The sequence below is a fragment of the Papio anubis genome, chromosome 1, assembly GCF_008728515.1.
Source record: "Papio anubis isolate 15944 chromosome 1, Panubis1.0, whole genome shotgun sequence".
Taxonomy (NCBI): Eukaryota; Metazoa; Chordata; class Mammalia; order Primates; family Cercopithecidae; genus Papio; species Papio anubis.
In genome coordinates, this window is record NC_044976.1 from 22,459,753 (window position 1) to 22,709,285 (window position 249,533).

General features: G+C 45.9%; 3 protein-coding genes and 1 long non-coding RNA gene across 11 annotated transcripts; 2 read left to right on the forward strand and 2 right to left on the reverse strand.

Moving 5' to 3' along the window:
• Window positions 1–65,377: 65,377 nt before the first annotated feature.
• On the reverse strand, window positions 65,378–74,420 carry LOC108585577. Of its 2 annotated transcripts, none has more exons than XR_002521621.2 (3): window positions 73,468–74,420; window positions 68,810–71,960; window positions 65,378–67,490 (listed from the first exon to the last, which is right to left on the reverse strand). It is a non-coding gene; the product is annotated as an uncharacterized LOC108585577 (long non-coding RNA). The 2 variants fall into 2 exon arrangements; XR_002521622.2 differs by lacking the exon at window positions 65,378–67,490 and having other exon boundaries at window positions 67,943–68,952; window positions 71,236–71,960.
• Window positions 74,421–75,907: 1,487 nt separating this feature from the next.
• GRHL3 (grainyhead like transcription factor 3) lies at window positions 75,908–115,920 on the forward strand. Of its 2 annotated transcripts, none has more exons than XM_009201798.3 (15): window positions 75,908–83,587; window positions 86,640–86,701; window positions 88,190–88,535; window positions 88,786–88,859; window positions 89,344–89,497; window positions 89,700–89,811; window positions 91,028–91,122; window positions 93,470–93,628; window positions 94,049–94,127; window positions 94,247–94,380; window positions 96,244–96,278; window positions 98,196–98,284; window positions 99,097–99,182; window positions 101,649–101,713; window positions 105,908–106,856. In XM_009201798.3, the coding sequence occupies exons 1-15, from the start codon at window positions 83,522–83,524 to the stop codon at window positions 106,020–106,022; spliced, it is 1,671 nt and encodes a 556-aa protein (XP_009200062.1). In that variant the 5' UTR covers window positions 75,908–83,521; the 3' UTR covers window positions 106,023–106,856. The 2 variants fall into 2 exon arrangements, with proteins under 2 accessions (XP_009200062.1, XP_009200068.1); XM_009201804.4 differs by lacking the exon at window positions 105,908–106,856 and adding an exon at window positions 115,734–115,920 and having other exon boundaries at window positions 83,406–83,587.
• Window positions 108,236–165,041, reverse strand: STPG1 (sperm tail PG-rich repeat containing 1). 4 transcript variants are annotated; one of them, XM_009201794.4, is made up of 10 exons: window positions 164,939–165,023; window positions 161,714–161,832; window positions 151,662–151,799; window positions 141,682–141,800; window positions 134,009–134,110; window positions 129,736–129,906; window positions 123,919–124,027; window positions 120,263–120,428; window positions 112,057–112,247; window positions 108,238–109,842 (listed from the first exon to the last, which is right to left on the reverse strand). In XM_009201794.4, exons 3-10 carry the CDS (start codon window positions 151,729–151,731, stop codon window positions 109,766–109,768), a joined length of 1,005 nt encoding a protein of 334 aa, XP_009200058.2. In that variant the 5' UTR covers window positions 151,732–151,799; window positions 161,714–161,832; window positions 164,939–165,023; the 3' UTR covers window positions 108,238–109,765. The 4 variants fall into 4 exon arrangements, with proteins under 4 accessions (XP_021793198.1, XP_009200058.2, XP_021793186.1 ...); XM_021937494.2 differs by having other exon boundaries at window positions 123,919–124,108; XM_021937506.2 differs by lacking the exon at window positions 161,714–161,832 and having other exon boundaries at window positions 108,236–109,842; window positions 164,939–165,041.
• Window positions 165,042–166,977: 1,936 nt separating this feature from the next.
• NIPAL3 (NIPA like domain containing 3) lies at window positions 166,978–222,107 on the forward strand. Of its 3 annotated transcripts, none has more exons than XM_003891336.4 (12): window positions 166,978–167,127; window positions 170,410–170,758; window positions 191,487–191,555; window positions 193,366–193,537; window positions 196,449–196,508; window positions 200,765–200,910; window positions 204,390–204,486; window positions 207,126–207,261; window positions 209,867–209,955; window positions 211,500–211,563; window positions 213,564–213,658; window positions 218,150–222,107. In XM_003891336.4, the coding sequence occupies exons 2-12, from the start codon at window positions 170,666–170,668 to the stop codon at window positions 218,347–218,349; spliced, it is 1,221 nt and encodes a 406-aa protein (XP_003891385.1). In that variant the 5' UTR covers window positions 166,978–167,127; window positions 170,410–170,665; the 3' UTR covers window positions 218,350–222,107. The 3 variants fall into 3 exon arrangements, with proteins under 3 accessions (XP_003891385.1, XP_009200079.1, XP_017813783.1); XM_009201815.2 differs by lacking the exon at window positions 218,150–222,107 and adding an exon at window positions 215,553–215,890; XM_017958294.3 differs by lacking the exon at window positions 170,410–170,758 and having other exon boundaries at window positions 166,995–167,127.
• The last annotated feature ends 27,426 nt before the right edge of the window (window positions 222,108–249,533 follow it).

The window sequence follows — 249,533 nt, forward strand, 5'->3', positions numbered from 1 at the left end:
TTAAACAATTCAATTTAAAAAAATTATTCTTAGCAATAGTGTCCATGCACTCTTGGGTGAATCATTACTAATTTTTCCTGAGGTACCTTAAAATAAATGTATACATATGCAATTATTAACAGAAAACATGAGTCTGAACACGAACTGAAATCATCTCCTGGCTCATACTTCAGGAAACTCAGCATTCACTGATCTGGGTGGGTTTATGTTTTCTACAGGACTGGGACCCCTTGAGGGCAGGGGACACACCTTCTAAAACTCATTTATGCTTCAGAACAATTCTTTGAAAAAGGGATTCTTATCCTCTTTTGCAGATGCAGAAACTGAGGCCTCGGAGAGGTGAAGGGACTTGTCTGAGGCCACGCAGGGAGTAGATGGCAGATCCAGGGCTGAGTTCTTATTTTGAAAGTAAATCGTTCTTAGAGAAGGCCTTCAGGGACCATCTAGCACAATGCTCTTTCCTTCCCTTCCTCAGAACACTGACCCAGAGAGAAGTGACTTGCCCAAGGTGCCGGAGAACCAAGCCTAGAACTTCTAGTCCAAGACTATGTCTATTGTGCCACATTGCCCACTGCAGTCCCTCTGGCTTGTTCAGAATACAGCTATGAAGACTTCACCTGATTTGTCATCTGCAGATTTTTTTTTTTTTTGAGGTGGAGTCTTGCTCTGTCGCCCAGGCTGGAGTGCGGTGGCCAGATCTCAGCTCACTGCAAGCTCCGCCTCCCGTTTATGCCATTCTCCTGCCTCAGCCTCCTGAGTAGCTGGGACTACAGGCGCCCGCCACCTCACCCGGCTAGTTTTTTGTATTTTTTAGTAGAGATGGGGTTTCACTGGATTAGCCAGGATGGTCTCGATCTCCTGACCTTGTGATCCGCCCGTCTTGGCCTCCCAAAGTGCTGGGATTACAGGCTTGAGCCACCGCGCCCGGCCTCATCTGCAGATTTTGAGGCACTAACTAGTGCCATAGCTCAAGGCCTTGTGTGTGAGTGCCTGTCAGATCTTTGTGGCTTGCTAAAGACAGCTGGACACTGGGCTGGTGCTACAGCCAGTGCCTATAATAGGAACCCTGTCATCCTTAGAGAAGCACAAGATAATCTTTCTGTTGTGGGCATATGATGTAGACTGGGGTAGTGGTGTGCTGTTCAGGAAAAAACCAACTCTGATCTGTTGCATTTGCTGATTTCTATGCTGTAGAGACTCCCACCACGGCTAGTTTTAAGCTATTACTCTAACTTTACTACATGCAGAGTTAGGAAGAGATGAACACAATGGCTCTGGAGAGCTGGTTCAAGCTGCCTTAAGCACACTCCTAGATCAGACCAACCAGAGTCTGTCTTACTAATGAGCATGACTGTCAACTGCATCACTCCAGGGGTGTCCACTGGACATGCTGTGGGCCGCTGTGGTTGTGGGTAGGCACAAGGGCAGGGTGGCCTCTTCCTCAGCCTCTGCAAGTCTCCTGACCCCCAGCCCAAGAGACCTTAAGTAAGCTAGTGATGTCCATTGTTTATTAGCCACTCTCAGCTCCCCCTTTATTAACTGTCAGAATTCATTTAACAAATAATACTCTTTATTTTCAAATAGTTTCAGACTCATAATAAGTTGCATACAAAAAGAGTTCTTGCGTACCCTTCACCCAGCTTCCCACAATGATAACATCTTACACAACCAAAGTACACTGTCAAAACCAGGAAATTGACATAGGTACAATACTGTTAACTCAAAAACAGACCTTCTTAGGATTTTACAAGTTTCTACATTACATGCACTCTTATGTGTGTGTGCTCGTGTTTCTCTGAAATTTTATCACATGTACAGGCTTGTATAACCATCACCACAATCAGGATACAGAACTGTTCTATCGCCCCAAATAAACTTTCAGAGCTTTTTTCTAACAAAAATGCCCAAGTATTAGAATGAAAACAGCATAGATTTTGGAGTCAGTCCTATTATTTTCAAATCCTAGTTTTTTCCACTGTGTGACCTTGGGTACATAGTTTAACCTCTCTGAGCCTTACTTTCCTCATTTCCAAAATGTAGGATTGACATAAGGACTGAATTAGAAAATTACGTCTGTAGAGTGCCAGGGATATAGTAGATGCTCAACAAGTGTTAGTTCCTTCCCAGGCTCAAAGGAAAAGTCTGGGCCCTTATTCATGCTGAAGATTCAGGGGCATTAATGAATTCTGTCTTCAAGACCCTGGGTTCCATATACTAATATAGTATTTGGAGTTTCATCTCTTAGTAAGAAAACTCCAAGACCCGACATGTGGTCAGGTGTCATTTTGCTGAAACTAATGTTTGAATTCCACAAGGGAGGCTGGAGTTTGGAAGATAGTGGTTTATTTGGCTAATAAGCCTAACAAAGCCCCCAGGATCTGCATATCAGCAATGGCTTTGCCATTACCTCACTACTTGTGCTAGTTAAGTAAATGAAAAGAGAGTGAAGAAGTCTAAAAAACTGCTGGTTCCTAACGTTTAGATGCATTCAAGTAGTCAATGCCAAACATAGGAGGAGGCCAATAATGATAGCCACATGCTGGGCACTGTTCAGGGCTTTATGTGTGCGAATTAATCAAATCTTCACAAATACCCTATGAAGTAGGTACTGTTATCGTATCCATATGTTATCATAGATGAGGAAAACCAAGTCAGCGAGAGATTAAATGATCTGCTCAGGGTTACTGCGTTAGTAAGAGGCACAGCCAGAATTTGAACTCAGGCGGTCTGGTTCTAGAGTCCACACCCAGACTGACCATCCCACACTATTCATGAGAATAAGCCCACCTCATGAATTCTGCAGAAACAACAAAGAAAGCATTAGAGAAAGTATTCCAGCTAGGGCTGCTCTAGTACACGAAAACAAGAGTTTTGATGCTCCCAACACCCTTTTATTTAGCACCTATTACGTGTATATATTGTGCTAGGTCCTGGGAATAGAATGCAGAGGAAAAGTATGCATTTGGCTCCTGCCTTGCTGGAGCCCACAATGCAGTGGTGGTGCCAGACACCAATTAAGGAATCATAAAAGTCAATATAAAATCATAAAACTACTTCAGTAGTGTGCTGAAGCAGTTCCCAGTGCTCTAAGGGCCTGTGAAGGAGGGTTTTAGTTTAGTCAGGATGGTCAGGGAAGTCATCCTTGAGGAAGAGATAAGTGTGCAGAGATCTGAAGGAGAAGCAAGAGTTATTCAGGCAAAGAGGGAATGAGGGCGGCACCTCTGAGAAAGCATTCCAGGAAGAGGGAGCAGGAAGTGCAAAGATCCCATGATGGGAGGAAGCAAGGGTCACTGAAGGAAGTAAAAAGAGCTGTGGCTTGAGGGGAGAGACAGGAGAGCAAGCTGTGAGAGGGCCTGGAGGGCCACGTGGGCCACAGGAAGGCTTCAAGAGCAATGGAAATCCTTCCAGGAGGTTCCAGTGTGCACTCAGGGGTGTATGTAGGAGACCCAATACAGTTTGAGGAAGCACCAAAACCACTGAATTCTGACAATCCTGTGAGTGTCGTTCTCTTCCCTCTATAAATGAGAGGACTGATGACCCAGGGTCCTCAGAAAGTCTCCGCGTACAGCCCTCTATCCTGACAGCATTTCCTCACCTCTTCTTGTCACAGCCCCTTTGGAAATCTGACGAAAGCTAGTGGTGACCCTCACCACCAGGAAACTGTACCCACACATTTTGAAAATCTTGCAAACACTTTCATGGGACTCATGAAACTCTTAAAACCCTCCAGAACCCCTGATGAACTGATTTTAAAAGAGAATCCAAATTCCAGGAGGCTGAGGCGGTAAATGATGAATTCAAAGAGATGAACTGTCAAATGGGGGAATTTTAGGCAATAACCTAGATCAGGTCAGAGGGTGAGAAATCGGGACAGTTTTCTGTTGTGATATGAGCTCCCAAGTGTCTAGGCCCAAATGGATGAGCTATGCCATCCATCCATCCACCCCTCAAAGTATTCATGGGGCACCTCCCCACCCCCACCCCGTACCAGGTCTTGTACTCAATTCCGGGAGCACAGAGATGAATCAGACACAGATCCGGCCCTTGAGGACCCCAGTGGAAGCAGACTTAGCCACAGATAATTATTTTCAGGTTAGTACTAAAATAAAGGCAACTGCAAAACACAGAGCAAGGCCCAACAATTCCTTCCTTGCTGGGGCTTTAAAATATACCTCTTACAGATGACAATATGGTAACAAACAACTGGAAGGAGAGTGTTATGAAACTCTTAAAGTCTTAAAGTTGCGGAGGGATTATCTTCACACTAGAAGCCCCCACTGCTCGTAATATACCTGGGGGAGAGCTGGGGAAGGAAGGAGTTGAGAATCAAGAGTTAAAGGGCTGGAAACCTTTGCATGTCCCTAAGCTGCTGACTGCCCCCTAATGACAAGCTACAGAAGGCAGGGGCCAGTCTTTCTCTTCCTCAACCATTGAAAGGGCCCATTTCATCTGGTGAAGGGTCAGCCCCGGACCAAGGCATGCAGGAAGGCCAGGGCAGCATCACAGACCAGGCAGACATCAGGGCGAGATGGAGCGCTGACCTCAGGGATCCAGGTGAGCCTTCCCTGCCTCACTTAAGGCCACCGGAGAGGAGGTGTGGAGTTGAGTAAAGGCCCGTGTGGGTCTGTCTGTTCCATCCTCTCTTCTCACCCTTCAACCTGAATTGCAGATTACCGAAGAACTGGAAGAGGCTAAGGTTCTAGTCCTGTCGTTGTGGATCCTGGAGTTTGTGATGTGTTATCTGAGGGCGTGTGATAGTTCATTTGACAACTGATAATAGCCATTCGTCTATATGCCGGGCACTGAGGTACTTTCATCTCACTTAAACCTCTTAAGTTCACAGAGCTAGAAAATAGAAGAGGAATTTGAAACCAGTGGGCCAACTCCAAGGCCTGTGCTTCCAACCACTATACTCCTCTGTCTCCCACTGAGAGAGAGCTTGTGAGAACTGTGAGTTCCTCGCAGCACTCAGTGATGGCCGGAGTGGCATTGTCCTAAAAAGCCATCTGCTGTCGTCCTTCCTGCCCCAGAGCTCCAGCAGTCTTCCCAGAGCTCTACATCCTCACCTCTTTTGCACGCTATCTTCACCTCTTTTGAGGCATGGATATTTTCTACTTTGTATTACATTTCTGCAACTGTTTTTCTCTTTCTGCAAGGAGGCAGATGCTCTTTGTGGACACGGGCACATCTGCATCATCTTGATGCCCCTCTTGGTGCTTGGGTCACGGCAGCCATCAATCGAGTCTTATCCAGACTTCCAAGTAATGCACGGGTAATTTCCACCATCTTGGTCTTGGATAGGCAATGCTGCCAAGCACACAAATTCTGTCCCAGGGCCACAGAGGACACCACTCTGGCCAGTGCCTCATAAACGTGCCTGTGAAGGGCAGACTCGAGTCCATCTGCACATCAATGGCAGTGAGGAGCTGGTACATAGGGAAGAAAGCCAGGTCAAGCTGTGAACTGCAGAGGAGTCTTGGACGTTACGGGAAACGGCTCCTTCCCAGCTATAGCTGGAGCCAACCCTGTCCCCTGGGTGACCTCACAGCCCGGCCTCAGCTAATTGGCTCATGGTGATACAGAGAGGCGTGCTGGTGTAGAGGCTCTGTCCAATAGGAGAGCTCAATGTTGGATGGTGGCAAGCAGACCCAATCAGGGCGTTCCATTAGGAGCTCAGCCGCTTGGTGCAGCCTGGGACTGGAAATTTACACTCAGCCGTTAACACCAAAAGTGGTTTTTCTGGGCCACCATCTTTGCCTGTGGAGGTACGGGCACTCGCACCCACAGTCGGCTGCATGAGGCCGTTACAGGGTTGCTGCAGGGCTGGTGGCACCCCCAGGCTCTCTCTCTCTTTCTCTCTCTCTCTTTCTCTCTCTCTCTTTCTCTCTCTCTCTTTTTTAAGTCCAGCTGAATATCATAGGTGCGCTCTTTGGGGGCCTTGTCCCTGGAGTTTTGCTATTCCTGTTCCGTGATGTGGTCTCTGTCTCCTCCAGGAAGCTTGTTGTCACTGCATTCTGTTCCTGTAAAAAACAGAGAGACCTGGGAAATTGAATAAATTGCACAGTCACGCAGCTATCATGGAGCAGTTAGTATTCCGTACCCGGTCTGTCTTACACAAGTCCACTCTTAACCACGTAAGACAAAGTAGCAGAGCTAAGCAGCAATGTTTGCTCATTCTGCCTCCCAGCAGAATTTCACAAAGCCCTTGACTCTGTGACAGCGCAGTCCTCCTGCTCTTAAGATGATGAGCGGGATAGAGCACAGGTTCCCACATCTCTTGCCCGAATTACAGCATTTTAGAAAAAAATAAGTTCAATGATCCTGGCTGGCCCTTGCTTCTTCCTCTGCATAAGATACTGACAGGACTAATGATTGTGCCTCAGTAATCTATAAACACATGTACCCTCGCACCCAAACTTTCATAAGGTTTTGCTCTAAAGTAACTTCTGAGTAGGTTTGATGTAACTTCTGAGCACATGCAGAACCACCCCTATCTTCATATAAACTGGACTTAAATACTGTTTTGAAGCAGTCTAACATAAACTCTCTGAAAGACTACCAGGTTGCAATCCTCTTAATAAAACTAATTATTAGGCAGGGGACGATGGCTCACAACTGTAATCCCAGCACTTTGGGAGGCCAAGGTGGGCAGATCACCTGAGGTCAGGACTTCGAGACCAGCCTGGGCAACATGGTGAAACCCCGTCTCTACTAAAAATACAAAAATTAGCCGGGCGTAGTGACACACGCCTGTAATCCCAGCTACTCAGGAGGCTGAGGCAGGAGAATCGCTTGAACCTGGAAGGCGGAGGTTGCAGTGAGCGAGCTCGCGCCATGTCACTCCAGCCTGTGTGACAGAGCGAGACTCCGTCTCAAAAAATAAAAAATAGAAAAAGTAAAACTATTTAAATGCCTGATTTTTCTTTAGTTGGCAACCACAAGGCTGTAGTGTTCCCCCTAGGTGGTCTTGGAACCCACGCTGTCTTGCACAACCCAACGAAGTCTTTGTCAGCCAACGTCCCTGAGTACATCCCTGTCATCCCCAGTTTACAGGCTCAGAGAGGTGAAGTGACTTGCTCAAAACTGCACAGGCACTGAGTATCAGAACCCAGTTTTGCACCCAGGTCTGTATGATTCCAAGGTCTTCATAATTACAGTTCAAAGTAAAACTTAGCTTCTGGTTAGAGTCTTGTGTGGCTGGATACTTCCTCAGTGTTTGCCTTGGCTCACCACAAACCTAGAAGCATAGGGAGGGCATAACATCTGTATGCTGGAGTTTGGCGTAGGGCTGAGCACACAGTAGGTCATGAATACATGCAGGCTCCGTGAGCCTCCTTGCCTCCTTGCTTCATTGCCCAGTGTCATGATTAGGTCACCCAGGAGACACAATTACCTTAGTGTAAATCCATCAGTTCCTCAAAACTAGTGATTGAGAGTAAAACAATGAATGACTGGTGAGCCTATTGCTTCTTGGCAGATCCGTGGTAAATTTCTCATCAGACTTTCAAGGCTGGCAGGTCGACATAGCACGTGGGAAAGAGCACAGGCTCAGAAGTCAGAAAGGATTTCAGACCTTGCCTCTAATTTACTATCTGTAGGACTGTCTGGTTTCAGTTTCTACCATCATATGTAATAATTATCAACTTGACAAGTACACAGCACATTCATTTCCAAATGTCCATATATATATATATATGTCAGCTAGGAAAGTTGGTCCAAAAAGAGGACTCATTCCTGGGTCTCCTAATTCGGGGTCTGATCCTTTTCTCCAAATTAATGTCTCAATCTTAGTAAGCCATACTTGGGTTCAAATCCTGGCTCTACAACTTTTTCGTTGCCTGATCTTCATTGGGCAAGGATTGTATGGAATAATTAAATATAAATATTAAGTACAGTCATGATTATAGTATAGATTGTAGTTTTCTGACCCTGCTACTGAACGTATAATCCTTGAAGGCAAGCCTTTTTCTTATTCATCTTAGTTACCCATCTAACTAAGTAGCTCTGGCCACACACACAGACACATTTACTGAGCACCTACTACATGCTGAAGCACTTACTACATGCCCACTGTGCTGAAGCCTCCATGTGCATCATCTCTTCTACTCCTCACAGAAATTCTGTGAATGGATCATATTACCTCATCTTGCAGATGTGGCAACTAAGGAACAGAAAGTTGAAGTACTTTCATTAACACAGTGCCAAGTTCCAACACAGGTCTGTCTGATTCTGGAGCCCACGTGGTTGATCGCTGTGCCACCCAGCTTTGCTGAGAAGTTGTTCAGTAACCATGATATATGGGTGATGAATTGTAGAGTTGAGTCAATCAACAGCCAGTTCAGGCAGCCAGACCTACAAAGCGTGTGATTTTGTCATCTGTGTGTTCTTACCTCCAGTGACATCCGAAAGAGGTCTTTCTCTAGTCAGGCTCTCTTTCCCCAGAGCCCTGGAGTTAGGCAGCTCCCTTGGGGCAAAAGCCTGCCTCCTGAAGCCTGGCCTGGCCCCCCAGTGAAGGCAGAGGGCTTGGCGCTGTGCTGAATGCATATTAGGCACTCAGGACACCTTGTCAGCTGATGGAACGGTCAGTTGGTTGATGCAGAGAGCCCATGGGACACAGCCCTAGTTGTGAAACTGCTCTTAGTTTCAGAGCAGGGAGAATTTCTTCCTGCCCACCTTAGGAGGGAGGGCTGCCTCGGTGCCAAACACCGTCATGGAAATTGAGAAGCTTATAGGGACAGATGCAGGTGTGGTAGGTGGTCCTGAGATTTTCCAGTCCCTTCCCCTCTCCCTGTCCTGTGAATGTCTCCACAGCCATCCTAATAATCATACGGTGCACTGGAGTTCACAACATGCTTTCACATATGTGACCCCATTTTTGAGCCTTACAGCAATGCTTTGTAGGTAGGTGTGGATGGGAAGCAGCATGGCCTGGTGGCAGAGCCCAAGTTGTAAAGTCATCAGACCTGGTCCAGATCTCAGCTCTACCACTTCATAGCCTTATGACTTTGGGAAATTTTCTAAACCTCTCTGAATCTAGACTTTCTTTCTCTGTAAAATGGGGATAAGAATAGTCTCTCTGTCACAGGGCATTGCGAGAAGTAGGTGCTATTTGTAAAGTTTCCAAGAACCCAAAAAATGAATATTTTAAAATTAGGCATGCCTTACATATTTATTAGTGTGTTGCCCCTTGGATACATGACTTGTCCAAGGTCACTCAGCTTGTAAGCAGCAGAGCTGGGACTCACACTCGGTTTTCCTGGTCCTGAGGGATGGTAGCAGTTGGTGCTTATTGTATTCCAACTGACCTGAATAGGATGGGAGAAATGTGCTTGCCTGTGTTCATATCATGCTTCTTAGGGATAGGAGTAGACATCAAGTTGGGGAGGGGTCTAGCACTCAGCGGTAGCAACATGGAAGCAGGGCAGGATGGAAGGTAACTGAGAGCCCCTCTGCTGTGCCTGGCGTCCTTTCCAGCTCCCTGCCTGAGGTCTCCTCCCTGCCTGTCCTCTGCCTGAGGTCTCCTCCCCCTGCCTGTCATCTGCCTGTTGCTGTAACTTTCCAGTGTCTTGGTGGATTTCCCAAGATGAATGCACCACACCTCAAATGAGCTGTTTGCCCAAATGATAGGATGCTCTTGGTTCATCCAATGAATGAATATTTATGAAGTCTCCACAAGGTCTACAACCCTGTAATCAGGGCTGGAGGGCGGAGATGCTGGACAACAAAAGATCTGGGCCCGCAAGGATTTTCCAATACAGCAGTGGACCCAAAAAACAGTACTGGGCGGATGTATTTCTGTGCCCTCCACCTACTTCCTAATTTATACCCACTCAGCATCAGTCCCTCCTTTTAACTCTGCACGTAGCAGGTGGAGCATGGCTTAGGTCCCCGAGGGCTGCTTGGCTGGGTGGGTTTAGAGACAGCCAAGAGCAGACAGCTATTTAACATTCCCTGGGAGAGGGAGGAATGAATCATAGTTGTCTTGGGCGGTGAATGTCAACTGGCCCTGTCACTAATCAATACTGGGCCCAGGAGTGGTAGATTCTCGGAGAAGAGAACCAGGGCAGGGTGTCCTCTACATCCCCGGCTCTCAGGCCTTACCTAGAATGCAGCTGGCTTTCTGGGAAGGCAAGATGACAGGGGGAAGCTTGGATGCTTTGGGTCTCATATTGGAGTCTTTTCTTGAGCCTAAGGTCTTCTTTGTGCCAGCCTATCACCTCCATAGCATGTGACAAATTTAAGAATGTGCTACTTCCTAGGCCTCTGGGACCCGCTTTCTTGTCCTTTTTCCTTAAAAAGAAATGAGTCTAAACCATTTGGAAAAAGGGAAATGTAGAAAGAAGTTTTAAAACCATATTTAGATCCACCACTCAAAGCCAACCACAAGTTTTGGCGTCTTTTATTTGAATCCTTTAAAAAACACTTTGACATTATGCTAAGTGAAGTAAGCCAGTTACAAAAAGGCAAATACTGCACGATTCCACTTCTGTGAGGTATCTGAAGTCATTCAGACTCATAGAAACAGAAAGTAGGGTGCTGGTTGCCTGGGACTCAAGAGAGGGGAGTGAGGAGTTGTTTGGTGGGTATAGATTTTCGGTCATGCAAGATTAAAAAGTTCTAGAGCTGGCTGGGCATGGTGGCTCACGCCTGTAATCCCAGCACTTTGGGAGGTCGAGGTGGGTAAATCATGAGGTCAGGAGTTCAAGACCAGCCTGGCCAACATGGTGAAACCCCGTCTCTACTAAAAATACAAAAAATTAGCCAGGCGTGGTGGCGGGTGCCTGTAATCCCAGCTACTCAGGAGACTGAGGCAGGAGACTTGCTTGAACCCGGGAGGCAGAGGTTGCAGTGAGCCAAGATTGTGCCACTGCACTGCAGCCCCGGTGACAGAGTGAGACTCTGTCTCAAAAAAAAAAAAAAAAAGTTCTGGGGCTCTGTTATATGACAACGTGCATAAAATTAACACTACTGTACACTTAAAAATAGTTAAGGGGGTAAATTTATGTTGCGGAGTTTTTTTTTGTTTTGTTTTGTTTTTTTTACCACAGTTACAAAAAACACTTTGCATATGGCTACTTTACCAGATATGAAGTTTTTTGTCCTGCTGTAGTCACTTAATGTAAAATATTAAAGCAAATCTAGATTTTTGCTGCCATTATTTTGAATGGATACATAATACTTCACTAGGTTGAGACACTATAATGTACCTCGCATTCCCCTTTGGGACACTGTGGTGGTTATTCCACTGTGTAAGTAAGGATGCAGTGAGAATTTCTTATACGAAGGTTTCCCCTATTCACAGTAACCAGAGCCAGTCTCCCTGAGGAGGAGGTACAGGATCAAAGGATATCAATATACCCGTGCTTTTAAGACACATTGCCAAACTGTTTTCCAAAACAGTTCTGCTAATTTCTACTCCCACCAGCCATGAATGAGAGTTCCTCTTTCACCACACCCTTGGCAACCTTGGCTACTATCGTTTTCTCAAATCTGGGCTGATTTGGTAGGCAACCATTTGCATCTCGTTTTAATTTTTATTCCTTCGATAACTAATGAGACGGAACATCTTTCCATGTGTTTGTGAATTGCTTATTCCTGTCTTCTAACCTTTCCTTTCCTTCATCCATTTAGCTTTCGGCGCATTCAAGGTTTTTCTCGTGGAGTTGTGTAAGTTCTCCCAGGACGGAGTTTCTGCTACATCGCAGCCTGGGATGGCACAGGCAGCATCCCCTTCTCTAGCCCTTTCCCCCTCAGAGGGGCCTCTCCGCATCTTCCTAATTCCTATACATTCTTCAAGGACCAGTTAAGGCTCCACCTTCTCTCAAAAGCCTACCCTGCTAGCCACAATCTCTATTTTTCTTCCCCTCTCCACTTTATTTAAGCACAATTAGGCATTTTAGAACGTGCTTATATTTTCAGAATCGTTCAGATTGGGTCTCTGTGTTCTACCACATCCTATCTCCCAGGAAGTGTGGGTCTCCCCTGCACTAGTGCAGTGCTAGGCACAGATAAGTGAACTTGGCAGCAACCTGCCAGTTCTAAAACTAAAGCCTATAGACTTCCTCTGGCCTCTGGCCATCCATAGATTTCCACTTCAGGAAAATCATGGTGTTTTGATGACAGCTCCTCTACTGACTTAATGGGACTAAATTCTTCACCCTTGCTGGGCCTTTGTTCTCTCAGTTGGCAAATGGGATGATGGCTTTTACCTCACTTGGTGATGTGAGGATTAAATGAAATAATTTGAAACAAGGGTTTTGAACACTTCTTGGTATAAAATAAACACTAAGAAAAACAACACAGGAGCTATTATTGTTTCTTCACCACCATTCATGTCTCTCCCTTCCTTCAGAAAACTTGATTTTTCCAAGATGTCATCTCTACTGGTTTCCTACTGTTACTGCGATGAATTACCCCAAACTTAGTGGCTTAAAACAACACAGATGTATCCTCTTACATTTCTACGTATTAGAAGTCTGAAATGGGGCTGGGTGTGGTGGCTCATGCCTGTAATTCCAGCACTTTAGGAGGCTGTGGTGGGAGGATCATTTGAGGCCAGGAGTTTGAGACCAGCCTGGACAACATAGTGAGACCCCATCTCCACAAAAAGTAAAAAAATTAACCAAGTGTGGTGGTGCATGCCTGAAGTCCCAGCTAGTCAGGAGTCTGAGGTGGGAGGATTGCTTAAGCCTGAGAGGTTGAAGCTGCCGTGAGCTATGATTGTGCCACTGCACTCTAGCCTGAGTGACAGAGCACGACCTTGTCTCGAAGAGGTAAAAATAAATAAAAATAAAGAAGTCTGGGGCCGGGCGCGGTGGCTCAAGCCTGTAATCCCAGCACTTTGGGAGGCCGAGACGGGCGGATCACGAGGTCAGGAGATTGAGACCATCCTGGCAAACACGGTGAAACTCCGTCTCTATTAAATACAAAAAAACTAGCCGGGCGAGGTGGCGGGCGCCTGTAGTCCCAGCTACTTGGGAGGCTGAGGCCAGAGAATGGCATGAACCCGGGAGGCGGAGCTTGCAGTGAGCTGAGATCCGGCCACTGCACTCCAGCCTGGGTGACAGAGCGAGACTCCGTCTCAAAAAAAAAAAAAAGTCTGAAGTGGGTTTTGCTGGATCAAACCCAGATGTCATCAGGGCTGTGCTCCCTCCAAGGCTCCGGGGAAGAATCTGTTTTCTTCTCTTTATCAATTTCTAGAGGTTGCCTCCATCCCTTGGCTTGTGGCCCCTTCCTCCATCTTCAAAGAACATCACTCTAGCCTCTGCCTTCTGTCCTCACTTCTTTCTCTGTATCTCTGACCTTTCTGACCATAAAACCTGGTGATTACATTGGGCCCACCCAGATAATCTCTCATGTCAATATCCTTAACTTAATTACATCTGCAAAGTCCCTTTGAGCAAGTAAGGTAACATATTCACAAGCTCTGGGGATTAAGACTGCACTTTTTGGGGGCCATCATCTAGCCTGCCTTCCTATTCATACCTATTGATTTGGCCTCCACAACCCTGTGCACTTGGCTGTTCTGCATCCTTCAGGAAGGGGCGAGAGGGAAAAAGGAATGGTCCCTGAGCAAGCCCTGTGGTAGGTGCCCTGATTCACCTGGGGATAGAGATTCTTACATTTCCACAAGGAAACGGAGGCTTAGAGAGGCTTGGTGCTTATCTAAGATCACACAGCACAGCCAGGTTTAGAGCCCTCCCGGGCTGGCTGACTCCAGATCTGTGTTCCTTTCACCACCCAAGGATGGTGTCTCACATTCAGGGTTGTTCTCTATTCATTTAAATTCAGTTCAACACATAGGTCTTGAGCAGGGACCTACCTTGAGGAAGGCACCATACAATAGATAACATAGTTTTCTGTAATTTTATGTAAAATAGTTTTCTGATTTTAGGCAAGTCATGTGACTGTCAACCTTAGTTTCCTCCTGTGCAAAAGGAGGCGGAGGTCATAGAAAAAAAGAAGACCATGAACAACCACTTCTCAGGGGAGGAAACTCAAACAGCCAGGAAGCACATGAAATGATGCTTCACCTCATTCATAATCAAGGAAATGCAAACTCAAACAATAATGAGAACCTCCATGGTTCTTTTTGCCTCATCAAGCTGTGGGCTCTATCTCTTGGTCTCCCCTACTTTTTTTTTTTCTTTCTTTCTGGTTTTGTTTTTTTTTGTTGTTGTTGTTGTTTGTTTGTTTTTGAGAAAGGGTCTCACTCTGTCACTGGAGTGTAGTAGCACAATCATGGCTCACTGCAGCCTCCGCCTCCTGGGCTCAAAAGATCCTCCCACCTCAGCCTCTCAAGTAGCTGGGACTACCGGTGCACACCACCAACCTCAGCTAATTTTTTTTTGTGTGTGTATTTTGTTTTGTAGAGACTGCATCTCCCTGTGTTGCCCATGCTAGTCTTGAACTCCTGAGCTGAAGCAACCTGCCTGCCTTGGACTCCCAAAGTGTTGGGATTACAGGCATGAGTCACTGTGCCTGGCCTGCCTATATTTCTAGAAGCAGATAGTGTGCTCCACAAATGCTGTTGGTGGCTTCAAACCCATCATCCCAGAACTCCAAATGTTCAATCTGGTTTGGGAGAAAATGCCTGAGAGTTGATCCCACATGTTGATTTAAACCAAAACCTTCAAAATGTTTGGAGGAAGTAGAGGGATGAAGTGTGTAGTAAGGAAAAGAAGAGTCATCTCTGGCCAGCCCATCCTGTTTCCAAGGGAAACCTTGTTCTCAAGACAGGCACCTAACAGAACTGCCTTTTCAATTTATCTGTTTACTCATGTATTGTTTATTCACTCATAAGCTGTATGAGGACAGGGACCTCATCTGTCTTGTTCATTATATTTACGATATTGCCTGGTGCATAGTAGGTCAAGGAATATGTGTCAAGTTGAATGAAGGAATTGCTTCTCTCTGGACCTCAGTTTTCTTACCTGGAAATTGATTGGGCTGAACTTAGTTTTGATTCATTGGTTGGTTCATTGATTCATTCAAAAATGTTGATTAACCCTTTCTATGCCAGGCCCTTGCTAGACGTTAGGTATACAGTGTTGAAAAAAACAGACGGCAGTCCCTCCCACCCTAGAGCTTTGATCCGACCATGGAGCCAGACATCCACTACTTTCATACAATTAGCTTTAATGATACAGTGTGATAAGTGCTCCAAAGGAGAAAATACAGAGTTCTATGGGGGCATCTGTTTAACAGGGGAAACCTCTAAATCGAAAAATTGAAACACCTTGTTAGAACTGCCAGTCCTCAAGCGAACGTATTGTTTTGATAAGCAAATGAATGTCCCCATGATGAAGAGCTCCAGACCAGTTGAAGTGGCTAAAATCCCACGAAGTCAAGGGTTTGCTGGACCCCACCCAGGATTCCCATCACATGGGGCTGTTCCAGTTCCGCCAGTTCCGCCATCAATAGGTTGGAACTCATCTTGTTCAGGTACCTTCACCAGTTCTCCATTTCCAAACTCCTCACACTAGAATCGAGGTCTTCTGTAATCTGACTCCCACTTTTCTGGTGAGCCTTATCCATCCCACACTCTGCACCCCAACAATGCTGGGCTGACCCCAGCATTGCCACTCATTACCATGGGGCCTGGGTCAGGACCTTGGTTTTGTCACCGGTGAGATAATGGGATCGGACTAACATGATATTCGGGTTTTATAAATGGTATATGATCCTGGGATTACTCCCCCAAAGCACTGCACACTTTTCACCTTCATGCTTTTATCCAAGCTATACTGTCTGCCTGGAAGACCACAGTTGCCATCTGCGATTTCTATGAGATGAGACTGATATTCTAGATTTCTCTCCTTCATAATGGAGCTCAAATACCATCTTCTCCAAAAAATCCCAAGAAATTCTTTCTCTGTGTTTTCAGAACAATATGCTTGACACTTTATTAGGATACTTATTACCTTCTACCATGCATAGCTGTGTACAGACACTATAATCTAGTGTTTGACTGTGGACTCTGCAGTAAAACAAACCAGGGTTCAGATCCCAGCTTTGCCATTTATTAGCTGTGCAAACTTGGCAAGTAATTTAACTCTCTGAGCTTCCGTTACCTTATCTGTGAAATGGGAATTATAAAGCCTTCACTGTGTTGTACAAACTAAATGTGAAAATAAACAGGAAGCATTTTACAGTACTTGGCAAACAGCAAGGGCTAAACCCATGGTCACTCTCTCCTACTACATTCTAAGTCCCTTTGTAACAGGAACCAGAGCTTATCTGTTTCTGTACCCTGCCAAGAGAGCTTCAAGAAGAAAAGAGAAATGAAATAACCAATGATTGCACATCTACTACAGGCCAGGCATTGTCTTGTATATACATATTCCTTTTAATTCTCACAAGTCATTGAAGTAGGTATTATAATTACTCCCATTTTACAGATGAGGGAATTGAGGCTCAGAGAAGTGAAGTGCCTTACCCAAGGCCATGCAGATGATAATTGGTGGAGCTGAGATCTGAGCAGGGTTGTGTGCCTCCAGAGGACAAACTGGCTCTGAGTAATTCAAAGGAACTTGTTCAGCACAGCTTAATAGGTCTCCTAGAAACTACTCCCAAAGTTTACGGCATTGTCAGTTTACTTCTGTTTCCCATATGAGAGTGCAGGTTCCTTGAGAGCAGGGTCTGTATCTTACTCCTCTGTATTTCCCATAGCCCCAAATATCTACAAGTGTGCCTTAGACATAGGCATTTGCTGCATGGATAAACAGATGGGTGGGTGGACGGATAGATGGAAGGATGGATGGATGGATGGATGGATGGATGGATGGATGGGCAGAGGAACCAATGACTGCATGAATACAAGAGTCCCCAGAGGAAGTGCTTGCCTACCGAGCATTCTGCTTGAATAGCTCTCTGCTCCCTTCCCCAGGGATAGCCCAAGGGCCCAGCTGAGAGTGGAAAAGAGTAGGGAATAAAACACACCCCATGTGACCACTAAGCCTCTCTCAAGGTGTCATTATGCTGGACGCCACAGTGGTCAGATTCCAGCTGCAGGAGTCATGCTGGCTTCTGGCCTCTGGAATGCCACCACGGTGGGGCAGACTTCTTGGTGACCATTAAGTGTGGAGCCAGGGCCTGATTCATGCTGCAATCTTTCCTCCCCCTTTCTCTCCACCAGCACCCACAGCCCCACCCTGATTCTTGACCACAAGGAGATAGACCAGTGGTCAGATTTTGCCACAGAGCCACCACATCCCCAGAGAGGGTTTTGGCCTAGAAAGTAGGTCAAAAGCCACTGCCTCTTTATGGAAATAGTAGCAAAGGCCCAAGATGCTTCATCACCAGGCTTACCTGATGGTATCACTGTCTCCCCACATACCCGGGAGGGAGGGAGGGAGCTGTGGGCGATGTGAGTATCCCCAGCCCACATTCACCTGGGCGGGATGAAGGAGATGATGTGTTCAAAGGGCACACATCACCTGTAGCACAGGGCCTGGCCTGTAGTAAGCTCTCAGTAAATGGGAGCTGCAATTATTAGTGTTACCAATTATCATTAAAGGTAATTAACTGCTACTGAAGTGGTGCTTCACTCTGGCTACATCTAGAAAGGATTTTAAGCCCATGGTTTGGAACCCAAGTCCATGTCACACCCCTAAGTAATGAAAATAAAAGGTAAAAAGGCAAGATTGTGTTTACTTAGTGCCAGGCAATCCATAAAGTAGAATCCAGGGCAGCTGTTAAGTCACTGGGTGGTGCCATAATTTTTGCCAGTATTTGGACTGCAGTGCCTAGGTGCCCAGCTGTGAAGTCAGAGGGACTGTCAACTTAGTGCCAGTCACTTATGCTTCCAGAGCCTCAGTTTCCCACTCTGTAAAACTAATAGACAAAGTCCTACCTGTGGACTTATTGAATGATTAAATGAGCACAGATACCCCCAAGCTTGGCTACAAATGAGATCCCTGGAATAATGATATGAATACAAATCCCTGCGTTTTCAGGACCATAGCAGGTGGGTCTAATACCTTAGACCACAGACCTACTTTGGGGAACTGTGGAGTCAATCTATACATGGGCTTTGCACAGTTCTTGGTGTTAGTAACTTCTCAGTAAATATAGTCATTCCTCGGGGTCTGAGGGGGATTGGTTACTGGACCCCTCCAGGATACCAAAATCTGAGGATGCTCAGGTCCTTGACATAAAATGATGTAGTATTTGCATATAACATACGCACATCCTCCCATATGCATTTTTTTTAGGGGATAGGGTCTTGCTCTGTTGTCCAGGCTAGAATGCAGTGGTGTGATCACAGCTCGCTGCACCTTCGACCTCCTGGGCAAAAGCAATCCTCCCACCTTGGCCTCCTGAATAGCCAGGACCATAGGTATATGCCACCATATCCTAATTTTTTTGTACTTTTTGTAGAGACAGGGTTTCACCATGTTGGCCAAGCTGGTCTCGAACTCCTGAGCTCAAGCCATCTGCCCCCCTTAGCCTCCCAAAGTGTTGGGATTTCAGGCATGAGCCACTGTGCCCAGTCCCCTCCAGTATACTTTATTTTTTATTTTTTTGAGACAAAGTCTCACTCTGTCACCCAGAGTGGCATGATCTCAGCTCACTGCAACCTCCACCTCCTGGGTTCAAGGGATTCTTGTGCTTCAGCCTCCTGAGTAGCTGGGAGTACAGGCATGTGCCAACACACCTGGCTAATTTTTTGTATTTTTAGTAGAGATGGGGTTTTGCCATGTTTGCCAGGCTAGTCTCGAACTCCTGACCTCAAGTGATCTGTCTGCCTCTGCCTTGCTACTCTGCCCAGCTCCCTCCTGTGTACCTTAAATCGTCTCTAGATTACTTATGATACCTAATACAATGTAAACTCTATGTAAATAGTTGTTCTATCGTATTGGTTTTTATTTGTATTATTTTTATTGTTGTAAAGTTATTTGTTATTGTATTTTTAAAATTATACTCTAAGTTCTGGGGTACATGTGCAGAACATGCAGGTTTGTTACGTAGGTATACACGTACCATGGTGGTTTGCTGTGCCATCAACTCATCATCTACATTAGATATTTCTCCTAATGCTATCCCTCCCTTTGCCCCCCACCCTCTGACAGGCCCCGGTGTGTGATGTTCCCCTCCCTGTGTCCATGTGTTCTCATTGTTCAACTCCCACTTACAAGTGAGAACATGCAGTGTTTGGTTTTCTGTTCCTGTGTTACTTTGCTGAGAATGATGGTTTCCAGCTTCATCCACGTCCCTGCAAAGGACATGAACTCATCCTTTTTCATGGCTGCATAGTATTCCATGGTGTATATGTGCCACATTTTCTTTATCCAGTCTATCATTGATAGGCATTTGGGTTGGTTCCAAGTCTTTGCTATTGTGAACAGTGCTGCAATAAACATACGTGTGCATGTGTCTTTATGGTAGAATGATTTATAATCCTTTGGGTATATACCTAGTAATGGGATTGCTGGGTCAAATGGTATTTCTGGTTCTAGATCCTTAAGGAATCATCACACTGTCTTCCACAATGATTGAACTAATTTACACTCCCACCAACAGTGTAAAAGCATTCCTGGCCAGGCATGATGGCTCAAGCCTGTAATCCTAGCACTTTGGGAGGCTGAGGCGGGCAGATCACGAGGTCAAGAGATCAAGACCATCCTGGCCAACACAGTGAAACCCCGTCTCTACTAAAAATATAAAAATTAGCTGGGCATGGTGGTGCACGCCTGTAGTCCCAGCTACTTGGGAGGCTGAGGCAGGAGAATTGCTTGAACCCAGAAGGTGGAGGTTGCAGTGAGCTGAGATCATGCCACTGTACTCCAGCCTGGCAACAAAGCAAGACTCTATCTCAAAAAAAAAAGATAAAACAAAAGCATTCCTATTTCTCCACATCCTCTCCAGCACCTATTGTTTCCTGGCTTTTTAATGATAGCCATTCTAACTGGCATGAGATGGTATCTCATTGTGGTTTTGATTTGCATTTCTCTAATGACCAGTGATGATGAGCTTTTTTTTTCATATATTTGTTGGTTGCATAAATGTCTTCTTTTGAGAAGTGTCTGTTCATATCCTTTGCCCAATTTTTGATGGAGTTGTTTGTTTTTTTCTTGTACCTTTGTTTAAGTTCCTTGTAGATTCTGGATATTAGCCCTTTGTCAGATGGATAGATTGCAAACATTTTCTCCCATTCTGTTTACTCTGATGATAGTTTCTTTTGTTTTGCAGAAGCTCTTTAGTTTAATTAGATCCCATTTGTCAATTTTGGCTTTTGTTGTCATTGCTTTTGGTGTTTTAGTCATGAAGTCTTTGTCCATGCCTATGTCCTGAATGGTATTGCCTAGGTTTTCTTCCAGGGTTTTATGGTTTTAAGTCTTACATTTAAGTCTTTAATCCATCTTAAGTTAATTTTTGTATAAGGTATACGGAAGGGGTCCAGTTTCAGTTTTCTGAATATGGCTAGTCAGTTTTCCCAATACTGTTTATTAAATAGGGAATCTTTCCCCATTGCTTGTTTTTGTCAGGTATGTCAAAGATCAGATGGTTGTAGATATGTGGCATTATTTCTGAGGCCTCTGTTCTGTTCTATTGGTCTATATATCTGTTTTGGTACCAGTACCATGCTGTTTTGGTTACTGCAGCCTTGTAGTATAGTTTGGAGTCAGGTAGCATGATGCCTCCAGCTTCCTTCTTTTCTTAGGATTGTCTTGGCTATATGGGCTCGTTTTTGGTTCCATATGAAATTTAAAGTAGTTTTTGTTTGTTTGTTTTGTTTTGTTTTGTTTTTTTTAATTCTGTGAAGAAAGTCAATGGTAGTTTGATGGGAATAGCATTGAATCTACAAATCACTTTGGGCAGTATGGCCATTTTCACGATATTGATTCTTCCTATCCATGAGCATGGAATGTTTTTCCATTTGTTTGTGTCCTCTCTTATTTCCTTGAGCAGTGGTTTGTAGTTCTCCTTGAAGAGGTATTCACATCCCTTGTAAGTTGTATTCCTAGGTATTTTATTCTCTTTGTAGCAATTGTGAATGGGAGTTCACTCAAGATTTGGCCCTCTGTTTGTCTATTATTGGTGTATAGGAATGCTTGTAATTTTTGCACTTTGATTTTTTTATGCTGAGATTTTGCTGAAGTTGCTTGTCAGCTTAAGGAGATTTTGGGCTGAGACAATGGGGTTTTCTAAATATACAATCATGTCATCTGCAAACAGACACAATTTGACTTCCTCTCTTCCTATTTGAATACTCTTTACTTCTTTCTCTTGCCTGATTGCCCTGGCTAAAACTTCCAACACTATGTTGAATAGGAGTGGTAAGAGAGGTCATCCTTGCCTTGTGCTGGTTTTCAAAGGGAATGCTTCCAGCTTTTGCTCATTCAGTATGATATTGGCCGTGGGTTTGTCATAAGTAGCTCTTATTATTACATATATGAGATATATTCCATCAATACCTAGTTTATTGAGAGTTTTGAATTTTATTGAAGGGGTGTTGAATTTTATTGAAGGTCTTTTCTGCACCTATTGAGATAATCATGTGGTTCTTGTCATTGGTTCTGCTTATGTGATGGATTACGTTTATTAATTTGCATATGTTGAACCAGCCTTGTGTCCCAGGGATGAAGCTGACTTAATCGTGTGGATAAGCTTTTTGATGTGCTACTGGATCTGGTTTGCCAGTATTTTATTGAGGATTTTCACATCCATGTTCATCAGGGATATTGGCCTAAAATTTTCTTTTTTTGTTCTGTCTCTGCCAGGCTTTGGTATCAGGATGATGCTAGCCTCCTAAAATGAGTTAGGGAGGAGTCCCTCTTTTTCTATTGTTTGGAATCATTTCAGAAGGAATGGTACCAGCTCCTTTTTGTACCTCTGGTAGAATTCAGCTGTGAATCCGTCTTGTCCTGGGCTTTTTTTGGTTGGTAGGCTGTTAATTACTGCCTCAATTTCAGAACTTGTTATTGGTCTATTCAGAGATTCGACTTCTTCCTGATTTAGTCTTGGGAGGGTGTTGTGTTCAGGAATTTATCCATTTCGTCCAGATTTTCTAGTTTATTTGCATAGAGGTGTTTATAGTATTCTCTGATGGTAGTTTGTATTTCTGTGGTATCAGTAGTGATATCCCCTTTATCATCTTTTATTGTCTATTTGATTCCTTCTCTCTTTTATTCTTTATTAGTCTGGTTAGCGGTCTATCTATATTTTTCATCTTTTAAAAAACCATCTCCTGGATTCACTGATTTTTTGAAGGGTTTTTAATGTCTCTATCTCCTTCAGTTGTGCTCTCATCTTACTTATTTCTTGTCTTCTGCTAGCTTTTGAATTTGTTTGCTCTTGCTTCTCTAGTTCTTTTAATTGTGATTTTATGGTGTCGATTTTAGATCTTTCTTGCTTTCTCCTGTGGGTATTTAGTGCTATAAATGTTTCCCTCTAAAAAGTGTTTCCCTCTAAACACTGCTTTAGCTGTGTCCCAGAGATTCTGGTATGTTGTGTCTTTGTTCTCATTGGTTTCAAAGAACTTATTTATTTCTGCCTTAATTTTATTATTTACCCAGTAGTCATTCAGGAGCAGATTGTTCAGTTTCCATGTAGTTGTGTGGTTTTCAGTGAATTTCTTAATCCTGAGTTCTAATTTGATTGCACTGTGGTCTGACAGACTGTTTGTTATGATTTTTGTTCTTTTGTGTTTTCTGAGGAGTGTTTTACTTCCAACTATGTAGTCAATTTTAGAATAAGTGTGATGTGGTGCTGAGAATAATGCATATTCTGTTGATTTGGGGTGGAGAGTTTTATAGATGTCAGTTAGGTCCACTTGGTCCAGAGCTGAGTTCACGTCCTGAATATCCTTGTTAATTTTCTGTCTCATTGATCTGTCTAATATTGACAGTGGGGTTAAAGTCTTCCACTATTATTGTGTGGGAGTCTAAGTCTCTTTGTAGGTCTTTAAGAACTTGCTTTATGAACCTGAGTGCTCCTGTATTGGGTGCATATACATTTAGGAAAGTTAGCTCTTCTTGTTTCATTGATCCCTTTACCATTATGTAATGCCCTTCTTTGTCTTTTTTGATCTTTGTTGGTTTAAAGTCTGTCTTTGCATCATGAGACTAGGGTCTCTTGAATACAGCACACCAATGGGTCTTGACTTTTTATCCAATTTGCCAGTCTGTGTCTTTTAATTGGGGCATTTAGCCCATTTACATTTAAGACTAATATTGTTGTGTGAATTTGATCCTGTCATTATGATGCTATCTGGTTATTTTGCCCATTAGTTGATGCAATTTCTTCATAGTGTTGATGGTCTTTACAATTTGGTATGTTTTTGCAGTGGGTGGTACCAGTTTTTCCTTTCCATATTTAGTGCTTCCTTCAGGAACTCTTGTAAGGCAGGCCTGATGAGGACAAAAATCTCTCAGCATTTGATTGTCTGTAAAGGATTTTATTTCTCCTTCGCTTATGAAGCTTAGTTTGGCTGGATATGAAATTCTGGGTTGAAAATTCTTTTCTTTAAGAATGTTGAATATTGGCCCCCACTCTCTTCTGGCTTGTAGGGTTTCTGCAGAGAGATCCGCTGTTAGTCTGATGGGCTTCCCTTTGTGGGTAACCCAACCTTTCTCTCTGGCTGCCCTTAACATTATTTCCTTCATTTCAACCTTGGTGAATCTGATGATTATGTGTGTTGGGGTTGCTCTTCTTGAGGAGTATCTTTGTGGTGTTCTCTGTATTTCCTGAATTTGAATGTTGGCCTGTCTTGTTAGGTTGGGGAAGTTCTCCTGGATAATATCCTGAAGAATGTTTTCCAACTTGTTTCCATTCTGCTTGCCACTTTCAGGTACACCAATCAAATGTAGGTTTGATCTTTTCACATAGTCCCATATTTCTTGGAGGTTTTGTTTGTTCCTTTTCATTTTTTTTTCTCTAATCTTGTTTTCACACTTTATTTCATTTAGGTGATCTTCAATCTCTGATATCCTTTCTTCTGCTTGATCAATTCAGTTATTGATACTTGTGTATACTTCACGAAGTTCTCGTCCTGTGTTTTTCAGCTCCATCAGGTCATTTATGTTCTTCTCTAAACTGGTTGTTCTAGTTAGCAATTCCTCTGACCCTTTTTCAAGGTTCTTAACTTTCTCTCATTGGGTTAGAACATGCTTCTTTAGCTCAGAGGAGTTTGTTATTACCCACCTTCTGAGGCCTACTTCTGTCAATTCTACAAACTCATTCTCCCTCCAGTTTTGTTCTCTTGCTGGCGAAGAGTTGTGATCCTTTGGAGGAGAAGAAGTGTTCTGGTTTTTGGAATTTCCAGCCTTTTTGCGCTGGTTTTTCCTCATCTTCATGGATTTATCCACCTTTGGTGTTTGATGTTGGTGACCTTCAGATGGGGTTTTTGTGTGGACATCCTTTTTGTTGATGTTGATGCTATTCCTTTCTGTTTGTTAGTTTCCTTAAAACAGTCAGGCCCTTCTGCTGCAGGTCTGCTGGAGTTTGCTGGAGGTCCACTCCAGATGTTCTTTGCCTGGGTATCACCAGCAGAGGCTGCAGAACAGCAAAGAATGCTCCCTGTTCCTTCCTCTGGAAGTTTTGTCCCAGAGGGGCACCTGCCAGATGCCAGCTGGAGCTCTCCTGTATGAGGGGGCACCCACCAGATGCCAGCTGGAGTTCTCCTATATGAGGTGTCTGTCAATCCCTGCTGGGAGGTATCTCCCAGTCAGGAGGCATGGAGGTCCGGGACCCACTTGAGGAGGCAGTCTGTTCCTTAGCAGAGCTCGAGCGCTGTGCTGGGAGATCCGCTGCTCTCCTCCCAGCCAGCAGACAGGCATGTTTAAGTCTGCTGAAGCTGCGCCCAGAGCCGCCCCTTCCCCCAGGTGCTCTGTCCCAGGGAGTTTTATCTATAAGCCCCTGACTGGGGGTGTTGCCTTTCTTTCAGAGATGCCTGCCCAGAGAGGATGAATCTAGAGAGGCAATCTGGCTACAGCGGCTTTGCTGAGCTGGGGTGGGCTCCGCCCAGTTCAAACTTCCCAGAGGCTTTGTTTACACTGTGAGAGAAAAACCACCCACTCAAGCCTCAGTTATGGCGGATGCCTCTCCCACCAAACTCGAGTGTCCCAGGTCGACTTCAGGCTGCTGTGCTGGCAGCGAGAATTTCAAGTCAGTGGATCTTAGCTTGCTGGGCTCCATGGGGGTGGGATATGCTGAGCTAGACCACTTGGCTCCCTGGCTTCAGCCCCCTTTCCAGAGGAGTGAATGGTTCTGTCTCGCTGGTGTTTCAGGCACCACTGGGGTATGAAAAAATACTCCTGCAGCTAGCTCGGCATCTGCCCAAATGGCCACCCAGTTTTGTGCTTGAAACCTGGAGCCCTGGTGGTGTAGGCACCTGAGGGAATCTCCTGGTCTATGGTTTGCGAAGACCATGGGAAAAGTGTAGTATCTGGGCCGGAAGGCACCATTCCTCAAGGCACAATCCCTCATGGCTTCCCTTAGCTAGGGGAGGGAGTTCCCCAACCCCTTGTACTTCCTGGGTGAGGCAATGCCCCACCCTGCTTTGGCTCGCCTTCCGTGGGCTGCACCCACTGTCTAACCAGTACCAATGAGATGAGCTGGGTACCTCAGTTGGAAATGTGGAAATCATCCGCCTTCTGTGTTGATCTCACTGGGAGCTGCAGACTGGAGCTGTTCCTATTCAGCCATCTTGTCAGCCACCCACTTGTTACTGTATTTTTAAGAAATATTTTCCATCCACAGTTGGCTGAATCCTTGGGTACAGAGTGCTAACTATAAGTTGTTATCCAAAGCTTCAGAGTTGTCCTTGAACCCCCTATTCCTTACCTCTGCAAGTACCTCTTTTGACTTACTTCAAAATTAAGTCTAAATCCAGCCAGGGTTTGGCATGTCTATTGCTGCCACTCCAGTGCATGCCACCCAGATTCCTGCAATTGTTCTCCTTGCTTCCACTCTTGGTCCCTGCAGTCCCCACCAAGCAGCCACAGTGATCTTGATCTTCAGATGGCTAAATCAGAGCATGACACTGAAAGAAAAATCCAAGCCCTTCCCCAGGATCTGCGAGAACTGGCCCCTTCCGGTCTCTCCACCTGTGTGTTGATCAGCTCCAGCCACAGTAGTCTTCTTGCTGTTCCTAGAATGGACCACGCTTGCGCTCACCACAGGGCCTGTGCACTTGCCAATTCCTCCATTTTCCTGCCAGGATGTGGTCAAGGCTGTCCCATTCTCATGACTCACACTTCAGCTCACACATCCCTTCCTCAAAGCAGGCTTTATTTTTTTAAAATGTTTATTTATTTATTATTTTTATTTTTTGGGATAGAGTCTCACTTTGCCACCTAGGCTGGGGTACAGTGGCATGATCTTGGCTCATTGCAACCTCTGCCTCCCGAGTTCAAGTGATCCTCTCACTTCAGTCTCCTGAGTAGCTGGGATTACAGGCACCTGACACCATGCCTGGCTACTTTTTGTATTTTAATAGAGACTGGGTTTCACCATGTTGACCAGGTTGGTCTTGAACTCCTGACCTCAGGTGATCCACCCTCCTCTGCCTCCCAAAGTGCTGGGATTACAGGCATGAGCCATTGCACGTCACCTAAGCAGGCTTTTATGATCCCCTTTTCAATGTTGCCCTCAACACATGAGCATCACTTTCTTCATAGCAACATTTGAAATGATCATTTTTAGTGGTTTATGGTTTGACAGCTCCTATGAGGGGCAGATCTTATCTATTTTGTTCAGTTTTATGTTCTCAGAGCCTCGAGAGAGTGCCTAGAAAATATTTACGGGAATCATACATATTTTGCTAAATGAATGAATAAAGTTATGATGACTGTGGTTATTGTAACTTCTTTTCCTTTTCAACAAGCATACCCTGAGATATTGTAACTCCTTAAAATGTCTTCAGTAAGCTTAAAAGACAATGGTAGGTTTTTTTTTTTTTTTTTTTTTTTTTAAATGCGATGGAGTCTTGCTCTGTCACCCAGGCTGGAGTGCGGTGGCACGATCTCGGTTCACTGCAAGCTCCGCCATTCTCCTGCCTCAGCCTCCCGAGTAGCTGGGACTACAGGCGCCCGCCACCACGCCCGGCTAATTTTTTGTATTTTTAGTAGAGACGGGGCTTCACCGTGTTAGCCAGGATGGTCTCGATCTCCTGATCCACCCACCTCGGCCTCCCAGAGTGCTGGGGTTACAGGCATGAGCCATCGCGCCCGGCCGATAATGATAGGTTTCAAAACAGTATGGCACTATTTTCCCTTTTCTAAAATTTTGTTTCCAAAAACATATGCACACACATATCCATGTTTACACATACACATGCATATAATATACATAACACACACACACATTATACATACCCAAAGTATACACAAACATCTATAAGGGGATACATCAAAATATTCTTTTCTTTACAATCAAGATACATATGTTTTAAAATCAGAAATAATCTATATAACAATTGCCATTTCAAAAACATCAAAGTTGAAACAATGTTTATGATAAAGAAAACAACCAATAGGAAAAAGGAGAATGTCCTAGGACCTGAGCTTAAGCCAACGAACATCCTATTTCATTTTATTTCCAAATTCCTGACAGCCAAAGGGGTCTTGTGCTGCTCCCAGACATCACGCGTGCTGGTCTGGAGAGATGTGCTCTTTCCTGGTGTTCAGCTCCGGGAGGAACAGAGAGAGCATGGGAATGTTGAGATAAAGGGCGTTGTGCAACATGGTGAACAATGTCCTCAGCTTCGCCAGTGACACTGACACATTCTTCATTAACTATTTGTCACATCCACCCTCTATAAAAACTAGGGTATAACATCAAATCACAACTCAGCAAAGATATTTTTGCATGTGGCAAAACTCAAGTGCTTGCATCCATTGCCCAACTCGTGGACGGAATCACAGACACTTATACAATGCTGACAGCCTGCCAGGCTGTGTGCTAAGTACTTTACATACATTAACTGGTTTAATTCTCATATTAGGAGATGTGCCCTAGGAGATGGGCACTGTTACATTGCCATCATCATACCCATTTTACAGATGAATAAACTAGGTACAGAAAAGTTCAGCAACATGCTGAAGGTCATACGGCTGGTCAGTGGAAAAGCTGAGATTTGAACCCACGCAGGCTGGCTCTGGCACTCTGGGCTCCTTACCACGAAGCAATACTGCCCCCCAAAAACCAGGGGCCTGGGGCAGTTACGCAGTCCTTTCGACTCACACTGACTTGTCTTACTGTCCACCCAGATATGTTGACACTCGATTAATTTAACCAGCGCAGCCAGGCATATTTCACCTGGCACCGTTCTTTAATTAAGCATGGCTAAAGGCAACTGGCTTGTAGGTTTGGCACAGTAGTTTAGAATGGTAGGAATGTGCATTCTGGGGGCAGATTGCCTAGGGTTTGAATCGCAGCTCTAGCACTTTTAGCTGTATAACGGGAAACTTAACTCTTCAAGCCTCAGTTATATCATCTAGAAAATGAAAGAACTAACACTGACGTTGTATTGGGGTTGTGGAGATGAAAGGTGGTCATCACTATGAGTGTGCCTGTCCTAATACCCAATTCTGTTGAGAAGGTATGTGATAAAAATTAGTTATTGAGAGGCCAAGCCCACCAGCCATTCATTTATTCAATTTCCTCTTCCATAAAATGGGGAATAATCATACTTACTTCATAGGGTCGTTCGAGTAATTTAATCCAATAATGAATGTACAGTGCTTAGCATATGTACTATCTGTGCTTAAAAGTCAGGTATCATTGTTGTCATCACTTGCTGCTAGTATAACAAGGTGGGCAAGAGTGGAGGCTTGGCCAGGCACAGTGGCTCACGCTTGTAATCCCAGCACTTTGGGAGGCCGAGGTGGGTGGATCCAGGAGTTCAAGACCAACCTGGGCAACATCATGAGACTCCATCTCTACTAAAAATACAAAAAAACTAGCTGGGTGTGGTGGCACTTGCCTGTAGTCTCAGCTATTCAGGAGGCTGAGACAGTGGAATCAATTGAGCTCAGGAGTTCGAGGTGGCAATGAGCTATGATCAGGCCACTACACTTCAGCCTGGGTGATGGGAGTGAGACACTGTCTCAAAACAAAAACAAAAACAAAAACAAAAACAAAAAAAAAAGAAAGAAAAGAAAAAGAAAAAGAAAAAAGAAAAAAAGATTGGGGGCCCTTCAAAGTCACCCAAGCTGGGCTCAAACCATGGATTCTGGGGCAGGTAACATCATCTCTCTAAACCTCATTTTCCTCATCTGAGGAATGGGATAAATAACAGTCCAAATGTGACAATGTGTGTAATGCTTTGGCATGCTGCCTGGCAATTAAGCCCTTAGCTACTATTCTCTCTAATGTGTGTTTACTGACTGCCCACTTGGTCCTAAGCACCTGTCCCTCTTGGGCAGGAGTGGGCTGATTCTCCATCTGAGGAGTCCTGGGCTGGGGTCAAGGGTCTCCATTTGAGGATCCTTGGCTTGTAGACCATCTGGTCCATGGCTGGCATACATACCACACTAGAATGACCAGCTGCCCCCAGGAAAGCCAGGCTGGGTCCTGGCAGAGTGGGTGGGTGGTAGACAAGCTGTCTTGAAGCTCAGGAATGAGCACATCCTAATGCCTCTGAGCTTGGCAGACACCTTTGGGAGGCTGAGACCCATCTTCAGGGCCAGACACCCAGCCCCAAGTCCTGGCCTGAGGGCAGCTCTGGTCGCCAGCACCCCGAGCAGTCACTTTGTGCCTGAACAGAGCTTCCTTTGTGTGGTGGCAGCAGTGGATAACTGCTCCTGGGTGACAGGTTACTCACTGAAGTGCAATCCCTGATTTAATAACTGGAGCAATCGCTAGGCTGCCGCAGCAAGGCTACCGTGTTGGCCTCCAGGGGCACGTGCCACAAGGGTTGTCACTGTACCCTGGGGAGGACCCCAGAGCCTCCATTCCAAGACATCCAAGCTACATCCATTATCCCCAGTGGGGTTTGAAACTTCAAGAAGGTGCTGGGCGCGGTGGCTCATGCCTGTAGTCCCAGCACTTTGGGAGGCTGAGGCAGGTGGATCATTTGAGGTCAGGAGTTCAAGACCAGCCTGGCCAACACGATGAAACGCCGTCTCCACTAAAACATACAAAAGGTAGCCAGGCGGTAATGGCATGTGCCTGTAATCCCAGGTACTTGGGAGGCTGAAGCAGGACAATTACTTGAGCCTGGGAGATGGAGGTTGCAGTGAGCTGAGATTGCGCCACTACACTCCAGTCTGGGCAACAGAGTGAGACCCTGTCTCAAAAAAACAAAACAAAACAAAACAAAACAAGAAGGTCCTCAGAAAACCCTGGACGTCTTCAAGCTAATGGATCTAAAGTTTTTCTGGTGCTAACAGCAACCCCGCCCAGCAGGAATTATCATCTGCACTTTGTAGATGAGGAAACTGAGGCTCAGAGAGGTTGAAGTTAAGCAAGTGGCCCAAAGGACCTCAGCCAATCCAAAAGCCTTTCTTGCTGTCCAGTCATGACATCCCTGGTGGTGTTGAAAACAGGGGGAGCCTGAGGGTACTGATTAATCACCACCATTTAATCTCACTGAAAGCAGTTATTAAGTTGGTGCAAAAGTAATTGCGGTTCTTGCCATTACTTTTAATGGCAAAAACTCAGCAACTTTTGCACCAACCTAACACCATGTGGCAGGCTCAGGGCCAAGCAACAAGTGTGTATTGTCTCCTTCCATCTCAACATCACCTCCCCTGAAAGAGATGTCATTATTCCTCTTAACAGAGGAGAAAACTGAGACCTATGGAGGTTACTTGTCCCTGATCCCACAGCTGGTAAGTGGCAGAACCAGAATTTGAACCCACATTTCTCTGTGAGTAAGACAGATGGTGAATTATTACCACATACTGATTGAAGCAGGAGTTGGTAACATGGCAAGTCTTTTAAAACCCATTTTTATTAAGTACAATACACATATGTACAGAAAAGTGTAATATACATTATAGAAAAGTGCACCAATCATGAATTTTCGCAACCTGAACATTGCCATCCACACCAAGGTGCAGAAGCAGAACTTTCCCAGCAACAGACACACACACCCTCATCCCCCTGTCCTGACCGTTATCCTGACTTCTAATCTCATCAGTTCATTTTGTCCTTTAGCTAAATGAAATCACATACCGTGTGTCCTTTTGTGCCTGACTTATTTCATACATTATGTTTGTGTACAGCAAGTGTGTTTTTCAACGTTTCATTATGAAAGTTTTCAAACATCACAGCAAAAGTTGAAGGCATTTTATAGTGAATATCCTTAAACTCACCATTTAAATTTTACTATGAATGTTGTACTGCACTTGCTTTTCTTTCATATAAAGCCATTCTTTTAGACTTTCATTAATGCTCCGACTTCATTATGAATTTAAAAGTAAATTGCAGGCATCAATACAATTTCCTTAACTACTTCAGCATGCACATATATTTGCTCACAACTTTTATCCTTTTGATGTAAAATTTATGATGAAATGCACAAGTGCTTTTTATTGAGTTTTGATAAATGTATACACCTGTGACCCCAAACGCTATCAAAATAAAGAACATTCCCATCACTCCAGAAAGTTCCCTCATGCCCCTTCCCAATCAATACTTTCCCCTTCAGCACCCTAGGCAACCCACTGTTCTAATATTTTTCCACAGTGGATTGGTTTTGCTGTTCTGAAAATTCATATAAATGGAATCATACCTTGCATAATCTCTCATGTAAGGCTTCTTTCATTCAATGTAGCGTTTTGAGATTCATCCATGTTGTTCCTGCATATCATTAATTCATTCCTTTTTATTAATGGGGAGTATTCTTTTGTAGGCATATATTGCAGTTTGTCCATTTTTCTATTGATGGACACCTGGGCTGTTGACAGTTTGGGGCTATTATGAGAAAGGTGCTATGAGCACTCTTGTACAAGGCTTTTTGTGAACATATGCTTTCATTTCTTTTGAGTAAATACTTAAGAGTATAATGACTGGGTCACAGGGTAGGTGTATGTTTAATTTTATTAAAAAATGACAGATCTTTTTCCAAGGTGGTGGTATCACTTTATTGCACCACCAACAATGTATCACTTCACCACCAACAATGAATGACAGTTCCAGTTGCTCCACAGCCTCATCAACATTTGGTCTAATTTTTTTTTTTTTTTTTTTTTTTTTTTGAGACAGAGTCTTGCTCTGTCACTCAGGCTGGAGTGCAGTGGCATGATTTCAGTTCACTGCAACCTCCACCTCCCAAGCTCAAGTGATCCTCCCACCTCAGCCTCCCAAGTAGCTGGGTCTACAGGCATGTGTGGCCATGCTGGGCTAAATTTTTCTATTTTTTGTAGAGTCGGGGTATCACTAGGTTACCCAACTTGTCTCGAACTTCTGAGCTCAAATGATCCACCCCACCTCAGCCTCCCAAAGTGCTGGGATTACAGGCATGAGCTACCACACCTGGCTGGTATTATCCATCTTTTTAATGTTTCTGGTAGGTATGTAGTAGCATCTCACTGTGGTTTTAATTCACATTTTTATTAAAAACACCTCTTTCTCCAGATGGATACAGTTCCTTGCCAAGGCTCACAGCTTAGCAAGCAGAGTACATGCTCTGTCATGCAGAGTACAGCCTGCCCAATGACCCATGGTGGCTGTGCTTCAGGTCTCCATGGTGCCTACTGGGCAAAACGAACAGGAGTCAGCCCTTGAAGTACTATATTTATTTTAAAGAAAAATAGCATTTATAGTGGTTGACAGTGGCCCCAGCCTCACCACATACCAGCTGTGTGACAATGGACAAATTACTTCCCATTTCTAACTCTTCATTCCCTCACATCTATTCATAAGTTTGTGGTGAAGATTAAATAAGACGGAATATGTAACATGCCTAGCACAGAAAACACTAGTAAACATTAATTGTTTTGTTATTGTTCTATCTGAGTAGAAAAGTTACATGCAATTTCTACAAATCATAGAAAATGAAGAAAAGTAGAAAGAAGCTTAAAGTTACTATAACCCTGACACCCAAAGACAACTGTTATTAATATTTGGCACATTTTTCTAGTATTTGTATATAGGATTAAAGTTTTTATTTTTATTTTTTTTTTATACAGTCTCACTCTGTCACCTGGGGAAGAGTGCAGTGGCATGATCTTGGCTCACTGCAGCCTCAACCTCTTGGGCTCAAGCAATCCTCCTGCCTCAGACTCCTGAGTAGCTGGGACCATCGGCACACACCACCATGCCTGGCTAATTTTTTCATTTTTTTGTGGAGATGGAGTCTCACTTTGTTGCCTAGGCTGGTCTGAAACTCCTGGGCTCAAGCTAACCTCCCACCTTGGCCTCCCAAAGTGCTGGGATTACAGGCATGAGCTACCACACCTGGCTGGTATTATCCATCTTTTTAATGTTTCTGGTAGGTATGTAGTAGCATCTCACTGTGGTTTTAATTCACATTTTATTAAAAGCACCTCTTTCCTCAGATGGATACAGTTTCTTGCCAAGGCTCACAGCTTAGCAAGCAGAGTACATGCTCTGTCATGCAGAGCACAGCCTGCCCAATGACCCATGGTGGCTGTGCTTCAGGTCTCCATAGTTGCCTACTGGGCCAAAGCAGACAGGAGTCAGCCCAGCAGAGTACTATATTTATTTTAAAGAAAAATAGCATTTGCAAAGTGGTTGATAGTGGCTCTGCCCAGTTAGACTGTCTGGGTTCAGACCTAACCTCACCACATACCAGCTGTGTGTGACAATGGACAAATTACTTCCCACTTCTAACTCTTCATTCCCTCCCACATCTATTCATAAGTTTGTTTGAGATTAAATAAGACAGAACATGTAACATGCCTAGCACAGAAACACTAGTAAACATTAGTTGTTTGTTGTATTCTATCTGAGTAGAAAAAGTTACATGCATTTCTACAAATCATAGAAAATGAAAGAAAGAGTAGAAAAGAAGCTTAAAAGTTACTATAACCCTGACACCCAAAGATAACTGTTATTAATATTTGGCACATTTTTCTAGTATTTGTATATAGGATTAAAAGTTTTATTTTTATTTTTTTTTATACAGTCTCACTCTGTCACCTGGGGAGGAGTGCAGTGGCATGATCTCTGTCACCTGGGGAGGAGTGCAGTGGCATGATCTTGGCTCACTGCAGCCTCAACCTCTTGGGCTCAAGCAATCCTCCTGCCACAGACTCCTGAGTAGCTGGGACCATAGGCACACACCACCATGCCCGGCTAATTTTTTCATTTTTTTGTGGAGATGAGGTCTCACTTTGTTGCCTAGGCTGGTCTGAAACTCCTGGGCTCAAGCTATCCTCCCACCTTGGCCTCCCAAAGTGTTGGGATTACAGTCGTGAGCCACTGTGCCCAGCCTAGAATTGTTTAAAAACACCAATGGCATCATACTCCGTATACAATTTCATACCCTCCTTTCTATATTTAACTCTATGTCATTAACATTTTCTCATGTCATTGCATGTTCTTCAAAGCTTCACTCCTAAAGGCTGTGGAATGTTCCAGCAACAGGTGCTGCACTGTGTCAGGTGATAAAGCAGTGGGTTGAAGATCAGTAATTCCAGAAACAGCCTTGTATCCTCTTGACTACATGTGATTATTCCCTTAGGATATTTTTAAAGCCTTTGATAAACATTATCAATATGGAGCACCAGGTCAAAACCACATCTTTTCACTTTTTCCTAAATATAAAATTAACGCAGTTTGTGAAAAGAAGAAACAATACATGATTGTGAAAAATAGAAAGTGAAAGCCCCCTCCCTCCCCAATAATCTCACTAGTAAAGAAAAATCACTTTGATGTACATGCTCCCAGACCTTCTATTCCATACATATGCAACCATAGATATAAGTACACTAACCCAAGAGTAGAAGGGGATGCTGGAGTCTGCCTGTGCCTGGTTCAAGTCCTGACTCTGCTGTGTATTCACTGTGTGACCTAGGGCAAGTTAATTCACCTCACTGTGCCCTGTTTTCAAAAATTGCTTCATTTGTTTCTGGAGTTATTTTTCAAATATCTCCAGGTTCCTCAACATTCTCAACCCTGAATGGATACAGGAGAGTCTGCTGGAGTCTGTACCTGAAACTGGGCCAGGAATGCCTTAGCCCTTTGGACCAGATATTCCTCCCGTGCTGCTGTCCTGGAGGTCCCTGGACCACAGGCGAGGTTGAGGTTCCCCAGCTTTGCAGCAAGTAAACATTGATTCACTTGGGCACACGGGGTAATTGCACAAATTGCCCATGCAGATGGGTGCCTCATGCCTAGTTACCCAATGCTTACCAAGGTAGGTGTGGTTACCCCAAGACAGGTGGGTGCCCAGGCCTCACCCACTACTTGGAGGCCCCAGTCATAGTCATCATATCAGGGAGTATGGGGGATGCCATGTGGGGCCTCCTCAAAAAAGACACCACCTGCTCTAGCCCAGGAAGTCAAGCTGTGGTTGCCCACCTTGGGACAGTAGGGACAGCTTGCTGGGCTTGTAAATAAATGTGGAGCAAATCACAGTGAATGACCCACACCTCACTTAGGCCTTCACCAGGCATTGCCAAATGCTGCCTTCTCTTGACTCGCCCAGGAGCCCGGGCACATTGGTGTCTTCATTATTTCCGAGTGGATCTTATTCAATAACCCAGGGAAAACCAACAATGTGATTAGTTAAAATCTTAAGACACACTCTGTTTTGTATCTGTAGACTCTACTGAGCTACTTCCTCCGGGAAGAAGGAATTGGGCCACTTGTTGGGTTTATTTATTTACTTATCTACATGCATCTGGACAGTTTTGCATTATGATTCATTCTGGGAAAGCTGTATCAGATGGGACCACATCCAAGGAGGAACCGGGTTGGGAAAGGATGCTGGAATCCCGGAATCGCCTCCTCAGTCACCTCAGAATCAGGATTCTTCTCTTTTTTTATGATTTCTCCTTCACAATGAGTTTCCTCCCAAGAAACCTCACTAACCCTGAAACTTTTTGAACATTTTCCACAGGTAAAGGAGGCTGGTCTTCTGGACTCAGCTGAGTCCTGGGTGACTCAGGCTGAGTCCTCAGGAAAACCCCAGGGGCTCAGGATGCAACGTGCAGAGTCCCAGGCCGGTGGCCAAACCTCCTCAAGCCTTGTCTTCTCATCAGCAAAATAAAAAGTTCCCTCTTAGGGTGTTGCAGTTTTCAATACAATCACACTGTGGATCAGGCTCACTTTGGGGCCATTGCACATTCTGTTCCCTTTTTCTGAGACACAATTCCTCTCTTCCCATCACCACTCCAGCCTCTCAACTTGGTTAACACCAACCATCCTTCCAGCTGTAGTTTAAATATCATTTCTGGCCAGGTGCTCATGCCTGTAATCCCGGCACTTTGGGAGGCCAAGGTGGGCAGATTGCTTGACTCCAGGAGTTCAAGACTAGCCTGGGCAACACAGACCCTGTCTCTACAAAAGTAAACAAAATTAGCCCAGTGTAGTGGTGTGTGCCTGTGGTCCCAGATACTCAGGAGGCTGAGGTGGGAGGATTGCTTGAGACCGGGAGGTTGAGGCTACTGTGAGCTGTCATCATGCCATTGTACTCCAGCCTGGGTAACAGAGCAAGACCCTGTCTCAACATTAAATAAATACATAAATATTATTTCTTCAGAGAGCACCTCAGCCCAGCGCAGATGCACAATTCAAAGCACACACAGTCCCTTGAACTTTTCCTTCTCAGCCTCATCACATCTGTAATTTAAGTAACTCTTTGTTTAACATCTGCCTCCTTGGCCCAGCCCGGGAGCCCCATGGGGTAGGGCTGGGTCTCTGTTGCTCACCCCTCCATCCCACTCCTCATGCAGGTCTGGCACTAGTGGGCACTCGGGAAACACGAATGACCCTTTCAGAACCCAGGAGATGGCCTGTGGATCTGGAACCTCCAACACCCACATGAGGCCCTTCGACTTGGCCTGTTGCGGATAACGTTCGGGCCAAGGCCATGGAGACAGTGGCATACGCCTTGGCGTTCAAGCTGTGCCCCCCTAGAACTTGAGGTTCAGTCAGTTCCCTGATTCTGTGGTCAGATTAGGGGTGGGCAGGCCCAGACAAGCCTGTTCTGGAGCAGAGGCCGCTGGGGCGGGCAAACCCTGAGCCTCACCCACGCTGCTCCGTCTCCGGAGCACACGCAGGCTGCTACACGCCTAAGGAAATGCGGCAGCTGCTCCCCAAATGCAGCTACACCCCGACCTCCATCTTGAGAGAGAGGAGAGCCTGTGGTGGAGAGTGTGGCCCCAGCAGGCACCTGTGCTGATGGGAAAACACACAGACAGGTCAATGAATACACGTACGCGCACGCACATACAGACTCTACTTGGAGACAACTTCTGGGCAAGGCCCAGCCCTCTGCTGTGGTTTTGCTTGGGCCCAAATATTTCTCTTTCTTGATAGGCACAGCCCAGTGGCACAGGGACTTGGTTGTCTATGTGCCCTGGGGAATTACATTGAGAATAAGAACAATGCCAACAGTGGCAGCTGCCAAAGCTGTCTTTTAAAATCAAAGACTTCTATGTGCCAGGCACTGTGCTAAGCCCTCTGTACATGACCAATATTTACTGAGGGCCCACTGTGCTCCAGGCTCTGTGTAAGGCTCTCGGGGTACAGCGATGAACAGAGGAGGTATGAAGTTGTGCCTTTGTGCAGCTTATGGTGGGGAAAGGCACATAGTAAGTGAAACAAACAAGTAACTTACATAGCAGGTTAGAAGGGGCGTGTGCTATGGATGGACATAAGGTAGGAAAGGAGGAGAGAGGAGTGGAGTTGGGCAGGGGAATGCTGTGTGGTTTTTTTTTTTTTTTTAATGTTTTTATTTTTGAGACTGGGTCTTGCTCTGTTGCCCAGGCTGGGGGGCCGTGGTGTAATCACTGCTCTCATTGCAACCTCAACCTCCCAGGCTCAAGCCATCCTTCCACCTCGGCTTCCTGAGTAGCTGGAACTACAGGTGTGCACCACCGTGCCCAGGTATTTTTTTTTTTTCTTTTTTGTGGAGACAGGGTTTCATGTTGCCCAGACTGATCTCAAACTCCTGGGCTCAAGAGATCCTTCCACCTTGGCCTCCCAAAATACTGGGATTACAGGCATGAGCCACTGTGCCCCACCTAATGTTGTGGTTTTAAACAGCCTGATCAGGCTCCCGGAGAAGGTGACATTGTATCGTCTCAGGTCACCTTCTTAATAAGCTCCTCTGGTCATCACTATTCTCATCCCCATGTTATGGCTGACAGAGCTGAGGCTCAGATGGGGAACAGATGTGCTCAGAGGGTCTCAGTCTGTGACAGCAGAGCTAGGATTTGAACCCAGATCTCCCTGATGTCAAAGCATTAGTTAACCAGACATCCTGCCTTCTGGCACCGTGGCCTGCCCCTGCTTGCCACAGCCCTCGGGGTGCAGGCCTTCCAGGACCGGGGGCTGTGTTCAGATTCCATCTGCTGGGTTACCTGCCGGGAGAGGGCAGCTGCTGAGTCTCCCTAGGGCTGGCATTCCTGCTAGGCATGTGTCTCCAAGTCAGACCTGTTTGGGCTGCACAGCCCAGCCCCTGAAAAAGTTCTTTTGTGCTTTCTCAAAGGGCCTCACAAGAGGGTTAAACGCCCTCACATTAGTGCTAATTTGGGGCTGACTTTCCTATTCAGCCAGGGACAAAGCGGTGTTTGCACAAGGACCTGAGGAATGGGACCACACGCACTGCCAGGGAGCGGGGCTCTGTGCCCACCGCCCTCCGCCCACCCTCCCTGCCCTCACAGGCACCTATTTCTCTCACAGGTAACTGGAGCTCTGCTGGGATTCTGGGTCCTGTGGCTCTAGCTCTGCCTGGAGATCTGAGCAAGTCTTGGCCCCAGTCTTTCCCAGTGAAAACCCTCTATGAAGGAATGGAAGGGCCCACTACAGATCCCTATTGTCATTGACAAGAAATGTTTGTCATAATGAAAAAATAGAAACAACCTAAATGTCAATCAAAGGGGCAAATGGTTAAACACATAAGAACGAACATTCACATCACACAGATATTTAAAAAGAGTGAGGCTGGTCTCTGGGCACAGCAACACAGAAAGCACATACAGCCTGCTGTGAAGCAAAAAGAGAAAACTGCAAAAGAATATACACAGTAGGATCCCATTTAGGTTCATTTATTTTATTTTATTTAATAATTTTTTTGAGATAGGGTCTCCCTCTATTGCCCAGGCTGGAGTGCAGTGGTGCAATCTCGATTTACGCGGTCTTGAACTTTCCAGCTCCAGTGATCCTCCCACCTGAGCCTCCCGAGTAGCTGGGACTACAGGTGTGCACCACCACACCTGGCCAATTGTGTGTGTGTGTGTAGAGACGCCTGTAATCCCAACACTTTGGGAGGCCAAGGCAGGTGGATCACTTGAGCTCAGGAGTTTGAGACCAGCCTGGGCAACATAGGAACGTCTCATCTCTACAAAAAAAAAGTTTCAAAAACCAGCCGGATGCAATGGTTCATGCCTGTAATCCCAGCACTTTGGGAGGCTGAGGCGGGTGGATCACTTGAGGTCAGGAGTTCAAGACCAGCCTGGCCAACATGGTGAAACCCCTGTCTTGATTGAAAAAAAAAAAAAAAAACCTTAGCTGGGTGTACTGGTGCACACCTGTAGTCCCAGCTACTTGGGAGGCTGAGGCAGGAGGATCACTTGAGTCCGACAGGTAGAGATGGTGCCACTGCATTCCAGCCTGGGCAACAAAGTGAGATCCTGTCTCAAAAAAAAAAAGTATAAATGTTTATGTATGTATGTGTGTGCATGTGTAGGAGACAGAGAGAAGTACATTGAATGAAGAATTTCTGTGTTGTTCTGTACAGTTGACACTCATTACTTACGGTAGTTCTCCTCCTATAAAGTCACTGCAAATACTGACTTCCCAAATACAGAACCATTGCTCCTAGGATAAATCCAAGGTGAAATTCCTGTGAGCCACTGATCACAACATTTTCATCAACCAAGCAACATGTAACCTTGTTTTATGTGTGATTCTGTTAAACACACTTTATTTAGTGTAAGTTGTTGCTTCATTAACATTGACCCCACTATAACTCATGAATGAATGAAGCTTATCTAACGTGTATTTTCTCTCTGTAAGGCACATCACAGCTTAGGAACACTAGACAACATTTCAGCCCTACACTTAGGGGCCATTTTATTATTTATTTATTTATTTTGAGACAGGGACTGGCTGTGTTGCCCAGGCTGGAGTAAAGGGGTGTGATCACGGCTCATTGCAGCCTTGACCTCCCAGGCCTAAGTGATCCTCCCACCTCAGCCTCCTGAGTAGCTGGAGCCACAGGCATGCACCACCTTGTCTGGCTAATTTTTTTTATTTTTGTAAAGACAGGGTCTCACTATATAGCCCAGGCTGGTTTCCAACTCCTGAGCTCAAGCGATCCTCTCAGCTCGGCCTCCCAAAGTGTTGAAATTACAGGCATGAGCCACCGCACTCAGCCTTGGGGCCCATTTTAAACAGCAAAATCACCAAAAAAAGCACAAAAAGTGAAAAGTGCAGAATTAAATAGAGCATGATATGACATTTGTTGACTGTATGACAGCTGAAACAAGAGGGCATGGCCTTGCTTTGTTCAGACTCAGTTGGGAATGTAGCATCGGGCAACCCAAAGTTTTTGCTGCTCCATGCATGTGTGTGAAAGACAGTGAAAACCCTGTGATATTGATTTTGGTGTCGCAAATATATTCTAGCGAGCAAGCAAATCCGCAAATATGGAATCTGCAAAGGATGAGGATCGACTGGCGATACTTTTGAGGTTCGACTTGGCATTCTACAAGCTCCCTGGTGCCACGCCAGGCCTCTGGCCAGCTGTGTGACCTTGGGTGTCAATATCTCAACTAGACTTCCTCTCCTTTGCAGAGTCGTTGTGAGAATTAAGTGACATGATGTCTGTAAAACACCTAGCACAGTGCCCGACACATAGTAGGTGCTAAAAAACCGGCCATTATGATATGGCTCATGCCTGTAATCCCAGTGCTTTGGGAGGCCAAGGAGGGAGGACCACTTGAGGCCAGAAATTCAAGAGCAACCTATCTAAGCAACATAGCAATATCCCCTCTCTAGAAAAAACATTTTTTTAAACATTAGCTGGGTGTAGTGGTGTATGTCTGTAGTTCCAACTTGGGAAGCTGAGGCAGGAGGATCACTTGAGCTTGGGAGCTGGAGGCTGCAGTGAGTCATGATCATACTGGTGACACAGTGAGACCCTGTCTCATAAAAGCAAAAAACAAAAAAAGTGCATTGTTACTATTATCATCATTGGCCCGGGACCCTGTGTTCTATACTCTGGGTGGCAGGGTGGTTTTAACCAAGGTTTGGGGAAGGTCTGTCTGCAGCAGAACTCTGGGCTGGCATCATTTTCATAAATTCATTGTCCCATTCAGCCCCTCTCTGGGTACTCGGAAAATAATCTGAATGTTGAAATTTGTAGGCAATAAAATGATTTCATGACACAGGCCAAATCAGGACTTTTCTCCTTTGTAATGACACCTTTCTCCTCTCCTCTGCTGTGGCCCTGGCTCTCCACTCTCCCCTTGAGCTTCCCATGGGACTACTTTGCATGGATCCCACTGGGTTATGGTTAACATTCAAGAGTCCTGGGCGCAGGGCCAGGATGGCAACTCGCCCAGGGCAGGAAGCAGCTTATACATCAGTATTCCCCATACTCAGCACAGGGCCTGGCAGAGATCAGTGCCCTGTGAAGGGCCATGAGTTGAAAAAATAGTGACCTAGAGTGTACTGGGCATCTCACCCAAACTTCCCTGACACAGAATAGAAAGCAATGAACAGAGTTAGCACTCAATATGTATTTGTGGGCCGGGCACAGTGGTTCACGCTTGCAATCCCAGCACTTTGGGAGGCTGAGGCGGGTGGATCTCTTAAGGTCAGGAGTTCAAGACCAGCTGGGCCAGCATGATGAAACTCTACTGAAAAAACAAAAATTAGCCAAGCGTGGTGGTAGGTGCCTGTAATCCCAGCTACTGGGGAGGCTGAGGCATGAGAATCTCTTGAACCCACGAGGCGGAGGTTGCAGTGAGCCAAGATTGTGCACTGCACTCCAGCCTGGGTGACAGAGCGAGACTCCATCTCAACAACAACAACAAAAAAAAGGATTTGTGGAAGCAGGGAGGAAGGGAGGAAAAGGAAGGAAATAAGAAGCATGCCTGACCTACCAACTGGATGATCAAAGTATGAAAGAACCAAGAAACAAATGAAATGGAATTCCTCTCGTAGCTCTCATTCTCTGGAGAGCTCTCCTTCTCATCATTGGAAAAGGAGAGAAATTAAATAAGTTGGTCTTTTAAATAATAAGCACTAGCATAATAGGAGTATTTACCATGTGACCAGCTGTGTTCTGTTCATTTTGAGTGTATTAACTAATTTAATTCTCACACCAATTCTAGGAGATGTATTTCTGTGCCCATTTCACAGATGAGCAGACTGACGCTCCAGGAAGCCAAGTAACAAGCTCAAGGTCATGTGGCTGCTCAGTGGAGCAGCTGGTTCCAGAGGCTGCCCTCTGGGCTGGGATTACTTTGGTCCCTCCGAGGTGTTTCAGGAGGTGGACCCCCGCACAGGTGGTGATGACACAGGCCTGGTATTGTGTCCTGCTCATCCTGTTGCTCAGATCCTCGGGTGTGGACTCCTTTGCTTGCCTCTTGCCCATTTCTCCACAGTCTAGCTCTAACAGACATTTTCAGTTTGGTCTCCTTCTACTTCCTTTCCAGTACCCAATGCTGCACCCAACCCAGCTGCTCCCTGTTCCCTGCTCACACCCTGTGCATTCCTGTGTCTAGGCTTTTGCTGCTGCTGTTCCTTCCTTGGCCTGGAATGTGTTCTACCACCCCCGACTCTCACAATCATCCCCACCTCTCCAAGTCCAATTCAGGTGCCACTTTGCCTGTGAAGCCCTTCCTGGCCGTCCCTGTTTAAAACGCATTGCGCCTTGCCCTGCTCTGGGCTTCAATAACTAACTCTTGATCATCTCCAGCCCCCAACATCCCACCCTAAGAAACTCTCATTGACCAGCGGCTGGACTGAATTGCTTCACCCCTCCCGACCCCAGATGTTGAGATTTGGGAGAGCAAGGAGCTCTGTCTAGCTCACATCCTTGTCCCCGCTGCCCAGCATAGGACCGGCATAAGTACACTGACAGTTAAAGATGGTTAAAAGTGACCTACTCCGTGTTCAGCCACTAGCTGATGATGACATGCTGGTGTCCCTCACCTTCCGTTCCAGGATTCCTTCAGGTTCCCTCAATACACTTTCCACTACAATCCTTGGCCATGCTGTTCCTTCCACCTGGAATGCTCTTCCCACTTCGGCTGCTCAGAGAATCCAGAGTCTTTCCAAGTTCAGTTCAACGTCCCTTCCTCTAGAAAGCCTTCTCCCTCCTTTGCCCCAGAGCTAAATCACTTCTTTTGCGTTGTCTCTGCACTTCACACCTGCCTGGGTGGTTGCTAAGCTATACTGCAGTGAGTTTTCCTGTCTGTCTGTCCCAGGTGGGTCTTTGAGGCTGGGGACATGACAGACCACCTCTATGTCCCCAGGACCAGATACAGTGATTTTAAAGCATTTTTAGTGGTGGAACTCTCTCTTCAAAAGCAAAATCTATAGGTATCTCAATATAAAACAGATACAAGAAAGCAGTTCTTGGCAGAATGGGGAAGGGGGCTGGGGGCAGCCCTGCCTGTGTGACCATCTCAGACCCACCAGGGACACTCTCTCAGAGCTCTGGAGCTCCCGGGTCTCACAACACAGTGTGAAAACCCCTGACTCAGCACCACACCTGGAATAAGGTCGCTGCTCAACAAATTCTTTTTAAATGATTTGAAGGCCAAACACTTTCAGGATCCAAAGAATGAATTTCTTAGAGTGGAATTTCAGACACCTTGCCTGGAAGAAGAGACGCACTGGGGCTTCGGCTCAGGAGTCAGGGGTTCAAGTCTCAGCCCCATTGCTCCCTGGCAGGACGGGGACCTCACCTCTCTGGACCTCATTTTTTTTCATACATAAAATGAGAAGAAAAGTAACACCTACAGGTGTAAGGGCTACCGGTTGTGGTTATTTCTAGGCATTGGGGCTCTCTGCCCCTCTCTTCTCCCTAAATCACATCATTCATGTCCCACTGAAAAAAGACCCACTAGCCAGGCACAGTGGCTCATGCCTGTAATCCCAGCACTTTGGGAGGCTGAGGCAGGCGGATCATGAGGTCAGGAGTTCGAGACCAGCCTGGCCAACATAGTGAAACGCCATCTCTACTAAAAATACAAAAAAAATTAGTCCGGCATGGTGGTATGCGCCTGCAGTCCCAGCTACTTGGGAGGCGGAGGCAGGAGAATCGCTTGAACTCGGGAGGTGGAGGTTGCAGTGAGTGAGATTGCGCCACTGCACTCCAGCCTGGGCGACAAGAACAGAACTCTGTCTCACAAAAAAAAAAAAAAAAAAAAAAAAAAAAGACCCACTGCAGTCGGAGTGTAGGCCAGTCTGGTATAACAATTTGAGCACGGGTCTTGGCGCCAGATCCTGGCTCTGGTCTCTGAGCCTCAGTTTGCTCATCTGCCAAACGGGCATAATAACAGTAGCTTGTGGGGATAATAACAGTAGCTTGTGGGGTAAAGAAGGTTTGTAATATAGAGGTTAAGTGTGTGTACAGGTCCAGTTGCCCTGCTTTGAGACCTGGCTCCCTCATTTTCCAGCCCTGTGACCTTGAGCAGATTACTTAACTCTATGTGCCTGGGTTTCTCCAGCTGTAAAAAGGGAGTAATAATAGTACTCCCCTCTTAGGAGTGGATAAAGTCATAGACATGAAATGCTCAGAACAGTGCCTGGCACATAGTAACTGCTACATACATGTACCCAACTGATATCATCCCATGGGGCGGTTGTGAGGATTAAATTAGAATATAAATAAAACGTGTCCAGCCTAGGGCCTGGTATACGGTAAGAACTCAATTCAGAGGAGCTGTTATTTAATATGACTTTGGCTCAAATTCAGCATGTTACATATGAGCTGCTAGGGTGGGGGGAGAAAAAAAACCTGGGCAGCAATTCTAGGGCTTGCAATCTCACTCTGCGATCTCCTGTGAAAGGGGCCGCAGCAGCTTCTCCATTTGGGTGGGTGCCCCACGGTGCAGTTCTGGGTGTGTCCTGCTGCCTGACTCAGAGACAAGTGCCCTCTCCCACCTGTCCCCCACCCATCTCCCACAGCACCCTGTGCCTGCCCATCCATGTGGTGATTAGACCTGACCCCGAAAGCAGCAAGATTCTATCACTGCCCCAGGGCCAGGGACAGCAGGAGGGGTTATAATTATGGGTTTCATCGAAATTGTGGAAATGACAAGCGCTGCTTTCTGCGGCTCCTCTAAGGGCCCTGCTGGGGCCCTCCCTAACCCCTCCCACCTGGGTGCCCCCAGAAGCCGGCACTCCCAGTCCATGGCAACCTACAGTTACTGACAACTTATTACAAGTGTTCTAAGCGTTTTATGTGAATAATCTCATTTAATCCTCACCAACGGTATTATTTCCCCCATCTTACAGGTGAGGCTCAGGAAGGCAAAGTGACTCACCCTAAAGTATGTGGCCAAGACAGTCTCCAAGGACTTTTGGGCTCTTTGGCCCATGATCTTAACCTCTACCTGAGTTTGCATCAAATATGGCCCCAAAATCTGGTTGCAGTCAAACAGTTAGGAAACTGGGCCCCGAGTTTGGCCGTGGCTCTCACCCTGTGCGATCTGCACAGTCACGTTGCCTCTCTGAGCCTAGGTTTCCTCTTGAGTTCAGCGTGAGGGCCAGAGGAGGAAACAGGTGTAAGTGTCTATTAATGCCTGGGATGGATAAGGCTCCATAAGAGTCAGCTGCCATTCTTTTGCTGTTGTTGATACTGTTAGGCTTTATTGGTGGAGTGATGAAATCACCGAATACACAGACACAAAAATCAGGGCATTGGGAAACATCTTCGTACTGGATGTGCCACGGGTGAGATTTGATCATACATTCTCCAATTTCTTCCAGATCCTGAGTCATGAAAAGGTGGGCTGAGTCATGCATGGGGCTTCCATTTTGCTTATACTGAGCCAACACGTTGTGAAATCTTTAGTAAGCAGCAGGAGCTTTAATGGAAAGCAAATTAAACTCATCCCCCGGTTTGCTGGGGGGGGCGGGGCGGAAGCCCGTCAGTGAACCTCTGTGTTGCTTGGTTTCTCTCTAGCTGAATGTGTCAATCTTTTGCCGGGAAGCTCATAGTGATCATAGCATCGAGCCTGGAGCTCTTGGAAGGAAAGGGGTTTGAGAAGTCCTAGGTCTTCCTCCCCGCCTCTCCCTTTTCTTTTTAATAATGTGTTTCCTTCAGCCTGTGATAAATGACTGGGAGTGGAAGATGCCCAGTAGGGGGAGGGAAAGGGAGGGATGTTGTTTACTTATCTGCGAGCACATCGCCAAGACAAAGCTTGGAGTTCTAATACTCTCCCGTGCGTGACCCACTTCCCTCTGTGGCCCAGAGCAAGTATCGCCCTGATTTGCGGGTGACTCTGAATAATCACCTCCCTCAAACTTACTCACCTCTCCCAGCAAGGCAGGAAGGAAACACCACGCCTGGCCTTGGGCAATCCCGGGGACCAGCCAGGATTCCATTAACCCCAGAAGTGAACCCTGGGTTCCATTGGCCAGGCCCCACCTCCCAACTGCATTGGGCTTCCTTGGGTAATTTATGAGCTTCTCCACTTTGGCTGTTATTATGCGCCTCTTGTTAATGAGCAGGCTTAGAGCATTCAGGATTTCCTTAATTAGTGTTTCCTCCTTCCGGAGTATTCTGTCTTTGGACTTTTATAGGTCGTTAACAGCCTTGCAAAGTCTGTCACTGTAATAGGCAACTGGGTTTCTTTACTGGAAAGGAGAAGGGGGAGGCTGAGGGGCAGATGGAAGCTGCTTCGGGTCAAGGGGGGCTCTTGCTCACCAAAGGCCATAAACTCACCATTTTCTGTCCCAAGGGGACAAACACAACCCACCCGGCTACATGGGACTGAGGAGATTTTGTATCTGTATTCCTTTTAAAATGGAGAGACCTGGAAATTGGTCTCCAAAGACAGCAAAGTAATGTTTCATTCACTGCTCCTGGGGGCTTTCCTATTTTCTGAGGTTAGTGTGTGCAGTTGCTTTCCCGGAAGGCACGTTTTCCTCAGCCTCAAGGCCTCTCCAGCTGAGGTGGCTGAGGGAAAGACTGGAGTGAGGGGATGAAGTCCTGGTTGACAACAACACCCTTCTTTTCATACTTCAGCACTTGACACACTGGCACGCTTCATAAAACAGGTGGCAGGCACGGTGGGGCCAAAGTGCTGATTGCCACTTGCCTTTCATCTTGAGCTTGAACTGTTGAACAGACATGCTTAACAAGATGGAGGAGTTTATCTCCTGAAGTCACTGTGCGGAACCATATTCATCTCCCAGGACGCTGCAGGGGAACCATTTTCTAGTTATAGAGTATTAATAATTTGCCCAGTGGGCTTAAGAACTATTGATATGGTCATTAATAACAACAAAATCTATTGATACATTTTTTTGAAAAAAGCAATCTTAGGCCAGGCGCGGTGGCTCATGCCTGTAATCTCAGTACTTTGGAAGGCCGAGCTGGGTGAATCATGAGGTCAGTTCGAGACCAGCCTGGCCAACATGGTAAAACCCTGTCTCTACTAGAAATACAAAAAATTAGCTGGGCGTGGTGGCGGGTGCCTGTAATCCCAGCTACTTGGGAGGCTGAAGCAGGAGAATCGCTTGAACCCAGGAGGTGGAGGTTGCAGTGAGCTGAGATTGTGCCACTGCACTCCAGCCCTGGTGAGAGTGCGAGACTCCATCTCAAAAAAAAAGAAAAAAAGAAAAAAGCAAGTTTATAAAACATAGTATCTTGTCTGCGATTCCATTTTTGTGGAAAACAATCTACTATGGAAAGAATAGGTTGGAAGGTTTTAAAATATCAACATTGAATGGTGGAGTAACGTTTTTAAATTTTTAGTTATTTATTGCCTTTGGTAATTCTGAAAATTTTCTCCAACAAACATATATTACATTTGAAATAAATAATAAAAGTAACCCCCCAGATATTTCTGGTAAATCCAACCCCAGTTTAGCTTAAAATTGTCTCCCAAATTCAGACAAAAATATCTCAAGGTCAGTGGCTAATTTCTGCTTTTATACCTTCTTCAATTCAGCCCTGCTGCCCCGAAAGCCCAGGGAGTTGAAGCTAAAGATAAATCATTAGGCTAGGTGCGGTGGCTCACGCCTGTAATCCCAGCATTTTAGGAGGCCAAGGTGGGTGGATCACCTGAGGTCAGGAGTTCGAGACCAGCGTGGCCAACATGGTGAAACTCCATCTCTACTAAATATACAAAAATTAGCCAGGGCATGGTGGTGGGCGCCCATAATCCCAGCTACTCCGATGGCTGAGGCAGGAGTAGAGGCAGAGGTTGCAGTGAACGAGATCACGCCACTGCACTCCAGCCTGGGCGACAGAGCAAAACTCCATTTCAAAACCAAAAAAGGGAAATCATTGTTCGCCATTTGTATTTGACTCAGTGGCCCCTTTTTCCCTCTAGGCCTCGCTTCTCCTATAATGAGAGCTGTCACAGAAGGGCACGGGGCAGGAGTGGCTGTCTTTCCACAGCCATAAAATGTTTGTTTTCCCCTTGCCTCTGCTTTACCCGGAGAGGCTGGGATTAGCAACACTGTACAGTTCTGAGTGGGGCTGTTTATGAAAATGTGCTGTTTAAACCCAGATTAAGGCAACCAGGATTTTGAGTATGGAACCAGCGCTGTCTCCCAGCCTTTTTGACCTGTGTCTGCTCCTCAGCCCGAGCCAGGAACAAGAAGGACCCTGGGGGAAGCCTCTCTTTATGAGGCTTCCGCTACTAAATCTCTTCAGCTTCCTCAGCTGGAAGCCTGAAGCGAAGCCTGGACAGTCTTGGCATCACCTCACCTTGAGCAAGGGGAGGGGTTTATTTAAAAAAAAACAACAAAAAACTCTATAGACATCAGGAGGATGACAACAGGTCATTTGGGAGTGAAACACTTTTTAGTGATGAAGCCTGAAAAGGGATTTTGAAACCCCAGACAGTAGTTGCTTATGCGACAGGGAGAAACAGCCCTCAGGCCACCAGGGTCATTGCTCCTGGGGATGTTTTCTGAGCCTCCCTTCTGCTCCTGGTTGCAAAACACAGTGGTCTGTGCAAGAGCCCTCCAAGCCGCCGCCTGTGCGCCTGGTCCTGCAGCCCTGCTGCTGCTTCTGAGGAGATTATGTCCTCCCTAAGGAAGGCTTGGGTGAGGAGGAGGGCTGGTGAAGTGGGGCATCTTCCTCTACTTTGGAAAAGGACGACAGAGGGGACCTGCCCTTAGCTCACTGTTAACAGAAAAGGATCTCGGGAGAGGCTTCTCAGTTCTACTGGTGAAAGCTGTCAGGCTTGGCACATGGAGAAGGAAAGCAGCAGGAGGAGGAGGAGGGGAGGGCAGCTGGAGGAGGAGGAGGAGAAGAAGGTGGAGGAAGAGGAGAAGGAGGAGGAAGAGGAGGAGGAGGAGAAGGAAGAAGAGAGGGCAGCTGTGTGCTTTTGTACCACTGAACTTGCCCCTGGTGAGGCAGGTGAGAGCCCAACACCCCAGCAGTCTGGGACCAGGGCAGAAGCTGCATAGTCCAGAAGGGACCATGGCCTGTTTGTTCCTGGAAGAGGGCAGCGCATAGCTGGTGCTAATAAATATTTCAATGAACACCCAGCCTCTAGTGGGCAGTCAGCAAATGAAGGAGTCTTGGACAGCAGCAGTTAAGAACTACTAAGTTAACTCCTAGTTAAGATTAGAGTTGGTGGATCTGAGTTCACATCTCAGCTCTGCCACCAAGAGCTGTGTGGCCTTGAGCAAAGGGGAACCGAATACCCACTACACAGGGTGGTTAGGCAGACTAAGAAAGTTCGCAGTTGACCAGGTGCGGTGGCTCACGCCTGTAATCCCAGCACTTTGGGAGGCCAAGGCGGGTGGATCACGAGGTCAAGAGATCAAGACCGTCCTGGCCAACATGGTGAAACCTCATCTTTACTAAAATACAAAAATTAGCTGGGCATGGTGGCCTGTGCCTGTAGTCCTAGGCTGAGGCAGGAGAATCGCTTGAACCCAGGAGGCAGAGGTTGTGGTGAGCCGAGGCCGCTGCACTCCAGCCTGGTGACACAGTGAGACTCTGTCTCAAAAAAAAAAAAAAAAGAAAAGAAAAAAAGAAAGTTCACAGTGCAGAGCAGGAGCCTGGTAAACAGTGGATAGTCAAGAAATGAAAGAAAGCTTTAAACAATAACTGGGCGGCATGAGAGACCTCTGAGGGTGATGGAACCATTCTGTGTGTTGATCGTGGTGGAGGGGACACAACTCCATACCTTTGCCAAAATCCATAGAACTGTATGCCATAAAGAGTGAATTGTACTTTTTTTTTTTTTGAGACGGAGTCTGGCTCTGTCGCCCAGGCTGGAGTGCAGTGGCGCCATCTCGGCTCACTGCAAGCTCCGCCTCCCGGGTTCACGCCATTCTCCTCCCTCAGCCTCCTGAGTCGCTGGGACTACAGGCGCCCGCCACCGCGCCGGGCTAATTTTTTGTTTTAGTAGAGACGGGGTTTCACCGTGTTAGCCAGGATGGTCTCGATCTCCTGACCTCGTGATCCACCCGTCTCGGCCTCCCAAAGCGCTGGGATTACAGGCTTGAGCCACCGCGCCCGGCCCTGAATTGTACTTTTTTAAACTTTTAAAAAATTGGTTGTCTCAAAGATTCCTTCTGGTTTTGACATTGTATGGATTTCTTCACCTATAAGATAGAGTTGTTGCTGGAAAAAAATGATGTAATTGATATGATTCTGCATTTTGGGGGAAAGAAAAAGGGTCTGTATGGTATAGTTTCATTTGTTCACTCTAGCGTCCTCTCATCAGCCTGCTTTTGGTTCCTTCAGGACTTACCCAGGGAGTGGTCGAGGATGGCCACTCAGGACCTCATTTGGTGTCCAGGGGCAGTGAGCTCTCAGAGGTACAACATCCTTTATGATAGCCCCTGGTCCCACATGGCTATTATGACTTGAAATGTAGCTGCCTTAATGAGGGAAGTTAACTTTTAATTTTATAATCTTAATTAACTTACATTTAAATTTAGAAACCAAATCAGTGTAAAAGATTTTCCTATTAAATATAACTGTATTGTTTTGGTAGAACTACTTCTTAATTTTATTTATTTTATTGTTAATTTTTTTTCCTGAGATGTAATTCACATACCATAAAATTCACCATTTTGTTATTCATTTTTAAATTTTTGAGACAGGGTCTTGCTCTGTCACCCAGGCTTCAGTGCAGCGGCACCATCACAGCTGACTGCAGCTTCAAACTCCCCAGCTCAAGGGATCCTCCCACCTCAGCCTCCTGAGGAGCTGGGACCACAGGTGTGAGCCACCATGCCTGGCCAATTTTTAAAAAAACTTTTAGTAAGACAAGATATCACTATGTTGCCCAGGCTGCTCTCGAACTCCTGGGCTCAAGTAATCCTCCTGCCTTAGCCCCTCAAAGTGTTGCAATAATAAGTGTGAGCCACCAACCTGGGCTTTTTTTTTTTTTTTTTTTTTTTTTACATTTCACCATTTTAAAGTGTTACAGCTCAGTGGTTTTAGTATATTCGCAAGGTTATGCAACCATCACCACTGTCTAATTCCAGAACATTTTATCACCCCTCCCCCAAAATAAAACCCGTATCTGTCAACCGTCTGAATTCCTCCCTAACCCCTAGCCTCAGGCAAACACTAGTCCACTGTCTGTCTCTATGGATCTGCCTATTCTGGACATTTTATATAGATGCAATCAATATGTGTCTTTTATGTCTGGCTCTTTTCAGTTAGTATATGTTTTCGAGGTTCAACCATGATGTACTCCTTTTATGGCTGAATAATATTCCATTGTATGACTGTACCAGGTTTTGTTTATTCATTCATCAGCTGATGGACATTTGGGTGTTTCCATTTTTTTTGGCTACTAGCCCTTGAAAATATAGCATTCAAATGAGATGTGTTGTAAGGGTAAATCAGACTTATAGAAAAAATAATAAAAATACCTCAATAACTTATTTATATTCAATACATTTTGAAATAAGTTTTTTTGTTTGTTTTTTTGAGACAGAGTTTTGCTCTTATTGCCCAGGCTGGAGAGCAACGGCGCAATCTCAGCTCACCACAACCTCTGCCTCCCAGGTTCAAGCGATTCTCTTGCCTCAGCCTCCCGAGTAGCTGGGATTACAGGAGTGTGCCACCACGCCCGGCTAATTTTGTATTTTTAGTAGAGACAGGGTTTCTCCATGTTGGTCAGGCTGGCCTCGAACTCCCAACCTCAGGTGATCCACCCACCTCGGCCTCCTAAAGTGCTGGGATTACAGGTGTGAGCCACCATGCCCGGCCCAAAATAAGATTGTTTGTATATGGAGTTCAGTAAAATATACCATTGAAAAAAACAAGCCTAGAAACAAAGCAGAGGAGGTGTGACTGTAGGGGAGGGACGGCAGGGACCTTCCTCCTCAGGTCTCTTTGTTCAACTTCCTGCACTCAATGGTGGACTTAGAATGAGGGACGAGGGAGGGCCTGGGAGGAGCAGCCACTTTTGGAGTCACTGTGCCTTGGCACTTAGGGAGCTGCAGAAAGCACAAGTCCAGGCAGGCGTTGGTAGATTTCCCCCTGGGAGGGGACTCAGGGCTGGATTAATTGAACAAAAGGAGTAACTGGAGTGGCCAATGACAACACTGCCTTCTCCTGGCACCTGGCCTGCGCCAGGCTGCGGAGTTGCTCAAGGCACTTTTTGCTCAAGTACCTGCAAGCTCCTGTGCTCCTCTCCTTTGCGGGGGAGCAAAGGCAGCAACATGAGAGGCTTCATTGTCTCTGGGAAGCAGGGCTAGAGCCCAGGCCCTGCTCTGTCACTATTTTGCTGTGTCCTTGGGCAAGTTCTTTCTGCTCTCTGGGTCTTGATTTCCTCATGGGTCAGATGACAGGACTGGATTAGATAATCTATAGGGTGTTTTCCAGCTTTAACATTTTAGAGTTTTGAAAATAGTCCTGAGTCAGACAGAGATGGGATCAAAGCCTGGCTTTATCCTACCAGCTGTGTAACTTCTCTGTGCCTTCTTTCTCTATCTTTAAAATGGAGTAAATAATAAATAGTGACTTCACAGGGTTACTCTAAGGTTTAAATAAGGTAACTGTTGCCAACACTTGCTGCTTACTATTACCAAACACTGTCCTAAGTGCTTTGCACAGATGAGCTTATTTAATCCTCCCAGCAAACCCAAGTTCCTATAGTGAGAATGTGACAGAGAGGATTTTGGACCCAAGTAGTCCAGCTCCAGAACCTGTTTCCTCGTCCACCATGCTAAACTGCTTTCAGTACAGGTAGGAGGCTATGTCCTCAATAAATGCTGGAGGGAGAGGGAGGCAGAATTCTATGACTGTTAAAATACTCCTGATGGAAATGCTAGTATGTTCCCCATTAAACAGATGGAGAAACCAAACTCAACAGGACGAACTGATGAGCTCTGGACCACCGCCAAAATGGTGACAGAGCAAAACCCAGATACCGTGGCTCAGAGTTCCCCCAAGTATTTGGAACTGGAGTGGATCTCAAATTACACATGCAAATCTATTGGCAGATAAGCAGCCCCAACCCAGGCTGATCTCAGAAAGTATCGCTTGGCTGATTAATATCTGAATATCAGGGCCGCGTTTCTGGAAATGCCTTTGCCTTCCTCAGTGCATATTCTCTGAATTTCATCCAGGTACAATTCTTAGTTGTTAAGTGTTACACTTAGTAAGAATTGGCTGTCTAGGGTGCTTTTAAAATCACTCTTGGCTGCTTCTAAGATTAAGCTCAAATATTTCTTGAGTGTCTACTGTGGGCAGAGCATGTACTAGGCACTGGAAATATGCAGAGATGAAGGAACTACTTCCCGCCCTGCCCGCTGGGAGTTCTCAGTTGAATCAGGCAGATAGAAGACATTCCCTTGCTCAAGAATAATTGTTTAAAGATGGACAAAAATGATAAAACTCAGTGTTGGTGACTGTGTAGGGAAACAGTCACTCTTATTCCCTGCTGGTGGGAAAGGAACATGATCCAAACTTTCTAGAGGGCAGTTCGGTAACAGTTATCAAAAGTCATAAAACTGTGCCTACCCTTATAACCCTGCAATTCTACTTCTTGAAATTGGCCCCAAGGAAATAATTATGGCTGGGCACAAAGGTTTAGCCATAATTATGTTTGTGCAGCATTATGATAATGAAATACTGGATACACCCTTGTACGTCAATGGGGGACTGGTAAATTAGGCACGGGTCTTCCACACAAAGGTCACCAGAGAATATTTAATGCTACAGAGGTTCACATTGTTACCCAGTGAGGAGAAAAGGCAGGATACAAAAATGCCATCAGATAGTGTGGCAGCATTTTTTCAGTAAGAATATGCTTTTTCCAAAAATTAGCTGGGTGTGATGGTGGGTGCCTGTAATCCCAGCTACTTGGGAGGCTGAGACATGAGAATCGCTTGACCCCGGGAGGCGGAGGTTGCAGCGAGGTGACATTGCACCACTGCACTCCAGCCTGGCGACGGAGCAAGACTCCATCTCAAAAAGACAAAAAAGAATATATGTTTTCTAGAGTAAGAGCTAACATCTATAGTCATTTTTAGGCATTATTTCAACCCTGTAACAGATACTCGTTTTTAAAAAATTGTTTAATAAACTCTTAACTATCATAGGTGCTCTTTAAATTTTTTTTTTGTGGGGAGGCCAAGGCAGGCGGATCACCTGAGGTCAGGAGTTCAAGACCAGCCTGGCCAACATGGTGAAACCCCGTCTCTACTACAAATATAAAAATTAGCTGGTGTGGTGGTCCGTGCTTGTAGTCCAGCTACTCGGGAGGCTGAGGCAGGAGAATCCCTCGAACCCGGGAGGCGGAGGTTGCATTGAGGTGAGATCATACCACTTCACTCCAGCCTAAGTGACAGAGTAAGACTCTGTCTCCAAAAAAAATAAATAGCCAGGCGCGGTGGCTCACACCTGTAATCCCAGCACTTCTGGAGGCTGAGGTGGGCCGATCACCTGAGGTCGGGAGTTTGAGACCAGCCTGACCAACATGGTGAAATCCCGTCTCTACTAAAATACAAAAATTAGCCGGGCATAGTGGCGGGCGCTTGTAATCTCAGCTACTTGGGAGGCTGAGGCGGGAGAATCGCTTAAAACCAGGAGGCAGAGGTTGCAGTGAGCTGAGATCACGCCACTGTACTCCAGCCTGGGCAACAAGAGTGAGACTCCGTCTCTAAATAAATAAATAAATAAATAAATAAATAAATAAATAAATATTGTTTTTAGAGACAGGTCTCACTGTTGCCCAGGCTGGAGTACAGCGGCTGTTTGGAGGTGTGACCATAGCGCACTACACCCTTAAAGTCCTAGGATCAAGTGTTTCTCCTGCCTCAGCCTCTCAAGTAGCTGAGACCACCAGTGTGGACCCAGCCTCATAGGTGCTCTTTTCATTCTCATTTTACAGTTGAGAAAGTTGAGGCTCTCCGAGTGTAAGAGACTAGCCCACATGTTATAGCTGGGATTGAAGTTTGGCTCTGAGAGCCTGTGTGGTTAACTTGGATGTAATTGCTTTCCTATAGGCAAAGAAAACCATACAGGAGAATAATGGTGGTTCTCTTGGGATGGCGAATTATGAATACTTAATTTTTTCTTCATTATAATTATCTGCATTTTCATTGATTTTTTTTCCTCTCAATAAGCATTGGTTGTTTTTGTAATCAGGAGAAAAAAAGTTATTTCAAATAACATTGGCCTGTTGAACTCAGAAATCACAAAAATGAAAAGCTTGAAATATAAGAGAGTTTATCCTTGGCAAGTCCTCCACCTGCCAGAGGGTTGTTTCAGATGGAGGACAGAAAACCCTAATGTCTGGTCTTCAGAACTCCAATGGAGGACCCTCATCCCCAGCCAGCCCTCAAGCCAAATCCCAAAGGGCAAGTTTCCAACTGGCAGGTCCCTGTCTTCCCATGAGCCCTGAATTCCATAGCCCAGTCTTCGCTAGCAATTCAAAGCTGGGCACCCAGAGCTCAGTGGCCCCATTCATCATGTGGGAAGCCTTCCCACCACCTCATTTGAGAGTGAGTTAGGCAGGAAAGCCCAAAGCAGGTGGCAAAGATTATTTAAAAACAAAGATTTTTTTTTTTCTCCAAATTAGCTAGGGATCCCTAGAGTCACTACCCACCAGGAAATTAACCCCTTTTTGTACTCACAGGGCTGACTGGCTATTGTGATAGCTGTTCATTATGAAACTGTCCATCACAACTGCTGTTAGAGAACTACCTGCTGGGTTTCTACCACCTGAGGAAAGGAAGGCGTGGGGAGAAGGCCAAAATACTGTTGTGGGGGGTGTGGAGGTGTAAGGGAAGACACGGAGGAGGGATACAGGTGGTTGTAATCATAGTAAAAGCAGCAAAATGTTAGTAAACTACAACGAATGTTTCCTGAGTACTTACACATGCTGGGGGGTTTATATGCATTATTTCATTGACTCTTCCCTTAAAACCCCATGAGGTAGGCACTGTTATTACACCAGTTTTGCAAGTGAGAGAGCAGTCAGGCTGAGTAAGGTTAAATAACTTGTTCAAGGTTATACAGCTGCTAAATGGAGCAGTTAGGATCATAAACTCAAGTCCTCCTCTTGCTAACCACCCACCTGGAGGCCTGGGGAGCCCCCAGAGAGCCTCTTCTCAGGGCGTGCTTCATATACACACTTTACACACATTTTCAATTTCAAGACTTGCTGTTTTCAAGTCTCTTGGCCAGAAAGATCTCACAAGGTTTTTGTTTTGTTTTGTTTTGTTTTTCCTAGATTTATGTGATGCCACTTTGGAGGTACTCAAGCTTGATGGCTTTGAGATCTGCCTGTCCTGGGTTTGTATCCTATTTCCAGCACTATACGTTGTTGTATTTCGGGCCTCAGTATTACCAATGTAAATTAGAGACTGAAAATTAAACATACATGTCCTTAATCACATAGTAACCATAAAGTTTGGAAACACACTTATTTTGCCTGTCTTTTAATGTAATCGAGTTATACCATTCACATTTGTTATGCATATTTTCCTCTTTTCAGATACAGAGTAGCTCATGAGATAGATCTGAACTCATGGGAGATATATATATATTTTTTTATATTATAAAATTAAATATGTGTGTAAAGAACTTAGCATGCAGCCTGGCACATAATAGGTGCTTAATACATGAAAACTACTGTTATTTGTTGCTTTTAACTCAATCTCACAAATGTTTGTTGAGTGTCTGTGTGAAGGCCCTAGAGGCAAGCTCTTATGTAGTGGGGAAGGCAAACAGACACATACATAAATTATTCTCAAAGAAGGCAGTCTATGTTAAGCGAAGTGCTGCCAGTATAGACAAAGTGCACTGAGAGAATAAGGGACAAAGTAGTGAATTCTTGCCAGGGAGATCTGGGTGCTAAGATTTTTATTTTTAGATTAAATTGACAATATAGAGAAATGTAGATCTTCAGTGTACAATTCAATGAATTTTGGCAAATGTATTCACCCATGAAACTACCACTGGAATGAAGATCAAGAACATTGACATACCCTAAAAATCCCTTCTAATCAATCCTCACTCCCCAAAGGCAACCACAGTTCTGTTTTTTCCCCACAATAGTTTTGCCTGTTCTTAACCTTCATACAAATGGAATCATTCAGAATGTCCCCTTCTTGTGTCTGGCTTCTTTCATTTAACATGGGTGATAAGGTTTGAGCTGAGCCTGAATAAGCAGCCATGGAGGCAGGGGAGAAAATATGAGGTATAGGGAATAGCTTGAGAAAGAAAAGGAGACAGATAAAAGTGAATTGGGGACTGGTGTGACTACAGAAAGGGGTACCCAATGGGGAAGAGAAAGAAGGATGGAAAGCTAGGTTGGAGCTTTGTTTTGCAGAGTTTTCAATGCCAGGACAAAGGCATGTAGACTTTGTCCTGAAGGCAACAGGGAGCCAGCCAGGGAACAGAAGAGTGGACTGATGAGATCTGGGTTTTGAGAAGATGTGTATGTGGCCACAGCAGGTAGATACAATGAAGTTCAGGAAGTCTGGAGGCCTGGAGACCAGTTATTTGATTGTTTATTAGTTCATCCATTCATTCACGATGTCTGCCAACTTTGTGATCAATAGTCTGCTCGTTCATTCATTCACTCAAAAAGTATTTATCTGGTACTGAACTCTAGATTTTGGTTTCTGGCCATTACATCTCTGGCTTTATCCATTGACTAGGAAACAAGTAAGTTTGCTAAACCGTTTCTGCTGGTTCTTCCTTTTTTAAAAAATTGAGATGGGATCTTACTGTGTTGCCCAAGCTGGTCTTGAATTCCTGGGCTCAAGCAATCCTCCTTCCTTGGTCTACCAAAGTGCTAGGATTACAGGCGTGGGTCACTGCACCCAGCCTCTGCTGGTTGCATCAAATTCTCTCCCCACCCCAAAATTCTGGGAAATCTTTTTTCTAGTAGTGGGCTCATCAAATCCTGCTAAGAAAATCTTCATTCCCATTGGGTATGTCTTTTCTAAAAACCCAATTGGGCAGGTATCACCTTAGATTATTTTATATGTGAGATAATAAGTAAATAGCCCAGAGAAACAGGAAGAGTTTAAATAAATGAAGGCAAGGTCAACTCTATGCCTTCTTGGAGGGCTGGGGACAGTGTTTCCCAAAGTGTGTTCCACAGTGGATCACTGGTTCTGCAGGTTGTTATAGGATTCAGTGGGGATGGAGGAAATGAAATCATGGCCATCTCAGTTTGGGAAATACTGGGTTAAAAAACAAACAAAGTAGGTTTCCTGACTGCAGGACTTTTCAGAGGCTTGATGACTATGCCTTGTTCATTTCTAAGAAGAGGCGTGAATCTTTTCTGCCTGGAACATCTCAGGCATTCCTGTATTTCTCAGAATGCATTTGTGAGATTCGCTGACATGACTTGAGAGAAATCAAAGCAGTTCAGATCCAGGAGAGTTATGGAGCAAAATGTCCATAAGGCTGGGCCAGAGTAGGGAAGAGCCCAGAGCAGTGAAGAAGAGGGAGCTCCTTCCACAGGAAGGCACAGGAAAAGGAGAAGGAAGTGTGCTTGAGCCTTGCCTCGCAGTTGCATGGAAGCAGGAAGAGGAAAGAAACTTCCCAGCGGGAAAAGGAACTGGTGCAGGGCTGAACTGGGACCATGGAAACCCATCTGTATTGCAGAATTCCTATGGAGGAAACTTTATCTTCAAAGTGGCTGCAGCTGGAGCCTATATTTGCTGGGCAGGAGAAAAAGGAGGAAAAAGTACATGGCTACTGGCCATGGGATGTGACAAGGACAGGGAAGCAGTGTGCTCCTTCGTGATCCCCACCCCTAGAACTGGCCTCTTTCCCACAGGCAGAGAAGTGAAGAGCGCTGAGTTCTGTCTTCTCATTGTATGGCACACTCACCTCCCTCATTGTGCTTCGGTTCCCCCAACCATCAAAGGATGAAAAGGTAGGCCTTCCAGAAAAAGAGTCTGAACCTTCCAAAGGCGGCAGGCAGATCTGTGCCTCTTCATAGCTGGCAGAGCTTCACCAATAGGCTTCAGACAGGTTTGCACACAAAGTCACCGCGGTAGCTGAGGTGCTGAAGTAACAGGGGATCTGGGTGCAAATACCAGCTCCACCACTTACCTTGAGCCAGTCACTTTACCTCTCTGGGCTTTTCATGTTTCAGGTTTTTTCACCTGAAACACTTGGGCACCAGGACCTTAGTAAAAGGTACTTATGTTTGTTAGTAACATCACTAAACTCCTCTAAAGCCCATTGTCTCTGTAAAGGGAAATTTGTTACATTTAGATGGTTAAGAGACTTTGTACTATAAGGGGCAAAAACTGGTAGAACGAGTTGAAACTGATTGTGTTTTATTTTCTGTAAATCCCACCCGTGTCATCCCCCTCAGGGTTCAAGCAGGGCTTAAGAATAACTCGGTGGAGACTCTTGTGAGTAAGGGGGATGCTGAATGCCTCCTCCATTCCCAGCATTGGTCTCCTGCTGGGTGTGACTCAGACTGCGTGGTGGGCCAGGAAGCAGGGGGTGGGGGTGTCAGAGGTCACTAGGCCCCAAAAAAGAAAATGTTCTATTTCCCAGGTGGGGCCTGTTTTACAACAGATGGGGACATCCCCAGGCTCTAGGGACAACATCCCTCCCTCACCATAAACTAATCCATTCTGGTCAAGTGGAGGATGATTCTTGCCCAAGGCACCAAAAAGCAGAATCCCTCAGGTCTGATGTTTGAGGTCAGCTGGTTTTCTCAGGCCTGCTCCCTTTGTGATGCAGGCTTCGCTTTTTAGCCTTACACCTTCCCTGAGGCCTCCTTGGGGCTCCAGAAAGCTTTCTGCGGTCTTGCAAACAGTTCATTCACCCCATCTGCTCGAGAAGGTCCTGCCTAGAAACTGCAGGATGGGGTGACTTTTGAAGATGGTGTCAAGGCCCTGGGGTTTATGAAATGTTATCTTGGCTGATAAAGGCATCTGCTGTTATTTTTTCCTTTGTTTTCTTTTTTTGTCACCTTCAAAGTCACAGATCTCAGACAGTTAGAAAGGACCTGAGTGACCTTCAAACTCAAACCATTCATTTCGCAGTTGAAGAAACTGGCTCAGAGAAGGAAGATGACTTGCCTGAGGTCACACAGCCAGCAAGCAGCAGAGCTGGAACTCAAACCTTGATCTCTTGCCCCTCGGTCCTGTGCTGTCTCTCCTGCTGCATAATATTGATAATTGCTATGGAGCATTTACTGTGTGCCAGGCAATATATTAAGTGCTTTATATGCATTCAATCCTTAAAACCATCCTATGAAATAAATACTACTACTAATCCCATTTATAGCTTTTTTTTTTTTTTTTTTTTTTTTTTGAGACAGAGTGTTCTGCCACCCAGGCTGGAGTGCAGTGGCACGATCTCGGCTCACTGCAACCTCCATCCCCCAAGTTCAAGGGATTATCCTGCCTCAGCCTCCTGAGTAGCTGGGATTACAGGCATGTGCCACCATGCCTGGCTAAGTTTTGTATTTTTAGTAGAGATAGGGTTTCACCATGTTGCCCAAGCTGGTCTCAAACTCCTGACCTCAGGTGATCCGCCCACCTCAGCCTCCCAAAGTGCTGGGATTACAAGCATGAGCCACCATGCCCAGCCTTAATCCCATTTATAGATGAGGAAACAGACTCAGAGAAACAAGTTATGAAGCTTAGGGTCACGGCTAACAAAACGCTGAGCCAGGTTTCAAACCAGATCAGTCTCAAAACCCAGAGCTTGTAATCACTAACACTAATCTAAGGCATAAGACTTCTCTTTGAGGGGCTTAACTTTCAACACCCCAAACCACCTCACAGGTTTCAGGGAACCCATAAGGACTGGAGAGAGAAAGAGGGTGAAACAAAAGGCTCCCAAACGGGTCCCATTCTGATGGGGCTATCCCAAGTTGTCACTTTAGTCCAAGAGCAGCCAAATGAAACACTGTGACCCTACGCTGGGTAATCAGTCAATTCAGAGGCCCCTGGTAGTTTTGAAATATGGCCAAACAGGCAAAGCCATAGGTTAGAGAGTCAAGCCACTGTCACCTGCCTATCAAGACTCATCTTCTTAGAGGTTTCTCCAGCGCCCATCAGTGGGTAATACTGAGGATGTCTGCACATGACCCAGGAGGTGCAAATGACTGAGCTCATTGTGAAAGGAGACAGGGCTGCAGGTGAAGTATGCATATTCATAGAGTATTGGCAAGGCATGAATCAGATTTCTAAGGAGACTGGGCAGAGAGCAGCAGTCATGCTCTCATCCTCTGAGGCAGGGGAACCTGATGACTAACCCCCATCATCAGGCACATTTGCCTTGGGCTGAGTGCCCCAGGTGGCAGAAGCAAAGAAAGAGACAAGGACCCGTTTCACTGGGGTGGCAATAGATGCCCATCCCTAATGATAAAAGACAATGGCTGACGCTTATCAGGTCTTAACTATACACCAGAGTGGTACTGAATGTTTTGCATGTGTTACCTTATTTGCAAAAACCTCACAATGGTGAAATTATGCCTACTTTACAGATGAAGAAACTGAGGCTCAGAGAGCTCAAAGGACTTGCCCAAGGTCACACAAGTAGTAAAGGGTTGAGAGCCAGGATACAGACTCACGTAGACTGGCTCTAAAATCCAAGCTAGATGTGCTCCACCTTCTGTGTATGTGTGTGTGAGGGCAGGTAGTCGGCAGTAGAGACTTCTGCATCACCTGAAGGGTGAAATTAGAGAAGTCTAATGGACTCCTCCAACACAAGAGATTTTATGAAACTTGACAACAAAACAATGTTTCCAAACATCTAGTTGCAAGCCAAGGAAAAGTTTTCAAGTAGAAGGGTTTCATCAAGGTTCCCCCACTGGGCTTGTGTACAGGAATATACCTTATTCATTTATCTCCCCAGACTGTGGCATAGCTGCTTGAACTGAGCGCGTCCTCACCAAGTTACCTGAATGACTGCTGAAGCAACATAATGTAGCAGTTCGGCTTTGGAGCCAAACAGTCTGGGTTGAGATCCCAGCTTGGGTCCTCTGGCGCTGCATGACCTGATCAAGTTTCATAGCTTCTTTAAGTCTCAGCTTTTGCATCTATAAAATAGAGGTGGGCACTCGTAAGGACCGAGTGAAACAGGACAGGTAAAGTATACAGACCCAGGCAGAGAGTTAAGTGCTCGAAAGATGAGAGCTGCTATTATAATTGGTGATGATTAAATAACTCTCCATACTCATTGAATGGATAAATGAATAACGCATGCGCCTAGCAATGTGACAGCATGTCCTGAGCACTGGCTGAAAGGGTGAGCAGGGGCAAGTGAGGGGTGGGGAGATTGATGGTGACTTCTGAGCAGTTACCGTCCTGAGGGAAGAGCCAGAGGGGCCTGATCTTGACGTAAGATATGGTTCTTAGGCCCCTGCAGGCCACAGTTTCTAAGTCCTTCCTCTTCTCCACTGCTGGACCATAGGGCCCCAAACTGATGGCCTTGAAAAATTCCCTAGCAGGCCAGCGGTGGATTCAGAAAACCCCTCACCTGAATGTTCAAGGCCCAAGGTTGAGCACTTAACCTCTGACCACATGGCCTCTGCCTTCCTAGGGGGGATACAGGGCCCAGAAAGGCCTCAGCAAAACTCTCCCTCTCCCTACCCTCTCCAGTGATATCAGATCGAAACAAACACCAATGGCAGCCTTTGAAGGAACACTCCTAAGAAACAGGACGGGTTAGGACCTTATGGATTAGTTGTGCCTATCTGAACCTCTCTAAGCAGAGCAGGTCCCGCCCTGCCCTGCCCCACCTCACCCCACCCCACCCTAACCTAGGAAGGCAGCACTGACCCTAGCCACCTACTCACTCCATTCAGCACTGGGGCACCAAGACCCTCTGTCCAAGCCAGACCTTGGCCAATTTTCCTCTGTAGCATTTCAAGGAAATCCTCATCTTAACCCTCCAGGCCCCAGTTTGACCCCTGAAGAGAGGAGGAAATACATTTTCAGTGTTGGTTGCCGTGGGGGTAGTGGGGAGAAATAGTTGTTCTCCACGATGCTGTCTTTTATTTGGAAGTGGGCAGTGTCTTGTTTAATGGCCTCTTTTAAGACAGACCCAGCATAGTGGTTGGGTTGCTGGGGCCTGAGGCACAGGTGAGGGCTCACCTGTGGCCAAGGCAGCTGGGTTCTGTTCTTTCCAACAGGCCCTTTCCTTCCAGGACTGAGGCTGCATTCTCCCCGGCTCCCCTCTCCCTGGCTGCCTCCTATCTGGCTAGTTCCTGGCAACAGAGGAAGAATCTCAAGACAGCACTCTGGCTGCTGCTTCTTTCTCTGCCTGAGCAGAGGATAAGCCTTCTCTGATTTGTTACTTTTAAATAAAGTTTCTTTTTCCTATTAACAGAAGAAATAATGTCCACAGAAACAAAAATAAAGCAAAAAATCACCACTGACCCCAATATCCATAATGCTCCCTGGGGTGAATTATTGTTTTCTCTATTCATATAAATGGATGTTTAAAAGAGGAATGGACTAATTTACTAAAAGTAGAGTAAACGGAAGACTTAAAAGTAGGGAATCAGACCCAGATTCAAGACTTAGCTCAGAAAACTCCCTGAAAATAACCTTAGTAAGTTTCACTCCTGGGCCTCATTTTCCAAATAAAGATAATAGTACTTACATCATAAGGTGGTTGTGAGAATAATATGAGGTCAAACACTAAGCCCAGTGCCTGGAACATCATAAGGACACATAATTGCTAACAACTGTACTGAAAGCACAGTAAATAACTTCCATGGTACTCAGGAAGCCTCCGTAGCATCCTTTTAAACTGTAGCGGGGCATGCAGCTACATTCAGGTATCTTAATTTACTTCACTGAATCTCCTCTGAAGGGTATTTTTATTAATTCTAATTTTTCAGGATTATAAACAATGCTCTGACGCATATCCTTGTAGGTAACTCTTTGCACACAAAGATTATTTGCTCAGACAAAATTCCTATGAGTGAAATTGCTAGATCAAAGGATGAGCTAAACTTGAAAGCCAAAGCTTGGACGGGCTCACTCTCCTTCCAGCAAGGAGCACGCTTGTTTTCCCTTGCCAATACTGTGATTAGCATTTTCTTTCATCTTTATCAACTGGATAAATGAAAAAAAAAAATAACTGCTTGTTTGCTTTCAGAGACTTCTATTTTTAGGAAGAGCTTTCAGGGTGACTTTAGACTCCATGATTCCTCATGTCCAAGAAAGCTCCAGGAAGGAATGTAGGTGGTGTTATTGGAAGAACTGTGATAACAATCTAAAGTACAGAATATAAAAGGGCCTGAGAGCTGCCCTTTTCATGTCCTGCTGCTCTGCAGGCACAACTTCCAGGTCCATCCATGCCTTCAAAGAAGGGCCATATTCTCATGGCCTGGTGCAGTGGCTCATGACTGTAATTCCAGCACTTTGTGAGGCCGAGGCGGGCGGATCACCTGAGGTTGGAAGTTTGAGACCAGCCTGACCAACACGGAGAAACCCCGTCTCTACAAAAAATACAAAATTATTGGGCGTGGCGGCACATGCCTGTAATCCCAGCTACTAGGGAGACTCAGGCAGGAGAATTGCTTGAACCTGGGAGGCGGAGGTTGTGGTGAGCCAAGATCACATCATTATACTCCAGCCTGGACAACGAGAACGAAACTGTGTCTCAAAAAAAAAAAAAAAAAAGGGTCATATTCTCTATGTAGGGTGTGTGACCTATCCCTCTGCTTAAGAACATTATAATGAAGCTTTTACTTTAAATGTTGAACGTTCAAATGAAATGCTACAGAATATTGTAATGAGCTTTGAGTGAGTGCCCAGGACAGCACTTCTGTGATCCCTTAGGACCCATAATTATATCTAGGGTGATGCTTTGTCCGAAAAGTCAAGGGTCAATCCAAAGTTCTACATGTAACCAGGGGCACTCTCTCTGAACCTGTCTGTCTAACAAATGGGGCCAACCATGCACTCTTGTCCCCTCCTCCGGGGGCAGCTGTATGGATCAGAGGAGACGAAGCACAGGAAAACACTTTGAAAAGAGCTCTGCATCTAGCAGAGACTGTTTCTAAGGGAGGTTGAGGGCTGAATGCTGTGAAGTTAGCTGTGCACTGTGGCTGGAAATGGCAAGTGGCTGAGAGGCCTTTTTTCTAAGCTGGTTGCTCCCTATAACACCAGCTATCTTTTATTGGGTACCTATTTGCCATAGATTTTATGTCAATATCTCATTTAATTTAATCCCCAGGCTGACTCCACTGAAGTATGATGGGAAATTACTTACAGACATGAAGTCATGGGTGCAAAGAGAAGGCACTGGTGCATGATAAGAGGGAGCAGAGGAATTCAAACTTTGGAGGTCTTCCCTTGGGTAGTGGTGGGGGGTGGGGTAGAAGGAAATACTTAATTTGCCAAAAATGTCAGTAATGTGTGAGATTATATTCATTCATCCGTTTTTCATTTATTCAACAAACATTTATTGAACACCTATTATGTTGAGACACAGGACAAGTGCTATGTGAGATTTATTTTTCCTTGTATGGTTTCTGCCCTCCAGAAGCTTACAAATCCTATCTGCCTTGCAGATACTATCAACCAACCTATCTGCTTTTCTTCCCTCCCTCCCTCCCGTCTCCCTTCTATTTATCTATCCTAGACCTTGTTCCAGAAAGGGAGTAGGAAGCTTGAAAGGACTATTTCCACAACTTTGGGATCAGGCCAACTTTGGTTTGATTTCATCTGTCACTAAGGGGACAGCCAGGTGACCTTAGATGTTATATCACCGCTTTGGGACTGTTAACGTCTTCTGTAAAACAGGGATACTTATGGCGGCTACTTCGAGGCCTCTTGAATTACATGATATATATGTCAAGCACTAGAATAGTGCCTGACACATACTGTGGACACTGTTATCTAATCCTCACAGCAATCATTTCACTGAGGACAAACTGAGGTAGAAGGAAGCGAAGTTGCTTGTCCAAGGCCTCAGGCAGTCACCCTCAGAGCTGACGTTCTTTAGTAACTTGGCCAACCATGTGACCCCATTTTACAGCTGGAATGGGATAGAGCATCTACAGCTAGCATTACAACGTTAAGTGCTCAATAAATGATAGTAATTTTAATTGGAAAATCAGAATGGCATCAGATAGCTAAGCTCACTGCTGAGAGCCTGCAAGCCAGACAGCCCCCTGTCTCCACTCCTGTGCCTCCTGGGGATCTCTGGGCAAGGACTCAGTCTTCACTCTCTTCATCCCTGCCCTTGCCCCAGGAAGGATGGGGACACAATGGTCATTTGTCAATGGGAAATTATTTTGGTTTAATGACATTTAAACTGGGGCTTTGTATAGAATTTCTAATTACAAAAGCAATGCAAGTTCAACATAGCCCATTTGGGGGAAGACAGGGAAAATACTGAAATCCTAGTATTTCAGTGCCCACAGAGAAGCACTGTTGACATATGGGTATATGTTCTTTCAATACTTGAATATAGGTCAACAGATTTGCATTAAGAATTCTGGATAATTAGAAAGCATTCAAGTGTTAGAAAAGGACGGCTGTCAGCAGGGTCCTCGTGTTCGGCAGCGCGTGTCCCGTCTGGTAAACGGTGCCGTCGTTGTTCAGTACATCACTTTCACAGGCACACAGAGGAGCCCTGGCTCTCAGGGCTCACTTACAGTGGCCCTAACTTTTACTGCTCCCCAGCGTGCCACGGAGAAGTGTCATACTCTTTGGGAACAGCGGCTTCTGGACAGGCATGATCGTGGAAATGAGGGGAGGGATGAAGGACTGTGCAATCCTCCAAGAGGGCAGATCATAACGTCTGGAGAAAGAACATCAGTAATCTAGAAAAGCAAATCAAGATGATTTTGATAGGGAACTCCCCCCTCATAGTGATTCACTAATCTGGTCTTACAGAGAGGGAAATTGAGGCTCTGAGAGGAGACAATTTACTCAGTCACACAGTAAGTGGCCAGAGGCCAGGCAGAACTTGAGCCCAGGGCACTCCCTAACTTAGTCCAGTCCTGCAAGAATGGAATCAGAAAGATGTGGGTTCAAATCTCAATTCTTTAACTTACTAGCTTTTGTTGTTGTTTTTTTCTTTTAAAGAAGCTCACTGTTTGCCCAGGCTGAGTGCAGTGGCGCAATTTTGGTTCACTGCAACCTCCGTCTCTCAGGTTCAAGCAATCCTCCTGCCTCAGCCTCCCAAGTAGCTGGGGTTACAGGTATATACCACCATGCCCGGCTAATTTGTTTTCTTAGTAGAGACAGGGTTTCACCATGTTGGCCGGGCTGGTCTCAAACTCCTGATCTCAAGTGATCTGCCTGCCTCCTAAAGTGCTGGGATTACTGGCATGAGCCACCGCACCCAGCTAACTTTTGACTTCCAACAAATCATTTAACCTCTGAGTCTCAGTTTCTTCACTTGTGAAATAAGGTTAACACCGTCCTCATTAGATTTAAATGAGAATTAAATAAGAAAAAGAAAAAGGCTTTTCTAACAAGTATTGAGTGCTAGATGCCAGGTACAGATAATGTGCTTCACACGCATTATCTCATTTACTCCTCACAATAACCCCATAAGGGGGGAATACAGTTTTTATATACACTTTACAGGTGAGGAAACAGGCTCAAAGAGCTATAGCCACTTGCCTGACATCATGTAGCTAGTAGGTGGTTGGGCTGAGATTTGAAAGGAGGCCTGTGAGTCTCAGAACAATACTATCTTATCACATAGGTAAGTCTTAGCACAGTGCTTGCAAAATACAAACGCTAACTAAACAGCAGCCCTCATTATTTACTGTCGTTATTGTGGATATAATTATTATGTTACATGTAATTGGCTGGTCTCTGTTTATGTTTTTTTAAACTTTTTTTTTGTTGTTTTGTTTTTGGAATAGCTGTTCTGTTTTAAAGCTCCTCTGCAGAGGAACCAAGAGCTGTGCTGATCCATGAAGGGGAAGTAGGTGCCAGCCTCGTTTAGCCCCACGGGAGCAGGAAGGGGGCAGCAGCAAAGCATGGGGGGCATCTCTTTAAAGGCCTGGCATCTCTGGGTTGTTGGGATGAAGGCCTGGAACAGCACTTGTACCTCCTGCCCAGGAGGTGTAACTCCTATTGAGGGGTCTGGTGACCTTACAAACTGGCTCATGGCATCCCTGCCTACCTAGCCCAGACCACCGGTCCTTCTATCCCATCCAGGATACTTCTGTGGCCTTCCTGTGTGTGGAGACATAGAAGCCCTCTGCCCTGTGATTTGGGTCTCTGCTGATCTCTGAAGATGGGCACAGGTGACGAAAGAGGCAAGACCTAGAGGCAGAGGGAGAGGACCCATTTTTAAAAGCCTAGCGAGCACAGACACGCCACCTGGAATCCCAGCCTCCCCTAAGCCCAGCCAGCATGAGTCACCCACAGCCCTTCACCTGTGGGTTGCAACACGGCTGACAGAAACTCCACAGCCTTCCAAGAGGTGGGCAGACAGGTACATACAGAGGAGTGTGCCATCCTTTGGACTGCAATAAGTTTTGCAGTTACAGTTGGCACCCAATAGCCCTTTGGCCACCAATAACCTCTGTGAAGCGGTTGTGTACCCAGGCTCCGCTCTTGGATTAAATCCCAGCTCTAGCTCTACCACTGCCTAGCTCTGCAGCTTGAGTAGTTTACTTCAGTATTCTGTACTGCAGTTTCCTCATCTATAAAATGGAGATATCAAAAGTGTCTTTCTCCCAGGGTTGCTGTAAGGATTAGGTGAGACAATGCATGCAAAGGCTTGGCACAATGCCCAGCCCGGTGCCTGTGGTATATGAAGCACCTACTAGGTGCTAGACACTGGAGATTCCACAGTGAGCAAAACAAAGTCTTTGCTCTTATGGAGTTTACATTCCAGAGGAAGGGAAGAAAGACAATAAACAATTAGAAAAATATCATAGGTCATATTACATTATATCATAAGTCAAAAGGGCTCTGCAGAGAACAAACAGTAGTGTGAGCCAGAGTGACTGAATGTCTACTTTATTAACAAGGGTGACTGAAGAGAGCTGTTCTGAGGAGGTGGCTTTATTAGCAATTATTTACTATTATTTATTAGGGTCCCCTGGGCTTCCCCCAACACAGCCTCCAGCGAGAAACCAACCTCCGAGAGTTCTCAAACCCAGTACCCCCTCTCCACAGCCCTGACCCCACCCCAAGAGGGCTCCTTTGAATTCCCACTTTACCCTGAAAAACCTCCATAAATTGGCAGGAGTAGCTGAAACCTCATTTGCCGTTCCCAGAGAAGAGAGAGAGAGGAGTGGGCCAAGTTGAGGTTCCCAGGAAGATAGAGCAAAGAGAGAATTTGCCAAAAGGGGAAGGGTGGGGGAGGGGAGAACTGAAAGAGAGAGGGAAACAAAGATGCCAAGATCTCTGGCTTAGATTTAATTTCAAACTAATCCTGGAAGAAGCTCTTTAAAAAGCTCTAACATTCTCCTGTTTGTGTTTGTGGATATTCTGGGGTTTACCAAGCTTGTTCTTCATAGAAGACAGCTCACAGCAATTACTCCACAATTACTTCATCTATCAGGCATTGAATTTCTCCCAAGTTCCCCATACAGAACGAAGCACTTGGCACCTGTGAAATGACCAGCTGGCTGAGGCTTCGGAGGCGCCTTCAACTTTTCTATCCCTTCTGTGCTAAGCAGAGGTATGTGGCTTGCCCACACCCCCTTCACACCCAATAAAAGCCTGGTCCCCTTTACTCCCCCACCCCCTGCCACCAACACACATCCCCCCCAGATAAACTCTTGTTTAACTCTTGTAAACTCCTCTAGAACAGTAACCCTGTTTTTCTGGCCTCAGTTTCTCCAGAACCCAGAGTAGGGTCTGGCACACAACAGGTGCTCAATGGATGTCTGCTGAATTGAGGCCACTGACTTCAGCCCAAGGGGCAGCCAGACTTGGAGTGAGATGACCGCAGATTGGATCTGGGCTGGGACCTCGCTAGCTGTGCCCTTGGGCAAGGCGCTTTGCCTCTCTGGCCTCTGTGGCCTCCGTTTCCTCCCTCATCTGTAAAATGTGTGTTGAAGAGGAAGGGGGAAGCGATAATAAATCTATCACAGTGGGTTACTCTAAGAACCAAAATAAGTCACTTGAGTAACTGTAAAAGATTATTCATAAGTATTATCTTAAAGGGGAAACCGAAAAAAAGGGAACTTATACAAAGATCTACCTGGGAAAAGTTGCTCTCTCCTTTGAGAATTCCCCAGTGGTACAGAAGGAGGGGGCAAAGAAATGTGCGGGTGGGGATGTTTCTGGGTATCTGGGACCACTAGAAACAGGAATCAAGTTTTCCTTTAAGCCAGGTTATCTGTTTGTCCCTGTACTTTTCCTCTAGTTATCTTGCTTCTTTCCAACATTTTTTTCTCCATCCCTCCTCCCTCATCTCCACCCCCCACCCCCTCACCAAGGAAGGAATTGGCCAGCTCCACCCAGCCAGTCCCCCATAGCTCCGCCCTCCTCGGCGGGCTAAGAGTTAACAGCTGCACCTGTTGAGGTATACCTCCAGTCGCGGGCACCTGTACCTGTAGCCAATCAGCGCCAGCGCTGCTGGGAACCTACTTGTCAGCAAAATCTCGACACCCAAACCTCAACATAAATCAAACACTTCCCTGGGCAGAGAATGTCTGTGTCAGGCAAGAATTAGAGACAAGCGGTCAGCAGAACCTCAGTGCTGATCGTCGGAGCCTGGGAGCAGGAAGATGTCGAATGAACTTGAGTGAGTAAACATCGGTGGATACCTGCCGCTCTCGGGGCGTGGAGGCTGGATGGGGTTTCCTGGAGGGGGAAGAGCGGGGAGGCCGGCACCGGGATTCACAGAGCAATTTGTAAGGGTAAATGAATGGGCTGACAATCTTACTTTGGCGTGTCAAGGCAAGCCCCAGTCTCAAGCTAGAGGTGAGTGTTTCCCTGGGAAAATAGTTTTTCTCATTCTCTTTGCTGAGCAGTTTCGAGCCAGGCAGGGAAACACAAGACTGAAACTGTGAAGGTTTCTGGCACCACTTTTTGATCCTCTGAAGAGGCCTTGGAAATCAGACAATCCCAGTCCCATCGAGGCTTTCTATCTTCTTGCCAAAAGGAACTTCTTTGAGGTAGTTCTAAGAGCTGTCTTAGGCAGAGTTGAGTTTCTCTAAAGGGACTGGTTTAGTGGGCTGGAACAGTCCCAAGTGGGAAGGTTACAGTGTGGTGGTTAAGCATGTGTACTCTCTGTAGTGGGCTTGACCTAAGTTCAAATCCAGGCTCTGTCCCTGGGTGATCTCAATTTTTCTGGGCTTCATTTTCCTCATCTGGAAAACAGGTACAAGAATGCTTTGTAGAATTCTTGAAAGAGTTAAGTGTGATAAATGCTGTAAAATGCTTAGCGTAAAGCTATGGTCTAAAGATGCGTTCAGTAAAATGTGGTTCATCTTATTCAGAGGCAGTTCTAAGGCTGGGGAAGCTGAGAAGGGATTTTTGATAGGTCACCTCTGTGGGCTGGCAGGATGCATGTGCTTTCCTGCCCACATCTGAGATTTAAGATCCTGACTGACTTATGCTCATCTTCACCATGGTGTCCTTCTTGGGGTCCAGACCTTAGAGAAGGTAGGATGAGGCTGGGATCTGGACTGCTTTAGATTGGGTTCAGGTTGCTGGCAGGAGAAGCTGGAACCCTTTAAACATAGGCTCTCCTTTTCCTGCCACCCACAGAGGTGAGTGGGCAGAGGCAAGGATTGTACCATCTTTTTCCTAACTGCTCCTCAACAGACTGTTTTAAGAACTTGAAGATCTGTGGGCAGAGCAGTGCCAGGTTCTGATTGCAGACAGGATTCTATGTTCTAGCTAGCCCTTCAGCTCTTCATGTTCACAGCACAATCACTTAGTTTAACAGGCACATTTCTTTCGAATGAATTTCCCGGGGTTGACAATGTATTGACAATTGGACCACAATGAGAATAAGAGCAGGAGCATTGGTGCTGACACCTGGGTTCAAGTCCCAGCTCCAGCACTTACAGCTGTGTGATGTTGAGCAAGTCACTTATTCCTCACCTGTAAATTGTGGCCAACAGTAGTATCCACCTCATGGGGTTGTTAGGGGATTTGACAACTTTAGAATAGTGATTGCTTTTAAGGCTGGTGGAGAACATGCTAGTAACACCATTGTTCCTTCATGTAGAAATAACCAATCAATGAGCATTCCCGAACCTCTTATTTTTCCATACTTTGAACACACAAAAAAATCTTTGAGATGTGTCTCCATCCCACTTAAATTTGCTGGCTAAAACTGCGGAGGCTACAGAATCTATTCATTGTTGTACGTTAGGGGGTATGTGTTCTGAAGCTGGGTTACTTGAACAGAAAGGTTTCCTGCTTTTCTCCTCCCTAATGGTTTGGATTTGAAGTCAGATCCGCTGACAGTTGAGGCTTCTCAGCAGTTTGGGGTGGGGTGAGGGAAAGCCAGTTGCCTGCTGAGTAATTGCAGGCGGACTCCAAGCCACCATTTGAGATTACAATGGCAGAGCCTGGGGGCTCGGCTGCCCCTACTGATAAGGGGAGGACACCCGGTGCTTGGCTTGCAAGTTCTGAGCTGCTGTTGCTGCTGCGGCCTCGGCATTCTCCTAAAAAGTGCCAAGAGGACTGGCCATAGCTTACAGCTTGGGCCCTCACGGAATGGCCAACTCTGGCCAGGCCTTGATATAGTGGAAAAAGTGAGGCTTGCCTGTCACTCTAAATTCTGCCACTTACCAACAGCAGGATCCTGGTGAATTTGTTTGTCCTCCCTGACTCTCAGTCTGCTCATTTGTCTGTAACACCTACCTGGCAGGAACAACTGTGAGCTCCCCAGTGTGGACCGGGAGCTCCATCCGCGCCCGCCCGGTGGGCAGGCCCCGGGTATAAGGCGGCACTTCGAAGGCTGGCCCCTGAGAAGCATGGAGGCCCCGGCGGTGTAGTTAGAAACCAGCTGGCGGTGGTTGGCGGGTGCTGAGCGCCGGGCCTTTCATGTGGTCGCAGCGCTCTGGGTGCCTGGAGCCCGCAGCCCTGGGCAGCCCCGGGCTACGGCAGGGCGCAAAGGATCCTGGGCTGCGGCCGAGGGCGCCGGAAGTCGCTGCCGACCGCCCGGGTATCGCGGGAAAACAGCTAGAGCCCGCGAGGTGGGTGCCGTCGGGTTTTCCTGAAGGTGCGTCGGGGCCCCGGGGAATTGGAGCCGCTGGCGACCTCGCTGGAGCGCCTGCCATCCCCCGGCCCTCCAGGCAGGCCCCGTTGACAGCCCAGTAGAGTTTCGCCGCAAAGGGGCTTGGCACACAGTAGGTCTAAGGCACCGAGGCCGGAACGTCCCCCGCAGCCTCGCTCCGTGCTCTCTGGGCCCCACCGCCGCCGCCTGGAGTCTCCCCCCAGCCTCGCAGAGGCGCGACTCGGATGGGGGATGGGGCCGAGAAGCGTCGCAGTCCTGACCGCGGCCGCCGCCGCCGGTCTATCTGATCTCCAGGAGCGCCGGCTCCAGACTGCCTGGAGCGCTGAAAGAGTTAACCAGGAACGCCTCCCCGCTGTGGTTTTGTGGTCGAAACCATGATTGCCAGGAGCAAATTTTTGTCGTGCACGAGGTGTGTTATTAAAAGTCGGAGCTACGCTGCTGCTGAATGAAAAGTTAAAAGCCCTCTTTGAGTTCGGGCTATAAAACTGGCGGACTGGGCCGAGAGGCTTAAGCCAACCCTAACGGCGGCGGCCCGGGCTGCGCGGGGGTCCTGCGGCTCCACCAGCTGCTGGGAGCGGACAGGCGCCCGGACCCAGGCCAGGGGCAGGCCGCGCAGTCCCAGCAGTGAGTGGCCGCAGCCAGGCGGTCGGCAGAGCTCCCACTGAACCACCGGAGGAGTGAAGAGGGGCAACAGGGCTGAAACCCAAATGGGATCATCCAGCTTTCTCTTACGTTAGAACAAAAATGACAGCCAACATTTATGGAGCGCTGACTCCGCATCTGACATTGTGTCGAGTCCTTGATAAATACACGCTCTTCTTTAACCCTCCCAACGAACTAATGAGGGATGGGAGTGTAAATGCAGTTTTGCCGAAGAGGGGACCCAGACTTGGTTCAGGCTTGCCCAAGGTTTCACGGAAGCACTGGGATTATAACCGCGTCTTAGCCGAGCAGCCATAAACCACCCTGCTTCCTCTGTGCTTAGACTCTGAAAAGAAGGCAGAGAAATACGCCAAACTGTTAAGAGTGGTTATTTCTGAGCAGAAGAATGTGGATGAATTCCATTCTTCGTATTTTTCTGTAGGTTCCACATTTTATGTATTTGTTGTATTTTACAAACCTATGTTACCTTTGGAATTGTTAGGGGGAAGAGGGAGTCATTATTTTGAAAGAGAACACCTAGAACAGTGTTCTCAAACTGTGGCCCGTGGGCCATCATCATCATCATCATCACCACCACCTGGGAACTAGTTAAAAATACAAATTCTCAGCCCCACCCTAGACCTACTGAATCAGAAACTAGGGGTACGGCTCAGCGTTATGTGTTTTCACAGGCCCTCCAGGTGATTCTGATGCGTGTCCAAGTTGTAAAACTGTTGGCCTGGGAGACCAGGCAGAGGACTGGGAAGCAGGAGGTTCCCAAATCCACTACTGACCTGCAGTGTTGTTGCTGAGTCAGCAGGCTGAGAGCTTAGTTCTAAGATCACACCTGTGTTTAAAGCCCAGGTCTCGCCACCTGATTAAGTGTTTTGACAGCTCCTTTAACCTGCTTTCGTGTACAGCAAACGATGATAAAAAATAGCCACCTCAAGCCGGGCTACAGTGGCTCGCCTGTAATCCCAGGACTTAGGAGCGACGGGTTGATCGCCTGGGTGGTCAGGAGATCGACCATCCTGGCCAACATGGTGAAACCCCTGCCTCTGTTTTAAGAAAATAATGCACCATAGTCACATGCAGGTGGCTTCTGGTAGTCCCAGCCACTCGGGAGGCTGAGGCAGGAGAATGGGCGGAACCTGGGAGGCGGAGCTGCAGAATGAGATCCGCCACAGCACTCCAGCCTGCTGCAGAGGAGCCGGTAGACCAGCCTCCAGCCACCCCTGCTGCATGTATGAGAAACAAAGCACAACGCCTTGACTCTTCTTAAAATAGATTTGATTTCCTCTCTTCCTCTCTTGCTCCTCTCCTCCTCTCTGGAACTCACCGTTCCCATCTAAAATGCAGCAAATAATCCTGGCTGGGCCTCCTCTATCTCTTTCTTTTGCCTCCAAAAAGTATAACTGACCTAAGGAAAGTCCTTGAAGCTGGGAAATTATCTCACCGTTATTTGGTGCTATTTTGCTAGGCTTCCAGAAGGTCAGCAAGAATTGGGAACTTTCAGGGCAGGGACTGAAAGGGGACAGAACAGTGTAGCCACATGAATGGCAGTGGCCTTCACCTTTTTGTCCTCAGCACCCAGTACGTGGCCATTTACAGAGTAATCCTCAGTAAATGTTTGTGAGTGAATAAGTGAAGGGATGTGGCACCCCGGGGTTTAGAGGTGGATTTCAACTTCTTTCACACCTCAATTGAACAATAGATGGGGGCGGGGGGCGCGGTAAGGAAAATTAGATAAGACACCAAGAGGAGAATATAGCACGAAGGAAAAATTCCCATACAGAGAAGAATTTTTAAAAGCGAAGAAAGAGAGTTTCTGCTACAATTAGGAAAGGGCACCTAGATAATTTACATGCAACTAAAAGTGTCCGCTGGAGCCTGACTACCGTCAGCTTGCCCGCCTGGCTCCTGACGATGAAGCTGGTAGTGCGTGTTCCTCTTAAATGGAAATCTGCAAGCATCAGGTCTGATTCTGCCAGCTAGGAAGAGGTATTCCAATTCATAGGCCGGAGAAAGGCTGTGAGTTGTGCAATTTGCTGGGGACTGCCCTACAACGTATTAGTAATAATAATAAAAATAGTTCACAATGGCACTATGCTGATTGCTTTACCTGCATTATCTCATTGCATCTTCCAACAGTAATACTTCACAAAGTTGTAAAAAAATAAGACAATGATTAGAAGTTGTTGTCAGCCAGCACCTGGTACTTGGTAATCCCTCAATGAACGGTAGCTCTCATAATAATTCTGTGAGGTTTGCATTCTCATCGCCTCACATTTTACAGGTAAGAAAACAGGCACAGAGATGTCAGGTTGCTTGCTTGAAGTCACACAGTAAGTAGCAGAGCTGGACCTGGAACCCAGGTCTGCGAAACTCTGGGCCCACTCCCATAACGATGAGTTCATACTGCCTCATTCAAACTGGAGTCATTATAGAGCCATGCCCTACACTCTGCCATTTCCCCACTGAGGCCCCTAAATGAGCCCCCAGCCCATGTGACAAGGCACATTTCACAATCTGTACACCCAGAAAACCAGATGGGCCACTGGCAGGCACGAGAACCCTGGGGCACCCCTGTCGTGCCCAGGGAACATCGTGTGTGTGGCTGACTGAAAATGATTCCTCTGTGAGCAGTTGTGTCAGGGCCTCCCTGTGGGTGATTAGAGAGTGATTGATCACCGTTAATGAGGTTGGGTGGCTCATGGGAGGATTTAGCAAGTCATTGACTGGGAGTATCTGGGTGTCAACACCCAGCTCAGGCGGCCCCTGGGACTCTTCCTCCTCTGGCTGAAGGGAAGTGGGGTCTAGCCCGCTGGATCTGTCCTGTGCCACACACCTTCTTTGGTGGAACTTGAGACCACCTCCTTTGGTGTTGGGTTTTCTTCCCACCTTCTGGAAAACGGAGTACTTTCTTTTCCGTAGCTTAACTATGGAGTCCCATCCTGCCGTATGCTTCATGTCCTTAGGCAGGTCCCTCTCTGGAACTAGATCTCTGAGGTCTCTCTGCATCCTCAATTGCTAGGATTCTAACAGAAGGAAATGACACCAAAAGTTCTCAACTAATGGCTGAGACGGCATTTCCTTGACCTTATTGGGGGTTTTAAGTAGCTCAGCCAGGAAGCAGTGGGCATTTTGAGTCAGAAGAGACTTGTTGGGATGAAAACCCACTTTACCACTCTAGACTTTCACCATCCTGGTGCCCAGAATGAGGCATGTTGGAGCCATGAAGGCTGAGGCTGACTGGACATGGAGCAGCTGGCACCACACCCCTGCTGTGCTGAGAGCCAGTGAACTGGGGAAAGGTCCTATCCCCCCCTCCCAGAGCAGCGGCCCTGGCAATTTGCACTTCCCCACAGACTGGACGGGAGTCCTCAGAAAGTGAGGCCTATCAGGTAGACCCCTGAGCTCCTCTCTCTTGATCTTGTTGCCAACTCTCTCCTAAATGGAGAAGAAGCCAGACGGGAGACTCTGAGGAGGCGGCTCTGTGAAGGTTCTGGATGCTGGGAGCCAGAGACCTCAGTTCTACGCCTGATGCCTTGAGGTACCAGCTGGGTGGCCTTAGGCAAGCCAGTGGCCCTCTCCATGGCTCAGTTTTTCCTCAAACGAGGACAGTCATACCTTCCCTCCCTCCCTGACAAGGGCGTTGCAGGATCAGAGGTGATGACAGATGTGTGAGCACATTGAAAAATATAACACTATGCAAATGTGAGGGATTATCAAATCTTGAATTTCCTCCTTAGTGGGCTGGCTTTCCTTAAAACAAGGTGGCATATGCAAAGCACCTGGCTCACACCTGGCACACAGTAGGCGGACAAGCTCTGGGAGCCGTCCCAGGCTGATGCCTTTGATCTTGCCTTTCCTTTCATCTGGAAGGTCCAAGGTCCTCCCAACTCATCTCCATTCTCCCTCTTCCCCTCCACCCCTCTTCTCAACCAACATCCGTCACTCCCTTGGGTTGAGGCAGGTCAGAAGTCCTCTTGTTTCTTTTTCTTCATAGCTCTCCTCACCTATCTAATGTTAACTGCTTGTTTTTGTGGTCATGTATGTCTTGCTGCCACTAAAATGCAACCTCCATGTCAGCAGGGATGACCTCCTTATCTTTTCTCCCAGGACAGGTTCTGGCACATAGTAGTTACTTGATAAATATTTGTTGAAAATGAGGGATGGATGGTTACATGGATGGATGCCACCCAGGTTTATTGCTTTTTAAATCTCTCCTACATCCCTTCGTGGAAAGTAGTGGTTTTTTCCTTCTTGGAAAAGTGCTAGCCATGGAGTTCCCAGGCCAGACCCTAGAAGTCCTGGCTTCAGTCATCCAGTCCCCTGCAACAGATCACCTCACATCTCTGTTGTATATTTCCTGGTCTGTAAAGTAGGGATAATAACACATCACATATGTCGGGAGGCTCTGTGAGATAATGGAAGTTGGGCAAGGTGTTATTACACTATCTCTTTTGTTTCTTTTGAACAGAACCCCATTCACAGACAGGAGGCTGGTGGGGGGATGATAAGAACCTCAGGCAGAGTCTCCCCTTTACTCCCATTTGGAGGTTCTGGGATGATGATGGTGATGATGGCTATTATTAACTGAGCAATTATTCTCTGGCAGGCTCTTGGCTAAACACATTTCTTACCTTAATGTACTTCATTCTCCTAACAACCCATGAGACAAACCCTACTCTAAACTAGCCACCCCTAATGACTCTCCATTATCTTACTATGTTAATTTTCTTCACAGCACTTATTACTAACTAAAAATAACTAATTTACCTACTTGTTTATGGTCTGTCTTCCCCAATTAGACTGTAAGTTCCATGGAAACAGAGACTTATCTGTCTCATTTTAGTTGATTCCCAGTGCCCAGAAGAGTCCCTGACTGGCACATAGAAGACACTCAGTAGACCCATTTAACAGATGAGGAAATAGAAGGGCTAAGTGCCTTACCCAAGGACATGTAGTTAACACACCCATACACTGTGACCCTGGTGCTGCCTCCTTCTATGGTGGTGCAGGTTCTGGTGTGCTGTATCTGGTAGAGATCTGATGGCAGGCTGTCCATGGCAGGTCTTCCCTCCTCACTCATTTCCTTTTCACTTTCTGATAGTTTAGTTCAGTCTTGGACAGGGACACCAACAGAGAATCTGTGGAGGCCCTGGGGAAGCTGACCTCATAGGTTGGGAGTCCCCTGGTTTCCTTTCTTTCTTCTGGCCCTATCACCCGTGAGTAGGACTCACTCCTTCTTAGAACTCTTTTCACATTGATCCAGTATCAGCTCCTGGGACAAATTTTTTTTTTTTTTTTTTTTTTTCCCTCTCTCTCACCTCCTGGCTCCTCAATACTCATTTGTAATCTTTAAGAGAGCAGAGAGCCAAAAGTTCTTGGATTTTAGGATTCAACACACAAGTCAATACTAACCTTATCCATTAAGACTTTCTAGAAGCCAAATGCTTAGTTCTAGAACATGAGGTTATTGGTGGCAGGAGCAAGTATGGGAACCAGGACACTGGGACTCCCAGCCCCTGACCAGAAACTCTTACAGTCATCATCTTGCCACCTTCCTCCTGCCTTGTGTGGGTGGGAAATTCCTTTCTGCCTTGCAGCAGAGAATTAGTTCAATGTGTTTTGAGAAGGAAAATTTCCAGAATAGGAAAGGCATCTAGAGAAGAGACTAGCACAGGGGTTGAGCGCTATACTGTGTAGTCTGACAGCTCCAAGTTCAAGCTGAGCCTCCGTCACTTATTGGCTGAGTGACCTTGAGCAGGTGATGTCACCTATTTGAGTCTCAGTTTCCCCTTCTATAAAAGGAGATGATAATTCCTGTCTCTCAGGGCTATTGTGTGGAGTAGATGAGATGACACACAAAAACAGATGGCACTGTGTTTGCCAGTGGTAAGTGTTTAAAGTACAGAAGCTGCTGTTTATCAAGGAATCAGACTTTGAGATCCCAACAGGATAGACTGGAGACCTTATAGGCCAGGAGACCCACCCAGGTGAATAGCAGACATTGTTCTTTTGTTTCTGTGTTACTTTATTGTTGTCTTCTAAAATTTATCTTTTTTAAAGGGTAAGATAACTCAGCATCAAAGCTGATAATGATCAACCCCTAGAGTCAGCAGATTGGGGCTCCAGGGCCAGACCTGCCACTGACTTGCAGAGTAACCATGTCTTCTACTACTTTGCAGCCCCTCCATGTCTCACCCCAAGCTGACCTGGAACGCAGTGATGGCTTGCATGAATTGCACACTTGTTTTGTGCCAGGCACAGTTTTAAGCATTTTTGTTGTGCTGATGCATTATCCTCATTATGTTAGTGGAGGGTGCTTTTATTAGATTTGTTTACAAATGAGGAACACTGCTAAGCACTGGTGGTCCTCACTGACCCAGGGGGTGGGATCGATCAGGCATTTCCCTGCTTTTCCCATGCCTCGTTGGTTGGGAGTTTCCATTAGCTCAGGGTTGGGCAGAGAGTGAGGGTGGTCACCCTGGACTTGCTCAGTAAACTCCTCTAAACTCCAGGCCCAGGAGGCAATGAGGAGGGGCCTCTTCGCACCTCTCCTTGAGGCCCCTTGATTTATAGCAACAGAAACTCAGGGTGTGCCTCCCGCACCCCTAGAACAGGAAAGTTTCTGTCATTTCTCTTTCCTGTGTGACAGCTCCACCTCCCTTCCTCTCAGAGCCCAACTCCTCACACCTCGGGGCCGGTGGGATGGGAGACGCTGCCCTGGATGAAGCCGCTGGGAGAGCTGCCGCCTCCTGTGTGCTGAGGTATGGCCTGGCCGGCTGTTCCCACTGCAGTCTGAGGATATGGGCCCGAGTGGCCTGGCAGCAGGAGGGTACTTCATGCACCTGATTATAGGGGTCTCTGCCCACCCACTAGTCTGCCGCTGTGCCGCAATTTTACCACAAACACATTTTTCTGCTGTGATAAAGACTGTGCCCCTGCATCAACGGAAAAGCAGTGTGGCCGAGTGGCAAGTGTGTGCCTTTGTGCTCGATAAGGCTGAGTTGAAATCCTGGTTGTCTCATGGACCAGCTGGATGATCTTGGACATTTTCTTGTTCTCTGCAAGACACAGGTTCCTTTACCTTAACAGACGCAAATGATCCTTACCTTGTACTGTCCTTGTAAGAAGCAGGGCTAATGAACGCAGAACATTCATATGCATCATAGTAAGTGGCAGCCGGCCTTGTTCTTAGGTTCCTAACAAGGGAGATTTTGCCTGGCCCATGTAGAAAGGGAGGCACTGGGAAACCAGGAGACCAGTCAGTGCCCACTTCATCACTGGGGCTCTCTCTTCATAGCCTGGACCATCCCATCTTCATACACTCTTTGCTCTAAATGGAACACAACCAGAACTTTTCTGCTTCTGTGCCTTTGTTTGTGGTTAAGAGCACGTGCAGTAACCAGTGATTCCTCAAAATGTGGTCCCCAGCCTACCAGCATCAGCAGCACCAGGGAAGTTGCTAGAAATGCACATTCTCAGCCACCCAGAGCCAGTGAATCAGACACCCCGAGGGTGGGGCCCAGTAATCTCTGTGTTTTTAATTAATTTTTAAATAAAGGACACATAATAATTGTACATATTTATGGAGTACAGTGTAAGATTTCAATGCACGTTTACATTGTATAATGACCAAATCAGGATAATTGCCATATTTATCACTTTAAATATTTCTCATTTCTTTGGGATGATAACATTACAAATCTACTCTTCTAGGTATCCTGAAATATACACTACATTGTTCTTTGCTGTAGTCACCCTGCTGTGAAAGCGATCTGTGTTTTAACAAGCCTTCCAAGTCATTCTCATGCAGCTAAAGTTTGAGAACATTATTCTGTACCATTGCATCACCCTGAAGGCGCTTGAATCCCCTCTGGGCCACTCACTTACTGGGACCTTGGACAACTCTCAACTTACCTGAGCTTTAGTTTCCTCCACTGTATAATAGGAATAATAATAGTATCTGCCTTGCAGGGTTGTTTCAAGTAACATGGTAATTTATGACATGTGCTTAGCTAGTGCCTAACACATGGTCAGTGTTCAATAAAGAATACTATTATTTTTACCATTCTCATTATTTTTCTGTGTTAGGTCCCTGCTCCTTCCCCCGATTGCTGAGTGAAATAATCCCCTGTGCTGAGTTTCCCCAACTAAAATGTCTGCCTGCTCCAGAAAGCCTTTCCTGATCTCTTTCCTTTGAGCCCTTGTGGCTTGTCTCTCGAGCGATATAATGCCTTGTATTTGTCCAAGCTTCTCAGCACCAGTACCTGGGTCCTGCCTGCCTCTGTGTGCTCTGTAGCCTTCAACTCCAGTTCCTGGCTTCTGAGCAGCTGCTCGAAACTCTATAATAAAATTGGTCTGAAATGGCATTTCCCAGACCAGGTTCTGCCTAAGGGCTTCCTTGCCCTGGCTGTCTCTGTCATAGACCACACTTTCTCCCAGACTTGAAATGATCTACAGCCTTCTGTGCCTTTCACAGTCTTGAGGACAACTTCTTCAGTAGAACTCATGAGGGATTATCTGGAAATTTTATTCCTATCACATTGCAGCTTGTCATTGGCATTTCCCATTCTTTACACGAATTCTCTTTGAATAAGTACCTACTATGAAAGTATTGTATTGAATCCACTCTGTAGTCTTGAAGATCAGGATGATGGCCCTCATGCTGTGGAGGAGGGAACTAAGGCCCAGGTCATCAGCTTCTACACGGCAACATTTGGAATTGATCCGGCACCAGAGTTTGTGTCCCTTCCGCTGCCTCACACTGCCTAATGGTGGCAGAAGAGACAGTTTCATGTTTTCAAAGCTAATAACTTTGAATTCCTGAGCGTTGGCCTGCAGCTGCCCATTCATGGACCTTCCTCTGGGATAGCCTAAATTTGACCCTCCTTACTTGCATTCAGTTTCAGGTCTGTGCGGCTGCTAAAGAATGATCCAGTCAACTTGCAGAAATTCCCTTACACTAGTGAGGATGAGGCCTGGAAGACGTACCTAGAAAACCCGTTGACAGCTGCCACAAAGGCCATGATGAGAGTCAATGGAGATGATGACAGCGTTGCAGCCTTGAGCTTCCTCTACGATTACTACATGGTACGCCTGCCCCCTCTGGGCATGCCCCCCTTTTGACTGAATGGGTGTCTTCGCTTTCAGGCCTCATGGCTCAGCAGCCCACCATGACCACCCCAGCCCCTCATCTCTGGGCCTTTGCACAGTGCTGTTCGCTCTGCCTGGCACCCTCCCTTTCCCATGGCTAATCCCTCCTCTCAGCTTTGGGTCTCAGCTTAAGTGTCACTTCATTCATTTACTGGAGGGGAGGCTTTCTTGTCTGGGTGCCCTCAGCAACCACCATCGTCATCCTTGATGCTATCAAGAATGCTTAGAAGCTTGCTGTTTACACATTTATTTCTTCCATCTTCTGCATGAGACTGAGCTCCTAGAGGATCATTACCGAGTCTTCAGCCCACCATACAGCCTGCCACATGGTGCATGACACATGCTGACCAAGTAGACAGTGCCTGACCCACCCCTTGCCTGGTCCAAGCACGTTCTATGACAGCAACACTCTTGTACCCCACCATCTTCTTTCTGCCCCTGTCCCTCGGATCTTACGTTTCCCTGTCATCCCCACCCATGTGGTATAGCCCCGCCACCTGGAGCCTACCTCCTGCTCTTTAACTTTCCTTCAGGGCCCTTCCCAAGGCCCACCTTCTCTTAGAAGCCATCTGCCACCTCATCTCCCTCTCCCAAGGGTCTTACTGTCCTTCCTACTCCAGCTGACATTATGTCTTTTACTGTTCTCTAACTACTTCCAGGGTCTTGGCCTTGTCTCTGGGAGGCTGTTGGCTCCTAAGAATAGGAATTAGGCCCTCCTATATCTGATAAGTAGGGGTTGGGCCAGTCAGGAATCACAAGGGTATAATACATGATACAACCCCCGCCCCCCCCAACTCCAGTGCATGTGCCAGACATTGCTAATGGATTGCAGCCTGCATTCTCATGAAGGGTACAGGTGGCTGCAGAATCTTTGTCAATGTAGTAGTCCAGGTAGGCCCTACCCATCTGTCTGAATTGTCACAAGACAGCAAACTGACATGCTGTCCCTGGGCTGGGTAACTGCTCCAAGAAACTGTCCTAAATTGGGGGATGGGGGCACACAGCTAGCCAATTATTGAGAAACTTGAAGATTTAAAGCCACCTTGTACATAAGACCTCAAACTTAACTAGCCCAATAAGTATTTTATCCACTGTACCTCAAGAATAAAGGCACATTATTTGCATGAACTCAGAGGCCAAGGGGATTCCAGACAGGAGAAAGCCCAAAACCATCCTCTGGCTTTGGTTCTCCTTCTGGAATGGTCTGGTTACCCTACCCTCCTTCCTCCCCAGCAGACTGGTAGCATCCAGTGAGTGTTCAGCCCAGGTCAGTGGGAGAGGAGTTTGAATGGCTGCCTCAGCTTGGGGCCATGCCTCTGGCCAGTAGGAGCCAGAATTCTAGATCTAGGTTCAAACTCCAGCCTGGGATTTATAGGTTGAGAATGGACCATAAATTACAACCTGACTCCTTGTCCCCTTGGCAAGAAGCCATTCCGGGGCCAGGATGGTAGAAGAGAGGCTCTGAAGGTGCCACCGATAATACTGGTTTTCGCGAAGTACAGTGTCTCAGTGAGATACACCTGCCCTGGCCTCCCCATTCCAGAGCACTCTGGATTCAGAGCAGCCCCCTGGACAGTGAGGACATGGTCTGATGGTATAGAAGGAGCACTAAGTCAGGAATTTGAGACCTAGTCCTGCCACAAATGTGGCTTTGGGCAATATAGTGCTAAAGGCAACTGGTTACCATTTCTTACTGAATGTCCACCACTGTGTCAGGCACCTTCCTTCATACTTCTCATGGGGTGTGATGAAGAGTACAGGCTTTGGAGGCTATGCTGGGTTGGGGTCCTGGTTCTAGCTGTAACAGCCTTAGAGACAAATGAATTAGAATGTTCTAAGATATAACAATATTATAATTATACTCGTGAAAGGTCACATTTATATAGTGCTCTCCATGTGCTAGATGCTGTTCTGAGCGCTCAAAGTGACCCCTAAGGTTGGTATTATATTATGATCTCTGTACAGATGAGGATATGAGGAATGGAGAGGTTAAGGGACTTGTGTAAGGTCACACAGCTAGCATGTGGTAGGTCTAGGAACTGAACCCAAGAAATCTGGATTCAGAGTCCATGCTCATAAGTACTAAGACAATAGAGTCTCTCTGAGCCCCCACTTCCTCATCCATAGAATGGTGATGATACTAGTAGACATCTCAGAGTGATTGTGAGGATTAACTTAGAAATGAGAAGGCACTTGAGTACGAGGCCTAGCCCATAAGAAGTACTCTATTAAAAAAGTGAGTATTTTTTATTAACAAATATTTATAATCCCCTTTAAGTAGGTATTATAACCACTCACTTGACATATGAAGAAACTGAGTCTCAGAGAGGCATAGTCATTTATCCAGAGTCACACTGCATTTTCAAGTGGCATTTCTAGGACTTACGCCAGGCCTGTCTCACTCCAAATGTCATGCTCCTGAACTACTAAGCTTGAGGTTCTTCTTCCCACTCCCTGACTTGGGGCTCGGACTAATCATAGCTAGAGCTCCAGCCAGTGGGAAGGACTGGAGGGTTTTCTAGTGACCAAGTGTATTAGTCTGTTCTCACACTGCTAATAAAGACATACCCAGGACTGGGTAATTTTTAAAGGAAGGAGGTTTAATTGACTCACAGTTCAGCATGGCCAGGAGGCGTCAGGAAACTTACAATCATGGCGGAAGGGGATGCAAACACATCCTTCTTCACATGGCGGCAGCAAGGAAAAGTCCCGAGCAAAAGGGAGAAAGCCCCCTTATAAAATAATCAGATACGATGAGAACTCACTATCACGAGAACAGCAGCCTGCGAGTAACCGCCCCCGTCATTCAGTTACCTCCCACTCCCATGTGATTATGGGAACTACAATTCTAGATGAGATTTGGGTGGGGACACAGCTGAACCATATCACCAAAGTTACTCCCCTGCCTGGCCAAAGCTGCAAAAGGGGGTTGAGGCTCCTACCAGCAAAAGCTTAGCCATGCATAAATCCTTCCTTTCTCTCCTCTCAGGGTCCCAAGGAGAAGCGGATCTTGTCCTCCAGCACTGGGGGCAGGAATGACCAAGGAAAGAGGTGAGGCTTGCCCACACCCTCTGCCTCTTTGCCCTTCCCCACCTCCACCTGGGGCCTCTTCCACACAGGTTTGACTTATCCATTAGGCACAGGAGGCGCAGTGTTGAGGGCCCACAACACATTTTGGGATCCATGATAGTGTTTTCATTTCTTTTAAAATTAAAAGAAAAAAATCAATATAATCCAACTTGGATTATATTTGTCTTTATACCAATGTACTTATTAAAGATATTTTTTAAATATTTTGGAAGCGGCCAGTGAAGGCAGAGCCTAGGGCTCTTGAAAGTCCTAATGAAACTCAGCTTGAAAACACACACACACACACACACACACACACACACACACACACACACACACACACACACACACCCAGATGCCTGTAGGCCATGTGGGCTGGAGTTTACTGAAAACAAACTTCAAAGCCTTAGTAATAGAAAAGCCCTGGAGGCAGCTTTTCTTTCTCAGCTTCAAAACCCTCTCCCCTGCAGTCCCACAGCCTCTTGGAGAGGGAGACCTGTGTTGGGGGAGGGACATCTGGGTTCCCATACTTCTTCCCCTGGCATTAGTGCCCCAGGGCATTGACGGTCCTTTCCTTCAGAGAGCAGCCCAGGCCATGCTTATGGCTAGATGGGCACTGGAAAGACCTTGCCTCTCTTTCTCCACTTTCTCCTTCCTGGCCAATCAGGTGACTTCTCACAAATGACCCTGTCGTGCCTCTGCTGGGAAGCCTTTTGAAAAATTCAAACAGGCATTGCAGCTCTTCTCATAACCCAGCCTGGGCCTGCAGCTGGCTCAGGGCCAGTCCCCTCCACTGCCAGGAACAGTGGGTTTGGGTACATGGGGACCTTTCTCAAAACTAATTTTAAAAAATATCATTAGCTCTTCTGATTACAAAAGCAACACTAGTCTCTTGCAAAAGATTCAAACTCTTCAGAAATGTATAAAGTAAAAAAAACCAATTTCTATAATCCTGTACCCCTCTCCCGCTGAACAGTTTGGGGTACATCCTTCCAGACCTTTTTCTAAACATGTGTTAACTATACTCACAGATGCACATTTCCCCCACCCTCCCCACTTCGTACACACCCCGCTAGGGTTGACTCCATACAGCTGTTTTGAAGTAGGGACATTTTGACACAGAGACATTTGACTTTGGCTAAAAATAAATGATTAAACTTTCAGGGTTTTTTTTGTTTGTTTGTTTGTTTTTTGTTTGTTTGTTTGTTTGTTTAAATTAACAAGTACTGTAATGGATAAAACAGATGTTGCTCCCTTAACCCTGAGCCTGTACTTGGTTCCATTCTCAACACCTCCCTGCTCATCCCCGTAGCCAGTTGGGCTGCTACAGTGACTTATTTCGTGCATGTTGGATGGGCCTGAACATTACACTGGATCGAAGGCCAGCGTGTCAGTTGCCTTCTACTCTAGCCAAGGACCCCCCTCTACCCCCAGAGAGAAGTATACTGAGCCCCTTTTCTTTCTCCCCAGGTACTACCATGGCATGGAATATGAGACGGACCTCACCCCGCTTGAAAGCCCCACACACCTCATGAAATTCCTGACAGAGAACGTGTCTGGAACCCCGGAGTACCCAGATTTGCTCAAGAAGAATAACCTGATGAGCTTGGAAGGGGCCTTGCCCACCCCTGGCAAGGCAACTCCCCTCCCTGCAGGCCCCAGCAAGCTGGAGACCGGCTCTGTGGACAGCTACCTGTTGCCCACCAGTGATATATATGATAATGGCTCCCTCAACTCCTTGTTTGAGAGCATTCATGGGGTACCGCCCACACAGCGCTGGCAGCCAGACAGCACCTTCAAAGATGACCCACAGGAGGTGAGGGCCCATCCCCATTTCCCTATAGCATAGATATGTGTGTGCATGTACAGAAGGAGAGAAGATAGTGAACAGATCAGAGCTTTGGAATCCATGGGGGAAAGCATCCTAGAGCTGAGACAGGATTGCCATGTACTATTGTCCAAGTTGTACACTGTACAACCTGCATAGCTGTAATGCACAGCCCTGGGCTGAGGCTTGCCGGAGTGAATGTGATCATTTATTCTCTTGGGGCTGTGTTTCTCTGCAGTCGATGCTCTTCCCGGATATCCTGAAAACCTCCCCAGAACCCCCATGTCCAGAGGACTACCCCAGCCTCAAAAGGTAACTTGGTCTCCCTGGACCCTCAGACACCTGGGCAGTGGGCAGGAGGCTGCAGACAGAGCCCCACACTGTCCCCAGGGCATAGCAGGCACAATCAATTAATGAGAAGTGGGAGATGAAGGCAGATAGATAGAGGGAGAGAGAACAATTCCCACTTCCTGTCCCTGGGCTGTGACAGGGAGCTCAGAACTTGCACCTTATCAGAAAACTGAGGTTCTTTTATCCTTAGTTGCCCCTGGTTTTGTCACCTCTCAAGGTTCTCTCTAATTTTCACTGGGCCCTCATTATTCAGCAGGATTGTGGCTCAACAAAGCCATTAAATAGAACCCCAACATTGAAGAAACTGGGGCCCAAGGAAGTAAAGTTATTTTCCAAGGTCGGACAGCAAGTCTGTAACACAGCCTCAGGCTTCCTGCCCCACTGCTCTCTAGGGTACTTCCTGCCTGGGAGCCCAGCCTCACTGTCCTCTCCCTCCTCCATGCAGTGACTTTGAATACACCCTGGGCTCCCCCAAAGCCATCCACATCAAGTCAGGCGAGTCACCCATGGCCTACCTCAACAAAGGCCAGTTCTACCCCGTCACCCTGCGGACCCCAGCAGGTGGCAAAGGCCTTGCCTTGTCCTCCAACAAAGTGAAGGTGCGTTGGCGTGGAACAGCTTCGGAAGGGCTGGAATGGGGCAAGATATACCTCCTCCTTGGGCTAGCCACGGACCCTGGGGAAAGGCTGTTTGGTAATAGCCCATGGCCGCAGGGTTGGGGAAACTGAGGCAAAAGGGCAGGCCACTGGACCCAGGCTCTAGGAAGAGGCCGGGAGTGACCGTGACCAACTGTGCTTGTAGAGTGTGGTGATGGTTGTCTTCGACAATGAGAAGGTCCCAGTGGAGCAGCTGCGCTTCTGGAAGCACTGGCATTCCCGGCAACCCACTGCCAAGCAGCGGGTCATCGACGTGGGTGAGAGCCTTCTCAAGCCTCCATTCCAGCTCTTCTCTCTCCCCCCACCCCGCACCAGTCAGGCCTTTTTCTTGCTCACCCCTGTTTCCCTACCCAGCTCTGACCTCTGTCTCCAGGTCAAACACTGTGGGGTTTGCAAGGATTTGCATCTGTTGACGAGAAGTCGTGGCCTCTCTTCTGTATTGCTTTGGGATAAACAGGGCCCTGGGGACCCTAGCAGTGTGAAATAAATAGGCCCCTGAGATGCTGGCCTGTTTGTCCCCATCAGGAGGCTGATGAAGACACAAAGGGACAAGATAAGGTGCAGGCAGCAGGTGGTTCAGAAGGCCTGAGGCACAGCACAGGATGTTCAGCTTTTGGGAGCTGGGCAGAGGAAAGGCTCTCTGTGGGTGCCACCTGGTCCCCATCCCTAGCCCTGAAACAAGTGGGAGGCACAGCCCGCCCTCAAGTCTTCAGCTTCTGACTCCCTTACTCCCTTCCTGGCTGTGTGACCTGTGTCACCTCACCTTCCTGAGCCTCAGTTTGTTCACCTCTCAAACGGGCTGAGGCCAGCTGCCTTGCCTGCTTACAGTGCTGATTTCTGCTTTGGAGCTGTGTGCACTGGGGAACACGATACACACAGGGGACTGTTTAACGATTTGTCCGAGAGGCTGGACAGCACAGTAGTAAGGAGCATGGGTTCAGGAGCCAGACAGATCGGAGCTCCAGCCTCTACTCTGCCTTTTATTAGCTGAGTGACCTTAGCCAAGTAACCAAACCTCTCTGAGCTTCGTTTTCCTCATATATAAACTGAATATTCAAAGCATAGTTGTGAGGATGAACTAAGGGCTTAGCATGTTGTAAGTGCTGAAGGAATGGTACTTGCTAATCCTACTACTTTTGCTATTGCTCTTACTACCCCTATTACTGTTATTACCATACTGCTGCTGCCGCCTCATCTGGGAGAACTCTCAAATCACAGCCATGGTGAAAAGTACAACCTCCACCCCCAATTGATGAGTCTATTTGGCAAAGCCTGGGGCTTGGGGCAGATCTGCTTCTCAGGCTGGATCTGTTTTCCCGTCTGTAATCCAGGGCACAGGAATCCCTTTTCCTCCCTGGATTGAAGTGTGGTTCTTGGGGGAGAGGATGTATGCCCCTGCCAAGAGTCAGGCCCAGCCAAGTGGCCCCAGATCCCTTCCTTCCTGATTCTGCTTCTGGTCTCCTGTGGTTTCAGCTGACTGCAAAGAAAACTTCAACACTGTGGAGCACATCGAGGAGGTGGCCTACAATGCGCTGTCCTTTGTGTGGAACGTGAATGAAGAGGCCAAGGTCAGTGCTGAGGGCAGTGGCTGGGATGGGACTGGGCTGCCCGGAAGTCCCTATTCTGGGGGAGAGGCTTTCTTGCACCTAGGAGAGTGGCATTTGCTCTGACGAGTGTACCCATGGAGGAGGCAGGACGTAGTGTGGTGTGGAAGCTCAGGCTTTGGAGCCAGGCAGGCTGGGTCTGCATCCCACCTTTCCACCTGTTGGTCCAAAGTGTGACTTTGGGCCAGTGCCTTAGTCCCTCTGAGCCCCGGTTGTTTTGCCTATAAAATAGGAGTGTCATCGTAGCACCAACTGGTAGGTTGTAGTGAGGAGCAGGTGAGATAAGTAACAGGTAGAGCATACACCTGGCCCAAAAGTGGCAGCTGTTGATATTACTCCAGTCCACCCATTTGCTAGATGGGAAAACTGAGCCTTCTGCATGGTCACACAGCAAGCCACTGGGGGCACCCAGGTTTCCTGACTTCTTGGCCAGTGCAGAATGTCACATGCAGGAGAAATGCGAAGGAGTCCGGTGAATGAGGGCTTGAATCCCAGTTATCTCACTTCTCTGAGCTCATAAAAATGAGAACAGTAACCTGCCTGCTAGGATTGGAGTGCAGACCCCACAAGATCATGCATGTCTACAAACCGGAGAGGCCTGAGAGATGGAGCCTCTGGTGATGTTTTCATGCCACTAGTTAAGCTGTTAAGATCCTTCCAGCTTTAGTGCTTGAGCCCAGCCGCGGGCTTGCCGTGTGCTCATGGGCCTCGCTGTGTCTTAGTTTGCTGTTTAGAGAGCCGGCCTGGTGGAGAGGCACTAGTGTGGGAGTCGGGAGCTGAGTACCTTTGGCCTGTCCCTTCTCTCCCTGGACCAGGCTTACCTCACTCACCAGGGTCAGGTCCAGCTCATCTCAGGGGCATTTCTGGCCTGGAGAGGCTGGGGAGCTAACTCCTGCCTCTCTGCCTGCCTCCAGGGATGGCCAAGCTGCCTGGAGAAGATGGAGGTGCAGGAGCTCAGAAAACACAAAGGGAGCACAAAGGCAGGGATTATTATTATTCAGACAGGCACCGACTGGAGGAGAAGCTGGGGCCTCGGGTTCAGGGAGGTGGGGAGTTTCACGGGAAGGGAGAAATGGGTTTCGGTGGGGATTTTCTCACAGCCTCTTAAGCCCCCAGGCTTGGGTCTTTCTCAGGTGCGAGCTGGGCGGGGGCTGCATGAGGGCAGAGCTGGCTGAGGGGGAGGTATGTCTGGCATGTGCCTGGGGGCCTGGGCCGCACAGCCAGGGAAAGAAGGGGGTCTGCTCAGACACACCCCCTACATCCTGTTTGGGTCAGGGTCATTTCCAAAGGAAATGTTCCAAAGACCAGGGAACAGCCTGCGGTGCAGGGGCCGGGGTTCCCATGGAGCCCCGGAGAAGGACAATCACCAGGTGATCTTGCCAGGGTTTGCCCAGCTGAGACCGACCCCAGGCGACCATCAATTGGGCATAGGCTTTGGGATGAGACTTCCAGCTGTCCCTCTCATGGCAATAGTCACAACATATCAAGCATACATCCCCCGACAGCCTCACAAGATAGGTTTCATTATCCTCATTCTGCAGACAAGGAAACTGAGGCTCAGTGAGGTGAAAGGATTTGTCTGAAGCCACACATAGCTAGTGAGCGGCAGAGCCCAGCTTCCTGCGGCAGGTGTGGGCAGCCCCACCGCCCGGCTCACTTTGTGATGCCTCACGCCTGACTCCCTGGGGGAACAGCAGCAATTATGGCCCTGCGCAGAGCTTCTAGTTCCCTGACTGTAAGATGGGGTGACTAGGACGCTCCCTTGCTGTGTGTGGGGTGGGATCAAATCAGCGGGCAGAACCTCTCACTAGAGGGTCCTGCTGTGGCTGGAGTGGGTGGCTGGGGTGGAGAGGGGCTGTGTCTCTGGGCCAGCAGGAAAGTGGTGTCCCTGTGCTGGGGACAGGGGACACAGCCCTTTTCCACCTCCTTGTCCTGAGTTGCAGAAAAATGAGGCTCTGGATCTTAAGCTCCTACAGGACTCTTGACATCCCCCCCAGTCTCCACCCCTTGGGCTGCCCTTGGCAGTCTAGCCGAAACTGTACCAACAGAGGTGAAGGGCCTGGGCTGTGAGTCTGGGCTCAAACCCCTGCTGCACCACACACTGCCCGTGTCACCTCGGGAAAGTTGCCCCCCGCCGAGCATCAGCTCCCCATCCGTGAAAGAGGAGTGCTGATGTTTGCCTTCTAGGGGCCCAGTGAGACGTAAGGGTGAGCAGCAGGCACACAGAACGCTAGAAAAACAGGATCACTGTGGGACGGTGGGGCTGGCCACCTGGGCAGGCCACTTACCCAGCGGCCCCCTCTGTCTCTAGGTGTTTATCGGCGTAAACTGTCTGAGCACAGACTTTTCCTCACAAAAGGGGGTGAAGGGTGTCCCCCTGAACCTGCAGATTGATACCTATGACTGTGGCTCGGGCACTGAGCGCCTGGTACACCGTGCTGTCTGCCAGATCAAGATCTTCTGTGACAAGGTGACTGGACCGGGCAGACCCTCTGCTGGGTCCCGGGGAGGTAGAAGGGCCAAGCCCTGACCCGTGCATCCTCCTAGCCTCTCTGGGTTGTCTGTCTCTGTTTTTCTATCCCTTCTCCTCCTTCTTCTCTGTCTCCTCCTCCACCCCCACTCCTCCATCTCTCTGTCTCTCTGAGTTTCTTCTTTTCTGTCTTCTGTCTGTCTGCCTCTCTCATGGTCTCTACTGACCTCAGGCAAGCAGGGCCAGGCCCCACTGGCCAGGCTGGGCCAGGTAAGTGCTGGTACCTTCCCATTTCCTGGTCTTGTTCTGGAAAAAAGAAGGACCAGAAGCCTGGCCCATATTTAAGATGCAAGGCAGCAGCTGTGAAAGTAGCTAGCCCCTCCCAGGCCCTTGGTGACCCTCTCTCCTTCTCCCCTGCAGGGAGCTGAGAGGAAGATGCGCGATGACGAGCGGAAGCAGTTCCGGAGGAAGGTCAAGTGCCCTGACTCCAGTAACAGTGGTCAGTGGGGATCCAGGGCCTGGGTGGGTTGGTCTGGCGTGAAGGGGAGAAGGAGACCAGAGGTGGGAGGGACCTGAGTGGAAGGACCTGGGGGCACATGGGCTTCCTTCTCCCATCAGGCGTCAAGGGCTGCCTGCTGTCAGGCTTCAGGGGCAATGAGACGACGTACCTTCGGCCAGAGACCGACCTGGAGACGCCACCTGTGCTGTTCATCCCCAACGTGCACTTCTCCAGCCTGCAGCGTTCTGGAGGGGTGAGGCCAGGGCTGGGGTCTCGGGGAGGGGCCGAGAGAGGGTCCTGGCTCCTGGGTGCGGCCTGCCTTAGTGCAGACCGGTGGGGAGCAGCCTGCCACTCAGCCAGTTTCAAGACCTTTATTGAATCACAGGGGTTTAAACATGTATTTATGGTCCTATAGCTTCAGTGACCTATTGAACTGAAGAGAAGACTGTTATGAAGAAACAGATATCGTAACCATTAAAATGTTCATGGTTAGGGCACACAAAGAGGAGGCTTCTGATATCTGACCCCAAATTTGACTGCAGCCACATGGAATTCTCATGGCAGCACTTGGGGTGCTCACCGTGTGCCAGGTGTGGCTCTGAGCGCTTCCCAGGCATCACCTTCCTTACCCTTCTCTACAGCCCTGTGAAGTCAGTAATAATGTTTCCCTGGATCCGTGGGGTAGAAATGGAGGCACAGAGAAGTTAAGAAACCTCCTGAGATTGCATAGCTAGTGAGTGGCAGAGCCAGGATCTGGACTGAGGCACCTGTTCGGAATCCACACCTTTCCCCACTAGCTGCTCCGCCTCTCAAGCAGCCGGGACTGAGTGCCTGGCAGCCAGGAGTGGGCTGGGTTCCCTGTGACAGCTGTCCTCCGAGAGACTGCACCTACCCCCTTTTCCAGGCACGGTCCCACAGCAATTCAGTGGCAGGGTCAAGACCCCAGAGCCTGTCTCCCAGTGCCCTTCCTCTGGAGAGTCTGAGCACTTCCTTCCTTTAGGGGTACAGCTCCGCACTGTTTCCTCAGGAATGTTTATACAAATGGACCTCGGTGTACAAGGCATGTTTAGTGTATTGACTTAGGACAGTGAGGTAGACAGTGGCGCTGAGAAGAGCAGCCAGTGCTGACAGAGCTTGGCACAGGCGCAGAGCACTGCCTGTGTCCCTCCTCTCTCTGCCGCCTTGGGAGCAGCACTGTGGCCCCACAGCACAGGCGGCTGTGTGAACCTGTTCTCTCTTGACTCTCCTCACTCTCTCACCAACTAGAGGCCCTAAGTAAGGAGATGACCACTCAGGGTGAAGGCTCCTGTGGCTAGGTTGACAGTCAACCTGTGGGGGATGAGGGCAGGCCAGTCTCCACACCTGTGAGCCTGGGAGAGGGGAAGCCCAGGGCAACAGCCAACAGAGAGCCTGAGTTTGAACCCCGACTCCTCCTCCTGCCGTGTGTGTCATCTCTAGAGGCTCTCTGCTCTCTCTAGGCCTCGGCTTCTCACCTCACAAGACTGGGTAATGCCTGCCCCAGACCGACAGTGCCAGGTACACTGTAGGGTCCAAGAAGAGGGCCTGTGGCCAGGCTTAGTGGCACACACCTGTAATCCCAGCTACTTGGGAGGCTGAGGCGGCAGGATTGCTTCAGCCCAGGAGGCAGAGGTCGAGGCTGCAGTGAGCTGTGATGGTGGGACTGCGCTCCAACCTGGGAGACTTCCCTCCAGCAAAAAAAAACAAAACAAAAACAAAAACAAACCCCTTCCCACCGGCTGGCCTGCAGCCCAACTGCCTAGATACTGGCCACAGGACTACCCAGCAATTCCCGGCTCCTTCTGCATGCTTTTTTGGGCCCAGGTGGCCTAGGGCGGGTTTGCTCTTGACAACACGTTTTAGCACCTCCTGTGTGTTCACTGAGTCCCTGACCCGTCCAGCTTGGGCTGGGTGATTCCTTTCCACTCAACATCTCAGGTCACCTAAGGGCACTCTGTCTGGAGAACACAGAAAGGCATTGTAACAGTATTCTCCCCACCTCCCACCAAAAATATTCCTCCCAGAGAGCCTCCAGCAGCCAGGGGCCCCTCTCATCTTCTGTGTGTGATGGAAAATGTCTTTTCTTGCTTCATTGCAGGCAGCCCCCTCGGCAGGACCCAGCAGCTCCAACAGGTATGGAGAGCAGCAACCACACGCCTCCCTCCACACCTGTGCCCTCCACACCTGTGCCCCCTCCAGGTCTCTGTGCCCCCTCCCACACCTTGTGCCCTCCACACACCGTGTCCCTCTCCACACTCCAGCCCCTCCACACCCAGGCATGCCCCTCCACACCCATGCCTCACACCTGTGCCCCCTCCACACCTGTGCCCCCTCCACACCTGTGCCCTTCCACACCTGTGCCCTTCCACACACCTGTGCCCCTCCACACCTGTGTCCCCTCCACACTCCCAGTCCCTCCAGCACACTCTCCACACCTGTGCCCCTCCACACCTGTGCCCCCTCCACACCTGTGCCCTTCCACACCTGTGTCCCCTCCACACCTGTGTCCCTCCACACCTGTGCCCCTTCCCACACCTGTGCCCCCTCCACACCTGTGCCCTTCCACCTGTGCCCCTCCACACCTGTGCCCTCCCCTCCACACCCAGCAGCGCCCCTCCCTCCCACACCACCTGTGCCCCTCCACACCTGTGCGCCCTCCACACCTGTGCCCTTCCACACCTGTGCCCCCTCCACACCTGTGCCCCTCCACACCCAGCCCTTCCACACTCCAGGCTCTCCACACTCCACCTGTGTTCCCCACACGCAGGCCCTCCACACTGCGTCCCTCCACACCTGTGCTGCCCCTTTCCACACTCAGTCCCTCTCCACACCTGTGTCCCCACACCTGTGCCCCTCCACACCCTGTGCCTCCTCTCTGTGTACCACGCCCACTGCCCCCCAGCCTACTTCTTTTATCCTCCCTGCTCCTTGTGTTAGGGCGTGGGGCCAGAGGAGGAAGCCACAGGCTTCCTACCCCAGCTCCCAAGCTAGATCCATGCTCCTTTCTCACTGAAACTGCCTGGGTTTTTATGGGTTTGTTTTATGTGAAAAGTTGGCGAATCTCTGGCGAGACACCCGCTTGTAAAAAAGGGAAAGGAAAAGAGTCTGTGGCGGTGCAGATTCAGAGAGAAGAGGGAAGCTGTGCTGGAGGCTTAGGGGGTGAAAACCCTCCATCTCCTTCCCCAACACACACCCACTGGGGGGCCTAGCTGGGGCCTAGGAAGGGCCTTCGTGTCCTTCCTTCTGTCAGCCACAAACTTAGTGCCCTGAGCAGTCCCTTCCCCTCTCTGAGCCTCAGCCTACACATTTGTCAGATGAGGAAAACAGCCTTGAGAGGGTGAGGAGGGTGGCGTGGATATGGAATCTTCATAAGTGGGAAAGCGCTTTATGAAGATCATTTGTTGTTGTGATCAGTTTCTTCCCTATGAACAAAATGTACTTTTCAGATGGTGCTTTCACCCCAAATTGTGTCACCTGTCACCTCACAACAGCCTAAGAGTTAGGCAAGCAGGGTTATTGCCCTACTTTATGGATGAGGAAACTGAGGCTCAGAGAAGTGAAGTGCCTTCTAGTCACACAGCTATTAAGTCACGGCAGCAGGACTGGCACCCAAGTCTGTCTTATTCCAAAGCCCACAGTCCTTCCATCCCCACTGCCTCACATCTGACCTGAATTCTTTTAAAAAGGAACGATGATGATGACGATGAGTCCACATTTATTGAGGCCCTACTGTGCATCGCAGCGTTCTAAGAGCAGTGTGCATGGTCTCCTGTGGCCTCACACCACTCTATGAAGTATTGCTATCATTGCTTTCTCATCACCCCATTTTATAGATGCACCCAGGTCACACAGCTAGTGCGTGGCAGGGCTGGGATTTGAACCCAGGCAGTCCAACTCCAGACCTGCTGCTTTATCCCCACTGTCCCTCTGCTTTGTGTCCACCCTTGTGTTTTCTTCCCCATTTCTAGGGTCCCTGGAGGCCCAGCAGGGTCTTTCAGCCTCTAGGGGCCCCCGAGTTCCTCACAAGCTCCCCCACTACCATCCCCACAGGCTGCCTCTGAAGCGTACCTGCTCGCCCTTCGCTGAGGAGTTTGAGCCTCTGCCCTCCAAGCAGGCCAAGGAAGACGACCTTCAGAGAGGTGACCGCCTGCCCTCCACATTTACTCCCTGAGCCCCCCCAGCTTCCCCCTCCCTCATGGCGTCCTGGAGAGGGCACGAGGAGCTGCCTTACCCCTTGGAGCTAGGTTTAGGTCAAGACTTGGGGGTGGGGGTAAGGAGGGCACCTCAGGCCTCTTGGAGAGACCACCACAGGACTGGTGGCTTCTGTCTCCTGAACTCGTGTGGACGTGGGCACCCTGGGCAGCTGGCATAGTCAACAGGCTCAGTATGCTGGGCGGGTCCCCCTCCCCCACTTTTTCTAATGGGGAGTGGGAGAAGGGTGGGGTTTTGATGTCTGGCTTTCTGGCTTTGACCCTCTAAATCTGTGACTTCTCGGGGTGGGGAACAAGCCCAAACCTCTGGGGGCTGTAGCGGACCGTCAGAAAGCAACCAACTGGCAGCTAAGCTCAAAAGCTTCCAGCAGCCGTGAATCGAGCTATGCGTGGCAGCTCGTGTTTCCAGACACCGCCATCAATTCCCACAATGACTCTATGAAACAGCGGACAGAGCCTCCATTTTATAAACAAATACAATGAGACTCCGTGATGTTAACATCACGTTTGCAAGGTCACCTGGCTGGCAGGTAGTAGAGCAGGGGTTCAGACACCCTCACATCAGCACAGCTTAAGAAGATACATGGGAATCTGCAGAGCTGGCTGAAGGGCGTCCCAGCTGGGCACAGACCCTCAGCAGAAGTCAGTCTTCAAGTAACGTTTTCAGATTCCGCAGCCCCTGACATGATCCTGTTCACATTCTCTTCCTTGCACTCCTCAAGCTGCCCCTTTCTTTTCAGTTCTGTTGTATGTGCGGAGGGAGACTGAGGAGGTGTTTGACGCCCTCATGTTGAAGACCCCAGACCTGAAGGGGCTGAGGAATGCGGTAAGCTGCCTGTGGACCCCGCCCACCATGGCAGACCCCCTCTGGGCTCCTGTCCCCACTCCTCACCATGCAGTTCTGATTTCCCACAGGAGGGAACCTTGGCTTGCCGGTGGCCTACCCGTCCCACCCTGTTCAGGGGGCCTGAGGGGCCCTGCCGGTGGGGGTGTGCCTCCGCGATGTTATCTCCCAGTCAGAACCCTGACTGCACCCTGGGAATCGCACACACCATAAATCCTCCTTAATCTGATGGCTGCTGTCTGACAGGCCAGGGTTTTTTGTTGGCTTTGTAAACCTGTTTCTGTTTTAATGGGAATGGAACCCAAAAAGGCCAGGCCCCAGAGACGCTCTCTTTCTTTCCCAGGGGGCCTCATTCCGCCCGCTTGTGGCTGGCTGGGGGCCACTGGCTGGGGTGGCCGAAGGCAATGTCTGTGCAAGGAGACCTTCCCCAGCCCCCTAAACCACCAGAGAGCGGGCAAAACAGCCCAGTCCTGAGTAAAACCCATAGCCAGCTTTGTGGCTCCACCAAAAACTAAGCAAACAGCCTCCACCAGGGCCAGCTGTGTCTGAAGGTAAAACCACTCAGAAAAGCCAGATGGTGTCAAGATTTCAGGCTGGCAGAGTGAAAATGGCATCAAATAGTAACACTAGCTGACCTTTATTGAAGGCCCACTATGTGCCAGGCAGTTGGTCAGACATGCCACCTGTGCTGGCTCATCATGTGCCCTTAACAACCCTGAAAAGTGGGTACTATTCGTATCTCCTCATTTCCTGAGGATACAGCCTCCGAGAGGTCGGGTGACTTGCCAGGGTTCCTCAGCTCCAGGTGACAGAGCCGGGATGCCAGCCCAGGCTCTCCTCACACTGCTCGTGCTCTTTACACATCGTCAGCCCTGCTTGGCATCAGCCCCAGGAAGTTGGGCTCACAAAGACCATTAATGTCACCTAAATATGGACTCAGAGGCTTTGGACAATACCTTAAAGGGTCAGCTCCCCATCTAGTGCCTGCGCTCCCTCTCTCCAGCAGCGCTTCCAAGCTGGTGCCCACTTCTGACCTGTGTACTTCTAGGAATGGAGAGTTCACTACCTGGGGGGCAGCCATGGTGTCTTTGTCCAATTTGTCCAATTTGGGGTGAGACAGTTCCTGAGTTCTTCCTTAGACTGACTTGAGATCTTCTTCCTGGTAGCTTTCAGTCACATCATCATGAAAAGAAATAGTAGTCTAAGAACTTTTCTTGCCAGGAGGAATCTCTGTTAGGGCAGAGAATAACTGAGAAGTTGAACCCGATCCTTTTTCTAAAATGCCAGAGAGGATGACCTCTACCTGAAACCCAGGACCTGAGGTTTGCTGCAGCTTCTAGGCAGCTGGTACTAATCCACACCGATGTCTGTTACCCTGGCACAGGCACTGGGCTGAGCCCTTTACGTATTTGTCTCAGTTCATGTGCAGAACTACCCTGTGTGTACATCCTATTACTATGCCCATTTTACAAGTGAGGAAACCGAGGCTCAGAGAAGTAAGAGTGACCTGTCCAATGTTCTGCATGTTCAGGTGGCTCAGCTGAGACCAGACTGGATCTGCCTGCCCCAGAGGAATCTTCAGAAGCTCTGGGGAGACAGGCTGACGCTGGCTCTGTCATCTCAGGCAGGTCACTCAACAAGCCTCTGACCCATAGTCTCCTCATGCAGGGAACTAAGTTCCAACATTTTCGGATGTGATGGAGTCAGTTAACCTGGGGTCTAGGCCTTGGGTGCGTGGCTTATCCTGTTTGAGCTCCGCATGCTCGCCCATCAAATGGGGTTAATAATTCCGGCCTAGACGGGGCAGATGTCTGGGCTTTCCCCTGTCACAGCAGGGCAAGAAGCATCCTCATTGCTCTGCTTCTAAAAAAAACGACACTGACCGCTTATTCAGGTCTCAGTACGCGCCAGGAGCTGTCCTAAGTGTTTAATGTGGATCAATCCACTTCATTCTTCCAGCAACCCTCTGAGGTGGGCACTGTTTCTGTGTCCACAGGCAGCTTGCACGAGGCCGGCCAGCTGGTACGTGGGTGCACCCGCAGCACTAGGACAGTTTCAGTGTCTGAGGGACCAGTTCAGGGCAGTGATAGATGCTCTTCAGGATATTTTTCAGCCACTAAAAATGCTGCTTGACAACTGTTTGTTGTGATATAGGAAGGCTTGTGATATAGGAAGGATGATAAGTAAAAAGATACATAAAACCAGGTGGAGCCTAGAAACATTTATACACATAATCGTACACATGAAGAAAAGATGGGAAGACACCTACTCAGTGTCTGTCTCTGAGAAACAGGATTATAGATGGTTGTAATTTTCTTCTTCATATTTGTCCACAATATGCAAATATTTTACTTTTGTAATCAGGAAGTAAAAAAAGTGATGGCATAAAAGACTTGTCTAAATCTAGCGTGGGCAGCAGGCAATGAATCACCTATCTTTTCCTTCCAGATCTCTGAGAAGTATGGGTTCCCTGAAGAGAACATTTACAAAGTCTACAAGAAATGCAAGCGAGGGTGAGTGCCTAGTTCACCCTCCCCCAGCTGGTTGTTCAGTGCTGAGCAATGTTTGTACTTGGCCTTTGTGAAGGGGCTGAGGGGCTGTGGAGTTGGGGTGGACAGCCCCCCAGCCAGGCCAGGGCCACTGGTCACCTCTCCATCTGCAGAGACAAGCCATGGGTCACAATTGGGAAGGATGAGAGTGGGAGACAAGTGGAAGGGTCTTTACATATGATCTGCTGTGTGGGGTGGAGAGAGAAGTGGAGGGTCATGTGTCAGAAGACCCAGGTTCAAGACCACTGGGAAATCAAGCCATTTGATTATAATGATTATAGTGACCACCATCCACTTGACCACTCACTATGTGTCAGACACTAGGCTGAACACACCCCACTTAACCCTCACAGCCACACTAAGAGTCCTTATTTGACAGATAAGGAAACCGAGGCTCAGAGGTAATAAGCAGTGTTCAGGGGCAGGAGAAGTAGATCAAAGGCATGAGGCAGGCAGGCCCAACAAAGTTGCTACTAACAGAGCCGTAGGCAGGAAGGGAGTGGCTGGCGATGAGTCTGGAAAAGGAATTGTGATTGGGAGTCATTTTGAGGGAATCCAGCCAGGGGTGCTCCACAGGCCTCCTCCACCTTTGCTAGCCAGACTAGGCCAAGAGTAAAGCTGTACCCTCTAGGGGCAGGCAGCGCCTGGCTGCCTACCGTGGGCTCCTGAGGACCACAGTACCTTTGTTGTCTGCTCAGAAGATCCCTTGGGAAAGAGAGGTAGGGTCACATGGTAACTGTCCTCCAGACATCTGTCCCCTGGTCAGAGTCAGTGAGCCTGGCCTCTGCAGCCCTTCCTGAGTAGGTGACTTCACCAGCCTGGCATAGGGCCCCCAGACAGTGAGGAATTGTCACTGCTATTGCCAGCCCAGAGGCCCCGGAACCAGAGCCCTGGGAAATGCACTCCCAGCCCCTCTGCACATAGCTCCAATCTGATCCTCTTGCTGTGGACAGTCTAACTCCAGCGACATTTGCTAGTAGCCCCTTGGAGGTGCTCAGCCGCTTGCCCTGTGGCTATTGCATGTGGATCTTTCTTTTTAGAAGACTCTGCAAAGTGAGGCAGGTTTTATACTCAAGCTGAGTCCCCATCTCATCAGGCCTAGAGGCCTGGCCGCCTTCCTCACAGGCCCAGCCCTGCCTTCCTTCCTCCTCCTTGGTTCCTACCTAGCCTTCCACAGAAGGCTGAGCGTGGGGCAAGGTGTCCGTCCCTGCAGCCCCTGGGAAGGGTTTTTTTTGCTTTTAGTCGCATACATGTCTAGTTTTTTGTGTGTCTTTTTTTCCAAGTTTCGGTTTCCAACTGAGTCTCACATGCTCTGTAGAGTGAAATCCACCTCATGGCGAAGGGCAGGCTCTGCTTTGCCCAGACAAGCCCAGCCGCACTCTCCCTTCAGCACCAGTGCCCACGCCCCCTGGCTCCAGCCCCACCTGTGGCAGGCCTCCCTTACCAATCCCACTCCAGGCCAGGCTGTGTGATTGCGTGGTGGGGTGGGAGGGTGGGGTGTGCATAAAGGATGTTCCCCAGCCCCACTGACTGAGTTGCCAGAGGCTTCCCCTTAAGCCCCAGCCAGCTATTGAAATCATAATTCTAAAACCTCCCATTCATGGGGCACTTCCTCCACACCAGGCACTGGGCTGCATCCCTCCCGAGCACCCACGGACCCTTTGAGCTGGGTATGATTATCTCCGTTTGTATGTATGGGGAAACTGAGGTCTGCAGTAGTTACAAGGTCATGAGTTAGGAACTGGCAGAAGCATCCCCAGTTTCTAAAGCCTGTACAGTCATCCACTGTGTTATCCTGCCTCCTGCTTGTTCCTCTAACCGCTAAGCAATGTGCAAATAAAGGATGCAGCCAGACTGCTCAGTTTATTTGTCCAGCACCATAGCCCAGGGCATCACTCAGCAGCCTTCAGAGGCACCCCACACACCCCCACGGCCATGAAAACCTCAGCCCCAGGACTGTCTGAAATGTCTGAACGACAGTGTTCCCCAAAATACCTCTTAGGAGAGGAGAGTCCAGGCTCATCTTCTGCCTGCCTCCAAGTCCTCATGTGAGAAACAGGAAATTCTGATCAAAGGCCTGGTTTATTTTCATGAAACCCTCCCGAAAGTCCTCTGGACGAAGGTGGATAGAATCAGCTTTACAGGCACCACAAAGTGCTGGAAAGATGAACAAATACATTGTTTTTGCTGGCAGCTGGCCAGGGGTTTAATGTGACCCAGGACTGAAGACAGCTAGAAGGTGGAAAATAATAAGAGGCCCACATTTGGTGACAGTGGTTCTGCCTCTCAGGGGCCTGCTGTCACTGACTTATGAGAGGAGGGGTCTGTGAGCCCATCTGGAAACCCTCTTGTGCAGGTGTGAGCAGGTGTGAGCTTGGCAGGTGTGAGCAGGTGTGAGTTCAGCGTGCTGGGAGGCCCTGCTGGGGAGTGGGAGGGATCCAGCCTTCCAGCTGGTGCACATCAGGTACTTCACAGTGCCTGGCACCTAGAAGCACCCAATAAATGGCAAACAAAAGCACCCTGATTTTGACAAAGCGCCCTCCCCTCTGCCCAGTTCTGGTCTCCCCTGGTCTGTTTCCGACCTCCAGTGCCCAGACAAAGAGCCCTCTGTGAAATGAAGGAACTCCAGGCAGGACCCAAGAAAGGGGAGCCTGTGATTACACACTGGCAGTCAGCACTCAAACCACTGAGAGCACAAGCCTGGATCTCCTTCCTGAAAGTGGCAGGGAGAGAAAACTGGATGTGGGCCATGCCTTCGGGTCGGGGGGTCCTCATGCCTGCCGCTCCTGCGCCACTTCAAAGAACTCTCCCATAGCCCTGGATTTTGCCCTCCTTCTATCCACTGCTTCCGAACTTGTACTTATAGGGCTTTGTTTCCTTCTAAAAATGATACAGTAGAAAGAGACAGAGGTTCAAATCCCAGCCCTGCCATCTAGGAAATGTATGACCTTAGACAAATAACTGTTTCTTTGAACCTCAGCTTCCCCATCTATGAACTGGGGTAATATAAGGATTCATCCTCCCAGTCCCTACTAGATTCAAAACTCCTGGAAGGCAGGAACTAGGTCTAATTCATCTCCCTATGGTCCTTGTTTTTGAGCAAGGCCCTGCACATGGAAAGGCCTCAGTGAATATAGGGGTGAATGGGAAGATGAAGGCCAGGTGGGCAGGTAGATGGAGGATGGTGGATGGGTGAGTGTGTGGGTAGATGGTGCATGAGTGGGTGGATGGGTGCGTAGTAGAGGGTAGATGGGGATGTGAGTGGGTGGGTGCATGGTAGATGGAGGTGTGTATGGGTGGGTAGATGGTGGGTGGGGCTGTGGTTGGGTGGGTGGATGATGGATGGGGGCTATATGTGAATGGATGGTGGATGGTGAATGTGTGGGTGGATATAGCCAACTCCATTACATGCTCAGAAGACAGCAGGGAAGGGGCAAAGAGAAGATTGATGTGATCAGCTCAAGTCACATCTTGGTGGGTCCTTCATCAGGAGCAGCTCCTAGAGGGCTGCTCTTTGGCATAAACAATGGCTCTGACTCCCTGCAGGGGCCCACAGCCATGAAGGTTCTGTCTCTCTCAGGTTGACCCAGGTCCTTCCCTGGAGAATATGGGGAGAGAGTGGGCCTAGCCCCTCAAGTCTATTGGACAATCCTCCTGAGATTTCAGCTTCCTGGGAATGGAACTGGGAGGGGCTTGTGTGGCAGCTGCCTCAGGCTCAGGCAGGCATGGCTGAGTGACACAACCAGGCCTCTTGTTGAACCCAAACCACCACCCCTCCTGGACTTGAACTCACACTTCATGTCTGAGTCCTCAATATGGTGACTAAGGGAGCACTGCATCCCCCCCAGATCTACATACTAGTTGCTTGAGTGTCCATCCTCGGGTGCACCAGGACAGAGGCAATCCGGCACAATAGCTGTGATCGTGGGGGCCAGCAGGCCTGGGTTGAGTTGTGGCTCGGCCACTGGGCATTGTGCAGTAAAGGAGACTGTGACTCCCTGACCTTGCGGGGTTGTGAGGATCAGAGGGAAAGTTTGTGAGGTGCCTAAAATGTGGCAGGTACCCACTGGGTATGACCCGTCACTCATCCTGGTCTCTCAGAAGGCCTGAAAACAGGGCGCCTGCTGTGTTCCAACCACATCCCCTCTTCCCTTCCAGAATCTTAGTCAACATGGACAACAACATCATTCAGCATTACAGCAACCACGTCGCCTTCCTGCTGGACATGGGGGAGCTGGATGGCAAAATTCAGATCATCCTTAAGGAGCTGTAAGGCCTCTCGAGCATCCAAACCCTCGCGACCTGCAAGGGGCCAGCAGGGACGTGGCCCCACGCCACACACAACCTCTCCACATGCCTCAGCGCTGTTACTTGAATGCCTTCCCTGAGGGAAGAGGCCCTTGAGTCACAGACCCATAGACGTCAGGGCCAGGGAGAGACCTGGGGGATTCCCTGGCCTGAACCCCCATGGCATGCTTGAATCTGCTCCCTGAACTTCCTGCCAGTGCCTCCCCGTAGCCCAAAACAATGTCACCGTGGTTACCACCTACCCAGAAGACTGTTCCCTTCTCCCAAGACCCTTGTCTGCAGTGGCGCTCCTGCAGGCTGCCCGTTAACATGGTGGCGGCACACGCTCCCTCCCGCAGCATCACGCCAGCTGGTGCGACCCCCACTCTCCGTCTTCCTTCAACTTCAGACAAAGGGTTTCTCACCCTTTGGTCAGTTAACTTGAAAACTCTTGATTTTCAGTGCAAATGACTTTTAAAAGACACTATAGTGGAGTCTCTTTCTCAGACTTCCTCAACGCAAGATGTAAATAGCACCAACGATTGACTGGACAAAGTGACCACTGTGTGAAACTACTGCCTTGCCACTTACTGTTGTATACATTTCTTATTTACGATTTTCATTTATGTTATATATATATATATAAATATATTGTACATATATGCAACATTTTATATTTTTCATGGATATGTTTTTATCATTTCAAAAAATGTGTATTTCACATTTCTTGGGCTGTTTTTTAGCTGTTATTCAGTGATGCATTTTGTATACTCACGTGGTATTTAGTAATAAAAATCTACCTATGTATTGCGTCATATTACTTCACATGCTGCACTCGTTCTTTTTGGGAGAGTCTGTTGGGAAGAGAGGGCCACAGTGGTCGGGGTCTTGCTCCTCTTTCTCCCTTCGCTCTGGCTCTATGCTGACAGCGGGTTGTCCTGGACTTGAAGGATGCTGGGACGTGCAGGGCACCAGTGGAACAGAGGTGCCGCCTCTGGATGGCAGCAGATTCCTGATGCCCAGATGTTTGTCTTTGAATGTTACAACCTCAGGATCATTGACTCTGAAGAGAAAGTCCTGGGAAGGGTGCAGAATGAGCTTGAAGAGGACCTCACAGCTGGGGCCAGCAGGCAGCACCCAAGGCTGGGAGCCACATGACCTGAGTCTTGTGCCAGCTCTGCCCCTATTCCCTAGGCCAAGCCACTTTCCCCAGAGCCAGCAACTACAGCTCACAGAAGCAATCGTATGCGTCTCGTCCCAACTCTGCAGCAGTGTGGTCGTGCTGGCACACTGAAATCATCCATGGTGACAGTCAGAAATTGACAAATGCTACAAGTCAAGGCCTTTATTTTCCTTAGAGAACAAATCACAGATTCAGGCTTGCTTTCTTTTCATTTATCTTTTTTTTTTTTTCCTTGAGATGAAGTCTCACTCTATCACCCAGGCTGGAGTGCAGTGGCGTGATCTTCGCTCACTGCAACCTCCGCCTCCCGGGTTCAAGCGATTTCTCCTGCCTCAGCTTCCCGAGTAGCTGGGACTAGAGGTGCCCACCACCATGCTTGGCTAATTTTTGTATTTTTAGTAGAGACGGTGTTTCACCATATTGGCCAGGCTGGTCTCGAACTCCTGACCTTGTAATCCCCCCCCCCCCCCCCTTGGCCTCCCAAAGTGCTGGGATTACAGGCATGAGCCACCGTGAACGGCCAGTTTTTGTCTCTTAGTTCAATTCCTTCATTGCCTCATTTAGCTTTTTTAAGCTGCCAAGTTGAAGTGCGTCTTTCTTCCTTTGGGAGAGCAGACTTTCCAGCCACTGCTACCTGTAGCCCTCAGTTTCTCTGGTATGAAATGCAGGACATGATCTCCGTTGTTTGTAATTATCATCTTCAGAGCCTCAGGACTCACTGGTGGGTCTCCAAGGTCACTACAAAGTGAGGAAGGGGCTGCAGCAGGCCCTGTGTATCCGCCCCCCAACTCCATCACCACAGCTCTGCTTCTCCCCATTTAAATAGGATTTCTTGTAAACGTTTGTCTGAATAAAACTTTTTTTTAAAGAGTGTGAAAACCATGATGCCTATAAGAACCTTCCAGCGCTGACAGAGTCTGTGGTCCTAATTCCCAAGCCCCTACCTAGAGTCAAGGCTACGGGCAGGTGAGTCTCTAGCCTAAGGCACAAAAATTAAGGAGTGCCCAAAAGCTCAATAATCAAGATAAATAAGTTTAATGCAATATTTTTTAAATTAAGGCAAAAAAAAAAATGCATGGTGAACAAAACATCACAGTTTTGAAGACAGGATTCGTATTACTGATGTTTCCTTTTGCCTCGGGTTCCCATTAGGCTTGCCTGCCACTGTGGGAGGGACCCAGTGGGGCACCCAGAGTTGCTCTGCCAGGCCAGGCCTCACTGTGGCTGTGACGCCCCCGTGATGTCAGAATGAGGTGATACGTGGAGGTTAAATGACAGGAGTGTGGAACCGCAGCCACGCTGTAGGTGCTCCGTGTGTATAAAGTTCCCACCTCCTGTCCTTCCCAGCTCCCCTCCCAGAGCCAGTCAGGAAGCTGGAAGGTGTCACTGCTCAACCTTCACCTGTCACTGGAACCACCTGGGTGGCTTTTACCCCCCCGCCTCCCCACTGCCCAGACCCCACCCTGGAGGAGTTAAATCAGCATTTGGGGGTGGGCCCCAGGCCTCAGTACTTTTTAAAGTCCCCAGGTGGTTACAGTGTGCAGTCAAGGCGGAGAACCACTTCTCTGGAGAGGCCACAGACGTACAGGCCTTGGAGCCTTTGTAACCTCTCAGTATCTGGCAGGGTGAATGCACAGAGAGACTTACAGCATCAGTCAAAGTCTGCTGGGAGATGAGGGAAGGAACCTGGCAGCTCCTCACCCACCGTGCACCTGTGCAGCCTCCACCAAAACCACCAGGGCACATTTCTTTTTGCCTCCACATAAAGAGACAAAGGCTATCAGGCCTAGACAGGCCATGTGGACTCCATGGAGGGGCCTGTAAGCCTTGAGAAAATTCAGTCCCGCCGGCAGAGGAAGTCAGGGAAAAGCGCAGCCCCTGGGCCCGGCCACTGCCATTCCAAGATGATCTCCCACTCCAAAGAAGAAAAAGGTCTAAAAGGAGTAAAGAGAGGCCTTTCCAAACAGGTGGTCACTTTAGAAAGGAACCTGTGGACTGCTGGAAAAAGCATCACCTGCCTGCAGGTAGCTTTCGCCCAGTAGATATACCGTGAGTGAGTGAGTGAGTGAGGTCAGAAAGGGACAAATGAGAAAGGCAGGAGTGAGGGAATGAATGAATGTGTAAATGAATGAAGGAATGACACAGGGAAGGGTGGGGCTTCCAGGCTTGGCCACCTTCAGGGTGGACTGCTCCTCCTTGAAGTCTGCACCTCAGGAGTCCCTTCAGTCTGTGGCAGGGAGTCGTGCCGGAAGCCAGCCTGGATGGGTGCGTGGGGAAGCAGCCAGGGGCTCTGTCCACTCCTCCCTTCTGCTCAGGAACCCACTGGAGTCCGTGGGGCTGGGGTGCAGTCTCCAGGGAGCAATGTCTCCAGCTCAAAACAAAGGCAATGGCAGCAGTCCGGCTAGCACGCCAGGCCAGAGTGGTAGAGCTGGCCCCCAAGTTGTAAGCTGCCACACACAGGGTCAGTCTCTTCCTGAGGAATGTCCTGGGGAAGCTGGGCGGGACGGGCTGATGGCAGGGGTTCTCCTCGACCTTGTGTGACATCCCTACAGCACCGGGATCCATTTCTTGTCCTCGTTGTAGAGGAAGGACTGCTTTCCCGGGAGCTCTGGCTTGTACGTGGCTGCGAGGGGAGAGAGAGGAGGAGGCATTAAGAGAGAAAAGGCCCATTGCTGCAGTCTCTGGCATTCTACCTCAGAGCTGGAAAGGCCTGGGGACCCCTGTGCCAGCCCCTGTATATTACACGAGGGGAGACAGAGTGGAAGGAACTGGCCCGAGGTTATTTCGCTCTTAACGGGCCCAGGCAGGAGTCAAACTCTGGCTTCCTACCTTCTTTAATTCTTTTCAACTTCTTTAACAGAACAAAATTTACAAAACTATTTTCTATGAAATTCGAAAAGAAATTGAGTAAAACAATATTCTTGAAGCAAAGTATTAGCTTCATGGGGTCTTGTTTTATTTAGTTCAGGGATTTCCATAAAAGCAGAAGGCATGACAATTGCAGACGTGGTTCTCTAGGAGATGAACAGGGCTTGGGAATCACAGCCCCAGGCGACCAGAAACTCTCATGTTGATACTGACTTGGTTAATGAGGGTCCTGTGTGCGGCCTCTCTGTTCCTATACTTGGGAAGCTGCTGAGGGGAGCCCATGGCAGTCCAGGTATATCTGAGTTTACTGGAAGCTGAGAAGGCAGATGCCGATACATACATGTGCCCAGGAAACCCCTCGCAGAAGCCCACCTTGGCATGGGTGATCAGAGTAGCAGGAGCTGCCTGTCTCTGTGTGCCAGGTGCCTAGCACCACAAATGGCATGGAAAAGTCATTCGGGCAATGCTTCTAGAGGATGTGGCCGAGCAGGGTCAAGCCAGGATCCCCACCCATGCCCTGCCCTCTCTGGAGCTCACCCCTTGTATAGAGCATATGCATGTTTGCAATGCTGAGTTCTCCTTGACTGACCAGATGAGCCCCAGATCAAACCTCTATAGCCTTGCTGGTGTGATTATCACCACATTTGCAAGGCCAAAGCTATGCGAGTGACTTTCTCCCTGCCCAGTCTGCCTTATGTTAGTCTCACCTGTGAGTATGGAGCAGAAGGAGTCTCCCTACCTGACTGCAGCCTCTGGGGGCAAACCCAGGGCCTAGGTCATCTTGGCTCCCGAGCACAGGAGCATCGTCAACACTCATGGAAAGGCTGAGTGTAACCAAGCTGGCGGCCATCGTAGCTCTGCCTTCGTCCTCCTGTGCCACCTGCCACACATGTCAGTCCCCAGTGCTTTGGCCATGGTCAGGGTGTGGTAATAGCAAAAGTGCTCTATAGAGAGCTACAAATAGGTCAGGAAGCACAGAGACTGCCCATTGGAGTGAGTCCCTCATGATATTAGCTCCCAGGTAGATCCCAGATATAACAGGGGATCCCTACTTCTGCTTGCCTGTAAAAAGGGTGTGGCGCTAGATGGCTGAAAAGTGCTGCTCCATTGGACAATCCCTGGTTAATTTCATTAACAAACAAGGCACAAATGGGGAAACGCCTGGCACTGCCCGCCATGAATTCGCCACGGACCTGTGGCCAACCTGCTCTCCAGGGCTTCTTCAGCTGTAAAATAACCTGGCCACACTAGACCAGTAGTTTAAATATTTTTAAGAAAAAGAACTTTTCTGGCTGGGCACAGTGGCTCACGCCTGTAATCCCAGCACTTTGGGAGGCCAAGGCAGGCTGATCAGTTGAGGTCAGGAGTTCGAGACCAGCCTGGCCAACATAGAGAACCTGTCTCTGCTAAAAGAACAAAAAGTAGCTGGGTGTGGTGGCATGTGCCTGTAATTCCAGCTACTCGGGAGGCTGAGGCACGATAATTGCTTGAACCTGGGAGGTAGAAGTTGCAGTGAGCCAAGATTGCACTACTGCACTCCAGCGTAGGTGACAGAGCGAGACTCCATCTCAAAAAAAAAAAGTAAAAAAAATTAATAATGACAAAGAAAAAGAACTTTTCTGACACGCTGACAAAAGCTACGGCCTCCTTTCCCAGAAAATAATGTCTGTATGTGCCAAGTCTGCAGCCAACTGCAGAGTCACAGACCCCTTCAAGACTATCTTTGAGCCTTTTACATGTTCATGGTCCTCAGTACGAATCCCTGGCCTGGACCATCTCTAAGAGCCCCTTCACCTTAAAAAACAAAACACTTTTGTACTGTGAAAATGTGAACGGATAACGCTTCCAAACTACTCTCATCCCTGTCACCTATTTGGGAAACAACCTATAAATCAGGGGCATGTGACGACCCAAGAATGACAATTCCAGAAGATTTGGTTTTTATAATCATTTAAAACAATCCTCTGACCTGGGCCAGGCAGGCCTGGCTGAGCGGGTGCCGCTGTCCACCGGCTGGTATTGGACACGAATGACGCGCTCGAGATGAAATGCTTGCGGGGGCCTAAGTAGTCCACGATCTCATACTGACCAGGACCTGGGAGAGGCGGCTTCGGGGGCAGAGGCGAAGGCTGAGCAGAGAAGTTCAGGATGGGGTTTTTCCTTTGGGAAAGATAAAAACGGGAAGATGTCACTAAGGCAGTCTAGTGGGGAAGGCATAGTTTCTAGACGCAGCCAAGGCCTGCACAGCACCAGGTTGTCTGCAAGAGGACTGGACGTGGCACCTGGGCAGAGTCCTAGCTCCACTGGTAGTGAGCTGGGAACCCCGGGATCTGTTTCCTCATCTGCACATGGCAATCATGATAGTAACTACTTTGAGGTCAGGGTTGTCAGGATAAATGAGATGATGCACCTAAAACACAGCACTCAGGACAGGGCCTGGCACACAGTGAGAGCTCGGTGTGCATTGTTGGAGACGTGGAGCTAATCAGAAATGGCAGGCAGTGTATATCTCATGTGCCAACTCTGATTGATTGGTAGTGCCTAACTGGAGTTCTGTGAAAGAAACTGAGGCCTCACATGACTCAATGCGAAGAGGCCTTGGTGAGCCACTTGTGATGTCTGCCATGATCAGGGAAGAGAAAGAAGCATCCCACAGCCCAGAGATTTGCCATCCCAAGACCAGCAGGTCTTTAGAGGCCACTGTAACATTGATGTTCCAGAATCCTACTAAATATCATCCTGGGGAGGCAGGAGGCATGAGTGGAAAAGCACTGGGCTGGAAATCAAGAGACTGCATAACCCTTACACTTACACTGTCATTGTTTTCAGGTCTATCTTCCCCTCCTTCAAGAAAGGGAGTCTATCGGCCGGGCGTGGTGGCTCAAGCCTGTAATCCCAGCACTTTGGGAGGCCGAGACGGGCGGATCACGAGGTCAGGAGATCAAGATCATCCTGGCTAACACAGTGAAACCCCGTCTCTACTAAAAAATACAAAAAACTAGCCGGGCGAGGTGGCTGGCGCCTGTAGTCCCAGCTACTCGGGAGGCTGAGGCAGGAGAATGGCGGGAACCCGGGAGGCAGAGCTTGCAGTGAGCTGAGATCTGGCCACTGCACTCCAGCCTTGGCGACAGAGCGAGACTCCGTCTCAAAAAAAAAAAAAAAGAAAGGGAGTCTATCTTTTATTTCTGATATTGAGACATTAAATGAAAGAGAAATAGGACCTGTACTTGAGTCCCAGCTTGGTCATTAATTCATTCTGGGCTTCAGTTTCCCCATCTGTAAAAGGAAGGAATTAGACAAGATGACCTCTGAGGTCCCTTCCTGCTGTGACCTTTCATCAGGCCTTGATTCAAAGTTCTACTGGGTTGTCAGAGATTTCTGGGCTTGTTACAGGAATCATGCTACTCTCCCAACCATGCAATAGAAGGGCCGCCTCCTTCTGGCTCACACCCAGGGCTTCTTCTAAAAGGCTTCTCACCAAAAGGGGAGAGGAGGTACTCTGCACTGAATGGCCAAAGGAGCCTCCCCCAGCACTCAACGACCAAGGGAGCCAGCCCATCCAAGCAAAGGAGGGGACTTGGGATTCCTGGCCACGGGGGCACTACTGCACTTTAGCCAACAACTTCTCAAACACAGAGAGCTTGAGGGGACCCAAGTGATATCTTCTTCAACCTCCTTAGTTTTCTAAAAATGTTGGTGTCCAGATCCAACTGATCCAAAGTTATAGGCACGTTCATAGGAATGCTGGCATGGAACTCAAGTCTTTGGCACCTAGCAATATGGAGGAAAGCATGATGGCGGAGGGGACTGAGTTTAAGGGTCACAAAGACCTGAGGCTGAATTCTAGTCATGCCACTTCCTGGCTGTAAGACAAGGCCCCTGATCTCTCTATAGCTTAGTGTCAGTATACACAGCATGGCACGGAGCAATGACACTAACTTTATAAAAGAGTTACGATGACTAGAGAAAAGGTATGTAAAGCACCTAGTAGAGCACCAGCACATAGTAGGTGCTCAATAAAGATAGTTGTTATTCTTCTGATGATCCCTGTGTCAGCGTCACTGTGTGCTGCTTGGTGACAGACAGGCAATTGAGCCTCGTAAAAGACTGATTTAGGGCCCTTCCACCTCAGAGTCATGCTGAGGCAGGGGACACCCCCCTTGTCAGGGAGGACACTGAAAGTCATCATAAATGTGCTTGGGTTCACATCTTGTGGTGGAGGAGCAGCTGGCGTGGATGCTTATATTTAGAACAAAGGTACCCACAGGGAAAGCGGGTACATGCTGCCTCCCTGTTTGCTGTGAATCTGCATGGAAGAACTGGTTATAGGGTGTAATCAACAACCTCTCCCCTTATAAATAAAAGCTGGCTTCTCCTTGTTCTGGCTTGCGGTTCCCCCTTCAAAACACCTCCAGACATTTGATGAGTTTGTGGCTGGCATCATAGAGAGACAGGTTTGATTCCTGGAAATTAAAGCTGGAATGAACCAACCATTGTATGAGGTCACCCCATAACTGGTCTGGGTCACTCCATGCCCAAGATTCCCACCCTGTTCTTTGAGAACACCATGAGGTGTCTGCTTTCTTAGCCAAGGACAGCCTGCAGGAGGCTGGAGCACGCTGAGTTAATGACTCATCAGTGTTCTTGGCAAGATGGGTTAGAGAGGTCCCTTGCCTTCCATTCCTTCAATATGCCCAGGAGAGGCTCAGAACCTTCAGCCTAGCTCTATGGATCTTTCATGAGCACCAGCCATGTGTGTGACTCTGGGCCAGACATGCTTGGGAATCCAGGCAGTTCTGTACTAAGACACGGACCCGAGTGTCCTTAAGGGCTTGACAATCCGCTGCCAGCAACAGCCATGACTGGTGACAACTTCAGGCAGTACGGGCTTTGCACTCAGACAGAACTGGGTTTGAATCCCCTCTTCTCCATTCACCAGCTATGTGTTCTTAGAAAAGGCTCTTAACCTCCTTAAGCCTCAGTTTCCTCATCTGTAAAATGGTGGAAATAATACTTCCACCCAGATTGTTAGGAAGATTAACTAGTGCTTTACTTGTAACATTTGTTTAAAAACATGAAATCTGTTAGAATAGAGGTTAAAAAAAAACAAAAACAAACAACAAACAACCAAAAAAACCCCAAAACAAACAAACAAAACTGCATTGAGAGCAGAAAGAAACAGAGACAGACGGACATTAATTCCAACAGGATGAATCCAGAAATCCACCCAGAAATCCAGAAAGTCTTCAGGTGAGGGGCATTTCCAGCAGAGGGAACAGCAGGCGCAAAAGCATGGAATGGGGAAAGCTGTAGCTGTTATGGCAGGAATTGGGACACAAGGAGACAGACGCTGAGCACCTAGACTGCCTTCAACCCTCCATCCACCGGCGAGTTCCTGGGTTGTTCACTGGCTTCTGACCCTCCCCACTTACAAACCCTGATGAAAAGTTAAAGGCAAGATCTATTTATGGCCTCTCAATCCAGCCTAATCTCCCACGTACTGCTGCTTCCGTTTTACCTTCCAGAAACACTCAACACAACACAGTTCAGCAACTCCATGCCCTTGTCCCTGCTGTTCCTTCTGTGAGGAACACCAACTTTCCCCGCAAACTTGAATTCAATTCTTGACGTTCTCACTTCCGTCAGGGAAACTTCTCTCCTCCACCGACACCCATCTCACCACCCCGCACCTGACTGTCTTGGATGTTCCCATCCTGTGACTCAAGTGAGGAACATGGGTTTTGGAGATGGATTTTGGAGGCAGAGGGACCTGGATTCAAATCCCAGCCCCACCACGGTAAACAGCCTGCACTTCACTGTAAACTCGGAGTGACACGCCCACCTGGAGGAGAAGTGGAAGGATGACGGCAGATCGCATCTGAGAGCTCTCAGCTCAGAGTATACGGCCCTTGAATACATTCTGGCTATTCCTTTGCACTTAAAATGTTGCATTTTCTATGGCTTTTACTTGCCTAGCTCTTTAAGGGAAGGGAATGTGTCTTCCTCAGCTTTGAGGCCCCCAGCCCTATCCTAGGAACATTTGCTGAAGTGCAGAGAAAAGCAGAGGGCTGGCAGCAAGTAAAGGCGCCCAGGCATCTGAGGCCCACATGACAGTTTCATCCTCATCCAGGGCTGGTCCCTCCATGTCGAGGTGGGGCTGGCAAATCACAAAGGTCAGGCCAGATCAAACCCAGGGCAGCCCACAGTGCACTGTGACCAGGGCTTTTATGAGCCTCATTACTCAGTTATAAAAGCCAACCTGGCCCTGCCCCGTGGAAAGAAAACATCTATCAAAGGCTCTGAGTTGGCCACAGCTGGATTAAATGTGTTTGCAGCTTCCAATGCGAGCTGTTTGCAAATCACCTAAGAATAATGAATGTCTTAGAGGACTCAGCAGGCCACTTGGGGAAGGCATCCGAGACCCTCCAGCCACTCCCAGGCACACATTCACTCTGCCTCAGGGATTCCCAGGGTTGGGAGGGATAAAGGGGCAATTTTTCTCATCATTAAAGGGCAGCCGATTGCCTCTGGGGTGGAATGCAGTATCTATTTAACAGGGTGGCGGGTGACAGATCACAGCCGCTTGGGAGGAAGCATCCCATATCGAATTGAAAATCCCAGGGGAAGTTAAGGTGGGCCCAATCTAATTACCAAAATTGGAGTGGGGCCAACGGGGCTTGATTTTTCAGCTCGAGCTGTGACAAGACAGCGTGTCTGTGCAAATCCAGTGGCTTAAAACTCCAGGAAGCAGATCAAGGGTTAGAAAGATGACCCTGAGTGTTGCACCTCCTTGCCGGGGAGCATGAGTTGGAAGGCAGTGCCTAGGAGGAACTATTTTGATCTCCAAAACTCTCACCCTGACTCACCCTAAGTCATTGAGTCACCACTGTGATGGGTATTGAAGACCTCAGAAGTGAAACCTTGGCTGACACTTCACTTTGCTTCTGAAGACACCCTGGTAGCTGAGAACTCCTCTTAGCTTTTGATTCAGCAAGGTGGCCATGGCCAAGGAACACCCGATGGTGTGACCTTTAGCTAAGGAGCTCAGAAATGCCAGTGCTAACAAACAGCCAGCCCCCAGCACAGCATCTGCCCTAAGGGGCCACACTAGAAACCCTAGGAAGACTCGGAAGTCCTGCTCACCTGCTTTGATAAAAATACAAGTTACCATGTGAGTTTTGTGGGTTATCTCCTTTTATCCTTGCAACCACATTATGAGGTGTTCTTATCCCTGTTCACCAAAGACGACTTTGAATTCACTGGGAGTTAAGTGACCTCCCTTCCCCCAGGCCCACCTGGCTGGTGAGAGGGGAAAGTGGAGGTTCCACGGTACTGACTTTGGAGTCTGCGCTAATCAATCCACTGCCCACGCCGCCTCCATGGCCTCCCCAGGAGACGTGATCAGCTGTTCCCTGCCCTTCTCAGAACCTTTAAGATGCCTGTGCAGACTGCGATGTTCTCAGGGGCAGAGGGTTACCATGCAGTGCTTCTCAGACTTATTAACCAAAGATCTTTTATTTATGAAGCATTGACAGACAGCCAGCGATCCCTAGACGCCCCAGACACGCAGCCCCGCTGCACTGCCCAGTGGGAAGACGGCCCCACGGGATGTGCATGGCCACACACCCCTGAGGCCACCTAACCCAGCATTTTGCTGCAGGCTCCTCCACTTGGCTTCGAGGCTGTTCCCAGATGAGGCTGGCTGGAGGTGTGGTGTCCTGTTCACCTGAGCCTCCAGTACAGAACTAGAAATCTATAGAGCCTGATGACTGACAAATGCAACCACCATAAAATAAGAATGGTCTCAAACCGTCTGCTCAAACTTGAGCAAAAGCCAGAAGATACTTCTCCAGATAAAACAGTTAAAAACCAAGTGTCCCCCACTCTTATGTTATTTCACCATTTTCCTTGAAGAAGCTTCCAAATTTGGGCTGGGGGCTTGAGCTGTCATGCCAAATAACAGCCATATTGTATAATATAGCCTAAAATGTCTATAGGATATACAATAACCACAGCTATCATTATAAGGGTAATAGCTATTTTCTTTCTTTTTGAGACCAAGTCTTGCTCTGTCACCCAGGCTAGAGTGCAGTGGTGTGATCTTGGCTCAGTGCAACCTCCACCTCCTGGGTTCAAGCAATTCTCCTGCCTCAGCCTCCTGAGTAGCTGGGATTACAGGCGCCCGCCACCACACCCAGCTTTGTATTTTTAGTAGAGATGGGGTTTTGCTATGTTGGCCAGGCTGGTCTTGAACTCCTAGCCTCAAGTGATCCATCTGCCTTGGGCTCCCAAAGTGCTGGGATTATAGGCGTGAGTCACCACGCCCAGCCGGTAATAGCTATTTTCCAACATCTTCTCATCGAATCTTCACGGAATCCCTACAAGATTCTTATCTCTACTTAATAACATGAAACTCAGGCTCAGAGAGAAGCCTCTGGAAGGTACAGAGCTGGGATTCATACTCTGGTCGGCCAACCCCAACACCTGTCCTCTTGACCACCTTCCTCTGGCAGAGTAAAGGAACAGTTGCTTGTAGAGATGCTGCATGCCAGCCTGGAGGCGGGAGGTCTCTGGAGAGAGACTTTCCAGACAGAGAGCTGTTCCTGGAGACTGGCCTGCCCCAGCCCCTAGCCCTACAGCCTGTACAAGGCCAGCCTGCAGAGCCCTAGCCCTGGAGGGCAGAAGGGACTCCTCTGGTGGATTGCAGCGGAGGTCTCAATCCCCTCTCCAGATTCTAAGTTCAACTTGGCAGATTCACAACTCTCACCTCTCTCTAACTGTGGTCCCCTTGCCCTAGGCTGATGATCAGACTATGCCCAATGTTGTCAGCCTCCCTGGGTTGCCTGGACTTCTGACCCACTGTGGCTATGGCTCCCACCACCTGCCTGATCTCTCCGGAGGGGCCCAGGTGGATATATGGTTGGTCCCACCTGGCCAGCCCTCCCATTGGCCAGCTGTGTCTGGAGGGGCTGCACCAGGGTGAGAGCTGAGATAGTAATAGGAGGACTAACCCTAACTGCTGTTAGTTCCAGAAGTTCTAGAACCATTCGAGAAATAAATAAGCCCTGTGAGTGTTTGAGACTCTTAGGTGAGAGTAATATAAAATGTGCAGGATATTAAACAGGGTAACACAAATCCCTGTATTTATTTTTAAAAATCTGTGTTAATATTGAGTCACCAGCTGCAATGCCAATGCCAAACATATATTTTATTTACCTTTTTTTTTTTTGAGACAGGGTCTCATTCGGTCACCAAGGCTGGAGTGCAGTGGCACAATCTCGGCTCACCACAACCTCAGCCTCACAGGTCCAAGTGATTCTCCTGCCTCAGCCTCTTGAGTAGCTGGGATTATAGGCATGCACCATCATGCCTGGCTAATTTTTGTATTTTTAGTAGAGACAGGGTTTCGCCATGTTGGCCAGGCTGGTCTCGAACACCTGATCTCAAGTGATTCACCCACCTCGGCCTCCCAAAGTGCTGGGATTACAGGCGTGAGCCACTGCGCCCAGCCAAACATATATTTTTAATTCTGAAAGCAATCCTATGAGGCAGGAATTATTCCCACTTTACAGATGAGGGCATGGAGGCTCAGAGAGGTTAGAACTCTGCCCAAGGTCACAGAGCATAAAAACAGCAGAGCTGAAGTACAAATCCAGCAGGTATCACCAACTCCAAAGTCGGGGCTTAAACTTCCATCAGTATAAAGCTGCGAGAGCCGGACTGCTTCTGAATGTCCTGCCACTCCAGCGAGGATTTTAGTTACAAAAATACAACAATGTCAGCACCAGGGGAATCCAGCATCACAGGGAATGAGGACAGACTTCGTCCTGAGCCAATTCCCTGTGGCTCCTCACTTTGGCTGTGTGGACTTAGGCAAATCTCCCGCCAAATCCGAAGCCTTGCTTCCTCCTCTATGGGGTGAGAGTAACAATTCTTTCAACAGGATTATAGTAATAATTGAATACAATTTTAAGTTCCTGGCACACAGTAGTTGCTCAATAAATATCAGGCATTCAACAGACATTTATTGAGCACCATTGTGTGTGACTAAGGGCCCCTGAAGAGTGGCCTGGCACTGTGTTCTGCCAAGCAGTGACACCCCTTCCTTTTCTCTTTGTTGGGCTCCTTCCCCACAACCACCTTTCAAAAGAAAGATCAGAATGATTGGGACTCACGGGAAAAGAGTCTTTTTTGGAACTTTTGTGCAATCGCCAGGGTTGTAATAACCGGGTCCCGGGCCTGTTGATGTCAGTTTTAATCCACGGTTGGTTTTTGATTTAAAACAAGACATTAATGTGTTTGGTGACTGCTTCACAAGGGATTCGTTGATATCATAATGCCCTACGGAGAAAGAAATTTTATGACAGAATAAGGAACTCTTCTCAAGTAAATAAAAAGCAGTACCCAAGAACACACTTGATGGCTGCAAGGCAACATCAGTCTAGGATGGTCAAGTGGAAGGGCTGCCCGAGATAAACAAAAACAGTCCTCACCAAGCAGAGAACAGACGGCACGGGAAGCACACACTTAGCTGATTTAGTTCTCGCACTAGCCTGGCAAGATGAGTATTACTGCTTTCATTCTAAACGTGAGGAAACCGAGACTCAGAGATATTAAATAATTTGCCAAAGGACATTCATCTAACTAGGGACTTAGATAAATCTCTCTACCTTGCTGAAGCCCAGTTTTCCTTCCCTACAAAGTAAGAATAATAATTCTTCTGACAACAGAGTTGTTATGATAGTTGAATAATATTTTAAGTTCCTAGCATATAGTGGTTGCTTTGTAAATATCATGCAATCAACAACTATCTTTTTTGTTTGTTTTGAGATAGAGTCTTGCTCTGTTGCCCAGGCTGGAATGCAGTGGCACGATCACAGCTCACTGCAGCCTCAACCTGCTGGGCTCAGTGATCCTCCCATCTCAGCCTCCCGAGTAGCTGAGACTAAGGTATGTACCACCACATCCTGAAAATTAAAAAAAAAAAATTTCTTTTTTGGTAGAAACGAGGTCTCATTATTTTACCCAGGCTGGTCTTGAACTCGTTAGGTCAAGCAATCCTCCCACCTCAGCCTCCCAAAGTGCTAGGACTACAGGTGTGAGCCATCATGCCCAGCTAACATGTATGTATGGAGCACCACTATGTAGAGACTGGTCTGCTTGTCTCCAAAGCCCACACTTCCTCACCAGGCCACAATGCCCTGTCTTGAGAAACTGTGACAGAATAAAATGAATTTGTGTACGAAGCTTTAAGGAAGAAGAGAATGACCAAAACTGGGGTGAAGAGGACGCCATCTCACCCCTAAGTTGTCAGTAGCGCTGCGCACGGATGCTCTCCACTACTCTATTCATATTAGCAACCAATTCAGAACAATCACAGTTTCCAATAAGACAACACTGCTTCCTTAATTTATGGTACCAGCATATAATAATATACTATATATTTATTTAAAATGATGTTCCGAAAGGATTCTTACTAACATGAAAACAGGTTCCCAGTATCAGCTGGGCACGGTGGCTCACACCTATAATCCCAGCACTTTGGGAGGGCAAGGTGGGCGGATCACTTGAGGTCAGGAGTTTGAGACCAGCCTGACCAATATGGTGAAACCCCATCTCTACTAAAAATACAAAAAAAAATTAGCCAGGTGTGGTGGCGCGCACCTGTAGTCTCAGCTACTCTGGAGGCTGAGGCAGGAAAATCACTTGAACCCAGGAGGCTAAGGTTGCAGTGAGCTGAGATGCACCACTGCACTCCAGCCTAGGTGATCACGAGCAGGACTCCTTCTCAAAAAAAAAAAAAGTTCCCAGTATATACTTAAATTTTTAAAAAAGCAGATGTCAGCAGCATTTACAATATTGGATAACTCTCATATTCTTTGTTTCATATATATATTTCTACTAAAAAGGTTATAGCAACACTTGAATTACAAAATACAGAAAACAATGAAAAGCAAAAGCAAGGAATAGAAGGCATTTATGCTGCCACTACCAGAGAGAGCCAGCCGCCAGGAAGCTGGGGTGGGGGGTGAGAAGGTACCAGGTATTGAACTAGATGAGCCTGGATTGAAATCCAGCCGTGGGGCTGGGTGTGGTGGCTCACACCTGTAATCCCAGCACTTTGGGAGGCCAAGGCAGACGGATCACTTGAGGTCAGGAGTTTGAGACCAGCCTGGCCAACATGGTGAAATCCCATTTTTACTAAAAATGCAAAAATTAGCTGGGTGTGGTGGCGCATGCCTGTAATCCCAGCTACTCGGGAGGCTGAGGCAGGAGAATCACTTGAACCCAGGGGGCGGAGGTTGCAGTGAGCCGAGATCGTGCCACTGCACTCCGGCTTGGGTGACAGAGAAGACTCCATCTCCAAAAAACAAAAACAAAAACTAAAAGAAATCCAGCTGTGGGACACCGGGCCCACCACCTGCTTTTCTATCACCTCTGTCGGTGAAGTGGGGATAAAGTAAGAAGAGCTCACACTTTCTGAGCACATGATTACGTGGTGAGTGCCTTTTCCACGGGGCTTTGGAGCATTCAATGAGATAATGAATGTAAGGCCCCGGCACCCACAGGGAGCTTAACAGATGCTAGTACCCGCCCTTCCCCTCCTGTTCTGTGTTATAAGGGGCTGGGGGCTTCTCAGGATCCCCCCCGGGAGGGAGCAGGAGCAGGTGGTGGACTGTGGAGGTGCCCGCATCCCAGGGCTCACTGGCAGGGCCTCTGGCCAACCCCAGGGATGCTGGCTTTGTTCTTCTGTATAAACAGACAAGGTGGGGTTTTGCCCATGGATGACGCAAGGCAGGGGAGCATGAACTGGGGCTGAGCCTCCTAATTAGCGCTGGTTTTGTTATTCAGCTTCAGATTGATCTTTTCAACTTTAATCTGGATTTGCTGAAATCTGACATGCACTACAATTTTATCCACACCCCTCTGCAAGAGGCGTGATTGCAGAAGCAAACCTTCCCTGCTCCTCCTGGTTTGGGCCCAAGGATCCTGGGGGTGGGGCGTGGTCTGTGGGACCTATTTGGGATAATCTAACATAATGAGTGCTCCAGGACTGGCGGTCAGAGAGCACAGGAGAGGTGCAACACCTTTCCCCAAGGCCAGCAGGGGAAACACTTGGAGGAAAGCTCTTGTTAATCCTGCATCTTGGAGGTTCCAGAAGGGACAATGGAATGATGGAGGACGTGGGCTCCTTAGTGAGATCTCTCTGGGCTTGTGTCTGCCATTTACCGGCTGTGTGACACTGGGCAAGTCATTTCAACTCTCTGAGCCTCCATTTCCTCATCTGAAAAGCAGGGCTAAGTGGACGAACCTACGAGGGCAGACCTGCAAGACTGCATGGAAACCATTGAGTGGGTGCCCCGGAAACAGAGCTGCCTCCTCCGTTTCACGACTAGATGATGAAGTCACCTCTGGCATAGGAGAAAAGGAACATGGCAGCTGAGTGTAGAAGGAACAGGATGTATGGTCATACCCTGTATCTCCCACCCCTCCCCAGTGGCCTCTGATGGCACCTGGGGTATACAAATGTGCACACTTCTGAGGTGAGAAGTCACTTCTCCACTTGGCTGCCCAGAGCAGGTACGCCAGGTCATAAAAGGGGAGGCCCGGAAGCTGCTTTGGAGGCCCATTTCCAGAGCCAGCCTGTCCTCCTGGTGGGGAGAGCTGGCTGTCTTCTCACCTCTCCTCTTTGTTCAGTACCTGCCTGCTACTCCTCCCCACCCAAAGACTAAATCCTTCCAAAGACTCCCTATGAAGAAGTAGGTGCCCTGCAAATCAAATCTGGGACACTTAACCCTTAGGTCAAGGCCAGGGCAAAGCAGCTGCTTACCTGGGGGAGGTCCTTTTTCAGCAAAAAGGAAAGATCCTCTTTGGGTTTTTGACATAAACCCGGCTCGGGCACAGACGTTGTTTCTCTGCTTGCAGCAAGAGACAGAGGCCTGGGGGGAGAAAATACACCCAATGTACTCAGTGCCTTTCCTCTCTTTGTCTTCGTCATCGTGCCTGGACAAGTGGCAAATCTACGTAAAAAAAAAATCAAACTGAAACCCGTCCTTCTTAGCAAATGTACAGATGTGAGCTGTAAAGGTCACACTGGCTGTGGCTTCCCCGTCATCCCAGCTCAAGTGGTCTATGAGTCTGTGATCCCCAGAAAATGCTGGTCACTCAACAAGGAACAGAGCACACAGCTAGCTGCAGGCTGGCTTCCAGGCTCACTTCTGCTAAGGACAGGCTATGTGGTCCTGCATCTGTAACCTCTCTGAAACCAAGTTTTCTCATCTGTAAAACGGATTGGACAGTCGGCTCCACTTGCTGTGGAGTTCCGTCAGGGAGTAGGGGTGGGCCAACAGAGATCACCTCTAGGAAAGTGTTTTTTTTTTTGAAGTGTGTAATGCTACACCTGAAAATTATCTTCACTTTGTTGCTACTTTTTTTTTTTTTTTTTTTTTTGGAGACAGAGTCTCACTGTGTTGCCCAGGCTGGAGGGCAGCGGTGCCATCTCAGCTCACTGCAACCTCTGCCTCCCGGGCTCAAGCAATCGTCCCACCTCAGCCTCCAGAGTAGCAGGGACTACAGGCACACACCACCACACCTGGCTAATTTTTTTGTATTTTTTTGTATTTTTTTGTAGAGACAGGATTTCACCATGTTGCCCAGGCTGGTCTTGAACTCCTACACTCAAATGATCTGCCCACCTCGGCCTCCCAAAGTGTTGGGATTACAGGCATGAGCCACTGCACTTGGTTTTCTACTATTTTTACTGTTTTTAGGACACACAGTCCTACCCATCCCCATCCTCATTCCTAGGTGCACTGCTCACTGTTCAAATAGCCCTTCTATAAATGCAGCATTTGGGGCACACAAGAAAGTCGTATCATTTAACATTGTGATCACATCTGCAAGCACTCCCTTGTCTCGACTTTCCTGAACTGATCAGAAATTAAGCATTCTGGCTGACTCATGAAATACATTTGAGAGTGTGCGATGTGTCCAGAACTCTAAAAATAATAGGAAAAAACCCTGAGATCATTCTTCTGTTACACATGAATCATAAATATTTTAAATGCCAATTTGCAGTCTCCTGTATTCACTGGAGAACAGAGGCAATACAAATTAAACCTGTGATTGCTGGGGATATTTGCTGAATGAGTGAAACTATTTGCTGGGGCCAGGATGGTTTGATTTGCTGTGATACTCCTTTGTCAAAAAAAATGTTTCTTGAGAAATGCAGATGGCATTTTGATTTTGTGTTTACAAAGGTGGAGGAATTTAGCTTTTCCCAGGGCCCTAATGGCTAGACGGCATGCAGAGAGGGCAAACAAAGAGACCAGATGGGACAGGTTAATTACTGGACATGGGGAGTGGGGGAGAGGAGCCAGGTTGCCGGAGAGAAGGTAATAACACAGTACCAAGGAAGAGGACTCGAATATACAAGTGAGGGATGGTGGCAGCAAAGGCAGAGAAAGGCTTTGACAGACCTCAAAGCACAGTGTGGCTAACAGGATTACTGCATTTCTACTCCTCACCAGTTGACTGAACCATTGTTCTCCTGGCCTGAAAAAAAGCCACCTGTAGACAAAACAGCATGTCGGCTTTATTTTTCACCCAGACAGAAAAGCAACTGAAAAAGGGAACATTTTTGTATATGCTGAGTGTGCGTCACTGGAAGATTTCTCCATGGGGCCAGGAAAATATTCAGCAGGTTAAAAAAGACTGAAGCAGATTTATTGTATTGCCATGGAAAGAAATCTAAGAAGAAAATGCATGTGTGCTGTGTACAGCATAATGCTAACACTGGTGGAGGGACAGAGGTAGGAGAGAATAGGAAAGAAACTGCACCTGGTTAGTTCTTTGTTTTGTTTTGTTGTTTTGTTTTGAGATGGAGTCTCACTCTGCTGCCCAGGCTGGAGTGCAATGGTACGATGCTGGCTCACTGCAACCTCCGCTTCTCGGGTTCAAGCAATTCTCCTGCCTCAGCCTCCCGAGTAGCTGGGGTTACAGGTGTGTGCCACCATGCCTGGCTAATTTTCGTATTTTTAGTAGAGGCAGAGTTTCACCATATTGGCCAGGCTGGTCTCAAACTCCTGACCTCAGGTGATCTGTCCGCCTTGGCCTCCCAAAGTGCTGGGATTACAGGCATGAGTCACTGTGCCCAGTCTGCACCTGGTTTCTAACGCAGTGGTTTGCTTTGGGAAATAGAATTATAAGGGACTTCCACTTTCTAATTCATGGGTTTCTACAGGGCTTGAATATATTTTATGATGAGCGTGTATTATTTTCAGGGTCATATTAAGATAATAATGAACAAAAAATATGCACCTAAATGTATCTGTTGGCAGAAGGACACAATTCTGACTTGGGAAGTGGTCCTTTCTAGATTAACAACTGTATATTACTGGAAAGTTATTCCTTTGATATCATAAACACTGATGGATGCTTACTGCATCCCAGGACCTGTGCTGGGCATTGGAGACAGGAAGCCGGGTGAAGGAATAGACAGCGATTTGGGGAGAATGGCGCATGAAACACTGACGGTGGCGTCCCTCAGCTACAACTGGGAGGCTGCAGAGAGGGGCATCCGCACAGACAGTCCGTTCCTGTATCTGTCTCCCTAGTAGCCTGGTTGCCACTTGGGATTGGCAAACGGGCAATGGTTAAGCCCCTTTCTGATCAGTTTCTTGGACCACACCTTGCCATCTCTCCTGTCAGCATAATAGTCTCCTCACTGGTTTTTCAGAACCCCCAACCCACACTGCAGTCCATTCACCACACAGCAGCTGGAAGAAACTTTAAAAAAAACACATCAGAATGACTGGATGCGGTGGCTCATGCCTGTAATCCCAGCACTTTGGGAGGCCGAGGTGGGTGGATTACGAGGTCAGGAGTTCAAGACCAGTCCGGCCAACATGGTGAAACCCCATCTCTAATTAAAAAAAAATAAAAAATAAAAAAAAAAACAAAATTAGTCGGGCGTGGTGGCATGCGCCTGTAATCCCAGCTACTTGGGAGGCTAAGGCAGGAGAATTACTTGAACTGGGGAGGCGGAGGTTGCAGTGAGCCAAGATTGTGCCACTGCACTCCAGCCTGGGCAACAGAGCAAGACCCCATCTAAAAAAAAAAATCAGATCGCGCCACCCCACACCTCCAACCCCCTCATGGGCTTCCTAGGACCCAGAGAACAAAATGTAAACTTCCTCCTGGGATCTTCAGGGCCCTGCGTGAACTGGCCGCTGCCTGTCTGGTGCCCCCTTCTCCCCCTCCTCTTGCTCATGCTACACTAGCCACTCGACCTTCCTGTAGGTCCTCGTGGGCTGAGCTCCTTGCTGTCCCAGGACCTTGGCACATGCCCTTTCTCCAACCCTGGCTCTTCCTCAATCCTTGGGTCTCAGCCTCGGCACCTTCTCTGACCACCAAGTCTAAAGTATGTGGTACTGCCAACCTCCATATCTCCCACATATTCTCCCTCAGGCTCTAGCTGACCCTCAAATTGATCACAGTTTGTAATTATTTTGTTTGTTTACCTGTTCTTTTCTGAATTTCCCACTGGAATCTAAGCTGTATCACCAGCCTGGCACGGAGGAGCAATAGGATCCACGGAGGGAAGCCTGTCAGGGCTGGAACGAGGTGACTCTGACCTTTCCCCAGCTTTCCACCCCAGTCATCCACCAGTGCCCACTGATGTGCAAATGATGCCTTCAAGCTGGGGAATTTTGGCCAAGTCCCTTCACCTCTCTGAGCCTCAGCTTTCACTTCTTTATACTGGGAACAAGATAATCCACGTTATGGATTCACTTGTGAGTATTAAATATGATTAATATATATATAATATATTAATAATATATATAATAATATATAGACCAGCACTTAGTACATGAGAAGGGCTTCATCCTTCTCCTCCTCCTCATCATCATTATTTTCAGGCTCTGATTATGCCGAGGGAAGACTGCCTGGAGTTGTACTGCCCAGTATAGTAGCCACAGGTTGCATGTGGCTATTGGCCCTGGAAATATGGCTGGCCCAAATTAAGATGTGCTGGAAGAATAAAACACATACTGGATTTTAAAGACTCAGTACAAGGAAAATAATCTTCCTCAAATATAAAATTCATAACTTTTATATTGATTAGTGTTGAAATGATAATATTTTGGATCTGTTGGGTAAACTATATTACTCAAATTAACTTCATCTGCCCCTTTTTCTTTTTAGATGTGGCTACTAGAAAATCTTAAATGAGGCCGGGCACAGTGGCTCATGCCTGTAATCCCAGCACTTTGGGAGGCCGAGTCGGGCGGATCACGAGGTCAGGAGATCGAGACCATCCTGGTTAACACGGTGAAACCCTGTCTCTGCTAAAAATACAAAAAATTAGCCGAGTGTGGTGGCGGGTGCCTGTAGTCCCAGCTACTCAGGAGGCTGAGGCAGGAGAATGGCATGAGGCAGGGAGGCGGAGCTTGCAATGAGCCAAGATCGCACCACTGCACTCCAGCCTGGGTGACAGAGCGAGTCTCCATCTCAAAAAAAAAAAAAAAAAAAAGAAAGAAAATCTTTAATGATGTCTGTGGCTCCCATTTTACTCCTAGTGGACAGTGCTGGCCTAGCAGGCACTTATATTACTTGGGACACATTATAATTGCTTGAATCCATCATAGAAGGTGGGCAGGATCTTTGTAGTCAGAAAGATAATTATTAATTATAAATATTATGAAGGAAAAAAGGAAATGGCATAATAAATGTATAAAACCAAAATAGCTTGGAAAATGGCATAGTAACATTAGTATCTTAAGTACAATTCATGTCTTACGCACTTCAGAGTGCTCTCATGTTCGTTGCCTTATGGTAACCCTGTAGGGCAAGTAGAATTGATTCCATTGTACTGTGGGGGCTGTGACTTACTTGCCTCATATTTAAGGGTAAGTAAATACCCTTCATGTACTAACAAAGACAGCCCTACCAATCTCCATGTATTGTGTGGTCCTTGTGTGACTGGTGCTGTCCTGGGCATGCAGCATACATTATCTCATTTAATATTTGCATTGACACGATGAGGTGAACATACATCCCCATTTTACAGATCAATAAACTAATCCCTGGAAAGGTTAAGGGACTTGCCCAAGGCCACGCAGTTAGAAAGTGGCAGAGACGAGAGCTAAACCAAACCTTCCTGAATCCATCTCTTAACCATCCATGCCATTCTGCCTCAGTGAATACAAAGCGATCATAATTGGCACAGCAGAGCACAACTGTTAAAACACCTATTTTCTGATATGAAAGTTTATTTTCCCTAGAAGAACCTAAAAAGTAAATCACTAGTGGCTGCAGACAAAGTGGTAAATAATACACCCATTGTTACAGATGAGAAAACTATGTCTCAGAAAGGTTACAGGATGAGAGTAATTAGAATATGTGTTTCTCAGGGCAGTGGCCTCCCCACTTCATACTGGCCTCCACATTGCCCGCCCTGATCTCCGGGGCCTGCAAACTTCCTGAAAGAGACTTGTACAGCCTTAGGCACCCATTGGGTAGTCAACAAATGCTAACTGGCTTGACAATTGCATTAAAATATGATGTCCCCAAGATCCCCTCTTCCTTTTATTTCAGTAAACCATTCATTTGATCTATATTTAGCAAGCAAAGGCAGAGTTCTTACATTGTAATAGTTTGGTGCAGGAGTTTCAAATTTGAGAACTTTCATAAAGCTTGGCAACTGGAACATGCTGGAACATGAATTACTAAAGTCTCTCTTGGAAATAAAACCCGATGGGATAGTGTATGCATTCGCTGCAGGGTATTTAGAAATGATGGTGTCCAATCGGGCGCGCTGTAAGGAGACAACCAAAGGAATCAGCATTGTCACATAATATTGTGGCTCTGAAGGACAGATGTCAAAGAGATGGTGACCAGCACAAGGTCTAAATGCATTTTATAAAAGGCAAAACTCTGGCAGGTAACAACGATAAACTGACCTCGGGCTTTAAGGATCTTCCCTTGGAAAACACAAGTTCAGACCTGTACTCGCTTCTGTAAACTAACTCAAATTATTCATCTTCTGTTTGGGACTTGGCAAAAATGATTTTGCCATAAATGCATTTCCACCCAATCCTGTTCCAGGCCACTTACCCTTGACTCATCAGCTGTTGGGTAATTTACGTGATAGGAAGCTTTAGACGCTCTTCTCAGCCTAGGCTTTTCTTCTGAGTAAAATCTCACATCTTGTTTCTAAGATTAAATGATCTGAACTGCCTAAGCAACGAGTTTGCTTCAAACAAAGCTCCAGGGGGCTTGTTGTCCCTCCGTGCCTCCTACTCTCCACCAAATTACTGTTTTCATCAAATCCTACAGTATTTTCACTGTTTAACAGAACCAATCCCACTCCTTTCAGGAAGCCACGATAAATTATCTTCAGTTAAAAAACAAACAGAATCAATGTTTGTCAAAAGAACAGGGACAAAAGTTACAGAAACTCAGTGATAACATCACTTTCCCCTAAGATAGCATGGCAAGTATTAGAGTCTGATAAAACAAAATATTTCCTACTATTTAATGGTCAAAAGCTTGAGAACATTGCCCTGGATTTTCTCACTTGATAGGAATCAATAACTACACAAACACAGAACATGGGTGAGCCCAAAGGAAGGCATTAGGGGCCCCCTACTTCACTCTGTGGTTGGTGGTGACGGTCCTCAGCGTCTGGTTTATGGACCACCCTGAGCATTTGGGTGGGTGTAGCACCACTAGAAGTGGGAGTGTTCTTGTCCAGAGCCTAAGTTGTTCAGAGCCTAACCTGGGTTCAAGCCCCAGCTCGACCTCAACCTCTTCAGTAATGGGGAGTTAACTCCAAAGCTGGTCTGTTCCTTGAGTATCCAACTCTGCCAAACTCGAATTCTAATAAGAAGTGGCCGCATGCAGTGTGTAAGGATTTGCTGATGCTCCTAGAAGTAAGGTCACCCCAGCCTTGAACATGCTTCGTCTTTTTCATTCTGGCCAAGAGTTAACCAATACCTTTGGTGGGTTTTTGTGTTGAATCCTCACGACAACCCTGAGCAGTGGATCTTATGATTATCTCTACTTTTACAGATCAGGAAGCTGAACTTCCTTAGCTAATTCAGGTGGAGGACCAGCATTCCTACCCAAGCAGTCGGCCTCCACTACATGACATGGATCAGAGATCCCATTCTAAAGAGGAAAACGTCGAGTGGTATGGCCCTGGGGTAACAGCAAGCCCTTTCAATCATAGACTCTTTTTTGGTTTAGAACACCTACAATTTACATTTTGAAAATGAAAAAAATTCTTCCCGAAAAAGTTCCAGTAGAGGCAATGTTTTATAAAGTATTGTAATAGAATTAGTCTCAGAGTGTGGCTACAGTAACACTCACTCACCAACACTACACACCCCTTGGTTTACTTGCCAGACCTGTGGCCTCCAATCTGGCCATACGCCGGCATTTATGAACTTCTCTCCAGCACCTACTAACTTTTCTAGAGCCACTCCTGCCAGCATGCAAATACAGACAGGCCATCAAGCTCTCCACCCACCTGCCTCATACACTTCTCCTAGTCAGTACTGTGGAAGATTCTGGAGCAAAGATTTGGAATATACTAATAAAGCTCTTTATATCATTCGGACTTAGAGAGATGACAGGTCTCTCAAAAGGTTGGGTGTAGTTGTTTCAACAGTCATGCGGAAGTTTCAAAAATTTATAGACCCACAGAGTTTTTTGGTCAGCCTCACCCATAGTCACATTCCTACTGGTCATTCTGATCTTTCTCTGATGAGAGTTACTTTTAATTCCCTTCAAGTCTTGGGATCCAGAAGTGGAGGAGGTGCTAAAGGTGAAAGTTACTGAAAGAGGCAGTGGGGTGGGGGGATATGAAATTCTCATCCAGTTCACACAGGAATGAGGTAAGATGCAGGGATCTCCTACCAGATCTCCATCGACCACTTCAGGCACCCATCCCCAGGTACAGGACCTTAAGTGTTTATACTTGAGTGTAACGTAACTATAAATACAAATTCCCATATTTGTGAAAGGGAGGAGGGGGGAAGCCTCAACAGCTCAAAAGTCTGCCTTCTTTGGGATTTGGTTCTGAATTTTTTAAAGGCCTGTAAGGTGTGGCTAGGTTCTGTAACACTCAGCTCTTGCCTTGGGCCCCTTCTCCTCCAGATAGTCCGGCTTTTCATTTGGAAAGTTACTGCACGCAAAGCCTTGTAGACAACCAATCATGTCCTCTGATTCAGTCTCTTTTTTGGCACCAAGAAGGAATGGGCAGTGCCATTATTTAGCAAAGAAGTTCTCGGAGAGAAAACCTAGGTGTTGCAGGAAGTATTGTTTGTGACTCAGGTGGTAACAATCATAATATTTAGCATGTTTATAATGCTTTGCTGTTTCAAAGAGTATTTCACTCATTGCAATGTTAATTTGCCCAGTGCCTCCAGGGAGTCTCCACTTTCATGAGGCAACTGGGACACAGAAGGGTGACGTGCTTGAGGTCACGTCAAGAATCCACAGCTGAGGCAGGATCAGGTCTGAAGTCTTGTCTTCTACACCAGGACTTCATGAGACGGCACTTCTTTTGAATTTCTTTCCTAGCAGAGCTGGTGGCAGAAAAATAAGTAGAGGCATGGTTGTTCTGTGAACCTACTGAGGCCATGTACAAACTCAGCTTCTTCGGTAATGGGGAGTTAACTCCAAAGCTGGTCTGTTCCTTGAGTATCCAACTCTGCCAAATTCGAATTCCAATAAGACGTGGCTATGTTTAGTGTGTCTTAAATGATCCCTTTGTGTGGTTAAAAAAAAATCAATTCCAATGTCAGGCATCAGAATACATCTGTGCAAGAAATTATTATAACTTTTAAAGGAAAAAGATGGCGTATGTTTATTAATTTAATGTTAGAGTCTGGGCTTGCTTTCTTTTCACTTTTTTTTTTTTTTTTTGCGCAGGGGGTTGGGGACAGAGTCTGCCTCTCTCATCCAGGCTGGAGTGTGATGGTGAAATCATAGTTCACTGCAGGCTCAACCTCCTGGGCTCAAGTGATCCTCCCACCTCAGCCTCCTGAGTAGCTGGGATCTATGGGCACACATCATCACTCCTGGCTAATTTTAAAATTATTTTGTAGAGATGGAGACTCACTGTGTTGCCCAGACTGGCCTTGAACTCCTGGGCTTAAGTGATGCTCCCGCATTGGCCTCCTGAAATGCTGGCATCATAGGCATGAGCCACCATGCCTGTCCACTTTTCACTTTTCTTCCTCAGGTAGCCTTACCCTAGTTTGTATCTTTCCCCTTGCTGTATCTATTTTTCTTGATCATTTATCTATTTTGCTGTATCTATTTTTCTTGACAATGTATAAATATTTTTAAGAAGCCTATCTTTGCCCAACTCTGGTCAGGGTCATTGGCAATTCATACAGCTGCTTGATTGCTACAGCCCTCAACCAAAATTAAGTCCCATATCTTACAAAGAGAAGGAATGGGGTGGGGCCAGTACATTTCAGGCCCACCGCTGGCTTTCTTTTTAGTCCTATCAGATTTCTCAATAGTTTGACAACCAATTAGATTAAGCATTGTAAAAATCATATTACACCAAGATGTGTAAGAGTAACAATTTCCTGGTATGCCTAAACATCTCAGGAAAATACTTGCTTAGTCCACTCACTGATGACAAAATTGGTTTGGCAGGATCAAGTCCTGAAGATTCCTCTGGTTTCTCTTCCCACCCTGGCAATGGGTAGAGATGGGAAAAAGTTACTTAGAGACACAGGGTCCAATTTACCTGCATGAAATTTGAGGAGGCAGTTACTCTCCTAATTAGAACCATGGGCCTTTGGAGAGAAAGGACCAGATGTCCAAGATATAATTATGCAATGAATGAAGGAAATTACTGACCAGTTAATGCTTTAGTCAAGAGAAGTGGTTCTCACCATCGAGGGAAACATGCATGTTCCTTTCTTGGACAATGAGACACTGTTGGACACTGGTGACTGGTGAATGACATTGTAGAATCCAGGACCTGGGATTTCATTCTGAAAGGGAAGAGAAGGTGGCGTCATGGAGATATTTCAATTCCATTGTGCTTTTCCACAGGATTTACATCCATTAACACTGAACCTTACCGTAATCCCACAGCACAGGCGCTACCACCACTTGGCGGGTGACAGCCTGGCTGTACCATTTCCTGACTTGCCCGATCTTCGGCTCAGTTACCAAGTGGTGGGGCTGGAATTCCAAGCCAGGCTAAGACTCCTAAAGCCCTTGCTCTTTCCACTACGCCCTGCCGCATTCCGAAAGAACACAGTTGTTTTTCATGTCATTAGAGAAATGGGCCTAAAGTGGGACAGTGAACGCGGCTGATGTACAAGGCAGTGTGCAGTGATTGGGTAAGCCAGACCCACGGCAAGGGAAGGGTGAGCGATTTCACGTTCACCCCACCCCACGTGACTCAGCTTCCTCCTCAGCCTTTCAGAAGAGAAACCAGGGAGTGTCTCTGTTTATAAAGCAAAATGAAACAAAAACAACCTTCATCCCAAACCAGGCCGTTTCTAACTCTCAGACAAAAAGAGGCTAGCTCTTGAGGCTCAAGCGCTGAACGATGCAGGCATGTGAGAGAGGAATAAGCGAGAGGTCATTTCCAAGTTCATTTCTGCTGCGGCAGCTCATTGGGCTTTCATCGCATTTCCCATGCTAGTTACCAGGGGGAGGTAAATGTTGACAGAAGCTGGCTGAGCGGTGTGAAACGCTACGGATGCTCCACTGTCACAAGAGGCTCCTGGGTACCTGCTTGGTGCTAGAAGCTTTTCCAAGTTGGTCTCATGTTCACCATCAGTCAGTGAGGAAGGGATTACTGCCCCTTTGACAGATGGAGACACTGAGGCACATGAAGATGAATTTGCCCAAGGTCCCACTGCTGTAAGTGGCAGTACCTGACTTCAGTGCCAAGCGCATGGTGTGTGCTGTCTTGTTGACTCCTCACACAAGCTTTTTACCGTGAGATAGGGTCAGGGCCACTTTAAGGAAAGTGAGGCCCAGAGACATTGGGCCATAGCTAGTAAGTGGCAAACCCCGGAGCTGAACCGAGACAGCCCGACTCCAGAGCTTGCCATCTCCAATCTCTGCCACTCCGGCCTGTCCTGTGTCTACCGTCCCTACTGCCTGCCTTAGGGTAGAAAGCCCAAGGTACCATCAGTACCTTCCAGGACTTTCCAGTCTGGCTGGGCAGTGTATAATTATGGTTTCATATAGGGGATAGAGTCAAAGTGCAATTAACAGGTTCTTCTGTGCTGCCTTTTAAATGCAGTGAGCCCTTTCACCCTTGCCCCATGGCAGGTAGGGACAGGGGAGCTGCTTCCTGCTTTAGGTGAGAATGATCCTGGTGGACAGAAGAGGAACTGACTGTCATGGAGAGTGAGGCAGGCAGCAGGAGGCACTGCGGAGCCAGGTACTCCAGCACCCCAGTCCAAGAGCTCAGGAGAACCCTGCTGTTGTGGATGCAGATGCGAAGGGCTATGGGGAGACAAGGAACAGATTTTTCTAGGCAGCTGTTTTCAAGGCAAGCATCAATTTATTGAGTGCTTATTGTGTGCCATGCACCGTTCTGAGGACTTTACATGTACTATTAGCTCACTTAATCTCCATTGTAAAGGAGTTGGGGCCAAAAGAGATAAGGCCCACATAACTAGTAAATGTCAGAGCCAGAACCGAGGCACTCTGACCACAGAGTCTGCTCTTAACCACGAAACCAAACTAACTTTCAAATGAGATTGTATAGGATTAAAAAAATCCCCACTGGGTTATGAATCAGAAATTGTAGTCTCGGTGCTGCCACACGCTAAGTGATACTGAGCAAGTCACCTCTCTGGGCTTCCTTATTTGTAAGTCCAAGGTGTTGGGCCTTGGGGTGCTTTTGAGCTTCCGGAGTCCCTGAATCTAGGAAAGCTGACGCAGGAAGTGTCACTGTGACTCTTCTAGGTTTAAATAGCAGACAGTGAAGACACACACCTCTAGCTCCCGGTTATCACCACGCTCTGAACCTGTCCATCAGTTTGCAAGAATTTTCTGAGCACGCTTATGTGTCTGAGGAGCTAGGGTTTCCAGACAAAATACAAGACCTAAATGCCTGCTCCATCCTACCTGCCTAGTTAAATTAGAATTTCAGATAAACTGCAGATGATGATTTTAGTATATCCCATGCAATATTTGGGACATACTTGTACTAACAGAGTTGCCATTATCTGAAATTCTAATTTAACTGGACATCTTGTATTTTCATTTGCTGAAGCTCACAACCTTCCTGTGCTTTAACTACACTTTAATTCTGCCACTTTGCAAACTGGCTTGAGTCCAGGGCAAATGGGAAGAGGACTGTTACCACCTCGCCCGGAGGAACGGAGTCCTGCCTGTTTGTTCTTAGCAAGCAAAAGGACAGTCCTCCAGGCAGCAGCAGCTGGAGCTGGCCAGCAGCAGCTTGTGAGGAAAACTGTTAAAAATTCCAAAATGTTGCTGGTGGTGGCTTGAAACTGGCCAGGATGGGAGTATTTATACCACAAAAATGGGCAGATGCTACAACTCAGCAGTCTTCTTCAAGGAGGGTAAATGGTGGTTGACCAGCACACCACCACCTTCGTGCAATGCCCAAGTAGGTCTCTGGGAGGGGAATGTCAAGCATTCTCCTGCAACTTCTAGAGGTGGGCGGATAGCACCCTAGGAGAGACCTTTCGCCTGTGCGATAATAGTTCCTGCAACTGACGTCTGTGACTTGGATGAATTTAGGCCTCTCAGAGCAAATCCCAGAGAACGAGAATCCAAGTTGTGACTGGTGTGAACTTAGCCACTCCTTGGTTTCTTGGCAAAAACCAAATAAACAAACAAAACAAAAACACGTATGGGGAGGGAGACGGGAAGATAACTCACATTTACTAGCATACTATGGAAGCCCGGTGCCGGATGCCCTACCAGCTGTCTCCTTCGCTGCCTCTTAGCATGAGGATTAAAGGGGTCAATACACATAAAGCGGGTGGAATAGCACCGATGCAGCCCGCCATCATCATCACCATCACCACCATCACCACGCATGACGTTGCCTACTACTGCCTCTATGGAGCCAGGACCCTCCCTTGGGAGTCACAAACCTTCAGAGTGGGACTGAGCAGCTTATTAGCAGCCTCTTGAAGTCCCCTGAGTGGAATGGGGCAAACATGCAATTTAGCAGACACTGATTGAAACCTACTGTGCATTAGGACCTGTGCTAAGGGTGGAAGATACAGGCGCAACCTGTTAGCAGCTCACAAGGTCTAGGAATGGGAGGAAGGAGACGCATCACAACAGTGCTCATGGATGGATGTGTGGTCGTGACTCGATGGGAAATGTGCAGACTTGAGTTGGGGTCATTCAATCCATTTTTGAGGGATTTGTGGGGTCTGGAAAGGACAGCAATGACCACTGCCCAAGAAGCCCCTAGGCAGGTGGTGGAGGTAAGACAGCACACACATTAACCTCATGTCAAGGGCATAAGACGGACTGTGGGAGGTGCTTCTACCTGGGGAAGATGCTGGGGAAACAGGATCTGAGGACCAGGAGTTGCTACCTGGATTCATCCTCACTCTGCCCAGCCTCGACTGCACAAGCTACTTCCCCCTGTTTTCGTCTCGGGATCATTATCTGAAAAGTGTGGATAATGATGGGATTTAGCTCACAGGGTTATTATGGGGATAAAATGAAGTAACAAGTGCAAAGGTCTTTGAGGGGGACCTGGCATGTCATGAGTGCCAGCCCAGTGTTTGCAGACCCCTTTGGAAGGGGTGCTGGTGACTGGATATGGAGAAGTCAGGCTTCACAGAGCAGGGAGGCAGGGCAGACCCTACTGTGGGTCAGATATGCAGCTGAGGGCACACTTGGGGCGGCTGTCCCCTTGAACATGGTGACTTCTGCAAACTGAACCTCCTTTCATTTAAATATCCCTGGTCTAGTGTCATATCAAGTTAATAAGTGAACAATATTAACTTTGTATGATTTCATCACAAATTAACCACTGGCTGGCTTCCCATCTGGAAGGGGAGATTTACTACGTAATGGTATTAACATACATTTTTAAGTTGTGCCCATCTAGAGCACATGGTACCGATGTTCTACCAGTATTTATTTATTCAAGCCTGGAAGGGATGAGGTTTAGAACCATGAAATAGTCATTCCTGGCAAGGGCTTACCTACCTATTGCAACATCTTTATTTTTAGGATGAGGAAACAGAGAAGCAAAGACATTAAGTGGTGTCCTTAGGGGTACACAGTTTCGGAAACAGTGACCACAATCCAGGGTGAAGTGGAGACAGAAACACGGAGGCGGGGGTAGAAAATGTCCAACAGGCCGCCGGGCCATGCTCTGTCACACAGATCAGGCGTGTCTCTTCACCTACGCAAAGTTACCAGCACATCTGTAAATAACTCGAAAATGTTCAGGAAAACAGACTTCATTTCTAGCAGCCAAAATTGCCATTCCAGACACTGAGCTTTGTGAAGGATTCCTTGTACTCTGCAGTAAGATTCTCATGGGGAATGTGAGCTGGGCAAGGGGGCCCTGATGGTTCACTGCAAAGTTAGCCTCAGAAGGTAAGTGCACATTTCAAAGGGCACTGATTCTCTGCGTCAAAGATGTGCTAAGGTGGGCCACAGGACTACTGTGAGGAGGCAGCCATGTTCGATCAGGAGCAAGGGTGCGTGCGACTAATTCTTTAAGAAGGGTGGCGAAGCCCTGGAGTTTTAAAATCTGTTTTTAATTTGTATTGCCTCACTAAATTATCAGGTGATGTTAAACAAGATCTTTAACTTCTCAATGCCTATTTCCCTCAGGAAAAATGAGAATGAACCATAGAATAGGATTTTTTTTTTCTGTTTTTATACCTTGAAGAGACCTCAAAAATTATATAATCCAAATTTTATGTTTCAGTTAAGGAGACTAAAGCCCAGAAAAGTCAAGTGACTGGTTTAAAGGCACACAGTCAGTGACAGAGTAGGACACAGAAAGCCTGATTGATGGATCCCCTGCCCTTTCCATAAAATTCCATCCTTATTTCTAAAATGTTTACAAATGCCGAGATGAAAGTTTTCATGTTGTCAGGTAATACGACCACATTTTAAAAGTTGGAACCCAATCTCTGAGCAATTCCTGTCTTCATTCAATGCTGCCTGTAGGTTTGGCTACCCGCCTCCTTGGTTCGTTCAGTTGAAAACGTTCTGAGAAGCAATCATCTTTTCAAACACTAACTTGAGAAGTCAGCCCGTTTGCTTTCTGAATTTGAGTGCTCAGAACTAGATCATGGGGGATGGGGCCCATCCACGCTAGCTGACATCCTCCCCTGTCTTCAGCTTGGTCTGTTTTGCCATCCACGCTAGCTGACATCCTCCCCTGTCTTCAGCTTGGTCTGTTTTGCTAAGGCTTTTCAGAAACTTGCTGACTTTCACAGGACAAAGTTACAGCTCTGCGGGCCACAAAGGTAGGCGTGGTGCAGTGTGGAAAGAGCAAGAGGCTTTGGAGTGAACTAGACCTGGGTTGAGGTCTAATTCTTTCAACATTGATTCAGCAAACATTTCTTTTGAGCCTCTTATGTGCCAAACCCTGCGCTGTGTGACCTTGGGTGGGTCATTTAACTTCCCCAAGCCTGGGTTTCCTCTTGTGTTAAATTAAAATAATAAACCCTTCCTTTCAGCACTGTTCCGAGGATTAGAGATAAAAGGCAGCCTAAAAGTACACATGGTAAGGATAAGTAAATGGTGGCTGCTATTGTTTTTATCGGAGGCTGGGCTGCAAATATCCTAGAGATGGACAATATATTACCATTAAATTGACAAATGGGAAACCAGACAGAAAATGGGAAAGAATCAAACAGTTAAAACAGAGAAGCTAGAGAGAGAAGAAAATTCCTGAGCAAATATGTATTGTCTTTGGAGAAAACTTGCAAGTGATTTAAAACTGTGTGTGTGTATTTGTGTGTGTACACTCTATTCTTTATTATTTGCTTTCTTAGAATCCTAAAATATCAGAAGTGGAAGAAACTTAAGACTTTCTCTAGTTCAGCGTTCTCATCTACCAAGGAGGAATCAGGTTGAGGGCACCAGGGCTAGCCAAGGCCCCTCAGTCCATGCCTTGGCTCCATTCAGAACCTAGATCTCCTCATTCCCTCTCTGCCATCTGGGCAAGGTGATAGGATGAAAACCATTTTCAGAGAGCAGCAAAAGACATGTTAAATGAGGACTCCTCCAAAAGAACATTATTCTAAAGCTTAAATGAATGAAGGAATGAAAAATTTTTTAGATTCTAAGGATGCCTGTGAGTTGCTTCTGGTTGCTTCTGCCCCTGATGGTGAGAGATGAGAAAGTCAGGTCCCATAAATCCCAAAGCTTAAATAAGGACCGGTCAGGAACCACGCAGAACTTTCTAGGTTAGAGAGGAAAAGAGATGCGGCAAGATTTAGGGAAGGGGGGGAGGTGGGTAACACAGGAATATGATAACATGTTGTGGTAGTGGTGGTTTTGAGATGGAGTCTCATTCTGTTGCCCAGGCTGAAGTCCAGTGGCGTGATCTCAGCTCACTGCAATCTCCGCCTCCTAGGTTCAAGCGATTCTCCTGCCTCAGGAGAGGCAGTGGTTGGGTCTACAGGCACGCGCCACCACTCCCAGCTAATTTTTGTATTTTCAGTAGAGATGGGGTTTCACCACATTGGCCAGGCTGGTCTCGAACTCTGGACCTCAAGTGATCTGTCTACCTTGGCCTCCCAAACTGCTGGGATTACAGGCATGAGCCACTGCGCCTGGCTAATAACACATTGTTTAAGGAAGTTGTTTTTTGTTGTTGTTGTTGTTGTTTTAAAGTAGGGCAGGGCTCATTACAAAGGTAATTTTTTTTTTTTCAGACAGGGTATCGCTCTGTCACCCAGACTGGAGTACAGTTGCACTATCTTGCTTCAATGCAACCTCAACCTCCTGAGGTTCAGGTGATCCTCCTTCCTCAGCCTCTTGAGTAGCTGGGTCTACAGGCACGCATCACTACGCCCAGCAAATTTTTGTACTTTTTTTTTTCTTGTGGAGATTGGGTTTTGCTTTGTTGCCTGGGCTGGTCTGAAACTCCTGGCTCAAGCAATTAATTCTCCTACCTCAGCTTCCCAAAGTGCTGGGATTACAGGCATAAGCCACCATGCCCAGCCCTCCAAAGGTAATTCTAGATGTATTTGACTCTTCTGTTCCTCTTGTGTTATTTGAAGTCATGTGATTTCCTCTCACAAGGATGAGGAAGATTTTTGTTTTAACGTTTTACTTAATTGATAACACTTGGGAATTTTTGCAATTTTTCAGTTTTATAATTATTTTTAAAATATATTTTTTCCTTGAAATAGTTTTGGTCCAGTTCAATATTTTTGGCGCCATAAATCCAGACATAGTTGTTTTTTCCCTGGATGTCCCATTTTTCAGTGGAGCTGGTGCCGCGGCTCCTGGGAGCACACTGCCCTCCACTGTCCACAGAAAGACACAGCAGCCAGACAGAACGTGCCTGTCCCGCAAGGCTAAAATCCAGACTAAAACGAAAGAACCCCTAAGACAACGTCATTACCTTCTTTTGAGAAAATCTCTTGGCTTGACTATTGAATCCTTTTTTTTCTGATTCTGGGATTACTGAAGCTTGATATTTAAAAGGAATGGAGGATTGTGTTGGATATGCAGCAGTAAAACCTAAACAACAAAAATGAAATAAAATCAAAATGAATACAAAACAATGATTGACAAATGTGGAAAACACAAAGGTGTATATTAAAGTTTTACTTTAAATGGTAGAGAAGAGAAACTTGCCTTTTGACAGGAAATAGACATGAAACAGGATTAACAAAAAAAAAATTCCCCACTTTCTTTCCCTCTCGGCAATTTATCAGACTTCCCCCTCCAGCTCTTACACTAGTGAGATGTGGTCACATAAAGTCCTTAAAGCAGGCTGTCCCGGGGAAAAGCAAGGAGATGATAGTAAAGACATTCTTGCCAGGCAGGAAGGAAACAGCAAAACTATTCTGGGAGCAGCCTGGACAAGGCGCGGTCAGAGGACAGAGGAAGCGTCCTCACTGCTCCTTGGCCTAGATGCAGACACCAGCATTAGGCCGTTAAAATCGAAAGAGGTTAGGGAAATCCCAGCGTGGGGCTGGCTCTTACTTTCCAGGGCACTGTGCAAGACAGGCATAAGTTTTCGTTTCTGCTTTGAGCAGACATGGGGTTAAAAGGCAGAAAGGGCTTATCTATAGAAACTGAAGTTAAAAGTTCATTTGTCTAGGTTGTGATGTGTAAATGCATGTCTGATGTATAAACTCCCCTCCTGCTGAGACTTCCACAACTGCTAGAACTTGGCGGCATCTGTCTGCATAGCAGGTTGATTATAGACTCTAACCTGGAAGTGTAACGGACTCTGACTCCAGTTTTCTGATGTTTGATGGCTGATAGCTCTTCAGCTTCACCACTCCCTCATTCCCTTCTGCCCCAACACTGGGCAAGTGGATGAGAAAGCCCAGTGCTCCCTCCTGTGGCAGCAGCTGGAAGTTCAGACCATGCAAACCCCTGCCCTCAGTCCAGCCCCGCTTTCCAACCACAAGAAAACCCCCAAGTCGGCCGGGCGCGGTGGCCCAAGCCTGTAATCCCAGCACTTTGGGAGGCCGAGACGGGCGGATCACGAGGTCAGGAGATCGAGACCATCCTGGCTAACACGGTGAAACCCCGTCTCTACTAAAAAATACAAAAAACTAGCTGGGCGAGGTGGCGGGCGCCTGTAGTCCCAGCTACTCGGGAGGCTGAGGCAGGAGAATGGTGTAAACCCGGGAGCCGGATCTCAGCTCGCGGCGAGCTCCGCCCTCTACACCCCACCCTGGGCGACAGAGCGAGACTCCGTCTAAAAAAAAAAAAAAAAAAAGAAGAAGAAAACCCCCAAGTTAGGCTCCTTTCCCTGCTCTCTCAAGCCATCATTGGATCAGGTTAGGAAGGCGGTGCTGCTGTCCTCAGAAGGCCTCACTATGTGGGTGATAAGCCTTTTCCTACACTCTTGATGAGCATGTGTGTGGCACCATAAGTCTTGACATCCAAACCAAATTTTGGGTGGGAGGGTGCATCCTGACTCTGTAGGCTGTTCACAACAGTAAGCCAAATTATTTTAACACCAGAATCCTAACCCTCAGAGAGAAAATACGTGCAGAAATGGGGAAAAACAGTCAAGGGAAGGAAAGAAGAAAGTATGCGTTAGCCATAGCAGAGGGTGGTGTGTATGGAGACTATCAGTAAGGCTCATTTCTTCATCTCTGACTTTTAAAAAAAAACCAATACTCCTTTTCAGAGTGGGAAGCCTGAAGACAATAGGGACCCCTCGAGGGGTACAATCATGAACCAGCTTCACAGATGAGGAAACTGAGGCTTAGAGGGATTCAGTTATTCATCCAAATCACCCAGCACTTAAGGGGAACAGGTGGGGTGTGAACATGATTTGCCTAATGAGCCCAGGCTCTTGAGCTCTGAACTGTGCTTCCTCTTCCTGAGCTGGCCTCTAGCAAGTGCTCAATAAACAGATGACTGATACAATGGGGAGAGGGACACTTGAGCCTAATCTGCCTGGGTGGAGGACAAAGCAAGTAAAAGGAGCTGAATACATGTTTAAGTAGAAAATATTTGGGGATATCAATATACAGTAAATGTATTCTTCTCCTCCCCTCCTCATTTAAGCAGATGAATGGCTGTGTTTTGGGTTTGTTTGCTTTAAGAGAGCTATACAGCAAATCCAAAGGCAGAAGCAGCTGCAAGACTTACTGGCTTTTGTTTCTAAAAACCGAAGCCTATAGAACAGCTGAGAGAGTGTGCAGAGGAGGCAGTAAAGAAAGAGAGTTGCTTTAAAAAGGTTACTGGAAGGACGTTCTCCTGGGGAAAGGAGAGTTTCTGCCTGACTGGAAAGGAGATCCAAGGCTTCTGGCTATAACAGAATGGCATTTGTCAGAGCAGCCCTCTTGATGAAACAATTAAAAAAGTAGAATTTTTGAAAAACACTCTGGATGACTAAATTCCTATTTCTAACCGAAACGGGACTAGATTTGCCCTCCCAGCTGGGAAAAAAAAAAGTTAAAAATGGGCAAGATATACAAAGCAATCAAGACACTGGACATCAGGCAACAAAGGACAGGGATCCCTGAGAGAAGCAAAATAAATGAGGTTGGCAATAAGATGGCCCCCAGCTTTCTGCCAGGAGGAAATCTCCAGACCACAGCACAGGAAGAAGGGATCCAGATGGGGCCCCGTGGTCTTCCTGAGGTGAGGAAATGGATCTGGGAGTCCAGAAAGGCCAAGACAGCTAAGTTCACAGAGCAGAGTACCGGAGAAGAGAGAGCTACCCAGATGGACAGCTATGGAGTTCTGCAACAGGGTCCCCTGAGTGAGTTCCTGGGTATTGACCGACACATGCACATGAGAAAACTACCCAGGGCTGGAGAAGGAATCACCTGGCAGAATTCAAGTGAGCAATCCCGGAGGCTTCCACGGGGCCAGGAATAGCTCCTGTTTTCATGAGTCACAGCAGGAAAACCTCCTAATTCATGGAACACAGAGTATGCAGGAGGGTTTCGCCTCAGAAATAGAGCCAAATTACCCCTAGACTAAATACTGCTCTGGTTCCAGCTAACAAAGCTTTAAAGCAAGACCTGAAAAGATCAAACTGTTTCCAAACAATTTAACTGCATCTCAGAACAAAGCACAAGAATGTTTATGGGACTACAAAAATAGACAGCACCTAAGAGGTAAAATTCAAAATACCTGGCATTGATAAAAAATTAATAGGAGGAAGAAGGACAAAATATACTTCAAAGTGGGGAGAAAATAAACAATCAAAACCAACTCGGAAATGATACAGATGATAGAATTAGTGGAGAAGAACACTGTAACTGCTATACTAACTGTATTTCATATGTTCAAGAAGCCAGAGAAAAGACTGAACATATTAAGTAGACATGGAAGATATAATGAAAAGATCCAAATCAAACTTTCAGATGTGAAAACTAAGATATCTGAGATTAAAAATACACTAGATGAGATGAATAGCAAATTAGAAGAGAAAAAGAAGATTAGTAAACTTGAAGATATAGAAATAAAACTATACAAAATAAAACACAGAAAAAGGACAAGAAAAAGGATTAGTGAGCTGTATGGAAACTTTGAGGAGCCTAATATATATGTAATCAGGCTCTCAAAAAAAGAAATATGAGGAGAGAAGAAACAGAAAAAAATTGTTCAAGAAAAAATGGTTGAAATTTTTCCAAATTTGATAAAAAAAAACTATTGACTCACAGATTCAAGAAAGTCACTTAACGTCAAATACAAGAAACATGAATAAAACGACACCGTAGGCCAACCATAATCAAATTGCTTAAAAAGTGACAAGAAGAAAATGTTAAAACTGGGCAGAGAAAAAAGACATGTCACATGTGAAGAAACAAATATGAGAATGACAGCAGATTGGTGTTGAAAACAACACCCTTAAGGCACTAAAAGGAAAAAAAATAAAAATAAAACCTGTCACCCTAGAATCCTGTACCCAGTAAAAGCATCTTCAAAAGCAAAAGCAGAATAAAAACTTTTAAAAAATATATAAATATTGAAAGAATTAATCATCAGCAAACGGGAGCTACAAGAAATGTTAAGGGAAGCCCTTCAAGTCAAAGAAAACAATATCACTTGGAAATCTGAATCACATAAAGGAATGAAGAGCTCTGGAAATAGTAAATATGTGGGTAAATAGAAAACATAAAACTATGAGTATAAATTGAATAATTTAAATATAACATTTTAAACATTTAAAAAGTAATGATTATAGGCTGGGTGTGGTAGCCTGTAATCCAGCACTTTGGGAGTCCTCCTCACCAAACTAGCCAGGCATGGTGGCAGGTGCCTGTAATCCCAGCTACTCAGGAGGCTGAGTCAGGAGAATCGCTTGAACCTGGGAGGCCTAGGTGAGCCAAGATTGTGCCACTGCGCCCCAGCCGGAGAGAGCAAGACTCGATCTCAAAAAAAAAAAAAAAAGAAAACAGGTCAGGCGCGGTGGCTCACGCCTGTAATCCCAGCACTTTGGGAGGCTGAGGTGGGCGGATCATGAGATCAGGAGATCAAGACCATCCTGGCTAACACAGTGAAACCCTGTCTCTATTAAAAATACAAAAAAATAAGCTGGGCATTGTGGCGGGAGCCTGTAGTCCCAGCTACTCAGGAGGCTGAGGCAGGAGAATGGCGTGAACCGGGGAGGTGGAGCTTGCAGTGAGCTGAGATCGCGCCACTGCACTCCAGCCTGGGCGACAGAGCAAGACTCCGTCTCAAAAAAAAAAAAAAGAACAACAACAAAAAAAAGATATATACTATAAACTCTAAAGTATGTAGGGATCAACAAACTTTTTCTAAGGGCCAGAGAGTACATATCTGTCTATCCATCTATATTTATCTATCTATCTATCTATCTATCTATCTATCTAATTAATCTATATTTTGAGACAGGGTCTTATTCTGTTGCCCAGGCTGGAGTGCAGTGGTGCAGTCATAGCTCACTGCAGCCTTGACCTCCTGGACTTAAGCAATCCTCCTGCCTCAGCCTCCCAAAGTTCTGGGATTGCAAGTGTGAGCCACCATGCCCGGCCAGATAGTAAATATTTTAGTCTTTGCAGTCTATTTATTCTCTGTGGCAACTATTCAGTGCTGCCACTATGGAGTAAGAGCGGCCACAGATAATACATAAACAAACTGGGGTGGCCGTGTTCCAATAAAACTTTATTAATAGAAATAGGCAGGGGGTCAGATTTGGTCCAAGGGGCAAAGTTTGCCAATCATTGCTTTAAGGTAACCACCAGGAAAATACTACAAAGAGTTATTCCTAATAGGCTAACAAATGAGATAAAATTGAAGCATTAAAAATAACACAAGAGACAGAGAAAAGGTAAATAAAGAACAGATGGGACAAATAGAAAGCACGTCACAAGACGACAGACAAACTTATACACCAATAATCACATTAAACATAAATAATCTAAATATCCCAATTAAAAAACAGAGATTCTCAGATTGCATAAGAAAGAAAGACCCAACTATATGTTACCTCCAAGAAACATACTTTAAATATCAACCCAGAAATAAGTTAAAAGTAAAATAATGGAAAAAGATTTATTATGCTAACACTAAGCAAAAGATAGATATTATCAGATAAAGTAGATTTTAGAGCAAAAAATATTACCTGCATTAAAGACAGTCATTTCATAATGGGATCAGTATGAGGAGTCAGCTCCTCAAGAGAACCTAAGAGTCCTAAATGCTGATGCACCCAATAAAAAGAGATAGAAAATATAAGAAGCAGAAACTGATAAAACTGCAAGAAAAATAGAAAATTTCAAAATTATAGTCAGAGATTTCAAAACATCTCCCTCAATAATTTAAACAAGTAGATAGATCAGTAAAGATATATGAAACTTGAACAAAACTATTACCTAACCTGACCTAATTGGCATTTATAGAACACTCCACCTATCAATTCCATACAAGCTGTCCCAGAAAACCGAAGAGGAAAAGACATTTCCAAACTCATTCAATGAGGCAACCACTACCTGATACCAAAACTATACGGTGTCATTACAAGAGGGAAAAAGATCACTAGGGATCAAGAGCCCTCATATATGTAAATACATAAATTCTTAGAAAAATTTTAGCAAATCGATATATAAACATATATATACACAATATATAAAAAGATAATACATCATGACCAACCCCAGTAATGCAAAAATAGTTTAACATTTGAAAATCAATATAATTCATCATATTAATGAACTAAAAAAGAAAAACCAAATGAGTATCTCAATAGATTAAAAAAAAAAAATCATATACCTGTAACAGGTACTCTTTTTATCTGGCTTCTTTCACTCACCGTAATTACTAAGAGATTCATCTCTGTTGCTGATATATCAATACTCCATTGCTTTTTATTGTTGAGTAGTATTCCGTTGTATAAAAACATGATGTTTATTCGTTGGTGATGTAAATTTGAGTTGTTGCCAGTTTTGGGGTATTACAAATAAAACTGCTATTAGCATTTTATCTGCAAGTCTTTAAATGGAGATAAGCTTTCATTTTGTGGGGTAAATGCCTAGGAGTGGAATGACTAGATCGGATGTTTAACTTTTTAAAAAACTGCCAAACTATTTTTCATAGTCATTGTACTTTCGTACATCCCCACTATTAGTGTATGAAAATTTCCATGACTTCACATTCTCATCAGCAATGGGAAGTCTTTTTAATCGCAGGCATCCAATTAGGTATGTAATGGTATCTCATTGTGGTTTTAATTTGCATTTCCCTAATGACTAATGATGCTGAGCATTCCTTCATATGCTATTTTCCCTCTGTATATCTTTTTTTTTTTGGTGAAGTAACTGTTTAGTAGATACAGAAAAAGCTTTTCATAAAATCTAATATTCTTTGATGATTAAAAGAAAAACTCTAGCAAACTAGGAATAGGAGCAAACTTTGTTAATCTGATAAAAGGTGTCTATAACAAAAGCCTATAGCAAACGTGATACCAAATTGTGAAATATTAAAAGCTCTCCCTCGAGATAGGGAGTGAAACTAGTACAACTGCTATCATCCTTCTATTTAGCACTGTACTGAAGGTCTCTAGCCAATACAAATGCCTACATAAAATATATTAAAAATACATAAAATATAAAATATATGGATGAGAAAGGAAGAAATAAAGTTGTCATTTTCACAGATGACAAGATTGAATATGGGGAAATTGCAAAAGAATCTATGGATACCCTATAAGAGGTAATAGTTGGATTTAGTGAGGTCGCCAGAATCAAGGTCAATATACAAAAATCAATTAATATTTTTGTATACCAGCAACAAACAATTTAAAATAAAATTTAAAATTACCATTTATAACAGCATAAAAATCAAATGCCTAGAATAGATATAACGAAGATATGTAAGACTTCTACAAAGAAAACTCTAAAACATTGAGAACAATTTAAAGTAAAAGGATCTATACATGGATTAGAGAAGTTAATATTTATTGTAAAGATGTAAATTATCCTTAAATTGATTTCTAGAATCAATGTAATCCAAATTAGAATGAGAGTAGAGATTTTTTTAAGACATTAATAAGCTGATTGTAAAATTTTTATAGCTACCCTGATTTGATCATTACACATTGTATGCTTGTATCAAAATATCACATGTGCACCATAAATATGTATAACTATTACATATCCATAAAAATTAAAAATAAAAAAGTAAAATAAATTTATGTGGAAATGCACTGGGGTCAAGAATAGCCAGCATAAACAAAGAAGCACAAAGTTGAAGGGCTTATGCTACTAAAGAGTTATTATAAAGTTACAGTAACTAGGACAGTATGATATTTGAACAGAATAAATAATCCAGAAGCAGAGCTGCATATGCCTGGACACCTGATTTATGACAAAGATAGCAACAGCAATACAGAGTAGTAGAGAATGAGCAGCCTTTCAATAAGTGGTGCTGGGTCAACATGGAAAACAACAGACTTGGGTGTCTTCCTCATACAAAAACAATTTCAAGTGAATTGTAGATCTAAATGTAAAAGGTAAAGTAATAGAGTTTCTAGAAGAAACTATCTTGGGATGAGCAAAGATTTCTTAAGTATTAATAGAATAGACATATACACTAAATATAAAGAGATTGATAAATTGGGCTATATTAAAATCAAGAGTTTCCGTTTCTTAGCACATTGTTAAGAGAGTGGAAAGGAAAGTCCCAGGATAGGGGAAGACATTTACCTATAGCTAACAAATGACTTGTTTCTAGAATAGTTAAAGAACCCCTATAAATAAGGACAGAATGGTTTAAAGAACGCCTATAAATATATATTAAAAAAAAGAAGAAGAAAAGAAAGAAAGAAAAACCCAGCAGAAGAAAATGGGCAAAAAAGTTGAACAGTCACTTCTCCAAAGAGAATATCCAAAAGGCCAGTCAACATGAAGAAGTGCTCAATCTCATTGATCTAAGGCAATGCAAATTAAAACTATTATGAGCTTAAAATGTTGGTGAGGATTTGGAGCAGGTGGAATTCACATATATTGCTTGTAAGGAGGTAAAATTGGCACACCTACTTTGGAAAACCATTTGGCAATATCAACTAAGCTTACCCTAAACATACCCTATGACCCAGCGGTTCCACTCCTCGGGTATAGACCCATGAAATACATAAATATGTGTCCCACAAGACAAGCACAAGAATAGTTACAGAAGTTTTTATTCATAATAGCCCCAAACTGGAAACAACCTAAATGTCCTTCAGTAGTAGAATAGATAAATAAATTGTGGTATATTCAAACAAGAATAATAAAATGAACAAATTACTGATACATAAGATAAAACAACATGAAGTTAAACCTCTGAAACATAAGTGAAAAAAGCCTGAGAGAAAAGAGTTCATATTGTATGATTCACATTTACATAATGTTCAAAAACAAACTAAAGTTGTTAATGATGTGAGAAGTCAGGATAATCGTAGTGTTTACTTTCGTGGGGAAGGGAGATCATATCTGAGAAGGGACAAGGGCTTTTGAGATGCTGCTGACATTCTCTCTTGGTCTGAGAAGTAATTCCACAGGTGGTGTCTTCTTTGTGAATATTCATTAAGCTATACAATTAGGATTTGTGCACTTTTCCTGAATGTATACTTATGCTTCAATTTAAAGAAATATTGAAGAAAAAGAGAGTGCAAAATCAGAGGATGGGAGGAAGAGAGAGAGATTCCTCTAGATTTGAGACCAGCAGTGACTCTGGAAGCCCACCAGGGAGGTGATAATAGCCTTGAAAGAAAAAGTGCTAGAGCCTAGGAGGACTCACAATGATGTTTCCAGTCTCAGCAATAATTCCTAAACCACAGGTATGGCCCAGAATACACTAACAAACCAGAACACTAGTTTGCCAGAAAACTAGCAAAACCAAAGGGAGCACATGAGCTGGGACACTGAGGATCTCACCAATGTGGATGGTCGACCAATGACCTGAGTATTCCTCCCCTCCCCAATCCAGCCTCCCGGGATTACACTAACTATTGGGAAAGTTCCAAACTTGAAACAGCCACGAGGGAGATAGGATTTATGCTGATAATGGCTGGAGTTATCCTTTCCAACAACCCAGCAGAATGGGGGTTTGCAGTCATACCTCAAGTTGGGTTCCAGGAAATAAAAAAAGATCTCTTATATATCTAAATTTGAGGATAGAGATTCTTACCAGATACCTGGAAATAACAAGTCTGGGTTTTGTTTATTTGTTTTTTATTTTTAAAGAGGCTTCCTCCTTCTTCTCTCATCCTTTCTTCTCACAGTTTCTTCTAATCATCACACTTGAAACAGAGGGCCTAAAATCATCTATCTGATATGCCTATAAGGATGGCCCTGTGGATATAACCCAGGATTTACTATTCCCCCAAAATTTGCTCTTATGTACTAAAATAAGCATATGTCAGGAGCTATCTCCTCCCTGCAAAGACACGTGTACCTTTCTGTACTTCAATGGCACGTCTGGGATGTTTGCCAGTGAGTTCATTTTTCTGTGCAGAGTTGTCCATATTAGCAAAATACTATGACGCGTTCCATTTGTTTGATGAAAAGCTCTACTGCATGTTCTCCTAAGCACCTGAAACAGCAAACCACAGCATTTGTAGAGATCATTTCACATTGGTTAATTATTGCAAATGGGTTCTGTGCTATCTACAGGGTAGACAGAAATGGTATGGGTGCCGGTTGAGATCTACCAAGTCCAGTGACCCAAAGCCCCAAGCACACTGCAGTAGGAACTGCATAAGAAGTCACTGTTGATGTTGCTGACAGAACTACCGAAGGCTTGGCTTTTATTTTTATTTTTTGATTCGGAGTTTCGCTCTTGTCACCCAGGCTGGAGTGTAACGGCGTGATCTTGGCTCACTGCAACCTCCGCCTCTGCTCCCCCTCCGGGTTCAAGTGATTCTCCTGCCTTAGCCTCCTGAGTAGCTGGGATTACAGGCGCCCACCACCTGTAATTTGTATTTTTAGTAGAGACGGGGTTTCACTATGTTGGCCAGGCTGGTCTCAAACTCCTGACCTCAGGTGATCTGCCTGCCTCTGCCTGTGAGCCACCACGCCTGGCCTATTTTTATTTAAATTTCGCTTTACTGAGATACAATGTATATACAAATAAAATTAATCAGTGTTAGTTGTACAATTCCAAGTTTTGGCAAATGTTTACAGTCGAGTTAAATACCACCACTATTAAGATATTAATCTATCTATGATGCTGAGAAGCTCCCTGTGTCCCTTTGCAGTCAGTACCCTCCCAACCACTGCTATGGCAACCACTGCTCTGCTGTCACAATTGTTGCCTTTCTACAATGTCACACAAGTACAATCATAGAGTGGACATTCTTTTGTGTCTTTTTTCACTTAGTGTAATGCTTTTGAAATTATTCCATATTGTTGCATAGATCAGTACTTTGTTCCAATTGTTCTACATTTCACCAACATGTGTTTGCTCAATCTTGTTAATTTTAGACATTCTAGTGATTTTACAGTGGTATCTCAGTGTCATTTTCATGTGCTTATTTATCTTCTTTAGTGAAGTGTATTCAAATCTTCTGCCTTTAAAACAAAAAAATTGGGGCTAGGCATGGTGGCTCACACCTGTAATCACAACACTTTGGGAGGCTGAAGCAGGAGGATTGCTTGAAGCGAGGAGTTCGAGACTAGCGTAAGCAACATAGTGAGACCCCGTCTCTACAAAAAATAAAAAATTAGCCAGCCTGTAGTCCCAGCTACTCTGGAGGCTGAGGTGGGAGAATTGCTTAAGCCCAGGAAATCAAGGCTGCACTGAGCCATGATAACGCCACTGCACTCTAGACTGGACAGCAGAGCAAGAGCCTATCTCACAAAAAAAAAAAAAAAAAAAAAAAAAACCACAAAAACCAAAAACGATTGGATTTCATTGGGTTATTACTGAGTTGTAAAAGTTAATACATTCTGGATACAAGCCTTTTACCATATATGTTTTGAAAATATTTGCTCCCCAGCTGATGTCTGCCTTTTTATTTTCTTAACATTATCTTTTGAATGCAAATTTTAAAATTTTGATCAAATTTGTCCAAATTTTCTTTTAAGGTTTTAAGATTTCTTTTGTCAGATCTAAGCAACCTTTGCCTAGGTCACAAATATTTTCTCCTACATTTTCTTTTAGAAGTTGTATAGCTTTAGCTCTTACATTTAGGCCTAGGATCCATTTTGAATTAAATTTTGTATACGGTATTAAGGTAAGGGTCAGGTTCATTTTATCACATTTGGAGATTCAATTAATCCAGCACCATCTGCTAAAAAGAATATCCTTTTTTCACTGAATTATCTTGGCACATTCATCAAAAATCTACTGGGTGTGTATGTGTTTATTTAGATATATATAGTGCTATTTCTAGATTCTCTATTCTGATCTTTTGAACTCTGTGTATATCCTTTTTTTTTTTTTTTTTTTTTTTTGAGACTGAGTCTGGCTCTGTCGCCCAGGCTGGAGTGCAGTGGCCGGATCTCAGCTCACTGCAAGCTCCGCCTCCCGGGTTTACGCCATTCTCCTGCCTCAGCCTCCCGAGATGCTGGGACCACAGGCGCCCGCCACTTCGCCCGGCTAGTTTTTTGTATTTTTTAGTAGAGATGGGGTTTCACCGTGTTAGCCAGGATGGTCTCGATCTCCTGACCTCATGATCCGCCCGTCTCGGCCTCCCAAAGTGCTGGGATTACAGGCTTGAGCCACCGCGCCCGGCCTCTGTGTATATCCTTATACCAACAGCACACGATCTTGCTTTAGAGTAAGTTTTAAAATCAGGTAGTTCCAACTTTGTCTTATTTTTCGAAATTATTTTGACTATATTAGCTCTTGTGCTAGTCCTTTTACCATATAACTTACAGGTCAATTTCTGCTAAAAAAAAAAACAAAAAACAAAAAACAAAAAAAAACCTCCCTGGATTTTGATTGAGATTGCATTGAATCTATAGAACAATTTAGGGAGAATTTACATCTTAACTTTGTTGAGTGTTATATTCCATTAATATGGTATACTCTCCATTTATTTAGATATTATTTAATTTCTCAGCAATATTTTACAGTTATCAGTGTACAAATATTGCACATATTTTCTTAAACTGATTCCTAAGTATTTCATATTTTTATGTCATAAAAATGGTCTTAAAATTTTTTAAATTTCTAACTGTTTATTGCTGGTGTACAGAAATTTAAGTAATTTTTATATATTGATACTGTATCCTGCAACCTTGCTAAACTTTTTTTTTTTTTAGTTCTAGTAGCTTTTTTGTCAATTAGGAATTTCTACATATATAATCATGTCATATATGAATAAAATATTTTATTTCTTCCTTTCTAATTTGTATGCCTATTATTTCTTTTTATTGTAATATTGCAATGACTAGGGCATCCAGTACAATGTTGAACAGAAGTGACAATAGTGGACATCTTTGTCTTGTTACTGGCTTGAGTGGGAAAGCATTCAGTCTTTCGGCATTAAGTACAATGTTAGTTGTAGGTTTTTTAATAAAACCTTGTTATCACTTCTAATCTTAGTTTCCTAAGAGTTTTTTTACAGGAATAGGTGATCAATTTTATCAAATACTTTTTCTGCATCTATGGAGATGATCATATAATCGTTCTCTGTGAATATATTAATTGAATTACATTGATTGATTTTCAAATGTTAAAACAACCTAGTGTTCCTGGAATAAATGCTACCTGGTCATAAGATATTATCATATATTTTATATACTGAAGGATTCAATTTGCTAAAATTCTGTTACAGATTTTTGCATCTGTGTTCACGAGGGCTATTAATCTGTAGCTTTCTTTTTCATTTTAAAAATGTCTTTGATTTGGGCATCAGGGTAATGCTTGCTTCATGAAATGAGTTGGAAGGTGTTTTTTTTCTCTTTTAATTTCTGGCACAGTTTGTATAAAATTTATGTTAGTTCTTCCTTAAATTTACAAGTGAAGCCGTCTGGGCCTGGAGTTTTCTTTGTGGGAAGATTTTTAACGATAAAGTTCATTAACTTAATAGATACAGGCTCTTCAGATTATCTATTTCTTCTTAACTGAGCTTTGGTAATTTGTATATTTCAAGAAAATGTTTCCATTTCATCTGTCATGAAACTTACTGGCATAAAGTTATTTATCATCCTTTCAATATCTGCAGATTCTGTAGTAATGTCCCTACTTCATTCCTGATACTGGTAATTTGTGTTTTACATATTTTTGGCAAGTCTGGCTAGAAGTTTACCAATGTATTGATTTTTTTAAAAGAAAATAGCATGTGGTTTTATTGATATTTCTCTACTGTTTTTCTAAATTTTCTATTTCATTGACCTCTATGATTATCTTTTCTTTCTTCCTGCTTACACTGGGTTTCATTTGTTCTTCTCTTTCTAGTTTTTTAGGTGGAAGCTTCAATAATTGAATTTAGATCCTTCTTTATTATTATTATTATTATTATTATTTTTGAGACAGAGTTTTACTCTTGTTGCCCAGGCTGGGGTACAATGACACAATCTGGGCTCACTGCAACCTCCAACTCCCAGGTTCAAGTGATTCTCCTGCCTCAGCCTCCCCAGTAGCTGGGATTACAGGCGCTCGCCACCACATCCAGCTAATTTTTTGTATTTTTAGTAGAGATGGGGGTTCACCATGTTGGCCAGGCTGGTCTCAAACTCCTGACCTCAAGTGATCTGCCCACCATGGCCTCCCAAATTGCTGGGATTACAGGTGGCATGAGCCACCGCACCCAGTGCCTTCTTCTTTCTTAATACATGTATTTAATATCTTAAATGTTCCTGTAAGCACCGTTTTAGTAGCATCTCATATATTTTAACATGTTGTGTTTTCATTTTTCTTTCAGTTTAAAGTAGCTTTTTTTTTCATTGTAATTTCTTTTCTATACATGGCTTATATGGAAGTCTGATGTTTAATTTCCAAGTAGTCAGGGGGATTCTCTAGTTATCTTTTTGTTGTTGATTTGAATTTTCCTTTTGTTGTTGAATGGGGGTTTTTATAAATGTCAGTTAGGTGGAACTGGCTGATAGTTTGTTCAAGTCTTTTACATCCTTACTGATTTCCAATGTATTCATTCTACCAATACTAAGAGAGAAGTGTTGAAATTCCCATATTGTATTATTGTGAATTTGTTTATTTCTCTTTTAAGCTTTGTCGATTGTTGTTGTGTATTTTGAAGCATTATTACCAAGTGCATGAACATTTATAATTTTTATGTTTTTGGTGAAGTGACCCCTTTATCATTATGAAATACCCTGCTTTATCCCTGGTAATATTCCTGGTTCTAAAGTCTATTTTTCTGATATTAACATGGCCATTCCAGCTTTCTTTTGATTACTATTAGCACACTCTATTTTTTCTGTCCTTTTACTTTTAACCTGCTTGTATCTTTATATATAATTATTGAGTTTTCTTCACACTTCTGCTGGAAGGAATGTGTCTTTATATTTAAAGATGTTTTTTTAAAGACAACATATATTAGGTCCTGGTTTTTAATCTAATCAAACTCTGCCTTTTGATTGGAGTGTTTAGAACTTTTACATTTAATGTAGCACTTGATAAGGTTGGGCTTAAACCTATCAATTTCCTACTTGTTATATGGGCCTTTGTTTCTTTCTTCTTGGATCCTTTGAGATTAAGTGCATATTTCTTATGATCCCTATCTTCATTTCTGACTTATTAGCTATAATTATGTATAGTGATTGATTTAAGGTTTACAGTATACATCTTTAATTTATCACAGTCAAATAATAGTACGCTACTTCACATATAATGTAAGAACTTTACAATACACTTCCATTTCCTACCTTCCATCTTTTCTGTTACTTTTGTATACATTTTACTTCTACATATATTATTAATTTCATATTGTTTTTAAACACTCAATTATCTCTTAAAGAAATTAAAATAAGAAAAAAATGTATTTTAACTTTATCATTTTCAGTGCTTTTCAATTCTTTGTGTAAATTCAAGATTCTTTCTAGTGTCATAGTCCTTCTATCTACAGAAATTCTTTTAACTTTTCATGTAGTGCAGGTCTTCTGATACTGCATTCTCGAGGTTTGTGTCTGTCTGAAATGGTCTTTATTTTTCTTTTATTTTTGAAAGTTATTCTCACTGGGTATAGAATTATGGGTTCATAGTTTTTTTCTTTTGTCTTCCTACCTCTCCCAAGAACTTTTATATTATTCCATTGTCTTCTGACATGCATAGTTTCTGATGAGAAGTCCACTGTATTTCTTTTTTTTTTTTTTGAGGCGGAGTCTCACTCCGTCACCCAGGCTGGAGTGCAGTGGCACAATCTCGGCTCACTGCAAGCTCTGCCTCCTGGGTTCATGCCGTTCTCCTGCCTCAGCCTCCTGAGTAGCTGGGACTACAGGCGCCCGCCACCGTGCTCGGCTAATTTTTTGTATTTTTAGTAGAGACAGGGTTTCACCATGTTAGCCAGGATGGTCTCGATCTCCTGACCTCGTGATCCGCCCACCTCAGCCACTGTAATTCTTATTTTGATTCCTCTGTAAGTAATAATTTTTTTTTTATCCATCAAATTTTAAGCTTTTCTGTGTATTACTTTCATTCAGCTATTTGATTTTTCCCAATTTTTTATTATGGTAAAATACACGTAACATAAAAATTTGCCATCTCAACCATTTCTAAGTGTACAGCTGAGTGGAATTCAAATTCATAATGTTGTGCAAGCATCACCACTATCCGTCTCTGTAAATCTTTTCATTTTGAAAAACTCAAATGCTATACCCATTAACTAATATGGTACTTCCCCAGTATTTCCTACAATATGGTGTTTCCTCAGTATTTCCCCATTCCTTTTTCCCTGCAACCCCTGGCAACCACCATTGTATTTTCTATTTCTATTACTTTGACAACTCTATGTGCCTCTCAGCAGTTTTATTTTCATGGTACCTTGGCATAATTTTCTTTATGTCTTTAATGTTTGGGTTTGGTTTTAATGAACTTCTTTAATCTGCAGGCTATAGTTTTCATCAAATTTTGAAAATATTCAGCCATTATTTTTTCAAATTTTTTTCTACCTCTGCTCCCTTCTTTCCTGGGGCTACAGTTATATTAGATATATTTTCTCAAAGGTTATTGATATTCTGTTTATTATTTTTAAGTCTCTTTTCTCTCTGCCCTTCATTTGGGTAGTCTATATTGTCATGTCTTCAAGTTCACTGATTTTTTTTTTTTTTATGGAGTCTCGCTCTGTCACCCAGGCTGGATTGCAGTGGTGCAGTCTTGGCTCACTGCAACCTCTGCCTCCCAGCTTCAAGCAATTCTCTGTGTCAGCCTCCCGAGTATCCGGGTACAGGTGCCTGCCACCATGCCTGGCTAATTTTTGTATTTTTAGTAGAGACAGGGTTTCACCATCTTGGCCAGGTTGGTCTTGAACTCCTGAGCTTGTGATCTACCTGCCTCAGCCTCCCAAAGTGCTGGGATTATAAGCATGAGCCACCATGCGCAGCCAAGTTCACTGATCTTCTGAAGTCTCTACTCAGCTGCAAATCCCATCTATTGTATTCTTATTTCAAATATTGTATTTTTTCTTTCTAGAGGTTACATTTGGGCTCTTTTTCCATGTCTTCCATTTCTAGCCTCATCGTGTTCAGTTTTCTTTACATCCTTGGGCATATTTGTAAGATTCATAATAGCTGCTTTAACATTTCTTTATACTAATTATATAATCTGTCATTTTTAAGTCTGTTCCTATGGTTGATTTTCCTCTCAGATATGGGTCATAATTTCCTGTACCTTTTCATGTCTGGTAATTTTGTATTAGATATTAGACATTTTGAATTTTACATTGCTGAGTGCTGGGTTTTGACATATTCCTGTAAAGGATGTGGAACACTTTTCAGTAACTTGTAGATCCATCTGACCCTTTCAAGCTTTCAAACTGTGTTACGGCAAGTCCAGAGCAGCTTTTACTCTGGGAATAATTTATCCCCACTACTAAGGCATGACCTTTCTGTGAACTCTACCCAATTCCTATCTAATACCATGTCTCTCCATTCTGGTTTATGGTAACATGAAACATTCCCAGATCTGTTTAAGCCCCAGAAATTGTTCAGCCTATGGTCTTTTGGTGAGTATTTCCCCAGTCTTAGTTTATTCTCATGCATGTGCATGAGAATCTTATGTTAATGTGCTAATGACCATCTTAGCACATTCTCATGCATGTGCAGATTACTGCTCAGCCAAAAACATAAAGAGACCTCTCTTTCAGGTTTCTGAACATTTTTGGTGCAGCTCCTTCCTTTAGGGTTCTCCCTATAAATTCTAGCCTCTTTGGCCTCTCTGAGTTCTTATTTTTATCTTCTCAACTCATTTGGAATTCATTTGGATTTCCTACAATATGACCTAAAAACTGACCCCGGTACTAAATGGGGGCAATTGTAGGACTCACCTTGTTTTTCTTCCTTCAGGGATTATTATACTGTGCCTGTTGTCCATTGTGAGTTGTTTAACATAGTTAACTACTTTTTAGTTGTTAATAGCAAGGGCACAATGTAATTTCCATAGCAATTATTTTTCATTAGCAGACTTGGGTTTCATTTTGCCTATTTTTTTCCCTAAGGAACTTATACCATTTATATATACTAATGAGTAAAGGATTGAATAAATGATTTGATGCTCTACTAGTCCCTTTCCCCACAGTATTTTTCCTTACTTTAGTCTGTAATCCTCACAGCAGCAATTCTCAACTTTTTTTGGTGGACAATCTATACCAAAAATTTGATATTTAATAGAATTATTGACAACATTCTTCAAGAAATTAAGAGATTCAAAACAACAGAAACGAGTCAATAATGATCAAAGTACAATCACCAATCCAGCTTAACAGGGTCTTTTAGTGTCTATAAAAGCAGCCGCTAGGGCTGGGTGCGGTGGGTCACTCCTGTAATCCCAGCACTTTGGGAGGCTGAAGTTGGGGGATAGCTTGAGCTCATGACCAGCCTGGGCAACATGGTGAAACTCCGTCTCTACAAAAAATATAAAAATTAACCAGGTATGGTGGCATACGCCTGTAGTCCCAGCTACCTTAGGGGCCAGGGCAGGAGGATCACTTGAACCCAAGAGGTCAAGGCTGCAGTGAGCTATGTTCATGCCACTGCTCTTCAGCCTGGGTGTCAAAGTGAGACCCTGTCTCAAAAAATAACCAAAGCAGCCACTATTCATTTACCACCCCTCAATGTTATACCATTTTAGTAAGAACCATCTACTGCCCTAGCTTTAATAAAGCTGTTATTAAAAAATGCATTAGTGTTCCTGAATTATGAGTGATTAGAAAAATAGTAAGCTTCCTGTTTATACAGTAGTCCACCTTGTCTGTAGCTTCATTTTCCAGTTTCAGTTACCCATGGTCAATTGTGGTTTGAAAATACTAAATGGAAAATTCCAGAAATAAATAATTCATCAGCTTTAAATTATGCACCATTCTGAGGCATGTGATGAAATCTCGTATCGTCTGACTCCACCCCACCTGGGATGTGAATCATCCTTGTCCAGCACATTCAAGCTGTATTTGCTACTCCACCATTAGTCACTCAGTAGCCATCACGATTGTCAGATCCACTGACACGTTGTCTCAGTGCTTGTGTTCAAGTAACTCTTACTTTACTTAATAATGGCCCCAAAGCACAAGAGTACTGATGCCAGCACTTTGGACATGTCAAAGAGAAGCTGTAAAGTGCCTCCTTTAAGTGAAAAGGTGAATGTTCTTGACTTAATAAGGCAAGAAAAAACTGTATTCTGAGGCTGCTAAGATCTACAGTAAGAACAAAACTTTTATCCATGAAATTTCAAAGGGAAAAAAAATTGGTGCTAGTTTTGGTGCTTCACCTCAGACTGTAAGTAGCCACAGAGCATGACAAGTGCTTACTCAAGATGGAAAAAGCATTAAATTTGTGAGTGGAAGATATGAACGGAAACAGTCTGATTGACAGTAATCAGTTTGGGTATTATCCACTGTTTCACTGGCATCTACTGGTGGTCTTGGAACATATACCCCTTGAATAAAGGAGGACTACTGTAATAATAATGTATGTACACTGTCAACATTTAAGAAAATATGATGTTACAAAAAAATTTTAAATAATCCCCAATCCATGGCCGGGCGCGGTGGCTCACACCTGTAATCCCAGCACTTTGGGAGGCCAAGGCGGGTGGATCATGAGGTCAGAAGATCGAGACCATCCTGGCTAACACGGTGAAACCCCGTGTCTACTAAAAATACAAAAATTAGCCAGACATGGTGGTGTGCACCTGTAGTCCCAGCTACTCAGGAGGCTGAGGCAGGAGAAGGTCAGGAGGTGAAGGTCACAGTGAGCCAAGATCGCACCACCGCACTCCAGCCTGGGCAACAGAGTGAGACTCCATCTCAAAACAAACAAACAGACAAATAAAAAACAATCCCCAATCCTACCACCAAAAGACTACACTATTCCAGTCTTCTCACTGCATACCTGTGAAGGCAGGATGAGAGCAGGTGCAGGCCAGATGTGAACAGAGCACTGCCCAAATGTGCCTCACTGGTCCACTTGCTTGTATAACTGTTCATGACAGGATGGCATGGGCCTAGAATCTAAGAAAGAGCAGTGAAGATATACCACCTTGTGAATCAACAACATATGTTTAAGCAATTCCTAGGTAGGGGCCAGTGCAGCAGTCCAGAGTATCCAGTCCTGAGTTCAAGATTATGCTCTGCCACTTAGCTCTGATTCTGGATGAGTCACTTAACCTTCTGAGCCCATTTCCTCCTCCATAAACTGGGAGTGATAACAGTACCTTCCTCTCAGGCTGATCCATGTGAAGTGGTTAATACTGCCTGTCCTGCAGCAGGCTTGTATTAATGTAGGTTTTAATATATGCACAGGGATATCAAATTAACAACTTAAAATAATAGCTATCATTTATTGAGCCTGTACAGTCCTAAATGTCTTCTATGGAATACCTCGTGCAATTTTTACAACAATCCAGTGAGGTATAATCCCCATTTTTCACAGATGAGAAAACTGAAGTTTGGTGGGGGGTTAAGTGACTTGCCCAAAGTCACATCAGAAGAAAGGTGGAATCAGGCTTTGCACTCAGGAAGTCTGACTTCTACTCACTCCTTAACCTCTAATAATCTCTCAGGCAGCACACACTAAATATTAACTTGCTAAATTTTGACATTTAGTACCCGAGTGGGTATGATTGGTTTGTTGTCATTATTTTTAGAAATAGGATCTTGCTGTGTTGTCCAGTTGCTAGAGTGCAGTGGTGCAATCATAGCTTACTGCAACCTCAAACTCCTGGGCTCAAGTGATCCTCCCACCGCAGCCTCCAGAGTAGCTGGAAGACTACAGACACCTGCCACCACACCTGGCTAGTTTTAAAATTTTTCGTAGAGACAATTTCTCACTATGCTGCCCAGGCTGGTCTTGAAATCCTAGCCTCGAGCGATCTTCTCACCTCAGCTTCCCAAAGCACTGGGATTACAGTGAGCCACAGTGCCTGACCTGGTTGGGTTTCTGAAGTTAGAACATTATATAGTTTTCAAAATATGAAGCAAATAAGGGATGCCTGGGTGGGCGGCAAATATTTGACTCTTTTGAATATTCACAGAATGCTAGGTTTCATCAGAACACAGTTTAAAAACTCCTGGGGGAAGTTCACTGTTGGGCAGTTCTAATTGCTAGAAAGTTCCTTCCTGAATCAAAGCTGATTCTCTCTTTTTTTTTCTACCCGTCCTAATTCCTACCCTTGGAATCAACTCAAAATAAGTCTCATTTATCTTCCACATTGGTGATTTTCAAAATGCAAGTCAGAGTCTGTAGTCTTTTGTGAAGTTTTAGTTTGTCATATGCGTGTGTGCGTGCTGGATCACAATATAAAATGCATTTACCATGAGTCACAGTCAAACTGTTTGAAAGCCACTGTTCTATATGACTAGTCTGTAAGAATTTGAAGGCAGTTGTCATGCCTCACCACCTAAAGATTAATCTTCTTCTCCACATGGGACCTTCTTGGCTTTTGCCATATACCTCCTTGTTGCACGGGGAGCTCCTTTCTTCACCGTACTGGGGCATCATCCTGCGGTCCTGTCACCAAATTCACGAGACTATCTGTTCAAACCTTCTTAGGGATGACTTCCCTGACCACCCTCTCTTAAGCAGCACTAACCAATCTCTCTCTCTAGCCCCTTACTCTGCTTTTTCAAAGCACTTTTCACTACCCAACATTATATTGTATGTTTATTTATTTATGATCTTCCCCAAAAGAAAGTTCATCTCTGAATCTTCAGTCTATTTCCTGGTATATAGTATTTGCTCCATTGGCTGGACATGGTGGCTCACACCTGTAATCCCAGTACTTTGAGAGGCTGAGGGGGAAGGATGGCTTGAGACAGGAGTTCAAGACTAGCCTGGGCAACATAGTGAGGCCCTGTCTGTACAAAAATAATAATAATAATGATAGTAATGAGACTTTTTAAAACATAGTATTTTCTCCATAAATATTTGTGGAATGAATGAATGAATGAATACTAGAGGTAGACCCTTTTTGGCAATTGTGTGTATAGATGAGCTCATCTTTCCTGCAGGAGTTAGATTCTATAAGGACAGCTCACATGGTCACAACTATAGGCACAGTTTCATTTTATCATCTTTTATGTTTTTAAAACAGTTATATATGCTAAGTATTATCACATAGTTTACACTATACATGTTACTGTACAGGGTATACAAACATGTACTAAACTATGTATACTTTAGATGGAATTTTTTGGATGTCCTGAGTAGTTTCGACCGTAGGGATTTTTATCTACTCAGTTATAAGCATTTTGAAAGCAGTTTACACTTTTTCAAAGCACTCTCAGGTAAATAACCCATTCGATAGTCTTCGTAGGCTGAGAAAGTGTGTCAGTGAGCTGGAAGGAAATTTAGCGGCGCGCTAGTAACCACCAGGTTCCAATCTCACCCTTTTATTTTACAGATGGGTAAATCGAGGCCCAGAGCAAAGAAGTCGTTTGCTGGGAGACACCCCCTAAGCTGGGGTGCTTGCGGAATTCCAGGGCCCAGAGCAGGGAAGTCGTTTGCTGGGGGACACCCCCTGAGCTGGGGGTGCTTGCGGAATTCCAGGGCCGAGCTAGGTGGAGCCCCGAGGGCGGGAAGAAGCCACCATGGTAGTTGCCCCTGCTTCGAGGCGTGTCCTCGGTGGTTCCATCCGAAAAGTGGTGACAGCTGGGGCTTGCCTGCTCCACCGACCTCCTGCGAGAAGCGTGGGCGTCCGACCCGTCTGGCTCAGCCTTCGCGAGTGCGCAAAAGTTGGGAGGCTTCAGTTCAAAGACAGGTCAGGTCTTTGGCGTCCACCCACTGCCAGGCACTGAAGCCTCCCAACTTTTGCGCACTCGCGGAGGCTGAGCCAGACGGGTCGGACGCCCACGCCTCTCGCAGGAGGTCGGTGGAGCAGGCAAGCCCCAGCTGTCACCGCTTTTCGGGTGGAACCACCGAGGACACGCCCCGACGCAGGGGCAACTACCATGGTGGCTTCTTCCCGCCCTCGGGGCTCCACCTAGCTCGGCCCTGGAATTCTGCAAAAACCCGGAGGCCGGGGGATCTCCGTGGGCGTCCCACGCGGAGGACATGGTGCGCCGTGTCCTCTTCCCCACGACCTCAAGAAACGGTCCCCCCGCCGGAACTGCCTCCTACCTGGTCGGGTCCCGGCGGCTGAATCTGGCCAGCTCAACCTCCCGGTCGCTATGGCAACCACAGGCCTAACATTCGCAAGTCCACCTTCCGCCGTCCCGGAGGTAACTCTAGCCAATGGCATCCTCTGTTTCTTTAAAGTGAAAAGTTATTGACCAATCATTAGAGGCGTTTCAAAGTCCGCAGAGAAGCCTGCCGAATTTTAGGGTTTAGGTTAATTACATCCGGACCTGTGGCTGGGTGGGGAACTAATAAGAGATTTGTCTAGGCCATGCCTCAAAAATCTTGTGATAAACCAAAAGCTTTAGAATATACCTTCTAAAAGGTATATTCAGGGAATATACCTAAGAGAATTAACATTCATCCAAACCCTGTTTCTTTTTTTTTTGAGACAGAGTCTCGCTTTATGGCCCAGGCTGGAGTGCAGTGGCGCAATCTTGGCTCACTGCAACCTCCGCCCTCCAGGTTCAAGCGATGCTCCTGCCTCAGCCTCCTTATTTTTAGTAGAGAGAGGGTTTCACCATGTTGGCCAGGTTGGTCTCAAACTGCTGACCTCAGGTGATCCACCCGCCTCGGCCTCCTAAAGTGTTGGGATTACAGGCATGAGAAACCACACGCAGCCCCAAGCCCTGTTTCTAACAGCACACACACACACACACACACAAATAGATTGACCTGGGCGACTATACAAGGGCAGCCACTTGGTATTCCAGGAGACCCTCTTCAGACGCTTCAGGGCAGGGTGGTCACAGCGACCTTGTCACTCCCCTGCTTAAAGTCCTCCAATGGCTCCCCTTTAAATTTAGCGTGAAATCCGAGTTTTTTTGTTTTTGTTTTTGTTTGACGGGGTCTTGCTCTGTTGCCCAGGCTAGAGTGCAGTGGCGCGATTTCGACTTGCAACATCCGCCTCCCGGGTTCAAGCGATCCTCCCGCCTCAACCTCCTGAGGAGCTGGGACCACAGGCGCTCGCCGCCACGCCCGGCTAATTTTTTTTTTTTTTTTTTTTTTGTAGAGATGGGGTCCCACTATGTTGTCCAGGCTGGTCTCAAACTTTTGGGATTAAGTGATCCTCCCGGCCTCCCAGAGTCCTGAAATTGCAGGCGTGAGCCACTGCGCCGGGCCCCAAATATATTATTTATAAACTGTCCCTGGCCCATTCCTCAGAGAGCAGCCCCAACCACGCCCCCAGAAAAATCTCTCAACAGCCCTGCTGGCCTTGGGGCAGTTTCCACAATGCACCAGCTTTTTCCTCTCTCGTGTTCCCAAGGAGCTTTCTCTGCCCCGCGATCTGAGACCAGAACTGCCTCTTTCTCATTGTAGATGTCTAGGTCCAAATGACATTTCATCGTATGTAAACAGGCTTCATGTCTCACTCATGGCTGTGACGATCTGAAAGCAAATGCGTGTATATGACAACGTGTGAGCGATGAGAAGCTTGTCATCTGTAAAACTCCATGCGCATGTTAATTATCATAACTGTGATAATTATGTACATTATAGAAACAACCAAGCGCTAGGCTCGTTTCAGGACCTTCAGGATTGCTGGGAGGCTTGGTATCCAACAGGTGTTCCAGGAGGGCAGGAAAGGAGAGATATGTTTGGCCCCAAGTCTCGCGAGGGCTTTAGGGAGCGCTGGGTCTTCAAGGACGTTTTAGATTTCAATAGTTGATAAGAGCGTCGGGTAGGGGAACAGCAGGAGCAAAGCCCGGAAGGTGGCTATGGGGGTAAGAAGGGAGGACACCTGGTAGGCTGCTAAAACCAGGCCCACCTGCCGGGCAGGTGGAGGCGAGCAATCACCTGAGCTCTCTAGGACAGCGGGAGAGGGGGCAGGGGAGTCGCCGCAACATTCTTCCTGTGGCCGCTAGGGGGTCCCCGCTCCAGGTGAGCGCCAAACTCTAGCCCCAGGTCGCTCCCCTATCCTTCAAGCAAGCTTTGCGGCGCAGCCAATTGCCGGGGGCTGTCCCGCCCACCCCCCGTCCTCGCAGCCACTCGCCTGCGCGAAATGTCTGCCAACTTCTGACTGGCAGGCAGCCTGGCAAATCAAATCGCGACCTCTGAAAGCAAAACACTGCAGCATCTTGGCAGCTCTGAATTGGGAAGGGATGAAGGAGGCTGTGCCTCCGGGTTGCACGAAGAGTCCAAGTCATTTCTCAGAAGGTTTTGATAGGTGGGCCTTAGAGGAGACGCCGCCGGTGAGTAGTGATTAACACTGGGAGGAAGGGGAATTGAATTTAACCTTCGTTTTTTCTGGAAAGAGCGAAGTCACCTAATGTCCCCTAGTATACATACCCTTCCTTGTTGCTGTCACCAGCCTCGCCAACCTGGGTCCCGTTGCCTCATAATGTTCTTTCCAGTTTTGTATCGAGGCTAAGAAGAACAGGGGCATGGGCTACCTTACTAAAGGGGATGCCAGGCTCTACCAAACCAGGAAGTAACATGGAGTAACTTTGCCAGAATTTCTCCTCTTCGTGCCGAACGGCTCGGACTTCCTGGCGGCAGCAGATGGTGGAGTTAGCAGGTGGGATGAGGGGAGGCGTTCTTGGTCTAAGCCCGCTTCTGGAACAGAGGTGCTGTCTCCTCGAGTTGTAGAGTTTCCAGCTCAATGGGAGGGGACGGAAAAATGTAAGCTTCTCGTGAGCCAAAGTCCGGGAACGGGAAGCTTGGCAGGGAACTGGCGCTCACCTCCAGAAGCCAGATCGTCAGGTGGTGGGAAAGACTGTGTTTTATTGATTTGTTCGGGAAGAGGCAAATTCGAATACAGACGCTATCCTAAGCGGCCATGAGCCACAGCTCTCTCGTCTGTAAAACGTGCTCGGTGGGATTGGTGAAATCGGTCATCGAGATAAACGGGGTGGGAATGGAAGCAGAGCACCTAGTGAATTATCATTCCTTTCTTGGGTCAGTGACCACGTGCTCTAATTGTGGGGTGGCTGACAATGCAGAGGTGACTGCTTGCCTCTGGGGCATATGTAGGTCCTGGAGAAATGCTTCAAAATCAGGAAAAGAGAGTCACCAGGCAAAGAGTATGTGTCTTATAAGGGAGTAGAGCTTGCAAAGGGTTCCTCCAGGCTTTCAGTCCGGACTCCCACCCAGCTGAGGGAGAGCCCTTCTATCTTTGCAGGCGATGCCTCAGAGGCCTGGGAGTTCCTGAGGCAGAGAGAGAAGCTGCTTTTTAGAAAAAAAAATTAAACCACAGCAATGCCAACCACCACAAACAAAAGCAAAACCAGAAAAGCACTTGAGCAAACTAACTAGTCTAAAGGATGTTAAGAGGCCTGGGTTCCCACCACTCCCTTGACTGACATGTCGCTAAGGGCTGTTGGCTTTCTCTGACCTCCTGTAGGTGAGGCTGAGTATATCTGCTTGTTGGAGCTCTGGAGTTGCGGTGGATTAGGCCTTAGAAAGGCATTCTTGACTGTGAAGGGGCCACAGCGCACACGGTGCTTAACTGGCCTGCATTTAGTGAGTCGGTTGGTACGTGTACAAGTCACTGTCAGGCTCTGGGCTAGATCTCAGCTGGGAGCAACCGAACAGGGTATTCCACAGACACCTCACTGGAGTGTGTGCTCCTCAATTTCGTGACTGCTTCATGGTCGAATGCTTCTCAGGGCCTCTCAGAGGTAGAAAGAGCCCTGAGCCACTCTTAAGGCTCTTATGGTTATTACAAATGCTAAAACATTGTTACAGACATTTAACGCAATAATGCTTTTCACATGTATGTGAAAGTATAGTGAATAATTATGCTTTCCACAAGATTGCAAACCCATATTCATAGGGTTTTGCAGGCAGGGAAGTCTAGCTATGGGGTGTGAATTACCTGATAAAGTTACCCGGTGAATGCTTACATCTCATGTCTGTATACTGGATACATAACCTCGTCTGCAGGTAGTAGCAATAATTTCATCCTGAGGCCCTTTGACAGAGTGAAACCAAGCCAAATGGTTTCTGTAGCTGTCCCTGTGCAAAACCTGCAGCTGTTGTTTCCTAGTGCTGGACATGGTGTTCGCCTCATCACATATGTATGTGCTATTCACACCATGAATATTTGAGGCCATGTTATTACCCCCACTTTACAGAGGAGGCAACTGAATCCTGGGCCCAGGGCCGGATAGCAGAAGGAACTGACAGCTACAGGATACACAGGAGGCAGCTCTCTGAAGCCTCAGGGAGTGGCAGAAATTGTTTAGCTCACAGTAAGCCCTCGGTAAATATTTGTTGGATGAATGCATGAGAGAGACAAGAATGGGCAAAATAAATAATAAATAATTAAACATGGGAGAATAAAATTAATTAATAAAATTAATCCTAACAGCAACTCACATTCATGGACCATTTGCTATGCCTGCATTTTACATGTATGATTTCATCAAATTCTCAAGACTGCCATGTGGGGTGGGAACATTATTATCTATATTTCACAGCTGGAGAAACTGGCTGAAAAGTTAAATGACCTGGCAAAGGTAAAACAGGTAGCACGTGGCACATCAAAAGCAATTTAAAACATTTTTCTATTAAAATAAATATAGACTATGCAGTACAATACATTTTTTTAAAAATGTATAACAAGTCCTCAAAGAAACCCCTAACACTTTTAAGTAGGGTTTTGGCCATGCCTCCTAGGACACTAGGAGTATACTTTCTCTTCTCTGGTAGAAAAGTTTGAGAAGTGGCACACACCTGTAATCCCAGCACTTTGGGAGGCTGAGGGAGGATCGCTTGAGCCCAGCAAGTGGAGGCTATGTTTGTGCCACTGCACTCCAGCCTGGATGACGGAGTGAGATTCTGTCTCCAAAAAAGGGAACAGTTTGGGAAGCACTGAAAATGTAAGTCCAATGAAATTAGCAGGGATTATCATCAGTGCTGGGTTTATTTGAGGCCATGTTATTACCCCCACTTTACAGAGGAGGCAACTGAATCTCTAAGAGGCAAAGTTACCTGGCCACACAGGTTTTCCACCTCCAAGACCAGTGTTTCCTCACCTGTGTCAGCCAACCCTCAGTAGCAGGCCAGTTCTTCTGTCTTCCGTGGAGGTAGCTTTTCTTCTGATTCTTTTCTTCCTAAGTTGAAACTTAAATGTTCCCTTTTTGTGGTAGTGGATTTTTTTTTTTTTTTTTTTTTTTTTTTTGAGACCTGGAGAAGTTAGTATTCTACTTCTTGTGCTCAAGAGCTATGGAAAAAGGGAGGATTTAAGTTGGGTGCGATAGGAGGAAGGAAGCAGAGTGGAGGAGGAAAGGGGACATTTAAGAGCCAGAGAGAAAGCTTTTGAGATAGATGAGTCAGGTTTGTATTAAGGGGAGGACAAAGGCATGATAGAACTTGTTTTTAACTGCTAGAATTGAATTTTGCAGAATTTTTTTAATGGACTCACTTGTCATGGCCAGTTATGTTTTATCTGAATGGTATTCTCAGGTAACAAAGCTGGGCTCAGTGTTTCCTTGTCCATGCATTTTTAATGTTCCTCTCCACCACCCTAGAGCACCGCAAGAACTGGAAAACATGCCCCTCTCTGTCTGCTGGGAGAGCCACGGAGATTGGCACTTCTCTAAGTGAAGCTGAGGAGAAGGCTGTAAATCAGCCAAAAGAGCCCTGAAGCATTCTTTTGGCATGAGGAAGTGATGGCTGCTGGAGGGAAGTGAACACCACAAGGAGAGATGGCATCTGGCCTGGACCCCGCCTAGCAGCAGCTCCACCTCCTGAGCCCGGCCCAGCGGGATGCACCACTAGACCACCATGGACGGAGCCCACAGCGCAGCCCTGCAGCTACAGCAGCTGCCTCCCACAAGTAGCGCCAGCGCCCTGAGCGAGACTTCCTTCTCCTACAAGGCAAGGGCTTTTTTGGGGTTTGGGAATTTGTATTTTCCTAACAGGAAAGTTACACAGTGCTCTGCATTGGCTAACAGATATATATGGGGTCTGTATGCCTGTCACTGGCAGAAACAGGCAGGCCCTTCACACAGACAAGGGAATGTGTAATCAAAAGAAAAGAGATGGGCCGGGAGCGGCGGCTCACGCCTGTAATCCTAGCACTTTGGGAGGTGGGTGGGTCACGAGGTCAAGAGATCGAGACCATTCTGGCCAGCATGGTGAAACCCCATCTCTACTAAAAACACGAAGATTAGCTGGGCGTGGTGGCACCCGCCTGTAGTCCCAGCTACTCTGGAGGCTGAGGCAGGAGAATCCGCTTGAACCCTGGAGGTGGAGGTTGCAGTGAGCTGAGATGGTGCCATTGTAATCCAGCCTGGCAACAGAGTGAGACTCCATGTCAAAAAGGAAAAAAAAAAAAAAAAAAAAAAGAGATGCTCATTAAAATACGTAAAAATAGGGAGGCAGAGATACACCATAAAAGGTATGGAATAAAAGGAATGCATTCCCACTTAGTAGATTTTATTTTTTAAAAAATCACCTACTCTGGACCAGTTGTGGTGGCTCGTACCTGTAATTCCAGCACGTTGGGAGGCCAAGGTGGGAGGATCTCTTGAGGCCAGAAGTTTGAAACCAGCCTGGGCAACATAGTGAGACCCCATCTGTACAGAAAAATTGAAAATTAGCCAGGTGTGGTGGCATGCGCCTGAAATCCTAACTACTCAAGAGGCTGAGACGAGAGGATAATTTGAGCCTAAGAGTAGTTTGAGGGTGCTGTGAGCTATGATTGCACCACTGCACTCTAGCCTGGGTGACAGAGCAAGACCCTGTTGCCAAAAAAAAAAAGAAAATTATATATATATGTATATATATATACACACACACACACACACATACATGTATGTATGTATATCACCTCCATTATTTGGAGATAATTTTCATCCATATTTCAGTATAGATCCTTGTTTTTTTCTAGTATTATAAATTTGGGGTCACATTGCACATAAAGTTTTGTATCTTGGTTGTTTAACTTGACCTTGCTTGTGGAATATTTCCCCATGTCATCGAGTAGTGACTGAAAGCATACTTTTTGAATGATTGCCCAATAATCTGTTGAGCTGCTGTGTCAAAATTTGCTGGACAGATCCTCATTGCTGGATATTCAGGCTGTCTCTAATCTGGAGTGGCTGTAAACTGTGAACATCCTGGAGTGTAAACCTCTGTGCTGATCTCTCATCCTTTCCTTAGATATAGTCATATAGGTACAATGAATAGGCAGAAGGGAATGAACCTTTTTTAAAAAGGGGGTTTTAATGTCAGATTTCAGTGTTTCTAAACACCTATCAATGCAGCATCCAATGACTTGGATTTATTGAAAATTATTTTTTTAAAGATCAGAGAGGCCGGGTGTGGTGCCTTAATACCTGTAACTTCAACACTTTGGGAAGCCAAGATGGGTGGATGGCTTGACCTCGGGAGTTCAAGACCAGCCTGGGCAAACATGATGAAACCCTGTCTCTACCAAAAATGCAAAAAATTAGCCAGGTGTGGTAGTGCACACCTGTGGTCCCAGCTACTCAGGAGACTGAGTTGGGAGGATCACTTGAGCCAGGGAGGAAGAGATTGCAATGAGCCAAGATTGCACCACTGCACTCCAGCCTGGGTGACAGAGTGAGACCCCACCTCAAACAAAAAAAAAAAAAAGAAAGAAAGAAAACAAGATCAGTGACTGCTAATACCCTAGAGCTAAAGGAGACTTTAGAGATCATCTCATCAAACCTCTCATTTGATGGATTGGAACAGTGAGGCTGGGAGGTGAGAAGTGACGTACTTAAGATCCTATAGCAAGTTGAGAGGAAGAGCTAGAACTTCCTCTAGCTCTTCATTATTTTAGATAATAATGATGATCATAATAACAATGACTAATATTTATTGAGCATTTATTCTATCCCAGGTACTGTGCTGAGTTCATCACATGCCTTTCCTTGGGTAATCTTCACACTAGCACTACACAGTAGGTCCAGGTTTCCTCCTCTGTAGAATAGTAGCTGCCTCCTGGTGGTGGTGAGGATAAAATGAATTTATTCACGTGAAGCCCTTAGGCAGTGACCCACACATAACAGTCAACATTTGTCAAGTGCTAGTGCTAGCTGTTACCATCTTTATCCCCACTTTAGAGACAAGGAAACTGAGACACAGAGAAGTTCAGTAATGGCCCTGACTGGCACAACTAGTAAGTTGTGCAACCAGAATTGAAACCCGAGTCAGACCGGCTGCAGAACCCATGCTCCTAACTGCAGCACTGCTCTGACTCCCCAGTGTCCTGACTCCTACTGCTGCCACCACATCCCAGCGTGCCCAAGGAGGGGACTCTGCAGGTCATTAAAGGGCTTTTGCCATTTTAATTCCATCTGACCAGCCAGGTGGAATATGTATGGAAATTATGAACATTTGTCTGGAAGTAGACTCGTTCTAGAGCAAAGATTGACTCTGACATTCTCAGCAGACTCTACCTCACCAAGCAGACCAGTTTCAGAGCCAAGATAGCATGATTGTTTCAGTGTTGGCATCTCACCCGTTGATCTTCTTTCCATGAAAGCCTGTTGTTTCCCCTTCCTGTGCAGCTGCTGTATTCACCTAGGGCTCTGTTGGGAAGAGTATCAGACTGAGAACTGGGAGACCTGAGTTCTTGGCCCAGTTCTGTCATCTCTGGCTGTGTGATCTCGGGCAAGTGTCATCCCTTCGCTATGCCTGTTTCTGTCTCTGTAAAATGAAGAGGTAGAGTTCATAGATGGTCCCCAATCCTGCCTAACCACCTAAAACACCCGGGGAGCTCAAAAATATGCAGATTTCTAGGCCTCAGACTCATCTCTCTGCCTTCACCCTTTTACCCCCTCATCTCCACTCCCCTGCAAATTGTGGTTTTGCATAGCTAGGCTAGAAACCCAGAACGTGCATTTTGTAAAACCTCTTCAGGTGAATCCGATAATCAGCCAGGTGTGGGAATTTCTGGACCGCATGATCTACTAAGCTGCTTCCTGCACCAACTCCATCATCCTGAGAAATCAGGATCTCAGGCCACCATGTCTTAGCACTGATATTCAAAGTGAGCAAAACAGTCTTCTCAAGTAGGCATTGTTACTGTTTGCATCTTTGGAGGTGTCCACGTGCTTCACAGAGCATTATGCAAAATGGAGCAGGGTTTCAAGTCCAAAAACACTTTTTCTAACTAACCTTTTTATCGACGTATGGTATGCATACAGAAAAATATACAAATCATAAGCTCTAGATGTTAAATTTTAATGAAAAGGGAGCATACATGTTACTGACGCCCAAATCAAGAAACAGAACATTACTAGTACCCAAAAGTCTCCTTGTGCCCCTGCTAATCACTCCCCTCGCCGCAGGGGTAATCACCCTCTCTTCAAGTCAGAAAACGCATTGATGGTGGCACAGTCTTGACTTCAGAGGAAATTCAGGAGCTGCTGGTCAGCTTGAGTGAATACTGCCTTACATATTGAAGGTGCTGAGTGCTTTCATTCTGTGAAGGAACCAGAACATTCCATTCTGCTTTCGATATTCAGAGTCTACACCATTTCTAATGTAATGATAGAAGCTGTTATCTTGAGTTTTCCCTGGGCCTTAATTTGTGGACATGACAGAGTGACTCCATGTATGGCTAATGCCATTGAAGAAGATTTTTGTTGCTTACGTTTCCTAAAAGAAGGAGGCGCATCGTGCTGCAGAGGGCCACACGGGACACACCAAGGTCAGTTGGTTAGAAGCGGAGGGCATGTAGGGAAAGCTTAGATCAGAGCCTTTATTGTGTTTCTCTGTGGGAAAGGCACGGCAGGACGGGGCGAACAGTTTAGGACTGGCTGAGGTGAAGAACTCTGGGTTGTCTGGTATGTAGCCCTGGGTTGATTTAGAGCAGGGGAAATATTGACCTGGGGTGTGAGGGTTTAATAAAGGAGAAGTTTGCAGCTCTGGAATGGTTAGTTAGCATATGAGAGGCATGCTCCTTAGAATATAAAAAATCAGTTAATACAATTGGCCCTGTGATGAATGGATGCCAAATGGACAAATATAAGAATCTGAGAAAACTCAGAGCACTTTCCCTGATGAGATTTCTAGTAAGTTTCCATTTTAATCACAAAATCAATTTAGTTGCCTAGTATGGAATATCTTCCTGCCAGAGCAAAGATGAATAATTCATGATGACTCTACCAAGGATGTATGAATTGAGGTGAGGGACAGGCATGGTTGTGATGATGATCGAGCTGACTGAAGTACTGGGTGGGGTAAAGAGAAGAGGACCTGGATCCAAATCCCCACTCTGTTCCTTCTTAGCTAAGTGACCTTGGGTGTATGGTGCAACACTGCAGAGCTCCTGTTATCTCATCTGTAGAATGTTGGTTTTCATCCTTCCCTCCCAACAGCTGTGTGAATCAATGAAAAAGCACCTAACGCAGTGTCTGACCATGTACTAGGCATGTAGGAAGCCTGTGACTCCGAAATGCCACGGGGTTTCCAAGAGGAACAGATGAAGGTACACAGAGTAGAGGCGAAGGTGTGGTTAATTCTGCGTGGGGATGGGGAGAGGGGTTTTGAGGGAAAGCTGTCTCCTTTCTCGATTTTGTTAAGGCTATTTTGATTGCAAGGAGTAAAAACCCATTTCAGAGAAGCTGAGACAAAAGGGAAAATTATTATAAGGCTAACAGGGTAGCTCCTGAAACCCTGTGGCAGAAGAGGCAGTGGGGCTTGGAAGGTGCTGGAACTCATGCCTCCCCTTCAAAAGAGGGAAGACCTGAGTGGCCAGCTTGGGTAAGGTATCTACCTGGTCCAGTTGGTGATGGCCAAGGAGTGCCACTCAGCTGATGCCACCTGGCAAACATGGTTTCTGAGGCTCTACCATTACAGGCAGGTCTCAGAAAAGTGGTCATGTGGGCTGGGCAGGCTGCTCACAACTCATCTCTTACCTTTGGGAGGAGGAAAATATTGAGAGACAAGTCTTAAGTCCAGCTTGATGGGTGGGATGAAGTTAGGAGCAAGCTGTTTGTCCTTGAGTTGCAGCCCTGCCCTCTGCCCTGCCCATCAGGGTATAAATTTTGGTTGTTGGGGAGGGCACTCTGCTACAGGAAGCCCCAAGGCTGAGCTGCCCAGGAAGCAGCTCCCAGCAGGATATTGACACTGTGGAAGCTTTACCTCAGCCTGGAAAAGTCAGGCCTCTATTCTTCTATTGAGCGAGTAGACATTTCATCTGAGCACCTACTCTCTCCAGCTTGTGCTGGGTGGGGCGGGAACTATGTAGATAAAGTTTCCAACCCACAGCCCAGGACAGCCTTGCATGCAGCCCAACACAAATTAATAAACTTTCTTAAAACATTATGAGACTTTTTGCGATTTTTTTTTTTTTTTAGCTCATCAGCGGCTATCATTAGTGTTAGCATATTTTATGTGTTACCCAAGACAGTTCTTCTTCCATCGTGGCCCAGAGAAGCCAAAAGATTGGACACCTGATATAGATCATCGAGACAGATTGTCCCTGGTTATAGTCTAAGAGGGAGGTGAGGAAGATACATTTTCACAAGTGTCTACTCCCAAGACAGAATTCGACCCAAAATTACAGACAACAGAGTGTTAAGAGCATGGCCTTTGGAATCAGAGGCTTGGCTTCAAACCCTGGCTCTATTACCTTTCTTCTTATTTTTCTGGGAGACAGAGTCTCCTGTGTGGCCCAGGCTGAGTGCACAGTGATTATAGCTCTCTGCACCAGCTCTGTTACTTTCTAGCATTATAACTTGGGGAAAATCATGTAACCCCTCTGTGGGTAAGTTTTACACCCGCCCTCTAGGGTAGTTATGAGAATGAGTGGAATTTACGGATGAGCAAACTGAAGCTGCCTGCACCACTCCCTGCTTCTGCCTTTGGAAAATCCTACCCAGCCTTCCAGCGCAAGTATCACCTTTTCATCCATGAAACCTCTGTCAGTCTTCCTGGCAATAAAATATAGGTCCTTTAGCCACCCTTTCATAACCAATTAGCAATGACTATTGTAATCATCATAATAAAAGCAGCTAACATTATTTACTTATAGGACAGGAACTGTGCTAATCCTCACAAAATCTCTCATGAGATAGGTACTGTTATAACCCCATTTTACCTGTGAAGAAACTGGCACAGAGAGGTTAATTAACTTGCCCATGGCCACACAGTCAATGGGTAGCATAGCTGGGGTGAGTAGCTTTGCCCTTACCTCACGTCTTTTGCCAGTAACCCTCCCCATTGAGAGACTGTAGCACGGGTAGAGTGGCCATGGTCTTGGTTTGTGCCTCATGCCTGTGTATGTTAATAGAGCCCCCTTTCATTCTCAGAGTCTTCCTGTTTTTTTGTGTTTTTTTTGTTTTTTTTTTTTTGAGATGCAGTTTCAGTCTGTTGCCTAGGCTGGAGTGCAGTGGCGTGATCTTGGCTCACTGCAACCTCCACCTTCCGGGATCAAGTGATTCTCATGCCTCAGCCTCCTGAGTAGCTGGGATTACAGGCGTGTGCCACTACGCCCAGCTAATTTTTATATTGTTGGTAGAGACGAGGTTTCACCATGTTGACCAGGCTGGTCTTGAACTCCTGACCTCAGGTGATCCAAGGAGTCTCCCTATTTGGAAGGCATATAGTTACCCTAAATATAAGGCTCCTGGTAGTTGGGAGGCCTCATACTTCCTCACCCCTAAAATACTGGGACCAGAGCGGTGTGGGGAGACCCTGACAGTCGCTTATTCCGTGACTTTGGCCGAGTCTTGGGCTTTCTTGGGTAACAGATCTCCACCGGGAGCAGCTCCTGAGATATTTGCCTGCCTTCTTCCCTCTCTTCCACCTCAGTTGACACTGTCTATTCTACTCTGCCTTGTCAACTTGATAAACAGTTGGGAACCTGATTGGGTGTTGCCTCAGAAGAATCAACCTGATCTGGCAGTGCCCAAGCCTGGGGCCGCCCAAGACAGTTCTCACCCCTGCCTCTCAGCTGGGAACCATATGTTCCACTTTGCGCCGTGTCTTTGCTTAAGGGACAAAGTCACTGATTCCAAGGTGGAATATCCCTGTTCTGGGTTAACCGTGCACGTGTACTTGTGAACGCTCCACCTCTAAAATAACCCCAATGAAGACATACAGCGTGGTTCCTCAGCAAAAAGAGGAGCAGAATAGGTTGAGAAGGCTGCCAGTGGGGTCCAGAGGTGGGAGCTGGCCAGGCACTACCCATTCCCTCCCTGCAGCAGAACTGGGCACCCACATTTGTGGTTTCCAACCTGAGTGCTGGAGGAAGGGCTTGCTGGTGGGAGTCATTTTTGCTTTCCATTGCCCTATGTCAGGCACTGCAGGGCGTCTCGTAGGTGTGAGTACAAGCCATGTAACCCAGGGCTGGTGGCAACTTCTTGGCCTGTCCTTGAATGCTCATAAAATTGGACCCGTCATCACTTCGCAAGGGTTTGGGGGCGTAATTAATGTTGATGAAACCCTTTGAAACGCTTAGGTGGAGTTATATTAGGCTATTGCTAATCATGTCTGTCTCTAACTGGTTATTACATGTGGACATTCACATGTTATTGGAAATGGCTTTTAAAAGAAACCTCAGCCACCTGTGTCCTTAGTGGAAATGCAGCACTGATAAGATTATGGTTTTTTTCCTAATTGACTGTGCCACCTTTGAAGGACACTTCATAGAACACAATGGAGACAGTCTGGAGAAGTAATTATCATCAAGAGGCTGGAAGTCAGGCTTAGATGCTAAAAATAGGATTCATAGTAACACCCATCACATAGCGTTGTTTGTGGCCCTAAGAGGAGGGTGCACAGAAAGGGCTTAGCACACCATGTGCTCCATCAATACCAACCTTTATTATCATACTAACTGTTGGGGATCAGAAAACCATACCTGAAAAAGAAAGCCTCAGAAGCAAAAGTTCCTCTCTGACCTTCTCTTGCTCTCCTTTCTCTGGCCCCTCTTCTCCACCAGGCTAGCCATAGAAACTACAGTCCCTCTTCCCCAAGGCAGGTCATAGAAACCAGAATCCCTGCAGGCACTGAGGTGACTCATGCTTGTAATCCCAGAACTTTGGAAGGCTGAGGCGCCCTTTGAGCCCAGGAGTTCGAGACCAGCCTGGGCAACATGGTGAAACGCCGTCTCTACTAAAAATACAAAAATTAGCTGGGTGTAATGGCATGCACCTGTAGTCCCAGCTACTCAGGAGGCTGAGGTAGGAGTATGGCTTGATCCCTGGAGATGGAGGTTGCAGTGAGCTGAGATCACATCACTGCATTCCAGCCTCATTCCATCCTGGGTGACAGAGTGAGACCCTGTCTTAAAAAGAAAGAGAGAGAGAGAGAGAGAGAGACAGACACCAGAACTTCCCTTCCGCAAAGCCAGCTATACAACCTAAAATATTACTCTAATTTTCTTCCACTTTTCTTTGTAAAAATTGGCCATAAGGAAATTATCAGACCTACTTTATCTGATCATAGGTCAGAAGACCCCCATTCCAGAGAGGATCCTGCCTCATATAAGGAGGGAATGCTGCCCAGAGAGGCCAAGAAGAATCTCAACAGACAGACCTGGCTGGGTTCCCCACTCAGTCTATCAGCATTGTATCAGGCCCCTTTGTCCAATCATATTTCTACACAGCCATCCATACTAAAAATGACAGCTTCTCTTCTGTCTTTGGGTCTTCACTCTGAAGGCTCCCATGTCACATAAAATAATGATCAAATCAATGTATATGCCATTTCTCCTATTAATCTGCCTTTCATCAGTTGATTTTCAGCGAACCTTCCGAGGGCAATGGGGAAGTCTTCCCTTGGCCCCTACATAACCTTTTAGCCTCCAGTGTTTTTGCTGCCTAGATGGGTTCACCCTTGTGAGGTTTATAGTTTTCACTTCTGGGTCCCACCCTTCCCTGCCCCACTCCCTGACTTGTCTCTGTGGCCACAGTGGCCTCCCTCGGCCCTTCTGCAGCTCTGCACTTCCACCAGTAGTGAGTTATTAACACATTCTCAGACTAACACCTTCACAGACTAAATCCTTGTGGATTTAGTCAACCATTCATCCAAGGCCATCTCATCTTGTTCCCTTGCGGTAAAAATAAAATAGCTACCAGTTATAGGTAGCTTTTGAAACTAATATGAAACTACCATCTTTATGCATCAAAAATGGTTGAGTATTGGCCGGGCTTGGTGGCTCATGCCTGTAATCCCGGCACTTTGGGAGGCCGAGGCAGGCAGATCACCTGAGGTCAGGAGTTCGAGACCAGCCTGGCCAACATGGAGAAACCCCATCTCTACTAAAAATGCAAAAAAAATTAGCTGAGCATGGTGGCACATGCCTGTAGTCCCAGCTACTCAGGAGTCTGAGGCAGGAGAATGGATTGAACCGTTTTTGCCAAATGTAAACATTGGTATTTTTTAAAACTGTTAGATACTCTTAACTGAAGCCCTTGGTATAAAGACCATTCAGTACCCACTATCAGCCTTCTGAAAAATATATAAGCTGTTCTTTAAGTGTTGAAAATTTTACATCATTCCCTTTTCTCCTTGAATTTGTATTTCCATTCTATTTCCCTCAGAATTTTATTCCAAAATTGTGTATTTTAATACTTGAAAGTTTTGTGGACTCCTCCCATACTTCCATTAAAAGGAAAACTTTGGACAAATGAAATTTAACAGAGTTATTTGAGCTAAGAATAATTCATGAATCAGACAGGCACTCAGAACCAGAAGAGGTTCAGAGAACTCTGCTTTAGTGGCCTGAGCAGCAGGCTTTTATAGGTTGAGTGCAGAAGCAAAGCAAAGAAATGGCTTGATTGGCTACAGATAGGTGCTTGCCTTATTTGGGTCTGATTGGAGGAAAGTCCCTAGTTAGAGGTTAGTTGATGCTTTGATTGGTTATGCTTAAGTTTCATTTTACTGGTTACATTGAAATTCAGTTTGCTTACATAGGAACCCAAGGCCCTACAGCTGTCTCAGTCTGATGGCCTCCCAGTGAAAAATTTTTCATACTTCTCTATAAGAAAGATGTAGAATAGGTAGTGAAATTTCATTTATTAAAATTTCCTTGATATGAGGTTCATAAGTGTTGATTTGATCAGAGGAGTTTTTTATTGGTATGATTGAAAGCTGTTAATGCAATATAAAGTTTTACAATGATTATTAAGCAATAAAAACAGTGTATTAGAAACGAATATCTGAATGAGAAGAACGAGGCTTTCTTTAAAAATTAATTTCTGTATTCAAGATAAATATTACTGATTGCTAGAATGAGGTAGAGTTTAGCATCCATTCTATTGCAAGTTTTGGTTCCCATAGCAAAAGTGCTAAGAACTTTATTCACATTAGTATAAGTACCTGGAATGGAAGGAGTGTTGGTATAGCAGTATCACTAAATTCTTTTTTTTTTTTCTTTTTTTTTGAGACAGAGTCTCACTCTTGTTGCCCAGGCTGGAGTGCAGTGGCACGATCTTGGCTCATTGCAACCTCCGCCTCCCAGGTTCAAGTGATTCTCCTGCCTCAGCCTCCCAAGTAGCTAGGATTACAGGTGCCAGCCATCACACCTGGCTAATTTTTGTATTTTTGCTAGAGATGGGGTTTCACCATGTTGGCCAGGCTGGTCCTGAACTCCTGACCTCAAGTGATCCACCCACCTCGGCCTCCCAAAGTGCTGGGATTACAGGCATGAGCCACCACGCTAGGCTCCAGTATCACTAAATTCTTTAAAGTCTTTCCAAGTTACATGCTAAAAATCACGTTATGATAAACTATTTTCATCAGCTGACAATATGATTAGAGCCACCTTCATTTTTGTTCAAAGCAAAGTACTAGATGCACCTAATTTACAACAAGATTTGTTTTGCTTTCACAATTTCTGTGAAGTTTACCAAAAGGGCTTATCAATTATGCCTGTAACTTTTTTCACCTAAAGACACCTTGTGTTAACCTGATATATCTAGAACAGGTCAGGGTAATTGAAATATTATTTTTACTATACCTTTGCTTATGCTGTACTTTAATGCACATATATTTTTACATTTATTATGTAGTATAGTATATACGTATTTGTACATATATTTCAAGTATAAATGATTTTATTTTATAACAAACTTTGAATATATTTTTGTCAAAGCTTAGAGCAGCAAATTTAGCTCATTCAATCTATGTAACAGATCTGGAATGTAACCTAATTAACAAAGCTAGTCCTTATTGTCCAAACATCAGTCAAACCAGACTCTGGCTTAGGAATATTCCAACAAGGGCCAAACTATCCCATTCCAGTGTCATGCCTTAACAGGAATATGGATGACAGAAGGAAGAAAAGTCATTCTTGGAATGGGTGTTACAGCATCTTGATTATCACCAAAGAAACGTGGGAAACAAAATTTCAGAATTCCCCTTGATTTCCTGGTGGTTTTACAACTTGGCAATGTACCAGAGTCAGATTCTAAGGTAAACGAAGGACAAGCCTCTCTTTGATCAAATGGGAAAAAGCTGCAGTGAAGGGTGAAATGAGAAAGCGGAACATAACGAAAAGCTAGCAAAGAACGTGGAGGGACATGAAGATAGGCGATCAAGTCCCTTAAAACTGTCAGCATCACCTCGTGGAAGAAAATCTCTGGCCCCAGTCCACAGAAGATGGCCTTCTGGTCCTTGCAACCCTGATTTCTATTTTATTCCTTTTTTTTATTTTATGACCTCTGAGGGTTCAAGTGAAATGATTTCTCTTTTAGAAACATAGTCCTAATAGCATCACTCAGAGCCTCCCTGTCCTCTCTAAGCCCAGGTCCAGGTCCAATGTCTTGGAATAGGGCTTCTCTGGTTTCTTTCCATCTTCCCTGGACCCCTTTTAAAACTGGATTAAAGGGGGTTCCCTTTAATCAGTTCCCCATCCCATTTTTCCCTGAGTCTTTTCCCCTTACACCAGCCATCTTTCTTTCCCTCAAAAGTACTTGCTTGTTCCCACCTCAGGAGCTTCCTATGCGTTGTGGAATGGCTTTCTCCACCCCACCCCACCCCCACCACTCCAGGTCTTCAGGCCTCCCTTCAGAAATCATTCTTCAGGGATGCCTTTCTTGACCATCCCCCAATACACACACTAGATCAGGTCCCTGTCATGTAGAGTACCCCGTGCCTCTCCTGTGTAGCACTAACCACAATGTGATTACATGGTCAGTTCAATGTATGTTACGTGATGACAAGGACAGGGCATGGCACAAACTAGGCACTGAAGGAACAAATGACTGTAGTGCCATTCTTCCCTTCTCTGTACTTCTTGTGCCCATCTCTAATAGATTGTAATTTTTTTTTTTTTGAGATGGAGTTCCACTCTTGTTGCCTAGGCTGGAGTACAATGGCACAATCTCGGCTCACTGCAACCTCCGTCTCCCAGGTTCAAGCGATTCTCCTGCCTCAGCCTCCTGAGTAACTGGGATTACAGGCATGCACCACCACGCCCTACTAATTTTGTATTTTTAGTAGAGACGGGGTTTCTCCATGTTGGTCAGGCTGCTCTTAAACTCCCAACCTCAAGTGATCTGCCCACCTCAACCTCCCAAAGTGCTGGGATTACAGGTATGAGCCACCACACCCAGCCAGATTGTAATATTTTAAGTGTCTGTATTCTGTACTAGCCTGGGAGTCACTGGGTCAAGAACCAATTCACCAGCTCCCCATAACAGTTACTATTTATTCAATACCTACCCTGTTCCAGGCCTGTTATAGAGCTTTATATATTACATAGTTTGACATAATAATTATGAGCATGGGCTCTGGTGTCAGACTACCTGGGTTCCCATCCTTCTTCAGCCACTTACTAGCTATCTCTTATCCGCTATGCCTCAGCTTCCTCACTGAGGAAAATTAGATGATCATAGTACCTGCTTTAAAAGGTTGTTATGAGGATTAAATGAGTTAGTATGTTTGAAGTACGTAGAGTAATACTTGGCACATAGTAAGTGCTTGATAAATGTTAGTTTATCATTATCATTGTTGTCATGATTTCTAATCTTTACAACAAGCCTAGTCTGTCAGTTTCCAAAGGCTGAGCTCTCTCTAGTAAACCCAATCACCTCCCACTGGCATGTGCCTAACACGTAGGAGGTTCTCACGATGCCCTATTGTTTAATGATGTTTGAATCTAACTATGATAGCTAATATTTATTGAAGGTATTTATCGAAGGCTCTGAGAAGCCCCATAGTAAAGAAATCTGTATCCGTAAACCCTCTGACTTGTGCTAGGAATCATGCTTTGTTACTTCCATGGGTTTATCTTGTTTCATTCTTGCAACTGCCCTGAGGAGTAAGTATCCTTAATAACTCCATTTTACAGTTGAGGAAACAAATGCCCAAAGATATGTCCAAGTCACAGTGTCATGAAGGACAGAGGCTGGATTCAAGGTGAGGTCTGCCTGACTCTAGAGCCTAACCTCTGAATAACCACACTCCACACACTTATTGTGCTGGAGCAATTCCTTAGGATTATGATGTCCTCTTAGTTTCCACAAAATACTGTACGTTGTAGGTTGCCTTCTGCAGTCCTCTTCAGCCACAAATGTTGGTTGAGGGGGTTGGGTATGCTCTGCCTTAGGCCGGGTGCCATGTGAAGGTTGGAAGAGCAGGCCAGGCATGTAAAAAAAACTCAGGCTGAAAGTCTGAGAGCCTAAATTTTAGCTATGGTCCTTCCATACTGCCTTTGCTACATAATATTAAGCCAAGTAGTTCAGGTCTTGTGCCCAGAGTAAATTCCTCCTTTGACATTCCACCTTTTTCTCAGCACTCTCTCAATTATTGCAATTGATTTGTGCTTAGATTAAGTCATGTATTCAGGAAACATAAACTGAGTTCCTTCTATTGATTGGGAAAGAAAAGAGAGACATGGAGACTCCAATTAGATATCATTTCTAAATGAAAGGAAGGCAGAATTCCGTCTACCCATATCAGATGATTAAGTTTTAAAAGGAATTAAGAAATCTGTGACAATAATAGCATAATGGGTGGGGGAGAGAGATGGAACAATATAGGAGCAAAGGTTTGTATAACACTAAAATTAAGTTGCTATTAATCTGAACTAGATTGTTACAAATTAAGGTGTTAATTATAATCCTCAGCACAACCATTAAGAAAATAACTCTAAATATATAGCACAATAAATGACAAGGGAATTAAAGTGGTACACTAGAAAACATATCTACCACAAAAGAGGGTAGTAATGGAGGAATTGAGGAACAAAAAGAGACTATAGAAAGCAAATGGCAAAATGACAGAAGTCCTTTCTTATCACTAATTATTATTAAATGTAAGTGGGTTAAACTCTCCAAGTAAAAGGCAGAGATTGGCAGAATATATATTTTAAAACATTGAAGTATGTGCTACAAAAGATTGTCTTTAAATTCAAAGACACAAATAGATTGAAAGTAAAAAAGAAGAAGATATTCTATGTAAACAATAACCAAAGGAGAGCTGGAGTGGCTGTACTAATATTAAACAAAATAGATTGAAGATAAAATTGTTACAAGGTACAAAGAAGGACATTATATTATGATGAAGGGGTAAATTCATCAAGAAGATGTAACAATTGTAAAATATATGCACCTACAGAGCCCCAAAATACGTGAAGCAAAAACTGACAGAATCAAAGGAAGAAATAGACAATAATAGCCAAAGAGTTGAATAGTGAATACACCACTTTTACTAATGGATAGAACAATTAGGAGGTCAGCAAGGAAATAGAAGACTTGAACAACACTGTTAAGCAACTAGAACTGACAGAAATCCATAGAATATTCCACTCAACAAAAGCAAAATACAAATTATTCTTAAGTGCACATGAACATTTTCTGGGATAGAGCACATATTAGGACAGAAAACAAGTCTCATTACATTTAAAAGATTGAAATTGTACAAAGTATGTTTTCTGATCACAATGGAATGAAATTAAAAATCAATCACAAAAGGAAATTCACAAAAACAAAGTGGGAAATTCACAAATATGTATAAATTTAACAACATCCTCCTAAATAACCAACAAGTCAATGAAAAAAATCCAAGGGAAATTATAGGAACTACCTTGAGACAAGCTGATCCTAAAATCCATATGGAAATCCAGGGGACCCAAAAAGCCAAAACAATCTTGGCTTGTTGAAGAACAAAGTTGAAGAACTCACACTTCTGATTTCAAAACTTACTACAAAACTACAGTAGTCAAAACAATATGGTACTGGCATAAAGACAGACAAATAAATCAATGGGATAGCATTCAGAGTCCAGAAATTAACCCTTACATCTATGATCAATTGATTTCAACAAAGATGCTAAGACTATTCAATGGAGAAAGAATAGTCTTTTCAACAAATAGTGCAGGGATAACTGGATAGCCACATGTAAAAGAGTGAATGAAATTGGATTCCCACCTCACACCATGCATAAAAATTAACTCAAAATGGATTGGAGAGCTAAATGTAAGAGCTAAAACTATAAAATTCTTAGAAGGAAATAAAGGTGTTCATTTAAATCAGGCAACAGTTTTTGTCTCTTTTAGTTCAGTTCCTTCATTGCTGCCTTCTTTTGTGTTAAATAGATATATTTTGTAGTGTACCATTTTAATTCTCTTGTCATTCTTTTACTATGTATTTTGAGTTATCATCTTAGTGATTGTGCTGAAGATGACAATTAACACCTTAACGTATAACAATCTAGTTCAGATTAACACCAACTTAATTTTAGTAGTACATGAAATGTCTCACCTATATAGCTCCATCTCTCTCCCCCACCCATGATGCTATTATTGTCACAAAATATGACACCAAAAGCATAAACAACAAAAGAAAACAATAGATAGGTTAGACTTCATCAAAATTTAAACTTTTCTGCATCAAAGGTAGAAGTCTAGGCGCTCTGTGTGCTCTCCGTTGACACCATGGGGAGGAGGACACCTCGCCACTGGCTCCCTACTTAGCCTTTCCTGATAGTCCCAGCAGGGGAGTTGGGGGGCTGACTTAGTTCATTTGGGCTGCTGTAACAAAATGCCATAAACTGGGTAGCTTATAACAACAGAAATGTATTTCTCACAGTTCTGAAAGCTGGGAAGTCCACGATCAAGGCACCAGCAGATAGGGTGTCTGGTGAGGGCCTGCCATCTCATCGACGGCACCTCCTCCGTGTGTCCTCGCATGATGGAAGGGGCGAGCAGCCTCTCTTGGGCCTCTTTTTTAAGAACACTAATCCCATTCATGAGGGCTCCTCTGCATGACCTAGTCACTTCCCAAAGACACCACCTCCTAATACCATCCCCTTAGGGGTTAGGACTTCAACATATAAACTTAGGGGGTAGCTGGCTCAAACATTCAGACGTACAGGTACCTTGTTCCTTGTGGTGTTTGGAGTTTGGAGGTTATTGTCTAAAAGTGTTTTTCTTGCCAAGCTTCCCATCAGCTTGTCCTTTGGTAGTGAGAGGAGGCTTTTCTTGCGGCTTTTGTTTTCCCTGCTCCACCCCTGTTGGTATTTCCAGAGTGCTGGCTGCTTCATCTATAAGTTTGGGATGTATGAGGCAAAAAGAATACAGAATACCCAAGAAGCTCACCATATGCCATTCTTTTCTAGCTTGTCTGCCTTCTTCTCTCTGCCTTCAGAATTGTCTTTTTTTTTTTTTTTTTTTTTTTTTTGAGACAGAGTTTCGCTGTTGTCACCCAGGCTGGAGTGCAATGGCATGATCTTGGCTCACTATAACCTCCACCTCCTGGGTTCAAGTGATTCTCCTGCCTCAGCCTCCTGAGTAGCTGGGATTATAGGCACCCACCACCACACCCAGATAATTTGTGTGTGTGTGTGTGTGTGTGTTTTTTTTAGTAGAGATAGAGTTTCACCAAGTTCGCCAGACTGGTCTGGAACTCCTGACCTCAGGTGATCCACCCGCCTCGGCCTCCCAAAGTGCTGGGATTACAGGCGTGAGCCACCATGCCAGGCCTTATGTTTGTCTTATATGTGATGACCAGGGTTTTAGTTGTACATAGCAGGAAGAATAGGGAAAAGTGCATCTACTCTATCTTACCAGAAGCAGATGTTCTATAATTGACTTTTTAAATGGAAAGTTATAAGCTAATTTTTATGTGTGCAAGGAGCATTAAAATATTGAAACTGAGTCATTATATTTGTAAATATAATTTGTTAGATTTATAATAATTAGTTCTGTGGTAAGGTTTTATTTCAAAAAACTAAATTTGAGTAACATATTTCTTTTTACAAAAGAAAAGCAGATTGCCTTTTTTGTCCACCAAAGCCATGCCTCTAAGAAAGGGGAAGAAAAAACCTCACTCATGTTTATGAGAAGTTGGACTAATAATAAATATGTCCCAAACTGCTTTTCCCCAAAGTGTTGATTCTGTTGAGCTTTTTGGTTGCAAGTAACAGAAACAAGTTCTTAAGCAAGAGACCGGACTGTTCCTGGCTTCAGGAAGGTCCAGAGCGAGGATGGCTCCAGGGTCCTGAGGAGCAGCAACTAATGATTTGTTCGGGCCTCACCTTGGGCTGAAGGGAGCCAGCTTTTCTTCAGCCTTTGTGTTTCTCAGTCCAAGATCTGGATCCCAGAGAAAGAGATTCTGGCCTGCCTGGCTTGGGTCACACTTGGGCCATGGTGTCTAGGGAAGATGGAGCACTGGGAATGACAGTTCCAATAAGACTGTGTCCAATGGGGAGAGGGTGGAGAAGAGTCCTCCCCAGCAAAATCAGGGTGCCCTTTATCAGAAGAAAAGGAAAGGATGAAAATGTTAGTCAAGTGAGAGTCATAGATACTTACTGCAGACACCCATGGCTGGATTCCAAGTTAAGAGTTCTAGAGCCAAATGAGTTTGAGAACCTGAGACAAGGAGAAACTCCTCTGAGAGCCTCTAACATGCTCTGGGGGCCTCCCAGCAGTGGGTAGAGGATGCATTGCCTTTAACTACATGGTGCTTTTCTTGCCTTGGAACCCCATTAGCATCTCTGGGAACTCGGCTGGGGAAACCCTGGCTGGGCAGGTCTCCAGCAAGCCTTTTAGCTCTGAGATCCTGTGATCCTACAGGAAGGATGTGTTCTGCCCGCAGGTGGCTTTATTCCATCTTGCTGCTCATCAGGTGAGTCAGAATCAGTTCCCAGCTCTGACCTTTTCCACGTGGGGGACACATCTCAGATGTGGTGAGGTCATGGTGGCAGAGCTGGGACTAGACTGGAGTCCCCTGGCTTCACGTTTTTCCCTTCTGTGGCAGCCCTGAGCCTTGTTGGGAGAGAAGTTCAGGACAACTGTCCATGGTGATTTCAATTGGTGGGCCTCCCTCTCAGTCCTCCTGCCCTCGCCTGTCCCTGGCCAACTGCCCCTTCTCAGGGAAGACCTGCCCTCAGCTCTCTAAGCCCCGCGATCTAGGAGAGGGAAGCTTCGAGGGAGGATTGACTTCACTATTACTGCTGACTCTGTCCTGAGGAGGAAGCCTTGGCCAGGTCTGGCCACTGCGGGGCAGCTTGCTAGTTATCTGTCTTTCCAGATGGACTGAACATATGACAGGGAGGACTGTTTGTCTTGTTAACTGCCGATTCCCTAGGGCCTGTCCCATGCCTTGAAGAATGGGCAGGATTTCACCAGGGAGGGGAGCCAGCTGGGGTTGGGAAGAGAACATGCTGGGAAGGAGGATGCAGCAATGGCCAGCATAGAGCATTCCTTGGTGTCCAGTGGTGGAATAAGGCTGAAGGGTGTACTGGGGACTCACTATAGTGTGGTTTAAATGCTAGTACACTTTGGCCCAGCAATTCCACTTATAAGAATTTGTCGGCCGGGCGTGGTGGCTCAAGCCTGTAATCCCAGCACTTTGGGAGGCCGAGACGGGCGGATCATGAGGTCAGGAGATCGAGACCATCCTGGCTGACACGGTGAAACCCCGTCTCTACTAAAAAATACAAAAAAACTAGCCGGGCGAGGTGGTGGGCACCTGTAGTCCCAGCTACTCGGGAGGCTGAGGCAGGAGAATGGCATGAACCCGGGAGGCGGAGCTTGCAGTGAGCCAAGATCATGCCACTGCACTCCAGCCTGGGCGGCAGAGCGAGACTCTGTCTCAAAAAAAAAAAAAAAAAAAAAAAAATTTGTCCCAAGGGACTAATCCAGACAAATGCACAAAAATGTGTGCACTAGGCTCTTCAATCACAGCATTGTTTTTTAAAAAGGAAACATAATAGACACGGGGGACTCCAAAACGGGGAAGGGTTGGGGTGAGGGCGAGAGTTGAAAAATTACCGATTGGGTACTGTGTTCACTTATTTGGGTGATGGGTTCACTAGAAACCCAAACCTCAGCATTACACAATATACCCATGTAACACACCTGCATATGTACCCCCTGAGTCTACAGTAAAATTAAATGAAAAATTAATAGTAAAGGAAACAACCTAAATATCCAGTAATAGCAAAGCTATGATATAAAACATGACACATCCAAAAATAATGAGTTATTTGACATTTAATAAAAATGACAAATTAGGTATGCCTGACAGGGAAATGTGTTCATAATATGCTAAATAAAAAAAACAGATTATAAAACAGATGGTAATCTTATTTTTATAAAGTACATTAACATTTCCATTGATATGTAAATTTATGGACAGGAAAATGTTTGCAGGAATAAGAACCAAAATGTTTATAGTCATTATCTCTGGGTTATAGAATTAAAGGTGACTTTTCTATTATGGTTTTGGTGTTATTGTTATTTTTATTTTTCATTTTTTTCTCATGCTACCTTGTCTAATTTATTATTATCTATATGTATTTCCTAATTACTCTACAATGAATGTGTTTGGTACTCATTTTATGAAGTAAAAAATTCCATGCCAGGAAGTCTGAACCTAACTCATAGGTGATGTAAATTAACTTTTTATAAATTGAATAATTGAAAATGCCCTAAGCAAGTGAGCCAGTTAAAAGAGTTTCATTGAAATCCCTCTGGGAAATTGAAGACTCTGTTGACAAGATAGCAAAAAGTATTCTCTGGCCTGTATTGCTCTTGTAAATTCTGATTTTGGAATGTTGCTTTTCTGCACAAGATGATGGCAAGTTAATACTTTTTTTTTTTTTTTTTGAGACGGAGTCTAGCTCTGTCACCCAGGCTGGAGTGCAGTGGCGCATCTCGGCTCACTGCAAGCTCTCCTGGGTTCATGCCATTCTCTTGCCTCAGCCCCCCGAGTAGCTGGGACTACAGGCACCCGCCACCACGCCCGGCTAATTTTTTGTATTTTTAGTAGAGACGGGGTTTCACCGTGTTAGCCAGGATGGTCTCGATCTCCTGACCTTGTGATCCACCTGCCTTGGCCTCCCAAAGTGCTGGGATTACAGATGTGAGCCACCGTGCCCGGCCGGCAAGTTAATACTTTAAAGGGAATAGCACAGCAGGTTTCGACCTTGTCAGGTCAGTGTGATTGGGCCACCAAAGTATCCAATTCGGGACAGCGTTTTATAAACTAGCAAAGCAGCCAGATTAACCTGGAGTAGTAAAATTCCAGTTGTGGGTCTGGAATGTGGCTTTGTCACTGATACTGTTTTTCCGGTTTTGTTTTGGGGCAGCAAATGGTTGAGTGTCAAAAGTGTCCTGGGGCCCCCTGGCTTGTGCCCAAATCATGTCTACTCCTGTGAACTTTCCTTACAGGAAAACCTGATCGGCGCCCTCTTGGCGATCTTTGGGCACCTTGTGGTCAGCATTGCACTTAACCTCCAGGTAAGTTTCAGTCACCAGCACTGTCTGGGGGCAGAGACACAGCAGATAAGTCAGGGTGTCTTATCCACGTCCAGCTGCCTCCTTTCTGCAGGGCCTTGCCTACTCTATCCCTGGGCTGCACCTGGGACAATACCTTGTGGGCCGTTCCAGGATTTCTCTTGATTTGGTGGCCCCACTCCATCCCGCCCTCACTCTCCTAGCCAGGTCCTCACCATCTCTCCTTGGGCTTTGCAGTGACCTCCTGCTAGCTTCCCTGGCTCTGGTATCATCCTCTCTTTGCCTTGCCACATAGCTGCTGGAATTACCATAGTTTTGTCAAACTCAACTCGAATTACAGCATTGTTCATTACTTACAAGCCTCTGGGATGCCCTGTACAGCTGCTGGGGACCCCCCTACTGACCTCCAGGTCCCCTTGGCCTGTCTGAGTTCACAAGCAGCTGTGGTGTGGAGCAAGTTAATAGCTAATGAGCTTCTCATGGGGGCACCAGGGAGCTGGTGCTACTGGCATGCAGGCACAACTGGGGTTTGCACTGGGGGAGTGGGACAGTTAATGCCCCTGGAGGCTGCCTTCTGCCAGGAGGGGTGGGAGGCAGGGAATACAAGGCCCAGGCTCTTATCCTCTGCTAGGATGATTCTAAGGTGAGATTCACAGGGTTTTTCAGAGGGTCCCCTGTGGGACTGAGCCTCAGTTGCCCACGGGACTAATTCGCTCATGAACCACCTTTCATCTCCGTTCCCTGCCTCACTTTCCCCCTCCCTTACTTGAGCTCCCTGGAATCATCTCATACAGACTACCTGCTCCCACGTTCTTGTCTCAGGGACTGCTTCTGGGAAACCCAAATAAGACTTGATACCTGCTAACAGGATGAATCCCACAGCACACTGGCCGGCTTCACTCCACCAGCACTGCCCAGCTTCTGCCTGCAGTGAACTGCTCTCCCTGGCCCTGGAGCAGGCAGGAGACTGTGATCCCTGTGGGCACACGCATGGGCACACACCTGTACCCTATGCATCTCAGCTCTGGGGTGTGTATGTTTCTATGTGTCGCTGAGACCATGTGGTCTCTTAGCTACTTGAATGATTCATTCTTATTTCCCCAGGGCAGCATCTCTGGTTATTTATCTGCCTCTGGGCAGCCCACATCATGATCCTCCCCAAATGGCAGACTTGGTCCTTTAAGTCAATGTGACTTTCTAGCCTGTTAGTTACCACCTCAGTTTCCATGTCACAGGTTCACATTTCTCCAAAAAAGAATATTGACCATACTTGAGCCACGTAACCACCCCAGGGAGAGCAAGGTCCACTGATACCCACACAACTGCCCAGTGAGAGCTGCTGCCATGTAGACAGGAAGGAGTGTGCCGTACACTCGGGCATCCAAACATGAGGAGTCCTGGAAACTGCAGAGAAAGGGAGGAGGTCGACCCAAGGACCAGGCCACATGGGATCCTTAGACTATGGCTCCCACCCTGAGACTGCACATTGCCTGTGACGTGCATTAGAAATGCCTGTTCTCAGGCTCACCCACACCTCTCTGGGACTGACTCAGGATGAGGCCCAGGCAGGTATTTTGTCAGAGCTTCCCAGGGGCTTATAAGGATTCCCAGCCTGTTGGAGTACTACTGTCCTAGAATAACCGTCTAGTATTTAGATCCCTACTGTCTTACTCTTCTGTGAGTCAGCACTCCACAAGAACCTGACAAGTCTTCCCAATTTATTTTCAAGTCGGGAGTAGATTTAGGGTAACTACATCATAGCATTTTTTCCCCCAAACATATGAGCAAATTACATTATTTCTTGGGTTTCTAGAAGTACTGCCACATCCGCCTGGCAGGCTCCAAGGATCCCCGGGCCTATTTCAAGACCAAGACATGGTGGCTGGGCCTGTTCCTGATGCTTCTGGGTGAGCTGGGTGTGTTCGCCTCCTACGCTTTCGCACCGCTGTCACTCATCGTGCCCCTCAGCGCAGTCTCCGTGATAGGTAAGACCAGGGCTGCCCCAACCTCCCCTGGGGTGCTTCCAGCTGTGTGACCAGAGTGCCACTGCCAGGATCAAAGGTGTCCATTGAACAAACCAGCTTTAGCTTGGATAGTAATAACCTAATACAAAGGACTTCAGACACACCAGGCCCTGTAAGTGCTTACAGATATTAATTCTGCTAATCTTCCAGCCACCTGTTGAGGAAGGTGGTGTTGTTATCCCCATTTAACAGATGAGGAAACTAAGGCACAGGGTAATGAAATTACTTTCCCCAAATGACACTAGTGAGTAACAGGGCTGGGATATGAACTGGGCTGTGTGGCTCCAGGATCTGTTTAAGATTCAGAAAGTTTATTAGGATTGCTTTTTATTTCTAAAAGAAGAAGGAGGATAAACCTTAACCCCTGTATCTTTTCACCGTCAAGATACATTAAGTTTGTCACTGGGTGCACTGGCTTGTACCTGTAATCCCAGCTACTTGGGAGGCTGAAGTGTGAGGATCACTTGAGGCCAGGAGTTTGAGACCAGCTGGGGCAACATGGAGAGACCCCATCTCTACAAAAAAAAAAAAAAAAGAAAGAAAGAAAAACAATTAGCTGGGCGTGGTGGTGTGCACCTGTGGCCCTAGCTACTTGGGAAACAGAAACAGGAGGATCTCTTAAGTCTAGAGTTTGAGGCTGCAGTGAGCTTTGATTTCACAAACACAAATTAAGCTTTTGTAGGGGTTGGGGCCAGGCCAGGCTGGTCTCAAATTCTTGAGCTCAAACTATCTGCCTGCCTTTCCTCCCAAAGTGCTGGTACTACAATTGTAAGCCACTGCACCTGGCCATTAACTTTCTCATCTGCCGGCTTTCTATGATTTCCATAATCACTGAACCAGTGTATCAGAACTTTTGAACCAACTAAAAGACAAGGGAGCTTTAATGTTCATGAGAACACAAGCAAAACAAAATTAGAAAAAAAAGAATTTCTTCTTAAAGAAAAGATGTTAGTAGATTAGTGAACAATAGCTTTTTTGTATGCATAGCAGCCAGGACAATGAACTTGCTTTGAAATATTTCTTTCTATTTTACTGGCAAGCACTACTCTGCCCAGATGCTCTCCTCTGCTCTTAAAGGGGAAAGTCATATTTTGGGTCTTATTCCTCCTTGAGTTAAGAGGTTCTCTTCTATACAAGGGATGGCAGATGCATGGTAACTATGTGCCCCTCCCTTCCTGTGCTCAAGGCAGAGATTATTAATCAATCATGGCACTCCCTCCCAGAGAGCAGAGATGGGGCCTCAGAATTCTCAGTGTTTCCAACAGTCACTACCAATCACCAGGAGTTGGCAAAGGAGAAGAAACCTATTTACTTTCCCTGATCCTGTCGTAAGGCCCTGTTTTTTCTAACCAGGGTTGGTGAACTGACAGCTTACAAAGTCAATGAGGTCCTCAGACATGGCGTGTGTTTTTTCCCACACAGTATTTTTTTAATGTAATTTGAATGTCTTTAGCTGAGGCAAGTAGTTTGCCAGAGTCTCAGCCTGTCCCTATTGTCTTACTTCCGGGCCATTTTCTGTGTTTCTGTTATGTTACTCCCCAGCCCCTCTATGTGATCATACCTGTAGCCTTATCACTCTGCTCTGCCCACTGCAGGTATCTCCAGAGGGCTCCCAAACCTTTTTCCCAATGAGAAATAAGTGTCTAAGTGACTGGTGCTTTAAATATTAGTCTTTGAATTTTAATAAGGTTCAAATAACCAAATTCTTTTATTTTTTTAAAGAGGCCAAGTTATAATGATAAAACTTCAGATATCAGCCACTGGGAATTAAGGGGCCCTAGAGCTTCTGAAGTCATCCAGTGAGGAGTAATATTAAAAATAATAATGATTATCACTTATTGGATATCTATGACTTAACCATCACTGCTCCAGGTACTTTTAGTAATAATACTAGCTTAGTTATTGAGATTGACTGTGTGCCAAATGACTTACATATATCATTGAATTACCCCTATCATTCAGAAAAGTAATTTTCAATGGTGTGCTGGTAAACCACCTCTCAGAGAGACAAAGGAGAAGAAAAAGAAGAGGAGAGGGAGAGATGGAGAAAAGGGATAGAAAAGTGGAAAGGAGAAAAGGAAGACCTGATTTGTAGCACTTGCCAGTTTATATGGTATAGACATTATTACTCCTACTGTGGCTGATTTCAAACTGCGGATGGTTTTCTGAATGTTTAACAAAATATTTAACATTCTATGAGCTGGTGCCAGCTGGATCTAACACCGTATTTCATAGATTAGAGAACTGAGACTCAGGTGAAGTGACATATCCAAGGACACACAGCCAGAAGAGGCAGAACTAGGGTAGTGAGTGATCCAGGTCTGTTCACAGTGACTGCCAGCCCTATTCTTTTGGGCAGTCCCAGGGGTGTTTGAGTACATCTGTGAACATGGAAGAACCAGGAAGAGGAAAGAGCCGGGGAAATGTCAGAGGTGGGTGTTACGGTGGAAGAAGTAAGAGCCCTGGCCTCCTGCAGTCCTGGGTTCAAGTCTTGCCTTCCCCTACCACCTTCATGATCTTGAGTGGGCCCTTTACCTCTCTCAGCTTCAGTGTCCCCATTTGTCAAATAGGAATAATGAGAGTACCCACCCCCAAGGGTGAACATGCCAGAAATAACTTGTGTAAATCGCCTGTCACACAGCAGGTACTCAATGCTTCTGGCCTTGTAGGAAATCCTCAGGAAGGAAGGCTCCTCTCTGAGCCTCCCTTTCCTAGATGGAATCACACAGGAACTAAGTTCTTTGCAGCGTGAGTGACAGGTTAGGAAGTACCAAGTTCCAACGCAAAGGAGCCACACAGAGGGCCTGGGCGAAGGGATGCCCTTTCACTGACAGCAGCCTCAATTCCCTTTTCTTTGTGCTTCATTTTTCAGCTAGTGCCATCATAGGAATCATATTCATCAAGGAAAAGTGGAAACCGAAAGACTTTCTGAGTAAGTTCAGGGATTTGAACTGTGTCCTTAATTTTATATGAATGCTTTTATTTTTAAATTGTAAAACCAGTTCACTCTAATTCAGAGGTTATCTGCCTGCTGCTCTCCTCTGTGGTTCTATGTTCTGCCCTCAACAGGCTCCTGAAAGCTGGAGTTTTTAATCAGGGGTTATCAAGCCTGGCCACACATCAGAATCATCGGTGAAGCTTTTGAAAATGGACTTTTATCCACCCCATTGGATCAATTTTGAGCATCTATTATTGGGATTTTAGGAGGCCCAAAAAAAGAAACCCTCTCTCCCGGACCAAGTTCTAAAGCAATGGGAGTCAAACACAGGCGATCAGAAGTCATGCTTTACTCCTAATAAAAGCTAGATGAGGGCATTTTAGGTGAGCTAGATTAAAGCATGAAGCTGCTTAGGTGAGCAGCCAAGGGAATGTCCTTGCACTCTCCCCACAGGACCCTCCAGCTCCCAGTCAGACCTTGGGTGGGTCCCCCCAAGAAACACTTGGGTTTACAGAGTGGAGACACTTAGCAAGAATTATTGCTTCACATAGTTTGGGCCAGAGAAGGAAGAAAAAAGATCAAAGCCCCAGTGTTTAATTTTTAAGTAGATTAGCTCCATCCAGGTTGAGAAATGTAGACCAACAGGGCAAGAGGCAGAAGTGTCACTTTAATGGAGGTCTCTCCACATGGAAACCCAAGGAGTTGGGAAGAAGCGTTCCCCCCAAAACACCTACTGAGTGCCATGTTGTATTATAGGTGCTGGGGACACAGCAGTAGGATAGATGGGGCTTCTGCTCACAGAGATTATAGTCGTGTGTGTGTGTGTGTGTGTGTGTGTGTGTGTGTGTGTGTATGTGTTGGGGGAGGGGAGAGATAACAATAAACAAGTAACTAAATGAAATAATTTTAGGTTGTAGTGAGTTTTTCAGAGAAAATTGAATGCTTTTGGGGACTGGGGAGATGGGAACACTTTCCTAGACTGATCAGGGTCAGCCTCTCTGAGGAGGTGATTTTCCCCCCCGTTTTTATTTTAATTTCAGGGGCACATGTGCAGGATGTGCAGGTTTGTTACATAGGGCAATGTGTGCCATGGTGGTTTGCTGCACAGATCATCCCATCACCTAGGTATTAAGCCCAGCATCCATTAGCTATTCTTCCTAATGGTCTCCCTCCCCAAAACCTCCACCCTCTACCAGGCCCCAGTGTGTGTTGGTCCCCGACCATGTGTCCATGTGTTCTCATCATTCAGCTCCCACTTACAAGTGGGGACACGAAGTATTTGGTTTTCCATTCCTGCATTAGTTTGCTGAGAATAATGGCTTCCAGCTCCATCCATGTCCCTGCAAAGGATATGATATTGTTCTTTTTTTTTGGCTGCATAGTACTCCATGGTGTATATGTACCATATTTTCTTTATCCAATCTGTCATTGATAGGCATTTAGGTTGATTCTGTGTCTTTGCTATTGTGAATGTGCTGCAGTGAACGTATGTGCACATGTATCTTTATAATAGAACAATTTATATTCCTTTGGGTATATACCCAGTAATGGGATTGCTGGGTCAAATGGTATTTCTGCCTCTAGGACTTTGAGGAATCACCACACTGTCTTCCACAATCATTGAACTAATTTACACAAGGAGATGATTTTGAAGCCCAGATCCAGTTAATGCTAAGGCGATATCCATCCCCAGGTCTGTGGGCAGGGTTTTCCACATACCGGGAGCCACAGGTGCAAGGATCTGAGGCAGGAACAAGCTTGGTTTGTCCAGTCTCAGTAAGGCTGTGTAGCCAGAGGGTAATGAATAAAGTGAGAGTGAGATCAGGGAGACGTGGAGGACTGGCTGATGTGTAGACCTTATGTGCCATACTGAGGAATTGAGGAGTGAGGTGATGGTGGCCCAAGCTCTGTCCTCAGAGATTCTGAGCTCTGGGCTGGGGCCGGGGCATTGGCATTCTTACAGAGCTCACCAGGGTGAAGTGTATACTGATGTCTGCAAGTTGCTTTGAAATGCATCAAAAATAAGATGGATTAATGCATGGATACAGAGATGGATAGATATGTGAGAAAACAAGTATGAAAGGTTGATTTAGAATCTAGCTGTTGGGACTATGGGTACTCATTATACAACTCTTTGAACTTTAATGTACATCTGAAAAATTTTAAAACAGAACTTCAGGGAGAGAAAATTTCCAAGATGTTATGGATATACAGCCAGGTTTGGGGACCACTCTGCATCACTGATATAGAATAAGATCAAGGTGGGACCAAGAGGCCCAAAAAGAAAAGAATTTTACTCTGAAAAAAAAAAAAAAAAAAGCAGAACTTTGCCAAAAGAAAAAAGTAGAGACTTTGGAGCTACTGCCAAGAAGACCAAACGACAGACTGAATTTCAGTAGTCTTAATGATGGGGCGGGGGGTTAGCGCTGGTTCTAAGACCAGTATAGAAGTTTGCATCCCTTTGGGAATACTCTAGGTAGTCCTAGGATGAGAGCCATGCTAGTGCAAGCAGTACGCTATGTGACTTGGAAAAAGAAGGCCCCTCTGGGTATTCGTAGTTTTGTAGGCACAAGCCTTGATGAGCAGAGCATGGGCTGGATTTCAGCCCATCTCACCCATTCAGCCAGGTGCCCTTGTGCAGTAAGCAACCTGCACAGCTGAACATGGCTGTCTTACCTGGAGTTCCATTACATTCAGCAAACATTCACTCAGTGCTAGACCTGTGTTGGACACTGCAGGTGTAGAGATGAGTAAGACCCATCCCTGCCCGAAGAAAACTTTAGATAACAGACTTACTTTGTTGAGCTTAACTGTGGCTCATTCATTCATTGAACCATTGAACAACCGTTTTTTGAACACCTCCTACATTTACGAGGCCTAGTACTAAGAATAAAGATAAAAGACGTTTAACATAGAATCACATTTTCTCTAGACAGTGGGATGAAATAGGCAAAGTTAGTTCTATCCCAGAAAAGTCCAGAGGCCTGTGGTCACCATAAGTGTGGCTTAGAACTGTCAGCTGTTTTTTGGCTGCCTGGGGCTGGGCTGGACCTTGGAGGCTTTTCACCAACCTTACAGAGTTCAATAGGAGTGTGACAAGACTCCAGGGAAGAGACAAGAGCCATGCCACCTGGACTACTAACAGTCTCTGACAGGTCTGTGGAGTAGAATATTGATAGTAGTTATATAGTTATTATATAGTTCCCTTGACATTAGGTTAAATAACCAGTTGGGAAAGGATGAGGTAATTTTTAAAAGGTACATGTTGAGCTCTGAAGGTTGGCCTTTATGTTTTGTTTTATTTGTTTTTTTGGTTTATTTGCCCATAAAGTGATTTTAGTTTTAAAATGTTACCTATAAAATGTGCATTAAAATCACAGTGCAATACTATAATGGCTAAAATGAAGAAGACAAAATGTAAGTGTTGACAAGAATGTAACTAGAACTCTCTTGCTCTACTGGTGGGAGTGTAAATTGTGACAACCACTTGGGAAAAACATTTGACACTAACTACCAAATTGAACATCCACATATCCTATGGAGGAATTCCACCCCTCATTTTATACTCAATAGAAATGCATACATGTGTTTCTCGAATGACGTGTACGAGAATGTTCACAGCAACATAATTTTTTATAACTCCAGGCTGGAGACTCCTCAAATGCCCCCCAGCAGTAGAATGGATAAATTGTGTTGTATTTACACAGTGGATCACCGTACACAGTGAGAACGAATGAACCGCCACCGTGCCCCACAACACAGATGGATCTCAGAAACATGTTGAGTGGATACATACAAAAGAGATCACACTGTATGGGTCCATTCATATAAAGCACAAAGCCAGGAAAAGCTATCAGTGCTGTTACAGGTCAAGATAGTGTTACCCTGAGGGTGGGGTCGAGCGATCAGTTTCACAAATGAGAAATTTCAGGATCTGACTCATGTTCTCTTTCTCCATCTGGGAGCTGGTTTCATGAGTGTGTTCACTTTGGGAGAATTCCTCAAGCACTTTTTGTATGCATGTTATACTTCATTAAAGTTTTGTTTTGTTTTTTTTTACATTAAGTGTTTTTTTTTTAACAAAATTAAGGAAGATCATTTATTTTTTAAAGTAAAGAAAAACCAAAAATACAAACAATAACAGGTCATGGTATGTTGCAGGAGAAGCCTGTTTGTTCGTGGCTGAGAATGTGTACTGTATCTCGGGCCTGTTGTTACAATGAGTCCGTGACAGCCTCTCTTCCCCGCAGGGCGCTATGTCTTGTCCTTTGTTGGCTGCGGTTTGGCTGTCGTGGGTACCTACCTGCTGGTGACATTTGCACCCAACAGTCACGAGAAGATGACGGGCGAGAATGTCACCAAGCACCTCGTGAGCTGGCCTTTCCTTTTGTACATGGTAAGAGAAGCCTCCAGTCCTTCCCCCTGAGATGGCAGGAGGGAGATCAAGTCCTAGAAACCAGAAACATGAATACCCAGCAATAGGGCGTCCCGTGAATTGTGGCACATTGTACCAGCATGAAAGACCGTGCTTCTGGAGAGCATGCAGTTCATGGTGAAATGCTTGTTGTATTTATGTCCTGAGTAATATCAAAACCATTATATAGTCTGATGCCAGTTTTGTTTTTTAGAGGTGGGTATAGATATGGTCATGTAATATATCTGTGAAGGCCTGGATGGGAAAGCAAATTCCATCAGTGGTTGGCTCTGGCAGATAGTGTTATGACTCAGTTCTTATTTCCTCTTCATCTTTCTGAATTATCCAAAATGTCTACAGTAACCATTTCAAACTTTGATGGTAAGGGGAAGAAAAAGTTAAAACTGTAAACAATTTAAGAATGTTATTTTATTTTTTTTCCCAGTATCACACTGCTGGTAGAAGCCCAGGAGACACAGGAAACTTTGTCTCCTAACCCCTCTGCCAGAGCTCAGTCCTCTGCCCCAGTTCTATCCCATTTTAAGTCTATAAATCTACTGATTAAGGAAAACATCTAAAGTATTTGATAAAGCTATTGGTACGTTCTTGTTCCATGCCCTGCACTGTGCTAAATACATTTTTATATATCATCCCAGATTCTCTTAACCCTATAAAGTAAATGTTCTTCCCATTTTATGCATGAGAAAACCAGGGCTCTAAGAGGTGAGCTGACCTGCTCAGAGTCCATAAAAGCAGAGTTAGATTTGAAGGCTGGGCCCACCTGGCCTCAGGTGCCATCTTCCTTCCCCGTGGCCTGCCAACAAAGGTGTTCACTGTTTTCCTCTGAGTCTAGAGGCCCTGGAACATCCTTTTTCCTCAGTTTATCCACAAGGCAGAGGATCACTTCCCCTGAAATGGGGGCTGTGTCATTTCCCAACTGGCAGCCAGCCCCAGGATGTAGTTGGTGACAGAGCAAAAGACCGCCTCCTTGGGCAAAGCTTTACCCCAGAACAGGCCTTTTCAGGAAGTCTTGGGCTTCAATCCTCTAAGTGCTGTGTGGCCTTAGCCAAGTCGCTTTCCTTCTCTGTTTCCCTCTCTGTAAAATGGCAAGAATCTCTGGACTTAGAATTGCTATTGGGAGATCCAGGAAGTAGCATTTAAGTCACCCAGAACGTGGTAAGTGCTCAGTGAATGACTCTGTTGTCTTACTTCATCATGACCAGGAGGCAGTGCTGCCAGCTGGAGAGATTTGGCCAAACCAAATTCAGTCAATATTTATTGAGCGTCTGCTGTGTGCTCGACACTATGGTTATAAAAAATAAATGAGACATGCCCACAGAACTCATGGACTGTTGGGAGGCACCGCATATGCACAGCCATCTCATGATATAATATCCAGTGCTATTCCCGCGTTCATTTTAGAATCATGGAGAATGGGCCACGTGTGGTGGCTCACACCTGTAATCCCAGCACTTTGGGAGGCCGAGGCAGGAGGATTGCTTGAGCCTAGGAACTTGGACAATGTTCAAGTGTGGACAATGACCAGTGTGGACAATGTGGCAAAACCCCATCTCTATTAGGAAAAATTAAAAATTAGCCAGGTGTGTTGGCACGTGCCTGTAGTACCAGCTACTAAGGGGAGTAAGGTGGGAGGATAGCTTGAGCCCTGGAGGTCAAAGCTGCAGTGAGCCATGATCATAGTACTGCACTCCAGCCTGAGTGACACAGTGAGACCGTGTCTCAAAAAAAAGAAAAAGAAAAAAAGCATCATGGAGAATGGCTGAACAATTGGGGCCCCTCAAATGCAGGCACAGTGGTTGGGAATGTTGATGACTGGCAACACATCCACTTGATGAAGTGTTCTGCAGCAATTAAAGATAATTATGACAACTTCACACAACACGAAGATTGTTTATGGTAACTAAAAACAGCCCAGTCCAAAATTGTGCATTGACTATAATGACAACTTGATAAAATATGGATTCCCTGGAACAAAGACAAAGAAGAAACAGAGGGAAATGAAAGCAGCTGTGTTTTAGTGGTCTCTAATTAGAAGGAATGTTTTAAATGTTTCAAAATGCCCATTAATGTTTCTGTGTTGTTTTTTATACTAAATCAGCTTTGATAAGGGGTTTGGGGTAGGCAAATGCGACTAGGCTGTTGTCAAAGTTTTCTGCTTTCGTTGCACTGGGTGCTAGGGCTGGCTTAACTTCTTGGGAAAGTGTTAGCAAATATCTGGGCTTTTAAGGGGTGGCAAGGACAAGTTGTCGACACGAGGAGGGGGAGCTTCTCAAACTCGGACTTTCCGTCGTCTAATGGTAAGTTTCTACTGATAGAGCACTTCTAAACACCAGGCACTGGGCCGCCCATCTCCAGACAGTGTAGTCTAGCAGGAAAGTGCATGGGCCTGGGAGCCAGACTGTCCAGGTTTAAATTCCTCTGTGTCATGCACGGGATCGTGGTAGTACCTGCTTCCTAGAGTTCTTGTGCTGATTTCTTGAGATTAAGGTAGATAAAATGCTTAGAACACTACCTGGCATACAAGGAGACGTCATTTAGTGTAAGCTGTGATTATGGACTCCTTAAAAAGAATTCTTATCTCTATTTCCCACAGGGTTAACTAAGGTTTAGAGAAGTTAAGTGACTTACCCAAGGTCACACAACTAGTTTAGAGGCAGATCCAAGGTCAAACCCAGGTCTCCCTGACTCCACATGCCTTCCTCATTCTATTCTGTTAAACCTCACACTGGAAGCTTGGCTGGGGGCACAGGGAGTATATACTCATATTCTTTTTTTCTTTGAGATGGAGCCTCGCTTTGTCTCCCAGGCTGGCATGCGGTGGCACAATCTCAGCAATTCTCCTGCCTCAGCCTCCTGGGTAGCTGGGATTACAGGCAGATGCCACCACGCCCAGCTAATTTTTTTTTTCTATTGTTAGTAGAGACCAGGTTTCACCATGTTGGCCAGGCTGGTCTCAAACTCCTGACTTCAGGTGACCCGCCCGCCTCAGCCTCCCAAAGTGCTAGGATTACAGGAGTGAGCCACCGCACCTGACTTCTTATTCTTGACCAAAGAGCTTGGTGAACAAGTGTCTCCCTCTTGGACTGACCCATTGTTTTAATGGGGATACCCATGGAGCAGTGGAGTGGAAAGAAACCTTCTCAGCCTGATGAATCTTGGCCCTCCAAGAAAGAGTGGACATGAGGGCAGCACCTCACCCTCAGAGCTTCAGCCTCAGGACAACGGGGAATTCCTTCTCAGTACTAGCCAGGGATTAGAGAGATTCACTCTGTGTTTCCCTTTTCCCCTGAATGTCTAACAGTAGTTTGGGAAATGCTGACTCATAGCTCAGTCATTCCCTTTCAACCCTGTAACTCTGATGATGGCCCAGCCCACCAGGGTCTCCCGGTCTCGCCTACCTCTGTGGTCCCCACTGACCCCCTGCTCGCTGCCTTCCACAGCTGGTGGAGATCATTCTGTTCTGCTTGCTGCTCTACTTCTACAAGGAGAAGAACGCCAACAACATTGTCGTGATTCTTCTCTTGGTGGCGTTACTCGGTAAGTTGGCATTTAGATGATTGAGTTTTGCCACCACCAAGAAGCACCAAATGGAGATGTGGGTTTTGTTTGCAGAGCTTTGGCCCCTGGACACAGAAGCTGCTTGAGACTGGCTCAGGTTGTTCTGTCTCCATCAGTGGCTCTGGGGAGCTGAGTCCCTGCTGACTGGAGACAAACTCCTGTCCTCCAGGAGCCTCCAATCTAAAGGGAGAAAATAGCAGTAAACGATTAGCCAAATTCATAGGTTATGTAAGTTTGGGCAATAACAATTCCAATGAGGAAGAATTAAGCAGAGTGAGGATGAGGTGAGTTACGTTGTTTCAGAGATGGCAGAAGTAGAACACGCCCCAGTGATTGGGCCCTGAAAAGATCCATGCAAAACCTACCAGAGCTTAGGAATTCATTCTGGATTCAAAGATGGGTGCTGTGGAAGAGATAGCTCCTGAATCACCTTGAGGCTGGAACTGCATATTAATTTTTCCTTTTTTTTCCTTTTTTTTTTTTTGAGACAGTCTCACTCTGTCACCCAGGCTGGAGTGCAGTGGTACAATCATAGCTCACAGTAGCTTTGACCTCCTGGCCTCAAGTGATCCCCCTGCTTCAGCCTCCCAAAGTGCCAGGATTACAGGCATGAGCCACTGTGCCTGGCTAGAACTGTATATAATTTTATAGCTAAATAGAGCTGTGGGGAATCCATCCTTCCTGAGAAGGAGAAGCGGACAGAGGTGGAGGAGCAGGCTGGTGTCAGGGCTGGTGGAGCCTGCTGCCGCGCTGGTCTTGTGTCTCAGGCCTCAGGCTAGTGACCCTCGCTCCTTAAGCCGCACCGTCCACTTCTCTAAAGGGGGGTATGAGAACATCCAAGTCACAGAAGGGAGTAGGGGTTAAATGAGATGTGCACAGGTGCCTAATATGTGCATGTACATTTTTCTTCCAACCTTCCTACTGTGCACTTTTCTTCCAACCTTCCTACTGTGCACCCTACCACAGCCACAAGCCATCAGCCAAATAGATATCTGTCACTGAAGACAGGGTTTCATTAATTAATTTTTTAACAGCTCTATTGAGATATAATTTACATACCATAAAGTTCACCTGTTTAAAGTTTACAATTCAGTGGTTTTTAGTATTTCATAGAGTTGTGAAACCATCATCCTAATCTAATTTTAAAACATTTTGTCACCCCAAAAAGAAATCCTGTGCCTATTAGCAATCACTCCCTGTTCCCCTTTTCCCAGCCCCAGGCAACCACTAAGCTACCTTCTGTCCCTGTAGATTTGCCTTTTTGAACTCCTTCATAAATAAAGTCATATGCTTTGTGGCCTGTTGTGACTGGCTTCTTTCACTGAGCATGATGATTCTGAGGTTCACCCACATCATAGCATGAATCAGTCCTTCATTCCTCAATGACTTTGTTTTCAAAGTGGATGGGAAGGATCACGGCCCTGAAACATCCTCTCCTCTTATGTAGGAAGGCCAGAAGGTTCTGAGGCCATTGGCCGATCCCCTTCTCACTAAGGAGGACTCCCTGATGACAAGTGCTTAAGTGGCTGCCGGTGTTTGGAAACTGTAGCCTAATGGGTGAGGAGCCCAAGAGACACTGTGGGCGGGGGTGGGTATTGGCAGGAGAAAGCGAAATAAACCAAAGCTGAAGAATAGGAAAGCAAAGCAGAGCAGCTGGGACCAGGACTTCACTTGGACCTCTCTTGGGGGCTGTCTCTAACTCCTGTTTGGCAGGGCAGTCTGATGGTCTGTAGTTAGAAGCCATTTCTGAACAGTAGGGTAGAGCGAGGGTCTCCACAGGGAGGTGAGCAGGATGCTCCGCTGGGTACACAGAGAGAGTATTAGAACTTCAATCATTTTTTTCTCTGCCTTTTAATTTATACTCCTGTACAAATTTTATAACGTGCATACCATTTAAGTACAGGGTCACATGACTTTAATTTGAAAATAAGTACACACATATTGGAAATGTTTGCACATATGCACAGGGGTGTGCCTTCCAAAACACTGGAGAAATGTTTTTAAAAATACAAGCGACCAGCCAGGTGCGGTGGCTCACGCCTGCAATCCCAGCTCTTAGGGAGACAGAGGTGGGAGGATAGCTTGAGCCCAGGAGTTCAAGACCTGCCTGGGCAATATAGCGAGACCTTGTTCTCCGCAAAAAGGAAAAAAAAAATACAACAACAAAAAAATACAAGTGACTGAGCACTAAAAACCCCAACAACTCCTAAGCTGTTTACACAGCACACATTTTTCCTGTGGTTGCTATGAGACTGGTGAGTTCATTGATCCACTCAGGGATCCTTTTGGCCACAGTGCTGGGCACTTTGAGCCTCAGAGAACTGAACTTACTGCCCATGCTTGGCAGTTTAGAAGTGACATCTAGGATTCCCTTCAGGAGTTTGGCTTTCCTCCCTCCTTTAGGGTGTAGTCAGCACAGAGCATGGGAGTCCACGGGAGAGGTGCACACGAGACCCAGTGCAAACGGTGTTTGTCACCATGCAAACTACTGGCTTGACTCTGTTCCTGTTCCCTCCCCTCTGTCTCCCCAAGTCCTTTGGGGTTATAGACTGGCTTTCCGGACGTAACTCTCTGAATTTCCCTGAGGCTCCCCACTCACCCTTGTCTCCCATCTGCAGGCTCCATGACGGTGGTGACAGTCAAGGCTGTGGCCGGGATGCTTGTCTTGTCCATTCAAGGGAACCTGCAGCTTGACTACCCCATCTTCTACGTGATGTTTGTGTGCATGGTGGCAACCGCCGTCTATCAGGCTGCGTGAGTTACAAATCCTTTTCATGCTGAGCCCCACCATTCGGGCTGCTTCTCTTTTGGGGACCTGATGACGTATGCCGTGAAGCTACAAGGAGGGCCGAACATGCCACAGGGCCTGGCATCCAGCGTGGAGAGAGGAGCTACTAATTTGCTGAGTTGTCACCTGGAGGGTCACTCAAAAGATGAAGCCAGGCCAGGCACAGTGACCCACGCCTGTAATCCCAGCTCTTTGGGAGGCTGAGATGGGTGGGTCACTTGAGGCCAGGAGTTTGAGACTAGCCTGGCCAACATGGTAAAATCCTGTCTTTACTAAAAATACAAAACAAACAAACAAAAAAATTAGCTGGGCGTGGTGGCACATGCCTGTAGTCCTAGCTACTCAGGAAGCTGAGGCACAAGAATTAAAAAATAAAAAAGAAAGAAATATGAAGCCAGCAGTGGATGGGTTTTTCCCTGCTGCCTCAGAATGTGAAATTTTTGTTTGTTTGTTTTGAGATGGAGGCTCATTCTGTTGCCCAGGCTGGAGTGCAGTGGTGCCATCTCGGCTCACTGTAACCTCTGCCTCTGGGGTTCAAGTGAGTCTCCTGCCTCAGCCTCCCAAGTAGCTGGGACTACAGGTGTGTGCCACCACACCCGGCTAATTTTTATATATTTTTAGTAGAGATGGGATTTCACGTTGTGGGCCAGGCTAGTCTCAAACTCCTAACCTCAAGTGATCTGCCCACCTTGGCCTCCCAAAGTACTGGGATTACAGGCATGAGCCACCACGCCTGGCCAGAATGTGAGAAATTTGTGGTTGGAGCAGACTTCCCATCTTCTCTGGGGCAGGTGATCATCTCGGGGGCCTCGGAAGCATGGCCATCCCTAGGACGCACCTGCTTGTCTTCTGGGTTGGAAAGAAAAGTTGTCATTTCTTGCCTTCAATATATCACCTCCAAATCTTCCTGAGTGGAAGGCAAAGTACCCCCTCCTCTTCCTAAGCATGAAGTTAAATAAAAGGCAGCAGCCTGAGGACAGGGCCTGTCTTGTTTGCGTTTGAGTCCTGGAGCCCAACAGAGGGCCTGGGAAGAGGAGAGGCTCTAGGAATGTTGTAGGTGACAAAACCTGTGTAGGTACACAGGCCTCACCAGCACACGAGGCTGATTCAGCCTGGAAAGCTCAGGCTCAGACTCAAGGTCCACCAGCTACATGGCCTCCAGGGACCATAGGAGCAGCTGCTGCTGGCCCAGTGTTTGGTGTGAGCCCAGCTCTTTTCTGAGTGCTTTATGGAACCAGCTCATTTGGTCCTTACAACACTCCTTTGACATAGAGGATATTATCCCCACTTTGCATATGAGGAACTGAGGCAGAGAGGGTAAGAGGCTAGGAAGTGGCAGAGCTGAGATCTGAACCCAGGTGTCTGGCTCCCCAGCTCATGCCGTCACCGCTCTGCTCTGCTGTTGCCTACTCAGCTTCTCCAAGACTCAGATTCTTCACCTGCTGATGAGAACAACAGTCCCTACTTAAGAGAATCACAGGAAGCTCTTAGGAGAACGGAGAACGTCTCTAGGGAAATGCCCAGTAAACATGAGCTGCTTCTATGATTATTGGCCTTGCTATTGTTATTTTGGTTATTATTATTTTTGGTCCCACTACAACAATTGCAGTCATCACCAGGGAGCCCCTGCCAGTCCAAGGCCCTGCGCTGAGCACTCCAGGTGTCACAGACATGGCTCAGATGGCCCCGCCCATCTCCTAAGGAGCTACTCATTCACTAACCAGTGCAGCCCACTGAGGGTGCTCAGCACCCAGGGACGGTGAGGGTAGTCACTCACTGCCCTCAGGCATTCACAGGCCTGGCTGGGGGACAGCCAGTGAACAAACTAGTACAGCCAAGCTGCATGCAGTGGCTCACACCCAGCTACTCAGGAGGCTGAGGCAGGAGGAGCATTTGAGTCCGGTAGTGAGAGGCTGTGGTGAGCTATCACTGTGCCACTGCACTCCAGCCCAGGCCACAAAGCGAAGTAAAAAAATAAAAGCAATTGAGTGGTGAGCATGGTGTAAGCAACTATGCAGAGAAAGGGCAAAGAATATCTTCCAAAATTAGAGTTTTTTTTTTATCATAGATGGAGTGATTAGGAAGGACTCTAATTTTCTCTTTTTCCTATATTTATTGCAGTGATCACATTATTTTCAAATTAGAAATTTTGTTGAAAAGAATAACAACACTAGGCAGAACGTGATTAGGGCTATAAGAGTTTCTGGGGGCAGGGGTATAAGAGATGCAGGAATGGCTCTTTTTAGTGGGGTGGGGATACAGGGGGGTGAGGAGAAGGGCATTTCAGGTGACAGGAACCATGCGGCCAAAGGTGTGAGACCATGATGGCATGGCTCAGCTGGGAAATGGGGATGGGCCTTAGCTGTGTGTCTAGGGGAAGAGTGGGAATCAAGCATGGACCCCAGACCAGGGATACACGGTGCCCTGTAACATGAGGGTGGCATCTTTAGAAACCCAAGGAACGTTCCTAAATGTATCATCTTCATATTTCAAACCAAACTCTACGGTTGTCAGCTCTTAGCCTTTCCAACATCTCCACAGCCCACTGACTGGAGTGCTTTTGTTTTGAAGGTTTTTGAGTCAAGCCTCACAGATGTATGACTCCTCTTTGATTGCCAGCGTGGGCTACATTCTGTCCACAACCATTGCTATCACAGCAGGTAAGGGTGGTCCATTGCTAGATTTCTGTCTTCTACTTTAGCAGCAGGGTATTATCCCAGGTTGGAGAGAGGCTGATTCTGCTGACTCGTTCTCCCCGTAGAGTGGTGTATGGGTTCATGGAGAATGTGCAGGATTTCCAGACAGAGAGACCCAGGTTTGTATCCACACCTGCACAGACACACATCAGCTCTGCAAACATCACTTAACCTCTCTGAGCCTCAGCTCCACATTCATACAATGGGAGTGATAACGCTTACCTCCGAGAATTGTAATAGGAATGATCCAAATGTGCCCTATGTCATACTGTGTGTACTTTCACAAGTTTTGCTATCTTCTAACTCCACAACCCCCACTGGCTAAGTGACCACACATCTCTTCTATATAATTTTAGAGATCATGAATATGTATAGCATTGCAACATCATTGATGCTCAATAAGTGATCATTAGCATTACAGCCCCCTTTTCCTCTATTTCACCTCTAATTTTTTTTTCATTTTCTTTCTGTAGTGGCCTTAGAGGCTGCAATCATATAAAGCTGTTTGTTTGTTTAAATGGCACGATAGGTAATTGAAATCTTCAGAGTAAAAAATCCAGTAAGAACTAAGTGCTTTCCTTTGATGAAAGCCTGGCTGTAAAGCCCTATGCTCTGCACAGCACTTAAGACAAGTGGTGCCGCTGTTCCTGTCTACACAGGAGGCACACACAAGGCACACAGCTTCCAGGGCTCATGCTGTGAGCAGCACCAGGGGCCATGAGGCATCGACCCAGAGCAGCCAGAAGCCATAAGCTAAGTCATGGTCAAGAAGCGTGAAGTCCAGTCAAGGTTGAAAGAAATCACAAACACCATGGTTGAGGGAGAACACAAGTCAAGGCAGGGAATCAGGAGCTCAGGAATACAGCTGGAGGCCTGTGTGGGTGAGATGATTCCAGACAAAGGCTGGCTCAGGGCAGAGGCAGTAGGCCCACCCCACGCCCATACCACAGGAGTAGACCCACAGACTTGGCATCTACTGGCCATACGTGGTTAGAAAGCTCTAACAACAGTAAGCACAAAGCCTTGTTTATCCATCTTAAGAAAGATGGAGGGGAGACGATTGCAGGCACAAACTGGTAAATAGGGTCTGTGGTTTAGTTAGTAAGTGTTGATTGTCGTTTTCCTGCTTTGATTATGCACTGTGGTTATGGAAGACATGACTGGGGAAAGCTGGAGGAAGAGTGCATGGGGACTCTACACCATTTTTGTGAATCTAATATTATCTCCCAATATAAGTTAAGAAACATGGAGATCAGAGGGGCCTAAGGTGGAAAAAAGTTGACAACCTGATCCCCATAATAAGTCAAAACTTATTATGACTGTGCCTTACAAGAAGAATGGAATAAAAGAATGGCTTTTATTCCATTCTTCTTGTAAGGCACAGTCATAATAAGTTTTGATCGTTTTGGTTTCCTAAAGGGAAGAGAGCTTAGCCAAATCCTAGACAGACTTGCAGATGGATGACTTGAAAACAGCTCAGCGGTATTTTCTATGATTTGCTGCTGCAGGTGCAATATTTTACCTGGACTTCATCGGGGAGGATGTGCTGCACATCTGCATGTTTGCACTGGGGTGAGTCCTGTCCTGCTTGCCGGCCGCAAGATGTTGTGTGTAGAATTCCAAGCAGGTTGCCCCGCTCTCTATTGCTCTCTTATTGCTACAGCTGCCCCATCCTTTAGAGTCAGAGGAGCTGTGGGGTTTGGGAGCTTTCTCCCCAGAGGTGAGCATTTTCTTCCTCTAAGGGCTTTATCTTCCCCTTTCTTCTCTTTTGGACTCTAATCTCTTTGGCATTTCTCAAATATCACATTTTGACACATGAAAAGTCTCTCAACCTCACCTCGGATCTAAGAAATGCATATTGAAGCCACATGAGATACCATCCTTTTGCAAAAACTAACAGGATTAATATTCCACATTGGCAAGAGGATGAGGAGGCCAGCCCACTACCACACTGTTAGCATACTTTAATGTGGGAGGAAAATTTAACAACAGCAACAAAAATCCAAACAAGCATACTTTTTGATACAGTATTCCATTCTAATCATTTATCTTGGAAAAAATGCTTCAACAGGGATGCAAAGACACATGTATGGGGCTATTTATTAATTTTTAAATTAGTTGTATAGGCAAACAATTGAAAATAATAGAGGCCGGGCGTGGTGGCTCAAGCCTGTAATCCCAGCACTTTGGGAGGCCGAGACGGGCGGATCACGAGGTCAGGAGATCAAGACCATCCTGGCTAACACGGTGAAACCCCATCTCTACTAAAAAATACAAAAAACTAGCCGGGCGAGGTGGTGGGCGCCTGTAGTCCCAGCTACACAGGAGGCTGAGGCAGGAGAATGGTGTAAACCCGGGAGGCGGAGCTTGCAGTGAGCTGAGATCTGGCCACTGCACTCCAGCCCGGGCGACAGAGCGAAACTCCGTCTCAAAAAAAAAAAAAAAAAAAAAAAGAAAATAATAGAAATGCTCAGCAGTAGAATACAGGTGTTAAAAAATTATGCCATATCTAGATAATAGCATGCCATGCTGCCATTTTGAAAACTTGAGGCCAGTCCATAGGTGCTGACACAGAAAAAAATTAGCCAGGTATGGTAGCAGGCACCTGTAATCCTAGCTACTCGGGAGGCTGAGGCAGGAGGATCACTTGAACCTGGGAGGCAGAGGTTGCGTGAGCTGAGATCGTGCCACTGGACTTCAACCTAGGCAACAGAGTGAGACTCTATCTCAAAAAGAGATCAAAATAAAAAATAAAAAAAGAAGATGAATCTTAACATTTTATCAAATGAAAGGAACCAGACATAAAAGAGTACATAGTGTATGATTTAACTTACATGAATTAAAGAACAGACTAATTTCATCCATGGTGGGAGAAGTCAGGATAGTGGGGAAGGGCTGGCAAGAAATGGAAAGGGGCCCAGGAAAACTTTCTGAGGGGGATGGAAGTATTTTCTGTCTTGACCTGGGTGATGATTCCACAAGTAAAATCCATTCATCTAGACATCTAGGGTTGGTGCATTTTGCTGCTTGTAAATGATACCTTAATGTTTGGAAAGTGTGCTTGTTTATGTAAGCTATAGGAAAAAGGGAAAAAACAAAGCAAAACAAAAAATAACCTGGAAGGCTATACCCCTGCCTGGCCGAGTGAGACCAAGAGTACACGGACGCTCCAATTTTTGTTGATTTTTACTATCTATACTTCAGTAGTGATTGAAACGAATGACTTCAATTAAAAAAAGAAAAAACAAGTTTTAAAAGGCAAGGTTCCGAGAATCCTGATTAAATGGAAGTGAAGAGCCATGAGAAGCTCGCCCAGGAGAGTCTAATTTATTCTGATTACAGCTCATGGAGAGTGTAGGGCATGTGAGGCCACTCCAGCTATTGTTATTCAACTTGCATCTGCTCCTGCTGATCCCAGGCTGGCAGCCTCTCAGGGCTCCTTGGGCGGTGAGCCTTCCTCCGCAGCCTGCAAGCCTTTTTACCTCTTTCGCATCACCTGAGCCTGAAAGTGTGTCCCTCCCTGACCTTGCTCCTGGCCTTATTTCTCTTCCTGTCTTATCTCCATTCCTCAGGTGCCTCATCGCGTTCCTGGGCGTCTTCTTAATCACGCGTAACAGGAAGAAGGCCATTCCATTTGAGCCCTATATTTCCATGGATGCCATGCCAGGTAAGGTTAAAGCCCCGTGGGTCTAGCTGACCATCCATGTAGAATGACTGCACTTCCTGTTTAAAAAGAGACAACCAACTGCTGTGCTGTGCCTTTATCGTGTGACTGTTCTCTCACTGTCTTTTTTCTTTTCTTTTTTTTTTTTAATCTTGTGCAAAAGGGTAGGCAACGGCTGAGGCACCTCAGTTGGTTTTGAGCACATCTTGCCAGTTCCGTGTCTATTTGAGGATCTTTTAAAGAAAATTCTGATTCATACTCATTATAGGATCTGCAGCCCCAGGCTTCATGCCTGCAAATGGAAAAATCCATTCATCTAGTTGGAATGAAATGATCAGAGAGGGGAAGGAAAATGAGTGGAATGAAATTAAAATATTATAATCTCACTCGCTGGATGCCACAAGGGAGTAGATCATTCTGGAAAGCCTAATTTCATAGCGAGCTAAGGATTCATACTGAGAAACACGAATGTAAATGCCTGTAAGCCCTGACAGTAACATAAACATGTGAATCAGCCAAATACTGCCCAGCAGGGAGTGGTGGGACCTGTGGAGGACTGGAGAGTGCCTGTCTAGCCTAAAGGAATTCAGATTAGAAAAGTTAAGACATTGGACCAACCTCAGATTTGCTGACCTAAACTCTGTAGGTTGCTGGTGACCATTAGCTTTCGCACTTAACTCAACATTTTAATTTTATTTATACAAGATGGAACTGTCTCTAAAACATAATCTCCTGTCCTTCATTAACACAATCTCATGAACAAAATATAAACACATTGATGGTCTAGAGGACTGCTTACTCAAGAGGTTTTCATGCTGTAACCCTGTGATGCAGGTGTGTTCTCAGGGCTGACTGGTGTGCCCCTACATTAAATGGCCCCAGGGTTTATGTGTGTACTTTTTATATTAGTTCCTCCTCTCGTTATTAAGCTGTTGTGTGTCCTTCTTGCTGTAGCCAGCCTGCCTGAGTATAGCAACTCAATGTCAATGCGCTCCTTCAGCCCAACTTGTTCAAATTACAAATAAAATCAAAATGAAGGAGCTCTGAGTTGGGGGCCTAAGATTTCTACTAGGAGTTAAGTGCATGAGCTTTGGTGCATGAACTTTTTAAACGTCTAATCTGGCTGCTCAGATTCCTTTTTTGCTAACTTCCTTGTTTCTCGGCTGTGTTCCGGATAGATGAGGGCGCTGGATAGCTGAATTCCAGATAGGTGAGGTGTCAACTCTGTGTGTGCAAGTATGTGTATGTATACGTGTGTTTGTGTGTTTATAAACTATGTATGTGTATATATCAATATCAGTATTTGTGTGTGTATATATATAGATAGATAGATAGATAGATGTATTTTCTGGTGGAAAACAGAGGTAACCTAAGGTAATCTTAGATATCAACATTCTGTGGTCTGTTTGTGGGTGTGGCTCTCAGCTTTTTCTTTGTACCTTGCGACCAGTGGGAGGTCAGCTGTTGAATCAGGGAGACCCTGCCCTTGCAGTGGCTTGTCAGGACACTTCCGATTGTAGGTGTTCTGTCCTGTGAAGAGCGTGGGCTTGGAGTTCAGATGACCTGGATTCAAATCCCAGCTCTACCAGCTTCCTGCTGTGTGACCTTCCAAGGCCTCTCATCCTCACTTGTAACTGGGATTCCTTCTTTCAGGCTAGTGGTCATATGTGTAAAGGCCTCTTGCGCGGTGTCTGGGACATGGTAGATGCCTGGTTACATTTGGTTTCACTTCCCTTTTGCTTTAAAAACCTTTGCAAGTTTCACACATTTGTTTGACCTGGTGGCAGGTAGAACATGCAGAATAAAACTGCTGAACAGTCTCAGCCTAAACAGAGGTGCTTTTCCAGCCACTTGGTTTCCCTGGTCAGCATTAGGACCTTGCCTTTTGTCTACCTAGATTCGTATCTTCACAACAGACAACTGCTGTTCAAGAGGTATTCCAATTCCAGAAATGTACCACATCACTATTTGGAGAGCCTTTGAGTAATTCATGCACCGAAAGACTTCTTAAAAATGAGAACGAGAAATAGCCCCTGACCTCCAGGAGCTGGCCTGGCACTCTCAGCCGGGCCTTGGCCCTCTCCTGTTGAGCAGAAACATTTTCACAGAACATCAACAGCAAGCAAGGCCACTCTGCAGCTGTGACAGATCAGGACACAAGCAGGTGGAATGGGAAGAAAAGGGTTTTTTTCCTAAAGTTAAAAATAAATAAATAAATAAATGAAAGAACACAAACAGGACTACTCTGCTATCCTGTCTAAACACAGACAAAAAATGGACATTGTCCAAATCATGAAAAACACCAAACCTCCCTCTTACCTGGCTGTGACAGACAGCCACTTCTTTACCAGTCACAGCTTTAGCTCCAATCTAGTCATCTTCTAGATAAAAACTAAGATCCCCAACGACGGAATTAGCCCTGCTTCCTGACAGCATCCAACCCAAAGCAAAGCCTCACTTCCTTGAACCCACCCCAAAATCACCTAGCCCAAGCCAACCCCACAATAACTCCTTTCTAACCCCCTCCACCTCTCACATTGCAATGTGTCAATAAACCCACATTTGTTAGACTGGAGGTGTATTCCCGTTGGTCTTTGGCTGGAGGGCATTGACAAAATCCAAAAGGTAAACCAGGCCTGTTAAGCCAACTCTCTTGCCTGAGGACAGGCACCTCCTCAGCTCTTCCACTTCCCTCTTCTGCCCTCCCCCAAAATCCAAACCACAGACTCTTAAACTGTGCCCTTCAAAGAACCATCAGTTAAGTCTTACGCAATAGGGAGCCGAAGGGCCTTTCACGGACTGGGTCTTCCCCGGCCGTTTGCAGAGTGGATAAGAGCACAGGCTCTGGTGGCAGATCCCACCTCGGTCTCTCATTAGCTGTGTGACCCTGGGCAAGTTACTTCACCTCTCTGAATCTCTTTCCAGAATATGAGGACAGTAGTTCATCTCTGTCATTGGATTGTTTGGAGATTAAGTGCGGGTACATAGGGAAGCCACATAGCATTCAGTTAAGAGTATGGACTTCTGAGTTGAAAGCCCCGAGTTTGGACCCTGGCACTGCCTCTTACTAGCTGTGTGATCTCAGGCAAATTACGTGCGTCATTTCTGCTGCTTCGTTTTCCTTATCAGTCATCCTGAGGATCAAATGAGATAGAACTTTGTAACTATTTGGAACAGTATCTGCCACCAATTAAATACTCAATACACATAACCATTGTCATTGCTATTGTTGTTACCGTTACTATTTAAAGTGCTTAGCCCAGTCGGGTGTCATAGCTCACACGTGTAATCCCAGCTATGGGAGACTGAGGCAGGAGGATCATTTGAGCCCCAGGTGTTCAAGACTAGCCTGGAAAACATAGACTCTGCCTTTAAAAAGAAAGTCCTTTAGCCCAGTGCTCAGGGCATATTAAATAGTTAGATGTCAGCTGTTATTATCATCATAGTTTCATTGCATTCAATTTCTTATGACTCAGCCTGAAGGCAGAATTTGAAGAGTCTTAATTCCCTGGCAGGAAAAGTTGGCCTCAAAAGTAACCGGCCTGGCGAAACGGCTCACACCTGTAATCCCAACACTTTGGGAGGTGGGGGCAGGTGGATCACTTCAGCCCAAAAGTTTGAGACCAGCCTGGGCAACATGGTGAAACCCCATCTCTACCAAAACAACACAAAAATTAGCCGGACATGGTGGCATGCACCTGTAGCACCAGCCACTCGGGAGGGAAGCTGATATGGGAGGATCGTTTGAGCCCCAGAGGTTGAGGCAGCAGTGAGCCAAGATCGTTCCACTGCACTCCAGCCTGGGCGACAGAGCAAGACCCTGTCTCAATAAATAAATAAATGAACAAACAAACAAAACACGTCCCTCCTGACCTGACTAGGGGAATTGTAGGACAAAGATAAAGGAATTAAAGATTAAAGGCTTTGCCCTCAAATGGAAATAGGAATCCCTTGTCAAAGTACCCAGAAGTAATAATGAGCAAATCTCACCTTCCCCTATATGTGTAGCAGGGACTTTAAAGTTAAAGGCCAAGATGCTGTCTCTGGGCATCATGATGCCTCTGTCACCTTCAGGTGCCCATGCACAAAAATTACTCTCTTTCCTCGACGGTGTAACAGAGTTTCCTGAATCCTGATTTAATTCAGCAGTGAAGCGTTGGCATCTACCATGGTCAAAGCACAGTGCTAGTTCCATTCCACCTGGGGCCCACACCGACATTCCCACCTCACTTTAGGCCAACTGAGGGTTCCTCCTGACAGCAGCTGGTCTGTGTGCATATTTCCTGAAGATTCATCTCTTGTTGCTTAGCAACCGTAATAGTTCCAGTGTGTATTTGTGGGTGTTCTCTTTTAAATCTAAAGCATTCGGGAAATTGACAATGCACATGATTAGCTGCTGAGCACTATAATTAGTCTGTGGCAGGATAGAGGGAGATGCGGCCTCCTTGGCCCCCTTACCACGTAATGATTTGGGGAAAATGGATTTCATTTCAGGTATGCAGAACATGCACGATAAAGGGATGACTGTCCAGCCTGACCTCAAAGCTTCTTTTTCCTATGGGGCTCTGGAAAACAATGACAACATTTCCGAGATCTACGCTCCGGCCACACTGCCAGTCATGCAAGAAGAGCACGGCTCCAGGAGTGCCTCTGGGGTCCCCTACCGAGTCCTAGAGCACACCAAGAAGGAATGAGACTCGCCTCCCTCTATTTATAACTGTCCCCACCAGGCTGACAGCGGTTCAACCCTGAATCCTAAAACTTGCCTTTCAAGTCTCATTTTGTTTTTAACTGAGAACGCTATGGATCATGATCTCAGAAAGCCTTTGTCCCTGGGAAAGGATGCGTTATCTTGGTCTTGGAAATTTCAGATGATGAGGGTGGGGGGATGGAAGCATTATTCCAGGTGGGCGGGATAGAATCCAGCTTCTGCCTGGATTAGCCCAGCAGGATTTGGAAAGCCTTTCTACCATCCTTGAGGATGGTAACTGAGCTTCCTCCGACAGTGACCAAAGGTTGCTGTATCCTTCAGAGCTAAGACAAGACGGAGAGTCTGCTGTTAATTCTCAAATCCAGCGAAAGGCTGGACACCTCTAAATCTCGTCTTCCTCCACCTCACGTGCATGCCTGATCTCTCCCCAACACTCCTGGTGCCGTATCTGTGATAGCACTTGTGCTGCCTTCACATGGCAGGCTGGGCCAACCCTGGGTGGAAGGTCCTGCCATTTGTGTTTCAGAAATGTACATCTGCCTTCCAGTCATCTGTGCCCTTCGAGGGAAGATGTGCTTGATATGTTCAAATTGGATCTACTCTGAAAACGAATTTGATTTTGGTCCTGTGAGGACTACTTGTTTGTCTGCCTCCTGCTCCCAAAGGAATTAGGAAGTTAGGAGAAGGGGAAGAATAAGGAGGCTAGGAGAGGGTGATGATGCTTCAGCCCATTAAGGAAGAAAAGTCCCCCTTACTCTTACAAAAGGTGATTTCACCACTTAAAAAGGGATAGGTAGAAAATCTGGCCATCTTATGTGTTATTTTTTCCTGCATACCAGTGCCCCCTGGAAAGGTGGGGATGCTCATTTCAGAGACAGCCTCTTCACTTGTCCTCCGTCTCTCCATTACAGAGCCACAAGCCAAGCTCAAGTTACTGGTTAATTTCCTTGAAGTCAATAGAGACTCTCTGGGTCCTCATCCCCACGCATGTATGTCTGGGAGAAGCAAGCATTCTCAAAAACAGGGCTGTTGCTTTCTTCCTGGCTGCGTATGTGACTGTCCTCCCCTAGACTGATGGTGTACTTTGAGAGGCGCAGAGAAAGGTTTGCAGACTTTAGTGGGCATAAGGATCCCCTAGAAGTGTGTGTAAAATGCAGATTCCTGCACCCCAACTGCAGATACTCTTAAGTGGGACTGGAGTGGGGCCCAGGGGTCTGCATTCTTAACTGGTACCACCAGTGACTCTGCTACGATGCCACAATCCTGAGAGTTCACACCTGGAAAGCTTAAGAATTTAAAAAGATGTTCTGCTAAAACCCCCAGGGCCCCATGCAACCTTGCCAGAAAGTTTCCTCCCTAGGGTTCCTTTGGAAGGTTAAATAATCCCCATAGGATCTGTGGCATTCTCCATCCAGTGAATACTACTTAGAGCTACACTCACCGCTTCCCTAGACAGCCTTTAATAGGCATGATAACAGTGTTAATAGACCAGTGTGACAGATCACTTATCTTTGTGGATTGTGCTTAATACTGATTTAGTACTGATTTAATACCTTGACTTCAAAAACTGACATCTGTTGTCTGTGATAACCACTTCTGTATTGTGTCTTAACCACTTCTGTATTGTGTGGTCTTAACTACCTAAGGCGGCAGCGGGCAGTGGACTCCCTTCCCTTAGGATGGGGATCAACTCAATTCAACAAGATTTATAAGGCATTTACTATGTGCTAAGCATTTGGAAGACCCAAGCTACAAAGATAAGACATAGTTCCTGCCCTCCAGGCCAGCAGAGGGAGGCACAAATACCCAGGAATCTCTGATGGGTGTGAAGTGCGGTCGTGGGCCACAGAAAATGACCATCATGGAGACCCTGTCAAAGTTCGGACCCTGAGCCCAAAGGGGTATTCAGAAGTGGAGATGATTTTGGTCCCACTCATAGATGGGTGGCAAATCTAAGATTTGTATAAAGCATATGAAAGTAGGGTGATCACCCCCGAGGCAGAGGGGCCAGCATTTGCAAAGGCACAGAGATAAGAGGAGCAGGGCAAAGAAAGGAGAGCCAGGGAAGGTGGTGGGAGACGAATCTCAAAGCTAAGTAGTGGAAGCTGTGCACAGTGGCTCACGCCTGTAATCCCAGCACTTTGGGAGGCCAAGACTGGAGGATCACTTGAGCCCAGGAGTTTTATATCAGCCTGGGCAACATAGCAAGACCTTATCTCTCCTAAAAATTAAAAAAAAAAATTAGTCGGGTGTGGTGGGGCATGCCTGTGATCCCAGCTACTCAGGAGGCTGAGGTGGGAGGATTGCTAGAGCCCAGGAAGCCAAGGGTACAGTGAGCCATGATCATGCTGCTGCACTCCAACCTGGGTGACAATGAGACCATGTCTCAAAAAAAAAAAAAAAAAAAAAGGATAAGCAGTGGAGGCCGAATCATGGAAAGTCTTGAATACCTGGCTAAGGAGTTTAAAGTGTATCCAAGAGGACATGGGAGCCATTGATGGTTCATGAGGAAGAGAAGGGCAGGATCAGCCCTGATGGAAAAGGAGGGCTTGTTCAGTGTGGAGGAAGAATCAGAAGGGGGAATGAGTTACCTTCTCCGAGCCCACAAGAACAAAAAACAAAAAGCAGAAATTAAAATCAGGTTTCACTGCTATTTGTGTATTCCTCCTTTCCCAAATGATTTTTCTAAAGCTGGGAGTGGGGGCAGGAGGGAGAAAGAGAAGGTGAGCAGGGAGGCTATTTCAATGTGTCAAACCCAGGTGATCAGTAATAATTTGGGCATATATACGCTCCCAAACTTGCTCTGCCCCCCTCCTTCCCTTGCTTTTGGTATGGGCCTTTTAGCCTTGGGCCAGCCGGCTTTCTTGAGATGAGTAAATAAAATGCACTGTAATTTCAGGTCGGCTGTGGATCATGGGATCCTGCAGATCCAGGAACTGCTGCTGAGGCCTGGGAAGCTCCCTTGCCTGAGGGTTTGGGGCAGTGGCGTCATCCCACCAAGCTGAGCCTTGAAAGGGCTGAGCAGAAAGTTAAATGGTGGTTTCCTGAGTGGAAGCCACACGTAGGTCACTTGAGTAGTCAGGAAGCACAGCTGATGTGAAGGCTAGTTCCTCCCTATCGTTGTCCCGTGGTATAAATGGACTGTCTGCTGATGGCCATACGCAGCACTGGCTGTTAGGATGGGGAAGGGGTGCATCAGGTTTCCACTCATAGCCCTGGTTCGTTATTGTTACTCACGGCTCTGACGTCCCCAAGTCTTCTTGAATGTTGCAAGCAATGTTAAATATCACACCTCGGTCTCCTTCCGAGCAGCCCAGGTCCCTAAAGCAAGGTCACCAAACTTGGGTTAAACTTCAGTTGCTGTCACATCAAGGTTCAGGTTGTACAGATCTTGTTGTGTGGAGCTGAATTCTGGGTAGAGAAGGGAGAGCTGACTCTCCATTGCTTTTCTAGTGGAAACCAGCCAGTTTGACGGCGCTGCGCGGATACAGGACTCCATCAGGCTAGTGTTGGGGAACCAGCCCGGCATGTTCCAACACTGGCTGATGGGCAGACAAAAGGTTACTTGTGTGTTTCTCTGAGAAGCGGTGTAAATGAAGTCACCTTAGAATATATTCTGTGCGGATGCTTATATTTTGTTAACTTCACGACTTATGGCATGTCTTATTTTTCAGAAAAAAAAAAAGTACTAGGTGTGAATAACATTATGAAGTGGTATTTAATTAAAAATCCATGCAGTGACAGCTGAGTTCGTGTCTTATGTTTGGCTAATACTTCCTAGAATTATCTAGAACAGACTGTCTAGTAGAACTTTCTGTGATGACGGAAGTGTTCTGTGTCTGTGCTGCCCAACATGGTAGCCACTCTCGACATGTGGCTGTTGAATACTTTAAATGTGGCTAGTGCAACCAAGGAACTGAATGTTTAATTTCATCTAATTACATTTCCATATAGCTCATACATTAACAGTACAGATCTAGAGATGCCCATAATTGCAGTTGAGGCTCACTTGCGCTTCCCCCGCAACCCTCATGGTGGTTAAAAGCACAGACTCTCGGCTGGGCACAATGGCTCATGCCTGTAATCCTAGCACTTTGGGAGGCTGAGGCGGGCAGACCACCTGAGGTCAGGAGTTCAAGACCAGCCTGACCAACATGGAGAAACCCCGTCTCTACTAAAAATATAAAATTGGCGGGGCGTGGTGGCGCATGCCTGTAATTCCGGCTACTCGGGAGGCTGAGGCAAGGAGAGTCCCTTGAACCTGGGAGGTGGAGGTTGTGGTAAGCCAAGATTGCACCATTGCACTCCAGCCTGGGCAACAAGAATGAACAAGAATGAAACTCCATCTCAAAAAAAAAAAAAAAAAAACAAACCGCACAGACTCTCTGTGTACACTGCTTGGGTTTGATTCCTGGCTGTCTCACTTGTTAGCTGTGTAGCATTGGGCAAGTTACTTAACCTCTCTGTGCCTCATCTGTGACACAGGAATAACAGCATTATTAACGATTGTTTTAGGATTGGATGGATTAATAGATGTAAAGTCTTGGAACTATATTGAGCATCCCATGAAGGCATTGTATTATATTGAAACAATGGGTTTTTTTCCTCTTTATTCTTTTTTAAATTATATAATGAACACTTTTGATCTTAAGTATTTCCAAGCACATATGTCTCTTCATTCTGAGTTTCCAATTTACAAAGGCAGGTATAGTATGGTACCTATATATTTATTGGTATAATCACAAAAATACAGAGTCATACAGACATATATTAAGCACTTACTGTATGCCAAATGATATATTAAGACCTCATATTTACATCTCATTTCTCCTTTATAACAGTTCCACAAGGTAAATTTTAATCATATCCTTTTATGATGAAGAAACTGAGACTGGCTGGGCATGGTGGCTCATGCCTGTAGTGCCAACACTTTGGGAGACCAAGGTAGGAGAATCACTTGAGCTCAGCAGTTTGAGACCAGCACAACATAGCAAGACCCCGTCTCTACTTAAAAATAATAATAATAATAATAATAAAAATTAGCAGGCATGGTGGTGTGCACCTATAGTCCCAGCTACTCAGGAGGCTAAGGCGAGAGGATTGCTTGATCCCAGGAGACTGAGGCTGCAGTGAGCCATGATTGTACCTCTGCACTCCAGCCTGGGCCACACAGCAAGACCCTATCTCAAAGAGAAAAGAAATTGAGACTCAGGTCTCAGAGCTGGTGAACAGCAGAGCCAGTATTTGAACCCAGGACTGCCTGACTCTAGAACCTGAGCTCTTCCCTCTACTGTGCTGCCTTTCCTGGTGTGGGCAAGTGGGATTTTAGTGGGAGTAAGGTCTGCCATGGGTTAGGACATCACCTCTGGCCCAGTTTCAAGGGAAGGTGTGAACTTGAAGGACAGAAGCTCATTAGCTGAGTCTCTGGGGACCACGTTTGCAATGGTCCCACCTGCTAGCCAGATGAGTGAATAAAATTCAGTCTATCAGCCAGGCGCAGGGGCTCACGCCTGTAATCCCAGCACTTTGGGAGGCCGAGGCAGGCAGATCACAAGATCAAGAGATCGAGATCATCCTGGCTAACACGGTGAAACCCCGTCTCTACTAAATTTACAAAAATTATCTGGGCGTGGTGGTGCACGCCTGTAGTCCCAGCTACTTGGGAGGCTGAGGCAGGAGAACCGCTTGAACCCGGGAGGCAGAGGTTGCAGTGAGCCAAGATTGAGCCACTGCACTCCAGCCTGGGTGACAGAGCAAGGCTCCATCTCAACAAAAAAAAAAAAAAAAAAAAAAAAAATTCAGTCTGTCACAGAGCTGGAGGGAATTTTAGAATCATCCACAACTCTCAGACTTTATTTCATGAAACAGTACAATTTTAAAATAGAGATTGACAAAGAGTTACTTTTTATAGTTAATCTTGTTCTCATTAATTTTTTGCTGCTTATTCAGTTGTTATTTTTATTAGATTTTACTTTCTGGTTTCATGAAATAATAAAGTATTGAGATTGATATTGGCAAAAGGTTATGTCGTTAATCTTGTTCTCATCAATTTTTTTGTTTATTCAGTTTATATTTTACTTTTTGGTTTCATGAAATAAAAATGTTTAAGTAAATAGAGATTGGCAAAAGGCTACTAACTCTTTCTGTAGCTAATCTTGTTCTCTTTAATATTTCTTATTAGTTTCACTACAAAATCAGCTTTCTTTGTTCAAACAAACAGTAAAAAGGGAAACAAAGTCCAAGGCTTACTTAAGAAAAAGATGATGTTTGGTGCAGCAGCACCGTGTTCTGTCATGACCTTATTAAATGTCAAAATGCACCAAGCAGAATATTAAAATTAAATTATAAAGCAAATGCAAGCCAAGAAACAAACATTTTCCCATTGTGATGCCATAAGGTATTCAGGTAGGAGCATAGTTCTGTGAAAGCTGCCCAGGTGTAAAGAGAGAAGATTCACATGGCAGCGAGCGCATTGCTTTTTGCCTTCTCCAGCTTATACTGAAATGTGAGGCACTCTGGATGGAAACTTTGATGCACTTAATTCTCAGGATGACTTTTTAAGAAGTTAAAAGACACAAAAAATCCAGAAAGCCCTATCTTTAACTCTCCTGTTTAAACAACAACATCAGAAATACAGCTATGCGGTTGTCCCTACACTCTGATCTTACAAAACTCAGCTGTGTAGGTGTCCTGGGATGATTCAGGAAACTAGATAGCAATCTCTTATATTGTCTTATAATTATGAAAATATCTTCTATCAAAATTGTCAAGTCACAAATGTCTCTTCATATGAGTGAGACTAAGCATCTTTGCATATGTTCATGTTCATGTACTTTTTTTTTTTCTCCTGAGACGGAGTTTTGTTCTTGTCGCCCAGGCTGGAGTACAATGGTGTGATATTGGCTCACCGCAACCTCCGCCTCCCAGGTTCAAGCGATTCTCCTGCCTCAGCCTCCCGAGTAGCTGGGATTACAGGTGTGCACCACCATGCCTGGCTAATTTTTGTATTTTTAGTAAAGACGGGTTTTCACCATGTTGGTCAGGCTGGTCTCAAACTCCTAACCTCAGATGATCTACCCGCCCCGGCCTCCCAAAGTGCAGAGATTACAGGCATGAGCCACCACGCCCGGCCACTATTTGTTGTGTGGTTTTTTTTTTTGTAAATTGTCCATATGCTTTGCTCACCATTCTGTGGTTGTTTTGGTTTCTTATGGATTTGAAAGTGCTCTTTGGTATCAATTAACCTTTTCTTTGTGATAACACCTACAATTATTTCCCCCCAGTTTGTTACTTGCCTTTTGATTTGCTTGTAGTATTTATTTTTACTATGAAAAGACTTTTTCTTCTGTGTTTTTTGTTTTACATATAATTTTTTCTATATAAATGTTATTTACTTATATAAATATTTGCATTACATAATTGAATGTCTTTTCTTTTATAGCTTCTGGATTTTGAATCATAGTTTGAAAGGTCTAACTTATTCCAAGATTATAAAAGAATTCCCCATGTCATCTTTGAGTCTTTTTAGGGTTTTTTTGTTGTTATTGTTGTTGTTGTTTTTAAATATTGGACTTACTAGACAATAGTCTGGTTGTGTGTTTACATCTGAAAGCCACTTGGAGTTTATTCTGGTGCACAGTTCAAGGTATGGATCCAACTTTATTCTGCTGAGATAGCTACCAAGCTAGGCCAATACCGTTTATAGAATAGTCCAGCTGTGCCCTAAAGAATTGGATGCCACTTCTATAATACACTAAATATCTATGTTTTTGGGACTTGCCATTCTGTTCCATTGGTCTGCCTGTACATTCACCAATAATACTGTGTCAATTATCGAGGCTTTCCAATATGTTTTCAAATCTGTTTGGGCAAGTCTCAGCTCCTTGCTCTTGTTCAAACTTATGTTGTCAAATCAGAATATAGAAAGGAAAAAAAAAATACTCTACTATCCTGTCATTTCATTTAAAAAAGACGTTAACACCAAAACAGTAAGAAGAGCAAAATCCCAGATAGTAATCCTTTAAACAGAATAATTTAGCTTTATGAAAAATGTCAGACATTGTCATTATTTGCCTGTTTTGCTGCAGGCCGATAAGATGAGAGCAGCATTGCAGAGCCACGCTTGGTCTTGGTACCGGTGTAAGGAGAGGGAGGGCCACAAAGAGGATGTCACTGGCTAGTCAGTTGCAGGCACAGAATTTGAACTCAGGTCTTATGATCTCTGGTCTTTTCCTCTTAACACCTCCTATATCCTAGGTCCACTACCCTTTACTGAGCTTTCATTCTGGGCAGGCACTTTACATGCATTATGCATTTCCTTCTCACAACAGCCCCACGAGGAAGCTGTTCAACCCCTGTTATATGATACACATGTGGAAACGAAGGTTCAGGGAAGTTCAGTAATTTGCCCAGGGCCACCTGGTGGGTAAGTGGAAGAGCCTGGATTCAAACCTACATATGACTGACTTCAAAGTCTGTATTTTTAAAAATTTTTCAGTCCATTGTATATCAATAGACAATTATTCTAAATTCTTTATTTTTATTTATTTTTTGCACAGAATGAAACTTCCTTAGGTTCTGAGTAGCATGACAGCTATTAGCTTGTCAATCTTCATAAACCCCCTGGGCCAGGCCATCTGTCCTTTCATTGGTATACCTAGTGTATCATGTCTTTTACTTTCTTCTTTTTATTTTATTTTATTTTATTTATTTATTTATTTTTTATGAGACAGAGTTTCGCTCTTGTTGCCTGGGCTGGAATGCAATGGTGCAATCTTGGCTCACTACAACCTCTGCTTCCTGGGTTCAAGCGATTCTCCTGCCTTAGCCTCCCAAGTAGCTGAGATTACAGGCTCCCATCACCACACCTGGCTAATTTTTGTATTTTAGTAGAGACAGGGTTTCACCATGTTGGTCAGGCTGGTCTCGAACCCTTGACCTCAGGTGATTCACCTACCTCTGCCTCCCAAAGTGCTGGGATTATAGGCATGAGCCACTGTGCCCAGCATGTATCATTTCTTTATTTTATTTATTTTGAGACAGGGTCTCACTCTGTTGCCCACACTAGAGAGCAGTAGTGTGATCACAGCTCACTCACAGGCTCAAGTGATCCTCCCACTTCAGCCTCCTATGTAGCTGGGATTACAGGAGGCACCACCATGCCCAGCTAATTTAAAAATTTTTCTGTAGAGACGGGATTTGCTATGTTGCCCAGGTTGGACTTGAACTCCTAAACTCCCGCAGTCTGCCTGCCTTGGCCTCCCAAAGTGTGGGATTACAGGCATGAGCCACTCTGCCTGGCCCAGGTATGTATCATTTCTTAGGCAGTCATGTCCATCAGGGTCAAGTCAGGAGACAGAAGCCACAGCAGTTATTGGAACAGAAAATTTAACATAAATAATTGTTAACTAGGGTTGGATGCAGTGGCTTATGCCTGTAATCCTAGCACTTTGGGAGGCTGAGTGGGGAGGATTGCTTGAGCTCAGGAGTTCAAGACCAGCCTGGGCAACATAGTGAGACCCTATTTCTACAATAAATACATACATAATTGTTAACTAGGTATACATTTTTTTCACAAGGTAGCTGAAAGGGCAAAAGAGGGCTAAGGTATTGTGGAGAGAGCACTGTCAGAAGCCGCCACCCTTAGGGCTGGGGGAAGACAGGTAACAGGTTGGAATCATTAAAATGCAGGTGCCTGGAGGAGGGGCCCTGTGGAGCTGAAACTCAAGCACTGAGGAGGCAGCCTCACTAGCTGATGCTGTCTCAGCTTAGAGGAGAGGCCCTATAAAAAGGACACCCAGGCCAGGAGTGGTGACTCATGCTTGTCATCCTAGCACTTTGGGAGGCCGAGGTGGGCAGATCACCCAAGGTCAGGAGTTCAAGACCAGCCTGGCCAAGATGGTGAAACCCCATCTCCACTAAAAATACAAAAATCAGCCAGGCGTGGTGGTACATGCCTGTAGTCCCAGCTACTTGGGAGGCTGAGGCAGGAGAATTGCTTGAACCCGGGAGGTGGAGGTTGCAGTGAGCCAAGATTGCGCCACTGCACTCCAGCCTAGGTGACAGAGCAAGACTCCATCTCAGGGGAAAAAAAAAAAAAAAAGGAGACCCAGACCCATGAGGCTCTGGATGAGCCCTGGAGACCACAGATTGAAAAAGGGTCACTCCTTGACCTTAAGTGGGAGAGAAAACAATTATTTAACCATGCCAAGAATATCTGTTAGTGGTTCCTATTCAACATGGCAACCTAGGCACACACATTCACCTCTCAGCCCCAGAGTGGCTCTGAGCTTAGACAGTAAGTGCAAAGAACAATTGTGCTATGGGCAGCAATCTGGATTAATGGGAAGACTATTTATTGGTCCTGTGGACACAGAACAACATTGGCCCCAGAGGGAACCCTAAGAATTACTCTAAGCACGGGAAGCTGGCCGGACGCGGTGACTCACACCTGTAATCCCAGCACTTTGGGCGGCCAAGGTGGGTGGATCACCTGGGGTCAGGAGTTTGAGACCAGCCTCGCCAACATGGTGAAACCCTATCTCTACTAAAAATACAAAAAAATTAGCCGGGCATGGTGGCACATACCTGTAATCCCAGCTATTCAGGAGGCTGAGACAGGATAATCGCTTGAACCCAGGAGGCGGAGGTTGCAGTGAGCCAAGATTGCGCTGTTGCACTTCAGCCTGGGCGACAGAGCAAGACTCCATCTGAGAAAAAGAAAAAAGAAAAAAGAAAACAGTGGCAGATTTGGCTGTCGTCAGCCCGTGGTGGGGATATTGGAGCAGGGGGCCAGGAAACAAATGGACCTTCAGCTCTCTTCTGTCGGGAGACATACCTGTGGAGAGCCGGAGCCGAGTCCCACGTCCTTCAGCAGGTGACTCGTCCCAAGGCAGCCAGCAACTCCATGCTCACGCACCTGAAGAGGAAGCCGATGACCAGACACTGCTCACTTCCTCCAAGATGAAAATCCCCCCTCACATTCAGGGGATGACGGTAGGCCTTCGGGTAAACAAACGCACACAACTGCAAAGGAAATCTCTAGTAAGCAACGTGGTTCTTTATTCATAAATGGGATTGTCCACCAAGAATCACAAGACATTAGAGGAAATTCAATAGCTTGAAAGAGAGAGACTAAAATGACTGAGGCCAGGCACAGTGGCTCACACCTGCAATCCCAGCACTTTAAGAGGCCAAGGCGGGAGGATTGCTTGAGACCAGGAGTTTGAGACCAGCCTGGGCAACATGGTTAAAAAAATGCACACAATGCATGGTGCATGTGAGACCCTGTCTCTATAAATGATGAGACCCTGTCTCTACGAAAAATACAAAAAATTAGATGGGCATGATGGTGCACGCTTGGAGTCCCAGCTACTTGGGGAGCTGAGGTGGGAGGATCACCTGAGCCCATTGAGATGGAGGCTGCAATGAGCAGTGATCGCACCCCTGCACTCCAGCCTGAGCAGCAGAGCAAGACCCTGTCTCAAATCATTTAAAAAATACAATAATTGAGTTAATATATAAGAGTGGCAGGATAATGTAGACAGGGCAATGGTTCATTAAATTACCTTCTCTATTTTGTGTCTACATGAAGTTTTTTTTGAGACTGAGCTTCACTCTTGTCGCCCAGGCTGGAGTGCAGTGGTGCGATCTCGGCTCACCACAACCTCTGCCTCCCAGGTTCAAGCGATTCTCCTGCCTCAGCCTCCTGAGTGGCTGGGATTATAGGAGCCCGCCACCACGCCTGGCTAATTACTGTATTTTTAGTAGAGAGAGGGTTTCGCCATGTTGGCCAGTCTGGTCTGGAATGCCTGACTTCAGGTGGTCCACCCACCTCGGCCTCCCAAAGTGCTGGGATTACAGGCGTGAGCCACCATGCCCGGCCTATGTGAAGTTTTCATAGTAAAAGATGAAAACTTAGTGTCACTGAGCACTTACTAGGAGCTAAGCACTGGATATACAGTGGAGAAGGAGAGAGAGTGCCCACCCCCATGCAGAGCAGTCAGAAATTAAAGCAAACCACATAAAGTGTGGTGAATGTTATAACTGAGGGAGCAATGACATTCACAGTGTCAGGATGAAGCAGGCAGCGAGAGAACCAGGAAAGGGAAATGGAAGCTGTGGGCGTGGCCCTAGCAGTGACAGAGCAGGCAGTGTATCTTGTGCCTAGAGCCTATCCTGACCCGGTCCCCAGGACGCAGGGCAAAATGAAAACGGAGGGGCCCTTAGTTCAAAAACCAAGAAAAAGTGCCACCAAGAGACTTCTAAAAGCTTTTTCTCTCTTTAATAAGAGTCTCTTGACTTTTTAAATGTGTTACTTAATGTCCTTTTCAGTAAAGGCAAATTAAAATTTTAAATGATTAGCATAAATTTTTTACCCATTCATCTTTATTTTCTTCAATACCCATTTTAAATGCAAGTATAAGAGCACTTAACTCGTATCTGTAATCACTGAAAGTATAGAATTTGTATTTCATAGCTCATACATATGTATATTGTTCTTACCAGAACAGTGAGAACCCTGCATGAAACACACTCCACTGTGTTTATTTCATTGATTGCACATGTTCTACCACCTCTCTCTGCCTTCAGCTTGCTGATGAGTCAAGAAGGACTAAAAGGAAATGCCAGAAGTCCCAGCTACTCAGGAGGCTGAGGCAGGAGGATCGCTTGAGCCCAGGAATTTGACTCCACAGAAACTAAAAATTATTAGCCAGGAGTGGTGGCACATGCCTGTGGTCCTATCTGCCCAGGAAGCTGAGGTGGGAGGATGACTTGAGCCCAGGAGTTCAAGGCTGCAGTGAGCTATGATCATACCACTGTACTCCAGCCTGGGTAACAGCAAGACCCCAATTCTTAAAAAAAAAAAAAAAAAAAAGACTGAAAGGAAAAGCCACTGTGGGTTGCCCCACCTTTTCCTGTCTCTGTATGTCATCATTTTCAGAGTAAGCAGTTGGCTGACACAGGAGGTAACATTAGTAAGGAGGACATGATAGGGTTCCTTGTCCACAGCCGCCTTTCTGTGTTTTAAAAAAGTTTGGGTTGGAGGAGAAAGCGTGGCCTCCCTATTAGGCCAGTCCTTCCCCATTCCCACCCTCGCCCCCCCCCACAGAATCATAAACATGACACACCTACCTTGTTTAAAGACAGGGTCGGCCGGGCGCGGTGGCTCAAGCCTGTAATCCCAGCACTTTGGGAGGCCGAGACGGGTGGATCACGAGGTCAGGAGATCAAGACCATCCTGGCTAACACGGTGAAACCCCGTCTCTACTAAAAAATACAAAAAACTAGCCGGGCGTGGTGGCGGGTGCCTGTAGTCCCAGCTACTTGGGAGGCTGAGGCAGGAGAATGGCGTGAACCCGGGAGGCGGAGCTTGCAGTGAGCTGAGATCCGGCCATTGCACTCCAGCCTGGGCGGCAGAGCGAGACTCCGTCTCAAAAAAAAAAAAAAAAAAGACAGGGTCGGCCTGGCACAGTGGCTCACGCCCTGTAATCCCAACACTTTGGGAGGCTGAGGCAGGCAGATCACCTGAGGTCAAGAGTTTGAGACCAGCCTGGCCAATATGGTGAAACTTTGCCTCTACTAAAACTACAAACAAATTAGCTAGGCGTGGTGGCATGCCTATAATCCCAGCTACTGGGTAGCCTGAGGCGGGAGAATCACTTGAACCCTGGAGGCGGAGGTGGCTATGAGCCGAGATCACACCACTGCACTCCAGCCTGGGCAACAAAGCAAGACTGTCTCCAAAAAAAGAAAAAAAAAAAAGGTCTCGCTCTCTGTCTCCCAGGCTGGAGTGCAGCGGGGCAATCTCGGCTCACTGCAACCTCCGCCTCCCCTAGTTCAAGCGATTCTCATGCCTCAGCCTCCCAAGTAGCTGGGATTACAGGCATGCACTACCATGCCTAGCTAATTTTTTATATTTTTTTAGTAGAGATGGGATTTTGCCATATTGGTCAGGTTGGTCTCAAACCCCTGGCCTTAAATGATCTATCCACCTTGGCATCCCAAAGTGCTGGGATTATAGGTGTTAGCCACTGCACCCGGCCATCACACGCTTACCTTGGACCTGCTTTGCGCACATGTGATGGATCCAACAGAACTCAGTGCTTAGGGGCATGGCGAATGCTATATGTGAACGGGCAGCAAAAAACAGCAGACACATATACTGTGCCAGTCTGCCCACGGCTGCCTTGTCCCGTCTGACTTTGCTTACAGATGGAAAAATATTCAGAGATGAGATTGTTAAGGATTTCAAGATGATAAATGCAGGGCATTTAAACCAAGTGTGATGCCCACTGGAATGTGGGGCACTGTGCACCTGCACAGCCCACAGTGCCCGGGAAGCAGGCCCCGGATATCTGTCCAGTGGAGGCCTTTCCAGGACACTCAGGCAATGCCCACTTCTTTGGACTAAAAGTCACAAACTGGTAGGTTCTTGGTGTGAAAGCTGCTCTGAAGCCAGCTCAAGACATGCCTCATCTAAGAGAAAGAGCACGTTCCTAAAAGTTGTAGGCATCAGTTTCCATCGAAATAAGTTATAGTGATTCAAAGAAAGAAGGAAAATAGACTCTGCTGCTCTGTGGGCACTTGCACTACACTGCTGCCTTCTGAAAAATCAAAGACTTGTAAATCAAGAAAAAGCTCAGCACTGCGTGGGAAACCTTTGAAGTGAAAGAGAGATACAGATGGCAGGGCTCTGAGTCAATTCACTTCAAGCCAAATCACCTGACACCAGCAGCCTGATTGGTCTAATGTCCCGCTTGGATAAATGCTAATTTGGCCAGGCACGGTGGCTCACACCTGTAATCCCAGCACTTTGGGAGGCTGAGGCAGGCAGATCACCTGAGGTCAGGAGTTTGAGATCAGCCTGGTCAACGTGGCAAAACCCAGTCTCTACTAAAAATACAAAAATCAGCCAGGTGTGGTGGCGTGTGCCTGTAATCCCAGCTACTAGGGAGGCTGAGGCAGATGAATCGCTTAAACCAGGGAGGTGGAGGTTGCAGTGAGACAAGATCATACCACTGCACTACAGCCTGGGCAACAGTGGGAAAAAAAAAAAAAGTTTATATTTCAACTGGACCCTGATATCTCAGGCCTCACCAGACCATGACTTTGGCTAATAATGCTTTTCCTTTTTGTATCAGATGACTCCATCACAAGCTCCTAATAGCTGGAAATCATCTGACCTCAGTGTGACATTTTCTCTCCCCTATCCCCATCTTCTGTTTTTTTTTGGAGACATTCTCAGGGAATGCTTTGAGCGTACCGTGTACTCTGCAACATCTCTTGGGTTTTCTCATCTTGCTCAGCTATTGTTGCCCCTCAAGACCAGCACACGGCAGCCCCCTGCTGCTCACCTCCCACTGCCAGGGGCTCCCCACCTGCTCTGCCTTCCCCCGTGGGTTTTGCCCACAAAGCAGGGCACAGGCCCTCAGCAGCCCCTGGAAATGGCTCCATGTGAGCCTACAGGCCATGCCCAACCTCAAAAGACTTAATGAGCAGGGTTCCCCCCACCAATCCTCCATCCACGTAAGCCTTCACGGTTCAGGGGCAGCTCTCTTTCCCTCCACCAGGAATCTCCAAGTACCAGAGAAGCTAGACCTGTTGGATTCCACTGGGCCTGAGTCTTTCCTCAAGAACTTAAGCTACATCTCCTTTCTCAAAGAGTCCGATACCGCTGGCCCTCCCAGAACTGAGGCAACTCAAGTCTTCACCCTTAAAGTCAAAAACTATTTCAGGCCAGGCAAGGTGGCTCATGCCTGTAATCCCAGCACTTTGGGAGGCTGAGGCAGGAGGATCACTTGAGGCCAGGAATTTGAGACCAGCCTGGCAACATAGCGAGACCCTGTTTCTATAAAAAATAAAAACCTAGCCAGGTGTGGTGGCTCACACCTGTAGTCCCAGCTACCTGATAGGCTGAGGTGGAGGACAGCTAGAGCCCAGGAGTTGGAGGTTAAAATGAGCTATGATTGCGCCACTACACTCCAGCCTGGGCAACAGAGTGAGACTTGGTGTCAAAGAAAAAGAAAGAAAAGAAAAACATTTCAAATGGTAGATTTTTTTCAGCTTCAGATTTTTTTTTTTTTTTGGGACAAGGTCTCGCTCCATTGCCCAGGTTGGAGTGCAGTGGTGCAATCATAGCTCGCTGCGACCTCTAACTCCTGGGCTCAAGCGATCCTCTAGAACAGTTAGGTGCTCAGCACCACACCAGCTAATTTTAAAATTTTAAGCATTTTTTTCTCTAGGTGGAGTCTCCCTATGTTGCCCAGGCTGGTCCCAAACTCCTGGCCTCAAGCAATCTTCCCATCTTGGCCTCCCAAGGTGCTGGGATTGCAAGTGTGAGCCATCGTGCCCAGCCCAGAATTTTTATTCAGGTCTTCACCAAGTAACCCATTGCATTCAGGGTGATGTCAATCCAGCCGGTCAGGCCACAGCAACATCAAGGCAAATGCTGGCAACATTTGAAACCATTCAAGGGGCTGCGTGTATTGCAGCAGGACCATTCACCATGATCTCTGGTTTGATGGCATAGGTGGGTTTTCTTTTCTTTTTTTTTTTAATACTTTAAGTTGTAGGGTACATGTGCACAGCGTGCAGGTTTGTTACATAGGTAGAAATGTGCCATGCTGGTGTGCTGCACCCATCAACTCATCATTTACAGTAGGTATATCTCCTAATGCTATCCCTCCCCCAGTCCCCTAGCCCCCTACAGGCCCCGGTGTGTGATGTTCCCGCCCTGTGTCCAAGTGTCCTCATTGTTCAGTTCCCAGGCATAGGTGGGTTTTCAATGTCATCTGGATCTTTCGGGATGCTACTTGCGGCATAGGTAGAAGGAAGACCACGTGGCCTATCAAGTCATCACAAGCACAGGGGCAGGACTCCGGGAGGCAGCATGGCATCGTGGCAAAGGGTGCCAGGCTCTGGAGTTCACTCTCCGCGATGACTTTGAGAAAGTACATAACCCCTCCAGGCCTCTGTTTCCTCATCTGTAAAACTGCGATAGTAATATTCCATTCCTTGTAGGTGTTTATAAGGACTGAATATAGAACAATGCCTCGCACATGGTAAGACCTCAATAATACTCACTGGGTTTTTTTTGTTTGTTTTGTTTTGTAGTTTTTGAGATGGAGTCTCACACTGTTGCCTGGGCTGGAGTGCAGTGGTGGGATCATGGCACATGCAACCTCTGCCTCCCAGGTTCAAGTGATTCTTCTTGCCTCAGCCTCCCAGGTCGCTGGGATTACAGGTGCCTGGCTAATTTTTTTTGTATTTTTAGTAGAGGTGGGGTTTCACTATGTTGGCCGGGCTGATCTTGAACTCCTGACCTCGTGATCCGCCTGCCTCGGCCTCCTGAAGTGTTGGGATTACAGGCATAAGCCACCGCACCCGGCCAATAATGTTAGCTGTTGCTACTATTTGTCTTTAAGCCACAGAGCAGTGTAAGTAGAGATGCAGCCGCCAGGCAGAAGGCAAAGAGCTTTGTACCTCCCTTGTAGCTTCCTGCCTTTCATGTGGGTCTTGAGGCTACATTTTGGACACAACAGGGAGGGAGAGGGATTACTATTCCAAAGATATCGATCCACTTCTCAACGGACATTTACAAGTTTAACTGTGCCTCCAAATTTGTGGGTATCTTTTTGAAGACCCACTTGGGGCCTCTGAGATGACAAAACCAGTCTGATTCCTGCTGAGGGATAAAAGCCTCTTTGTTGCCAAGATCAAGTGCAAGTTCTTAAGCTGTTTTCTCTCAGCTCCAAACCTATTGTTGGCTTTGGAATGTTGGAGCTGGAACTCTCCAAAGCATCTCTCTGCTTTACCAGCTGCTCCCTGTGAGGGGCCTGTGAGGGAAACGGAGGCTGGAGGAGGCAGAAAGGACTTGCTCTTTCTTATCTACTTCCTGTTTCTACACACATCACCCCAGGAACGCAACTTTGCTCTAGCATAGCAGCAGCTGAATCTAGTTGTGCGATTCTTTCCAATTCTTGCACGACCAGCTTCACAGAACCTCCCCCAAGCCGAGACAACAGCTCTCCTTCCTCAGAGGTCTATGTCCCAGGTCCATAGGGCCCCCTCCTCTTACTTTTCTGTAAAAAAACTGTTTTCTATATATAATGCACATACTATACAATGTATTCATTTAAAGTGTGCAATCCAATGGTTTTAGTATATCACAAGTATGTGCATCACCACAGCTAATTTTAGAATATTTTCATCAATTCAAAAGAATACAGGAAAAAAAAAAATAACGAGTGTTGGAGACGAGGTACAGAAACTGGGAACTCTTCTGCAGCACTGGTGGGAATGAAAATGATGCCGAGGTGGGCAGATCACAAGGTCAGGAGTTCGATACCAGCCTGACCGACATGGTGAAACCCCATCTCTACTAAAAATACAAAAATTAGCTGGGCGTGGTGGTGGACACCTGTAATCCCAGCTACGCAGGAGGCTGAGGCAGGAGAATCGCTTGAACTCGGGAGGTGGAGGTTGCAGTGAGCCGAGATTCCGCCACTGCACAGCAGCCTGGGTGACAAAGCAGGACGAGAGAGAGAGAGAGAGAGAGAGGAAAAATGATGCAACCACTGTGGAAAACAGTATGGTGGGTTCTGTAAAAATTAAAAATAGGCCAGGCGCAGTGGCTCAAGCTTTTAATCCCAGTACTTTGGGAGGTCGAGGTGGGCAGATCACTTGAGGTCAGGAGTTCAAGACCAGCCTGGCCAACATGTGAAACCCTGGCTCTACTAAAAAATACAAAACTTAGCTGGGTGTGGTGGCACATGCCTATAGTCCCAGCTACCTGGGAGGCCGAGGCACAAGAATTGCTTGAACCTGGGAGGTGGAGGCTGCAGTGAGCCAAGATGTGCCACTGCACTCCCATCTGGGCAACAGAGTGAGACTCCATCTCAAAAATAATAAATAAATAAGTGCAAGTCTAAAAAACAATTAAAAATAGAATTATCACATGATCCATCAATTCTTCTTCTGAGTTATATATACACAAAAAAGTGAAAGCAGATGTATTAGTCTGTTCTCACGCTGCTAATAAAGACACACCTGAGACTGGGTAATTTATAAAGGAAAGAGATTTAATTGACTCACAGTTCCACATGGCTGGAGAGGCCTCACAGTCATGGCAGAAACCGAATGAGAAGCAAAGTCACATTTTACATGATGGCAGGCAAGAGAGCGCTTGTGCAGGGGAATTCCCATTTATAAAACCATCAGATCTCGTGAGACTTACTCATTACCAGGAGAACAGCATGGGAAAGACCTGCCCCTGTGATTCAGTTACCTCCCACTGCATCCCTTCCCTGACACGTGGGAATTATGGGAGCTACATTTCAAGATGAAATCTGGGTGGGGGTCACAGCCAAACCATATCAGCAGGGTCTCAGGTATGTGTACACCCACATTCGCAGCAGCATTATTCATGATTGCCAAAAGATGGAAGCAAGCTAAGTGCCCATCAGTTGATAAACAGAACGTGGTCTCTCCACACAATGGAATATCATTCAGCCTTAGAAATGAAGGAAATTGGCCTGGCGCCAAGTGCTCACGCCTGAAATCCCAGCACTTTGGGAGGCCGAGGCGGGTGGATCACGAGGTCAGGAGATCGAGACCATCCTGGCTAACACGGTGAAACCCTGTCTCTACTAAAAATACAAAAAAAAAAATTAGCCGGGTGTGGTGGCGAGCGCCTGTAGTCCCAGCTATTTGGGAGGCTGAGTCAGGAGAATGGCGTGAACCCAGGAAGTGGAGCTTGCAGTAAGCCGAGATCACACCACTGCATTCCAGCCTGGGTGACAGAGAGAGACTCCGTAAAAAAAAAAAAAAAAGGAAATTCTGACCCATGCTACAGCATAGATGAACCTTGAAGCTATTAAACCAAGTCCAATCAGCCAGTCTCAAGGGGACAAGTATTATGTGACTCCTCTTATATGAGGTACCTAGAGGATCAAATTTATAGAGACAGAAAGTAGAAAGGCAGCTACCAAGGGCTGGGGGAGAGGGAACTGGGAAGTCAATGGGTCCAGGGTTTCATGGGTACAGAGTTAAAGGGTACAGTTTCATGGTTACAGAGTTTCAGTTTTGCAAGATGAAAAGCGTTCTGGAGATGGATGGAGTTTGAGGTTGCAGTGAGCTGTGATGGCACCCTGCACTGCAGCCTGGGCAACAGAGTGAGACCTACTCTCAAAAAAAAAAAAAAAAAAAAATTGTTACCTAGACATAAGGTATTACCTAAGTAACTGAACAGGTAAACGCTCTGAAGAATCATGGAGGTAGCGAGTATAGAGAGCTATGTCCATTCCTCAGACCAAGGGAACCAAGGAAGAAGCTCTAATTATTACATCCGTGCACATCAGTGAAAATGTACTTAATGCCACTGAATTGTATGCTTAAAAATAGTGAAAAGAGTAAATTTGACGTTAGGTGTATTTTACCACAGTTAAAAAAGAAACCCTATACTCTTTGTCACTTCCTGCTACCCCCTAACTCTTAGCCCCTGGCAAGCACCAATCTATCTTCTGTCTCTATAGAGTTCCCTATTCTGGATTTTCCTAGGAATGAAATAATATATGGGCTTTGGTGATTGGCTTTTTTGACTTAGCATAATACTTTCAAGGTTCATCCAAGTTGTAGCACGTACTTCCTTTTCATGTCTGAATCACCTCTTCTAAAGTTTAATCATCACAGCCTCTTCCTTTGGTTCCCTTGGTCCTAGGAATGGATGTAGCTCTGTATAGTTGCTACCACCACGATTCTTTGGGGTTTTACCCATTCAGTTACTTAGATAATAGCTTTATGTCTAGGTAACAATTTCTTTTTTCTTTTTCAGAGGAGGTCTCACTCTGTTGCCCAGGCTGCAGTGCAGTGGTACAATCACAGCTCACTGCAACCTTGAACTCCTGGGCTTAAGCAATCCTCCTACCTCAGCCTTCTGAATGGCCAGGACTACCAACACACGCCCCCACACCTGCTAATTAAAAATTTTTTTCATAGAGATGGAATCTCTCTATGTTGCCAAGGCTGATCTCGAACTCCTGGCCTTGAGGGATCCTCTTGCCTCGGCCTCCCAAAGTTGTAGGATTACAGGCACAAGCCACTGCTCCTGGCCAACAATTCTTTACATTAAATTCTTTCTGTTTAACTCACTGATGTGATTTCTGTCTGTTGACCAAACCCTGATGGATACTTAAGAAAATTCAGACTCATTTGAATCCCTGGGCTGCTCAAGCAGCTGCCCATTTTTAATGTTCCATTTTCTCCTTTGCTCTCTGCCTGTCCCTTCTTCCTTCTGATTATGGCATCTAGCTCTTATTCTTCACCATCTGCAGCTCAAATTAATCAGAAAATAAAATCTCCTCCCCCCAAATTCCAGGATTGCAGCATTTAAAGAGCAGCTCCTTCCAGTGTGAAGCTGTAGGTACTGATGCCCTTGAAGATAACAGATCTGTAGTTAATTCAGCAGCTTCCGAATCTTCGGGCAAATGGGATTGATTCTTTCTAATTTAGAGCAATGCTGCAAGATGAAACCTTATCCAGCATCCAGGCTTCCAAACATGCTGAAGACATATTTCCATACCCGATCCTCAAAAGTATGCCGGAGTGGTTTTTTTTTTTTAGACGTGTTTCTTTTTAATGAAAATGCAATAGTTATTGATTGCCAGCCTTGTTATTGAAAGTTTACACTTTTCTAGGTGCTGTCACAAACGGTTCATTTGAGACTCCAAACCATCTTAGAAGGGCAGTAGCACTGTTATTTCCACTGAGCCGAAGAGGCAGGCTTAACGAATGTGAGGTTTGCTCAATGTGTAACAGCCACTTGTAGTTAGCAGCGCAAGCAGGATGGGAGCCTGAGTGTTCTGAAGATGTGAAGATTTTTAAGTAAAATGCCTGCAGCTCTGGTGAGATTGTGGAAGGGGGACAGAGTCAGGGCGGGGGCCAGGAGGAGGCAGGTAGAAATTGGTACAACCTTTCTGAAAAGTATTTGGAAATATGTGTACCGACATTCCCTTCCAGATAATAAAATTACAATGATCAAAACCATTTTTATTAACAGCTAGATCAATGCAACAGAAGAAATCATCTGGAAATATATATGTAGTATGTTCTTATATATTCAGACAGTCTTCAATTTTCTTTTTTTAATTATTTTTTATTGAGACAGGGTCTCACTCTGTCACCCAGGCTGGAGTGCAGTGACTCACTGTAACCTTCACCTCCCCAGTGATCCTCCCACCTCAGCCTCCTAAGTAGCTGGGACCACAGGCACATGCTACCGTGCCCGACTAGTTTTTCTGTGTGTATGTATTTTTAGTAGAGATAGGGTTTCACCAAGTTACCCAAGCTGGTCTCAAACTGCTGGACTCAAGCAATCCTCCTGCCTCAGCCTCCCAAAGTGCTGGGATTACAGGTGGGAGCCACCACGCCCTGCCCAGGTCCCTAATTTTTGATAGTTCAACTTATGATTTTTCCACTTTGCAGTGGTGTGAAAGCGATATGCATTCAGTAGAAACTGTACTTTGAGTACCCACACAACTATTCTGCTTTTACTTTCAGTACTGTCACCAATAAATTTCATGAGCTATCCAACACTTCATAAAATAGGCTTTGTGTTACATGATTTTGCCTAACTGCAGGCTAACGTAAGTGCTCTGAGCATGCTTCTGGTAGGCTATGATGTTCAGTGGGTTACATACACGGTATTAAATACACTTATGGGCCGGGCACGGTGGCTCATGCCTGCAATCCCAGCACTTTAGGAGGCTGAAGCGGGTAGATCACTTGAGGTCGGGAGTTCGAGGCCAGCCTGGCCAACATGGTGAAACCCTGTCTCTACTAAAAATACAAAAATTAGCCTGGTGTGGTGGTATGTGCCTGTAGTCCCAGCTACTTGGGAGGCTGAGACAGGAAAGTCACTTGAACCCAGGAGGAGGAAGTTGCAGTAAGCCGAGATCGCACCCCTGCACTCCAGCCTGGGCAACAGAGTGAGACTCCATCTCTGAATAAATAAATACACTTATGACTTAACAATATTTTCAACTTACAATGGATTTATCAGGACATAACCCATCATAAGTCAAGGAGCATCTGTACTAAATTGTATATATATGAAGCAGTGGGTTCTTTCATTATTAATGTTAGAACCACTGGAAATAGTATTTAAGTTTGAGGCTTACCTTGACTTATGTTGGTGTTACATCTTGATAAATCCTGTCTCCAAAAAAAGAAAGTAAAGGTCATGATTAATCAGTCTTCAGCAAGCTAAGAGATCATAAAGTACAAGATCAATACACTGTATACAAATAATTGTTTTTTGAGACAGGGTCTCACTCTGTCACCCAGGCTGGAGTACAGCAGTGTGATCACAGCTCACTGCAGCCTCAACCTCCCTGGGCTCAAGTGATCCTCCTACCTCAGCCTCTTGAGTAACTGGGACCACAGGTAGAGCCTGCCACTATGCCCAGGCTAATTTTTTTTTTTGTAGAGATTGGGGGGTTGCCATGTTGCCCAGGCTGGTCTTGAACCTCTGCGCTCAAGTGATTCTCCCTCCTTGGCCTCCTAAAGTGCTAGGATTACATGGGTTTTTTGTTTGTTTTGAGACAAGGTCTCAAAACACTGTCACCCAGGCTGGAGTACAGTGGTGCAATTATGGCTCACTGCAGCCTTGACCTCCTGGGCTCAAGCAGTGCTCCCACCTCAGCCTCCTGTGTAGCTGGAAGCAAAGGTGCATGCCACCACACCCAGCCAATTTTTTTATTTTTTGTAGAGACAAGATTTCACTTGTTTACCCAGGCTGATCTCGAACTCCTGGAGCCAAGCAGTCCTCTTGCCTCGGCCTCCCAAATGGTTGGGGTTACAGGCATGAGCCACCACTCCTGGCCAAATAAAAATTTTAAAACATCTTTATATCAAAAAAAGAAAATTTTCGAAAGGGAAATTATGAAGAGAAAATTTTCAACAAATGTAATCACAGGGTTACTATCCACAGTGTATATGTTCTTATAAACAAACAATGCTAATAGTTCAGTGGAAGAATGGACAGAGAACCTGGGCAGATCTCAAATGAAGCACATGAAAAATCAAGATGTCATGTTTGGGAAGGTTTTTTATTTTTTGGGGTTTTTTTTTTTGCCTATCAATCAGGAAAGGCACTTATAACTAAATACAGTAACAACCTTTTTGAAATGCATTTTGTCATTTTCCGGTAAGAGTTTTTTTAAATGTTCATGCCCCTTGCCTAGTAACTGCTTCTGGGAATCTATGCTGAGGAAATAATCATACATGCAACAGTATATTTTACATATAAAGATATTCATTGTATGGTTAATCATGTAAGAGAAAATTGGAATGAAACTTTGATTACAACAATAAGGAAATAATTAGATAAATAACAGAACACACAATGCAATATTATGTAGTCATTAAAAAATTTAAATAGTATTTTAAAGCACAAGATAATGTTTGCAATATGTTAAGTGAAATAGATAGGAGATCCAAATTGGCTGATTAATGGTATACTAATCTTACCCAAAAAATTGGAGAAAAATACTCTATACTAAAATATTGAATAGTGACTCTGAACTCCAAAAATCTAAGACAGTTCTCAGTTAATTTAGAAAGTTTATTTTGCCAAGGTTGGGCCCGGTGCGGTGGCTCATGCCTATAATCCCAGCACTTTGGGAGGCCGAGGTGGGCAGATCACGAGGTCAGGAGATTGAGACCACCATGGCTAACATGGTGAAACCCCGTCTCTACTAAAAATATAAAAAAATTAGCTGGGTGTGGTGGCGGGCACCTGTAGTCCCAGCTACTAGGGAAGCTGAGGCAGGAGAATGGCATGAACCTGGGAGGCGGAGCTTGCAGTGAGCCAAGATTGCACCACCGCACTCCAGCCTGGGCGACAGTGCGAGACTCTGTCTCAAAAAAGAAAAAAAGTTTATTTTGCCAACGTGGAAGACACATGCCTATGACACAGCCTCAGGAGGTCCTGACAGCATGACAACATGTACCCAAGGTGTCAGAGCACACTTTGGTTTTATACATTTTAGGGACTCATGAGACATCAACCAACATATGTAAGATGAACATTGGTTGGTCTGGAAAGGCGGGACGACTTGAAGTGGGGAAGAGGCTTCCAGGTCATAGGTAGATAAGACACAAATGGCTGCATTCCTTTGAGTTTCTGATGAGCCTCTCCAAAGGAGGCAATCAGATATGCATTTATCTCAGTGAGCAGAGGGGTGACTTTGAATAGAATGGGAAACAGGTTTGCCCTGAGCAGTTCCCAGCTTGACTTGTCCCTTTAGCTTAGTGATTTGGGGGACCCAAGGTATTTTCCTTGCACATGACTATCTCTGGATCCTGCGGTTGTGCGTGATTTGAATTTTTTTAATTTATCTTTTTGTTTTCAAATGTTCTATAAAGGCCAAGTCCAATTTTGATGAGAAAATTTTAAATATCAAGAATCGACATGACTCATCTCCCAACCAATGTTGGATGTGGTGCTGATAAGAAGTTTCACTCCTCTAGCAAACTATTGGATCGTGTTGCAACTCTCTTCTTGGGGGAATGGCTGACTTGCCAGGAATGGGAGACAAATGAGGGTGTTACCAGGGAGGCAGGTTAATTTAAGGCTCTTCAGGAAAAGGTACCATCTGTGATGCAAATCCTATAGGAGATCTAGAGTGTGTGGCAGAACATGAACTAAAATATCCAGCACACCCAGATGCATATTAATGAGTCTGAGATAGAGATCGATCGGTTCCTAGAGTTAAAGCAGGCAGGCCTCTAGTTTCCCCTTCTCTCTTTCTCACTGCATGCTCTCTCATGCAGCGATTTCTCTCCTCATCAGAAGCAGCTCCGTTTCCTCTCTCCCTTTCACTCCACTACATTTACTGTGCACTTACTACCTACCAGAACCAGATGTTGTTATAGGAGCTGGGAATACATCCATGAACAGACTAATCCCTGCCCGCATGGAACTGATATTCTACTTGGGACTTAGGCATTAAACCAGTAATTCCATAATTATTTTATTAATTACAATTGTGATAGATGCTTTGAAAAAGTACTACAGGGAGCCATGGAATCATTTACGGTGAGTATCAGTTGGGATTGTGTTTGGCTGCAACAGACACCTAACATGATACAAGAATATATCTTTACCATATGAAGGCAGTATAGATGGAGGAGCCCAGGGCTGGTATGGCAGCTCTGGTGTCACAAGGGATACAGGCTCCTCATCTTTTGGATTCACCATCCTGACATGTGGCTTCCATCTTCAAGATTACCTCCTGGTCCAAAGTGGCTGCTGGAGCTCCAGCTATCGAGTTCACATTGCAGGCTAGAAGGAAGAACTGCAAAAGGTTGGGCCAGGCGCGGTGGCTCATGCCTGTAATCCCAGCACTTTGGGAACACGAGGTGGGCGGATCACAAGGTCAGGAGTTTGAGACCAGCCTGGCCAACATGGTGAAACCCCGTCTCTACTAAAAATACAAAAATTAGCCAGACGTGGTGGCGCATGCCTATAATCCTAGCTACTCAGGAGGCTGAGGCAGGAAAATTGCTTGAACCCGGGAGGCGAGGTTGCAGTGAGCCTAGATCACACCACTGCACTCCAGCCTGGGTGATAGAGCGAGGCTCCATCTTGAAAAAAAGAAGCAAAAGGGTACCTCTGCCAGCCAAGTCAGCCTCCCTCTGCTCATATCTCACTGGGCAAAAGTAAAATTTTCCTTGTAAACTGCTTATAACCCAGGTCATGTTTCCTGAGCATCTGCAATGTGTCTGGCACTTTACAAAACAACTTTGCAAGGCAGGTATCATCGATTCTATTTAACTTTGGGAGGCTGAGGTGGAAGGGTCACTTGAGCCCAGGAGTTTGAGACCAGCCTGGGCAACAAAAGCGAGACCTTGCTTGTAAATTATAAAAATCATAATTAAAAAATCCGTTGTAACAGATGAGAAAAGTAAGACTTCACAGGCTTAAAGAACTTGCCCACAAATCACACAAGCAGTCAGTGGTAGAGCTGACTTCCTGGAGCCCATACTCTTTCCATTGTACTTTTCTGCCTTCCCATCAGCAACTAAAAACGAAGCAAGAAAGTTCCTCAGATTTGTCATAGACTATATTTAAAGAAAGGCCGTTTTTTCCTATTTAAACAATGCAACCAATTAAAAGAACTGAGATGGATTTGTATAAAAGCAGGGACTCGGTTTGTTTTGTTCACTGCTATATTCCCAATGCCTAGAACCGTGTCTAGTAAACATACTGGCATGGGAAGAACATTTCCCTAACCCCTGAATGTTCTGTGCCCCTTTCCAGTTAATCCCTATCCTCAGAAGCAACCGCTATTCTGATGCTTATTACCATACGTTAGTTTTGCCTCTTCTTGACTTTCATATAAATGAAATCATACATCTATGCTTTTTGACTTCTTTTGCTCAACAATTGCTTTTGAGATTTATCCGTTGTTTTGTGTATCAGTATTTCATTATTTTTTTTATTGCTGTGTAGTATCATATTGTTTGAATATACCATGGTTTTTTTCCTCTTATGGGCATTTGGGATATTTACAATTGGAGAACAGTATGAGTAAAGATTTTTGTTGTTTTGTTTTTGTTTTTGTTTTTTTGAGATGGAGTCTCACTCTGTTGCTCAGGCTTGAATGCAGTGGCACAATCTTGGCTCACTGCAACCTCTGCCTCTCGGGTTCAAGCCATTCTCCCACCTCAGCCTCCTGGGTCACTGGGATTACAGGTGCCTGTCACCACGTCTGGCTAATTTTTGTATTTAATTATGTTGCCCAGGCTGGTCTCAAACCCCTGACCCCAAATGATCCACCCACTTTAGCCTCCCAAAGTGCTGGGATTACAGGGGTGAGTCACTGCACCCAGCCAAGATGTTAAGAGCATTCTTGCACCAGCCTCTTTTTTTGGTAGACATTTGCCTAGGTTTCTCGAGTCTACATCTCGGAGTGGAATTTCTGGGTCATAGGGTAGGTGTACATTTAGCCTGGTAAACTGGCAGTTTCTAAAAAGCAGTTGCATCCTTTTACATTCCACCAGCAATGTATGCATGTGAGATGGAGATCTTTTGCCACTTGTATTATTGTCATAGCACAGCCCCAAAACAAACCTAATAAGGATTTGTTAGGATATTTGCTGTTAAATCTACTCAAATAAGAATAAGAAAATCTGAAATGAAGTCGCCGGTCTGGAAATTCTCCTGAAAGGCAAGAGGTGTGCTACTCAGGATCTGTGGCATCGTCTGAGAGGTTCTGCTTCAGTTTTCCAGGGCAGCGAAATGCTTAGCAACCTGGGCATAGGTTTCAGTGGATTGAGCCACAGGGATCAATTTCTCTTTTTCTCGGCCTGTAACTCAAACCTCACATGAGATGGAGAGGGAGGGAGTGTTAGAAATGTGAAAGTGTGTCAAGTTCATTCATAACAAGCATTTATTACCCACCGTGTGGTCATCACCTCGCTAGACATGATAGTAAAGAGGAAGGATGTGGAAGATTCTGTTCTTGTTCTCAAGTTATCGAGTTGCTCACCATCTAGATGATAGATACAAGATGGCAACTCTTCCTCTGTTCACCATGGAAAGGCTGGTGTTTGTTCTTCTAGATTCTGCCTTTTGCCTTTTCTGTGTTCTATTCTACATGCGCTCCTGGGGTGATTTCATCTGAGCCCGTGGTTTCAACTAACTACCGCGACTCCGTCCCAAATCACTACTCATTGAGCTCACTCCTAGGCTCCAGATGCATGTTTTCCAACTGCTTCCATCCTCAGCTCCTCTCTACCACTCATAATTTACATACAATTCCTCAGTAAACTGCCTCTGAGATATAGCCAGAATCCTACCATTTCTCATTGCTTCCCCCATCACGACCCTGTCCAAGCCACAGTCATCTCTGGTCTGCACTTGTGGTGATACTTCTTCCAAACCAATATCACTACAGTAGTGCTGTTGCCTGCCCTTGATTCATTCCCCTTTCTTTTGGTAATAGAAACTTGAATCTCCTTTGGTGAATGTAACCATTAGCATCCCAGCAGATGATTAATCTAAAGAGGGTTTAGTAAAGGTTCCATACAGATGTGTGGGCAGGGTTGAGGGAAAAAGCAGGTCTGATGGTGTGATACACTGTGGCAAGCAACAGAGGGGAGCCATTATCACCTCCAGGGTGGATAATTCTGGAGGTGGAGAAAGGAGAATTTACTAGAACTAGGAGAGAGTACCTGTGTGAAGAAGGCCAGTTGAGAGAAGCTTCAATAAATGCATGTTGCCAACCTGCAGCAACCCAGAAGGGCAGGGGCCAGAGGAATAAAACCCTTACATTCCTCCTCCTCCAACCTTTCGGTCTCATTTCCAATGTCTTCTATTTGGTGAATTCAACTGTAAGTCAGAGGACAAGGGACCTGTGGAAGCAGTCCATGCAGGTTGGCCTCTTGAGGATCAAATCAGGAAGGAAAAGGCTGGAGAGTAGATCTGGAAGGGCCAACAGAAATGATCTAGCACAGGAAGCCAGCTCTCCCCAAATCTCAGCCCATGCGATTTGAGAGGAGCTGTCAGCATGTTCCATGCTCCTTCTCAGGAGAGTGGTTTAGTGATGCACGGGTAACACAAGTTAGACCAATGAGATGTAGTCCTGGGACTTTTGTTGACAGCATCAGGGAAAAGAAACTCCCTTTCTGCTCGAAAGGGTGTGATTTGAAGTTGTAAGCAGCCATTCTGCCATCTCATGGGGAAAAGGAAGCCTAAGAATGAAAAGTCAACAGGAAATAGAGTCAAGAAATGGAGAGAAAAGACTTAATCCCGATGTCGTAGTTTAAGCCCCTGAATCCAGCCATGCCTGAAGCCCCAAACTTTTCTGTTATGTGAGTCAATGCATTCCATTTGCTGCTTAACCCAGTCTGAGTGATGTATTCCATGAAAAAAAAAAAAAGAGAATCTTGAATAATACCGGATAATGTGAACCCCGTTCCCTGGCCCATCATGTAGATTGCTCACTTCTTTCTCTGCTTCGTCAGCGCGTCGCCAACGTCTCAAATAGTGCACATCTACAATTGTGTCACAATCACTGTCTCCCCTATCTGTGGGCTCCTCAGGTGGCGGATCTGTATGGGCCTTACCCATGCAAGCCCAACACCCGCACAGGGCCTAATTCCTCAGGGAAACTCAGTTAAACAAACTAACCTGGTTGTTTGACTTAGGATCTCTCAAGGCCATTTTTTTTGTGTGTGTGTGAACATGCATCAGACATCTCCAGGCAGGGCTATGGAATGCAGCCGTTTCCAATCTCATGTGATGTGAAAACTCAATGTTTTGGCCAGGTGCAATGGCTCATGCCTATAATCCCAGCACTCTGGGAGGCCAACGCAGGAGGACTGCTTGAGTTCAGGAGTTCAAGACCAGCCTGGGCAACATAGTGAGACCTCGTCTCTACAAAAAATAGAAAAATTAACCAGGCATGGTGGCATGTACCTGTAGTCCCAGCTACTCAGGAGGCTGAGGTGGGAGGATCGCTTGAGCCTGGATGGTTAAGGCTATGATTGTGCCACTGCACTCCAGCCTAGGCAACAGAGCAGACCCCATCTCAAAACAAACAAAACAAAACAAAACAAAAAAACCCTCAACTTTTGCAAAAGTTGCTGTGTTAGAGGAATTTAGAGAAAAAAAAAATTACTGCAGTCCTTAGGGTGACTTTGACAAAAGAAGCAGTTTGCAATCAACATTAGTTAAACGAATGAAAGTGAAGAACTTAGTTAAGACAAGATGGGGAGCAGGAGCAGCAGGGTTGGAGGCAGCAGGAACCACAGAAGCAGCAAGCAGGAAGCAGGAAGGGTGATCTGCTGGGTATACCTCTGTGACGGTGCTGGGCTCAACTGCTGGAGAGCCCTTGGGGTCATAATCCAACCCCGATTCCTCAGTTTACATCTAACAGGGATTAGATGTGCTGTACACATTTTAGTCCATCTTCCTGCCCCATGATGCAGGCACTGAGTGCCTTTGATGTTAACCTTCACCGTGCCTCACTTTGCCTCTGAAAGGCCTTGAGTGGGTAATCAGAGCTGATTTTCTTCTAACTGCACTGCACATTCCTTTTATTTTTTCTTTTGAGACGGAGCCTTGCTATGTTGTCCAGGCTGGTCTCAGACTCCTGGCCT

Coding starts and splice junctions, on each gene's coding strand:
- GRHL3 (XM_009201804.4), top strand. CDS start 83,522: ATGATGAGAGTCAATGGAGATGATGACAGCGTTGCAGCCTTGAGCTTC. Junction 98,285..99,096: donor GGAAGACGACCTTCAGAGAG/GTGACCGCCTGC, acceptor CTTTCTTTTCAG/TTCTGTTGTATGTGCGGAGG. Junction 101,714..115,733: donor TACAAGAAATGCAAGCGAGG/GTGAGTGCCTAG, acceptor CACTTCCGTCAG/GGAAACTTCTCTCCTCCACC.
- STPG1 (XM_021937494.2), bottom strand. CDS start 151,731: ATGGACAACTCTGCACAGAAAAATGAACTCACTGGCAAACATCCCAGA. Junction 141,801..151,661: donor TGCCATTGAAGTACAGAAAG/GTACACGTGTCT, acceptor TTTGTTGTTTAG/GTTTTACTGCTGCATATCCA. Junction 129,907..134,008: donor CATGCATGTTTCCCTCGATG/GTGAGAACCACT, acceptor GTCTCCTTACAG/CGCGCCCGATTGGACACCAT.
- NIPAL3 (XM_003891336.4), top strand. CDS start 170,666: ATGGACGGAGCCCACAGCGCAGCCCTGCAGCTACAGCAGCTGCCTCCC. Junction 196,509..200,764: donor GAAACCGAAAGACTTTCTGA/GTAAGTTCAGGG, acceptor TCTTCCCCGCAG/GGCGCTATGTCTTGTCCTTT. Junction 207,262..209,866: donor ACCGCCGTCTATCAGGCTGC/GTGAGTTACAAA, acceptor TTTGTTTTGAAG/GTTTTTGAGTCAAGCCTCAC.